At 42.7% G+C, this 288,358-nt stretch overlaps 1 protein-coding gene across 1 annotated transcript; it reads left to right on the top strand.

Annotated features, from left to right (window-relative positions):
• The first annotated feature begins 115,056 nt into the window (after positions 1-115,056).
• Positions 115,057-272,092, top strand: AADAT (aminoadipate aminotransferase). The gene is made up of 14 exons (XM_082243989.1): positions 115,057-115,145; positions 138,556-138,624; positions 178,606-178,774; positions 198,919-199,051; positions 202,584-202,658; positions 215,485-215,694; positions 217,912-217,977; positions 219,279-219,361; positions 232,293-232,389; positions 238,465-238,526; positions 257,667-257,731; positions 261,229-261,335; positions 268,143-268,244; positions 271,972-272,092. Exons 1-14 carry the CDS (start codon positions 115,109-115,111, stop codon positions 272,014-272,016), a joined length of 1,320 nt encoding a protein of 439 aa, XP_082100115.1. The 5' UTR covers positions 115,057-115,108; the 3' UTR covers positions 272,017-272,092.
• The last annotated feature ends 16,266 nt before the right edge of the window (positions 272,093-288,358 follow it).

Below are 288,358 nucleotides of genomic sequence, written 5' to 3'. Positions count from 1 at the left end.
AAATTTTCCAACATTAAACCTCATTTGTCATGTAGATACTCACCCCATTATTTTGTTCAGGTCTTCTTGTAAGGTTTCCACATCCTGTGTGTTGTTGGGAAGAGGGGGGGACAAGGTGCTTTGGGGTGGGGAGGGGCAAAGCATGGTGGTGGGAGTGTCATGGTCTGGGGCTGCATGAGTGCTGCCAACACTGGGGAGCTACAGTTCATTGAGGGAACCATGAATGCCAACATGTACTGTGACATACTGAAGCAGAGCATGATTCCCCTCCCTTTGGAGACTGGGCCTGCAGGGCAGTATTCCAACATGATTACGACCCCAAACACACCTCCAAGAGGACCACTGCCTTTCTAAAGAAGCTGAGGATAAAGGTGATGGACTTGCCAAGCATGTCTCCAGACCTAAACCCCAATGAGCATCTGTGGGGCATCCTCAAACGGAAGGTGGAGGAGCGCAAGGTCTCTAACATCCACCATCTCTGTGATGTTATCATGGAGGAGTGGAAGAGGACTCCAGTGGCAACCTGTGAAGCTCTGGTGAACTCCATGCCAAAGAGGGTTAGAGCAGTGCTGGAAAAGAATAGTGGCCACTCAAAATATTGACACTTTGGGCCCAATTTGGACATTTTTCACTTATGGGTGTGCTCACTTTTGTTGCCAGCGGTTTAGAGATTAACGGCTGTGTGTTGAGTTATTTTGAGGAGGACAGCACATATACACTGTTATACAAGCTGTACACTCACTACTTTACTTTGTAGCAAAGTGTAATTTCTTCAGCGTTGTCACATGAAAAGATATAATAATATATCTACAAAAATATGAGTGGTGTACTCACTTTTGTGAGATACAGTATATCACCTGATGGCTTGCAGTCCTTGCCCTTGTGTTTGTACTCCAAGGTACATCACTGCTAGCAGTCTTGTGTTCCTTGTGTTACTTGTTCCTAGCTCTTGATGATCCGGCATCAGCAGACTACCCGCTACTGGACTCGACCCCAGCTTGGATGACTACTCGCTTCTAGACTCGATCCCGGCTTGGATGACTACCCGCTTCTGGACTTGCCCCCAGCTTTTCCTGATTTTGCTCCTCACTCTTGCTGTGCATTTATTGTTGTTGCCCCAATAAACTTCTTTATTTTACTAGCTTCTTTGTGTGGTCTGGTTTCCTTGCACCCTGAAACTCACCCATCCATCCATGTCACTGTGTTTTATTTTGCTTTAAAAAACACCCCCTTATCATTTCTGGTCATGGCCGTTTTGCATAAGGGCTAGGGCTGCACGATATTGGGAAAAAAATCACATTGCGATATTTTTTCCCCGATATATATTGCAATATTAACCCACCTCTTCCTGGTGTACATGGTACAGTCGCCTCCCCTCCGTATTTGGTACCTTCTTGGCAGCCTCGGCCCACATGCGCTCCCTCCGCCTCTTCTGTTTGTCCCTCATGATCAGGCTGTGAAGTCGGTTCTCCCGGAGGGAGGGGGAATCTCTCTGGCTGGGGGCAGACGGAAACGTAGGAAGTGGGGGTAACGCTGGGAGTTGTAGTCCTCTCCACCAGGCAGCTCCTTCACACCGGAAGCACACTCCCAGTCCCCACAATACACCTCCGCCCCATAGCACAGCGAACCAATCACGTTGCGAGTAGCGGCACAGTGAACCAGTCAGGTGTGCAGGCACGCGTGACTGGTTCCCTGTGCTGCTGCTCACGGCGCGCTGCTCACCGCTTAGTCAGGAGAGCTGCAGGACAGACATAACATGCGGGACGGTCGGGCTGTATTCTTCTACCTTCCTTCACTGTGAGTCCCCAATATCGGCTGATCCGGCGATGTGAACATCGCCCACGCCCGCAGCACGATATTCGATGTTACATTGAATATCGTTCAGCCCTAATAAGGGCACATGATTTATGTATCATTTACCGTATATACTCGAGTATATATAAGCCAAGTTTTTCAGCATGTTTTTTCATGCTGAAAAAGCCCCCCTCGGCTTATACTCGAGTCACTGGCTTCACTGTCTTTTTAAAAATGGTGCCGCTTGGCGCCGACGTGTCATTGCGCATGTACCGCATGCCCGGGAATAGACAAATGTGTTCGGGCTTTCCCGAGCATCGGCGGTGCATTTGCAGTGAGGTATTGGCGCTGGATGGCGCGATTTTTAAATTGAAGGCGCCTCACCGACAGGTAAGTGAGACTCCTCCGCAGCCCCTGCATTTCCTCATGCAGTGCTGCGGGCATGGTACAGGACATTCTCCTGTACCATGCCCACAGCACTGCATCTCCTGTGCCATGCCTGTACATACTGTGCAAAGCCTATACTTACTGTGCCATGCCTGTACATACTGTGCCACGCCTATACCTACTGTGCCATGCCTGTACATACTGTGCCATGCCTGTACTTACTGTGCCATGCCTGTACATACTGTGCAATGCCTGTACATACTGTACAATGCCTGTACTTACTGTGCCATGCCTATACCATCACCTGTTTTATGCCTATACTATCACCTGTGCCATGCCCATACCATCTCCTGTACCATGACCTGTGCCATGCCTATACCATCACCTGTGCCATGCCTGTACCATCACCTGTGCCCTGACCTGTGCCATGCCCTTACTATGACCAGCGCCATCTCCTGTACCTTGCCCGCAGCCCCTGTTTTGTGTCTCGTGGTGGTCCAGTTGGGTCCAGTAGCTGCTGCATTTCCCACCCTAGGCTTATACTCGAGTCAATACGTTTTCCCACTTTTTTGTGGTAAAATTAGGGGTCTCGGCTTATATTCGGGTCGACTTATACTCGAGTATATACGGTACTTCATTTAATCCATCTTCCCTTAGCTCAGGCATGCAAGGTTGTGATTAGCAGAGAAAACCCCTCCTTCCCTCCTGAAGACTCCTGGGATGTATGACATCTATTGTCTAGGCCTGGAAACCAGGAAGTAACTGAAGGAATGAAAATAAAAGGTTAAAACAAGTAAATCCCACGTAGCAAACAATTGAGCTGCAAGTTTGAAAATGACTTGCTAAGCTATTGCTAGACTTGCCAGGCTTCACAAGTTTGTTGCATAATTGCAGCAAGTCAGCATAGCATGACTCCAGATCAACTTTCCTTGCAAACATTCTGCAAGTCTGCTGCAAGTTCTGGACAATTTTATGTTGTGCAATAGTCATCCCACCACAGGGGTCACTGTGACTTGCAGAGCTCCTGCTGCAGACTCCCCACTGCAACTTTGCTCTTGCTAGAGACTTGCCACACAAATGTGCTACAAATTGGAAAAGTGTCAACTAGAACTTGTGCTTCAAGTGCTCTGCAAGTGTGCAACTTGTCCGTGAAAATGTGCAGCAAGTAAACAAGATTAACAATTCAACATTGCCACAAATTTGTGGCAAGTTATCCTTGCTGGGATATGATACACTTTCCTGTCTATTTACTAATGCTAGCAGCATAAGCATTAAACTTGTCAATGTTGATTGAGAGAGTAAAGTTCTTCTTTAAGGAAAATCCTGTTAGGGCTCTTTCACACGGGCGGTCCGATCAGATCCGCCTGTCAGTTTTTTAGGCGGATCTGATCGGATCCTCCATGCAGCTCTATGGGGCAGCGGGTGTCAGCGGAGGTCACCTCCGCTGACACCCGCTGCCATCCGCATCCGATCCTGTGCTGAAATCTGGACGGATGGAAACCCTATTTTTCCATCCGTTCAGTAATCGGAGCGGAGCGGATCTGATGAGAGCGGACAAGCGGTCCGCTCTCCTCCGATCCCCCATAGAGGGAAGCGGGTGCTGAGACACCTCCCTCTCCGCTCTGCAAGCGGAGACGGAGCTGTCATCTGCCCGGCTCAGCGGGGATTGCGGATCGATCCCCGCTGAGCAACACGGATCCGCCTGCGGAGGCGGACCGTGTGGAAGAAGCCTTAAAGTGGTTGCATGACGTGAAATATGAACAAAGAATATCCCTCAATATCCCTCTATAGTGTGTACTTGTCTCAATCCAGAGCACTAAATGTCATTTCTGTCTACTGCCTTATTCCTCAGCCTTTTCCTGACATCAAGAGATAAAAAAGTGACAGGGGAGGGAGCTCCAGCAAACTTCCTGTGATTGGCAGCCTCATCTCTGTTCCTATGTGCTGTGTAAAGGGGGTGTGTCCCTTCCCTCCAATCAGCTTTCACTAAGTTCTGCAACTTCTGAGTGTAACTTCAGCTCCCTACCCCCTGCTTTCAAAAGCTCAGACAAGCTATATAAACTCTGCATATTGAACAGCACATTGAACAGCTATAGAGAGAGATAGGGCTGCAGATGAACAGGTACAACTTATGTAGAAGGATTTGTTTAATCTCCCTGAGGTTAGTGGCATATCATCCATAGGTGCAGGGTGTTCACTGAACATGGGCCCCGAGGTGGGGGCCTACTGTGACCTATACTGCACCCATGGATGATCTGTCCCTGGTTGACAGTCAGGGGTGATCGGTGCGGTGGTGGGGACAGTTGCAAACTCCCTGTATAGTTTTCAGTGAAGCAGCTGACAGCCGCTTCCCCTCCTCTTCACCCTATTGTGGATGTCAGCTGAAAAACCTTACAGGGAGATCTGTGCTTGCAACTATACCCCCGCCGCACCGTTCATCCCCAACTAACCCCCTGTGTCCTCCTCCTCTGCTCCCTTTGTCCCCTGTCACCCCGTGTGCTCCTCTTCTGCCCCCCATGTCCTCCTCCTTTGACCCCCCTGTGCTCCTCCTCCGCTGCCCCGTGTTCTACTCCAGCCCCCCCTCATCCCCCTTCAGCCAGCTTCCCTCCTCTCCTTTCCCACCAGCTTCTGTGGGGGATGTGTCAGGATTGAGAGCAGAGGAAGGAGGCGGTAAATATGTAATTTACCAGCCTTTTCCTTTTCTGAATTGGACATATGATATAAAATGGAAGTGTAAAAAATTATATAAAATAAAAAAAACTACTGACACTACCCACACCCTACTGGCACTGTCCACTGCCCCAACCCTGCCCACCCAAAAAAAAAAACATGAAAAAAAACTTGAAGAAATGAAAAACAAGTTAAATTGTAAAAATAAATAAAAACTACTGACACCATCCACTGCCGTACTGACGCTGTCAACTACCCTACTGACACCGACCACTGCCCTACACCCCCACCCCCTTCCCCCAAAAGCATGGTGAAAAGAAATATTTAAAAAATGTATTCAGAAAAATAAAAATAAATACAATTGTAAAAAATAGTAGAAAATGAAATAATAAAAATAAAAAGACTACTGACACCGTCCACTGTCCTGACACCGTCCACTGCCCTACTATCACTGTCCTCTCCTGCACATACTACCCACTGCCATACACTCCGCACTCCTCTCATGAACATAATACCCACCCCCATACACTCCACATCCCTCTCCTGCACATACTACCCAACGCCGTCCACTCTGCACTGTACATTCCCAATTTAACACCGCATTCTGAACTATGTAAGTCTCAGACTCTATTAAACCCCACCCCCTTTAAGCCACGTACAATATTTAGCGCAATTTAAACCGCACCCACATTTCTACTTTTTTGTTTTATCAATGCCTAGGGCTCACTTTTCATCTTGCACATGGGCCCACTGATTTCATGATAAGCCGCTGCCTGAGGCTAATCACTTCACTGGGTATATGTAAGCGTTTACAACCACTTGAAGGCATCCTATTCATTTCATATTGCCTGTATGCCCTAATGCATCTTTCTAAATGCCATGTAAGTTGTGGTGCGCTGTACTGCAGGTGCATTGGCAGCTACTGCACAAGTGCATAACACTCTAAAGGAATGTAAGTTTTACTGCAATGCATCAGTGTGAACAAGCCTTAACATAGCTATCTGTAGACACCACAAGATGACCACAGTGCTTTTGCGAACACAGAAATGTTTTAGGACAGGTTAGGTTCACTTTTATGCATCTTGATGTACATAAGAATGTAATTAGTTTCATATGGGAAACACACAGCACAAAACTAGAAAGCCATATCAGTTGTCAATATCTTTTTTAGCCCCTGCATTAAACATAATTAGCTTATTATTTATATTTCCAAAGGTTTTAAGGCATGCACCAAAGCAAGATTCATTAGCGTACAACCTTGATTAGCAAGCTTGCCTTGAATGAAAACAATAGGTCTCTTGGAGGAATTGAGTTGAAATGTGTATTTTTAAGTACATGGAACAAAATAATGCATAATGAAACTGTAAAGACTAAATTAACAGACTGTGGCTAATAATTACACTATGCTTAGGTTATAAAGTAGTATGGCTTGTGAAATACTTATGAATGCAATCATTTACAAAAGATTTACTCTTCTCAGGTCTCCACTCTACTGTGATAGGCTGCTATGAGGGTGCCATATCATACTGAAAGCACGGTGGGTTCACTTGGCATCTTGTACTAGAAAAAGTTATTATTTCCCTTCCCCATGCCCTCCTCCTTCACAAAACACATCAAAAGCATGTTATATCCAGGTAGGTGATTAGGGGGAGCATGGGGCAATCCCCTGCTTAAACCATTGCAGGGCTCAGTACCTGAGTGACACCAATAACTGATAGACCCAAGTGCTGCACAACAAAAGACGCATGATTAGCCCTGAGCAAGTTTGCACTTTATGAAGGTCATAACTTGCAAACGTTTTTTTGGGATTTCAGTGGTGAACCGAACCAGCTGTAAGCATGATATGAAGGTTAATATATACTCCTTGTGGAGTGTACTACCAAGTTTACCTGTTGCTTTGCCTAATTTAGACAATATAAAAGATCCCTTTAAAATTAGAATGATTATGTAGTGTTCTGTTACTAACCTACAATAAATACCCCTATCATGATTCACTAGATACCGCAGTAGACCACACTTTGACTGAGTTGTCTCCACATTCACTAGTAGATCATAGGGGTGCCCTGCAGAGTAAGATGGTAGGAGCTGAAAACAACTAGGGCATTCTAGGCTTACTTCCTGTGGATACACAGGATACCGAATGCAGGTGTGGAGCTCAGGGCATGTGGAAACTGAGCAGAGACAAGCCATTTTTTTATTTGATATTGTAAATGGGGCTAGCTGAGTATTCATGGGTATAGAAAATGAAGAAAGGAGTGCTGCTGGTCCTGGAAAACAGCAGTACCAGTAATAGGAGTGGAGCCTTGGTGTGCACATAAAAAGGGGGTTAATAATTCTTCATTCATTTTCAGTCACATTGTCACTACCATTTCCCATGTCTCTGTATATTGCATTCACTAAAATGCTCATCTAAAAGTTTTCTGAAAATATCGACACTCCTTGCTGACACCACCAACTGTAACACATCCCTATCACTCTAAAAGTAAAGAACCCCTTACACAGCTTAAGAATAAGCCGCTTTTCATCCAACTTCAATGAGTGGCCACGTGTCCTCATATGCTGGAATGACCATTGAAATATATCATATCTCCTTTTAAGTGCCTCTTCTCCAGGGAAGACTTTGTTGCCCTTATTAGGACTTTCTCTATTTCCTGCACATCATTCCTGAGGGCTGGTGACCATAACTTGATGGCATACTCAATATGTGGCTGAGCCAGTGTTTTCTAGAGTGGTAGAATTATAGTTTTATCTCCTGAGTAAATACCCTTTTTAATGCATTCTAACAGTCTGCTGGCCAGTCTACTTTATATTTTTCAATAATAAACCTAATTTGCCATGGAGTTGCTACCCCTTTATTCTATCTGTTCTTCTTATAAAGATTCTATATCCTGCTGTGAAGTTATTAGTCTGCTTAGCCTTGTATCATCAGAAAACACTAAGATTGAACTATTTATACCAACCTCCATATCATTTATGAATTGGCCCCAGGACTGAGCCTTGGGGTACCCCACTTACAACTCCAGACCATTCAGAAGGTACACTATTTATCACCATGCTCTGGACACACTCCTGTAACCAGTTAACTATCCAAGTGTGTACACTATTGTCAATGCCAACATATCTCAATTTGTAAACTAGGTGTTTATGGGGGACTGTATCAAATGCTTTGGTGAAATCCAGATACACCATGTCCACAGGCCTTCCTCTATCAAGATTACAGCTTACTTCCTCATAGAACGTTAACAGGTTGGTCTGGCAAGAATGAGCTTTCATTAATCCATGCTGGGTACTGCTAATGATACTATTTTCATCAGAAAATTCTTGGTTATAGTCCCTTATCATCCTCTACAATAGTTTACATACTATTGATGTTAGGCTGACTGGTTTGTAGTAAATATTGGTACCACTTTTCATCAATCAACTGGTACCATTCCAGTCACTAAGTTTCCATAAAGATTATGAATACCAGTCTGGCTATAACATGACAAATGTTATGAGGACTGCTGAGTATAAGCCATCTAGTCCAGGTGATTTATTAAAATGTATTTATTTAAGGGGGCGCATGTGCACAATCATGGAAGATGACCGCCTGAACTCCGTGCTCCGTGCCACCGGACAACATCCATCAGGTTTTTAAAGCACTGTCTCACCCCAGCAGTGGCTCTCCCACCTCATCCGACTGCAGACACCGCCGGGCACCTGAGGGTATGCGCCACATGTCTAAATACAGGCAAAAACACAGTTCCCAGCAGAAATCCTCCTCAGCCGTTGGGAGGGGCAAGATGATGCCCTAACCTCCTGAGCCCGATGATACCACTTTTCTCTCCTCTTTTCTGGCAGATAGTTGACAACCATTCCCCGCGGACTTTGTAAGTCCTTCTCCCCCAGACTCTGATGCCCTGTTGGCCAAGTTCCGCACCATAGTCCGGGACTAAATTGCCACGGCCTCCCTCAAACTCTCCTCTGATCTCATGCAAGGCCTCAAAGAGTTAGGCCACCACACTAACCAGTTAGAACAGAGGATGGACCTGGCCACCACAGTCTTAGAGGGCCATGAGGATGAAGTGAATAGACTAAATGGGGAACTTAACGCTCTCCATGATAAATTTGTGGATGCAGAGAATAGGGCCCGCAGGGACAATTTCCACATCCGTGGGATCCCAGAGACATTACTGATCTGCAGGGCACAGCCACAGCCTTCTTCCAAGAACTGGCCCTGGACATCCCTCTGGAACACTTGGACGCTTGGAATTCAATAGGATTCATAGATCCTTGGTACCCAAACCTACAGAAGGTCCCCGTAGGGACGTTATTATCAAATTCCACTACTACTGCACCAAAGAGACTTTTACAAGCAGCTAGGGAGCTTCCTGATGTCTCCTTTCAGAATCACTCCCTTCAATTATTTGCTGATCTCTCCCCAGTTACCATAGCCAGGAGGAGATCCCTGAAGCCATACCTGCAAATCTTACAGGCTCACAAAATTAAATATCGGTAGGGATTTTTCTCTGTTCAGGGCTGACAATTCCAAGCTTTTTCCCTGGCTGACCTGCGCCTCCATTATCAGGAGTTGAACTTGGATCTCCCCCCTTCCCAGACGGCCTCTTCATCATCATCTTCGGCATCCCGCACTACACCATCATTCTCCCCACCCAAGCAACTGTCCTAGGGCTCTCATCATGGCTCTCAAGCTCTCCGCTCCCTCCGAGCCCAACACTTCCAGGATGTTCCCATAAAATGACATCTTTTGGACTTTGTTCATTTTTGTTTTGCCCGGGCCTAGCCCCGCTTTGAATGGACCTTCTGGATGGTCCTTGAGGAACATTTCCGGACCTACTTCCAGCCCATTTTTTGACCACCCCGTTGGCAACATTATCCGCCAATATATTATTTTTTTTTCTTGCTGCCAGGGGTCCTTTTTTGGGTTGGCTGCACTCCCTGTGGCCCCCTGTTTTGTTTGGGGGCCGCGGGAGGCAGTCAGACCAAGAATTTTGCACTAAATGGTTGGGCCTTATTACTATTATTGCTGCCTTTATCCTAGCCATCCTGTTCCTTGTGTTTTTTCCATATGCAAATTTGTTACCATCTCTATGTTCTTTGACTTTTGATATCTTTTAACTGATTGATCGTTGCTTCAGTGCTCATTTTGTTACTTCTTATGTTTGAGTACTCATGTATACTTCACTTTCTTTTTTCCATTAGCCGGATGGGTCTGGTGGACCACTGCCCCCCTGCTGTGTGGATCTTGTCCAGGATCATGGTCCTGGCCAACCCCCAGCCCTCCCATGGTCCCTCGGGCCCACCTCTTGATGCATTTTTGCATTACAAATGCTGTAATTTTCATGTTTTTTTCAAACTTCTTTGTGTTTTCTTCCCTCACTTCTGCCTCCTTACTTCCTGCTGCTTCTCTTTCTTTTCTACTCTGCCCTCCTTTTCTTCTCCTAGGTCCTGTGGGGCTCGCGCTCTGAGGTAAGTTGAGCTTTTTTTCCATCCTTCCATCATGACGCTTCATTGGCTATCTTTGAATGTGCAAGGTTTAAACTACCCTCAAAAAAGAGTCAAAGTTTTCAAATTTCTCAGACGGAAATATAGACATAGTTTGCCTCCAGGAAACTCATTTTTCTTCCTCTTCTAACTGGAGCTTGGAGCTCTTAGATCACCATTTTCTCCAGCAACTTATAAAGTCCACACCTTTGCCATACACGCTAACACCCTTTGAAAGCCTTTGCAGGGCAAGACCCCACTCATCGGGGCTCATATCGCTCCTATACACCTATATTATATCTCGTGACAAGCCCCCACTTTCCACCTACCATTCACAAAGAGAATCGGAACTGGGGAAACGGCTGGACAAGAAGGACTGGCGACATATGACGGCTGCTCTCTTGAAATGCTCCCGTAATGTATTAATTTTGGAAAATGCCTATAAGGTGTTTTACAGATGGTATTATACCCCTGCTAGACTGGCCAGATTGATACCAACGTACTCCCCCTTATGGTTTCGGGGATGCTCTCATGAGGGGACCATGGCCCATATCTGGTGGACCTGCCCTAGGGTGTGCAGACTATGGATCAGGGTCTACGCCTTGCTTCTCAATCTTTTTATATCAATTTGAAAAGGGACCCATATGAGGCACTTTTATGTAAACCTATAGTTTAATTGTTGCATCGGCAATGCCAACTGGCCCAGCATCTGTTTACTGCTACAAAACTGACTATAGCCCGGTCCTGGAAGACCCCACTGCTTAGCTTTGAGGCAGTCAAAAACCGCATGAATGATATCCTGACAAATGAAAAGCTGACCGCTAAAACTACAGATTCCCACGATAAATTCCTTAAGGTGTGGGACCCTTGGATTTCGTACATTACTCCATCCAGATCCCATGTAACACTTCTCTCCATTTAAATTGCTCCCCGGGTGCTCACCCCACAGGACCTACTCTTCCCTTCCTCTCCTCTCTGCTCCCTCTTCCCACTCTCTCCTTCTTTCGTTTTTTCTCTTTCTTCGGCCCCACTCTATTGTCTTCAATTATAAGTATACGCCTATTTATGGCATCTTCTGTATGGTTATGCCTTGTATTTGCTTCTCATGAAGTTTTCTGTTTAGGTGTTCCATTTTTCATTGTATTCATTTGCATAGACCTGTTGTATGCCTATGCCTGTTATTTAATAAAAACCTTTGTAAAAGAAAGAAAAAGAAAAAAAATGTTTATTTAAGTCTTTTTAGAACATAGGCTTCTGTTAGCCACAAGGGTATATGTTATGCTATGTTACTAACAATACAGTCTTGTTTATTATACCCCTCTTTTCCTTCGTTAAAACTGGGGAGAAAAATATGTTTACAGTTGCCTTCTCCTTGTCACTTTTAACCAACTTTCCCTGATTATCCTTTAATGACCTCACCTAATTACTAATATTATACAGTATATAAAACATTTTAGTGGGTTGAGATTTTTATACTCTCTTCCACTATGTGTCTTATGGTAGATCAATTTCAGTACAACCACAGTTCCCATACATAGATAGAAATTCAGTCGGTCCCTGCTGAACCGGCCAAATTTTTATCAATATATGGCATATCTGCAATCAGAGCTGTGCAGTTTGTGATTAGTAGGTCTAGCAGAGCATCATTTCTAGTTGGGGCCTCCACCAATTGACACATGAAATTGTCCTGCAAAACGTTACACAAAAAAAGGACTTCTAAAGTGCCAGTCCTGCACAGATGCTTTGGATATGAAAGGAAAAAAATAGCATTATGCATTCTTTTTCATATATACCTAACATCAGATACCCTGCAGGTGCTTGCTATTACCTTTAGTCTGAGAAGTCTCTTCTGTGCCCCTTTTTGAATTAGTTTTACTTTCTTTTAGAGGAAAACTGTACCTAACTTAATGTCTATTGAGCTACATATATACAAAAGCCTTAACTGTGGCGAAAATAAACTAGAACTAGACGAGAGTGCACTTCTCTACGCACCAAAAGGCCACTTAACTAAAGCATAACCTTTATTGTAAATTATAAAAGGTATGTAACTGATCAAAACAGATATACCTATAGGATGAGGTCAATGCCATTATATATGAATCAAAGTTCTATCTCTATGTGGTAACATTAACATCTACCAAGTTTAAATGGTGAAACTTCTCTTCATATATCCATATAGACAATATGAGGGTTATAATCTCCTCCTACATTCAATATAAAGGCTCCAGACTACTAAGAGGATAAATAAACTCAAGGTCTACTAACCAACACTAACTGATATTTACTAGTATACTGTACTTTCTCTTTTTCTGTTCTCATTTGTATATGTGGCCAATAGATCGGAGGAGAGACAAATATACCCCCATCTCTTTATACCAATTGGTGTTGGTGAGTAGTCCTTGAGTTTATATAACCTTTAAACAGTCTGGAGTCTTTAAATTGAATGTAGGAGGAGATTATAACCCTCATATTGTCTATATGTATATATCAAGAGATGTTTCACCATTTAAACGTGGTAGATGTTAATGTTACCACATATAGATAGAATATTGATTCATATTTAATGGCATTGACCTCATCCTATAGGTATACCTGTTATGATTAATTACATACCTTTTTATGATTTACAATAAAGGTTAAGATTTAGTTAAATGCTATTGCTCTAGTAATAAGACTTTCCTCAGTGGAAAGTAGTAGTGCCAACACTAGACATGGGGTGGCAATGGCTGCTTCTCAGCCATTAAGTCAGAAAAGGTAAAGACTTAGTAACAATGTGAAACTAAATCAGAAAGAGTCATTGCCTTTTTGTCTAATAAATGTAATTGCAGGTCCTGGGGGTGCCCTTATTGTTAATGTAGCCCTTTAGCAGCTAAAAATCTACAGTGTGACTCTCATCAATAACATAACACCAGCCAACTAGAAAATCAAACTGCTCCTGTGCATAGGGGCAGCTTGCAGTCTGTTTCTCTTCATATGCAAATATGTTTTTTGAGCTACACTGTATAACTAATAGACTTCCATCAATGAAATGACTGAGTCTGAACTGAGGAAAATTGCCTCACTGAGGTTTTGCCTTCTTCTGTATTCCTGGTATTGAAACTGGAGGAACATGACAGAAGTACATCATTAGTTTGTCAGCGTGTTTATATGTTACTATCAGAAATAGTAAAAAATTCTCTCATTTAGAATCCCACATTGAGTAGTGACAGCAGAAAGGGTTAATACACTCTAAAAATAGTGTCTTTTACAACCTTCATTGACCTTTTCCATTTACATGTGCTGTGAATTTGTTCCAGAGGCAGTAAAACATCCTGTCATTCATCTTACAAATACACCTGTCTCTACTACATTGAAGGAACACTTTTTTAGCTCTGCTCTCGCCCCATCACTCGTATAAACTGTTGCCTCAAGGCAGAAAAAATTCACATGTTTAGAAATGGTGTGACAGCTGGGCTAAATCAAATGACCTGAATACTAGACAAAAATAGTTTACTGTCAAGAAAATATGGCAAAAGCAGAAAAAAAACCTGAGAAAGATTTTGATTAAAGAAACTTTATTTTATTACAAGTGGCAAAAAGTAATGTCTTTTTTACAAAAGTCATTTTCTGGTAATATTTAATCAAATTTATAAATCGTGTATGCCTGTCTAACCCTCTGCACGGAAGACTTAGGGGAATAAGTAGCCAAGAAATGTTATAAGTAGTTATAGCTTTTCCTCAGTACTAAAATCAATAATGCTGTTGAACTTTGTGTAATACACAGAGGCAACAATTGTGACTGAGCACTTATTATACAGCGGCAGAAGTTCCAGGTGACATTTTTAGCTTACCATTGTGAAAGTTCTATTTCTGCATTTGACAAGGGTATTGTAGAATCAATAGGCAAACAACATATACCCCCACTTAATCCCAACCCAATTTCATTCTATACAGCAAAGCTGTCATGAGAGAAGTAAAAGTTTACCACTGCTGACTTCCTTTCCAAAATGCTAGCTGTTAGTTTGTTCACTAGTGGTCACATGTTATGCAGACACAATAACTTAAATGCTTTCTCTGCCACTAACATAAACCCAGTATGTGGTATAAGGAAGATGTAAAAAAGTCACCTTCCTTGCAGTGGTCTTTTGCTCTTGTCCCGATTGAATGCTACTGCAAAATATCCATTATCAATCTACATCTGTCTTTTTATTGTTACATCTTTGTGTAAACATAGAGTTTGCCTTGTTTATATGTCTATAGTCTTGGTTTTGTCCCCTCAGCCGCAACCATATGTCAGTGACACTGTATGCTCCCCGTACAGATTCTCCCCCCGGCGCACATGGGGGCGTTCTTCCGCCCCGTCACCGGTCACCTGATCCCGCCATCGGCGGAGATTCAGACCCGGACATTGCGCGTCGGCGTGCCTGGAACGCACGCCGCGGCCAACCCTGTGTGGGCGGCGTCTGTGCGCTCCAGACACGGGGGACCTCTATTGGTCCGCACTCGCCCTGGGAGGAGACTGGACGCAGGCTCCGACGCATGCGCCGGCGTACTTAATGGCGGACCGCGCTCTATTCAGAGCGCGCCGCCATTACTCCTATGCACAGTCTACACAGGTAAGTTACTTTCTCCCTGGATTTTCTAAACTGCTCTTAGGACCCGCTTTTGTCACAATACTCTGGTCAACATTTACTCCTGGTATTTGGGCACCCTTTGAGACTACTATTGGGACTATTTTCCCTTTACTTGGCTATTCCTATCTCTGATTCCTAGGATATCTTTTCTCCGCCATTGAACTTTGGCTAATATTCATTCCGATACCTGGGCACCCTTTGAGACTCCTACTAGTACCACTTCTTCTCTTATCCAGTAACTTCTATTCCAGACTACACACTGCTTCCATATTCCTCCTTATTACTCAGCCTTTTCCCCACTCAGTCTTTTCCTTGTTTCCTATCAACTGCAGTACTCACGTTGAGAAACGAGACCTTTTTCTACCTTTGCATTTACTCCCTATCTATTTACCCTTTGATATCCCTCATGATTTCAGGCTTGACATATTCCATGTCAACAGGGATGCATGGCTGGACACGTCCCAGCATCATAAATCCATCGGGGGACATACCTATCCTACTACTATTTCACAGGTATTCTGTATTCATAATATGCTGTCCTACTTTCCCCTTTATTTTCCATGATAGACAGACTTCATTAAACTTTTCTTCTATATCTTTTCATAACTTTCTAGATGACCTGTGCGTTTCTGACCTCATTTTGGAGATCCTCGTGGGATTTTCTGTCCGTGGAGCTCCTTTCTCACTGTCATTTGCCATACCACTGTGTATTTGGCTTACAAATATTGAAATCTCCCCTGGAAACCCATACAAATATTAACATATTGATGTAGTCTATCTTGCATAGACCCATTTTGATTAGCATACACTCTTTGCGGCCATAGTCAATTGAAGGCCTTTTTCTCATCCACCAAGGCCCATCCTTTTGGTCTCACGTCCTGGATTTCACAGAGGTCTTACATATCTGGTACGTAATTATAGAGGCATTTTTTGCCCCCCCTCTTTTTTACATCTAAATACGACAAACACTATGTATAATGAATTATGTGTTACATTGCTTTTAACATTGTTTAATACATGTTAAATTTAACCTTATACTCATTCTTTGCATTATACTCATTGTTACCTTTTATGCTCCTAGTCTGAGCTCTGGTGTTTTGTGGACCATTGAGAAAGGCATTTGGACCGAAACGCGTCTAGTCCGATCCAGACACCTCAGACCCTCCTGGTTCCAAGACGTATCTATGACCTTGTTTTTATCATATACTTTATATGTGATTATGTATAATCTATCTTTATCATATGTGAAATAAAATTTATATATTTTCATACTCAAGTCCTGATTCTTGCCGTTGAAAGTCCCAATCCTCAGGGGTTTTTGTTGTTCCATAAAAAAGTCAGAAGGTCTTATTGGCATTATTGTTCAGAGCAAGTGAAGGTATTGAAGCATGGAGATCAGAATATCAGTGGCCATGAAATAATAAAATAGAGAAGTGGTCCCATGGGTTTGTCACCCCTAACACCCATTTGTTTTAAAAAAATGTTTTAAGATATTGCTGCCTGAGTCTTAGTGGCTAAGCATGTTGGTCTGGTAATGGTTAACAGCAGTTCTGTTTGATATTAAAGGTTAAAGTTCATTTTATAATTAAAATTGTTTTAAAACTAATAAAGGGGCTGTGGCCTAAACTTTTCCACAAACCTTGTTTGGTGTTTATTTTATATTTTAGGTATGTTCTTATGGTATGATAGGTGTTAATGGGGTGTACAATCCCATGACAAGTAACATTTTTGACAAGGAGAAAGCAATAGAACTGTCTCTTTTATGATAGGTTTCTTTTAATGAAATTGACCTGTCTGGGTTGGATTCTAGTGGCCATATCAGCCTTGCCTTCACATAAATGTAAGTAGGGTAAAAACCATACTGATAAAAAAAAAATACATAACAATATAAATCCTTAGTCAGCAATTGAATGGCAATGAGCCCTCTAAGGGTAATTTGTCATAATGCATTAGTATCTACACTCAATTGTACCACATCTACATCTTTACTTAACAGACTGCAGTCCATATATACAGTCCACAAATCCATAATTAACAAGGCTTGACCTGTTAAAAATATTGCCATATCTGAGAAGGTGAGCTCCCCCTCTCAATTACATGTTAACTAAGTGGATCACCTTCACAGACCCTAAGATTTTTCTATGCTGCCATACCAAACATTTACCAGTCTGGTGAAAAACAGCCTCGCACACCACATCCTTAACACCTATAACTTCTTACAATGCATAGGGAGAGTCATACTCTCAATTTGTCTTGTTTACTATTATCACTGAAAGTGAAAGAAAATCCCAAATGGTATGATATGCCCCATAACACACTGTAGGATGCCCACACATTGATGATTAGAGGTCAGTATATAGCCTTGTCATCTGCACTTAAAAAATGTGAATGCTATAAAAACTTAAGAAGCTACAGACTCGGTTGCTGTCAACCTCCTCTGTGAAGTATTTCAGAGAATTTGTCAAAATTGATATTCATTTGAAAGAAATTGGCTTGGGCAAAAAAAAATTGATTGAGAAAAAGCTAATACAAATTAGAAAACTATTTTATGGCAAGAGTAATAAAGAGCACATTCCCAGCAAAGAAATTGAAGGAGAAAACCCAAACATCAATACCTCATGAACTCAAAGACAAATCTTCCCTACTTTAGTCTCCTTCCTCACACATAGCTCAAGTCTTCAGTGACTTTTATGCTGACCTTTGCAATAACCCTGATATACCTTAAAATCCATCTACCACAGAGCTCCTCCCACATATCCTGTAATATCTCGTAGGCATGGGTTACAGGAAAGAAAATACTTCATGGTGCTACTATGTTCTCCTGTCGAGGGGGGGGGGGGGGGAGCAGGGAGCTGTCCACACTGTGCTAGCAGCCACTGGCAATAATCGCATGCTGAAATTATGCTGTTTGTACCCAAGTCGATCAATTGATTGACTGGGGTACTTTAGCCTACCCATAGATGGTTTGAATCTTGGCCGGTCCTTGAGATTCAGTCCATCTATAGCCAGCTTTAGATAGTGGTATACCTTAAATTTCCACTTCAGAGTAACATATACTCAACTCAACTTTTGATGAGGAAGATATCACACCTACCATCAAAACGTTCCACACTAAACTCCCTACAACTGTTAGAAAATGTTCTTTTCACTATTACTGTCATACATGGTTAAATTGTTCTAAGGGTTTCTCCACAAAGAGCCTGTACCAAGAGACATTAATTCACTCAAGACTTCATTGAGTACAATCATCCCCAAACCAGATAATGATTACAGTCTGTACTATAATTATAGGCCCACTGCCTTTATAAACTCTGACTTGAAAATATCTTGAAAATAAATCCCTTTTGAGGGAATTACCTTAATGGGCCCCTCCCACAAAGGAATAATATGAAAAAATTACAACGTATTAAACACAACTGATCTACAAAACTATCCTACAAAACTTGTACAACATATAACTGAAAATAGGAGAAAACTCGGGGGGAAGAAATACCTCTGGAAACATGGCAAAAAATATGGTCCCAAACAAGCTAGAAGCACGATCTGTACCCTTCACAAGGAAAAACTTATACAAAATACTTTTCCGTTTCAATTGGTACTAAACCCCAGAACTTCTCCATATTTTTAACCAGTGATAGGTGTTGGCAATGCAAAAAGGAACTGGGATCTCTTTAATGTATTTCTATTTGCACTGTTCGCTCAACAAACCTTACTCGGAATCAATTAATGCTCTCGTTTATCGAGTATTTGATACATGGATTCCCTTTTTTCCTAAATTTTACCTACTAGGCTTGCCCCCATCTGGCTTCTATTAATATTCCAAAAGATTGCTATAACACGTCACTGCAGCTAGATGCCAGATAGCTCTCATATGTACTCCACACCAGAATTATAAACTAAGAGAGAATTTTACAACATGTCTCCATGACAGCTTTGAACAGGTAAATTAGGTATAAACATTTGTAGCACCTTAGGAAAAACCATGATGTGAGCCCTTCTTTTTATTTATTTACTTGCCCTCCATGCCTAGTAAACAGATCGGTTTTCCTCTATTTATTCTTTCTGCAACTATTTCTCTTTATACTCTTTCTATTTGCTATACTTTTCCTTCCTCAAGTGATATTCTCACACATTAAATATAAAGTGCCAATCCGCAACTAATATACCTAGTTCGAGGTCCATGAAATATATCTACCTTTATCATTGCCTTAGATAGCCCTTAGCGGATTAACACAGAAGATTGCACACTGTTGTAGGATTTCAATTGTAGACAACTGCCCTAGAAATGACTATATCCTTGAGCAAGCAATGTTATTTCCAGAATTGTTTAAGCTATAATTAGAACACACTGGGGTTGATTTACTAACGGTAAATAGATTGTGCACTTTGCAAAGTGCAGTTGCCCTCTGCAAGAGCAATTGCTCCAGACTGACTGATTTTCATCATCCAATCATGTGCAAGGAAAAATGCTGTTTTTTTTTTTTTCCCCTTGCATGTGATTGGGTACTCTTTGCAAAGTGAAGGTTTACCTCATTTACTAAGCTCTGTAGCAACTGCACTTGCAGCATGCAACTGCACTTTGCAAAGTGCACTATTTGTTTTTAGTAAATTAATCCCAATATGTAATCAAGCTATTGTCTTTGCTTTGCCCCTTTGCAATGCAGACTAATTCTCTTCTCTCTGGAAAAGCCGCTACAAATAAAAATATACAGTATATTGCTATAATTATTATAGTGTATTATAAATATCACTCGCGCAAAAAAAGTGAAAAACGAAATAAAATTATAAAATAAAAAGCTTCTATACATGTGGGTATTGTCAGGTTCCCTAGTTACCCACTGCTAGGATGCTGAAGCATTAATGGTGATATACCCTGGTGTTAAATTCAAATGGTGTGCTGCCACGCTTCCTACTTGAGTGTTATAAAATAAAGTGCTAAGGTGCCAGTCTCTTACTGTTGCATAAATCAACCTGTGCAAAAATACATAACTATATAAAAAAACTCACCAATAGCCAGAAAATCAATCAGAATAATTCATCCATGTGAAATCAAAAAGATTAAACAATGTCAAATCAGAAAAAATATTTATATGGGCAATCCATGGTTTAAAAATTAAGCATTTAGCCAGTGAAAAAAAGTGCATGAAAGTTCATCAACATAGAGTTCCTCCAATATTAGACTGTAAAGTGCTCCGTGCTTGTGGAAATCACTGCCACACCCAACGTGCAGACTCCCACCAGAGTGCGCACTCACCCGCAGGCGTGGACCCCCTGGGCTTATGCCGAAGTGGGTCAACAAGGCTTAGAAATAGATGTATATCCACCCGATGGCATGGGGAGTCCTCTCATATGCTCTTATTAGAAGATTTCAGAGCCCCCTTGTTAAAGGAATTGCAGAGGTCTCAGCCAGCAGAGGCACACAGCTAACCCCCCACTGATCACACACATGTGGAGCTTTTTCTTTGTCCCCCATGTATATGAGATGGTTATATCTGTAAAGGCAAAAGTAGAGATCACTTGGTTGTATCCATTAACCCCGTCTGGGTACACCACTTTACTGCTGAACACGAGAGCGTAAGGCAAAAAACTTTGCTGAGTTCACATCTTATGGGGAGAGGCGATTGGCGCACTAACAAAACAAAATGTAATCTTAGTTAAAGGATTGCTTCCATGCACTGCACTCTGGATGTATTATATGGACTTTTTGCACATTGGACACTTGACTTATATGCATGTTTTAATATTTTTTTAACACAGGGTGATTACACTACATATGTCATGATTGATTATTTTATGACATTGAGACACTTTTTTATATTCAGGTTTGTTTATTTGCAGTAGGTAGCGGTAATCTTTTTCACATGTGTATTTGTTTAAACACTTGAGCGCCGCTGTTCACTTATCATTCCGTTTAAGTGTTCCTATATGAATTTCAATTTGACTATTTAAAGTGGCAGCTACATATTTATTATTATTATTATTATGTTTTAAAAAATGTTTTTCACTTTTTTTTAGTTTACAACTTTTTTCTGTGGGGCAATGGTGAATGGGTGTTTTTGCATTGATGTTAGACCATTTATTCTTCTTTTAGAAATAGATGTATATCCACCCGATGGCATGGGGAGTCCTCTCATTCGCTCCAGATCATGGAAGGGAAAACAATCACAAAGCGGACATAGCATGAAGACATTTATTAAAACCAATCATAAAAACCACATAAGAATGCCACTCACATATTTTTGTGCCATGTCCCGGCACTAGGAATTCTCTGCCAGCTGTGTATGTGCAAGCACCATTGCTCCGTAGGTGCTGGTCAATCAGCACTATCCAGACAGAGGGTCAGGGGTCCTGCAGCCTCATAGGACAATCAGGAGAGAATGAAAACTCCTCCTAACCAGCTATTGATAAGAGACTGCTATATACTACTGCTGATGAGAAAAGGTATTAAGCAGTTTATATTTACTAAAATAATTGCATTTCCATGTTCTCTGTACTGTGGGAGACCAGATATAGTGAATGCGGTGTCCTGGGTTTAGTAACACTTTAAGGTAACCTGTATTAGTTAAATTATTAGGCTGCTAACATGAAACTGATCTGCATATAAGGATTAATCACTTCACCCACAACATGCTTAATTTTGCCAAAGGAGGACCTTCAGCCTTTTCAGATGAAGGATAGCAATGGTATTTATGTCATACAGGTTTATTACAAACACAGGAGTGTATCCCACAGGATAAATGCCCCTATCCATAAAACGTATAGATCATCATATTGCAGGACAGAAACTGCCATAGTTAACAATCTACTAAGAAACTATAAGTAACTGTAAACTAATGTAGACTTGATTGGCATTTTTAGCCTGTCTCAACTCTCTCTGAAATCGCATCTTGAACTTTTGTTCCCCAGGAAAAAAACGTGACCTTCAGAAAGCACTGAAATTATAAAACTAATATAGCAGTTACTTATATTTATTACCTTGTTGTTTTTAGGAGTAAAAATATATGCCTCAGAAGGACTGCTAGTTGTATAAGGTAACATAGGTTCAGTGCAGGTTATTTTGATGACTATAAGAAAAATAATTTAATGAATGGGATATGATAGCCACCATCTGTCCTAAGGAATGGCAAGAGAGACAGACTACCTCATCTTAAAACATATCCGTGCTTCCTTCTCCTCCCTCCATAGCCACAAAATGACAAAGTCCTCAATCACAAATACCGTTAGCCCTAAGAGTTGTTTTTCACATCCGTGGAAGTGGCTATATATCATACTTTCATTTTTTCTTACAAATTGTTTGTGAGGCTTGTAATGGTTTTGTTGACTTGTCCCTTACTTCACTTTTGCTTCTATTCTCAGGAAAACACTGTTCTCTGTGATTTATAGAAAGATGTTTTGAATAATGACGAAAAGATAACAAGAGGAAGGCTCCAGAATGCTGGTGAGTTGTTAAGGACACAAATGAGGCTCGTTGCCGTACATTGCACCTGCTGCAGATTTCTTATAACGCAATATGAATTGGCCATAAAAACAAAACTAATATATTCTTTTCCATATCTGCACCATCTTTCTTTCATTGAGGCAGAGTAGCAGCTGCTCACACTCTCCAAATTAAAATGATAATATATGTCATACAGCCTAATTGCTTGAATCATAGACACTCAGTAAATTACTAACTTCCACAAGAGTTTATTATTATTTTTCTGTAGCCCCAAAAAAGCTACAGAATAAAGATGTTATACAATGAACGTGCACTAGAAGTTTACTACCTTTAAAGTTCATCTATAGCCAAGGTTTTTTTTTTGGGGTTTTGAATAAAGTCATTTTTTTTTCAAATCTTCTATAAAAGTGGCCAACTTTCTTGAGATTGTGGCCACCCCAGCCCATATATATTTAATTTAGGTTCATTTAATGTTTATAGTGTAACATATCACATAGAACTGGCAGGTAGTGTGTGAGTCAGCACTCACTGAAAGATAAAAGGTGGACCACAAGGGATCAATAACAGGGGGGGCTTGAGGAGGAACAAACAGATAAAAAGATATACTCAAAACAAATTAGGTAAGAATTAGTCCATACAGTCCATAGTGGTGAGGGATATCAAGGGAAAGTCCCCAGGATGGATGGATCCACAGGTGGATCGGGAATAGCACACACAGGGGAATAGCACTCAGCAGGTAATGGGAAAATCCCCAGACACAAGCAAAAACAGCCAAAAGAGGGCGCCTGGGTCGGTGTGATAGTAAAAACAAGTAACACTTTATTCAGATACACTTAGATAAAATGGTACTCTAGTAAAACACACAGTCTTTGATTTCAGAAATATGTTTACAGTTCAAATTTGACTGGAATTCGATGTAAAACTCAATTCAAATTTCAATTAGAATTTCTGAAATTCGGACGAATTTCATTTCGTTATTCGGAGCATTTGGTAAACTTAGTTTATACTGCAATTTGGGTATTCAGATATATCTGAATATCCGAATAATGAAAAAGTCATCTGAATATTTATTCAGAACAAAACACATGTCTAATGAGAAGACCGCTGTACGAATAAGCTCGGACCCACCGTATGGAGGTATATACCTGAGGTCGTCCCCAGCTCTCACACCCGCTCTCACGGAGCTAGCAAGAGACCAAATTTTACGGGGTGGGCCATAAGGTTTCTAAGGGGCCACCTCCTTCTTCATGCAAAAAAGTCTTCTCATCCCTCATGACAGCTGGCTGCTTGATTGGTGATCCACATCCACCCTGTTTGCAGTTGGCAAGATACTTTTATGTACAGTAAGTGTATCTGAATACCTTGCAGGTCCTAGATACTAAACTGGTATGCCTGGTGGTGGTCGCCTTTCAATTCTTGGGTGTTAGGACTCCAGGTATGGGGCATTTTCTCATCCGTTTGAATCTATCCCCTCTTAGCAAGTACCAATTTGATTTGTTTTTATTAAATACCTTAAACATATGGGGCTACGTAAATTTAGGTTCTCTTCCCACTCCTTTAGAATAGGCACGGCTTCAGAGGCGGCAGGGAGGGGTTTAGAGGAATCGACCATTAAACAAGTGGGGAGGTGGAAATCAAACTGCTGTAAGTTGTATGTCAGGCCTAATCCTAATTTTCTCAAGTTTACAGCATACAGTATGGATTTTGGGACATTCCTATATATATTGGGCGCATAAAAGAGCTAGAAGATAGTTATTCGGCGCACCTGTCCTTGCCTCCGTAATCCTTTACCTTATATTGGAAAGGCGTGAGGGGCCTCCAGTGCTATCAATTATGCTTCCATTGGTCTCAGTTATATCAGGTTTGGCCCCCACCCTCTATCTTAGTCATTCATTTGGAAGGGAACGATTTAGGAAATATTGAAACGTTAGACTTGTTTATGATAAAATGAGATCTTCATGTTTTTTTCACTCTTACTTCCTCAGGTACGGCTATTGTGTTTTCAGAAAATGTCCCTCATATTTCGTGGCTGTCCTCTCCTCAGAGGAGGGTTATGGAAAAGATGAGAAAAAGGATTTATAGGGCGTTTGAAAAATATATGTAAGTCTATTGCATGAGCCCCGCAAGTCTATAGCAAGAGCCCCTATATTCCATAGCAAAAGTTATGCAGGTGTCAGTTTTTATATAGTCTATTCACTAAAAAGCGAAGAAAGGTGAATTGTTAAAAGAATTGCAAAATCTAAGCCAAAGTGGTTAAAGTAGAAGAAAAATCTCCTTTTCAAATATTTCTAGTTCAGCTTTTTTGGCCTATAATTTACCATTTCCCTTAAAATTTACTGAATAGCGCATTAAGAAAAAACTGATCAAAATGAAAACATTTATTAAAACATATAAGAAAAAAAAAACAATACATGACACTGTATTACATCTTACTAAAAAACATTAAAAAGAACATTTATAAAAGTATGAAAAAGAACATTTACAAAAAAAATGCTAAAATGGTACAATAAAAATATATAATCTTTAACTGTCCTATGGGCTTGGATCTGGAACTGGCCTGTTAAAATAAGAACAAAATCAATTATTACATAGCTCTAAAAAAAATATATATTTTAATTTATAGACACAATAACTCTCAGCTGTAACTGGTAATTAGGACATTTTATGCCGTAAACAAGGTACCAGGATGGGATCCTCATATTATCCAATATGAAGTCTCAAAACTCAGGTGGGGAGCAAGGTGTGGCCAGTGCATAACCACTTGCTGCCTACAGACCTCTGACTGTCACCCATTTACCTTAACAACCTCAAGATTCTATATGGCAGATACACTCCATCAATAACTGACAGGGGCTGTTTGTCACGACATATACACAAATACACAGGGCATCCAAGGATGGGAATCACTGTGTTTTCAGATCGAGGGGCAGATGCTTACATACAGATATTGCAGAGAAGAGCCAGCCAAGAATAAAGCTACAGAAGGAGTAAATAGAATGTAAGAGGAAAATGGTATACATTGCACACAATGTAGGAGGCAAATCTACCCATTTATAGACCAACTCCAATACAGCACAATGGAGGAACCAGTACTGGGGGAACCCTCTGCTCATCTCTCTGATTTACTGTTTGGGATATGAGGCATGCCTAGGCCAGAAATATATCATGTGACCTGAGACCTCTATAGTGTGAGGTTAGTATAGATGTATAGATGGTGAGAAGGATATCCACCTTTTCCTCTTTCCCATGAAAGGGATCTCTATGTATTCAGTACAATGTATAGATCTATTTTTATACAGTACAATGAATGGATCTCTGTATAAAGTACAGTGCATGGATCTCTAACTATGGCACAATTCATGAATCTGCATATACAGCACAATACATGGATCTCTCTGTATACAGTACAGTGCATGGATCTCTCTACAATATAGTGCATGGATCTCCCTGTATACAGTACAGTACACGGATCTCTCTACAACACAATGCATGGATCTCTCTGTATACAGTACAGTGCATGGATCTCTCTACAATACAGTGCATGGATCTCTCTACAATACAGTGCATGGATCTCTCTGTATACAGTGCAGTGCATGGATCTCTCTACAATATAGTGCATGGATCTCTCTGTATACAGTACAGTACATGGATCTCTCTACAATACAGTGCATGGATCTCTCTGTATACAGTGCAGTACATGGATCTCTATACAATACAGTGCATAGATCTTTCTGTACACAGTACAGTACACGGATCTCTCTACAATACAGTCCATGGATCTCTCTGTATACAGTACAGTGCATGGATCTCTCTACAATACAGTGCATGGATCTCTCTACAATACAGTGCATGGATCTCTCTGTATACAGTACAGTGCATGGATCTCTCTACAATATAGTGCATGGATCTCTCTGTATACAGTACAGTACATGGATCTCTCTACAATACAGTGCATGGATCTCTCTGTATACAGTGCAGTACATGGATCTCTATACAATACAGTGCATAGATCTTTCTGTACACAGTACAGTACACGGATCTCTCTACAATACAGTCCATGGATCTCTCTGTATACAGTACAGTACATTAATCTCTCTACAAAACAATGCATAGATCTCTCTGAATACAGTACAGTGCATGGATCTCTCTATATACAATACAGTGCATGGATCTCTCGGTTTATAGTACAGCACTTGGATCTTTCTACAATACAGTGCATGGATTTCTCTACAATACTGTGCATAGATCTCTCTGTATACAGTACAGTGCATTCATCTCTCTCTCTATACAATACATGGCTCTCTATTTACAGTACAATGCATGGATCTCTATATACACTATAGCTGGTGGTATTTTACATTGTTACTGTATTGCTGGGATTTGTAGTTCTCTATACAGTGGTGGAACTACCAGGTTTCTTGCACCAGGTCTCTGAGGTTTCTGCTTACACCTCTGGTTACAAGCACACATTTTCTGGAAAATCTCAGCATATAAACAAGGAAATTTGAAATATTCCAAATTGTGCTACACAAATGAGAAATTAGGGTTAGTCATTCCTTGATTTCTAGCTCCCTGGGCTCTATATCAGATCGCATGGTAGCCACTCACCTCTCTGCCCACCACAGTGATTGTAAAATGGCTGCCAGCACCAATTAAAGAAAAAAAAAAAACTTACACACAGCAGGAAACAAAGTTAAAAATTTAGCCACAGTGACCCCTGTGGTGGGATGACTATTGCACAACATAACTGAACCAGAACTTGCAGCAGACTTACAGATTGTCTGCAAATAAAGTTGATCTGGAGTCATGCAATGCAGACTTGCTGGAATTATGCAACAAACTTGTGAAGCCTGGCAAGTCTAGCAATAGCTTAGTAAGTCATTTTAAAACTCGCAGCTCAATTGCTTGCTATCTGGGAAGAGATTATACAAATTCCCCTTTATAGGTTGTACATGTTTATCTGCAGTCTTCTCTTCTCCACATCAATTCAAAGTCCAGAATTTAGAAACCTTGTCTGAGCTGTAAGAAAAAAAGGGGATGGGGAGCTAAAGTTACACACTGCAGAGCTCAGTGAGGGGAGCTCTAAGTGCTGATTGGAAGGAAGGGACACACCACCCTTCATGCAGCACACAGGAGCAGAGTTGAGGCTGTCAATCAGCTGGAGCTTCCTTCCTTGTCACCTTTTTTCTCTTGATGTCAGGAAAACGTGTCAAAAGTGTTTCATGCTGATAGCAAAGGAACAAAGCAGCAGACAAGAAATTACACTTAGTGCTGTTTAGGTGGTTCTAATGCCTTAAAGTGGAGTTCCACCCTAATTTTATACTTACCTCCATCTTCTCGCTCCGGGTCACTTGAAAAACAAATGGATAATCGCAATTTTTTTTTTTTTTTTACTTACCTTGTAGAGAAAATATACTTACCTTACTTCCTTCTTCCTCCCCTCGGCGGCCGCGGCGATTCGTCACTTCCTGGCTTTTGCAATGATTCCTGGGAGCTGAACGTCATCGCTCCCAGGAATCATTGCGCCTGCACCGGCCCCGACGTCAGTTCCGGCGCGCGCGCGTCATTCCCTTCTAAACAGCTTCTGGGCATGCCCAGAAGCTGTGGAGGGATGACGCGCGCGCACCGGAAGTGACGGCGGGGCCGGTGCAGTGCATCGTGGGACCGAAGAAGAAGGTAGAGGACGCCGAAGAGGATCGCGCTGGCTTCAAGCTGCCCACACCTGAGATGGCAGCGCTGGAGAATACTTTTTCAAGGTAAGTATTTCTCCTAAAAGGTAAGTGCAACCCGGGACAGATCAGAGGCTAGCCATTGTGGAATGTACTAGCCCTGACTGTCCCGGGGGCATTTTTTTTTAAAAAAGTATCCCCTGGGTGGAACTCCGCTTTAAGGCTCTTCACCTTAATGCATTCTATGCATTAAGGTGAAAACCCTTCTGTTCTGCAGCTCCCTCCCAGCCCGACCTTTCTCTTACCTAAGCCCGATTTGATACAGCAATGTGCGCGAGAACAGTGGTTCCAGCAGCTATATCCCTCCGCATTGAGCAGATTGAAAGCAGCAGGAGTCATTACCTCCGGCTGTTGTCAATCAAATGCTGTGACATGGGTCCTGCTGTCTGTGTCAATAGATGCAGTAAAGGGGCTCGGGAGCGAGCATGCACGGGTGCCCCCATAGAAAGGTTCTTTCCATGGGAATACCTGCCAAAGATGAGGGCCTGGAGTTCCGGCAGGGGATCTCAGAAGAAGAGGATAGGGGAAGATTTCTACTAAAGCATTGCACAGAGCAGGTAAGTATAGAAATGTTTGTTATTTTAATTTAAAAAAAAAATTAAGGTTTAATATCACTTGAGACAAGTACACACTTTAGAGGGGTATGCTTTGTTAATATTTCATGTCTGAGGTTTACAGATTTTTCTTTAATTTCTGTCTAAGAGACAAAAAAGGAAGTAAGAGGATATCTTTCTAATGTGAGAGTAAATCACTTCTGTATTGGAACACAAATCCCCATAAGAAGATTTTTTCTCACCACCTGTTCCGACGACAACCATACAATTGTAGATTTCCAATCAGTTTCTGTCCAAGTGAAAATTAACACCAAGACAAATAGAAAGGGGCAATGCAATACATGTTCTAACACTTCTAACACTTCTTCATTCTATTAAAAACAAAGTTTTTTCCTCAAATATATTATAAGGTACTCGAATCTTACTTTTTTCCTTTGCCTCTTTGTAAAGGTAAATCTACAGTATATAATAGGTACAGTTTTATATTATGGCTGTGTACTATTTTATGTGTAAATGATTGTGACTGCTTCTTCTTAGAAAACACAACTCTATATACTGTATACAGTAACAAATAGTTATAAATCTATCTTATTGTATTTATTTACATAATACATAAATTCATATAGCATTGTTAATTTTACACAGCTCTTTATATAATGACAAATATAAAGCTAAAATTCAAAACAATAAGATTGTCTTTTATTGTAATTGCAAAAGGGTGTTTTTACATCTTTAAACACAATTACATTTTTTTTTTAAATAACTGGTTTATCAGAGTTAAAACATGGTGTGGGGAAATGAGCAAAAACAAATTTGAATTAAGGGGGTAGGAGCCTGATAATGGCGCCTGCACAGAGCTCGTGCTAGGAATGCCAGGTGACCCTATCCCGCACATAATGGTGAATGGTTTAGCCTGAAATCCCCAGATGTTATGCCTTTTAGTGATCTAAAGAGGCTAGGAATGGTTTAACTCTCCTGCTAGTGAAGGTGTCAGATTGCCAATGCTCCTGTGAGAAGAGAGGAGAGCTTAGGTGACAGATGTCAGGCGGCTGATTTGTGAGGGGGAGAGGGTAGACGGACCACCGACGTGAGACGCCGAGATCAGAGCAGTGCAGGAAGGCTCGGCAGTTTCCAGCGGGACCTGTCCATACTCAACAGCGCTCGCCAAAACAGCCAACCGAGGCTGAATGGCTTTGGGGGGCATCAGAGTACAGATTGGAGCACAGAACAAGCCACTGTTTATTTCAACGGAGGTTCCCCCACTTTTGCTATACAAGTACCCATCTGCTCCAAAAGCCTGGCTGCAGTCTGTGTTTTACTCCAATACCAGCACTGCCTCCTGCGTGACATTCTGAGGTTTAGGTGTCATGAGGCCGGAGAAGTGAGGACTGTACTGGACTGTATTGGCAAAACGCAGATTGAAAACTGGAGGCAAAAGAGAAAGAAAAGAAGAGAGGAAAAGAAAAGGATTTTTATTTAAAGCAACACCCCCCTGCCCAACAGGAGTGGTGAGTTACCCTCTCCTTGTTTCTTTTACTTCTCTGCCGCATACAAACTGTGGCTATATTGGGAATGAGTCTGTCTCTCAGGGGAGTACCCATACCTAATATCCTCACCTACACACTCAAATAAACCTAAAGTTGGAAACAGATGATGATGGGAAAATCAGCTAAAGGAGGTGGGACTGTAAAGTCACCTAAAATAAGTTCTAGCCCCAGGACAATAAAAAAAATGAATAACCCACGATGGGAATAATGAGAACTGGGGAAAGCAGATGACAGAAATTTTAAAAAATGGCCACAATATGACAGCAGCAGAAAAGAGTATGTTTAAACAGTCAAAAGTGGATCTAGAGAATGAGAGTGACACAAAGACAGGACTCACGGAAGAACAAACCTTAAAAACCCATTGCCCAGAAAAGTAGAAATGGTGGACATGTTCGCAAAACTAGAATTATCTTTGAAAACTGATTTGGCAACACCCCATGGAGATCTAGGTCAGATATTGACACAAGTGGAATGCACAGAAAATAGATTGGAATTTCATACTCAAGGGATAAAGGAATTGAGAGAGTAAGTGAAAGCTTTACAAATTGAACAAGGGAATATGGCTTACAAATAAGAAGACCAAGAAAACCGAAACAGAAGAAAAAAATTGAGAATCAGAGGCCTACCAGCAGCACCACAAGGAGAAGAAGAATTAATATAAATAATGAGAAAGATATTTAACCCAGTGTTAGGCAGAGAGTGAGGAGTGAAATCATGAACAGCCGGGGTCAAGTCCAGAACCGGTTAGTCATCCAAGCCGGGGTCGAGTCCAGAGGTGTGTCATCTGCTGATGCGGAATTGAGAGCCAGGAAAGTCGTCAGCCAAGTCAGGTCATGCACGGAGAAACACGGAGAACAGAAGACTGCTAGCAGTGGAGCACAAACACAAGGGCAAAGGACTGCAAGCCAACAGGTGATATATGTAGTCAGGTGTGCAACATCATCACTGAGCGATGCCCAGGCAGCAGGCAAGTGATGATTCAAATAGAGTTTATAAAAGACAGCAGTCTGCACATGTCCAAGATGGCTGCCAACAGAAAGGCAAGGTAAGACCGTGACAATCTCCTTGTCTCTAACTTCTTCTCTGTCTCTCTGGACTGACCCTCTCCTCCCTAAATTTAGGGAAATACCCCAGTGTCTGGGCTCATCAGCAGGTGAGAAGAGATGGTGGGAGATGGGGAGAAGAGGTTGAGAAAAAGAGAGTGAAAGAAAATATGACAACATCAATTTCTTAACTTATAATATATAGTTTTCTTGCAAAAGACACATATTTCACATGATGTAAATGTTAGATTATATTCAAAATATCACCCAATTTGGAACTACGGAGACTCCACAACAAAAAGAGCAAAAGGAGTAGCAATAGGTTTTGCAAGCGAGGTAACATTTTCTTTGGAAGAAAGGATGGTAGACCCAGAAGGGCGATATATGTTTTTAGGGGAAGATTGCAAGAGGGGGAATGCACCCTGGCAAACATATATTGCCCGAACAAAAACCCAACAGGGTACCTGAGGGAGGTATTTGGAAAAGTAGTGGACCTCAAAAAAGGTAAATTGATTATGGCAGGTGATTCTAATTTTTGCATGGACCCAAAGGCAGACAGTACGTCACATGCACTGGGGAAGAAAAACCACCAACTTAGGTTGCTGAAGAATAAATTATATCAATCTCAGATGATAGATGTATGGAGAGTACAACATCCAGGGGTAAGAGACTATACATACTATTCCTCAGTGCATGGGGCGTACTCTAGATTGGATTATATGATGGTAGACCATAGATGGCTGGACTCAATAGTTAAAACATCTATAGAAATAATATCCTTATCAGATCATGCCCCAGAAATAATGAAGATGAAAATAGCTGAACACCCCAACAGGACAGGTACCTGGACATAAACAAGGAACTAATACAAGATAAAGAGGTAAAAGGTAGAATAACAGAAGAGTTACAACAATACTTCCTGTTTAATGAAACCCCAGGGACTTCGGAGGCCACCATATGGGAAGCACATAAAGCCTATATTAGGGGCATTTTGATTTCTATTAGGGCTAAAAAGAAGAGGGAAAGAATAAGTATTATGAAAGTATTAATAACAGAAATACATGAGTTAGAACAACTACATAAAAAGACAACAGAATCAGAAGTACAACATAGCCTAATACTGAAAAGGGAAGTACTAGAAAGAGTTAACGGAACAGGAAAAAGTAAGATATTTGATAGAGTGGCCAAAGACAGATACCAATGGGGAAATAAACCTGGAAAATATCTAGCAAAAATATAAAAAAATAAAAAATAAATACATTTTATAGGGAAAATGAAAAACAGCAAAGGGGAGATGGTACACACAACATCGAAAAATAGCAGAAGTATTTCAAAGCTACTATAGCTCCCTGTATTCTGTAAGACAAAAGAGTCACAGGAAGCAGAATTAAAAAGAACGCAAATAATACAAAATATATTAAAGAAGCAAACCTTCCCAATGTGCCAGCTGAAAAGCTACAAATATTAGAAGATTTAATAACACAAGAAGAGATTGAAATAGCATTAAAAAATACAGCAACGTGAAAGAGTCCAGGGCCTGACAGGTTTACGATCCGTTATTTTAAAAGATTTAGAGAACAACTTGTACCAAAACTATGCACATATATGAATGAATCAGGAGAAGGAAAGGAGGTGAGGAAGGAATCACTGGAGGCCCATATTACGATGATACCTAAAGAAGGAAAGGATATTACTTTATGCTCCAGTTATAGACCAATAGCAGTGTTAAATGTAGATACAAAGCTATATGCAAAAGTCTTGGCTACCAGATTAAAAGAGTTGATGCCTGACTGCATCCATGCAGACCAAACTTGATTCGTTCCTGGGAGAGAAGGCAAGGATGACAGGCTAAAAAACTTGCTTTTAATGCAAGCGATGAGAAATGGAATACCCCCAGTGCAACTCCTGTCAAGTAATGCAGAGAAAGCATTTGACCGGGTAGACTGGGGATTTATTATGAATACAATAGAGGCAGTGGGAATAGGTCCAAAGATGGTCCAATGGATTAAAACATTATATAGTTACCCAACAACTTTAGTAAGGGTGAATGGGGTGCTATCCATATTGTTTGAAATGCAAAACGGAACAAGACAAGGGTGCCCACTTTTTCCCCTTCTCATTTGAATAGTTATTGGCAACCATACGAAAAAGCGTGGATATAGGAGGGGTGAAGATCAGGGACAAAAAATATAAGGTAGGGGTATATGCTGATGACATTCTGTTTTATGTATCTAATCCGAGAATACCATTGCCAAACTTAATAAAAGAGATGAAAAGGTACGGAGAACTCTCAAATTTAAGATCAACCCTGTAAAATCTGGAATTTTAAATATAAATGAATAAGAAAGAAGAACTAGCTTTACAAAAAAAGAATTCACCAAAAGCTTATACTATGCAAACTATGTACCACTACTGAATGAAGTTAAAATGGAAATTAAAAAGATAACAACAAGACCAATATCTTGGGTAGGATGAATATAAACATTAGTAAAGATGAGGGGGGCGTGAACGGATGTGAGCGAGGCAGGTCGTCTGTTTCCAGAGCTCCGTACACCTCCTGCAATTATCCGAGGTGTGTTCCCGGAGCTCCGTACACCTCCTGCAATTGAGCGAGGCAGGTCGTGTGTTCCCGGAGCTCCGTACACCTCCTGCAATTATCCTAGATTAGTGTCATCCAGCTTTCTTTTTTTTGATCCACCGGAATCTGCTGAGCCTTCTGACATCCTGGGGATGCCGTCTGTTGACGCCAAAAGTAAGGCGAAGGCGCCGCTGGACTAGCGACAAAGCTGTTCGTCACGGGGACCAGGCCCGAGCCCCGCCCTCACCATTTTGGCACTAGTGCCGTTTCAGCCACGCACTAGTCAGCTTGCGGGGAGGATGGAAGGGGGAGAAGAGGTGACGGCACAGAGCCCAGGGATTCCTCCTGCTCCAGTACAGGAGCCAGAAATGGATCCAACCGCCATAACAAAACCCATTCTGGAAGCCATAAATCAGTGCAGGGCTGCCCTAATGGTCCGCATAGACCACCTGGCATCAGACTGTACCCTCATCAGGCACCACCTGGACAAAATCAGGGGTCGCCTCACCACAGCAGAGGACAGGATATCTGAGGTTAAAGACATCACACATTCCCATGAAATACAACTGGCAGAGCTGCAAGGCCTGGTAAAATCACTCCAACACAGGGCAGATGATGCAGAGGACAGACAGAGAAGGAATAATGTGAGGGTAGTGGGGCAACCAGAGGGATCTGAAGAGTCCAAGCCTGTTATTTTTGCTGAACAATTCTTCAAACAACTTTTGGCCCTGAAAGACCTTCCACCTACATACAGTATCTCCTATAAGTGAGTACACCCCTCACATTTTTGTAAATATGTTATTATATCTTTTCATGTGACAACACTGAAGAAATTACACTTTGCTACAATGTAAAGTTGTGAGTGTACAGCTTATATAACAGTGTAAATTTGCTGTCCCCTCAAAATAACTCAACACACAGCCATTAATTTATAAACCGCTGGCAACAAAAGTGAGTACACCCCTAAGTGGAAATGTCCAAATTGGGCCCAAAGTGTCAATTTTTTTGTGGCCACCATTATTTTCCAGCACTGTCTTAACCCTCTTGGGCATGGAGTTCACCAGAGCTTCACAGGTTGCCACTGGAGTCCTCTTTCACTCCCTTGTGATGATATCACTGAGCTGGTGGATGTTAGAGACCTTGCAGTTCTCCCACTTTTCGTTTGAGGATGCCCTACAGATGCTCAATAGGGTTTAGGTCTGGAGACTTGCTTGGCTAGTACATCACCTTTACCCTCAGCTTCTTTAGCAAGGCAGTGGTCATCTTGGAGGTGTGTTTGGGGTTGTTATCATGTTGAAATACTGCCCTGCGGTCCAGTCTCCGAAGGGAGGGTATCATGCTCTGCTTCAGTATATCCCAGTACATTTTGGCATTCATGGTTCCCTCAATGAACTGTAGCTCCCCAATGCCAGCAGCACTGATGTAGCCCCAGACCATGACACTCCCACCTCCATGCTTAACTGGTGTACTCCTCACCTGGTTACTGCCACACACGCTTGACACTACCTGAACCAAATAAGTTTATCTTGGTCTCATCAGACCACAGGACATGGTTCCAGTAATCCATGTCCTTAGTCTGCTTGTCTTCAGCAAACTGTGGGCTTTCTTGTGCATCATCTTTAGAAGAGGCTTCCTTCTGGGACGACAGCCATGCAGACCAATTTGAAGCAGTGTGCGGCCTATGATCTGAGCACTGACAGACTGACCCCCATCCCTTCAACCTCTGCAGCAACGCTGGCAGTATTCATTCATACGTCTATTTCCCAAAGACAACCTCTGGATATGATGCTAAGCACTTGCACTCAACTTCTTTAGTCAACCATGGCGAGACCTGTTCTGAGTGGGACCTGTACCTGTTAAACCGCTGTATGGTCTTGGCAACCATGCTGCAGCTCAGTTTCAGGGTCTTGGCAATCTTCTTATAGCCTAGTCCATCTTAATGTAGAGCAACAATTCTTTTTTTTTCAGATCCTCAGAGAGTTCTTTGCCATGAAGATGCCATGTTGAACTTCCAGTGACCAGTATGAGAGAGTGAGAGGGATTACACCAAATATAACACACCTGCTACCCATTCACACCAATTAGCCATTTTCCCTCCCTGGTGTCACATGACACCAGGGAGGGAAAATGGCTAATTGGGCCGTATTTGGACTTTGTCACTTAGGGGTATACTCAGTTTTTTTGCCAGCAGTTTAGACATTAATGGCCGTGTGTTGAGTTTTTTTGAGGGGAAAGCAAATTTACACTGTTATACAAGCTGTACACTTACTACTTTACATTGTAGCAAAGTGTAATTTCTTCAGTGTTGTCACATTAAAAGATATAATAAAATATTTACAAAAATGTGAGGGGCGTACTCACTTTTGAGAGATACTGTGTGTGTTAGAGAGGGCTCATCGTGTCCCTATGGGTACCAGGCCCCCTGGAGCACCCCCCCCCCCCCCAGACCTTTCCTGGTCATATTTCTGAACTATAGAGACAGAGACATGCTGCTGGCAAGGCAACATCAAGACCTCAGATTTGAAAATGCCCGTATCATGCTGTTTCCAGAGGAAACACAGAGGAAGAGGCGCTCATTCACTGAGGTCGGGAGGTGCCTGAGGGATAAAGAAATTAAATACAGTATGCTATATCCTAGTAGGCTTCTAGTTCACTATAAAGGTTCACACCGCAGGAGGCTTCTGAGTGGTTGGATAAAGAACTCTGACTTTTATCCGGATATGTGCTAGTTTACGGGACTGAGGGAGGAAATGGAAACATGGGTGAAATGAAATAAACTTGGACAAGAGACAATGGAGCATGGGAAAAGACGCCAAGAGAATGGGAAAGTAAGTGGACACAAATGAAGGAGACCAGGGAGAAGACAGTGGAATAAAGTAATGAACTGAACCAATGATGTGTGAAAGAAAGGCCCCTTGCACTTACCTAACCTGCAGCCGGATCGAACCTACTTTTGGTACAATGTTTCAGATAGAGGGATGTATGTGCCCCTAAAAGAGTGATCCTTAAATACCTGTATGTTGATTGTAGATCCCCCACAGGTGTGTGCCTCCAATCGTGCGGCGTCCGCCTCGCAGACACGTTGACTCCCTCGGCATTCTGGAAGAGGAGGCGAGAGCCTCCCGCCGGCGTCTGCCGTTTCCACGGCAACCCGCCCATCCAGTGCGCAGGCGCGGCTGCACGGGAGGAAATGGGGGCATGGAGATCCGGAACGGTGCCAGCATGGGGATGCTCCTCCTAGTGGACAGTGCCAGAAGAAGGAGCAAAAGACAGGGGTGGGGAAACAAATAAAAAGAAAAAATGGGAGAAAATGGGAAAGGGGTGGGGAAACAAATAAAAATCAAAAATGGGAGAAAATGGGAAAAGGAAGGATGACTAAGAGAGGAGGGGGGGGGAGGAAGCAAACCCAAGGAAACCACGGAGCAGAGATGGATACAGGGAACAGGATGTACGGATGGAAAACCCACTAAGTAGACTTCCTATTGTGTTTTGCCTGAGGTAAACCCCTTCAAAAAGGGAACATAAGAGATTGATTCATTCAGGCCAGGTGGCATTTAATTTATATATCCATCTCTGCTCCAGTTGCAATAAGATTTTATTCCAGTCGCCTCCGCGATCTGGAATATGGACACACTCCAAGGCTGTAAATGTATCTTTGGGCATTATATGAAGGTGTACAAAAGCTGCATGTCTGCCCAACGGTAAGTACCGATTGCCAATTTGCATGCTATAGACGTGTTTGGAGAGACGTCTCCAAAACTCCTGTTTGGTCTTTCCAATATAGAAAGATCTGCATTCACATTGAAAGAGGTACACTATACCTCTTGTTTGGCAATTAACAAAATGTTTTGGGATAAACATTTCCCCATTTGGAAGCTTAAATGATTTACGTTTTTTCAATGTAGGGACAATGGGAACAGTGTCCACATGGAAAGGAACCTACAGTCGGACAGTGTTTGTTTTTGCTGTTATCACTGAATTCACTACATGTAAGTTTGTCTTTGAGTGAACTTGCTTGTTTGAATGTGACTGATGGAACAGGAGACACAAACTTGTGAATTTTGGGATCATCTGTTAGAATGGACCAATGTTGACCGATGATATCTCTAATAGCTGAATGCTGGCGCGAATAGCGTAAAATTATACGTGATATATCTTTATCTGAGGTGTTGGAACTTTTAGATTTTTTGGGACCAAAGAGTAGCTCCTGTCTAGTTTTTGAAAAGGCCTTGTTGTAGGCTTTTTTCAGACATGAGCGACTGTAGCCTCTTTTCAATAATCTATGTTGAAGGATCTCAGCCTCTCTCCTGAAGGACTCGTCATCAGAACAGTTTCTCCGCAGCCACAGATACTGTCTGAAAGGAATGGAGTTCTTCAAGGAAGTGGGATGGAAGCTATCTGCGTGTAACAGGGTATTACCCGCTGTACTTTTTCTAAAAAGTGTACTGCAGAGGTGACCATCCAAAGTACGCCCAACCTGTACATCTAGGAAGTTAATGACCTCTTTGTTGTATGTTAAAGTGGATTTAAGGTTGAAATCATTTGTATTCATCAACTCTACAAATGATAGCAGAGCTGCCTCTGATCCCTCCCAGATGACAAAGACGTCGTCGATGTACCTTAGCCAGGTAGAAACCTGGCTAGTATACTCGATGAGATCCTCATCTGAGAGGAAAATACGTTCCCACTCCCCCAGGTACAGGTTGGCGTACGATGGGGCACAACAAGTCCCCATCGCTACGCCCTGTACCTGAAGGTAGTGGGAACCGTCAAACAGAAAGTAATTATGATGCAATATAAAATCCAAACCATTAACGATGAAATTGTTAAAGGGTTTGTTATGTATGGAGTGTTGGCACAGAATTCTCGTTATTGCTGCTAGGCCTCTGGAGTGTGAGATACTACTGTATAGTGCCTCCACATCCAGAGTGACCAGGAGGGCCTGGTCCGAGATAGTAAGTTCTTCTATTGTCTGCAAAAAATGTATCGTGTCCTTCACATAAGAGGGCAGTGCTTGCACATGAGGTTGAAGATGAGAATCGATTACTCGATTTTCAGTCATGCTTCCGTTGCCAGAAATGATTGGACGTCCGGTAGGATGGAAGGAGTCTTTATGGAATTTGGGAAGACTATAAAATGTTGGGGTACAGGGATATTTAGTTTTGATATAATCATAAAGATCATTAGTGCTGATACCTGCCTCAAAGGTTTGATCAATAAAGGAGTTTAACTCCTCATTGAATCTAACCACCATTTTGGCAGGTATAGATCTGTACCACTGAACTCCTCCAATTACTGTTGTGGTTTCTTCTGAAGAACTTGAATCAATTGGGCAACATGAGTCAATACCAGGGTGAGCAATGGGCAAACCTCATTGCAGAGTACGAGACGGATTTCGAACAAAAAGATCAGGTAGAGACACAAATGTCTTCTCTTTTTCATAAATTACACCAGGTTCTGGAGAAAAAATCAGCCATGTATTGGCACAGCAAATCCTTTGATCAGTATACAAGGGAATCCATTAATGCCCTTGGGTTACGCATCCAAATATTCCCAAATCTTGAGAAAATCAGTAATGAGTTCAAACAAGCATGGGAAGACAACTTACAAAGTTGCTCCAGAACTATGATGGCTCTTTTAACCAAAGAATATGAAAAACAGATTTCTTCTCTAGACATTGAAATTAAAAGTCTTGAACTTGCCCTTGCTCCCTTTGTTGAACACACCCTATATTCAAGTCTCCAGAAGAAACTGCAAGAAAACCTTGCTATATATAATAAAAATATTCTTCACAAAAAAGAACAGAAATTCTGGCGAGACAAAACAGCTTTCTCGGCAAGTAGGGCGTACAGGTGGAATAATCCAGCAGGGTCTGTCCCCAGAAAATTTCACCCGTATAGAGATCCCTCCCACTATGATTATCATACTAACCTGCCCACTAGCAGTGGAGTAAATACCAGGCCATAAACTCGTGAACCTTCTTCAAGAAGTCGCGGAAAGCACAAGAGAACAAGGAACTATAAAGGTTCCTTTGAACAAGACGTCAAAAAACGCACAGTTGAAATGGATTCAGACTATGCCTACAAGGTACAATCCGTTGAACAATCCACACAAAATCACCCTACACAATCTACAAATGTACCATCTATGGAAATGGAGTCCTCTCTATCAGACACATCTAGCAATACGAGTCAGTCATCTTATTCCACAGGTGCCAATGGGCCTTTAAACTCCCTGCGGGGGACCGGTCCCCCTCAAAAAGGCAGGGGAGGAAGGGGTATACAACCTTACCTAATTCAGACATAGATAATACACTTAATGTGGTTAACCTTTCCTCACACGCCCTGACCCCAATAGAGACACAGGTACTCACTAGAGGTCTGAGTTTTTGCTCTGAGCAGGACTTTGACTCCTTTGAGGTTGTAACTGATCTACATTTATTTGCTTGTAGATTACTTCTAAGATGCATGCATGACAAATCAGGCACTAACATTGACACTACTGACTGGTCCAAGTACAGCATGCGGGAGTTCAAGGCCCTATGAGATCTAACCCTGTTATATGAGGAAAACAATACTCTTGATCTCATTGACCGTATAGATTTGGAGGAACTTCTAGACAACATAGAGATGGATGCATTTCCTGCATCCCATTCCTTTAAAAAAAACCTCCACCAAGTTTCCCCCTTTAAACACTAATCCGAATATTGCTATTTTCTTGAAACAAGTTTTAAGAGATATAGCAAAACTGGAAAAAACTGTGAAAAAAAGTTCAAAAAAAGTTAAAAAATCACATACTCTGTCTAACCAGGAACAATTGGCACTACAAAATCTGCAAAACAATATTAACATTGTAATAAAACCTTCCGACAAAGGAGGTAATGTTGTATTAATGGATATTATTGGGTACAAAGACATGTGTTTTAAAATTTTAAGCAACAAGGAGTGGTACAGGTCTATACCTGCCAACATGGTGGTTAGATTCAATGAAGAGTTCAACTCCTTTATTGATCAAACCTTTGAGGCAGGTATCATCACTAAAGATCTTTATGATTATATCAAAACTAAATATCCCCATACCCAAACATTTTATAGTCTTCCCAAAATCCATAAAGACCCCCTCCATCCTACCGGACGTCCAATCATTTCCGGCAACGAAAGCATGACTGAAAACCTGAGTCGAGTAATCGATTCTCATCTTCAACCTCATGTACAAGCACTGCCCTCTTATGTGAAGGACGCGATACATTTTTTGCAGACAATAGAAGAACTTACCTCAGATCAGGCCCTCCTGGTCACTCTGGATGTGGAGGCACTATACAGTAGTATCCCACACTCCAGAGGCCTAGCAGCAATAACGAGAATTCTGTGCCAACACTTCATACATAACAAACCCTTTAAAGATTTCATTGTTAATGGTTTGGATTTTATTTTGCATCATAATTACTTTCTGTTTGACGGTTCCCACTACCTCCAGGTACAGGGCGTGGCGATGGGGACAGAGCTCACAACATACTTTCCCCTGACGGGGTTGCTTTTAACATTTTACCTATTCACTATTTTTTGATATTTTTGGTTTAATAAAGGATTACTTTTTACAATTTTTTGACTCTTATTCCATTTATACTACTTTTCACTTTTGCTGCCTAAAAACCCTTTGGGGGTTGACGCCCATGGTATCACTTGTTTCTAGTACTATTACTGGGTGAGCAGCCTCTCCATTCTTAGTGCTGTATCTCAACACTGACTATGTTATATAACTGTCCTCTGGCAGCAATCCAACTCGGGCTCTCTGTCTCTGTATACTTTAATATCAGTAGGGGCACTAGGCAGGGGTGCCCGTTGTCCCCCTTCCTGTTCCCCTTAATGATGGAACTCCTGGCAATTGCTCTTAGGTCATCACAGACAGTGGGGGCTATTCAGGTGGGTTCGGTGCAGGAATGCCTAGCTCTACATGCAGATGACCTGCTTTTTTTCCTAAGGGACCCTGGTCCATCACTTCAGGCAGCTCTGACTATACTGAATGACTTTGCCATGTTCTCTGGGCTAAAGGTTAATTGCCCTGGGGCCAGGGTGGGTTGGCGTTACCAGATTGGAAGAAATATTATCTAGCCGGTCAGATGGTGTTTGCTAGTCGCTGGTTGTTGGTGGATGATGGTGACTCGGCCACTGTAATTGAAGCAGCAAATCTTGGATCGTATGAGAGCCTGAAGTTAGTGCTGTATAGAGGGCCTAGATCCACTCCCTTTGACACTAACAATGAAAGCGACCATTAGAGCGTGGGAAGCTGCTGCGACCAAGATGGCGTTGTTATGTTGGGGTTCACCATCCACGCCTCTTTGGATTAAACCCTGTCTCCCACACTTTTTTTCTTGCACGACTCCCCCCTCTGGGTGCTAAAAAATGTTAAGATATTGGGGAACATCACCAGGGAAGGGGATCTACCATTTCCTACTTTTTTAGATATTTTCAACTACGCCATGCTTTCCAAAGCCAGTTTAGGGAGGTGCGGGTCTTACTATTGGGGACTTACTATCAGCAGTCGATCTACCTAAGCCATAATCAGTGACTTACAAAAAATTTTCAAGAAAACTCCACTGGTGGTAATCAAATGCAGAGAGAGGTGGGCTGGTGAGGTGCCGGAGACTCAGGGAGAGGACTGGGATGATCTATGGGACAAACCTTTCAAACACTTGGTGGCAGCTAGAGATCGGTTGATCCAATTAAAATTTTTTAACAAAATGTACTATACGCTGGCTAGACTGGCCAGAATTTATCCTACATCATCGGCAGAATGCTGGCGCTGTACTTTTTTTTACATTCATATCAGATGAATACAAATGTAAAATTATAAAATAGTGTTATAGGGTAACTTATTATAATAAAATACATGTGCTGACATTACAAATCAATAACAGGCATTCTTATATGTAAAAATTACATCCATTCAGACATTTCACATTATAAAAGAAAAACACTTAGCAAAGTAAAATTTTGGTTTGGTAAAGTTTACTCTCTTAGTCCAGTATATCTAAAGATATTTTTATAACAATTTTGTCCATAGGAGAGCAGTGGATATGTCTGTTTGCTTGGCTTATTGTTTAAATGTATTTTGAGACATGGAAGTGTTTGTGTATATCTTTTTCTTTCATCTTCATCTTGACACCTTCAGTCAGTGTGAGCCCACCTTTGAAGATTGAGTAGTAGATATATTTTTTCTTTCTTTATTATGTTCAGAAATACACCCGAGTCATGCATATATATGTATACAATACATTTTTGTATGTTTTATAAACATTAAGGTGTTGTTAGATCATACTGTACCATGAAAATGTTCAGTGCCTCTAGCCCATTTTTTTTCTTGCTATGTCAATATATAGGATTAAGGTACATGGTCATCAATTAAGATTTTCTTGTAGCACAAACTACATATGTTCAATATGTACAGAACTAGATGATAAATTGTTCCAAATATATGTTTAATTACATTTTTGTTACTTTAAATATGAAATATTGCATACAATTTTTTTATTTCAATTCCAACCAGCAGGTAGGGCTCTAGATTCTTTTTTCTACATTTTTGAGGCTTACTTTATTTGCATCATTTAAAAAAGTCTTACTGATGAGTTCAATAGCTCAAGGTGAAATGTAGACAGATTGAAATAATCTAATAATAATTGATTTATCTTCACTCACTTTTCCTGTTTCTATACTGTAAGATGTTTCCATTAGAAAAAGCCAGCCTAAAAAGAAACACTATTTGTTGTCCTCTCTTTCCAAAGTCCTTAACACTCTTTGAACCATACTCATGGGTGAACTCTGTATTTAATGCTTATTTAAGAAGGAAACATGTCTAAAAATCATATAGCAAACGTAACAATGAATGTTATTTTACCATTCAAAAACTGCTCATACATATGAATCATGAAACATTGTTTTAACTTCACCTCATATGACTTTCTACGTTCCTCAAGGAAACGTATAAATCAACATTTTAGCAGTGAAAAAACCCATGAGTTTTTTTGTGAACTTACTTTTACATACTAGATTACTCTAGAAATTAATAACATGATAAATATATGATAAATGTTAGTATGTGTGACAAAGCCTTTGGTAGATTAAAATTATATTCATTTTTATAGAGGATTGCTTGTAGTACTGAAATACATTATGCTTTAGTGAACTGATCCCAAGTTGTTACAATTTGTGTATTATATAAACAGACATTAACATTAAACCAGTAAAATGAGCTGTTTTATTATCACTATTGTCATTTGTCAATGTCTAGACAAATTTTAATTTTGTTGCTTGCATGTGTCTGCAATTTGTGTCAACCCATTATGATAACTTAGAAATTACTTCTACCAATGAAAGCTGCCATTATCAGTCATCATTATCAACTAATCAGCCGATCTTATTCTTCTGCTGCAATGACAATGAATACTAAAATCTGAATTTGTTAATAGCTGATATCAGCCATCAAAACTAATTCTACAAATTCCACCTGACAATCAAAGCAACTTCTCTTATTAATTGATAAAGTGCTAAATTATCCAAATTAATATAATGATATTGCAAGTTATTACTGTCAATTGTGAGCCACAATTCAGTATTTTACTTGGCAATTTGCTATTTTAACAGCCAATCACAGTAAAGGACAGTTAAAGGTCATAAGTCAGTGACTAAATTGGCAGTGCTGCAAGTGTACAAACACAAAGTACTGTATCTTTATTTAGATTTTTTTTTAAATACAATTTAGTCAAATATAGTAAGGTCCTTACACAGCCTTTATGCAGATATGCAGCCTTTTGACACAATTGCTTTATATGGAATTCCCCAGTCAGGCTGCCGTATGTGGGAGAAAGACTGCAGTGGATTATTCATGACAATATGACTAAATACAACATGTTTTTACAATAAACACATCAGTCTGAATTGTCAAAAAGTATACTACTTATTTTTAGGCATGAGACTGGGCTGTTTGAAACCCTATAATTTTCATCATATGTTTTATTTTGAGGACGTTTTGTGCTTATTGTTTGCTAGACGTATTAAAAAATACAATGATTCACTCAGCCAGGAACTGAATGATTAGGAAAAAATTGGCTCAAAATAAGTTCCATCTGAATGAATGAAAATCTTTACAAATAAAAATCTGACAATTTTAGCAGTGTAAAAACTTAACCACTACAGAAACCCAAAGACCATGCCAAATGAGATAAGCTGAGGAAAATAGCCTTACTCACATTAAATAATTAAAGACACTTTAGTGGTACTTCATGTTCCTAATTACCAGCCCCTTGCTGACAAGCAACAACAGAAGATCTACAAGATTACTGTCTGCAGGTGGATTTTCTATCAGTGCCGTAGAAAAAAAAAAGTTACCATAGCATTTCGTCAGAGGCGAATTACATTTTACACTTTCTTTCTGTGGTTGGACTTGGGTTATACTAACTTCTAGGGCAACTTAAAGACATCAGGAAGGACAAAAGTGGGTTCAAACATGTCGGCAAAAAAAATGTATTAAATAAAACTTTTTAATTGATGTAACTTTTGCTGCAGGTAAGGTAAAACATCAAGCCGGGTGCAAAAGGGCTCATTCTGGTTAACTAACAAGGTAATAGGTCAAGCCCAAAAATTGTTACTTTGATTTATGTATAGCATATATTATCATAAACTGCGCATAGGGTCATTCAATTAAGATCATTAAACTGATAACATTTTCATTTCACTTTTATGTAGCTTTTTTGATGTAATGCATCTCATGACAAATGTCTCATTATTTTTTGATTGGACTAACATTTTTATAATAAAAGAAATGGTTCTCATTGTATTGTATTATGATTTTAAAATAACATGTCTACCATACCAACAAATACTAAACATACAGTATATATTTATTTTAACAGTAAGAATACTTAGATAATAAAGAAAACATTATGTGTATCTTTACATTTCAGAAAAACATTCTTAGGAAACCTTTGAAATACTCTTTTAAAAGAAAAGGTTGTCATTGTTTTGTCTGTATTTGTAGGCACTAGAGAACAGAGATTTGAGCTAATTTCGGCACCTATAAACTCTGATTAGCTTTTGTCTTTTTGTAGCTTCTTTACAAGCTTAAAGCAGTATTGAACCCAAAACAAAAAAATATATATATTGCAGCTTACCAATCGTTAGATATGATGGCTACATTAGTCTTTTTTTTCAGCTTTTTTTTCTCTCTGTTTTCCCCTCGGGATCTGACCCATAACATACCACCTGTATTACAGTGCTCCTAGAAATTCTGCCTGCTGTCTAAATATATGAGAAATATTGGTCAATACCATGACTTGTTTCTTTGGTTAAAAATCTCTATCTCACAAAATATTTACAATACTGGATCGACCCATGACAGTGTATACTGAGTATTCTTTTATTCAAAGGTTTAACTAAAACTTGGTTTCTTGGGGCCCTGGGGCAAGAAACCATGAAAGGCACCCCTGATCTCCACCGGCCCCTTACCTTTGACCCCAGGGTCCTTCCTTCTAAACCTGGTGGCGAAACGCCAGGATCCAGTCGCAATCCACTGGTGTCAGTAGTTTTTTTTATTTTTGTTATTGTATTTTTTTATTATTTTTTTTTTTTTTTAGATTTTTTTTAAGAGCTCTGTTGGAAGACAGAGAAAGGGGATTGGGGACAAAGCTCTCAATCTCCATCTCTGCAGCCTTAGTTGTACAGAATTAATGGACTGGAATTGCTCTGTACAGAGCTTCCCGTTTATTCACAAACTGATGCATAGTAAACACAGTTTACTATGCTTCAGTTATGTATGAACAGAGTCAGTGATCAGTATCTATCACTGTCTCTGTCCATTCAGAAAAGGAAGGGGCCCTCCTTTTCTGCTCTCTATCCTGACACATTCCCCGCAGCAGCCAGGGGGAGGGGTGAAGCCAGCAGAGCTGCAGGGCGATGAGGGGGGGCAGGGGAGAACACAAGGGCCCGGGGGAGCATAAAGAAGAGGAAGCTGGATAGGAAGGGCAGCATATAGAGGAACGAGTACTCTACATTTTCCTCCTGCAGCCACTGAATACGTTCGGGAAGGAGAGGAGGAGGCTTTCTGCAGCTGCAGGAGGAAAATGGAGGGGATCAGTTCCTCTATATGCCACCCCTACCGCACTTCCTATCCAGGTGTACAGAGAAGCCACACCGGCCCCCTTAAGCATGGGCAGGGTCACAATAGCGACCCCTGTAGTTACATCCCTGCTTTTAATTAATACTAACTGTCAATCTCCTACCATGTCTATTACCTGATGAAGGAATCCTTGTGGTGGCTCTAAAGTATTGCTTGTTTGACAAAATCGATCAATAAAAGTACTTTTTAAATGCAAAGGAGTAAAACTGACATACTCAGTTGGCTATGTGATGGTCACAGACCTAGCCATCTATTGTCAGTGTGCTGAATAGTGTGCTTTTTGAAAAAATCCCTTCACCACAGAATACATAAAATGAATACTAATTCCCTAAAGGCTTGTACATGTATGTATTCTTCAGACCTTGACACTGATACTTACTTGGGACAAAATAGATTCTTGAACCAATGAAAAAAAAAATCCATCTCTGCCAGCAGTTGTCTGTGCCTAAGAGGAAAGACAAGGTGTCTTTTGAGGTCTTTGTTACCCCCATCACAGTTGTCACCTTTTTCTGAAGAATTGGCAGGATAGGATGGTAATCATTTAATGTCAATGGATATTGCATTTCCTATGTATATGTATTACATCCATCTGGGGAGACAGCATGATTAAAACTATTCAAAATGTTAGTCAATTAGAATATATCTCTTTCATCAAATATGGTACATTATCTTTTCTTTTAGCACTCAGTAGGTGTCCATTCTTCTTTGAAGTACATTAATCTTTCACTCTAATCATTGTTGCTAACATCCATCTTAAACTCTTTGTTCTCCAGCATCTCTGTTCTTAATACTGTCAGCAATTAATTAGCAGCTTTGAGGTTCCTACCTGTCGTTATCAGTGTTTTTCTATTACAGCTTTTCTCCAAAATATCTAACGCCCTTTTCTTCTGATGTAACAGAGCCGCATCCTTTTATGTAACTACTGCCAGTTTGATACAATAACTTTGCTAATTATCACAAAATAGTTCATATGAGTAGCTACAAATTTTGAATGAAATGTTGATTCTTTATACTGTGCTTCATTTTAGCCACCTATCACATAAGGTATACCATTTGTACAACTCCCATGGATGTGGAAGGGCATCATCTAATATGCCCTCAGGACTGGTTGGGACCCGAGCTATAATAATAGTCATCTCTAGACATGGCAACCTAGTGCACATGCCCAGGGTCCAGCAAGACCCCTATCTGTTACTAAAACTATAATAGAGACAAGCATGATGTAAATCCACAGAGTCACAGAGAGTCAGGAGAGCAATTCTCTGATGCAATGTTTCCAGACATCTTTAATGACTAATGTTATGATGTACTGTAATCCCAGAGACCTGGAGGCCCAAGGACATCCCAAGGACATCTGTAGGCACTGCAGAAGAAATTATGTGTACAACTATACATAGAAGATATTCTTAAAAATCGTAATCTTGTCCTGTAAAACACCATTGATGTGAGTATAACAATACTTCCATAATAGCAATGTTTGTATCATAGCATTCTTTACTTCACATAAGTCACACTTGCAGTGATGTCTTCCAAACATGGCATAGCAGATAGAAAACAAAATATATACTGTATGCCCTAACTCACAGGACAGTTTATCTTAGATGACAGTCTCTCTGGTAACATCTTAGGAATAAATAAAAGAAAGAGGGCGCACCGGCCTAATGCATTATCCAACAAACATTTATTAAAAAAGGTAAACAATAAAAAACAGTCACAAACACTGGTGATAAAAACGCTCACCAAGCCACAATGGCTGCACACTCCCAGACTGACTGGCACCACCAGTTTGAGGGGGGGGACCAGTCTTGGTTCCAACTGGCTCAAGCGTTTCAAATGCGTTTCCTTTGAAACATGTAAGGCATAGCCCAGCCCCCCCCCACACTGGTGGTGCCAGGCGGTCTGGGAGTGTGCAGCAACATGACAACCAACAGCCTGCTAACAGAACACGAAAAAAAAAAGACCAACACTGACTTAGACAATGGTGTAAAATAATTTGCATTCAAAGGCGGCATCAGCAGAGGCCTGAACATCAAACCAGTAGCACTTAAATAGGAAGTAAACCTGCTGGAAAAAAATGTGAAAAAAAAACTGTAAAGACAAAGCCATAATGAGCTAGTATGCATCGCATACTAGCTCATTATGAAGTACTTACCTTAAAACGAAGCCCCGGCAGTGCCCACAGGACAGCCGACATGTTCGGCCATTCTGCTACCTGGATTGCGTCCTCCAGCTATCTGATTGGCTGTGGGCGCGATTACATCACTCCCTCGCACCGGGCTCTGAAGGAACGGCACGGGTGGCATCGGCAGCATGCACTGTAAATATCTCCTAAATGGTGCATGTTTAGGAGATATTTATGGCACCTATAGGTAAGCCTTAATATAGATCAAAAACAAAGGTATTTCCAGTCACTACTTACCAACCAGCCAGCAACCAGCCAAATTAACCTGTCTAACAGTATGCGTTAAAAACAGGGGTTTAGTTGCACACATTTGCAAATGCATGCGTAAGCTGCAGGCCGCGCCAAGGCACCCTGATATCTGCAGTCCCTAACTCTACCTTTAAAGAGTCTTCACAATGGAAGCACATGCATTCTGATGAGATAGATGGAGGACAGGTGACTGGAGGGAGCCCACCCCTCCTTAAAGGCGCAGGGTCACACTGAACACCCAGCACATAGCACAATGGCAGCAAAGGTGTCAGTGCGTTGCCTGACCAATATAAACGTTATACGATATTGCAAAAAGTGGCCACCTCCTCCACCTATAACTGGTCTTGATAGTAAGGAGCACTGGGAGGGCAAACGCAGATCAAAAACAAAGGTATTTCCAGTCACTACTTACCAACCAGCCAGTAACCAGCCAAATTGACCTGTCTAACAGTATGCGTTAAAAAACAGGGGTTTAGTTGCACACATTTGCAAATACATGCGTAAGCTGCAGGCCGCGCCAAGGCACCCTGATATCTGCAGTCCCTAACTCTACCTTTAAAGAGTCTTCACAATGGAAGCACATGCATTCTGATGAGATAGATGGAGGACAGGTGACTGGAGGGAGCCCACCCCTCCTTAAAGGCGCAGGGTCACACTGAACACCCAGCACATAGCACAATGGCAGCAAAGGTGTCAGTGCGTTGCCTGACCAATATAAACGTTATACGATATTGCAAAAAGTGGCCACCTCCTCCATCTATAACTGGTCTTGATAGTAAAGAGCACTGGAAGGGCAAAGGCATATCAAAAACGAAGGTATTTCCAGTCACTACTTACCAACCAGCCAGCATTAATATAGGCTTACCTATAGGTAAAAGTCTTTAAAGTGGGTTTACAACCACTTTAAGCCTAGTACACACAATGAGATTATCGGACAAATAAATAAAATAAATGAATCAGCGCTAAATTCAAAGTGGATTAAAAATGAATAAATATCTCATAAATAAATCATAAAGATAATATTCAACTGTACAAAATTGTGCAAAATCAGAAATACATACAAAAAATGTGCTGTGCATAAGAACCGTGAATATATGACAATATTCAGATAAATGCATAATATTCTATGTAAAGTGCTATTGTGAAAAGATTGTGAATCAATATATAATTTAAATGTTATGACAGTATCAATAATACATCAAGATTCCAAAAATCCATATAAAGTGCTGATGGTGAAAAAATAAGTGATGCTGCACATAAATATAAAAGTTCATATATAAAAAAAGTTCATGTGCAAACGTACAAATGATGGTGATCTGAACACGTGAGGTGCTCTCAAATCCGACTATGTCACCAATGTGCACATACAGGGGAAAAAATTCCCCTGTATGGCTCCAAGCAGTAGTAACAGCCATACAGGGGAATTTTTTCTCTGAGCCACACTTGTTGTAACCTGCTTGGAGGTAAGCGGCCATTGCATACACTGTGGGATTTGGTGCACATCGGTGACATAGTCGGATTTGAGAGCACCTTACGTGTTCAGATTAGAGATCAGAGAGTGTTCTGAAGATAATGTAGCTCATCGAGTCTGTTGCTGGAGAGAAAGCAAAGAGACTTAACCCTTTCCATACGCGTGGCAGTATGGTTAAAGCTGTGTGACTGCTTCCACAAGCATCCTGGTGAGGCCAAGTAAGAGTTTCTCTATATCAACTAAAAATAGTTCAAATTGGAGTATCTCACTATTCCCTTCTCCCATCCAATAAATACCAAAAACCAAAACCCCTGGACTGTTTATTGAGTAACAAGCCATTGGGAGTAAGGATGAATGTGTGAACTGTCCCTAAGTGACTGTCTGCAGGTAATCAAAGGAGGCCCAAGAAGACATCACATAGCAAGCCCTACGGGGACAGTGCTACAAATGTATTTGTATTGTATCTTTGGATGCTAAAACTATACTGATTAAACAAAAATCTGGTATAATTCTAACAAAATCTGTGTATTAATGATCAGATTATCATACGATCGCTTTGAAAGCAGTATTTTTTGAACAATATTCTGATCGTGTTTACAGGGCTTTAGTAAACGTGTGAACTAAAGACTGGGTAGTAGCCTTACAAAACTGTGCAACAGAAGCCTGATACTGACACAACCAAGATGTACCAACAGATCTAATAAAATGAGCTTAAAGCGGAGTTCCGGGCACAGAATCGTTTTTTTTTTTTTTCAATCTCCCCCTAACAATCACCCTTACACATCGATACATCCGCTAATCCTGGTTAGAATGGTGAAATAATGAGTTTGCAAGAATAAAATCTTACTTTATATAATTTCTGATGTGCGGCGCCATCTTTGTTGTGGATTGCCGAGTCCGTTGTGGGGAAATGTCTTCCCTTCTTCCTGATTCCAGTGGGCGTAGGCCTGTGAGTCAAGAAATGAGAACAGTGGTCGGCCGCCCATGTGACTGCAAAGTGCATCATGGGAGCGCCGAGGAAGAGCTCCCAGGACGCATTGCGGCACGGAAGTGACGAGGAGAGCCGAGGCGCAGGAGGGAGGAAGTCCTTTGAAAGGTGAGTATACAAACCTCTGTAAACAGGTAAGTGAAAAAAAAAAACTATGGGAATATCCAATTCTGACTCAGCGGAGGGTAAGGAATACAATGCAGTAATTATTAGAAATTGAATTTTGAATTGAACTCCGCTTTAAACAAGAAAAAAAAGGGTCCTTACCCATCAGACTACAGGCACAAGAAACACCTGGCAAAACCACCTGACAATGGTGGACTGCAAGGCAGAAAGATCATCGTTAGAGCCCGCAGACAAAATCAAAATTGAGCCGGATTTTCAGATAAAGACTGTAGCTGCAAAGTAAATCTCCACAGCCCACACTACATCCAGAAAATGGAGGGCTGCCTCCCTTGGACCATTAGGAGAAGGGCAAAGCAAAGAAAAAACAAACATTCTCATTTAAGTTGAATCAATTTAAAACTTTAGGCAAAAAGGTTTGTCCTTTACAGAAGAGATAAGTAAAGGGCAAGTCCAGACTTTTGATTGGAAGCTGAGACTCCCTTAATGACCAAGGTCTTTGAGCCATTGCTGTCCCTAACACCCTTCCCTGGCCTGATAGATTAGCATCTGTGAAGAGGATGGTCCAAGAAGGAGGGACCTGCCCAGTAACAGTGGCAGGTTGAAAATCTACCAAATCAGAGAATTGCTAGCCCTGGCCAACAGACACATGGGCTGATCAAGCAACTGCATCAACCTGTTCCAGACTGACAGAATGACAGACAGAATGTTTTACTGTAGAGGACCAAAATGCCATTGAGCGTACAGGAAAACCTTGAACAAGAACACGGTTGTTCCCAGAACATGCATGGAGGCCCTCACCGAGGGACTCATAGTGGACAGTGAAGAACTTGCCTCTCTCCTGTACTGTCCTAAACTCTCCTGTAGTAAAAACACCTTGTTCTGGGCCATGTCCAGGGCCAAACACTGGTATTCCAGAACCAACTTCTGGAGATTGAGATTTCCAGAGAACCAGATCTCTGCATAACCTGTATCATCTTTTGGAAGTTCTCCTTCATAGTAAAAGCCAACCTCTCTCGCAGAAGCATGTCGTCCAGGTAGTCCCAGGTTGTCAATTGAGATTGCAACAGGGCCAGTAATGGAACCAGGAGTTTTGTGAAATTTTGGAGGAGCCATGGCCAGTCCAAAGGGAGGGGCCACAAAATGAAAATTATGATTCTCCACCACAAAGCACACAGAACAATAGTGTGGAAGCAAAATATGGATTTGTAAGTATGTATCCTTTATGTTGATCAATGTCACAGCTTCTCCTGGCAAGAAGGTTGCTATGACTAAACCCGTGGAATTACAAACCTAAAAAGGCCTGTGTTGTTAATGACACTTGCTGTGGCAAACATGAAATAGAACTAGACGATGATGCGCTTTCCCACACACCAAAAGGCCACTTATCTAAAACTTTTATTGTAAATCATAAAAGGTATGTAAATGACCTTGTAACTGAACTGTGATGGAATCCGGACACCGCGACTGGGTATCTCTGCCAAGAACCTGCTTCCTAAGCTCTGGAACACGGGATCCGTGAATCTGGCTATAGTTACACCAAGAACTCGACAGTACAAGTTTGGAGTGAAACCAGAATCAAAACTGTTTATTCAAACACATGCACAAAGAAAATATACACTCTGACAAACCCTTCCCCTTCTACACAAACATACACATCCCATAATAAGCTTTCTCAAGGCAGACAGGAACAATAGAACAATGGAATGCAGGTATTCAACAATAACAAACCCCCACCCCACTAGCAAGGGTCTATGAAACACGTTTGCAATATCCTAGCAATCTGCAATATACAGTGGGTACGGAAAGTATTCAGACCCCCTTAAATTTTTCACTCTGAGTGAACAATATATATTATATTGCAGCCATTTGCTAAAATCATTTAAGTTCATTAAATTTATGTTCACATAGCACCCCATACTGGCAGAGAAACACAGAATTGTTGACATTGTTGCAGATTTATTAAAAAAGAAAAACTGAAATATCACATGGTCCTAAGTATTCAGACCCTTTGATCAGTATTTAGTAGAAGCCCCCTTTTGATCTAATACAGCCAGGAGTCTTTTTGGGAAAGTCTTTCACACCTGGATTTGGGGATCCTCTGCCATTCCTCCTTGCAGATCCTCTCCAGTTCTGTCAGGTTGGATGGTAAACGTTGGTGGGCAGCCATTTTTAGGTCTCTCCAGAGATGCTCAATTGGGTTTAAGTCAGGGCTCTGGCTGGGCCATTCGAGAACAGTCACGGAGTTGTTGTGAAGCCACTCCTTCGTTATTTTAGCTGTGTGCTTAGGGTCATTGTCTTGTTGGAAGGTAAACCTTCGGCCCAGTCTGAGGTCCAGAGCACTCTGGAGAAGGTTTTTGTCCAGGATATCCCTGTACTTGGCCGCATTCATCTTTCCCTCGATTACAACCAGTCGTCCTGTCCCTGCAGCTGAAAAACACCCCCACAGCATGATGCTGCCACCACCATGCTTCACTGTTGGGACTGTATTGGACAGGTGATGAGCAGTGCCTGGTTTTCTCCACACATACCGCTTAGATTCAAGGCCAAAAAGTTCTATTTTGGTCTCATCAGACCAGAGAATCTTATTTCTCACCATCTTGGAGTCCTTCAGGTGTTTTTTAGCAAACTCCATGCGGGCTTTCATGTGTCTTACACTGAGGAGAGGCTTCCGTCGGGCCACTCTGCCATAAAGCCCCGACTGGTGGAGGGCTGCAGTGATGGTTGACTTTCTACAACTTTCTCCCATCTCCTGACTGCATCTCTGGAGCTCAGCCACAGTGATCTTTGGGTTCTTCTTTACCTCTCTCACCAAGGCTCTTCTCCCCCGATAGCTCAGTTTGGCCGGACGGCCAGCTCTAGGAAGGGTTCTGGTTGTCCCAAACGTCTTCCATTTGAGGATTATGGAGGCCACTGTGCTCTTAGGAACCTTAAGTGCAGCAGAAATATTTTTGTAACCTTGGCCAGATCTGTGCCATGCCACAATTCTGTCTCTGAGCTCTTCAGGCAGTTCCTTTGACCTCATGATTCTCATTTGCTCTGACATGCATTGTGATCTGGAAGGTCTTATATAGACAGGTGTGTGGCTTTCCTAATCAAGTCCAATCAGTATAATAAAACACAGCTGGACTCAAATGAAGGTGTAGAACCATCTCAAGGATGATCAGAAGAAATGGAAAGCACCTGAGTTAAATATATGAGTGTCACAGCAAAGGGTCTGAATACTTAGGACCATGTGATATTTCAGTTTTTCTTTTTTAATAAATCTGCAACAATGTCAACAGTTCTGTGTTTTTCTGTCAGTATGGTTTGCTATGTGTACATTCATGGAGGAAGAAGAATGAACTTTAATGATTTTAGCAAATGGCTGCAATATAACAAAGTGAAAAATTTAAGGGGGTCTGAATACTTTCCGTACACACTGTATCTTCATATATTTCCTGAGGAACACTGTTCAGAAATATTATTGTCCCAAGTGAAAGAACCCCTCACTCTTTCAACACAAACCACACATATAGAACCCAGGATAACCGGGGTAACATGAAAGGCTGAGTCCAGTGTGGTTGTATAGCGAGTCTGACTAGTCCAGACCCGACTGGGTTTCTTGGTTACCCTGTGCCCCTAATAGACACAGGGTGACTTACACATAAGAGGTGCTGGGGAAGCTGGACAAGTAGTCTCCCAACCTCCCAGAAGCAATCTGGGTTCCACAAGCCCCCCAACCAAAGTGACTCATGTCACAGGAACTGACACAGACCTTAACAGATTTACCTATAAGGTGATATCTATCTCTCAGATGCACATCTTGTGGCATGTATGTGTTCCTCGATCATCGGATCGAGGGCGAATACAGCTGCCCAAAATGTAAGCACGTTGCTTCCCTGGAAACTCAGGTCCTGAATCTAGGGAAGCAACTGGCAACCTAGAATCTCCATACTTAAGGAAAGCTGGGAACGTACCCATCAGGTCCCGGCAGGGGCAAGCACAGAGGCAGGTGGAGATACAAGGGTGAAGGCACCAGAGCAGAGTAGTTGGGTGACATTTAGGAAGGGTAGAGGGGAAAGAATGAAGGAGGCAGATCCTGGGCTAGAACATCCCAATAAATACGCCCTGTTGCGTGATGTTGGGGAAAGCAGTCAGGGACCAGCTGTTATAATGCCGGTGGAAGCCTGTCATGCAGAGGAAGGCCTACCGTTGCCGGAGGGCAGAGCTTGGAATGGGAACCCCCGAGGTAAGTGACACAGGCTAGCCTGAGGTGCAGAGTCTAAGTATCCACCGTTTTTCACCAGAGCCTCTGATGGTGAGGATGGATTTCGCTGCCGGTGAATACTAGCTCGCAGTCCCCAGGGTCGCCCCACCAGGGGGAGAACTGGTCAAGGTCCAAAGGCAGGGGAACAGACAGGGAGGATCCGAGAGAATAGTCAAACAAGCCGGGGTCAGGACGGGCAGCAGACAAGCTAGGTCAGGGATGAGCCAAAGGTCAACAGGAATCATGCAGAAGTCAACAGGACGCAGGTTCAGGAACATGGAGGAGCTGAACACAAGACAGCAAAGTGCAATTGCTCCAGCTGCCTTTAAATAGGCCTTCTTTGGCGCCAAACGTCCGGGTAAATGTGTGCGCACATGCGTACGCATAACATGCAGAGCAACGACCCTAGCTGTCAGGGGAAGAACTCCTCCAGTGAGGGCTAAGGGTAGGGAAAGACAGGTTCTGGTGGTAGGGGACTCAATTATTAGAAGTACAGGGAAATCTGTCAAAAAGATAGCAATCGCCGAACTGTTTGTTGTTTACTGGGAGCTCGGGTTCGGCACATCATGGATCTGGCAGACAGATTATTGGGTGGGGCTGGAAAGGACCCAGCTGTCATGGTACACATCGGTACCAATGACAAAGTTAGAGGGAGTCCTAAAAAACTATTTCAAGGAGCTAAATTAAGGAGTAGGACCTCCAAGGTAGTATTCTCCAAAATACTACCTGTACCTCAAGCCACGCCAGAGAGGCAGCGGGAGATAAGGGAAGTTAACAAGTGGCTCGTAGAAAGGAGAGGTTCAAGTTCCTGTAGAACTGGGCCGACTTCTACTGGCTCTTTAGTAGTGATGGACTGCACCTAAATGGGGTGGGAGCAGCCGTACTGGGGGAGAAGATGGCTGAAAAGTTAGAGGGGCTTTTTAAACTAGGTGATGGGGGGGAGGGTCCAGATGTAGAGCTAGCCAGTGGGGAGAAAGGTTTAGCGGGCATTATTGGGGGCATAAGCGGTTAGGTGACCAGAGATTCAAAATCCAAGGTAGGTAGGCTGACAAATCGAAAGTGCAGCCTCATAACATCTAACAAGGATATACTGTAGTATGCAACCGGAAAATATTACGAGGTTTGTATGCCAATGCTAGAAGTCTGGCTAACAAGATGGGAAAACTGGAGCTGCTAATGTATGAGGATGATTTTGATTTTGTGGAAATTTCAGAGACTTGGTTTGACAGCTCTCATGATTGGCTGGCAACCATTCAGGGGTATTCCCTTGAATAGGGTATTTCCTATTGCAGAGATAGAGAGGGTAAAATAGGAGGAGGGGTATGCCTGTATATCAAGAACGATGTGCAAGTGAATATGAGGGACAATATCACGAATGAAGCTAGGGAGGAGGTGGAATCTCTATGTGTAGTGCTTCAAAGGGAAGGTACTATGGGGAATGTAATATTGGGCATATGCTATAGGCCCCCCAACCAGAGGGTAGTGGCAGCAAGGATGGGAAATGTCAGCATAATGGGGGATTTTATTTATCCAAATATAGACTGGGCAGAAGGAATCACGCATTCATCTAAGGCTCGCCATTTCCTAAATGTTTTGCAGGACAATTTCATGGGTCAGATGGTGAATGCACCAACAAGAAACAATGCATTACTAGACCTACTGATTACTAAAATACGGATATGATCACGATGTAGAAATATGGGGCAACTTAGGAAACAGGGACCATAGGTCAATTAGTTTCAGTATAAATCATAGAAATAGGTAATACAAGGATACTGAATCTCAAAAGAGCCAACTTCCCTAAACTGTGCTCTTTGTTAGACGATATAAAATGGGATAGAATCCTAGGAACAAAGAACATGGAAGAAAAATGGGAGTTCTTTAAGAACATACTAAATAAAGGTATTGGCCAGTGCATTCCAATGGGGTAGAAGATTAAAAAAGCTAAAATAAACCCTAGGTGGCTAAACTCCAACATAAAAAAGCATATAAAAACTAAAGAAAAGGCCTTCAAAAAATACAAGGCTGAAGGGTCATTGGCAGCATTCCAACATTACAAAGAATGCAATAACAAAATGTAAGAGCACAATCAAGGCAGCTAAGATAGAACATGAAAGGCACATTGCGAAGAGAGTAAAAAAAAAAACCCTAAGAAATTCTTTAAGTACAGTACCTCACAAAAGTGAGTACACCCCTCACATTTTTGTAAATATTTTATTATATATTTTCATGTGACAACACTGAAGAAATTACAGTTTGCTACAATGTAAAGTAGTGAATGTACAGCTTGCATAACAGTATGAATTTGCTGTCCCCTCAAAATAACTCAACACACAGCCATTAATGTCTAAACTGCTAGCAACAAAAGTGAGTACACCCCTATATGAAAATGTCTAAATTGGGCCCTAAGTGTCAATATTTTGTGTGGCCACCATAATTTTCCAGCACTGCCTTAACTCTCTTGGGCATCAGAGCTTCACCAGAGCTTCACAGGGTGCCACTGGAGTCCTCTTCCACTCTTCCAGATTCCGCGATTCCAGACGCAACATCCACACGCCCCTTGAAATTTTTCGCCGCCCATCATTATCTACTACCTGGGACAGTCTGCGGGACGCCGCTCTTCCATCCCTTGTATTACCAATTGATATGCCTGTTTATTCATGCCACATTGTGAGTACCTTTTTTTAAATAAATAAGATTGTATTTTAAACGGGATCACGCTATGGGCTTCGTTTTCTCTTTCCCTACATATTCATTTATGACTGCTGGAAATTATTGAGGAGATTTTACCCTGTACTGATCCCTGAACGCATTTTAAGAGGTGGTCCATCTGTACTGAATAAGTATTCATGCAACATCAGATCTTCAGTGGTCTTGATTAAAAGCTGGGAGAGGCTGACTCATTAAGTTGAGCAGCCATGGAAATCTGGTAAGCTGTTTTCCTTACCCCATCACAGAGGTGTTCCTTTCTTTCACACATCCTTGGTGCCACGGGAAGAATCCCCTCTTGGATTATTGTGCATGCGGACTTATGTATTATTTTCACATTAATTTTTCTTTGGGACTTATTCATTTGGACACCAAAAAATATTTTTTTCCCTTTTTTTTCTATATGCACATTATTGTGATTATTAGTTGTTTATTCATTTGGACACTATTCATCATTATTGTGATTTATATTTTTAGCGCTACACTTTTATGTTCTATTATTATTTTGAGTCATTGTTGGTTGATTCTGTGTTGGCTGCTGACATTTATCATTGCTTTATTTATCACATTAGCGCGGAAATTTTTTTGAATTTTATTTACATCTTGGAAGTGTGTTTGGGGTTGTTATCATGTTGAAATACTGCCCTGCGGCCCAGTCTCTAAAGGGAGGGGATCATACTCTGCTTCAGTATGTCACAGTACATGTTGGCATTCATGGTTCCCACAATGAACTGTGACTTCCCAGTGTCAGCAGCACTTATGCAGCCCCAGACTATGACACTCCCAACACCATGCGTGACTGTAGGCAGGACACACTTATCTTTGTACTCCTCACCTGGTTACTGCCACACACGCTTGACACCTTCTCAACCAAATAAGTTTATCTTGAACTCATCAGACCACAGGACATGGTTCCATAATTCAAGGTCCTTAGTCTGCTTGTCTTCAGCAAACTGTTTGCGGGCTTTCTTGTGCTTCATCTTTAGAAGAGGCTTCCTTCTGGGATGAAAGCCATGCAGACCAATTTGATACAGTTTGTGGGGTATGGTCTGAGCACTGACAGGCTGACCCCCCACCCCTTCAACCTCTGCAGCAATGCTGGCAGCACTCATACGTCTATTTCCCAAAGACATCTGGATATGACGCTGAGTACTTGCACTCAACTTCTTTGGTCGACCATGGCGAGGCCTGTTCTGAGTTAACCTATCCTGATAAACCGCTGTATGGTCTTGGCCACCATGCTGCAGCTCAGTTTCATGGTCTCTGCAATCTTCCTATAGCCTAGGCCGTAGAGCAACAATTCTTTTTTTTTTTTTTTTTCTTTAGCTTTTTTTCTTAGCTCCCCAGAGAGTTCTTTGCCTTGAGGTGCCATGTTAAACTTCCAGTGACCAGTATGAGAGAGTGAAAGCGATAACACCAAATTGAACACACCTGCCCCCCGTTTGCACCTGATTAACAAGTCACATGACACCGGGGAGGAAAAATGGCTAATTGGGCCCAATTTGGACACTTTCACTTAGGGGTGTACTCACTTTTGTTGCCAGCGGTTTAGACATTAATAGCTGTGTGTTGAGTTATTCTGAGGGGACAGCAAATTTACACTGTTATACAAGCTGTACACTCACTACTTTACATTGTAACAGAGTGTAATTTCTTCAGTGTTGTCACATGAAAAGATAGAATAAAATATTTACAAAAATGTGAGAGGTGTACTCTATTTTGTGAGATACTGTATATAAATAGTAAGACAGTGAGGCCAGAACACATTGGCCCCATAAAGAATGACAAAGGGAATCTGGCTACAAAGGACAGAGGGAAGGCAAAGGTGCTAAATAAATACTTCTCCTCAGTCTTCACAAAAGAATTGGGGGATACAGTAACCTAGACTGTAACGTTAACGTTAATAACACATCACAGGAAGCACCCTCATGGTTAACAGAAGACAGACTCAGAATAGACTTGAAAAACTTAACATAAATAAGTCACCAGGACCAGATGGCTTACACCCGAGGGCACTTAAAGAACTCAGCCAAGTGATAGGCAGACCATTGTTCCTAATTTTTATGGATAGTCTACTGATGGGAATGGTACCAGATGATTGGAAAAAAGTCAACGTGGTACCAATATTTAAAAAAGGGCCAAGATATATCCCTGGAAACTACAGGCCAGTTAGCCTAGCAATAATAGTCTGTAAGAAATCGGAGGGGCTGATAATGGGCTATATACAGTATAAGACTTTAGTAATGAAAACAATATCGTTAGTAGTAATCAGCATGGTGTCATGAAAAATCGCTCTTGCCAGACCAATCTGTTAACCTTCTATGAAGAAGTAAGCTGCCATCTAGATAAAGGAAGGCCTGTGGATGCGGTGTATCTGGATTTTGCAAAGGCATTTGATACAGTTTCCCACAAATGTTTACTGTACAAACTAAGTTATGTAGGTATGGACCATAGGGTAAGTACCTGGATTAAAAGCTGGCTTCAGGGGCTGTCCAAAGGGTGGTGATAAATGGGAAGTAATCAGAATGGTCTGGTGTGGAAAGTGGGGTCCCCCAAGAATCTGTTCTGGGACCAAACCTATTTAATGTATTTATAAACGACCTAGAGGATGGGATTAACAGCTAAATCTCCATATTTGCGGATGAAACTAAATTAAGCAGGTCAATAACTTCTACGCAGGATGTGGAAACCTTACAAGAAGATGTGAACAAAATAATAGAGTGGGCATCTACATGGCAAATGAGGTTTAATGTTGAAAAATGTAAGGTAATGCTTTTGGGTGCCAGAAATACTAACGCAAGTTACTCACTAGGGGGAGAGCCTTTGGGGGAATCTAAGATGGAAAAGGACCTGGGGATCCTAGTAGACGACAAGCTCAGCAATGGCATGCAATGCCAAGCTGCTGCAAGCAAAGCCAAAAGAATACTGGCATTCAAAACAAGGGGATTCACTCCAGAGATAAAATGATATTTCTCCCACTCTGGTGTGGCTGCATCTCGTGCATGCCATCCAGTTCTGGGCACCAGTCCTCAAGAAGGATGTGCTGGAACTGGGAGAGTCTAGAGAAGGGCAACAAGGGAGGATCTCAGCTATGAGGAAAGACTACAAGCATTGAACTTATTCTCTCTGGAGAAGAGACGCTTGAGAGCAGATATCATATCAATGTACAAATACTGTACTGGTGACTCTAGCATTGGGAACAAACTATTCAGCAAATGGGAATTTAAAAGGACTTGCGGCCTTTCACTAAACTTAGAAGAAAAGCGGATTAACCTTAAATTGCGTAAAGGGTTCTATACCGCCAGAGTGGTAAGGATGTGGAATTCCTGATGGACGAGCCCTCTATATCACCATATCAACCTCCATTATTATTTAGGTTCACATGATTCATTTCTTGACCGGACACACTCTCCCCCCCCCCTTTTTTTCCTCTTTATGGGGTGTTATATCTCTTGTGTCAATGCAGTCCTGACTATTAGAAAAGCTGTTTGATGAATATGGTGATATATGGGGCTCGTACATCAACGGTTATTTGTGTCCACATGGATGAGTGTACCTGTATTACATTTCTTAGAGATATATATCCCCTTACAGGCATATCTGTTATGGTTATTTACATACCTTTTATGATTTACAATAAAAGTTTTAGGTAAGTGGCCTTTTGGTCTGAGGGAAAGCGCACCCTCATCTAGTTCTATTTAATTGTTGCCTCAGCCCTTTGTATATTTGTAATTTGATTGATGCATTTTTTTGGGACCTGGCCTGGGTCTAATTTATTAAGAAGGCTGTCTTTCTTGGAAAAGAGATTCATTTTGTTCTATCGCTCTAGATAGAAGATAGCCAGGTGTTCTCCAACAAGGCACCTACTATATCTAGAGGTAATACTAAATATTACCATTGGTATGTATCATATTGGGATTTAGGAAAGAATCTACATTTACTTTTGATTCCTTTTTGCTCAAAGGGAATTGTATATACTGTATGTACAGGACAAATATATATGGGATAGGAGCTATCAACAAGTGATTGCCTAGTTCTGATTTTCATCCACAAGATGTTATTGGATTCCTCTCAGTAATGAGCATGTGCAGAGGCCATCTTAGATGGTCAGGTTATATATAGAAGAACTACAAACAAAAGACACCATTTTCTTTTCACCATGTGGTATTCAGCTACTCTGGGTTGCTCATTTTCTTCACTTACTTTGAATGCTCTATTTGAAAAGTGAATCATGTTAGGTTTGGTTGATTTTATTTTGGGAGCACCTTCTGACTTTATTATTTAGGTTCACGTGATTTTTTGGGCATGGCTTTCTTCTAGCTCTCTCTGTGGCTGCATATAGTCCTGCTTACATATCGGCTCACTCAAAATGGTCTCCCCCAGGGTTGAAGATGCTCTATAGTTGAGCATTGTTTATTGTGTAACTTAAAATGGTCATTGCAGCTCAGTATTGCAGGCAATTTATTTAGCTCTCCTTGTGTCACAGGTAAAGAGTAAAGCTTCCAAACAAGGAAAACATTTGTAACCACTAGCAAACCTGACTACACATTTTTTTGAAATGTTTGCATGTAATATTTGACACTTTTCATGTCCACAATGCTGCTTCCAATGATTCCAAACTGATAACAACCACAAATAAATAAAATAAGCAAACTCCAGTCTATCAGGACTATTCAAAATTGCTACGACAATGTTACAGGTACATTAAAATTTAACAACCAGTCTTATCTTTTTAAGGAACTGAATACAGTAAATTGATCTTCTTGGCTGCTATGGACAACTGCAAGCTACATAACTTCTTTTCACTTTGCACCAGTTTAATAAATTAACCCAAAGTCCAAAAGAAACTGCCTATTTCTACTTTACGGCTATTATTAATACATTTCTTTTCACACTACATGTCACTGGTTTCTAATGTTTGTGTAAGGCTTATCCTAGATTCAGCAGGAAGCTTTGGAACATCCAAGGTCACACAGTCAATAGTCAGTACTGTCACTGCAATGGAATGGGTAGTCATTAACGTTTGGAAAACACAGCAAAATATTCTGAATTCAAAAACTGTTTTCCAATGGATGTATAAAACTGCACAAAATCGTACCGTTCTTCTATGAACTTGCAGAGATGTGAGCTAAATGTTTACTAAAAATCCTGGTGTCTTATGGCAGCACTGCCATCTAATGATAACACAATGCATTTTAGCCTTCTTAAATTGCAATTTTTGTCCTAGTTTTCTAAGTTATTTTATTATGTTTTGTATAGTAGAGTGTGGAGTGGGAGGGTTTATCAAATGCATACCTAATACAAATGCAATATAACAGTATAACGATACAGCTCTGATTTCCATGCTTCCTGAGATTTTAATTGGTCTTTTTCATTAAAAATTATGGAGTGTGATATTATGCACATCTTGCTTTATAACGCTTTAACAGTTTGAGAAATTACACTGTTATCAGTAACTCCATGCCTGCCTTTACATTTATTTTATGGACGCTTGTTGAAACAATTATCTATTCAAGAGTAATTAGTTTTTAATGTTCAAATAGTTTTGGATGCATTGTACTTTCCTATTCATATTGAAATCTTTTCTTTTGTTTTACTTTGAACAGTTTCTAGTCCAAATTCTGCATATTCATGAGATGCATGCAAGAAAACAAAACATTAAAAAGGCAAAGCTACAGACATATTTAAATATAGATTCAATTAAAGTGATACAATCTGTTAAATGCATTAAATGAATCCAAAAGGAGATTACATTTATAGGTAGACAGCCAAGTGTATTGAGCTAAACAGTAGAAGAAAAAGATGAAGATTGTAAAAGCAGGTAACAGAAATAAGAATTGGTGTTTCTAATTTGATTGGGATCTTTGGCTAATTTGAGGCCCATAGAGTGATACAGTAATACACGTAATATACACATAGGAATTATTAAGATAAGGTGTCTTTTAGAAAGTTGTTTAATGTGTGGCTGCATAACTAACTCCATAACCATTATACAGTATTTCTAAACTTTGGTGAATTACTTATAAGTAAGTTTTAATATTTACAATAAATTAAATAGCCTTATATAGTGAAGAAGATCTTCAGCGCAGAAGCAATGGAAGAAGGCATTAGCGCTGATGCAAGAACAAAGCAATGACATCCTTTTTTCACACATAAAACTTCCCTTAACACAAAATACCAAGTGTCAGGATATAAAATACTGACACGGTAGTACAGGACCCCAATGGTCCTACATGTTGGAGATGTGGTCAAGCTAGGACTGACATCCGTAATATGTTTTGGTCCTTCCCTTCTCTATCTACTTCCTAATTCTATCCCAAGGAAAAGATATAAAAACTTAACAGTATACTCCCCCACCTACTTAACCCAGCCAAAAGCTATATCCCAAACTTATAGAAGCAGGCTTTGCACTCTTTATAGAGATGTGGTTTGCTAAAATAAAAAAGATCAAATGCATGTCCTCCAGTAGAGGCACCCATTAAAAATTCTGGCAGCTGTGGTTTTACTGGATGTATTTTCCGGTACTACAGGGTATTTGGTAGGTAACTCAGGCTAAGCACTCTTTAGAAAGGAATTATGTGGAAGGCTCAAGGTGTTATCAGTTTCTCTCAGTTATATAAAGGCTATAATGTTAAATGCTTTCAAGATCTTAGTGAGGATTGGAATTCTCACTCCCACATCACAGATTGTTTCATTACCTTCCGTACCTTTAATTGTGACATGCTTTATCAGCCCAGTCCAGATTGACTCCTTTAAAACTTATAACGGTCTTTTTATTTGGCTTGCTGGCCCAAGCCATTTCCATGAAAGGCCTTCCATGTAAACAGAATTGGGGGAAGGACTTAGACAAATTGACAGGAGGAACAATTGGCATACATATTGGAAGAAATCACTATGGTATCCCTGCTACCTTCTCAAAAGCTTACCTAGCTTTTATATTACATAGGACATCGAATACCCCACAGAGATTATTTGAATATGACCATAGGTTAAAATCTGTCTGTGTGAGGGGTGAACAGTCCCCTGGAAATCTCATCCACACATTCTGTACCCTGAACTTTGTCAAAACTGGTCAGAAGTGTTAACCACAGTCAATATTTTTTTTCACATGCTTTTCCCTTGAATCCTAAATTAGGTTTGCTTGGTCTGATGGATGAGGAATTAATCCCAACTACTGTGCAGATACCTGTACACAAGGCCTTCTGTTTAGCCTGTAAAAATATAGTATAGAGGTGGACTGCCTCCACTTCACTAGACCATGCCAAATGGAACAGTATGTTTATTATTATTTTGTACAGTAACACGGGTAGAATTGATATACAGTACTTACACAAGGGCTGTCTAGATAAATTGAAAAAACTGTGGGGAGATTGGCTCAGCAGCCCTGATTTGACCCCTATCTCACTCGGCACCCACCAAAAGTGATTTATTTATTTATTTTTTTATAAATTTTTATTTTCCTTTTTACAAAGAAAATCAGACAAAAAATATAAAGCAGTGTTAATGCTGCCAATTACTTGGGTCAAACACTCCAAGGCTTTGCATAAATAGACAACGAAGAAAAAAAGGAGAACAACAGAAAAAAAAAACCACGAAAAAGAAACAAGAAAATCAAAACAAACACCAAAAAAAAAAAAAAAAAACAGAAGAAAAAGGAGGGGGGGGGGGGATTGGAGATTCAAGATTCAGCCCGAGCCTATCTAGGTTGCAACCCTTATGTTGCTAAAAAAATCGGCCGTGTCCCTAGAAGAATACCATTCACCAAAAGTGATTTAAATTAAAATGGTACAGTAAACTTCAGACAGCTTTTTGCAGTTTCTGTAATTAAACTAGACTCACAGTTAATATATTTGATTATTTATCCTCTCTCTGCCTCCATAGCTCATTGTTGTTGCAGCGTATACACTATATTACTTATATGTAATTATCAGTGTCCATCAAGTTGCTGGCTACATTCAAAGGTTCTTATATGTTTCTATGTAGATATTTTAGGGTTTATTTACTAAAGACAAATCCACTGTGCACTACAAGTGCACTTGTAAGTGCAGTCGCTGTAGATCTGAGGGAGACATGCAAGGAAAATAAAAAACAGCATTTTTGCTTGCTCATGATTGGATAAAAGAAATCAGCAGAGCTTCCCCTCATTCCAGATCTTCCCCTCAGATGTACAGCGACTGAACTTACAAGTGCACTTGTAGTGCACAGTGGATTTGCCTTTAGTAAATCATCTCCTCCGTCTCTTAGCAACACATTGCTGTATGTTTTTTGTTTTTCTTGTTTAGGGATGGATGGAAGGCGGGGGAATATGGGAAAATGCTGGTTTTGTTTGGAAATTTTTTTTAAAAAAATGTGTTGATTTAAAAAAAAAAAAAGTATAATGTATAAGTACATAGTCATGACTGGAAAAGAATCATACCCTTTAACCCCCCCCCCCCATTTTTGTTTTCATTTTCTTTACTCTGTCTACATCTATCAATCTTTCTCCTACAATTTTCTTTGATATTTATAGTAACAAAAGCCCATTCACTAGCGGCTATTTTCCCCCAGAGTTTGGAGGCATACACCAGTACAATGTTATACCTAATGGCATGGTGCGTTCCTGGAATTGAGGTAGCATAATCTCCTCCATGGCCACGTGTTTTTGCAAATTTAAAGTATGGTTAATGCTTTCTAATCCTCATATTTGTCTGGAATCTACACTATTGTGTTCAGCTTGATTGTAATGTAACATAAGGCCAGTGTATGATGCTCTGCTTTAACTAAAGAATATATTAAGAAAAAATAATGTATTAAAAGGATTGCTCGGTAGAGTATGTGGAGTGTTCAGTATTTTTTATTCATGTATTATGTTTTAAACTAAATAAATGTTCTAAAAAATGATTTTACTAATTTTTTTTAGTCTGATAAATATACAATTGCCAGCTGTCCAGGGCAAGGTTACTACTCAAAGTTTTCTTGAACCTGATTTACTGCTATGCTGTAAATAGCTTGGTTAGCTAATGTTGCGAAAAGAGTTGAAAAGCAGGAAAGTAGGTAGAATACTGTAGGATCCTTGCTTCATCCTCTGTTAGAGATGGAGTCCATCTGGCCTTTCAGTTTGCAGAAGCGGTAATACCTTTAGGGGCAGTGCTGGGCTTTCTTCTTAGAACTTTGATTATACTCTGCAAACTGTCTAGTTATCTGGTTCAAGCTAAGAAACTAACTGCGTGGTTTCTTCCAAAAATGTATTTTAAAATGTAACCGTTATTTTGCAAAAAGCTAATTTTAGGAGCCCATTTTTCCTATCTTTCTCCTTTCAGACATCATGAGCAGTCTCCCCTTCTCTCTCCATCATGGCTGTCAGAGGAAATGTATTTCCGGGGTCTGTACTTTTTATCCTGCTAGAATAGGTGTATGTTGTCAAACTACAACTCCCAGGGGCCATTCATGCAACCATTATGAGAGCTAATCCTTAAAGGGCGGTGATAGGAAGAGTGCTCTGTCAATTTACAGGGGAGCTGTGTTCTCACCTTGTCAATACTCAGTCTAAAACTCGTCAGAAAGGCTAAATAGTGATCATATTCACAGTACTGATATAATGGCACTGACGCTATCAATAAAGAACAGTCTATGGAAAGTTAAGTGACCATTCACAAAGGCTGCAATGACTAGTCTCAATGGCCAGAAACTAAAGAGGAGCAATGCTACTTGAGGACTGCGCCTGGAACAAGTATACATTTCCTACCAACTATAAATATCATTCATGGTATAATGGTACATACATACTTTGTATGCCCACAATTCAGTGTTACATTTTTATTTATGCAAATGTTCCATAAATAATAAAACATAAAAATGTCAAGTTTTGAAGTGTTAACATTTACAAATATTAAATGAACCAAAAATCATTATAATTTCCCTTTTACCAATGACTTTTAAAGTAGTCTTAGCCACTTAAGCCCCGGAAGATTTTACCCCCTTCCTGACCAGGGTTTTTTTTTGCGATTTTTTACTGCGTGAATTTAACGGACAATTGCGCGGTCGTGCGACGCTGTACCTAAACAAATTTTACGTCCTTTTTTCCCACAAACAGAGCTTTCTTTTGGTGGTATTTGATCACCTGTGCGATTTTTTGATCATGCGCTATAAACAAAAAAAGAGCGTAAATTTTGCAAAAATAACAATATTTTTCCCTTTTTTTTATATGAAATTCCCTCAAAAAAAATTTAAAAATCAAAATTTTTTAACATTTTCGGCCAATTTGTTTTATGCTACATATGTTTGGGAAAAAAAATCGCAAAAAGCGTATTTTGATTGGTTTGCGCAAAAGTTATCGCGTTTATTAACAAAGGGAAAGATTTTTGTCATTTTTGGTGTTTTTTTTTTTAAACGAGTAATGGCGGCAATCTGCGATTTTTTTTGCGGTACTGCGACATTGCGGCGGACAGATCGGACCCTTGACTGACATTTTTGACACTTTTGGGGGTACCAGTGACATTACTGCAGTAATCAGTGCTATACATATGCACTGTTACTGTAAAAATGACATTGGCAGGGAAGGGGTTAACTGTATTGGAGAGGGAGGGGTTAAGTGTGTCCTAGGGGCGTGTTTCTAACTGTGATGGGACATGTCTCCTATTGTAAAAACAGAGATCAACGGTTCTACATAGTAGAACCGTCTGATCTCCATTTTTACACAGGGGAGAATGACAGGCGGCTTGTTTACATAATAGTGTGACCGGTGGACATCGGGTCCGCTGGTCACACGCCCGGACTCCTCTGTGAACGAGCCGAGGTGGGCGCGTGCCTCAGCGGGCGCGCGCTCGCCTGCTATTGGCTCAAAACCCGGTGACAGGCTAGCGACGTAGATCTACGTCACTCTGCCTGGCCGGGGCTGACTGCCGCAGTAAATATATTGTGCGCAGTCGGCAAGCGGTTAAATATATGCAAACCCAGTCACTAAAATCTCATATAAGCTTTAACATGGTACTGTAATTTTAAAATAAAGTTTTATTATTATCTGCAGATTTTATTAAAATAATAGCTGGCTATCATTTGATGAATGTCCTTGTTCAGATACGTGCAGTGTACAGTATATACTATTAAGTTTGATGTGATAAAAGGAGTGTGCAGCTGGAGCAGTCATCTCTAGGAAGTCATAATAAACCTTGTCAAGATAATATGTATTAGATTATATTCATTTTTGATATTTGATTCTCTAGCGCTGTACAATGCATAACATTAAAAAAATATAATAAAATGTATGTAGATGTGAGTTATATAAAATTGTATATCATAAATGTCAATATAGTTTCCAAACTCCATTCTTAGCTGCTGTTTTTAGAAGACTAATACAAATTCATTTCTACATTCCAGAAGAATCACAGCCAGACATTTATTAATAATATCCCCTCTGGTCAGAACCTTAGGTCAAACCACAACTGCACTTTTAGATGCAGGTTTTCAAACTCAAACTAAAGTAAAGGATAAAAGGTTTCTGCAGATGGGATACAATCATAATGTAGGTTATTGAAGCAAAAATACAAGTAGTAATCTGGCGGATCATCTTTTTCTTAGAAATATGAGGAACAGTTGAATAAATAAAGCAAGTGGAAAATATTAGCTATCCTATGTTATTAAATATTTAGTATAAAAGTTAAGTGAACTTCCTAAAAATTTCTCCATTAACGTTTCACTCAAATTAACACTTTAACCATTTTGGCGGCAAATAAATTTGCTGAAAGTTGCAAATTTTGGATTTTATTGGGATAGAAGTGGTTTTTAGAAAGAATCAGGGGAAAATGCAACTGTGTTTCCTTACAAGTCCCACACTGTGTTTTTTTTGGACTTTAAAAATGGACCTCAGTAAAAGACACCCATTTATACACCCATTATTATATGATAATCTAGCTGTCTTTGTCTGGGTTCAGAAAAACCTTACACACGTCTATGCTGCCATGCTTCAACTTGAATTTGTTATTTGCTCTGTGTTACCTGCCAGGGTGTTGAGCAACTGTAGGATGGAATTCCATCAAGTCAAACCTTCACAGATATGTCTGTGGATGTAAAGTCTATTTTAACCTTTCTGTAAGGTCCAGCATGTTATCTACTATAGTAAAATGAAAAGACAATCTCTGAAGCCATGGTCAACGACATTTGCAAGCCTGCCTATTTCTAAAAAAATTTGTAAGACTAAACTGAAAATGAGCCAAGTAGGAAATATTTGTGAATATCTTTTTCTCGTGTCATGGTCCACATTGCCTGGTTGAACAAGGTGTTTGGAAAGAAAGCAATGTTTTTCTGCAATTCTCTTCAAGAAAGCAATTTAGCCCCTATGGTTTCTTTTATGGCAGTGTTTAACTTTAGGGTTTCACACCAGTCCGCATGGTAATCTACCTTTCTTTGCCCGGGTTCAGAAAAACTTTACACACGTCTTTGCTGCCATGCTTTAACTTGAATTTAATTGCTCTGTGTTACTTGTCAGGGTGTTGAGCAACTGTAGGATGGAATTTAATCAAGTCAGACCTTTACATATAAGTCTGTGGATACCCTGGTTGAACAAGGCATTTGAAAAGAAAGCAATGTTTTTCTGCAACTCTATTCAAGAAAGCAAATTTCCCCTGATGGTTTATTTTATGACAGTGTTTACCTTTAGGGTTTTCACACCAGTCTGCATGGATTATGTTTCCTCTAACACATGTAAAATGGTATGTGCTGTGAAGGGTAGTGCAATGTGTTTTTCAGCACATTGTACTGTATACTTTTTTTTATTATTATTGAAAAGCCACAAAACCACTGTGGTGCGGTGCGGTGACATGTGCTGCACTGCAGAAAAAATACAGATGTGCTGCATTTTTTCACAACACGCCACTACACAGAACAGAGCACATAGAAAACAATTGCTTTCTTTGTGCCCTTGCACTAAGCCTGTGTTGAGCGATGCACTTGGTATGAAAAGGTAGGAGATATAAAGGTGTCTATTTTGTTAGGCATGGACAGAGATCCTCCAAGTAGGACATGAAAGAGATGAAAAATCTGTTTAAAGCTGACCTGTCAATTTGTAGCATTTTTTTAGTTCCTTGGTGTCATTGTGGCAATGCATTAATTTTTACCTCTATGCTCGTGCAAGAGACAAGAAAAGCATTTCCCTGGTCCACATGTTTTTTTTTTTTTTGTTTTTTGTTTTTTTTTTGTTCAGATGTTGCTAATGATTTACCTGTGGGCAGTGGGATGAAATTCTGGAGATAAGGTACCCAATGCAGAGGGAGCAACGCACACAGAGACTGAAGAAAATTAACAGTTCTTGTATTTGTAAGAGTAGTATACAGAAGGGTTACTAAAGTACTTATAGTAGCGCAGTTGGTTTCAACATTCTTAACACTTGTAGCATCAGATGTAGTAATACTTGCAGCAACAGTTACAGTAACATTTGCAGTAACAGTTGCAGTAAAAGTAGCAGTATCAGCATATATCCTGACAGGTCACACGGCACCAACACAGATATGCAATGGTATATCTTTAGACACACTAGGGCATGTTATAATCAGGGCCTACTTTACCAGAACCAAATCTGTTGGAGAGGTGTCTGAATGGCAGAGTGGTGGAATTATCTGGCAGTTCAGGGAGGTTAGAATGGAGGAGGTGAAAGCGGCTCTGGGGACTGGTGCTTGAGGGGTGTACAGCGATATCCCTATACTGGCCCTCCGCTGGAACCTTTTCCCTGGAGCTAAATCTCTGTCCCTAAGAGGGTGGTTCCTGTCCCTGCTCTTTTCACTCACAAAATGTACACCAAGCACAGCAGGACACTGCTATTTACGTATTAGCATTGCCCCGACCAAGATGGCCATATAAGGTCACTGGGGGTTGCAGCATTCAATGGGACAGCTGCCCTTCCTGGATACCTATGGAGGCTTTCATGCCATCCACACAGCAGCCAACAACCATCTACAAAATAGTGTAGGAACTACACCTGCCTACATGCCCATGTCAACATACAGCACACGGGCGGCTTTATTTGAGAAATTATGATTACAGGATTCCTCCAGTGAGGATAAATAAGCATTTAACTCTTTCACACTGGATGAGTTTTACTATGTATTACATGAACATGCATTACAAGTTTACAACACAGAACACTTTCTGTAATACTTTGTGGTGCAATTAATTTAGAATGGCACCCCAATAATGCACAACTATGGTAGACAGCAATGCATCGGCTATGAAGCACATCATAATGCACATACAGGGAATGGTTGGTGTGCTATTAAAAAAAAAACACAAAATGTCAATTTTTTTGTCTGTTGTGTGTTGGCAGTGGAACTAAACTTTTAAAAAATATAAGGAGGTAGAGCTTTCCACTTGCCCAAATGTATCTTTTTTATGTATACTGCTTGCAGCCCATGCCACCCCAGCACCTGGTTCTAATCTCAGCATCCTATAGATGCCAAGAATGGTGTAACATCAGCATGCATGAGCAGGATTTAAATCAAAATTGGCTACCCAGTGTTTAAAGACAAAAGACATTGGACCTAAAAGAAGAGAAGGGGAAGATGGTAGTGTCAGGAAACAGAGCCATAAAAGAGATTAAATGCTGGGGGAGGGAAAAACCAGAGGTAAGTTTGCCATAGTATGCATGTTGAGTATGCTGTTTATAAACACACATTATCGCAATACCTGCAGATCCTCTGGCACTGCAGTTCTACTTTAAAGCAATACACATTATCATTCAAAATACCACATGTTATTATGCATGTTGTAATTCACTGAAATGTACTAGAAATGTGTGAAAGCCCCCCAAAATGATTACTAAGGGCCCATTCAGAGCCATCCTGGCTGATGTAGTACAGGTTAATGTACAATACATTTTGTTGCACGTAAACATGTGTTGCCTTTAGGCAGATCATTTATTTTATTTGGATATTTGTTTTATAAATGTTTTTTATTTATATTTCACAAGTTAATTTGTTAAAGAGGCTAGGACAAGAAGATCATGTATGTATACTTTACAGTAGCCTTTGTTTTCAAATGCAACTGCTTTGATGCAAGCATTCCAAACTTCTGGGTGGATCAACACCTGCCCCCCCTGCCACACACTGAGCTTGTACATCATTACTGGGCATACAAGCCAGCATAAGGAAACAAAGCGGGGTTGATTTACTAAAACTGGAGAGTGCAAAATCTGGTGCAGCTCTGCATAGAAACCAATCAGTTTCCAGTTTTGTTTTTGTCAAAGCTTACTTGAACAAGCTGAAGTTAGAAGCTGATTGGCTACCATGCACAGCTGCACCAGATTTTGGACTCTCCAGTGTGAGTAAATTAACTCCACAGTGTGGCGCTGGGACAGGGTATTGAAGGATTGAATACTTGTAATACCTGTGGCGATTAAAGACACATGCCACAGGAAAGGTAAGTATATATGAGCTTTTTTTTACAAGTGACTCTGTGGTAACAGACCTATAGTATCTCTTCTATCCCCTGAATAAAGAAACCAAGGAGACATCTCCTTTGCTGCATATCAAAGCAATGACAACGTACTAGCTGATCTCATTCTGTATTATTGTTGGCAGGTTACAGCAGGAGGAGGCAGCATGTGGAGCAGCAGCAGGAGGGCAGTTGTCACACTACATACATAATTGGATGTGATCAGTGGCCTGTCAGCAGCTGAACATATCTAGGCCTGAATAAGTATAGTCCTAGGCACAGTTTGGCTGTAACCATACTAGCTCCAGCACTGAAGTGGCTCCAGCAGTTAGGCAACAGCTCCAGACTTCCTATAAAGCCTAAAATCCATCTTTATGTAGCTACAAAAACATCAGACCCAGAGTTGCTCTAAGATGCTCACTTATAAAGCTGATTCAGAGCAGCTTTTAAAAATATACAAATAAAAATACATAACTTTTTCATGATACTGTTTGAAAAAATTGAAATTTTCCCTCCGACTAGTGTGGGTCAGCTCTGACTGGTATCCTAGGTGATCTCGGGTCCCCTTTTCCCCTTCTCCTCCTTCCTTCCCTTCTACCTATCTCCACTTTCCTATTTTGGCTTTTCTCACCTGGATTTTCTTTTTTTTTTCCCTTTCTCTCTTCCCCTTTCTTTCCAGGGCCCTTAGCCCTCTTAAGCTAATAAATTGTTGCCCAGGACCATTTCAATGCTGAGTTACTACACATTTGTTCTGGTTTCTTTAGCAATCTATGGGGTTTACCCCAAAATACGTATGTTGTACTCTGGTTTTCTGTGATAGTTTAGACAGGAGGCTTCCCTCCTTAATTGTACACTGTCTAAGTGCCTTTGACATTACTGTATGTCTTAATACTGTATTTGCAATAAAAATTATTGAACAAAAAAAAAACGTAAAATTTTCATATTTCTTGGAAGCACATGGAGGCTCATCATGTAAAACTAAAGGTCTGTCTGTAACAACAATGTTTTCGAGGAAGGCAAGCTGCCTTCATGTAGCTATTTGGTGGTAAATACTTTAGGTTATGCCTAAAAAATTATACCATTTTCATTTGTTGCAAATAATACTTTTGCCCAAAAACTGTAATGTGCAAAAATCACAACTTTTATGGGTTGTGCAATTGGAAAATGGGGAATTAAACTAGATTTCAGTTGTATTAAACCCAAAAACAAACATTTGATACCGTGCAGCTTAAAAATTCTTAGATGTGGTGGCTTAATTTGTTTGTTTCGGTTTTTTTTTTTTTACTTTTTTTTAACCTGGTAATCCAGACAGAAACACACTTCTTGTCTTTGGACATTTGGACAGGAGCATTGTCATCCTGGGGAAGGGGTAGTGTTCTATCAGATTGTGGCTACTAGCAGATTGCTTTTACAGTTTTGTTCCTTTTGGGATTAAGGTTTTACATAAATGAATAAAAGCTGACTGTTGTAAACACGCCTGTCAGTGTTAAACGGTTTGTCTCAACCCTCCAACAGTCACTTTGTCTGGAAATGTTGGTCTGGTAAAGGAAGTTGAATGGCAACAGTCTTACTGGAGGGATTACCAGGTAAAAATAAAGAAAAAAAAAGGCTAAAAAAAAAAAAAAAAGAAAATGAATGCAGCCACTGCATTAAAGTGTTTGTTAACCTTAAAAATAAAAAAAGGTTGGATCCTGTTCCCCTAAAGGATGTTATACAGCACGGTGCTTGTTCTGTGTCATTTGGCCCCCTGTAACACCTTTAACCCCTGTAATACCTGGCTGCTCCTGCCTGGCTATACCCTCCGCTCTGTAAACTGACCACGTTTTATCATGGCTGCTAAGCCCTGACACTGTGGTCAGTTTATCTGCCTCAATCATCTGCAGTCCTGCTCTCTGCTCTCCTCTGTGCTCCTGTGTCCTCCTCCCCCTCCCTCACTGCCTGTCAGCTCATACCAGTGCCCCCCCCCCTTCCTGCTGGTATCATAACTTATTGTTGTTACTACAATCCCCTCTGTTATAATAAATGCTGTGCCCCCCCCCCCCCGTATATGTTTTCTAAAAAATCCACTGATGTGTACCTTATTTTATAGCGCCGCTCGGCGGTCACGTGACCGGCCGTCTCTCTCCTCCTCCCAGCTGACTTCAGCGGGGGATTCTCAGCCCCGCCCACTTCGGCATCGGCACCGATTGGCGCTATAAAATAACGTATTTATTGGCTGATTTTTTAGAAAACACATACAGTGGGGCACAGCATTTATTATAACAGAGAGGATTGTAGTAAAAACAAGAAGTGGGTTAACAACCACTTTAAGCATTGGTAAGCTGCAATGTGTTCAATGTGTTATTTTGAAGCTTACAATCACGACAAAAAAAAAAAAAAACAGAGGGAAGAAATAATGGCTAGATAAACAGGTGTGGTCAGATTGTACCTAGATCCATTACAGCTTGAAAACACTAAGTGGACAGTTTAGATTGGGCAAGGGCACTATTGAAATAGGTTTACCCATAGTTCGGTTCTAAGTTTACGTCTGTAGATTTACTAGGGTCCCAAAATGTTAAAGATGTTTTCAAAAAACAAAGCTCTTATTTATAAAGAGTTGAACAGTCTACTAAGTGCTTATCCTCCATGACATTCCCCAGCAGACAGCTGAAGGCCCCGCCATGCATCTTCCTGACACAGTAATCCTGACGGGGAAAGAAGCTGCCTTTTAAAACAGTTAGAAGCACTTTACTGACTTCAGGCATTTCCTTTCTTCATAAATTCCTATTAACAAGCCTCTGTTTACGGTTTGCTTTTATTTGTATTTGTAGAAGCTCACGTAAACATTTTTTAAAGCTCTTTGAAGTGGAGTCAGAAAAGTGTATTTGTTACAGAGCTTGGGGCTTACATTTCATTTATCTGAGTGGAGCTGGTCTAAATCCTGACACCTTTTACTTGCTCTGGTGACTTAATGTATATAGTCTGTGCATGGTGTAACAGCAATCCATTTCTCGCTAAACTTTACTGTGTTATGAGATGCACAAGATGACATATTTTAGAATTCTAACTCTTCCCAAAGTTTTTGGAATTCTTGTCACTAGTCAAATGTGCCTTGACTAGCACTGAGCGCAACATACCTAGATTTGGTTTGGGGCACATTCACCGGGCATCACTGAAGATTCATTTTGCCCCAGTGATGATGTTCATTAGAACTAAACATACGTCGGGCGGTAGGGGTAGCGGTGACGTTTTATCGCCTGTAAGGACGCCAATGTGTATACCTGATTTGCCTATAATATCCTCCTTTCTTGAAAGTACAGGTCTATACCATTAAATAGATTTTTATGGATGTCTGCGCAATGAGTTGCTTTCTCCTTTTTCATGTGTGACACAATGAGCTGGAGTGTGGATTACTAGCACAGCTTGATGTTAACCACTTGCCGACCGCCGAAAGTATATATACTGCGGCGATCAGCCCCGTGCAGGCAAAGTGACGTACCGGTACGTCACTAGCCTGTGAGCCAATAGGGGGCGAGCGCGCGCCGCCGGAGGCGCGCCCCCGCTCGTTCACGGACACCTCCGCGCAAGTGACCCGATGTCCGTCAGTCACTCGCGATCGTCAGTTACGGAGGGAGAAAGGCAGGCGCCTAATGTAAACACAGCCGCCTGTCATTCTCCCCTGTGTAACAGCACAGATCATACGGTCCTGCTATGTAGGACCGTTGATCTCTGCTGTTACACACACAGCCACATCCCTGCACAGTTAGAAACACGCCCCTAGGGACACACTTAACCCCTCCCTCTCCAATAAAGTTAACCCCTTCCCTGCCAGTGTCATTTTTACAGTAACAGTGCATATGTATAGCACTGATTACTGTAGTAATGTCACTGCTACCCCCAAAAGTGGCAAAAATGTCAGTCAAGGGTCCAATCTGTCCGCCGCAATGTCGCAGTCCCGCAAAAAAAAATCGAAAATCGCCGCCATTACTCGTTAAAAATAAAAAAAACAAGTATGACAAAAATCTTTCCCGTAGTTAGTAAACGCAATAACTTTTGCTCAAACCAATCAAAATACGCTTATTGCAATTTTTTTTACCAAACATATGTAGCAGAAAACAAATTGGCCTAAAATGTTAAAAAATTTTGATTTTTACATTTTTTTGGGGGGAATTTCATGTAAAAAAATGTGAAAAAGATTGTTATTTTTTTAAAATGTATGCACTTTTTTGTTTATAGCGCACGATCCAAAATTTTCACAGGTGATCAAATACCACCAAAAGAAAGCTCTGTTTGTGGGGAAAAAAAGGACGTCTGATTCGTTTAGGTACAGCGTCGCACGACCGCGCAATTGTCCGTTAAAGTCACGCAGTGCCGAATCGCAAAATAGGGCCTGGTCAGGAAGGGGGTAAAATCTTCCTGGGCTTAAGTGGTAATGAGATGTGGTTTATCCATCCATACTAAGAGCTTGGATTTGCTAAGAAAGTGTCATCCCATTGATGAGGCACTCTTTGCTTTCATTGCAAAAGTTGCAAAAAGGCTGTGTTAGACCAGCAAAGGTTGATACATCTGGTAAGAGGCTGATCTTCCTTTGAGTGCCGTGGAGCATGGTGTATTTAAATAGGATCACAAATATATTCAGGAAGAATTACCTCTGAATGGTTGTTTGAAATCTATATTGTGCATGGAACTTTTTTTCATCTATTTATTTAACCATGGACTCACTTTTGCTTTAATTATTTCACTTTGTTTGTGGAAAAACAACCTTTTATAATTTATGCTATTAATGATTTTTTAGCACTGTTGTTTTGGATAAGCGCATTTACTTTCTGTACATCACTGAAGTTCAGGTGCCAAATCCAAAGCCCATTGAAGTCAATGGGAGCTGAATGTCAAAAATGAGTAATGACCATTTTCCAGATTAAGAGGCAAGGGATTGTCAAACAAATAGTACGAGGGGCTGGGAACTGCCCTGGGGAAGGTGTACCAAAACATATTTTTTATTCTGTTTGGCAGGAAGCAGTGATTTTAATAATGCTTAGCTGGCAACATAAATGTGCAAAATTCCCTTAAAGTGGAAGTAAAGTCAAAACCTAACTAACTCTAAACCTACTCTCAGCCACATTCTAAGCCTACTCTATCTAGTCCAGTGTTTCTCAACTTTTTTTAAGCCGAGGAACTATTTTAAATGCTGCACAATCTTGAGGCACTCCATTCTAAAATGTAAAAAACTGAACTAATAGTTTTACATAATGGAGCAAACTCCACATATGTAGGGCATCCAACATTCAAGGTGATTTATTTTTCCAAAGCAAATACACCTTTGCACACTGATACTGACTAGTATTTCAATCTTTCTCTTCTCCTTCAGTTTCTCTCTCTTACTCAGCTAATGTGATCCCCAGTGCTGACAGAGAGGGGCAGATGCTGGACATCCTCCTTATCAACCAATGACATCATTGGTTGTTAGGATACCAGTAGCTAGAAGGTTGTAATGGCGCAAAATAAAAACTGGTAGCTTTTTGTAATTAACAAGCAAAAAATTGGGGGAGCAAACCCTGAACATGTATATCTAAAGCCAGTGCAGCTATGGACCAAGCAACATGTATATTAAAAAAGAATAGCGCACACATGCAAAAGAAATGACTATCAAATATGGAGACAATCCATAAATAAAAATGGGGATTTAGTCCCACCATATGGCCATATCGTGCTCAAGCCCACCACTGCGTCAAAGTACCCCATTATCAGTGGGTCCTACACTATCCATAAAAAAGGGGTGAATCCAGCCTCTCTTACCCTTGGAGACAACACTCCTTGCTTGGAAAGATGTGCTAATGCACTACAGGGGACTCCTCCTATATCTACTTGATAGTGGACACCAATAGAGTACAGGTGTGTGTGGGGGATGGGATGCTCAACCTCAGAAGTCTGGTCAGACTGAATACATAATAAACAAGCAAAAAATTGGGGGAGCAAACACTGAACATGTATATCTAAAGCCAGTGCAGCTATGGACCAAGCAACATGTATATTATATATTTTGTAATTAAAAGGCAGGCTTGATCCACCTGCTGGCTTGTATACAATTTTTGGGCAATTTTTAGACATTTTCCCAAAGCACTCCTGTTGGAATCTGTAGGCACCACAGTGTGCCTGGGCACCCTGGTTGAAAAAGGCTGATCTAGCCCTGTAAAGCAAAAACTGCTATACTTACCTGTTCTGCAGCCGCTCCAGTCCGGTATACAATGGTGGCTGCTTTGTCCAGGAAAAAAAACGACAAAAGCTGTTAAATGCCTGGGAAGTGATGTCATCCATAGACTTATTATAGGGCTTCTGTTTTTGGCTGAAGCCGCCACTGACAGCTGATGTTGGGACCAGACTGGAGCAGCACAGAACAGGTAGGTATAGCGGTTTTCGCTTTATTAGGCTAGATAGATTAGGCTTAGAATGTGGCTGAGAGTAGGTTTAGTTATGTTTTAACTTTACTTCTACTTTAACCACATAATAACCAGCCACCGCAGATGGACTTCGGCAGGCTGGCTCTCCCAGGCAAAGTCCCGTACATACTAACTAAACTAGAACATGTTCCCAGAAGGCCGCAGTGGGGTGGGACCTAAATAGTATTGTATATCCACCAGAAGGTGGCCGTTGACAGAACACAATGGAACTACAAAAAGGTAGGGAGACAGGAGGTCCCCCCAAAAAGGAGTCAACTAGGACACCAATTGGATGGAATTCAAACGGTAATAACTTTATTAAGGCACAAATACCAATTCAAGAAAATATACAGTGTAAATAGGTGTGGCACAGCATGAGTAAAACCAGTTAAAAACAAAGCAACATGCAATGGAAGGACATCAACCCGGGTTGAAATGCAAAGGCTGGTGGGGTGGGATATGCAGTGGTAATAGATGGAGGCCTGTGAGGGCTAAGGAGTGTAATTGCACAGTCCCAAATATCGGCAATCCATAAATAGCCGGGTGGTTAGAAGGTTCTTGACAGATGCAGTCCCACATAAAAGAAATCACCACATGGGGTGAATAGGTTGTAGAGGTGTGGGGTCCCGTGTGGGGGAAACTGGATCTGATAATAACAAATAGATGGTGGACTGAGGGCAAACAAAAGGAGTTTGCTGAGTAAAGGGGTTTTCAGATAGATGTACTTGGTGGATAATAAAGTCACTCAGTATACATCAATTGCTGAACCTTATATCTCTAATTACCATCCTTCAAACATGGATCCAGGCGTTGAACATGGTCCCGGGATGTATGGACCTAGGTGACACTATGGCGGTACATTCCGGCTTCGGCGTTCCCCGTGGCTCGCTCTCCCTCCGTGTACTTCCCTGTATCAGGGGCGGGCATGCCGATTGCGGCCCGACGTCACGCCGGACGTAGGAGGCGGGGGAACGTTGTATCTGCAGCCGTGAGACGCCCGATGGTCACGATGGTCACTGTTCCATTGGATGGGGTCAGATGACGTAGATGCTGACGCGTTTCACTGGCACAGAGCCAGTTTCCTCAGAGCTAGTGGTGGGAGTGTGTAGTAAGGTATTTATAGAGGCCCTTTGATTGAGTGCAGGTGTGGCTGCAATCTCAAACAAAAAACATGTATTACATACTTTTGGCCACAAGATGTCCTCACTCCAACAAAAGTATAAACAGATGTAATGATCCCACAGACGTCATTCTTTTCTCCATAGGAGTATGTGCCAGAAGAGAGGCTACGATCTCCTTGGGAAATTGAGCAGATAAGCCCAAATTAACCAATACTAACAATTTAAAATTTAAAACAAATACAGGATAAAAAACAGGTTTTGCTGATGATATATACACACAGTCGGCTATAGTCTCCTATATATATGTAGCATAATCTGGATAAGGTATGCTATCAGGTATAGTAACCCTCCTATGTTTGATAGTGTTAAAGAACTTCACAGAAGTATATATATATACACAAACACATAGATACTCTCCCATGTAATATCCATTTCTTTTTACCTTCGAGCTAGCCCCCTTCTATATACCAGTAATGGATTAAAGACCAAATATTAATTATAAGTGGGCCCACTTACATAAACAATTTAGGTTAATCCAACTTCAAAGATAGAACAAAAACAAGAGGAACAGAAGGAAGGGAACAATATTAGCTGGCTCACATAGCCCCACATATAGATGGATGAATATGGATGTCCATATAACTACAATGGAAAGGAGATAGGGGGGACGGGAAAGAGGTTCCATGGATTTGCAGTGGTCTGATACTCCTTCCATTTCAATATTATCGCTTGCACAGTGCTCCTTGGGATGTTTAAAGCTTGTAAAATCTTTTTGTATCCAAATCAGGCTTTAAAATTTTCCACAACAGTATCTTGAACCTTCCTGGTGTGTTCCTTGTTCTTCATGATGCTCTCTGCTCTTTAACGGACCTCTGAGACTATCACAGTGCAGGTGCATTTATACGGAGACTTGATTACACACAGGTGGATTGTATTTATCATCATTAGTCATTTAGGTCAACATTGGATCATTCAGAGATCCTCACTGAACTTCTGGGGAGAGTTTGCTGCACTGAAAGTAAAGGGGCTGAATAATTTTGCACGCCCAATTTTTCAGTTTTTTATTTGTTAAAAAAGTTTGAAATATCCAATAAATTTTGTTCCACTTCATGATTGTGTCCCACTTGTTGTTGATTCTTCACAAAAAATTACAGTTTTATATCTTTATATTTGAAGCCTGAAATGTGGCAAAAGTTCGCAAAGTTAAAGGGGGCCGAATACTTTCACAAGGCACTGTATATAAGAAGGTGATTCTGAACAAAGTAGCACCAATACAAGTAGGAGGAACTAAGGCATAAGTAGACACATAAGTGTGGGGTAAGGCACCCTGGTTATAGTAACACACAGTAGATGACAATTCCGAGCAAACTTCAGGGAGGTTCTATGGGTGCAGAAAGGTGCCAACAGGTGCAAAAGGCAATGTATATTGCAAATGAATGGTACATAGTTCCAAAATGGCACACAAAATAGAAGATAGGGTGAGCGGCCCATAACAAGAGAGCAGAAAGGTAAAGGCACAACATTCAAGGAAGAAATAGGTTACTTGTGGAGGGTTTCCAGCCAAGGAATGGCATCCTCAAGAGGTGTGAAGAATTTCACCAAACCCCCATCTTGAACACGAAGGCATGCAGGAAATAGCATTCTGTATTTGAGCCCACGTTCTCTTAGTTTAGCCCAGACCGTGTCAAAGGATTTGTGCTGCCTTTGGGTCTCCACTGAGTAATCAGGAAAGATCATCAACTTTGCTTTGCACGATGGGGCTCATCCCGTGCTCTGGCGGCACGTAATCCAAACAGAGAATTCAACACTGAGTGCAGTGGCTGCTCATCTAATTATAGGCAAAATAGGCAAAATAAAGCGTTTCAGCATATGTAAAGGAATCCTCTGTCACGCTCCAATAATGACACTGGCTCTGCTAGCATTGGATATGCACATCCCCTTCACCCATGTAAAATAAGATGAGGGCTCCATAGTGTAGTAGTTTAAAAAACATTTATTAAAAACAATAAATAACTTACAGTACGGTATGCAGAGATGCACAGGGAAGTGGACCGCTTGGTCCCCGCACTAAGCGGCGTGTTATTTCCAAACTTCCGGTCACGGCCGTAGACCAGAAGTGACGTCACCCTGGTTTGGATTGTTTCACATCAGTGACACTGTGTGATTGATTGACATCACGATTTTGGATTAAATTTATCACTGAATATATATTTGTCTACTCTGCACAATCACATGGACTTTCTGCATTAAACTTTATTTTAATGATCACCATTCTTTTATATGAATTATATTGAATTATATCACTGTTTTTTAATATTTTTTTTAATATATATATCTTAGACTTCATTATTGACCTAATATGGTCATCATGACCATATTTGCTCAATGGCACCACTTACCTGTTCTCTGTAGCAATACTGCACAGAATGGTCCCTTACCTCCTCTTTGGCAGTCCCCTTACCCCACTGTCCACTCCTCTTTCCTCCAAGTGCCTCCTTAGTAAACTGTGTGGGGGGCACCTATGTGCACATGCTCCCAAGCTGGGCTGTTTCCATATACACACATGGTGCCAATAAGACACAGGAGTTTGACTGACAACAACTGGGGTCTATGGCTCCTGCTGTTCGCAGTGTCTCCTTGAAACCAGGAAGTGAAGGGGGCAGTGTTGCACCTGGAAAGCTAATAAGATATGTAGCGCCAAAGGATAAAATATTGAAGCAAATTGAATATCAAATATCTTACAAAAATAAATAAATAAATAAATAAATTAGTACCACAATAAAAATCAATAAATAAATAAGTGAGTACCAAAATAAAAGTGCACGTGCTCATATGATGACGGATTATTTGAATCCAAGTGATTAGAGACTATAGCTGTGATTAATAATAACTTAATATAAAAATATCACAATAAGGTGCCCGTGCTAGTAAATAATGGTTTGGCTCACAGATTATAATGAGCCAAACCCGCTTTTTGCACACTAATGAGCCAAACCAGGAGGTGAGCGGCCAGCATTATCATCAATGCACTAAGTCACCTTATGAATTAAAAGCACCAGCACCTGGTCACCTGATATCCGCACAGCACAGAAAGGATCACCTATTTTTATGAACTTTGCACCATTTGTTGATGATATTCCACTTATTTATATTAATTCGTTATTATTTACTAGCAGGGGCACATTATTGTGATATTTTTATAGTAAGTTATTATTAGCCGCCTGAGGCTTGCTCCTGCTGTGTTTAGACACAGCAGGAGTCGGGTCGGAAAAGGAGAGGCAGCGATCGCCGCCTCTCTTCCCCGATCGTCGGGGAAAGTGTGAGAAGACCCGCCTGCTTATGTAAACAAAGCAGGTGGATCTTCTCAGTGACATACAGGGAGAGATCACAGGATTCAGCAGAGCTGAACCTGCGATCTCTGTCTGTGTCACAGAACCCCCCCCCCCACACACACACACGTCAGTAAGCATGAGGGTTAACCCCTTCCCTGCAAGTGTCATTATTACAGTAACAGTGCATATGTATAGCACTGATTACTGTAGTAATGTCACTGGTCCCCCCAAAAGTGTCAAAAATGTCAGTTAGGGGTCCGATCTGTCCGCCACAATGTCGCAGTCCCACAAAAAAACTAGTAAAAAAACAAAAAAACAATTAAAATGACATAAATCTTTCCCGTAGTTAGTAATCGCGATAACTTTTGCGCAGACCAATCAAAATACGCTTATTGCGATTTTTTTTTACCAAAAATATGTAGCTGAAAACAAATTGGCTTACAATGTTAAAAAATTTTGATTTTTACATTTTTTTTGGGAATGTCATGTAGCAGATGTGAAAAATATTTTTACACAAGCGGGCGGATCTCCAGACTCGATTCCCCGACGATCGGGGAAGAGCGCCGGTGATCACCGCTGCTCCTTCCCTGGCCCGACTCCCGCTGTGACTGAATACAGCGGGAGCAAGCCTCCGGCGGCGCGGCGCCCACAAGGGGAGGAGTCCAGTGACATAGGTCTACGTCGCTGGACGGGAACGAGCCACTTTGACTGGTCGGCAAGTGGTTAATGCATAGAATGCATTAGGATAAAAAAACCTTCTGACTTTACAACTCCGTTAAGGCTTTAGAACCACTTTAATTTAGTGCTGTCAATAAGTGGTTACTGTGATAAAAGAAAGGGCTGCAAAAACAGTAAACTGTAGACAGAAATAGATACAAGACTTATGATCAAGTTTCCGTATTTGTTCCTTCAGTTCATGTTTCTATACTGCAAAACAGGGATCCTTAAAAAATAGTATCCTTACTTTCTTTTCTGTAGCATTATGTGCATTAGAAAATGGCAGATCCACTTTAATCCCTTTATTTGGTTTAAGGCCTCCTGCATATTTTAGCCAGCATTTTTGCTGCTATTATACATTATTTAATACAGAAATGCCCATTGTACTAATTTACATTATACTACTGGGCATTCATTTAATCTGTTACATGACTGTGTTGATTCGTTTCTATTAAATACAGTCAATCATGCTTGCAATTTTCCTTTATGGGTGTTTAAGGGATAATTAGTGGTGGCTGACCCAGAACCTAGCTACGTAGGTTCTCTATAATGAAAATTTGACTTAATAAAATCCTTTTCTATTTTTAACCCGGGTGATTTTTTTTTTCTTTTGTTAATGTAAAGAAATTGGAGACCTTTTCCCAGGAAATAGTGTATGTCTCCATTATCATGTTTCTATTACTTTTTGCAAACTTTTCAATATCCTGGTATACATTTCCTTGTAATAGATTAACACAGATTGCAATATATCTCATCTGATGTATTCAGTTCATTAGGTTTGCAGTACAGTACACTTGTGTATTAAAGGTGAAATAAAAATCAAGGCCAACTTTTAAATCACCAAAGGAAATTGGAATATATGTAGTAAAATATAATGAGTAATATGTATTGATTCTTAGTAGCTGGCATGCATTATGACCACTCGAGAAAGGTCATTCGTAAAGATCCTGTCAGTAACAAAAATTGCAAATCTCATATGTAATCCATAGTTGAGGATTTAAATATCTTTAAGGGCTCAGTTACACAATAACACATGACTTAAGGTAGGTTGCAATGGTGTATTTTGAAATGCATTTAGATGTTTTGCACTGCATCATTTAAGTATTGCTTTTACTTGAATGGGAAAATGCAGATCAGCACTCCCAAAATGCAGCACGAAGGACATTTTAATAATGGCAGTTCAATGCTAAGCATTGGTTTTGTCACAGATAAACAGCTCCCACTAGGGGCAGACTGGCTAACTACGACATAGCTGTAGCAGCTGGGCAGATGGTGGTGAGGGTCACATGTCAGGCACACAAAGCTCAGTGTGCCCTCCAGATTAGTGCTGGCAAGAGCCCTGAGAAGGACCGAGGCGCAGAGTCTAAGGTACCATCTGTATCATCACTAGAGCTCCTACAGGTGGAGATGTTACTCTACAGGTGGTACCCAGGTTGTGGTCCTCTAACTCACCAGAGCAGGCAACTACTGAAAGCAAGTGAGGGCCTTTTGCAGTGCTCGGATGTTGGCTACTAGAGATGAGCTCAGATGTGTTCTGACACAAGTCCGAACCGGCCTAAGCTATCCCGCTGGGAACCTGTCAAAGATGACAGCCAATCATAGGCATAGGAGACATTCCCCACCCCACAGCTGCATGCATGTAAGGGATATGTATAGTATATGTGCAGTTGGAGGGAGCAGGGAATGCCCCAGATTTTTTTATTTTTTCACTTTAAAAAACTTAAACACACCAAGAATACATCCTAACTGCAAGCAATTGGTCTCAGAATACCACACACTTTGAGTTGTCAGTGTAGAGTTTTGGGGGGAATTGGTGTTACACACTTAAACTGGGTATGCATGTACAATTTCTTTTAATTCAACCAGCAAGTGGAATGAAAAAAACTGACAGATCCCCACATCAAAACAAGCAATGTTGATGCAAGGATACCCCCTCCACCAGAATACACAGATCAGTGCTTGCAGCTATTGGCTGCAAGCGTTGATCGAATGCTGGTTTCCCAGCATGACCGTTCAACAGTAAATAGCTGTCATAGCTGATAGAACATAGCTATTGAACCTACAGCATGTAATGAAAATCAGCCAGTTCCTGCCAAACTGGACAACTATCGGAGTGTTTTATTAGGGCTTTATACACCTCTATTCATCTTGCTTACATCTCCCTGAGGAGAAGCATGTAATGATTAACCTCACTGACAATGGCTTTTAAGGAGATAGTTGATTCAATGCTGCAGCCAGGGGTGTTGCTAGGTGGGAAAAAGACCAGTTTCTTCAGCCAGTGAGTAAATTTGATCCCACAATGCCCCTTCCAACATCAGAAGGTGCGTGTAGATCAGTGCTGGGGATCTTTGCCCGGCGCTGGATTAAAGGTGAGTTTAACACCAATTATAGCATTTTGATAGGGTGACACCTCTGGACTCAAATACATTACACAGCCCCCCCCCCTCCACCTCTGGACCCCTTTACCTTATACAGCCCCCCCTCCACACACCTCTGGACCCGTTTACATTACACAGGGCCCCCCCACAGCTCTGGACCCCTTTAAATTACACAGCCCCCCATGGCTTGTCTTGGCTGTGAACAAGCAATGGCAGCAGGAATGCAAAGGTTGACAGATCCCCCTTTCCTCTGCATTCTTATTGCGTGTCTTGGGGTTATGTTCACAGCTGAGACAAGCTGCAGCTAAAAATCACAGCTATTGTCAAATCAACCGCAGTAGAAGGGGAGGGGGCAAGTCTGTACTTTCGACTATGGCTAGAAAGCACTTATTTGCACCTGAACTTCAGCTTGAGGAAATCCAACAGATTATAAGAGATGTTGAAGGAACATGCCCGGATGCTCCTAGTGTACATAAGAGACACTATGGAAGATGGCATTTCTGGCACAGTGAAATGCCAAAGCATTACCAGGCACTTTAGCGCCCGAGTAGAATGCGCCTTGACAGGGAAAGGAGGAACCTGACGCTTGATGGAATAGGCCTGAACCACCGTCTGTCTGATCCATCTGGAAATGGTCGCAGAGGAAGCGGACAACACTTTCCGAGGCCCATCCGTGAGCACAAATAGTGATTCTGATTTCCTAAAAGACTCCGTAGCTGACAGATACACCCTAATCGCCCGGACCACATATAAGGCATGCAAAGCAATTTCCTTCGGATGTTTTGGCCTGGGACACAGGGAAGGCAACACAATGTCTTCATTCAAATGAAAATCAGAGACAATCTTTGGAAGGAATGACAAGACAGGGGCAAAGAACCCCCTTATCTCTGTGAACCACCAAGTAAGGTGAACGACAGGATAACGCTGCCAAATTCGACACCCTGTGTGCAGAGGTGATAGCCACCAAAACATTATTGTTGATTACTGTATGTGTAGCAGTCAAAACTTTTGTTATATAGATTTAAACATCTGAAATACTATGCTAGCATTGACTTTTCTTTAAAATGTTGTGCTTAGTCCCACGACTCCCACCCCTATCTGTCCGCCAAGCTAACCATTGGTTACACTAGTGAAGTGCAGCCTTATGGACCTATGAAGGGTGTTGTAAAGTGGAAGATGAGGGGCCAAGCTCAACTCATACAGGAAAAGTATATCTCTTTTGTTGGCTATACTTGTGGATCAAAGAAATATTCTGACGTGCAATTTTCACTGAACCTAATCTCTGCTTTTTTTTTTTTTTCATCATGTACTCAATTGAAATTACCCAGCTTTGTGACAAGTTTATTTAAAGGAATTGGTTTTCACTGACAGTTGAGTGAATTTGGCATTACTTGAATGCATTACAATTTATACAAAAAATATTTAAGTATTTTCTTGCTGAGTAGATACTGATAATTCACAAGGAAAATGGTGCCTCTTTTTTAAACAGTATGTTGAAAGTGCCTATATAAGAAATAGCCACTTTTAGAACATGTCACTCTGTCATAACATGCCAATGTCAATACATACGAGCATTTAAGAACATGAAAGACATCACACCCTACAATATCAGAACACTTTAGTCAAAGCATGCAATCTGTCAGCATGTTTCAATACAGTATGTTACGACTTATCGCTCCTTACACATGCCAAACTGTCCATGGTGAGTTGTATATCACAATTTTGGGGGAGCGTCTCTCAAGGATTGCAGGTGATTGTCACTTGTGGCATCATTAATAGGGTTAGTAGTGTTTGGGAGTTTTTCTTTCACTCAAGGGAAGTTAGGATGTGTGCTTATGACTTTGGGGAATAGATCAAAGGCGGTAGTTGTGTCATGTTGATGATGACAGTATTTTTCCTCAAATCATTTTGGAATTAGGTGGTCAGGACTACTGTATGTCATATAAAGACCAGCATATAGGGTGCAGGGCTGGGGAGTGGGTAATACATAGAGAAATCAGGGACCAGGAGTGAGTAACACAGAGAATGCTGGACCCAGAAGTTAGTAACAGAGAGAATGCAGGTCTCACAAGTGAGTAACAGGAAAAATGTAGGGTTTAGGAGTTATAATTGAAGAATGAAGGGCACAGGAGTGAGTAACACAGAGAATGCAGAGTTAAGGAGTGGGTAACACAGAAAATGCAGAGCACAGAAGTGAGTAATGCAGAGAATGCAAGCCTCAGCAGTGAGTAACAGAGAATGCAGAGCTCAGAAGTGAGTAACACAGAGAAAGCAAGCCTCGGCAGTGAGTAACACAGAGAATGCAGGGCTCACAAGTGGATAAAACCGAGAATGCAGGGCTTAAATGTGAGTACCAAAGAATGCTGGGTTTAGAAGTGGGTAATGCAGTGAATGAAGAGCTCAGAAGTGAGTAACATGCCGTCTGAACCAGCCAAGATTCAAACCATCTATGGCCAGCTTTTAACAGCAGGCTCCCCAGCATCCAGGGCTCACTACACTGCTCCGGATTGGCTGCCACTCTCTACTGCTTTCAGGTGCCATCTGTTTACAGCCTCTGCTCCTCAGCTAGACATTGCCTCTTCTCTCTTTCCAGGTGTAGCAGGTCTTTTTCAGCCTCGGTCTCTCTTCAGAATGACCAGTCTTCCTTTTTTCAGCTCAGAAAAATATTTAAAACACTCCTATTCCTCCACACCATAGTGTAAGTTGCAGTTGAAGTCCAAGAAGAAACTATATTACAGTTTACATCTCTTTTCTTGCACTACATTTCCCACAGTCCTGTGCTTTACTCCTCAGAGTTTCCAGCAGTCCATGTCCTCAGTTTTCCCCCTAGTGGATGGCAGGCAGCTTAACAGTAGCTACTCTGTGTTCTATGAATGCAGCTTCTCCTTTAGCTATGTCTGCAAATGTCTCCAATACTGCTGCAGTCTGGGCTACACTGGAGAGAGTGGTAGGACATATGTCATTAACAGGCAGTTTTATTTAGACTGAGAAAAGGGCAAGAAGCAGCAAGGCTCTGGACACATTGCTGGTTATGTCAGTATGGAACTGATTATGTTAGTAGACACATTTGTGGTTGAAGCACTTTGGTATATGTTGGGGGGGGGGGGTTATGGGAGTCCAAAACAGGTATGTTTGGGTGTTGGGGACAGGGGGTGAAACAAGGTCACTGGCCTTGGGGAGGAAAAGGATTAATCCAGCACTGATATCAAACCACAGGGAGTAAGGGTAAATTATTGCCTACGGAGTTGGAAACAGAAGAAATAAAACACTTGTGTATTTTAGGGGGTCGTCTCCTAAAATAATAGCAATGTATGGCCAGTTGCACACAGACATAAGAATTTACTGATGTGTATACCCAGGACCTTGTTGACAAAATGATCCTGAGTAAAATGTTTCATAAAGGACTTGCATAAAGAAGCGTAAAGGCACATAAGCATATACAAGTATAAAATTCTTCTTCACCACCAGTATTGCAATATATGCGCGTATAGGCACGTAAATACGCATAGGTAGGTTAATTACTGTCAAAGAAAATGGCCTCTGCCCCCACCTATAACTGGCCTTCATAGCAAAGAACACATGGAAGGGCAACGCACATGAAACAAACAAAAATACATTTTCCAGTTCAGTTTGCTAACCAGTTTGCTTACCAACCAAATTAACCTGTATGGATAGATAGGGGGCAGGTGAGCCTGGAGGTGGCCCATCCCTCCTGAAAGGTAATTGGGGGCATAATGGAAGCCCAGCCAATGGTATTACAGCAAAGGCATCCAGTATGTCCACTCACCAGTACACATTAACAACAAAGAAAAGGGTCTCTGCCCCCACCTATAACTGGCCTTCATAGCAAAGAACACATGGAAGGGCAACGCACATGAAACAAACAAAAATAAATTTCCCAGTTCAATTTGCTAACCAGTTTGTTACCAACCAAATTAACCTATCTAACAGTTTGTGTCAAAACAGGGGTTTAGTAGCACACATTTGCAAATGCATGTGTAAGCTGCAGGGCCACTCCACGGCTCCCTGTATTACCTGCAGTCCTAACTCTAGTGAATTTATGAGAGTCTTCACAGTGGAAGCACATGCAAGCTAATGGATAGATATGGGGCAGGTGAGCCTGGAGGTGGCCCATCCCTCCTGAAAGGTAATTGGGGGCATAATGGAAGCCTAGCCAATGGTATTACAGCAAAGGCATCCAGTATATCATCTCACCAGTACACATTAACAACAAATAAAATGACCTCTGCCCCCACCTATAACTGGCCTTCATAGCAAAGAACACATGGAAGGGCAACGCACATGAAACAAACAAAAATAAAATTCCCAGTTCAATTTGCTAACCAGTTTGCTTACCAACCAAATGAATCTGTCTAACAGTTTGCGTCAAAACAGGGGTTTAGTAGCACACATTTGCAAACGCATATGTAAGCTGTAGGGCCACTCCACGGCTCCCTGTATTACCTGCAGTCCTAACTCTAGTGAACTTATGAGAGTCTTCACAGCTTGCATGTACTTCCACTGTGAAGACTCTCATAAATTCACTAGAGTTAGGACTGCAGGTAATACAAGGAGCCGTGGAGTGGCCCTGCAGCTTACACATGCGTTTGCAAATGTGTGCTACTAAACCCCTGTTTTGACGCAAACTGTTAGACAGATTCATTTGGTTGGTAAGCAAACTGGTTAGCAAATTGAACTGGGGAGGTTCATTACTGTACTCAAATTTTCTATTTTGGTTTCATGGCTCTGTACTTATCCCTCCATTACTAATCTGTATGCGGCTGTGTGTATGGTTGCATAGACTACAATACTTATATATCCTGATCAGGAAAAAGTGTAACATTTTGTACTCCCGTGTGCAAGAGACCTAACAAGTAAAATTAGTGTAAAATATCAGAAAGCACCATTTTTAAAATTGTATTGGAATATATTTGTAGAGAAAGATTTTTACACCAAAGAAGCACATAACTTACGACCTCAGCACACATGCAAAAAATGTAGAATGGATGTAGAGATGCAAAAACTCTTGCTTATTTTAATGTAAAATGGCAGTAGCCCTATTTGAATAGCACTTTTCATTTGCTGATTGTTTGGAAACAGACTTGTGAATTTCAATGTATCAGCCTAATATAGTATTGATTTTGCTGCTCCATCCAATTGCTGTTTCATCAACGAGAAAATGTATAAATGTAGTTCCCCAGCAAGGGAAATTCACTTCCTCTTTTCATTAACTAAACGTAATACAATGGGGTCATCTAGTGCTTTCTCACATACTGTCACATACTGTATATTAGCATGTTCACACTGTGCTTTGTCATATTTAAATTTTATAAATCTTAAAGCAGAATTCATGCCAACATTTTTTAAAAATCTTCCCCATAATTGGAACCTCTATGGCATAGTAGACGAATAGTAGATAAGCCACACGGTTCATGAGCACCCCCTTGTGTTCTCTTCAAGGCCTAGTTTAAACTTGTGGCCTGGGGGAGATAAAAACAAGCAGTTGAGCCATGGTTTACTGCCTTCCTCCCAGGATGCCTTTCATAATCTAACACAAAAGCTAGAGAGGGTTGTACATATGCCATGGTTCCTTGTGTCACAGTTGCAGTAAAACTTGTAACCCCCAGCCATGACCTTTGGGCAGCGCCACTGCCTATAAGGACCTATTCAAATGACTGTGTTGCAACCATTCTGCAACTGCATGCATCGCATGTAGTTGCGGTGCCAGGATGCAGGCTTTACAGGGGGAAAACAAGCTGCAATGGGGGCGACATAACACCTTCCAGCTGCCTGTTAAATGCCCTCTGCAACATGATCCACTTGTGGCAAACAAACCCTTAGAATTCATATCTACCATGTTTATTTCATTGCTATCAGCCTGGTTGTTCCACTCTCATCTGCCTAGTGCGTTTGGCAAGCCTTTTCACAGGCAATAACAGTAAACAGAAGCCATAGACTCTGTCCTAAAGCTGAACTCTGGGTTAAACAAAAAAGTACTCATGCAGTGGGGCTTCCACCCAGGATGAAATGCTAATTTATGCCTAGAGTACCAGTAACAAGGACTTTTATCCAATCTCTCCACCCTACGGGCCTCCCCCATGCTATAAGACTGGCTGCCACAGTCTCTTCTCTAAGGTGACAAGTACATCACAACCCTGTGCATAAGGGAGAACAGTTACATAGTTAGTGAGGTTGAAAAAAGACATCAGTCCATCCAGTTCAACCTATGATGTGTGTGTGTTTGATGTTAACCGTACATTGTATACCCCTGTATGTTGTGGTCTTTAAGGTGACTGTCTAATAATTTTTTGAAACTATCGATGCTCCCCGCTGATACCACTGCTTGTAGAAGAGAGTTCCACATCCCCATTGCTCTTTGAGCACCGGCTGCCAGGAAAGTGAGGGATGAGGTAAGTAAAAGTCCTTTTTTATGGTACCCTAGAAATAAGTTTCAGCGAAGGGGGAGTCCCACTGCAAGGTTATTTTTTTGTTTGTGTTTTCCCTTGAGATCAGCTTTAACCTAGTTTGTATTGTGTTTGATATTGGGTTAAAGTGGTTGTAAACCCTCTCCTATACCCAGTGAAGTGAATAGCCTCAGATGATACATAGAGATAAACCAAATCCTCCTACATAAGTTTTGCTTGTATATCTGCTGTCTTCTGCATTCTACACCCTTTGAAAAGTCAGATTGTGTTAGAAATCTTTCTTCCTCTTTCAGCAGCACATACGGGTGGGTGGGGAGAATGGACTTACACTGTGTGAGAACTGATTGCAGGGAAGGGAAACACCCCCCTCCCCCTCCACATAGGCAGAGGAATGAAGGAACATGCAGAGTTGTAGTCCTAATAGACAAGCTCCATGCTTATCCTCCTCTAAGCTCCCTCCCTGACACAAATTTTTAGCTTATGTTATCTCATGTGTCTGAGAATTTTTCAGAAGTGACTCATGCTGATAACAGAAGAACGAAGCACCAGAGAGAACTCGTTCCACAATCATTTATTGGTATAAATAAAGATATGCTGCTATCATATCTAAAGTACAGTACTGTACAGTATAAGCATGCTATCCCCTCTGGTAAATACTGTAATATTATGTGTCCCTGTGTCTGTACTGTATATAAAAGATGCTGATTTCTACTGTATCAGAGCGTCTCCCGGCGCTCACGTGACTCCCAACATGCACCGAGGTGATTTTCCCTCTGCCAATCGTCAGGACTGTATCAAAAGCTCATGCACCCATTTGTCAGGTTTCCTCCCACTGTCCAACATACCTCCCTATTGGACCAGTGTGAAACACTCTCTAGACAGAATGAGTTGCACTTTGAGCACAATGAGCAGACCTTACTAACTGATCCTGCTCCCTGGTAGGCAGAGAACAATATAGATTTACCTGCAGCTCTTCTGGTAAGCAGACAGAGCTCAAAACTATACTTTATCACTAGCACCGACCTAGGAGGGTGCTACAAAAAAAAAATGTTGCTTATCTTTCAAAACGCTCATTAACCAGATTACTCGCAAACCAAGGTAATACTGTATGTGCTTTGTTCAACTTTCATGAATGGGGTTAACAACCACTTTAAACCTGTTATGGCTGAAAAAGTTTCAAGAGAACTTCTCTTACAGAGCTTATTCCTGCTCAAATAAAGCCCACTTTATTACTCCTAAAGTCTTGGTAAGTTGCAGAGTTTAGTTAAAGGTAGGTCACACCTGGAAGACTCAAAAAAAAACAGCAGCTCTATAAGCAGTCAAAGCTACAGGTAGGTAAATTGAGGACCACTTTGTGAATTCACCTTGTCTCACCCCATTTATGATATTTCTCCCTAAGGCTTTTCCTGACTGTTTGTGAGAAATTCTGCCCATCTACAAATCCAAGCGTACATAATCTTTAAATTTAAAATGGTCCTTTTCTTCAGGAAATCATTGTGGTTTAATATATTTACACCACATAAAAATATACAGCATGTACTATAAAACATGCTAAAAAATTATATTAACCACTTAGTAGTGAGGCAGTTGCAAAGTCTGTGTTAGCAAAGGTTAGCAGATGCTTACAGTCAATAGTTTAACTAATTCTGATGGCAAGTCACATGCAGTTTTCACAGCTGTCACCATAACCACTACTAAAAATGACTGTTTTGCCTTAAGAAAATATATTTTCCCTCCACTTCAGCAACAGTAAGATTAGGCAAAGCAGCGGGCATTTCTTATACAGTAGCTATAACATTCATATATTGGAGTGTTACACTGCCATCAAGTGGTAATAAGTTAAAAAAACTAATTTTATATAGTGTATGTGTTTATATATACTGTATATATATATATATATATATATATATATATATATATATATATATATATATATATACACACAGACACACAGGTGCATCTCATAAAATAAAATATCATCAAAAAGTTAATTTATTTCAGTAATTTTATTCAACGGGTGAAATTCATATATTTTATATAGATGCATTACACACAGAGTGATATCTTTCAAGCATTTCTTTCTTTTAATTTTGATGATTATGGCTTACTGTCAGGGCACCAATAGCAGGAGGACTCTAGGACCCAGCATCTCCGCCAGTACTTCGGATGAAGGAAAAGAGAGGCGCCTCTAAGTGCAGGTATCCAATTTAATGCAATAAAAACAATAATTGGTCTCCGTATGAAGCCGGCTGTGCGGTGATGGAAGGTCTGACCAGGGTGCGGCTTGCAGGCGGGGGATCGTGACATCACTAGTAAGCGTCGCGTTTTCGAGCATTCGTGCTGCGAGTGAAACGGCAGCCGCGCTCCTTTTTCAAGTTTGACCACCAGTTAGCTGGCCACTTTGGAGCACGTAAAACAAGTGAGCTCATCCAACGGTCCTTCTGGTGGCCCAACCTTAGTCAGAACTGTAGAGCCTATGTCAGATCCTGCTCAGTGTGCCTACGTAGCAAAGGCAACAAGACAAGGCCCTGGGGACTAATGAGACCCTTATCTTTTCCAACCGTTCGTGGGAAATTATCTCCATGGATTTTATTGTGGAGCTTTTACTGCCATTATGGTGGTGGTGGAAGATGGCCCATTTCATACCCTTGGTAGGCACACCTTCAGCAACTGAGACCACGCACATATTCATCAAGGAAATTGTGAGACTCCACGGCTTTCCCAGTAGCATTGTTTCAGATCAGGGGGGGGGGGGGGGGGTACAATTTATCTCCAAGTTTTGGAGAGCTCTTTGTAAGGCTCTGAAAATAGAACTTTGCCTCTTATCAGCCTACCATCCTCAGAGCAAGGGACAAACAGAGCGTATGAATCAAACCTTGGAGCAGTACCTCCGCTGTTTCTCAGCCTTTTCAGAGGATGACTGGGCCTCACTGCTCCCACTAGCGGAGTTTGTTTATAACAATTCGCTACACTCAGCCACAAACCAGTCTCCGTTCTGGGCCAACTACGGATTCCACCCGCTTACCTTGCCTGAAACTATATCCGAATCTGCAGTACCTGCTGCTCAGGACAGACTTGCTTTTATACAGCAAAACTACGGAACCCTCCAAGAAAGCATACTGAATGCTCAAATCGACTACAAAAAGTTTTTTGACAAGAAACGCAGGGGGAATCCCTCCTTTAAATTAGGGTATGAGGTATAGCTGTCTACAGCCAATCTGAAACTGCCATGCCCATTGAAGAAGCTGGGGCCTAGATACATCGGGCCGTTTCCAATCAAACGTGGAGTAAACCCAGTGGCATTTGAATTATCCCTGCCTGATTCTTATAGGATTCACCCAGTTTTTCATGCCTCTCTCCTTAAATCGGCCATTTCGGATCCATTTCCTGGGAGAGTGGAACTACCTCCGCCACCAGGAACTGTTGGTGAAGAAACAGAATACAAGGTGGAGTCAATATTGGATTGCAGGAGGCAAGGCAGGAAAATCCAATATCTGATCAAATGGAGGGGGTATCCACTCGAAGAAAGCTCCTGGCAACCGAAGATCAACATCCATGCCCTAGACTCCTTCATGAATTTCTTGCCAGATATCCGATAAAGATGGCGCAGTTGGGCATCCGAAGGCTGTCCGTCAGGGGGGGCACTGTCAGGACACCAATAGCAGGAGGACTCTAGGACCCAGCATCTCCGCCAGTACTTCACCTGGGCTTTTATAAGGGAGCTAGTCCTTGTCTAAAGTGCTGTCTGACCTTCAGCTGCTACCAACGTTCCTGTGTTTCCTGTTTCCTGTGATTCCTGGTTACTGACTCGGCTTGTTCAAGATCTGTCTCCGGCTCACTCCCTGACTTTAACCTCGGCTTGTTTAACGGATCTCCATCCTGACTTCGGCTTCCACTTGACCTTGTCTCCTCTGCTACCCACCTGGCACCGAACGCAACTCTGCAGGCGACCTGCGTGACTTTGGGCCTGACTCCTCCTGTCTCACCTCCAGGGGAGTCTGAAACTTAGCTGCAAGGGAAGCTCTCTCGCCATTGGCCTCCAGCACTTGATACCTGATACTTACAGCTAGTGAAAACCCAAAATTCAATATCTCAGAAAATTAGAATATTACAAAAAAAAGGAATTTTTTTATACAGAAATGTTGGCTTACTAGAAAGCATGTCCATGTACAGTATAGTATGCACTCAATAGTAGGTAGGGGCTCCTTTTGCATGAATTACTGCATCAATGCGGCGTGGCATGGAGGCGATCAGCCTGTGGCACTGCTGAGGTGTTATGGAAGCACAGGTTGTTTTGATAGCAGCCTTCTGCTCATCTGCATTGTTGGGCCTGGTGTCTCTCATGTTCCTCTTGACAATACCCCACAGGATTTAGGTCAGACGAGTTACCATGCTCATCAAACCAGGTATTGGTACTTTTGGCAGTGTGGGGAGGTGCCAAGTCTTGCTAGAAATTGAATTCAGCATCTATTCTCCATCAAGCTGGTCAGCAGGGGGAAGCATGAAGTGCTCTAGAACTTCCTGTTAGAGGGCTGAACTGACTTTGGACTTGATAAAACACAGTCGACCATCTCCAGCAGAAACATGGCTCCCCAAATCATCATTGACTGTGGTAACTTCACATTGGACTTCCTCCAGACTCTTGGACCTTGATTTCCAAATGAAATGCAGAATTTTCCACAGTCCATGATGATTTGGGGAGCGTTTGCTCAGACTGAATCTGTACCTCGTTTGGGGAATGCGCCCAGGACAGTCAGCAGCAACAATATCTGCATTTATAAAGTGAACTTATACTTTTTATAATTTCATCAAAAAAATGAGGGGGCAGAAAATAGGTAATTGCTTAAGTTTAAAAATGTTGGGGCTTGCCTAAAAGGAGGCTTGCTTTTATTACTCTTCTGTTGGTGAGAATGTGATACTGAAATATTGGCAAGTCTTTCCTCTCCTTCTAATACTGAAAAACAATTATGTTCATTGCAAAATGTAAAGAATGTATTTTACACTTCCACATTTTGCACACTGAACTTTAAAGTGATTCTACAGTATGTGTTACCCACCCACACAAGACTAAAAAACTGCATTTAGAAGAGAAAATAAGTTTGTGCTTTACCACTTGCCTACTGGGAACTTTTACCCCCTTCCTCCTCAGGCCAATTTTCAGCTTTTAGCGCCATCGCACTTTGAATGACAATTGCGTGGTAATGCAACACTGTACCCAAACACATTTTATATCATTTTTTCACACAAATAGAGCTTTCTATTGGTGGTTTGGAATCTCCACTGGGGTTTTTGTTTTGCTAAATAAATGAAAAAAGACAATGAATTTAAAAAAAATAAAATAAAACTTTTTCATAGTTTGTTATACAATATTGCAAACAGGTAATTTTTCTCCTTCACTGATGTGCACTAATGAGGCTGCACTGATGGGCACTGATAGGCTGCCCTGATGGGTACTGACGAGGTGGCACTGATGGGAATTGATGGGCACTGATACAGTAGGCTGCACAGATAGGTGGTACTGATAAGGCAGCACTGGTGGGCACTGATGAGGCTTTACTAATAGGTGGCACTGATGGGAACTCATAGGTGCCACTGATGGGCACTGATAGGCGGCACTGGTAGGCACCAAAGATAGGTGGCAAAGATGAGGAGGCAATGATGGGCACTGATTGGCAGCACTGATGGGCACTAATGAGCAGCACTGTTGGGCACAGATTGGCAACATTGGCAGGTGCTGTTTGGACTGCGCTGATAATCAGGACACTGATAATCAGTGCCCTGATTATCAGTATACATGTCCCTTTTACACAAGCCGGTTATCAGCTCTCTTCTCCTCTCATCACGCTGTCAGCTTGAGGAAAGAAGTGCTGATTTACATCTTCTGTTGTTCATGTACTTTTCTGGGCTTCTGTTTACATCTGTGATCAGTTGTGATTGGACACACCTGATCACGTAGTAAAGAGCCACTGATTGGCTCTTTACCTCAATCTGTGATCAGCAGTGTCCAGAGGACACTGCGATCACAGAGCAGGCCACCTGTGCCCTGCAGCGTGCAGGCTCAATCACGGGAGGCCATCATATGACGACCTCCCAGAACTAGCCGGCCGCACTGTAGCCGTCATTCGGCTATTGTGCGGTCAGCAAGTGGTTAAAGAAATGCAAAATACTTGTTGAATCCCCCAATGTACCAAGTGTATGTGGCACTGGGGATCTTGGTGCAGCAGGAGTGGATACTGGGGATCTTGGGGCAGCATTGCTGACCAGAGTGTTGGAGTGGTGCAGCAGCAATAACACACACAGTCCACGTGCGATAAAAGAAATTGTATTTAAATAATGCAAAGTCAGTTCACAATAAACTGGGTGGGAAGACAGCCCAACCAAGAACACTCAAAGGTTCAGCAGCCCGTAGAGAGCAGGTTTCAGTAGAGCTGACAGCGCCTGTTAAAAAGGGCAGAGTGGGGCCTGACCATCTGGTGGTACAGAAAAGTTGTGAGCCCTTTAAAGCATCCAAGGTTGGGAGTCAGGGCTTTAAATAGGCTCTGTCTTACCCAAGATGGCTGTAAGAGTCACATGGGGTGTCAGCATCCAACTGGATAGCTTCCCCAGTGACCCAGGAGGCCATAGAGGAACTACTGTATGTTCCCCTTGACCTCCTTTTCAACTGTACCATCGCTACAGATGAGCACCACCTACAGTGGAGAAAGTAGACTGAACCTGCCTACAACAGTAAATACAGTTTCTGGAAGACAACAGAGCACAGACTGGGAAGCCTGCGATTCTGAGGAGAAAGACTAGATTGGCTTGTGTTGTTGTGAATGACGGTATGTGCTGGAGACGAACACCATCATTCCCAACATCACAAACTATCTGCTATATATATATATATATATATATATATATATATATATATAATCTTTTATAGAGAAAGTTATATTTTGATAACAATAACATACAGTTTTCTGCAAGTAAAACTTACTTTTGTGTTAACATTTTAAGTGCATGTGGACTTTGCCTATCCTAAAGTATTTTAATAACATACAATAATAGTCTAAGGCAAACCTTCAGATAAGAAATAAAATCTCATAAATACCTTTTTTTTATACATTTACAAGTGATCACATGACCACTATGAAGGCTCTGGTTCCAGGGCTCAGAAGGCTGAAGGAGGAGATTCCTAGTGACAATTAGAGATGTATAGAACTGTTCGCCGGCGAACAGTTCCCGGCGAACTTAGCATGTTCGCGTTCGCCGCTGCCGGCGAACATATGCGATGTTCGGTCCGCCCCCCATAAGACATCATTGAGGCAAACTTTGACCCTGAACTTTACAGTCAGCAGACACATTTCCAGCCAATCAGCATACCTCCCTCCCACACACTCCCACCTCCTATAAATAAGCAAGGGCAGCATCCATCTTAGATCATTCTGAAGCAGTGTGTGTAGTGAGAGTAGGGAGAGAGCTGCTGCTGCTGCTGCTGCTGCTGCTGCTGCTGCTGCTGTTAAGCTAGGGACAGTTAGTCAGTGTTCCTGGTCTTGCAGTGTTCTTGGTCCACTACTGCTGTAATATCAGCACCCCAAAAAGCCCTTCTAAGGGCTGGTATTTGTGTTTTTTTTTTTTATATATATATATATATATATATATATATATATACCTAGCGTCCCCAAAAGCCCTTTTAAGGGCTGGTAATTGAGTTGTTTCTTCTTATATATATATATATATATCTATATCTATCTAGTGTCCCCAAAAGCCCTTTTAAGGGCTGGTAATTGAGGATTTTTTTTATTTATATATATACATATATATATATATATATATATAGTGTCCCCAAAAGCCCTTTTAAGGGCTGGTAAGGTAATAGAGTTTTTTCTTTATATATATATCTATATATATCTATTGTACACTGCAGTTGCCTGCCCGCTGTGTGTGAGAGGCCACAGACCTACCACAGACTGTACTGTGTGCACACCACACTCATTTCGGGTGGCACAGGCACAGTACCTTGCATTTTAAAAAATATTTTTTTTTTCCTCTGTCATAATTGCAGTGAGTGCTGTGTCAGGTCCACAGAGTGCACTGTACCCACTGCAGTGCACTGCCCACCACTGATATATATACGGTGGCACAGCATCTTGTTGCAATAAATTGAAAAAAGAAAAAAAAATTTATTATTGCAGTTGCCTGGGCTGCCAGTTACTGTCAGGTCCACAGAGTGTACTGTGCCCACTGCAGTGCCACTGTGTGCCCACCCACCACTGATATATAAGGTGGCACAGCAGCTTGCAAAGTAAAAAAAAAAATATATATATTTTTTAATTGCAGTTGCCTGGGTGCCAGTGACTGCTGTCAGGTCCACAGAGAGTGTACTGTGCCACTGCCCACCCACCACTGATATATAAGGTGGCACAGCAGCTTGCAAAGTAAAATAAAATATATTTTTTTTAAATTGCAGTTGCCTGGGTGCCAGTGACTGCTGTCAGGTCCACAGAGAGTGTACTGTGCCACTGCCCACCCACCACTGATATATAAGGTGGCACAGCAGCTTGCAAAGTAAAATAAAATATATATTTTTTAAAATTGCAGTTGCCTGGGTGCCAGTGACTGCTGTCAGGTCCACAGAGAGTGTACTGTGCCACTGCCCACCCACCACTGATATATAAGGTGGCACAGCAGCTTGCAAAGTAAAAAAAAATATATATTTTTTTAAATTGCAGTTGCCTGGGTGCCAGTGACTGCTGTCAGGTCCACAGAGAGTGTACTGTGCCACTGCCCACCCACCACTGATATATAAAGTGGCACAGCAGCTTGCAAAGTAAAAAAATATATATATATTTTTTAAATTGCAGTTGCCTGGGTGCCAGTGACTGCTGTCAGGTCCACAGAGAGTGTACTGTGCCACTGCCCACCCACCACTGATATATAAAGTGGCACAGCAGCTTGCAAAGTAAAAAAAATATATATATATTTTTTAAATTGCAGTTGCCTGGGTGCCAGTGACTGCTGTCAGGTCCACAGAGAGTGTACTGTGCCACTGCCCACCCACCACTGATATATATGCCTGCAAGAGAAAAAGCCAGCCGCAGAGAAGCCGTATTCCTGAAAATATAAGAAAAATGCTGTTTTTTAGGGGTTCTGGACATGCTACAGAGCTGAAACTTGACAGGTACACTTTTTAGACCCCCCAGACACTAAATACAAAAAATGACATGCCTGCCTAAAAAAATGCCCGCTAAATGCCTGCAAGAAAAAAAGCCAGCCGCAGAGAAGCCGTATTCCTGAAAATATAAGAAAAATGCTGTTTTTTAGGGGTTCTGGACATGCTACAGAGCTGAAACTTGACAGGTACACTTTTTAGACCCCCCAGACACTAAATACAAAAAATGACATGCCTGCCTAAAAAAATGCCCGCTAAATGCCTGCAAGAAAAAAAGCCAGCCGCAGAGAAGCCGTATTCCTGAAAATATAAGAAAAATGCTGTTTTTTAGGGGTTCTGGACATGCTACAGAGCTGAAACTTGACAGGTACACTTTTTAGACCCCCCAGACACTAAATACAAAAAATGACATGCCTGCCTAAAAAAAATGCCCGCTAAATGCCTGCAAGAGAAAAAGCCAGCCGCAGAGAAGCCATATTCCTGAAAATATAAGAAAAATGCTGTTTTTTAGGGGTTCTGGACATGCTACAGAGCTGAAACTTCACAGGTACACTTTTTAGACCCCCCAGATGCTAAATCCAAAGAAATTTTTTATTTTTATTTTTTTTTAATTTTTCCAATAATTGGCTCTCTATCAAAAAATTATAATTTTTAAGAACTTTTTTTTGCGTGATCCCTCTCCGGCATGCCACAGTCCAGGTGTTAGTCCCCTTGAAACAACTTTTCCATCACTATTGTGGCCAGAAAGAGTCCCTGTGTGTTTTAAAATTCGCCTGCCTATTGAAGTCTATGGCGGTTCGCCCGGTTCGCCGGTTCGCGAACATTTGCCGATGTTCGCGTTCGCCGTTCGCGAACGGCGAATTTTAGGTTCGCGACATCACTAGTGACAATCAGCAGCTCTTGCCATCATCACATATCCCAGCTGCTGCCACTCAACTGTACAGGGCTGGGCGGGGAGCATGTCCACAGAGTTGTGAGCAAACCTGTAGCTCTCAAACAGAAGGCAATCTCCTGGCTAGTAGTGAGACCACACTGGGTCTCTTCAGACTTGCAGATATGTTCAATCACAGACAAATTATACTCCTGGTGGGGAACAAGGTCACTGACCAGTGCTTAACCCTCACTTACCGTTACTGACCTTTAACTGACACCAGTTTATTTTATGAAACACAACAATCTATGCGGCAGGTATGCCTCATCCACAACTTTTCCTTGGACTAACAGGGGCTGTTTATTACATTAACCACCAAAACCCCCCTCTCTCCTTCCTCGTTTGAACCTGTGGGTTTGAACATCAGTTACCAAACAGTGGGTTCTAAAGAGGGTGTCCAGGTTTTTTTTATTACAACCTGCCGAATGCTCCACTTTAAAAGAAAGATCCTAGGCCAGGAATCAGCAGATAATCCTCATGTTGGGGTCCTTAGCCTGGGCCATCCATGTTAAGCATGGTCTGTTATGAGTCGGTTGCGACACCCCAGCAAGTAGTACAGAATAGCCTCTAGAGCCCACTTAATGGCCAAAAACTCTCCCTCCACAATACTATAATTCCTCTCTGCCGAGGTCAGCTTCTGACTCAAATAGACCACCATATGTTTTAACCGTCTACCACATAGAACAATGTCCTACACTTGTCTATACAGGGGCTGCTTCAATCTTTGAAAGACCTGTTCAGCCTTTGGATTCCACGTAATTTCTACTGAGACGTTTTTACACTTGGTCAGGTCAGGTACAAGTGCTACCACCGTGGCAAATATTGGGATGAACCTACAATAATACCCAACAATACCCAGGTAGGTACTCACTTGTCTTCTAAGCGTATGGCACACTTCATTGAGTTTTCTGTTAAGCCCGGAATGGAATTCAGGACTGCCTGCACTTTAGGTAGGTGACTTTCCTGGTCTGTGCTCCAGATAACCGCATCATCTAGATAGGCCACTGCAAAGTGCTGGTGTGGCCTGAGAATTTTATTCAACATCTGCTAAAATGTAGCAGGAGCCCTTTTCAGCCCACAGGCCATTCAGACTTACTGCCACAAACCCTATGGGGCCACAAAGGCTATCTTTTGTCTTGTCTTTCAGCGGTCTTTCAGGGGGATCTGTCAGTATCCTCTAGTGCAGGGATTTTTTTTAAAAAAAGAGAAATAAATAGCAAGGCCTCACTAAACAGTAAGGACAACATGAGGAAAACATGAGGGCAGTGTACAGAGGTCAGTAGTAGATAAAGCAGTGTATAGCGGTCAATAAGATGTATGGCAATGTACAGGGGTTAGTAGGATGTATTGCAGTGTGCAGGGGTCAGTAGAATGTAGATTTGTGTGCAGAGGTCAGTAGTATGTATAGCAGTAGGGCAGTGGACGATGACAGTCAATAGGGCAGTGGACAGTAGTGGTAGTGCAGTGGATGATGTCAGTAGGTACAGTGGATGGTGACAGTCAATAGGGTAATCAATGGTGTTAGTAGGGAAGTTGACAGGATCAGCAGGGCAGTGAGTGGGGTCAGTAGTGCAGTGGATGGTGTTAGTAGTGCAGTGGATGGTGAAAGTCAATAGGGCAATGGATGGTATCAGCAGGGAAGATGACAAGGTCAGTAGGGAAGTTGACGGGATCAGTAGAGCAGTGGATGGTGACAGTAGGACAGTGGATGGGGACAGTCAACAGGGCAGTGGATGGTGTCAGTAGGGAAGAGGACAGGGTCAGTAGGGAAGTTGAAGGGATTAGTAGGGCAGTGGACGGGGTCAGGAGAGCAATGGATAGTGTCAGTAGGCCAGTGGATGGTGTCAGTAAGGCAGAGGATGAGGTTAGTAGAAAAATTGATGAGATTAGTAAGGCAGTGGACAGGGTCAGTGGAGCAGTGTATGGTGTCAGTAGGGCAGTGTACGGTGTCAGTAGAGCAGTGGACAGTGTCAGTAGGGAAGTTGACGGGATTAGTAGGGCAGTGGACGGGGTCAGGAGAGCAATGGACAGTGTCAGTAGGGCAGTGGACGGTGTCAGTAGGGCAATGGACAGTGTCAGTGGGGCAGTGTATGATGTCAGTAGAGCAGTGGACAGTGTCAGTCAGTAGAACAGTGGACAGTGTCAGTAGGGCAGTGGACGGTGTCAGTAGGGCAATGGACAGTTTCAGTGGGGCAGTGGATGGTCTCAGTAGGACAGAGGATGGGGTCAGTAGGAAAGTGGATTATGTCAGTAGAGCAATGGACAGTGTCAGTAGAGCAGTGGACAGTGTCCGTAGGGCAGTGGATAGTGTCAGTAAGGCAGTGAATGGTGTCAACAGGGCAGTGGACAGTGACAATCAATAGCGCAGTAGATTTTGTTAGTATGGCAGATAATGGGGTCAGTAGGACAGTGGACTGTGTCAGGAGGGCAGTGGACAGTGTCAGTCAGTAGAGCAGTGGACAGTGTCAATAGGGCAGTGGACAGTGTCAGTCAATAGAGCAGTGGATGGTGTCAGTAGAGCAGTGGACTGTGTCAGCAGGGCAATGGACAGTGTCAGTAGGGTAGTGGACGTGACAGTAGGGCAGAGGACAGTGACAGTAGGGCAGTGGACAGTGTCAGTAGTGCGGTGGAAGGTGTCAATAGAGCAGTGGATGGTGTCATTTGGTAGGGCAGTGAAATACAGAGCATCACAGCAATGGAGAAATTTCCTTCAGATGCAGAGCAACAAACTACTCCTCGTTTTCCCAGTCTGCTGATCCAAGTCCATCCCATGTGATTTCACAAGCACCTGAGATGAATGTAGGAAAAGGGGCAGCCAGAATCAGTGCAGCATACTAGGTTGTGCCATTCCTGTGCCACTCTGCAAATGTATGAGGAGCAGTCCAGGGGTCATCAAGGAAGGGATGTGATCTAACCATCACCTTTCCGCAATCGACGACCCCTGTTCTAGTGAAACCAAGGGTGGTTATATACCGGGCTGGACCAAGCCTCTCAATCAGTTCATCAACCGGGGGGCACGGGGGGAGTATGAAATTTGATTTTGATTCCGATGACGTTACAAAAACCTAAGGAACTGGCTTGGTAACCATGCTACACCATTCACTTTTAGTCTTCTCTTTAACCCCAAGGTCAAACATTTTTCTGTACTTCTTTGGCTACTGCCTGTCTGTGGGCCTCTTGAATACGATAAGGCCTAAGCCAAACTCGAATTTGAGGTCCGTGACAATGTCATGTTTCACTATATTTGTGCAGCCTGGCAAAATCCAAGGGGAAATCTTTATTTTGCTGTAGAAACGTTCTAATCTCTTCATGTTGCACTGCAGACATGTACTTGGGTATCAGCACCTTCCTTATGTCTTCCTCTTTCTTTGGGGGCCTATCACCCAGGACTATGAGGATTTCTGTATGTTTTCAGGGTTTAATTACATTTCCATTATTCTGTAGATCTGTTTCCTTTTATGTTTGTCTGGTTGGTACACCTTATAATTTACCTCACCATCCTCTTTCAATATTTCATATGGTCTTTGATACTTAGCTAGGAACTTACTTTGCAAAAAATGAGTACCTAATTCCCTGGGTGGTAAGTTTAACCACTTCCCGCCCGCCCTATTACAAATTGACGGCGGGAATGTGGTTGAGTTATCCTGACCGGACGTCATATGACGGCGGCAGGATAACACCGCTCTGGGCGCCACCCCGGGGGCGCGCAGAGCGGCGATCGGTGACGCGAGGTGTCAGTCTGACACCCTGCATCTCCGATCTCGGTAAAGAGCCTCTGACGGAGGCTCTTTACCATGTGATCAGCAGTGTCCAATCACGGCTGGTCACATAGTAAAACAGGAACAGCCGTTGATCGGCTTTCCTTAGTTCGTGCCTGACAGGCACGAGTAAAGGAGCGCCGATCGGTGGCTCCCCTGACAGGGGGGGGTCGGCACTGGTAATCAGATCATTGATTACCAGTGCAGACCCTCGGGGGGGGATGCCACTAGATCCACCAGGGATGCCCACTATGACCCCAGGGATGCCCACTATGACCCCAGGGATGCCCACTATGGCCACCAGGGATGGCAATCAGGGCTCAGGGAGCCCCCCATTGCCCTCCCCATCAGTGATGCCCACCAGTGTCCTCCCTATCAGTGCTGCCCACAAGTGCCCATCATTGCCATCCTTTAGTGTCGCCCACCAGTGCCCATTATTGCCCACCAGTGCCGCCTATCAGTGCCCATTAGTGCTTATCAGTGCTGCCCGTCAGTGCCGATCAGTGCCGCCCATCAGTGCCCATCAGTGCCCACCAGTGCTGCCTATCAGTGCCCATTAGTGTCCGTCAGTGCCACCTATCAGTGCCCGTCAGTGCCGCCTATCAGTGCCCATCAATGCCGCCTATCAGTGCCCAGCAGTGCCGCCTATCAGTGCCCACCAATGCTGCATATCAGTGCTACCTATCAGTGCCACATATCAGTGCCTATCAGTGCCGCCTATCAGTGCCGCCTATCAGTGCCACCCCATCAGTGCCACCCCATCATTGCCTCCTCATCAGTACCTGTCAGTGCAGTCTCATCAGTGCTCATCAGTGCAGGAAAAAACTTATTTATTTACAAAATTGTATAACATAAACAAAAAAACTTTTTTTTTTTTCAAACTTTTCTGTCTTTTTTTATTTGTTTAGCAAAAAGTAAAAATCGCACAGGTGATCAAATACCACCAAAAAAAAGCTCTATTTGTGGGGGGAAAATGATATAAATTTGGTGTAAGTACAGTGTTGCATGACCGCGCAATTGTCATTCAAAATGCAACAGCGCTAAAAGGGGAAAATTGGCCTGGGCGGGAAGGGAGGGAAGTGCCCTGTATTAAAGTGGTTAAACCTCATCTGATTTATTGTACATTTGACTTGTGTTGCCTGTGCTTGCTGAATGTTCTCGGACAAAAAGCATTACTGATGCAATTCTATCTTGCATAATAGAAATATGCTCTACTACACGCCAGTAGGCAGTGATTTCAGTCTCCTAGGTTTCTTCCCCAATATCTAGCATCCCTCGGGATGCCTCATTTACAAAGTTTAAAGGGTGAAAGCCCTGTGAAAGACTGTGGGACCTCTCTAATTGCAAACAACAAATAAGATAGATGACAATCCCTGTGTCTCCCATGTTTACCCACCACCTTCTTCAGCATACTTTTGTGGGTTTTGTTAATTTGTTTTACTAAATTGTCCATCTGAGGGTGATTAACCAAAAGTATGCAAGTATTTAATAATTACCTTTGACATAAAGGGAGTAGCTTGGTATATACTGTACACAGTCTGCTGTCAGCAAGATCACAGAGGTTACAGAGTCTTTTCTCCCAGACACCCTTAGCAGTTTTACAGATTCAGCAGAAGGTCACACTGTGCCGTTATTAGACTGCTGACATAAAGTTTTTACACTTCTTATCTCAATGTAACTCTAACATCAGGCACATACAGTAACCAGGATCAGTAGAGTGATATGACCACATCTGAGCACCAATTGTGAGGTTCAGGATCAAGCAAAGAGCTTGCAGAAAGGCAATCCAAATGCCAAAATATGTTTAACCAGTTGCCGATCGCCTCCTGTATATTTCCTGCGGCAGACTGGCTCGTACAAGCAAAGCGATGTAGGGATACGTCGCTCGTCTGGAAGGAGCTAGGGGGCGAGCGCGCGCCGCCTATGGCACGCTCCCGCTCTCACTCGGCAGCGGGGGACCGGATGCGTGTGTCAAGCAGCTCCGATTGCCGCCTGACACTCTCGATCATTTCCCGCTGAGAGGGAAGGACAGTCGGCTGTTGTAAACACAGCCATCCATCCTTCTCCCTGAAATGATCACAGAGCTCATGTGATCCTGCTATATAGGATCGCATGTCTCTGTGATCATTTCACATTTCCAACCTTCCCACAGTTAGAATCACTCCCCTAGGGTTACATTTAACCCCTTGATCACCTAAACTGTTAACCGCTTCCCTGCCAGTGTCCTTAATACAGAACCTGTGCATATTTATAGCACTATTTACTGTAGTAATGTCACTGGTACCCCCAAAAGTGTCGAAAATGTCAGTCAGGGGTCCAATATGTCTGCCACAATGTCGCAGTCCCACAAAAAATCGCAGATCGCCGCCATTACTAGTAAAAAAAAAGAACATTAAAAATGACAAAAATCTTTCCAGTAGATAGTAGACGAGATAACTTTTGCGCAAACCAATCAAAATACGCTTATTGCGATTTTTTTACCAAAAATATGTAGCAGAAAACAAATTGGCCTAAAATGTTAAAATATTTAGGTTTTTTTATTTATTTTTTTTTTTTAAGAATGTCATATAGCAGAATGTGAAAAATATTGTTTTTATTTTTTTTTTTCAAAATTGTCGCTCTTTTTTTGTTTATAGCGCAAAAAAAAAAAAAAATCACACAGGTGATCACATACCCATAAAAGAAAGCTCTACTTGTGGGAAAAAAAAGGACGTCAATTTTATTTGGGTACAGATTTGCATGACCGAGCAATTGTCCGTTAGTAACGCAGTGCCGAATCGCAAAATAGGGCCTGTTCATTAAGGGGGCAAATCCTTCCGGTCTTAAAGTGGTTAATGGCTTCCTGCCCACATTTATTCATCAGCATTGCAGATAAACCTGAAAAAACAAGGTTCCTTAATAGGGGTAATACTCATCAAAAGTATAAATTCAACAAAAGTTATTGAGCCTCCTGATTAGGGATGGGCTGTGTGTTCGAGTCGAACGTAAGTCCAACTCAAACATCAGCCGTTCGTGTGTTCACTGAATACACGAACAAATGGGGCACTCGGTGGGAAGTTCGCCCTCCGATCAGCACCCCATAATGCACTGCGCTCTTGCAGTGCATTGATTGCTGGTGATTTGCCAAAGCATGCACCTGACCTGTATGCTTTGGCCAATCACAGCACAATGTACTGTGAGAGCCATGATTGACCAAAGGAGTGCCTTTGGTCAATCATGGCTCAGGGACTAAGTTCACGCCCCACACTATATAAGGCTGCTGAATACACGGCACCCATATATAGTGTGTGACAATGACAAACCACACCAGGCCGCTTGCCCTCAACATAGGGTGGGTGCTTTGGGGTTCTTGATGGGGACAAGGGCCTCTTTCTGACAACCCTGGGCTGTGGTTGTGGGGGTCTGCAGGTGGGGGGGCTCATCGAAATTTGGAAGCCCCCTTTAACAAGGGGGCTGCCAGATCCTGGCCACCCCCATGTGAATGGGTATCGGGTAAATAGTACCCCTACCCATTCACCAAAAAAGTGTCAAAAAGTAAAAACCACAGGAAACTATTTTTGATAAAATCCTTTATTAAAAAAATAAAAAGTAAAAAAATAGTGTCCCTCAGTGTCCCTCAATGTAAATCAGGATGCCAGCCAGAGCCAAAAAAAAGAAAACACGCTTCTGCCTCTTGGGAGGCATCCCGCCGTCTGCCTTCTCTCCGCTTTGACAGCTCTGCCCCTTGCTTATATAAGAGTTATCAAAGTGGAGAGAAGGAGAGAAGGAAGATGGTGGGAGGCCTCCCAAGAGGCAGAAGCATATTTTTCCCGGGTCCTGCAGGCATTGTGATGAATTTACATCGAGAGACACAATTTTTTTATTTTTTAATAAAGGACTTTTCAAAAACTGTTTCCTCTGGTTCTTGCTTTTTGACACATTTTTGGGTGAATGGGTACGATTTACCCAATACCCATTCACATAGCGGGGAGGACCCAGATCTGGGGGCCACTTTTTAAAGGGGGGTCCAGATTCCCATAAGCCCCCCACCTGCAGATCCCGACAACAACAGCCCAGGGTTGTCGGGAAGAGGCCCACCCTTTGCAGCTATAACAGCTTCAACTCTTCTGGGAAGGCTGTCCACAAGGTTTAGGAGTGTGTCTATGGGTATGTTTGACATTCTCTGGATGAGAAGGCTTGGCTTACAGTCTCCGCTCTAATTCACCTCAAAGGTGTTCTATGGAGTTGAGGTCTCCCAAAGCTCACATCCATAGGTAACATAATAACCAAACCTGGTAACCAGATCACGGGGCAAGAGGAAACATTACATAAGACCTAGTTCATTTATTAGTAAACACTTTTATTAGAGGTCACAACTGATAAACAATAGCAGTTCTGCAATTACTATTTAGTAAGTGAAGAGCAGCCATGTCAGTTCCTCCACTCCAAACTCACTCATCCATGTCTTTATGGACCTTGTTTTGTGCCCTGGCCCAAATCATTTGGTGGAGGGGGATTATGGTGTGTGGTTGTTTTTCAGGGGTTGGGCTTGGCTCCTTTCAGTTCCAGTGAAGAGAACTCTTAAGGCATCAGCATACCAAGACATTTTGGACAATTTCATGCTCCCAACTTTGTGGGAACAGTTTGGGGTTGGCCCTTCCTTTTCCAACATGACTGCGCCCCAGTGCAAAAAGCAAGGTCCATAAAGACATGGATGAGCGAGTTGGGGGTGAAGGAACTTGACTGGCCTGCACAGAGACCTGACCTCTGGGTTGAATTAGAGTGGAGACTGCGAGCCAGGCCTTCTCATCCAACAACTATGCCTGAGCTTACAAATGAGCTTCTGGAAGAATGGTCAAACATTCCCATAGACACACTCCTAAACCTTATGGACAGCCTTCCGTGAAGAGGTGAAACTGTTATAGTTGCAAAGTGTGGCCCAACTCAATATTGAACCCTATGGACTTATGCCCCGTACACACGTCCCAATAATCGTACGACAAAACTCGCTTTCAACCTGATCGCACGATAATCTGATCGTTAGTACACAGCTTTCGACAGTCGATCGCGACAGTTCACTAAACAAAATCCGAAGGGACAAACAGGAAAACTTCTGTCGTATGACAGCCTCGCAAACGACAATTGTTTCATCAGTACACTATGCGTCGGCTAAAAATCGATCGACAAAGGCCGCGCATGATCAGAAACACTAAATAGCAGAGAAAAAGCCTGGCTGCCATTGTTTTTGTTTTGCACCATCTGATACGTAGCTAAGCAACCAGGAAACTTTTCCCGAATCGTACGACAAAAATCACACGTTTAGTACGCATTGTTGAATTCGATGTTAGTATCATGCAACAAAATGCAAACAATTAGTCGTCCGATTATCTGAACGTGTGTACGGGGCATAAGCAGAGGTGTATTTTGGTTTTGTGCTGCCCCAGGCAAGACTAAAATTGGGCGCCCCCCTTCCCCTCCTATGTAAATTTGCCCCACTCCTTCCTTTTTAACGGATGTGACTCCCTCCAAAATTGGAGGACTCCAAGTCCCAGCATGAACCCCTGAGATCTCATGAGGGGGGGGTGAGAGGGGGTGGAAGAGAGAGAGGGGGGTGGGTGAGGGAGGGAGGGAGAGAGAGAGAGAGGGGGGTGGAGGAGGGAGGGAGGGAGAGAGAGAGGGGGGGTGGGTGAGGGAGGGAGGGAGAGAGAGAGGGGGGTTGGTGAGGGAGGGAGGGAGGGAGGGAGAGAGGGGAGATGAGAGAGAGAAGGGGGGGATGAAAGGGAGAGAGATGATAAGAGAGAGAGATGATGAGAGAAGGGGGGGTGAGAGAGAGAAAGAGAGGGGGTGTGAGAGAGAGAGAGAGGGGGGGTAAGAGAGAGGGGGAAGGGGGAAAAGAGAGGGGGTGAGAGAGAGAGAGAAAAAGAGAGGGGGATGAGAGAGGAGGGTTAGGAGAGAGGGGGTGAGAGAGAAAGAGAGGGAGGAGAGAGAGAGGGGGGTGAGTGAGAGAGAGGGGGTGAGAGAGAGGTGGGAGAGGTGGCTCTAGCAACCAGTGGTCAAAAGGGTCTCAGGTGGAGGGGGGCTGCTTTTTTGCTGCCCCCCTGCAAAGTGCCGCCCTAGGCCTGGGCCTTGTTGGCCTAGGCCAAAATACAGCACTGGGCATAAGATCGGAATGCCATTAAAGTTCATGTGTGTGTAAAGGCAGGCTTCTCAATACTTTTGACAATATAGTCAGTGTAACTGTATGATAATAACAGGCCAGCTATGGCAGTGCCTGCACTAACCCCTATCCGCCAGCAGATGGCGCCGCGGAACCGGTAAAACTCTGGTTATCACAGATTGAACTGTGAACCGTTCTCCCAAAGTTCACATCCATAGGTTACATAATAACCAAAGCAGGTAACCGGATCAACAGGGCAAGAGAAAACATTACATAAGACCTGGTTCATTTATTAATACATCCTTTTATTAGAGGTTACCATTGATAGCAGCTCTGCAATTGCTACTTAGTAAGTGAAGAGCAGCCATGTCAGACTGTCCTGAACGCGCCTGTGGGGCCATAGGTATGTTATTTACTCCCTGTATTTCCCTTATGGTGTGCTTGTACTGGATACACCTGCTTTTTGTAGCAACTGAACAAATAATGTGAGAGAATAAAAGAAGCCGACTGCCATTCCTGTCACATATTAGTGGCGCCGTTCTTTCTACAATTGTATTTATGAAGGATGGCCGCTAGATGGCGACATGGTAGCTTGTTTCCAGCACAGACACGCGCAGGAATACAAGCTGCAAAGTGGCAGTGCCAGGCAATCGGCTTGCTGTAAAGTGCGGAGGGTCGGCGATAGATTGGGAGAGTCTAGCTGTAGTGCTTTCATAGGACAGCAAGGCAGAAGGTATATTGTTTATTTCGATGTTTAGAGTGAATGATTATGTCTTGGTATATACAAATAACAGCGTTCCGTGCTGTCCGTAGAACAGACATGATTGTCAGAGCTGAGTGTCTATAGAATATCCCATAGGAATGCCCTTATGGCAGGACAGACTGTGCACACATGGCTGGTATTGTAGCATTCACCCAGAATCCTTATATAATGTCTTCTCCATAGGGCTGGCCCAAGGCATTGTGCTGCCTGGGTCCAAGAATAAAATGCCGCCCCTCCCTCCCAAAAAAAAATCATGCTCACCAAAAGGCCCCCTCATCCATTGTTTTATATAAATATAACATTTAGAAAATATTATATATATACTGTTATCTTCTTTCATAACACCACCCGTTCGGTCCACCAAACACCCTCAGTCCTCCTATCACTTCTGTGTCTGCTGCGCCCACCACCCTAGAAGATCCGGCCTGCCCTGCGTGAGATGGAGTGCGCTGATGTCTGACGTCATTGCGCACACCACGATCACGCGAGGGACGTTCCCCGGAGGAGACACTCTACCTCCTCATACTCATCAGTTTGCACTAAGGGCAGCAGTATGAGATAGGGAATTGACACCCGTAACGCGCCGCAAACCGATGACACGCAAAAGTGCTGGAAAATATATTTGGGAGTCAATTTGCTGCCCCTCTGTAAGTCGCGCCTGGGTCCAATGGACCCAGTGGGACCCATGGTAGGGCCGGCCCTGCTTCTCCATGATTGAATGTTCTGCCCTCCCTGTGTCTTATCCTTCTTCCAGCCTTCCACCATGTATGCTATCTAAATGTTACCAGTGTCTGTATTAAACATCTTATCGGATCACAATGGTATAGTACCTACATAAAATACACTTCCAAGTAACAAGAAAGCCTTACTCATAGCATACAAAAATATAATAAAAACATAAAATATACTGATCAGCCAGAACATTATGATCATCTACCTGATATTGTGTAGGTCCCCCTTTTGCTGCCCAAACAGCCCTAACCCGTTGAGGCATGGGCTCCAAAGAAGGATACACATGAATGGCAGGAGCCAAGGTTTCCCAGCAGAACATTGCCCAAAGCATCACTCTGCCTCCACTGGCTTGCCTTCTTCCCATACCGCATGCCGATGCTATCTCTTCCCCAGGTAAGCGATGCACATGCCATCAACAGTGCCTTGAAAAAGTTTTCATATCCCTTGAAATTTTCCACATTTTGTCATGTTACAACCAAAAACGTAAAGTTATTTTATTGGGATTTTATGTCATAGATTAACGCAAAATGGCACGTAATTGTGAAGTGGAAGCAAAATGATAAATGGTTTAATTTTTTTTACAAATAATTAGCTGAAATGTGTGGCGTGCCTTTGTATTCAGCCCCCTTTATTTTGATACCCCTAACTAAAATCCAGTGGAACCAATTGCCTTCAGAAGTCACCTAATTAGTAAATAGAGTCCTCCTGTGTGTAATTTAATCTCTGTATAAATACAGCTGTTCTGTGAAGCCCTCAGAGCTTTGTTAGAAAACCTTAGTGAACAAACAGCATTATGAAGGCCGAGGAACACACCAGACAGGTCAGGGATAAAGTTGTGGAGAAGTTTAAAGCAGAGGCTCATGGTAACTCTGGAGGAGCTGCAGAGATCCACAGCTCAGGTGGGAGAATCTGTCCACAGGACAACCATTAGTCATGCATTGCATAAATCTTGCCCTTATGGAAGAGTGGCAAGAAGAAAGCCATTGTTGAAAAAAAGCCATAAGAATTCCCATTTGCAGTTTACGAGAAGCCATGTGGTGGACACAGCAAACATGTGGAAGAAGGTGCTCTGGTCAGATGGGACCAAAATGAAACCTTTTGGCCTTAAAGCAAAACGCTATGTGTGGCGGAAAACTAACACTTGACATCACCCTGAACACACCATCCCAACCGTGAAACGTGTTGGCAGCATCATGTGGGGATTCTTTTTTTATTAGCAGGGACAGGGAAGCTGGTCAGAGTTGATGGGAAGATGAATGGAGACAAATACAGGGCAACCTTAGAAGAAAACCTGTTAGAGTCTGCAAAAGACTTGAGACTGTGGTGGAGGTTCCCCATCCAGATAAAAACCCTAAACATACAGCCAGAGCTACAATGGAATGGTTTAGATCAAAGCAAATTCATGTTCAAAGTCCAGACCTAAATCCAATTGAGAATCTGTGGCAAGACTTGCAAATTGCTGTTCATAGATGCTCTCCATCCAATCTGACAGATTGAGCATGAGCTTTTTTGCAATTAAGAATGGGCAAAATTTTTTTTAGATGTGCAAAGCTGCTAGAGACATACCCAAAAAGATTTGCAGCTGTAATTGCAGCGAAAGGCGGTTCTACAAAGTATTGACTCAGGGGAAACCAAAAGTTTGGTGCAGAGCACCTGTCTCCTGCGCTCAGAGTAGTGTGATCATTCATCCATCTTAGCCACAATCATGCAGCTGCTGAGAACTTCCGACTTGGCATCACTGGATAACTTCAGCCTTGCAGCCCCTTACAAGACCAGGGTAGTCAAAAAACCCTAAAAATGACAAAACAAACACAAGGGCGCACCGGCCTACTACATTATCCTCTAAAAAAGATTTATTCATGTAACGGACCGTTTCAGCAGACAAGGGGTTAAAATCCGTTTAGGCGATATGCCCCTTTCTGAGAGACAAGCACAGCTACTGCAGAACAACAAACTCCCGAACTGGATACAAAATAGCACTTCAACCTGGAACCTCACGAATAGCTGCTAGCAGACGAACAGGAAAAGCATACATCAGCTTACACTCCTAGCAATCAGTCTCCAACAGCATACAGTGAATCCCCCCAAGAACGAGACAAAGCTCTGAGTTGAGGGTAAAACAGGAACAACATTTATTGGAAGAACACAGCACACTTTTATACAGAATTTGGAACATCCTTCCCCCAACAACCGCTTTCCCATTGGTCAATTTCACAGTACCTGCAGTCCCCCATAAGGTCCTCTCCAGACATGCAAACGAGGGCTCGAAAATGAGTCAGTAGTGATTGGTCAGATAGCTTGACCAGGAGGGCTGCTATGCAAATGAGGACTTGAAAATGAGTCAACAGGGATTGGTCAGATAGCTTTGACCAATGCAAGGAGACAGAAGCCCCAGGGGGCAATCAATGTAAACTATAGTCAGACACAGAACAATGGTTCCCTAACGAGCCCTCAATACACATTACTCTGAGTGTCAATACCTCCCTTAGCAGACAACAGGTGAGGTCATTAGCACACCTGACAAAAGGTGAATGGGGAGCCACCTTAGACAGTCCGTCTCCTCAGAACTTCCTGGAATGACCATATTAGGAGTTGACTTCCTGTTCCTTACAGTTTACAGGAATACGTTTTAGCTTCCAGGATAGAGGCAAGACTCCATTAGCCACATTGGGTAAAGAAACACAAAAAGACACAAAAATGCATAACTCCCAGTCTACTGAACAGAACCCCCACATTCAACCCATCCCCAGATAGCCTGGATCGGAGCGCTCAACATATCCAAACAGCGCTCAGATGCCACAAACACAGTCAAATTGCCATGGGGTTTACATTTAGCATGGGCTGATGAGAGAGGGTCCATAGTCACCTTGCAGGAGGCGAGCAACCAGGCTTCTCCAATGCCCAGTGGCGAGATTGGTCTCGTCACAATTCACATAAACGGTATAAAAATACTCACCAATGAGTTCTTGTTAAAAGCATATCAAATAGGTACGTTGTCATCAGCATCAAGATCAAAGGCTGTGCTGTCCCCTGAAGCTGGAAAGGCTTACGCATTTCCAGCTTCAGGGGGCGGTACAGCCTTTGATCTTGATGCTGATGACAACGTACCTATTTGATATGCTTTTAACGAGAACTCGTTTGTGAGTATTTTTATACCTTTTATGTGAATAAACCTTTTTTAGAGGATAATGTACTAGGCCGGTGCGCCCTTGTGTTTTTTTTTTCATTTTTGTTATTGACTCAGGGGGGGGGGGGGGCTGAATACAAATGCACGCCACACTTTTCAGATTTTTAAAAAATGTTGAAAAACATTTATCAATTTTCTTCCACTTCACAATTTTGTGCCACTTTGTGTTGGTCTATCACATAAAACCCCAATAATAATACTTTTTCAAGGCACTGTACATGAAGTAAAATAAAATGTGATTCATCAGACCAGGCCACCTTCTTCCATTGCTCTGTGGTCCAGTTGTGATGCTCACATGTCCAGTGTAGACACTTTTGGCTGTGAACACGAGTCAGCATGGGCACCCTGACTGGTCTGTGGCTACACAGCCCCAAACTCCGATGCACTGTCTGTTCTAGCATAGTATTCCCAACACACACATTCCCAAATAAATGGCTGTGTATGTACATTGGTGCTGCAGTGACTGTCGGCTGGAACTGATGACAATCTGAGTGAAAGAATGTCACCAGCAAACCACAGATCTCCAAAATTATATTGTATGTTTATTTTTATTTTTTTCCCTTATTTTATTTGTTCAAAAACAAATACAATTTATTGTAAAACAAAATCAGCTCCAAAGCATCACATAGGTACAGCAGAATGTTTAGAGTCTCGAAGAATCCCGTGCCTGGTGAAGGGGTCCTCGGAGATTCCAAAACGTTGCTTCTGCTGTAACTATGTGATCGCTGATTAAAGCTTTGGACCAGTGGTTCTTAACCTGGGTTCGATCGAACCCCAGGGGTTCGGTGAGTCAGTCTCAGGGGTTCGGCGGAGGGGCAACAGGGCAATTGCTCCCCACGAGAAAATATTACTGATTGTGAGGCCTCCCCCCCAGACACTTGACGCTCTGCCCCCTGTACCTCCCCCAGCAGGTTTCCAGCCTATCTCCTGCAGGCTGCTTGCTGCTTGAGTGGGCGGGGTGGGGATGTACCTGACCACGGAGATCGCGCCCGCCTGGAAGAGGGAAGTGTGAGCAGCTGAGCAGAGGGAGCCGAGTGAATGTTCCTGGAGGTAGGCTCAGCTAGCTGTACATGGTGGATTAGTTTGCAAGCACCTCTATGCTAAGTCTGCTGAGTTACTGCAGCTTAGCATAGAGGTGCTGTTACCTAACAAATAGAAATCATGTCCTTTTCATTTAGCTCAATAAGCATTGTGAATGCCCCCTGGTGTGTGCCCTCCTGATACCCCATGGTATGCCCTCCCAACACCTCCCCCCCAGTGTGTCGTCCTGACACCCCATGGTATGCCCTCCCAACCCCCCCCCCCCAGTGTGTGCCCCCCTGACACCCCATGGTATGCCCTCCCAACCCCTCCCCCCAGTGTGTTCCGTCTTGACATCCCATGGTATGCCCTCCCAACCCCCCACCCCAGTGTGTGCCCTCCTGATACCCCATGGTATGCCCTCCCAACACCTCCCCCCAGTGTGTCGTCCTGACACCCCATGGTATGCCCTCCCAACCCCCCCCTCAGTGTGTGCCCCCCTGACACCCCATGGTATGCCCTCCCAACCCCTCCCCCCAGTGTGTTCCGTCTTGACACCCCATGGTATGCCCTCCCAACCCCCCACCCCAGTGTGTGCCCTCCTGATACCCCATGGTATGCCCTCCCAACACCTCCCCCCAGTGTGTGCCCTCCTGACACCCCATGGTATGCCCTCCCAACCCCCCACCCCAGTGTGTGCCCTCCTGACACCCCATGGTATGCCCTCCCAACCCCCCCAAGTGTGTGCCCCCCATACACCCCATGGTATGCCCTCCCAACCCCACCCCAGTGTGCCCTCCTGACACCCCATGGTATGCCTTACCACCCCCCCCCCCAGTGTGTGCCCTCCTGATACCCCATGGTATGCCTTCTGAACCCCCCCCCCAGTGTGTGCCCTCCTGGCTCCCCCAGTGTGTGCCCTCCCAACCACTGATGTGTGCCCTCCTGACACCCAGTGTGTGGCCTCCTGACTCTCCACAGGTGTGTGCCCTCACTACCCTCCCCCACAGTGTGTGTCCTCCTGACCCTCCCCCCAGTGTATGCCCTTCCAACCCCCTGGTGTGTGCCCTCATAACCCCCCCGGTGTGTGCCCTCCCAGCCCCCTGGTGTGTGGCTTTACTGATCCCTGTACACTGTCCTATCCACTCCTGTCCTCTGCCCTATTCTCTGTACACCGTCCTACAGCCTACTGACCACTCTATCCTTCCCTACAATCAACTGACCCGTATACACTGCCCTACATGCTACTGGCCTCTGTACGCTGCCCTACAACCTACTGACCTCTGTACATTTTACTTTGTATGACACATTTAATTCAGTTCTGTAAACAACACCTTATTTTCTGGCAGTGCCCCTCCCGAGACTAGACTCATAAAATCATATTTTAATTTTCCAATTAAAGCGGAGTTCCACCCAAAAGTGGAACTTCCGCTTTAGGGAGTCCTGACCCCCCCACATGCCACATTTGGCATGTAATTTTTTGGGGGGGGGGAGCGGGTACCTAGTTTTGACAGGTACCCGCTCCCACTTCCGCTCGGAGCGCCGCGGCGCCCTGAGCGGAAGTTCTCCTCTCCCCCTCCCTCCCTGCAATCTTCTGGGACACGTCAGAGGTCCCAGAAGATTGCCGGCCAATCACGGCGCGCAGCGCGACTCGCGCATGCGCAGTGGGTACCCGGCTGTGAAGCCGCAAACTGTAACAGCCGGGTGCCCACAGCAGTGATGCCGGCGCCGAGGGAGAGGATCGAGGCTTCCGGCGGCCGCATCGCTGGACCGTTGGACAGGTGAGTAAATGGCTGGAACTCCGCTTTAAGAAGGGTTCGGTGAATGCGCATATGAAGCTGGTGGGGTTCAGTACCTCCAACAAGGTTAAGAACCACTGCTTTAGACCCAGTTTTGTTTTGCAATGCATTTTATGAAATTTTGAATAGATAAAATAAGGTAAAAATAAATAAACATTCAATACAATTTTTAAGACATGTGGTGTGCTGGTGACATTCTTTCGCACTGTTTGTCCTGAACTCTTTCTGTCTGAACCAGCATTAACTTTTTAGCAATTTGATCTACAGTAGCTCTGTTTTTAGATTGGATTGCATGGGCCAGCCTTTGCTCCCCACGTGCTTCAATGAGCCCTGGCTGCCTATGGTCCTGTGGCCAGTTCACCAGCCTTCCTGCTGACTAGGAACGCCCTACAGAAACTGCAGTTTTGGAGTTGTTATGACCCAGTTGTCTAACTATTACAATTTGACCCTTGTCAAAGTCGCTCCTTGCCAGTATTTCTGCTTTCAACACATCAAGTTCAGGGACAACATGTTCATTTGCTGCCTAATATATCCACCCACTTTTAGGTAACAAGATAATCAATGTTATTCACGTTATTTGTCAGTAGTTATAATATTTATTTACATAAATTATCCATAAAATTATGATTCAGAAAGCCTGGGGTGAAGATCAGTTGATCCAACAGGTCATACTATGCAGTATGACCCCCTGTCAAGAGGTACAGAATACTCTGCTCTTGCACTTTCATCTTCACAGAGGGGCTCTGTTGCTAGAGTAAGACATTTTGAATAAGATCTGCTTGAAAAAAGCTTTAAAGCAGCACTCCAGGTAACATAAAAAGATAAAAATGAATAGTCCGTTTGAAAGATAATATAACAAAACCTTCAATACAAGATTTCCTTCGGAATACTTTTTGTTTCCGACACTAGATGTTCTATCATTGAATGATGACCAGCCTCCTCCAGGTCATCCTGGATCTGCTCCAGTCTGTAACTGGTCAGTGAAATGAGAATCAACTCAGTGATGAGCTCATCTCTCCGTCACTCCGCTTTTCTCATCCTATCAGCATGCTTCTTGATCTGCTTACAGAGCTGCTTTTTTTTTTTGTCTTTTTTAGATGTCTAGAGTTCAGCTCTAACAAGTACCTGTCCCTTCACATATATTTGCTGTATTCAGTCTTCAGCATTCAACAAATTTCCAGATGTACAGAGATATGGAGCTTCTCCAAGTCAGGCCACACTTGCCCACTGGTGCACGTCCAGCTTGTCACTGAAAAAAACTCATAGGGGCATAATGTATGGATGACAGCACACCGGAGAAATACTTGCAGATTCTTTATTAACTCATAAAATTTGGCAGAACATCAGATGACAGGAATGGAACCTTTTACATGTTTCACAACTGCAGGCACTTGTATGAGTAAATACCTGCCGGAGTAAAATATGTAAGGGGTTTCATTCACAAATTTTTCTAGTGTGCCGCTACTCGTTTATTATGCACATATACAGTACTTCCAGATGTGTCATAGTCAGCCTCCGCTGTGATTCTACCCATCAGCTATTATAGTGTTCTCTAGTGAAGCAGAGGATCAGCAGATAGAACCACAAAATATAGAGATTAGGGACCACTCCTAGAAGTGTCAGATGCTGAGGATTTTTCAGCAGCGATTATCTATTCATGATTGTAAAGATAAGCAGCACTAAAGATTTTATTACTGGCAGGCCTTATTCACTTCATAATCTAGCAAAAGAGGCACTTTAGGCTCCATTTACATAGACATGCAGCTGTCAATCCCGGCCACAGGAATCAGTAGATTCTTGCTGCTGGGAGTCACGGCGTGGCTAAATGCCCATAAAAAATAGAGCCTAATGGGGCTTTTCCACTGCGTGGAACCAAATGGTTCGGCTTGCTTTTGTGCTTTTCCACTGCTGGTACCGCATGGTATGGTGTAGGAACGGTTTGGTACGGTACGGTACGGCGGCGCTTTTCCACTGCATGGAACCGAAAGGTACGGCTCTCTAAAACAGTACCACCTCGATTGTGGTTCCATGAGGTACCATACCCGGTACCATATCCCACAATCCTTTGCATGCAGTCACTACTAGCCACTGATTGGTCAGAGAATCGTTGTTATCCCACCCACTTACTTTAGTACTACTTTAATGGAAAAGCAAACCGTACCGAACCGTTCCAACACCGTACCATGCGGTACCATGCAGTGGAAAACCAAGCAGGGCCGAGTTGAGCCGAGCTGGTACTTGCAGTGGAAAAATGCCATTAGATCACCAGACTTTGCCAGTATTTAGTTCAAGTGGTTCTAAAGCCTAAACTATTTTATTTTAATACATTCCTTGCAATAAATTAAAAAATGTTTTTCAGGTAGTAGTATGCCCCCTCGACCACCCCCCCCCCCCCCATTATAGTTACCAGAGCCCTCACTCAATCCAGTGCTGTGCCAGTTTCCTCTCAGCTCTCACAGGCTTGGCTGAGAGCTGCCCGAGCCATTGACCTCTGCTGCTGTCAGTCAAATCCTGTGTCGAGGGAGCATGGGGGCAGGCCCTAGCATCCCTGTCTGTGTCTATAGACACAGGCAGCGTGGCTCGAAAGCCAGCCCGCAGGTGTGCCACGATAAGAAGCGACTTACTTTGGTTGCACAGAGGAGGAGGAGCCAGACCCGAGAAGAGGAAGTTTAGGGTCGCTCTAAACAATTCCATTGCACAGAGCAGGTAAGTATAAACGTGTTTGTTATTTAAAAAAAAATGATAGCATTTACTATTCCTTTAAGAAGCAGAAAATTTTGTAAATCATGGAGGAAGTCACGTTGGAGGGTCCTAAAAGGTTCACATGCTTGGGTTTACATGTAGACATCTAATTAACTAATATGAAGGTAATTATTAGTTGCTCAAAATAAACTGTTACTTTGCTTTCCCCAAGCCAAGGCTGAAGCCAGTGATGTTTGCTCAGTGCATGAACATGCAGATTATTTGTTTTCTGAGATTAAAAAGCCTGTACTAAGCAGATCTTCAAACTGCTATCTCCAGGCATTGTGCAGTGTTGTCAACATTACTATGACAAAGGCATAACATCGGGTGAAAAAGTTCATCTTTGGGTAATAGGCAATAGAAAAATGTATGTAAAGTTCCAGCAAGACTACAGGATTCTAGCACATGTATGTATTTTGGGTTTGGGAATTTAGAAAATTGGGTGGGAGAACATGATTTTAATGAAGAATACAAAAAATTACTTTTACTACAATCTCATTCTGGCAGGCTCTACAGTCTGGTTTTAGGATAACAACTTCAGCTGTTGCTACAAGAGGATTCTGACAATGTTTTCCAGGTTTAGCCTCCAGTGAACTTTCTTCCTATTAATCCTATTCTCTTTTCCCCAAAAATATTCTCTATTAATAATGGCTGCTTTATCTCTTATTCCACTCCCTGTCCATCAATCTTTAATTGCCCCTCAATCCTTCTCACTAACAGATCTGTCTAATCCTCCCTCAATCCCTGTCCCCAGCATCAAGAAATGTAGGAATGTAATGCCTCGTACACACGCAACGATTATCGGCCGACCGATCGTCCGACTTTTGTCCAGTGTTGTTGTGTTGGTTGAAATGTGCTCTAGACTGCACACAAATTTTCTCGGCCAACAAAAATCTACTTCAGAAGTGATGTCATGTGATGGTTTAATTTCCGTGTGTTTTTTCTTCTCTGAGCATGCCCAGTCTTGCTCATCAGATTTTTGTCTGCCGAAATCTGTACTGACTGACGGAAAATCGGCCGTTGTGTTGACGGCCAACAAAAATGTTATAGCCTGCACACCAGATTTTTTTCGGCCGAAAAGTCGGAGTCGGTTGTCGAAAGCATCATACTAACAAGCCGAAAATCGGCCGATCGGACGTTGGCCAAAAATTCACGGCCAATAATAAGCATGCGCAAGCTGGAAAAGAAAATGGAAGTGGGAAGAGTCACTCCTCACTGTAGTGGTTACTAATAGGATATATTTACCCACCGTGTTTCCTATTACATATTTACTATAATTGATACTGACAGGTAGTGGTGGAAGTGATCCTCCTGTTTCAAATCTTTCATCCCTAATGGAGGCTGGCATCAAAGAACATTCTTAAGATAGTGAGGATGGGAAGACTTTGTAGATACTCCAAAGTTTTTAAACAGTCAGACTTTTTTCCCCCACAGCATTTATAGAACCTGGCTAGCATTGCCATAATACATAGATATTAAAAACATACAGGATATCAGAAGATATTTTATTTATTTATTATAGGTACTTAAACTACAGGGGAAAGGCCCGGTTTCCACTAGTGCGACTTGCGGTGCGACTTGACACATGTCAAGTCGCACAGCAAGTCAAAACCCATTGTTTTCAATGGGGTCCGTTTCCACTGCCGCGACTTCAGTTGCCGCGACTTCAAAAGTAAATCGTGTACTACTTTTGAGCGCGACTTCCCTCTATATTTGAGGGACAAGTCTCACTGAAGCCGCAGTTTACTTTCGCTACAAAGTCGTGCTAGAAGTAGCACGACTTCGTAGCCGCACTAGTGGTAACCGAGCCAAAATGATTTTTGATCCCCTGCATATTTTGTAAATTTATGTGGCTGATAAGGGTCACATTTAAGACATGCACATGGTCACATTTAGAGATTGTTAATTATGTCTAAACTGATTGCAATGGATCACTGGGTATCCAGAGCTTATAATAAGTAAAATACTGAGTAAAATTAATGGCGCTATATACAGTGGGGAAAATAGTGTTTTGATCCCCTGCAGATTTTGTAAGTTTACAAAAAATTAAGTTTAATTTTTATCATAGATGTACAGTAAAACCTTGGACTGCGAGCATAATTCGTTCCGGAAGCATGCTTGTAATCCAAAGCACTCTTATATCAAAGCGAATTTCCCCATAAGAAATAATGGAAACTCAGATGATTCGTTCCACAACCATTTATTCATAAGTCTTTCAGTTTATAGTCTATATACAAAGATTCTAGCAATGTGATAGGTTGTGTCTTCATAAAATGTCCATCCACAAATGGCGCCTCCACAAGGGGATTAGAAGCAAAATCCAGCAGGAGCTACAGAGTATAAAAGAGAAGAGAGGCGCCTCTAAGTGTAGCAGTATGGGGACATTTAATGAAGGTACAACATTTAGCAACTCACATGGTTGATGATTAAAGAGGCACATCTAAATATGCAGGCATCCAGGGGAAAGCTGTCCACATAGACCATCTTCTGAACCACTGGCTCTCACCAATGTCAGTCTGCAATTGTGATTGGGAAGACTACCCTGCAGTAGAGTGATCTGAAAGCGAGACTTTGACTCGCTCGTGGAGCGCAGCGTGGAAGGGTGTGATGAAGATGGCAGTGCGGAGGATGGTCTATGTGGACAGCTTTACCCCGGATGCCTGCATACTTAGATGTGTCTGTTTTAATTATCAACCATGTGAGCTGCTAAATATTGAACCTTTATTAAATGTAACAATATTGCTACACTTAGAGGCGCGTCTCTTCTCTTTTATACCCAGTTGTGACATGACGCTACTTGTATATCAAGACATCGCTTGTATATCAAGTCAAAATTTATTTTAAAAACTTGCTTGTCTTGCAAAGCGCTCTCAAACCAAGTTACTCTCAAACCAAGGTTTTACTGTATTTTAAATGAAGAGACAGAATATCAATCTACAATCCAGAAAAAAACACATTAAACAAATGTTATAAATTACATTGCAGTTCAGTGAGTAAAATAAGTATTTGATCCTCAAGCAAAACACGACTTAGTACTTGGTGGAGAAACCCCTGTTGGCAAGCACTGAGGTTAAGACGTTTCTTGTAGTTTGTGACCAGGTTTTCACACATCTCAGAAGGGATTTTGGTCTACTCTTCTTTACAGATCTTCTCTAAATGCCTAAAGTGTTTGTAACTTTTTAAAAAAAATCACTACCAGTCCCTCTCTTTTATCTATCCATAGCACACAGTGTAAGTGTTTGTTGAAAATGAAGCATCTAAATATTTTTTTTTCTTTTTTGTTTATTGATGGACACAGCTCCTGATCTTCATGACCATTGGGTTATACTGCCCCCTACAGAAGTAGGACACTAGGCAGAAAAATAATTTTGTTACGCCTATGGGCAGTCCCAGGAAATACTCTCTCTCTCTCTGCTATAGTTACTACGTTTTTTTCTGCATAGTCAGGAGTAAGGACCTAGTTCCTTGCTGGGATCTCTGGTCCTGGCAATTTTTTGTTTTAGATAGAAATTTTTCTCCATGCTTTTTCCTGTTTGTTTTAGATATAAATTTTTCTCCATGTTTTTTCCTGTGAGATCCACAATCAACTACCGGACTGGGCGATGGGCTGGATAATCTAGATCCAGTTGTCACCTCAGTCTGGCCAGCAAGCACACGCAGGATGATCTGCGGTGCGGGGGGGTTGTACCTAGTGGGGGCTCCTGCAAGGGCCCCCTATCCTACCTGGGCCTGTCCTTGAGGCCTAGGGATCCCTCCTGGGTCCCAGGGAGCCTCGTGGTGCCACGCGGGGCCACCATTTTGCTGTAGCCTGTGTGTTTCTATGCACGGTGGCCATGTTTGTATAGTCTGGCGGCCATTATGCGGTCATTTGTTATTGAAAATATCAGGAGCCATGACAGTGGAGCCCTGTGGGCGGCAATTTCGGCCGTAGGAGCCCCTCCTCATCCCCTGGTGCTGCCTTCTTGATCTTTTCACTTCCTGATCGCCGCATGTGGCGTGCAGATTTTCCTGGTGACTGCAGGTGTCTGTTTCTGCTGAGTTGTGAGTCTGGTGGGGTTCTCTCCCTCTCTGCTGAGGATCGCTTAGTGCTTTGTGCCTGGCGACCGGGTGGTGCTGCCAGTGTGGTGGGGGTTGTCCCCTTGCAGTGGTTTACACTTTTTGCGGGGTCCCTCTGGTGACTCATGGAGTCTTTGGAGCACATTTTCCCATCTGATCCCCTCTCTGAGGCTGCGGGGCTCTCTAGGTCCTAACCATCCATCGATGCACTGATGGCGGTCCTGGAGTCCTTTGTGTCCCGGGTGGAGGTGGCTTTCGGACGACGTGCTAGCAAAAAGCGTCAACCCCTCCCCCGCCTTCCCCTGCCTCATCTGTCTCATCAGATCCGAAATCTGATTCGGCCACCATGGGCTTGGGTCACCCTGCTGAGTCTGTGACCACGCGCCCGGAATCCTCGGATATTGAGGATGATTCCTCCAGATCTGCAACCGTATCTGTGCGGGAGACCTTGAAGATCTAAAGCAGCAAAGGTGTTTCCTTTCCCCGCCTATCTTGACAGAATTGTCGCTAAAGAGTGGGGACGACCAAAGTGTCCCCTTGGGGACGATTTACTAGGCGTTACCCCTTTGAGGAGTCCATTATTGTGAAGTAGACTGTTAGACCGGTGGTGGACCCTCCAGTTTCCAGATTGAACAAGGCAACCATGATTCCGGTTGAAGAGTCCCCAGCCTTTAAGGATCCGGCTGACAGGAAGGCTGAGGCTATGGCCACACATTATGTACACTCTGGCAGGTTCAGCACTGAGGTCGGTATTTACCATTGCCCTGGTGTCGCAAACTCTGACCGAGTGGGCTAAGCCTTTACGCCGTGACCTGGAGGGAGAACAGCTCCCCCCTGCCTTTGCTGAGTTGGCAGCTGGTCCAGGGGCTGCAGTTTATCTGTGATGCCTCTTTGGATGCGGCTCCCCTAGTGGCTCGGCTCTGTTTCGGCAATGGTTCTTCAGCGTATCTTTTGGCTTGAATGCTGGTCTGTGGACCAGACTTCTAAAAAGGCCGTGACTGATCTCCCCTTTCAAGGTGATTGCCTGTTTGGGGCTACCCTGGATGACATCATTAAACGTCTCATAGTGGGAAAGAGCACTTTTCTTCTGCAGGCTACTAAGGGCAAGGAACCTCATCATAGACGTGGGCCTTCCTTCTCGGCTCATAAGAAGTTTTTTCATCCCTCAGGGTCGACTGACAAGGGCTCAAAGCCTTTCAGGGCCTCCTCTAGAGGATCCAAACAAACCTGGTCTAGCAAGCCGAGAGCGGGCTTCTCCCGCGTACAAGGCTCCTTCAGGATGAAGGTGTTCCTTCACCCGTATCGGGAGTGGGGGGACATCTTTGCTAGTTTCTGGACCCATGGACTTCCCTGGTACAAGACAAGTGGGTCCACAAAGTCATACAGTCTGGCTAAAAGATCGAGTTTCGCTCTTGTCCCTCGGCAAGGTTTTTTTCCTTCAAACGTGCGCTTGTCCCTGGACCGCCTACAGGCTCTGTTGGGGTGGTACAAGACCTGTTACTTCAAGGGGTGATTGTCCCGGTTCCAACTTCTAAACCTTTTTCAGGGTTTTAACTCGAACCGGTTTACAGTTCCCAGCAAGGAAGGCAAGGTGCATCCAATCCTGGACCTCAAGGTGCTGAACTGCTTTGTGCAGGTGCAGAAGTTCAGAATGGAGTCCATTCGCACGGTGGTGGCATCCCTGCATCAGAGGGATTTTCTTGCCTCTATCGACATCAAGAATGCTTACTTTTACATTCCAATATGTGCCGGTCACCAGCGCTTCCTCTGCTTTGCCATGGGAGGGGAGCATTATCAGCGTGGTGTTACCCTTTGCTCTCGCCTCTGCTCCTCGTGTCTTCACAAAAGTGTTAGCCCTGGTGTTAGCATTGTTACGCCAACGGGGGATCGCGGTACTAGGCTACTTGGATGACCTCCTTTTTGCGAGTGAAGTTTCGGCTGGATTCTGAATCTTGAGAAGTCTGTTCTCGTTTTGTCCACAAAGCTGGTCTATCTGGGTCTGATTCTGCACCCGGCCTTAGCCAGAGTGCTTCTTCCTCTGGACAAACTCCAGAAATTGTAGGCAATTTGTTTCCTGCTGTCCAGCAGATGGTCGTCCCTCTGGACTTGCATGTGGGTTCTGGGCCTGATAGTGTCTACCTTTTGAGGCAGATCCGTTTGCACAGTTCCATACGAGGTCCCTGCAAAGGGAGATTGTGGCCAAATGGGACAAGACTCCTCAGTCTCTGGACAATCAGATCCGACTGAGCCGGGGAACGAAGGAGTCCCTGATATGGTTGCTTCGCTCTCCGGCGCTTGGACTGGGCAAATCTTTCCTCCCCTTGTATTAGACAGTTGCCCCCATGGATGCCAGCCTGTCCGAGTGGATAAGAGTCCTCAGCAAAAATTCTACCCAGGGGATCTGGACACTGTAAGAGTCCAGACTACCGATCAATGTCTTGGCACTATGTGCGATCAGACTGGGATGTTCAGTGCACATTCAATCGGACAATGCCACAACGTGGCTTATGTCCATCACCAAGGTGGCTCAAAGTGTCCTTGCAGCTCCTAGATGGTAGCCGGCATTCTAAGGTGGGCAGAATGGTTAGTTCTAGCCCTCTCCGTCATACACATTCAAGGGGTGGAAAACTGGCAGGCTGATTACCTCAGTCGGCAGGCGTTGGACCAAGGGGAGTGGTCCCTTCATCTGAAGGTGTTTCATCAGTTATGTCTCCGGTGGGGCATCTCCATGGTGGATCTCTTGGTGTCCTGGTTCAATAGGAAGGGGAAGAGGTTTGTAGCTCTGTCATGGGATCCTCTGGAGGGCGCCGCAGACGCACCAGTAGCCCCGTGGGGTCAGTATCGTCTGATTTACACCTTCCTTTCTCTTAAGCTTCTTCCAAAACTTTTACGCAGGATCGAGTCAAAAAGGATTCCAGTCATCTTAGTGGCTCCAGACTGGCCTCGCCAGGCTTGGTACGCCGATCTGGTGTGGCTGGTTTGCAACGTTAACAAGGGGGAGAAAGCCGCTCAGGTGAGGTGTTGATCCAGGTGCAGGTCGGATCCGTCATCCGCAATAGTTGAAAATCAAGAGTATGACCGCACTCAAGAGAGAAATGAAATCAATGATATCCTTTATTCCTCATGGATACATTCATACAGACAGTGCATCAAAGACATGCCAGGTTGACGCGTTTCACGATACAGATGATCGCTAACTCATAACCACACAATGAGATGTCGGTAATCGGCCAGCATTTGCACCCAACCCTCTATGGAGTTGTAATTCTTCTGTAACTATATTTAGTAACTATAGCTAAGAGAGGGAGTATACCCCTCAGACTGCCCATGGGCGTAGCCAGATTATTTTTCTGCCTAGTGTCCTACTCCTGTAGGGGGTAATATAACCCAATGGTTAAGAAGATCAGGATCTGTGTTCATCATTGAACATCACAGAAATGGATTTACAGTAAGTCAAAAATACAATTTTTCAGATCTCTTTAGGCCAGTCACGTGGCTCCCGGCCGCTCATCTACTCCATCTATGGGCAACCGCTGTGCTGGCTGCTCAAGCCCTCCCGCTGTAGCTCTTAGATGGGGGAGGAGAATGGCCAGGAGTCACGTGACTGCCCTGAAGAGATCTGAAAGAAGGTATTTACAGGCTTAGTTTTTAACAAACACTTACACAGTGTGTTATAGCTGGATAAAAGAGCTGACAGTGACATTTCTTTATAGTTTACTTTGCTACTAATAGCTGCGGGGGGCTCACAGACTCAGGAGCTGACAGGCAGGCAGGGAGGGGGAGAGAGGGGAGCTGCGGATGACAGAGGCCCATAAACTGACCACAGTAATCAGGGCTCAGCAGCCATGATTATACTGGTCAGCACACAGAGGGGGACACCGGAGCTGGCAGGATCAAACTGGATTTTTACATCATAGGGAGGGGCAGATTAGACAGCACAAGCACTGTGCTGTTTAATCTGCCATAAGGGAACAGGAGCTCTTTTAATTTTTTTTACTTTTTTTTAGGGTTACAATCACTTTAGGGTTCTTGGATATCACTTGGCAACTCGAAGTTTCAGCTCCCTCCATAATTTTCTATAGGAATAAGGTCTGGAGACTGGCTAGGCCACTCTATGACCTTAATATGCTTCTTCTTGAGCCACTCTTGTTGTTTTAGGTCATTGTCATGCTAGAAGACCCATCCACGACCCATCTTCACTGTTATGACTGAGGGAAGAAGGTTCTCATCCAAGATTTTACAATCCATAGCCCCAACCATTGGCCCCTCAATGCGACAAAGTCAGCCTGTACCTTTAGCAGAGAAACAGCCCCAAAGCATAATGTTACCACCTCAGTGCTTGACTGTAGGGATGGTGTTCTTAGGGTCATAGTCAACATTTATCTTTCTCCAAACACGGCGATTCGAGTTAATGTCAAAGAGCTTAATTTTTGGTCTCATCTGACCACAGCACTTTCTCCTAATCCTTCTCTGAATCATTTATATGTTCATTGGCAAACTTCAGTCGGGCCTGTATTTGTGCCTTCTTGAGGCGGGGGACCTTGCGGGTGCTTCAGGATTTCAGTCAGTGTCGGCGTATTGTGTTACCAATGGCTTGTTTGATGACTGTGGTCCCAACTGCCTTGAGATCATTCACAAGCTCCTCCTGTGTAGTTTTGGGCTGACCCCTCACTTTTCTTATGATCATCCTTACCCCATGAGGCGAAATCTTGCATGGAGCTCCAGACCCAGACCAATTGATGGTTATTTTGTATTTCTTTGATTTGCAAATGATCGCTCCAACAGTTGCCTCCTTCTTATCAAAGCTTCTTTCTGATGGTCTTGTAGCCCATTCCGACCTTGTGCAGGTCTACAATCTTGTCCTTTTGACAGCTCTTTGGTTTTGCATATGATGATGAAGTTGGAATGGAAGAGATTCTGTGGACAGGTCTCTTTATACACATAAGTTGTCGTTAGGAGCACCATCTTAAATTGACAGGACTAATCTGTGTACCACATGAGCACATACTGTACCCAGTCTGTGGGATCCAGAATTATTGTTGGTTGGTAGGGGATCAAATACTTATTTTACTCCAGACCTCGACAAAACCCGGGCGCCAGGTCGCATTTGCGACTAGAATTAGTGACCTGGCGCCTGGGGTGCCCTGCAGAAGGTGTCCTGTCATTTTTGCATGGACTTCCGCGCACGGAGTGCACGGACTTCTGCGCCGTCCGAAAATTGAGGCCCCGGCTTTTCGGCCTACTTGAGATGAGAGGCTTCCAATGGGGAACTGGCGCCCTCTTGTGGTGGCCGAGAGTAATGACTGTTGTAATTACTGTTTCCACTGCCTGTTTGTTCACAATGCATTACCATCTCCCTGTCCAGTTAGTTACCTTTGACAGGGAGTGTGGTTATTTATTATTAATTTAATTTATTTTTTAAATGTAAAAACTAAATAATATTTTTTCTTTTTTTTTTAATTATTAAAAAAAATAAAAAAAAATATTTTTTTTCCAATTATTATTAAAAAAAAAAATATATATATATATATATATATATATAATCTTTTTTTTTTTCCTCATCGCCATGCCACAGCCAAAGGCCCCTTTCACACAGGTCAGGTCTGCCTGTCAGTTTTTCAGGCAGACCTGATCGGACCCTTCATTCTCCTCTATGGAGCAGTAATCTGCCGCCATCTGATCCTGTCCGCCAAAAGCAGACGGATGGTGGTTCTATTTTCTATCCATCCCGTGGATCGGATCAGATGGCATCGGATGGAAAGAGACAGACAGTCTGTTTTCATCCAATTGCGCTAGAGGAGAGTGGGGTTCTAGTCGTATTTATGTGTAAATTTAGTATCCGTTTTATTAAATAAAGCTTGGTTGTTAGTTTAAAAAAAAAAAAAAACTGGCTCCTAACTTTTTTAGCTGGCTCCTAGATTTCAAGAAAATTTGTCAAGCCCTGTTTTACTCACTGAACTGCAACCTAATTTATAACATTTGTAACATGTTTTTTGGTTGGTCTATTTAAAATACACCTATGATAACAATTATAGAGCCTTCATTTCTTTGTAAGTGGGCAAACTTACAAAATCTGCAGGGGATCAATAATTTTCCCCACTGTATACAGCGCTATCAATTTTACTTAGCACTTTTACATATATATTTTATGAGCTCTGTATTCCATTGGAAGCAGTTTAGACATAATTAACACTTTCTAAATGTGGCCATGTGCTTGTAGCTTATCAGGAATCCATTCCATTTTTGATGTGCTTGCAGAGTGATTTGTTCTAATAAAGAGGGTATCACAGCTTACCATATAGACTTTCAAAAGGATACATTTTACTTAACTAGCAATACAATAAAAATGTTTAAATGTCACAATTAAAAACATTGAATTATGACTCTCTATATGTGATCAACTTACTGTAAAGACATAATTCTTTCATTTTTTTTCAGAAGCTCAAAGCCAAATTAAATGAAAGAACACATACTGTATACATTTCTGGAAATTTACAGGAGTGTAATATACCAATGCAGCACGTGTAAATAGTCAATTGTCCTATTATATTAATTGCATCATAGGCATTCATTTCATGACAAAAGATTCTCTTGGATTAATAAAGCCATTAAGAACTCTGAATGCTGTTTGATACTAGAATGGATACAATAACAAGAGTAAATAAACGTAGGAATCTAATAGACCACAGCACTTCTAACATGAGAACCAGATAAAATATTAAAGTAATACATTTTATTACACATATAGTGCTGGCAGTTTAAAAAAATATGTTCAGCCAAAACGTTTGCGTTATTGTCTCATTGTATGAAATGGTATATATAACCTTATTTGTCTTCTCTCATGCCATGTGTTTAAAAAAGATAAATATAGATTATATAGTATATTAAAAAACAAATTGACAGTTCATTTTAGTAGAGTCCAATCAGACTTATTAATTAGTCACATAACTGAAAATACAGATACTTTCTCTTGTGTAAAACTTTGCGAATTGAGCCTATAGTCACTATCTCCATCAGGGCACATTCACATTTAGGCCTCTTTGCAATGGGAAAAAATTCCATATTTGTTATTGATGTGAACGCAGGTGCATTGTTGTCATGGAACAATGCACCCAGTTGTGTAAAAATCCGTAATGTTTGAGTGCAGTAATTTATCACCTTTAAAAAAGAAGAAAAATAACTGCGCTATTCAAAAATAAAATAATATACATATAGCAGCAGCAACTAAGCTGTGAGACACACAACAAGAAATAGTAAACCAAATAAAGTTGCACTTATGTCATACAGAAAATAAATAGTCCAAAAAGTGATGTCATAAAGTCACAAAGTGAATTCTTCATCACCCAATTGATTGTGAGCCCATGTGAAAAGAGAAGCCTCCACCACATAAATTGACTGCTTACCAAAATATAATGATCTCCTGTCACAGGAGGTCTCTCTCGCCTGCGGCTTTGGTCCAGCCTAGGCCTCTGTTCAAACAATAGGACTTAATGAGGGAACCGATGCCCATCACTCTTGAGGAGACTCAGTCAAAGATAACCCCAGAAGAAAAAAGACCTCCATAGCTTTAAAATTATTTTAGCATTTATTTAACAAATAAAGGTTGCACTTGCATAGGAAATTAGGTAACATGCATAAAAAATCTGGCCGACTCTGCACAGCAGCCCGTCCTTCCGGGACTTACGCAAACACGGTGACGTCAGCACATCGCTCCTACTGACGCATTTTGTCACAATTTGACGTTGTCCTGGGGCCCCAGGACCATGTCAGATTGACACCATCTGAACTAAATAAGTTTATCTTGGTCTCATCAGACCACAGGGCATGGTTCCAGTAATTCATGTCATTAGTCTGCTTGTTTTTAGCAAACTGTTTGCGGGCTTTCTTGTGCATCATCTTTAGAAGAGGCTTCCTTCTGGAACAACAGCCATGCAGACCAATTTGATGCGGTGTATGGTCTGAGCACTGACAGGCTGACCCCCCGCCCCTTCAACCTCTGCAGCAATGCTGGCAGCACTCATACGTCTATTTCCCAAAGACAACCTCTGGATTTGACACTGAACATGTGCACTCAACTTCTTTGGTCAATCATAGCAAGATCTGTTCTGAGTGGAGCCTGTCCTGGTAAACCGCTGTATGGTCTTGGTCACCATGCTGCAGCTCAGTTTCAGGGTCTTGGCAATCTTCTTATAGCCTAGGCCATCTTTATGTAGAGCATTTAATTATTTTTTCAGATCCTCAGAGAGTTCTTTGGCATGAGGTGCAATGTTGAACTTCCGTGGACCAGTATGAGAGAGTGAGAGCGATAAAACCAAATTTAACACACCTGCTTCCCATTCACACCTGAGACCTTATAACACTAACAAGTCACATGACACCGGGGAGGGAAGATGGCTAATTGGGCCTAGTTTGGACATTTTCACTTAGGGATGTACTCACTTTTGTATATCAGGTGCGCTAACCAAATAGGTGTGTGAAAATACAAGTGAAATCATATATATATCATATATATATCAAGTCAAGACTGGAGAAAAGAGAGACATGAGGAGACACAGACATTTTCCTGCTGGAGAACAGAACTACTGAGGACAAGAAAGGCGAGAACCTACCAGAGATCCATCCTACATCTCATCCCGCATATGAGAGGAGTGTTTGTTTGCCTACAGCTCAATTAACCATTTATCTGGTAAGAGGCCCATCACTCTCTTTTCCACCTGGGAGGCAACAGTGGTCATACCCCTTTGGGTCTTTCTTTTGCTGTGTGATCTCTGGAGCAGAGCTATTTTTCTATACGCCCTTATATTCCAATCTTCTGGTAAGAAGCTAAGCTGGTGGTGGGACACTGAATCTTCATTCACGTGGTTTCTACACTTTCAGTTTAACCGTTTCATCACAAGAATTTGGGATTTGGACTTCTTTTTTTGTGTACATTTATTTGGGACTGTTTTCTGCCACAATATTATTCGTATGGTCACCATTGTTTGGCACCCACTGGTGTAATATATGCCCAATTGTTGATTTCATTAAGTTGTATTTGCACACTTTTCTTATATGTTATTAGCACATGATTGGTCTTATTATAGACCTTACCACTTGTGTTTTGATATATATATGATTTCACTTGTATTTTCACACACCTATTTGGTTAGCGCACCTGATATACATCATTTTATTCACTTCACTATTTAAAGTTCTAAGGTAGCAGCCTCCCACTATCCAATCAGCGCACTTTCATTTTTCACCATGTACTCACTTTTGTTGTCAGCGGTTTAGACATTAATGGCTGTGTGTTGAGTTATTTTGAGGGGACAGAAAGTTTTCACTGTTATACAAGCTGTACATTCACTACTTTACATTGTAGCAAAGTCTAATTTCTTCAGTTTTGTTTTATGGAAAGATATAATAAAATATTTACAAAAATGTGAGGGTTTACTCCCTTTTGTGAGATACTGTATATTAGTGACAAAATCAAGATAATATACGTATTAATGTATATCTTTTTGTTTATCCACAGATATGAATTACGCACGGTTTCTTACAGCAGTAAGTGCAGCTAGGAAGCCCTCACCTATACGAGCTCTGAGTAAGTACCTACCAAGAGAAAACAACTTAGTAAAAAAAAGCACATAAATAGGGCCATGTTGGAAATGTTGGTTGACCCAAGTTTACAATATATTTGTGCACAGCGACCTTTTTATGTCCATAACTGATTGAAGGAAATATAATGTAAAAGTTTTAGGCTCCGTTCACATGTGAGCGTATGGATCGCGGGCAGAACCGCCGCGGTTCCGCCCGCGATCCGGAGATTTATTGCAAATCGCGGGACGCCTAGCGTTGCCCGTTGATTTGCAATAGCCCCCCAAACGCCGAGCGATGTTGCAGCGATTTCCGCCTGCCGAATCGCGGCAACATCGCGCAAACAAAATCGCGGGACGCAATACGCTCCAAATAAGTACAAGAGCTTCCAAACGCTGACATGTGAATGCAGCCTTAATGTTTTAGTAAAAATCAAATATTATATGGAATATAAGATGTAACCCTTTTTGTTTGGGAATGATCATTAAAGGAGTTCTATGGTCACAGCATACAATTTAATATCAGCATTGTAATAACAATACAAATGATAGTTATTCTTTACAATCCAATATAAGCTTACTTGAAAAATCTCCTTCATGTTTTGAATGATGTTTGCTGGCCATCTCTTTCCTGGATTGGTATATATATATACTATATTACCAAAAGTATTTTTGGTAAATACTCACACGCACATGAACTTTAATGGCATCCCAGTCTGGTCAAACATTCACATAGACACATTTATAAACCGTGTGGACAGCCTTCCCAGAATCGTTGAAGCTGTTATAGCTGCAAAGGGTGAGCCAACTTAATATTGAGCCCTACAGACTAAGACTGGGATTCCATTAATGTTCATGTGCGTGTAAAGGCAGGCTTTCTAATACTTTTGGTAATCTAGGGCAAATCTGTACTCAACAATAGGGTGTAAATTTAAGTAGAAAATGAGGTAAACGCAATAGACCACTTGGTCTTTCTTCTATCACTTTTTTATGGTTCTGCCATAGTAAATGACAAATAGTGAGACACAGAAGAGGGGAAGCCCAGACCTGGTAAACACAGGCAGTGGTTTCCAGTAGTCCTGGGGTGCTCTACAAGTTAAGATGGCTTACAGACATTTGGATTTGTATGCACTTAAAGCAATTGATAGTTTATATTTTTCCACAGGTTTCTTTTCATGCAATATGAATGACATACACATGCATTTTATTATCTTACAAATTCTCTTCATCCCTTAAGAATGCTAGCTCCCTGGCTGTGATGCCAGTTGGCTTCATCCCTTTCTAGTTACCTTACCTGGAATGAGATTAGGACACAATAAAGATTCTCTGCAAGGGCACAAAGAAAACAGTCTTTTTTTGTGTGCTCAGTTCGCACTTCCACACTGCAGAGCGGTGCAGAATAATGCAACAGATCTGCAACTCTGTGACATTCCACTTTGTTTAGAAAAACAAAAGGGAAAACAGTGCCTTGCGTTGTAAAAAAAAGCAAGGCACTGTCCCCGACCTGTGATTACTACCCAAAGTAGTTTGAACCCGCCCTAAATCTGTTTGTCCTCACCTTGAAATTTCTAAGACCTCTGTTGGACAGCAATAATTCAAATAAATGATGGCCAGGATGGGACAGATCACTCACATTTTTTTCTGCTCTGCAAACGCAGAAAGACTGATAAATTCAGAGAGAAGTTTACAGCCCATCATTTTTACGCAGTGTGGATTATTTTCTGAAGAGCAGTCCTATCGGCCAATGAGCGATTCAGGTACTATACCTAAGGCCCGTACACACGTGCAGATTGTCGGCCGAAAAGATTTGGCCGACGACCGATCGGCCGATTTTCGGCTTGTTAGTATGATTCTTCCGACAGCCGACAGCGCACTTTCGGCCGAAAAGAATCTGTCGTGCAAGCATTAAAATTTTTGTATGCCGACACCAGAGCGGCCGATTGTTCGCCAGTCAGTACAGAATTCGGCCGACAGACAGCAGATTTGCAAGACTGGGCATGCTCAGAAAAGAAAAAACACAGGGAAAGTTAACCATCACATGACATCACTTCTGCAGTCGGCTGTAGTCGGCGGACAAAATTCTTGTGCAGTCTTTTGCACTTTTCAACAGACACGACAGCCCGGGGACAAAAGACGGCCGATCGTTCGGCCGACGATCTGCACATATGTATGGGGCATTTGATGCAGTAGACCAATACACTCTGAATGGATTACTGATAGAAAGTCTCTAATACCTTCTTCTCTAGACTGCTTTTCCTAGGTAATCTCAGGAGGTATAAGCATTGCAGAGATTTTTTAATAACAGCATTCCGATTTAATGACCATATTTAGTTTTTAGAAATATATATATACCGAGAAGCTTGAAAGCAGAATCTCTCTCCACATGTTCACCTTTTATAACAAGTGGAGCTAAATCAGTCTTATTTTTCCTGAAATCTATGATCAGTTCTTTTGTTTTCTCTTGCCTGAGACAAAACCAGGAAACAAGTATTTTTAGGAAGCCATCAACTCTCATATTTGTCTCATAATAGGTATGCTTTAAGGGCTCACAGTAATAGTGTGCTCTTATCAATTGCAGTCTTTTCCATTAGAAGTCAGCACATCTGACACTTGCATTGGAATAGAAAACACAGCCTTCAACAAGAAAAGACTACATTTGACCTGCTTTGCTGGCACCTCAAAAGGGCTCTGAAGAAACAACAGCTGATCAAATGCAGATTCTGAATTGTCATCTACACTAATCTCTTAAAGCGTTACTAAACACAACATTAAAATCAGTCTTTATATGCAGTAAAGCATGCTTGTTATACTCACTGTAGAACCTAAGGGGTTAATCCTGCGCATTGTGTAAAAAAAAAAAAAAAAAAGGCTGTTTGATCCTGTCTTCTCTGATCCTCCCTTTCTTCCACAGTCCCCAATTCATCTCCTGATAGTACAGAGCCTTGGGAGCACTCTGCACATGTTCAGTTTGGTGTGTATTGCTAGAGAGGTTTTTTTTTTTTTTTGAGGGGGGGTGCATGTGATCGGCACAGGGTCAGTCAGCACTGTCCAGACATGCAGCCTCATAGGACAGTCAGAGGAGAATGAAAACTCTTCCTACAAACTTTAACTAGTGCTCAGCCGGACACTAATAGAAGTCACAAGACTGCTAAATACTGCTAAAAGGTATTTATCAGTTTATATTCACTAAAATAATTGCATTCCCATGTTCTGTGTACTGTGGGAGGCCAGATATAGTGAATGCAGGGTCCTGGGCTTAGTAACACTTTAAAGTCAATAAATGTTCTGTTCTGTGGTAATAATGTACATCAAATTCAAACAAAGCCCATCTACTGTATTTGAGCCCTAACAGTTACTTTAACCACCTGCCGCCCGCGCTATAGCCGATAGACGGCTACAGCGCGGACTCGAATTTCCGGGAAGCCGTCTTTAAACGGCCTCCCAGTGACAGGCTCCCCGCGCGCTCCCGCGAGCGCGCATTGGGGAATATCTGTGTTGGCCGTGTCCCTTGGACACAGCCAATCACAGATCGTGGTGAATGGCCAATCACAGCGGCCATTTACCACGTGATCGGACCGTGCAATGAGAGATGATCTCATATGTAAACATATGAGATCATCTCTCATTGCCAGCGCTCCTTCCTCACACAGAGACTGCAGTGTGAGGAAGAGGAGAGCCGTCAGCGGTAAGGGAACACAGAGGAATGTAATCAGGGCACTGATCACCAGTGCCCTGATTACACAAGAGAAAAAAAAATGCCATTACTGCCCACAGTGCCCGCCATCAGTGCCCCCCATCAGTGCCCACACTCAGTGCCCATAGTGCTGCCAGTCAGTGCCCATCAGTGCCCGCTCATCTAGGCACTGATGGGCACTGACTAGCAGCACTATGGGCACTGAGTGTGGGCACTGATGGTGCTGCCCATCAGTGCTCATCAGTGCCACCCGTCAGTATCCATCAGTGCCACCCATCAGTGTCCATCAGTGCCACCTCTCAGTGCCCATCAGTGCCGCCTCTCAGTGCCCAGCAGTGCCACCTCTCAGTGCCCAGCAGTGCCACCTATCAGTGCTCATCAGTGCTGCCTATCAGTGCTCATCAGTGCCACCTATCAGTGCTCATCAGTGTGGCATATTAGTACCTCCTCATCAGTGCCACCTCATCAGTGCCCATAAGGGCCACCTCATCAGTGCCCATCAGTGCAGCCTATCAGTGCCCATCAGTGCCGCCTCATGAGTGCACATCAGTGAAGGAGAAAAATGTATTTATTTTCAAAATTTACTCACAGAAAATAAGAAAAACTTTTTTTTTTTCAAAATGTTCTGTCTTTTTTCTTTTTTTTAGTTAGAAATAAAAAACCCAGAGGTTATTAAATACCACCAAAAGAAAGCTCTTTTTGTGTGAAAAAAAATGATAAAAATTTCATATGGGTACAGTGTAGCATGACCGCGCAATTGTCATTCAAATTGTGAGAGTGCTGAAAGCTAAAAATTGGCCTGGGCAGGAAGGGGGTATAAGTGCCCAGTAGGCAAGTGGTTAACATGCTATATGTAAAGCTTCTTTTTTTTTTTTTCATGACTACATAAACAGGATTAAATGGTGTTTATCTTTAAAAGAGATGTATGGGTTTTATTTTTTAATTCATACTTACCTAGGTGATTGCAGCTTCGACCCAATGCTGCATCTTTCTCCTGGCGCCTCTACACTGAGAACCGAGTGATCGAACAACGCCGATAGCTCGGCTACCAGGGCTCAGTGAGCAGAGAGCTGCTGACTGTCAGTCACAGCTCTCTGCTCCTCCAACCTCCTCCCTCATTGGAGGGCTGGGTTGTTGGGGTGGCAGGAGGGGCTGGCTCCTCTCTCAGCGATTGCTGAGAGGATGAGCGGGGTGTCGGTCCAGGGATCTAGGTGGATCCCGACTCCGTGGTTGTGATGACGCGGTGCCTGGATAGACTTTGTGACATCAGCAGCCCACTCTCTGCTGAAAACGGGTCACAGGAGTGCAGAGCAAACTGCACTCCTATGATCTATAGAAGTACAGCCTAACAAGCTTTGGCTGTACTTCTCCTTTAAATTGGTTCATCATTTTGATACCTATACATACTGTATATTTGTTTAGTAAAATGGTAGTAACTAAAATACACTATCATTTTTTTTTTTCCTTTAACCTTTTGAAAGTCAACAAAAATAGAGCTATGTACAAATTAACCAATGTTACCATGACCATGTAATAAAAAATAAAAGAGTGACTCTGTAGATGTGTATATTTGACCTAGACTTTTAATCTGTTACTGTAAGTGATCTTGAGTATGTGGTAAGAGATAATCTACTACCAGGGTAAATGCAGTAAATGCATGACCTCCAGTCTAGTAAAAGTACTCTGTAAATGCTGACAAGCTAATTTGCCATATTTGTCACAGATGTTTGCTATGTAAGGATAATGGACGAATGATTTTCTCCTGAGAAATTCATTGTGTAATTTTTACCTTGGCATGTTTTACCCTACTGTCAATGTATTTATTGGTTTTTGCAATATGTTAGATTTTTTATTAGGTTGTTTATCTTTTACAGTGAGAATAAAGTTTGTTTGTGGCTATTACATGTATTTTTTCAAGCAGGGCTTTGACAAATTTTCTTTGAATCTAGGAGCCAGCTAAAAAAGTTAGCGGCCAGTTTTTAAAACTAACAAAGCTTATGAGTGGAACATGTAACATGTTTCCTAACGTGAGCCGTTTTTGTGTTTTTTGCACACGTTTAAAAAATAATTTTAGGCCTGAAGACTACATAAAACCCCCAAACGTTCTATTTTTTCTGAAAGCAGACACTGTAGAGAATAAAATAGTGGTAGTTCCAACTTTTTTTTTTAGGTCACATGATATTACGGCAAAATTTCCTCTAAAAGTTAGTTTTAGGGGGCACAAAAATACAATATATTATGCAATTTTTTGGTAAAATATAAAAGCCGAGGTTAAGTAAATAGATACCCAACATGTCAAAACCCAAATTAGCATGCGCCCATGAAATGGTGAACTTCAGTACTCTATATTTTCCATAGGCGACACTTTAAAAGCCCCCTTTAGGTCATAGGTTTAGCATTACAAAGCAGGTCTGGTGCTAGAATTATTGCTCTCGTTACGGCATGCACAGCAATATGTAACGTGTATCGCAATCAACCCTTTTCAGGCATAGGCGCCTCGCCGCGTGCGTTTCCATTTGTACATGTGTATATTTTTTGGGGAGGATTTTATGTGCCTGGGTGTAACCTAAATTTTATAAAATTAAAAAAAAATATGTTTTTTTTTTGTTTTTTTTACTTAACCACTTCAATACAGGGCACTTTCACCCCACTCCTGCCCAGGTCAATTTTCAGCTTTTAGCGCTGTTGCAATTTGAATGACAATTGCGCGGTCATGCAACACTGTACCTAAACCAAATTGATGTCATTTTTTTCCCTACAAATAGAGCTTTCTTTTGGTGGTATTTGATCGCTGCAAAGTTTTTTCTTTTTTGCTAAACAAATAAAAAAAAGACCAAAAAGTTTGAAAAAAAAAAGTTTTTGTTTATGTTAAACAATTTTCTAAATAGATAAGTTTTTTCCTGCACTGATGAGCACTGATGAGGCTGCACTGACAGGCACTGATGAGGAGGCACTGATGGGGTGGCACTAATATGCGGCACTGATAGGCAGCACTGATGGGCACTGATATGTGGCACTGATAGGTAGCACTGATATGCAGCATTGGTGGGCACTGATGGGGTGGCACTAATATGCGGCACTGATAGGCAGCACTGATATGTGGCACTGATGGGTAGCACTGATATGCAGCATTGGTGGGCACTGATAGGCGGCACTGCTGGGCACTGATAGGCAGCATTGATGGGCACTGATAGGTGTCACTGATGGGCACTGATAGGCGGCACTGATGGGCACTGATATGCGGCACTGATAGGTGGCACTGGTGGGCAATAATGGGCACTGGTGGGCGGCACTGATAGATGGCAATGATGGGCACTGGTGGGCAGCACTGATGGGGAGGGCACTGGCGGGCAGCACTGATGGGGAGGGCACTGGTGGGCTCCCTGAACCCTGATTGCCATCCCTGGTGGCCATGGTGGGCATCCCTGGGGTAATGGGTGGGCATCCCTGGGGTCATGGGTGAGCATCCCTGGTGGTTCTAGTGGCACACACCCCCCCCCCCGAGTTGTCTGCACTGGTAATCAATGATCTGATTACCAGTGCAGACCCCCCCCTGTCAGGAGAGCCGCCAGATCGGCTCTCCTCTACTCGTGCCTGTCAGGCACGAACTAAGGAAAGCCGATCAACGGCTCTTCCTGTGTACTATGTGACCAGCTGTGATTGGACACAGCTGGTCACATGGTAAAGAGCCTACATTTTTCAGAGTGACATGCCGCATCACCGATCGTCATATGACGTCCGGTCAGGATAATGCAACCACTTTCCCGCCGTCAATGGCCTATAGGGCGGGCGGGAAGTGGTTAACAAAAAAAAAAGTCCCCTATGTGATGATTTTTTTTGGTGACAGGTTCTCTTTAATGAGAGAACCTGGATGTCTCCCCTGTGCTCCTCCAAATGTAATACAATGAACCTCGCACTGCATTATTTCCTGGCCTTGATGGCCAGGGAAACTGTCAACGGGGACCGTCACATATCACTTTTAGGTCAACAACAAGAAGAGGAGGAGAGAGTGAGTCTGCTCTCCTCCCTGCCCTGTACCCGGCAACAACTGCTATGGAGATGGGCAAGCAGAGCCAGGATACATAGCGGGAGGGGGGGTGGGGGTGCGTGGAGCATTCAGGCAGTAACCCAGGTGCCAGGACGCAGTTTCTTGTCGCCATTGCGATCTGGCGCCTGGAATTTGTCAAGCCCTGATTTTAAGGATTTTTTACTTTGATTAATGGACATTGGACATTTAGTTGAGCAATTATTTAATTTCTTTAGCTGAACTTAAAATTGTGCTAAACTCTTTTCCACTTCCAATTTTTACTTTTCACTTGGTATGAAAGTGTATGACTTCCTAAATGACAAGAATAAGTCATACATAATGAGCTGTAGCAGATGCAATGCTCCCTGGGGTGAGCAACCTTTAAAAGAGAAGTGCAGAAAAAAAAAAAAATTCTTATTCATTGATGCTGCATCTGTCCCCTGCTGCCTCTACACCGAGAACTGAGTGATAGAAGATTGTGCAGTTCTCGGTCTTCAGTGAACAGAGAACCAGTGACTGTCAGCTCTCTGCTTTGCCCCTCCAGCACTAACTGGAGTGCTGGGCTGTAGAGGGGACGGGAGCGACTGCTCTGAGAGGCTGAGCCAGCTGCCAGTTCAGGCATCTGGATGGATCCCAACATTAAAGTCAGGATGTCTCTAGAGCCTGTACCAGCTGTCGGCTGAATACGGGTCACAGGAGTGCAGAACGAAGTGCACTCCTTTGATCCCCAGAGGAAGTAGGGACAAAAGAGCTTTGGTCCTACTTCTCCTTTAAGGCAAAAATACCAGTCCTATTGCTGTTGCAGGTTATATACAGGTGCTGTACAGTACTCCATAAATAAATGGTTCAAGTCTTCAGAACAAAACCTAGCTTTGTCCCGGCTCTAACTATACAACAGCAGTCCTAGCTAACAGGCCACACAAGCCGAATGCTTGTCGGCAATAAAATACATTGTTTTTTTTTTTTTGTTTATTTTTTAAAAAAGAGCACCAGACTTAGTCCTAGCAGATACCTTCGGTTAGCCCCACAAATGACTGACAGGGCCCCCGGCCAAGATGTACAGCACCCGTTGTCCCATCCTTCCACATGTTCCCCTGCAGCTCCCTGCTAACCATCTCTTCTATATCATACATTTACCTTTCCTTTCTTACCTTTTTTTTTTTTTTTTATTCTTTTAAACTTTTTTACCTCTTTCCCTAAATTCATTGTATTGTTGATTTCTGTAGCAAGCTTTTGTGCAGATTTTGGATGTGTTATTAGAATAGAATCACAGGCTACTGCTCCGTGTGTTGTTAATTTAGAACTCTGTGTTATTTCTACGACCTGATGGACAGGTCTTAAGATGATTTCTGCATTCGTGTAGTTGCTAAGTACCTCACCTACGCTTTTTCCATTGATAGATTTGATATCTCTAATCTTACCTAGAGTGACTGCCTTTCTCAATTTCTTGTTCCCTGGGAATGCTGAATATGTGATTTTTTTTTTGTTGTTTGCCTATTTTTAACTGTGATGATTGAAACGCGAAAGACTTACTGTACTGCAACTCTGGAAAATAATTTTCTAATAAAGTATTACATTTTATAAGGTGGATCAGATCTCAAAAAGTGTAAGACAGGTGTCAGGAAGAGGTGTGTTAGAATTTTATGTTATTGCCTTATATTAAGATAGCATGGACAGTCAGATTATGTGCACTCAAATACGCACGTATACCATATTTTTAAAATGAAATCCGGAGACATTTTTTTTTTCTTTTAGTAATGGCGGCATCTAGCGACTTATAGCGGGACTGCAATGTGTCAAAAAGTGACACTTTTGACACTTAGTGTGGGAACAAGTGGCACTAATACAGTGATGAGTGCTACAAATATGCACTGTCACTGTACTAATGACACTGGCTGGGAAGGGGTTAACATCTAGGGCTATCAAAGGGTTAAATGTGTGCCTAACAAGTGTTTTCTCACTGTGGGGGAGGTGTTTTTACTAATGGAAGGCATATATCCCTGTCCCTATTTGCAGGAACACGGGATCAATGTCTTCCATACAGACAGAATGGTGATCTGCCTTGTTTACATAGACAGGCTGCTAGTCTTCCTGTTTACAGAATGATCCGTGGGTACCGGCGGACATTGAGTCCGCCGGATTCGCTGATCGGCTGCGATACCAAGAAATACTGGATCACGTATATATATACGTGATCTTGCGCAGCACGACTGCCCTGTTATATGCTGTACATGATCTTGCGCGACTGCCCTGTAGCAGTAAATCTACTCTAAATCGATCGGCAACTGGTTAAGATCATCAGCATTATGATAACTTACAGGCAGCAGGCTGTAAGGCTCGGTTCACATTGGTGCGATGGAAGACATCACATGTGATTTGCACGGCACTGCTGTGTAAATAACATGCAATGTCTGTGCGATGCATCACATTAGGACCAAAGTCGTGCAGGACCCTTTTTTTTTGTCCGCACCAGAATCTGATCGCATGGGTGTTCGCAGTGTGAACTGCCTGCGAGTCGGGAGCCAATCCTAAAAGTGGAAATTGCTCAGGTCTATGAATTCTGACCCCAGAGTCAAGGTAATATTCCTCAGGTACGGAGATTGGCCACGCAAGCCCTAAACATGGTCCCCCTCCCCCTTCCAAACATATTTGTAAGAAGGAAAATTGATTCTGGTGCATGCTCTAAATCAAACCTGTAAGTATGCCTAGAGCACACTAAGTGCATGTGAACAGTAGGCTTGTCTTATATACAGACAACCACTAGAGGAAGAGTGTGCAAACCTGTGTGTGACATACTATAATAAAAATGTCAAACAACAAGCAAATACATTGTAAAATGTTAATACAAAATAATTTTTGGGTTAACTTTACACAAATAACACACACAAATAACACACAGCTCCAGGATGTTCTGGAGCTGGAGAGAGTCCAGAGAAGGGCAACAAAAATAATTAGGGGAATGGAGGACATCAGCTATGAGGAAAGACTACAAGCATTGAACTTATTCTCTCTGTAGAAGAGAAGCTTGAGGGGGGATATGATATCAATGTACAAATACCTGTACTGGTGATGACCCTAGCATAAGGGACAAACTTTTCAGAGAAAGGAATACAATAAGACACGTGGCCACTCACTAAAACTAGAGAAAAAACGGGTTAACCTTAACCTTAAAATACGTAAGGGGTTCTTTACTGTCGGAGCAGTAATGATGTGGAATTCTCTTCCACAAGCAGTAGTATCAGCAGGGAGCATCGATAGCTTCAAAAAACTATTAGATGGGCAGCTTAAAGACCACAACATAAGGGGGTATACAATGTACGGTTAACAACACACACACACACACATCATAGGTTGAACTGGATGGACTGATGTCTTTTTTCAACCTCACAAACTATGTAACTATGTAACAATGGGTACTGTAGTTTTCCTTTAACCCTTTCGCTGCCAGGCCCTGTGCTCCATTTTTAAACTCAGCTGGCCAGACCATTTTTGCAATTTATCCTTTGCTTTTTTATTTTTCACTCATAGCTTTCAGAGTTTGTAAAAGACCCCCCAAACCACATATTTCTCTATCGTCCATTGACAGACGCAGCCTCCATCTTCATTAGTTATGCTGCCCCCTGCAGGAGTAGTTCTAGGCAGGAAAAATGTAAATCTCCACACCCACGGGGCCGTCCCCACAGGCATAACCCACACAACCTTATGCTCAGCAAACCAGTTTGTTTCTGCCTAGAGAAAAAGTAGGACCTAGGTTTCCTGCTGGGACTTCGGTCTCAGTTTTTTATTCTTTTCAGAATATTTTGTTTTATTTATCTTTACTCACTTTGCTAGCTAGTGTTCAGGGGGATCCTCCTGGTGATCTGCAAGCAATGCTGGCTGGGGTTTCACACTGGATAATCTAGATCCGGGGTCCTCAATAGGCTGACTCCGGGCCACGCCCGGACCCAGTCGCGCGTAAATCTGGACCGCCGAAGCGATCTGTACAGAAGCAGCTGCCTGTTTTTTTTTTCCAGATCACTGATTGCTAGATCACCGGCCGCCTGGCGTCTAGCAACCAGTGACTTCACACGCCCGCCTCCCAGCATTCACAGCGGAGGATGAACTTATTCCTCCTCGCGCCTAAGCTCCCCCACTCTATTAGAAAAGGCTCTGAAGGGGGGCGGAGCCGGTCGGCGAGGTGCATGGACGCCTGAGCGCTCAGCTCCTTGCCAAGCAGACAGAACGGGACCTATCACATCGAAGAGGGTCATTCCAAACTCACATCCCGACCATCCCTGTATCCCCGACCGACCACTGATCATGCCACCTAAGAGGAAGGCGCGGGGTAAGCCTAATAAACTAGTGAATTAGTCTCCCCACATCATAGGCCGGCCCACCTCCTATGCAGGCACAGCACAGGCGCTCAGGTACTCATGAGGAGACACGACAAGGAGGAAAAAACCCCCACATACTGTCACATTTCAATGATTCCTTCTCTCAATCCCCTCCTGCATCTACTACTACTAGGGAAGACAAGTAAGTGCGGGAATGCTGAATGCTTGCACGTAAAATAAATCTAAAATAAATCTATAAAATTTTAACTATACAGAACTACAGAAATGTTTTTTAAAAGATTAATGTATTTCACCTACATATCCACTGAAAATGTATAGCAAAAAATAGGTTGTACAACTGTAAACCGTAAAAATGAAGTCTTACTGCATTTTTAAAGAATTATTTTCATATAATATAATGAAAATAATTCTTTAAAAATGCAGTAAGACTTCATTTTTATGGTTTACAGTAGTACAGCCTATTTTTTGCTGTATATTTTCAGTGGATATTGCAGGTGAAATACATTAATCTTTTTAAAAACATATCTGTAGTTCTGTATAGTTAAAATTCTATATTTATTTTACGTGCACATTTGTTTTCCATCATTGTCGGCACAATGGCTGAAATTATAAAATCAGGCTGACGGGAAGAATAGCTAAAAGACACAAAATTCTGTTTGCAGTCTCCCATCTATGAATCAAATAGGGTCATATTTCACATATTGGTTGTGTATTTGTTAGGTAATTTTTTTGTGTATGTTGGCGTTCTGTATTTGGAATTTGACGGTCACTTTTCCGGACCTCGGACTGAATGGAAAATTGGTAAGTGGACCCTTCAAGTTTACATTTGAGTACCCCTGATCTAGATCCTTAAGGTCTGTACAGCCTGGCCTACTAGCGTGAGCAGGTTATAGTCCCGCACTAGGCCTCGCCACAACAGAGCCCCTTTCTGGATGGGGATGAGCTTGCGAGCGGATGCCTCACTGGGACGCGATGACCTGGAACTCCCTGAGTGGCAGCGTACCCCCTCGGCTGGCAACACCCCCACTTCTGGTGGTAGGCGGCCTGTCCGGAGCGGAGCCTACCCGGTCCATGGTATGGTGAGAAAATGTGACCCCCTTGCCCCTGGTGGGCCCTCTCCTTGGGATAATAGGACATGTACTTTCTAAAAGATCCCCCTGGCCTGTCAGGTACCCGGGCCTTGTGTCTTGTCTCCCTCTCCCGCCCCCATGGGGGGCTATGTAACTGGGGCACCTGGCATCTTGAGGGGGGAGGCAATCGTGCCATGTTTCTTGCTGGGTCTGGTTGTGGATCCTTGAGGCCTTCACTTTGGGGGTCCCTGGCCGCATGGCATGCCGTGGGCGCCGCCATCTTAAGTGTGGGCAATGTGTATTATTTTTCCCATTGACTTGTATAGGGCAGCCAATTTCCCTGAGCTTCCTATTTAATTAAAAATGTGTAAGGGTGCGCTGATAAGTGAATGTAAGCTGCAACCAAAGATCCAGATAGTGTTCTGAATATAATTAATTAAAAATGAATAATCTGGTGCGCTAAATAATGTTAGTGTCACTCTAAAGTGTGAAAACACAAAAGGTGACAAATCAAATAAACAAACTGTGACAATTTACCTTAAATGTCCACACGGTTTTCATACATTCCCCACTTGGGTGTGATAAATAAATACAAATAAATAGTGAACAATGTCTTAGGTGTCTCAAACCTAATGAAAGTAAAAGTGCAAAAATCCCAAAAAGGGATGTGCAAAAGTTCTGTGTATAATTCCCTAATATCAAAGTCCAAAATTCCAAATGTGAAAAAACACTTGTGAAAGACTCTAGATGATAGAATAAAAATAAGATAAAAACAGTGCTCCAAACGAAAACCACGTGTCTGATGTTTCTATCTTATGTCCCACCACCTTTCAGGTTTGCTTCTTACCAGCAGGTAAAATTTTAGGGCGAAAAGACAACCACCTCAAGAATATAGACTCCTGGTGTTAAAAGACGGATATGGTACAATCTTCCCACACCTCATGAAAGAGGTAAAACGGCCTCTTACCAGATTATAAGTGATCTTGGGCGTGTGTTAGTCCCCTTACAGGGATTCTCTCCTCCCGTCACTGTGGGTCAATTCTTGATTCAGTATGCTGGAGATCTCCTGTAGCCTTATATTCCTTCCTGGTCTCCAAACATCCTCACATATATGGAACAGAGAAGGTAGCCAATAGTGCATTATCCCAATAGCTTTATTGAATAAAAAGTATGGCACTTACATGATCACCGCAAATAGACTGCCTTGTGTAAGATATATATATATATATATATATATATTGTGTAATATAGATATAGTGGACATCTATATTACACAAGGCAGTCTATTTGCCCCCTGCCTGAGGGGTCGCTATCCTCGCAATCAGATGGTGAAGAGGACCTGTCTTCTTCAGCTGCAGCGTGGGAACATGCTTTGGTGGAAGCCCTGATTGTTTCAGTGAGGGAAACCTTAAATTCGGCAGATGAGCCCATGCCGGCAGGGACGCTGGTATCCTTTAGTTCCCACAAGACCCAAAAGTCAGCCAAGGTTTTCCCCTGTACCGAGACTTTTCACGATATTGGGAATGACCAATGGCGGCGCATTAAGCACATGCTAGTGGTGCCTAAGTGCTTTAAACGCGGTATCCCTTTGCTGATACGGTCTCCAACTGTTGGACGGTGCTGCCTAAGGTGGACCACCCTGTTTCCAGGTTCAACATATACTATAGTGCCTGTGGAAGGTTCCCCAGTTTTTACGGATCCGATGGACAGGCGGGTGGAATCCCTTTCCCGCCATCTTCACGTGTTGGTGGGTTCCATTTTAAAACTGGTCTTTGTGTCTGATTTAGTATCACAGATGGTTACGGAATAGATTAAGGTTCTGAAAGGGAACTTGGACCCTGACGTAGTTCCCCCAGAGCTGATGGAACTTTTTATACCATGTCAGAATGTTTATACTGCTCTGATAAACAGTGTCTATTTATGCAAATAAGCAAGGATCTATAAGTAAGGAGATTCTCAACTTATTTCCATCAATCAACAAAAACTCAATCATAGTGGCGCTAACCTGAAGATAAGAGGAATACAATTTTGTGCAAAAATATATATATTTATTAAATAAAATCAGTGCAGAATAATGTCAAAAATATAACTGGTGATAAACACAAAATGCAGAACAATATTCAATAATACGTATCACACAGGTAATGTGAGAAATGCAATCAAAGGATATTATTACAGAATATCAAGGTAACCAAAACCCCTAACTTCTGGAATGTGATTCATAGCTTTCCATGAGCTCACTAAAGATGGAAACAAAATCTAACAGATTTGACACGTGACCTCTCTCAGCCAACAGATGTTCACAACTCAATGTTTAAAGAAAATACATAGACAAAAATTGTTACACCGTGCACCAAGACTTTCTAGAAGTCCAGATAGTTTTTGGTAAAATAAAAACCTCTATTAAGTTAATCTATTTTTAATAATACATCATAACTGCCCCATTTACTATGGACTGAATTCAGCCTCAAGGTCCCAAGATAAAAAAATAGACCAGTCATACTGAAGTTAGAATGATCTAAATTCAAATCTTGATGCTATAAGGATAATAATGGTTCAGTCAGAAGTATATGGCAAATGAATTGCCTGTAGAAAATATAGAAATATATACTTTACCAGAGATTGTTATTTCTGTTGCCTGGGAGGTCCCGTTTGAGTATCCTGCCTTAGCTTCAAATGTTTCCCATCAATGTGTCAGAACCTGATCCCAGCATCCTAATTCCTTCCTGATCTTTTCAGTTCTCCCCTGTCTCTCACTTACACTAAACATTTATCCTATAGAAATGTGGGCGTGGATTTTGTTTTCCACATGAAAATACACCAGATAGAGGCTCATCCTCCATATGGCTATAACTTTGCCATATCAATAGGGGGCACTGTTCGCCTGTCTAAAAGTTTGGGTTAAATAATTTAATTCAACTATTTTCTCAAAGATAACCTTCTGACCTCAGCCTTGGAGAAAAACTTAAATCTTATGGATGTTTACCCCCATGTCACTTTACTGTCAAGAATACAGACTCTCACAAGATATATATTTTACTTGTGTAGGATTTGACCACTGCAATTTACATTCCTTATAAGTGAGTAAGTGAATTAACTTAAGTGGAATTAGTACTTAGCTCTTTACACAAAAAAAAACAATGGTATACATATTTAAAACTTACACCTACTATATCATTGATAATACACATATAATTCAAGGAGTACCTCCCCCGAATATATATTGAATATTGGTTGTAGATTATAAAGTAAATATATATTGTGACAGGAAGTCAGGTAAATATGTGGATGTAGTCACAGACAGGAGATACATTTCCACCTGGTTTGGAAAGTTCACCAATTACTATAGGGTGTCGGCTGCAGAGGTAGCCAGGATGGCTTAAGGAAGTTGAAAGGCCTTCAGCTGTTCAGAATGAGGAAGTTAAGGCCTCTATAATTTGTCCAAAGGAAGTCCTATTGATTGCTGCCTCCTGACGCTGTGTGAAGCTGGGAAGAGGAGGACAGTCAAATGTGTGCCTCCCGACGCCGTGTGGACATGGGAGAAGGACTGCTGCCTCCTGACGCCGTGTGGGTAGAGGAGGACAGTCAGATGTGTGCCTCCCGACAAGCTGTGTGAGCATGGGAGAAGACCCCCTGAAGTGATGTGCGCTAAGGAGGGTACAAAGTGTGAAGACTTCTCAAGGTGAGAAAATGAACTATTTCTATGTGGAAGAAATAAATGAACTGTTTGCTATGTGAAGAGACAAGCAAAGGGACATGTTCAATGTGAAGAGGAAAAGGGACATGTTCAAACTAAAGAGGAAAAGGGACATGTTCAATGTGAAAAGGAAAAGGGACATGTTCAATGGACATTGGTTGTGTGAAGATAAAACATGGACTATTGAGAGTCTGCTGTATGATCAGCCAAGTCTGCCCAACAGTAGGTTGGGGACAGACTTCATTAGATAGGTTCATGTGTGTGAGAAGGTAGCCGCCCATAGTGGCAAGGATTTATTTTGTGTTTTATTTTATTTTGGATGTTTTTTGCTGCATGCAGTCTGGTGAAGAAAATTGCATGAATAAACCAAACTGTTTGCAACCACTTCTCGGCTATCTCAATGTGTAACAAACCCCCCCAAGAGGTCAGCCATACCCGCCACCGAGCTAATCTCCCACAATATATATATATATATATATATATATATATATATACAGTAAAATCTTGGTTTGAGAGTAACTTGGTTTGAGAGCGCTTTGCAAGAACATTTTGACTTGATATACAAGCGATGTCTTGATATACAAGTAACGTCATGTATAAAAAAGAACAAAGGAGCCTCTAAAGTGTAGCAATATGGTTACATTTAATGAAGGTTCAATATTTAGCAACTCACATGGTTGATGATTAAAACAGGTACATCTAAGTATGCAGGCATCCGGGGTAAAGCTGTCCACATACACCATCCTCTGCACTGCCATCTTCATCATCCCTTCCCCGCTGCACTCCACGAGGGATTCAAAGCCTCGCTTTCAGATCACTCTACTGCAGGCTATTCTTCCCGGTCACGATTGCAGACTGACAGTGGTGAGAGCTGGTGGTTCAGAAGATGGTCTATGTGGACAACTTTACCCCGGATGCCTGCATACTTAGGTGTGCCTATTTTAATCATCAACCATGTGAGTTGCTAAATGTTGAACCTTCATTAAATGTAACCATATTGCTACACTTAGATGCTCCTCTCATCTCCCTTATATTCTATAGCTCTGCTAGATTTTGCTTCTAATCCCCTTGGGAAGGCTGCATATTGTGGATGGACATTTTATGGTTACACAACCTATCACATTGCTATAATCTTTGTATATAGACTATAAACTGAAGGACTTGTGGAACGAATCATCCGAGTTTCCATTATTTCTTATGGGAAAATTTGCTTTGATATAAGAGTGCTTTGGATTACAAGCATGTTTCCAGAACGAATTATGCTCGCATTCCAAGGTTTTACTGTATATATATATATATAACGTTCCTAGAACTTACTCAATTAACTAGGCCTATATATATGCTTCATATAATATAATATAATGACATAATAATATTGTTGCTAATATAATTACTACAAATGATAATAATGTTTCCTCAAGCAGATTGTTAAATGAGCCCTAAAAAAAAAAAAAAAATGAAACATTCTGATCTCTTGTTCACTGTTGAAATCCAGACAAGAATGACACCACTCTCATTATAACCCGGCCTGGCACCATGACTAGCCCTTTTCTTGGTATGTTGTCAGGGGCCCCTTTAATTTATTGCTTGAGAAGGTTTTTGCTGAGGCTCTAAGATTTTCTGTAATCATTTTTACCCAAGGACAATGAACTTACATTGCAAGTGAAACATTTTGATGTGAAAACCGCGTTTCTTCATGGCGAGCTAACAGAACTAATTTACATGGAACAGCCGCCAGGGTTCAAAGATGAACAAAGGCCAGACCTAGTGTGCAAACTTCGCAGGAGCATATATGGTCTAAAGGAAGCAGCCAGAGCGTGGAATATAAAAATAAATGAAGTGCTTACTCATCAAAACTTTAAAAAGTAAATAAAAGTAAAGCAGACCCCTGTTTATATACAAAGAAATTGGCAAACAGATGGGTCTATATGCTTATTTATGTGGATTATATCTGATTTGCTTTGAGCAAGAAAGGGATGAAGCAGAAATACTGGAAAAATTAAATCAGAACTTCGACATCAAAGACCTTGGCATCATAAATCGAATCATTGGGAGAAGTTTGGTGGACTTTAAAGGCACAAGGGAAGGTGAAGTAAAAAACATGGAAATTACCAGAGTGTACTCAAACAATAGGACTTAAATATGTATCAATAGTAGAAAAAAAGAATAATTGCATGATACATAAGACATGGTGGTATCAAAATACTATACATTACATCCTACAAAACTCGAAGGTAGTGCCGGGAATAGACACTATATAGGTCCTCGAGTGTAGTTGGTACAGCCCTGGAATGGGGGATGGTTCATGTAGCCAGATGCCCTACATGTTTCGCTTGAAGGGTCAAGCTTCTTCTGGAGCTACTGGTGTACAGACTCTATGTAACAGAATAAGCTGCTATTATTATTCACCAATCATCTGTCAGAGAAAAGAGGTCTGCATTGGACCAATTCAACAGAGAATATATCATGTAACGTAATAAACAAAAAAGGTGTGTATCAAGGATTAACAGAAAAAACTGTGAAAAGAAAAAAAGGGGATATATATACTGTATATATATTGTGAGGGATTAGCTCGGTAGCGGGTGTGGATAACCCCTTTTGGGGGGGGGTTCGTCACACAGGGAGATAGCCGAGGAGTGGTTGAAAACAACAGTTTATGGTTTATTCTTCCAATTTCTTCAAAACAGTGCATGCAGCAAAAACATCAAAATAAAATAAAACACAAAATAAATCCTGGCCACTGTGGGCGTCTACCTTCTCACACACCGGAACCTATCTAAGGAGTCTTCCCAACCTACTCTTTGGGCAGACCCTGCTGGTTCTACAGCAGACACTCAAATGTCCATTTGTGTTTTCTTTACACAGAAAAAATTCAACACCTCACCTTTAGAAGTCTCTCATCTGACTGCTCTCCCCAGCTTACACAGCCTCAGGAGACAGCAATCAATAGACTCCCTTTGGACAAGTTATAGAGATCTTAATTGCCTCATTCTGAACAGCTGAAAGTGTTCTCAACTTCCGTACACCTTCCTGCCTACCTCTGCAGCCGACACCTGATAGCAATTAGTGAATTGTCTAAACCAAGCAGAAATATATCTCCCGTCAGTGACAACACCCATAGATTTTCCTGACTTCCTGTCACATACCCCCCCCTCTTGTTTCAACCCTAGGGTTGGGACACAGGTTGACAGGCACGCATGTGCACGGGACAAACCATCTGCATTCCCCATTTGAACACCGGGGCGATGCGTTACCACAAAACTAAATTCCTGAAGGGCCAGAAACCACCTATTTATTCTCCTATTGGTCTCCTTGTTCTGTGCCATCCACTTCAATGGGGCGTGATCCGTCACCAGTTCAAACTGTCTACCCAGGAGGTAGTATCGGAGAGAATCCAAGGCCCATTTCACCGCCAAACACTCTTTCTCAATGGTGGCATAATTCTCTTCATGGGCCTTCAACTTTCGGCTGAGGTACATAACAGGGTGTTCTTCCCCATTGATAATCTGGGACAGTACAGCTCCTAAACCCACATTTGATGCATCTGTCTGGACCACAAAGTCTCGTGAAAAATCAGGCGACTTTAAAACTGGCTGGCTACATAAGGCCTGTTTTAAAGCCTGAAAAGCTGTTTCTGCCTCGGGAGTCCATTTGATCATGACAGACTCCTTCCCTTTGGTCAGATTGGTCAGGGAAGCAGCCTGTGAGGCAAAATGGGGAATAAAACGGCGATAATAACCTGCAATCCCCAAAAATGCACGAACCTGTTTCTTGCTGGTGGGACGTGGCCAATCCTTAATAGCTTCAACTTTGTTTATTTGGGGCTTGATTAGACCTCTACCAATGGTATACCCCAGATACTTCGCCTCTTCTAGCCCAATGGTACATTTTTTTGGATTGGCTGTAAACCCAGCTTTCCAGATGGAATCCAACACAGCCTGAACTTTTGGTAAGTGTGAGTCCCAATCCTCACTGTGAATGACCACGTCATCGAGGTATGCAGCAGCATAGGCTAGATGAGGCCGAAGGGTCTTATCCATGGTGCGTTGGAATGTGGCAGGAGCATTCTGTAACCCAAAAGGCATCCTCCGATATTGGAAAGATCCGTCTGGAGTTACAAATGCTGTTTTTTCCCTGGCCGACCCCGAGAGAGGAATTTGCCAATAACCCTTGGTAAGGTCTAACGTGGTCATGTACCGGGCAGTGCCTAGGCGATCAATTAGTTCATCTATGCGGGGCATAGGATAGGTGTCAAACTTAGTGATTTTATTCAGGCGGCGAAAATCATTACAAAACCGCCAACTTCCATCTGGTTTGGGCACTAAGACAATGGGACTGGACCAATCACTATTTGACTCTTCTATCACCCCCAACTCAAGCATTTTTTTTACTTCCTGGCGAATGGCATCTCGCCGGGCTTCTGGAATTCTATAAGGCTTTAACTTGACCTTATCCCCTGGGGTGGTGATAATGTCATGTTTAACTCCCGAGACCCAACCTGGCAGGTCTGAAAACTTCTCCCTATTACGGAGCACAAATTCTTTAACCTCCTGTTTCTGAAGTTTGGACAGAGTCTCTGCTATCCCAACTTCAGGGACAGCCAGGTGAACTGGAGCAGAAACTCGGGTAGTCTCAGCGACCAAGGACTCTCTATCCTTCCATGGTTTTAACAAGTTCACGTGATAGAGCTGCTCAGGTTTTCGTCTTCCTGGTTGGCTAATTTTATAATTCACCATCCCTATTTTCTCCAATACTTCATAGGGCCCCTGCCATTTGGCTAGGAATTTACTTTCGACCGTGGGGACCAACACCAACACCCTATCACCAGGTGCAAAAGAACGGACCTGGGCCCCACGATTGTAAATCCTTTGTTGAGCCAACTGGGCTTGGGCTAAATGTGCCTTCACAATCGGCATCACTTGGGCAATTCTATCTTGCATTTGGGCAACATGCTCAATCACACTTCGATGAGGGGAACTCTCACTCTCCCATGTTTCCCTGGCAATGTCAAGTAGGCCCCGGGGGTGCCTCCCATACAGCAACTCAAACGGAGAGAACCCTGTGGATGATTGGGGAACCTCTCTTATGGCAAACATCAGATAAGGGAGCAGATAATCCCAATTCTTTCCGTCTTTATCCACCACCTTCCTCAACATTTGTTTTAACGTTTTATTAAACCTCTCCACTAACCCATCTGTTTGAGGGTGATATACTGAGGTACGTAACTGGGTCACTTTCAGGAGTTTACAAAGTTCTCTTGTCACCCTGGACATAAACGGGGTGCCCTGGTCAGTTAGGATTTCCTTAGGTAGACCCACCCGGGTGACAACTTGAAATAACTCCTTGGCTATGGTTTTAGCAGAGGTATTTCGGAGAGGAATCGCTTCTGGGTAACGGGTGGCATAATCCATTATCACCAAGATGTGCTGGTGCCCTCTTGTGGACTTCAGTAAGGGCCCAACCAAATCCATGGCGATCCTCTCAAAAGGAACCTCGATAATGGGCAGGGGTACCAAAGGACTACGGAAATGGGGCATGGGTGCATTAATCTGACACACTGGACAGGAAGAGCAGTACAATTCCACTTCCTTAGTGATCCCAGGCCAATAAAACCTCTGGGTGATTCTCTCCCGGGTTTTTTTCTGCTCCCAAATGTCCCCCAAGAATGTGCCCATGGGCCAGTTCCAAAACCATCTTGCGGTACGGTTTAGGCACTACCAGTTGCTCAACAGTGTCCTCTATCCTCTGTGACACTCGATATAAGAGGTCCCTCTCAATAATGAAGTAAGGGAGGGCAATCCTCTCGTCAGGGTTAACTAGCTCCCCATCTATCTTCACTACATTCTCCCGGGCTCTTAGCAATGTGGGGTCCCTCAATTGCTCAGTGATAAAATTTTCTCGGTGCACTTTAAGGTCATCCAACCCTAACGGCCGCTGTTCCTCTTCTGAGGTAGCAGGCTCCTCCCTAGGGACTGGTGTTTCCCCGGCTAAGACTGAGCACGGAAACTCAGGATAATCCTCACAGTTAGAGGATTCTGGAGTAGATGGTTCAGGCTCAGAAGAACCACCTACTGGGGAATCTGGGCAATCCCAGAGTTCCCAGAATTTTGGGAAATCCCTTCCCACAATGGCGTCATGTGGCAGTTTGGGAACTAAACCCACTTGGTGACACAAGTTACCGAGGGAGGTTTCAAAGGAAACTGTAGTCACCGGATATTCTCGAGTGTCCCCATGTACACAAACTACCGCCATTTTCCTAGGATGTACGTTTTTTTTCACCACTAGATCACTTCTCACTAAGGTAACCAGGCTACCTGAATCCAACAATACCACAACATCTTTACCATCTAAACACATTCTATATAAAGGTTTCTCATTCCCCTTTACTGCAGTGTATGTGGTTGCAAAAAAAAACTGTCGTCTCTCTGTCAGAAAGTCACAATGCATGGGTTCATCATCCACTGGGCAAACCGCTGGGCAAACTGCTGCTACGAAAAAGAGGTCAAATTCTCAGTTGTTAGGTACCTTTCGACCAGGTCTACTAATTTGTCTGCGGTTTCCGGACCACCATGGCTTACCCATTTCTGCAGGGTGTTAGGAAGAGACCTAAGAAATTTGTCCATGACTACTCGCTCCAAAATTTCTGGTCCGGACAGAATTTCTGGCTGCAGCCATTTCTTAGCCAAATGGATGAGGTCATACATCTGCGACCGGGGTGGTTTCTTCAGCTGATAACTCCAATTGTGGACCCGCTGAGCACGGACATCCAAGGTTACCCCAAAACGTGCCAATATTTCCACTTTTAATCGATCATAGTTTTTTGCATCTGCAAGTTCCAAGTCAAAATATGCCTTTTGGGCTTCTCCAGCTAATAGGGGGGCCACTAGTCCAGCCCACTGTTCTTTAGGCCAACTCTCTTTCTCCGCTGTTCTTTCAAACGTGGTCAGAAACATCTCAGGGTCCTCATCTGTAGTCATCTTTGGCAATAAGTGGTTTACCCGAAAAGTCGGTATGTTACTGGCCTGACTCCCAACCTCGGTCTGCTGTCTCTGAAGCTGTTTCACAATGGCCTCCATTTGCTGCTGGTGTCTCTGTTCCACGCCTTCAATGGCCTCTCGGTGAGCTTGTTGTTGAGCTGCAAAGCTCCGCTGAAAATCCGCATTTGCCTGCTGTTGAGCTGCATTTGCCTGCTGTTGGGCTGCATTCGATATAATCAGTTGTTTCAGTATTTCCTCCATTTTTTTGGGTTTACTTTAACTGCCCGCGGCACTCCACCATATGTGAGGGATTAGCTCGGTAGCGGGTGTGGATAACCCCTTTTGGGGGGGGGTTCGTCACACAGGGAGATAGCCGAGGAGTGGTTGAAAACAACAGTTTATGGTTTATTCTTCCAATTTCTTCAAAACAGTGCATGCAGCAAAAACATCAAAATAAAATAAAACACAAAATAAATCCTGGCCACTGTGGGCGTCTACCTTCTCACACACCGGAACCTATCTAAGGAGTCTTCCCAACCTACTCTTTGGGCAGACCCTGCTGGTTCTACAGCAGACACTCAAATGTCCATTTGTGTTTTCTTTACACAGAAAAAATTCAACACCTCACCTTTAGAAGTCTCTCATCTGACTGCTCTCCCCAGCTTACACAGCCTCAGGAGACAGCAATCAATAGACTCCCTTTGGACAAGTTATAGAGATCTTAATTGCCTCATTCTGAACAGCTGAAAGTGTTCTCAACTTCCGTACACCTTCCTGCCTACCTCTGCAGCCGACACCTGATAGCAATTAGTGAATTGTCTAAACCAAGCAGAAATATATCTCCCGTCAGTGACAACACCCATAGATTTTCCTGACTTCCTGTCACAATATATATATATATATATATATATATATATATATATATACAAAAATATAATAGTGTAAAAACACAGTCAATCAAACTTCAGTATCATAGGGTAGGCTAAGGAAAGAGTGGGAGATGTTCCATACAGGGGGGAAGAGAAACACAGGGAAAACCCCAGGTGGTTGCAGACATAGATGCAACAGTCCAAACGGTCGAAAGGACACATAGGGACCGATGTGGGGACCGGGAAGACATAAATAATGAAGACTTCCAATGTATACCTACCCCTGTAGAGACAAATAGTAATTCACAATGGCCGATGTATTTTGGCACAACAGGTATATAGATCATGAGTAATAACGGGGGGGGGGGGTGGTATCGGCTGTGGTGAGTCTGTCAGCTGGTATCAATTCAGACAAAGTGAACAGGGTATATGTCTGCTTTAGACAGATACCGATGGTTGTAACCTGAAGTAGGAAACATGTAAACAAAAGAAAAGAAATGAGAACAAAGGGGGGAAGGGAGAGGAAGGAGGGGAAGGGGGAAATGGGAAAATCAAAAGGAGGGGGGGGGGGAAACATAACACCAGAATGTATACACAAAAATACAAAAGGGTAAGCCGGGAAAAGTCCCTCCTGGGGAAGGATGCACATAAAGAGCATGCAGAGTAACCCGAAGAGGATAAGTGCCAACAGGGGAGCATGGGAATAGTATAGGTACCCCTAAGTATACAGGGAAGCAACTATACAGCCCAACAGGCCACGCCAAGGGAAATGGTATAAGGAACAAAGTAATGGAGGCAAAAGAAAATAGTGGTAAAAAATAATAAGATAGAACACCAATCACCACTGCCAGAGAGTTTATTGTTGTTGTTACAGAGAAGAGAGCATAAAGATTGGGAGAAAAATAAGAAAAATGGTAAAACCTACAGATAGCAAAGCAGCCAGTGTATGCAATGCAGGCGTTGAAAATGTACTCACCAATTGAAAACAAAAGACCAGAGTAAATATGGTATAAAGGTATCCGGGATATGGGGAGTCCCTCTAGTATGGGCATAATATGAGTAGCCCAATTATTAGTAAAGAAGCCAGCAAGAAAACATGAAAGCCCCAAGCGGAGCGATTAAATGTAAAGAGGAGCAAAGGCAAAAATATAATTACCAAGGAAGAGATACCAACACATCAGACTCAAAAGGACAGCGAAGCGAATACCCGGATGGGGATAAACCACCATGCAGAGGGCGTAGGAAGTGCCCTCTTTATAGTCCTCTAAGTCCCGGGTAGTGAGTCACCGGACGTGACGTCAGACCAACCCCGGCCAGTACTTCCGTGCGTACACCGGAACCAAACCGCACAGGAAGGCGTTTGGCACCCAGGCAGTGAGACGCGCGGAAGAAGAGGAGCCGGGAGGGGCACCAAAGGAGTCCCTAACCGGCTCGCAACGCCACACACAGCGCCCTCCAGTGGGCAAAGCGCCGTGTGTGGCTACCTGGCCGCACAGCGATCCCAGGGACATTCAGCCGCAGAAACAGGGCACCATTGCGCCATCATGTGGGGTAAACCCTGAATTATAGCCACTCAGCACTAATGCCATATAAACAGTGGGGATAATAATCAAATACTAGCCACTGAAACCTGGGGCGTATCGGAAGTAGCAAGAAGGCCACAGAGAGTGCGCCACAAACCAGTGAACAATAGTAATATAGACACATTTTAAATATAGTAACAAAAAATGTCACATACAACAAACTGTAATATACAAGTATAATCAGTCAAAATTCCAAAAGGGAGAAATGGATATGAATCACAATTGGACAGACAAAGGAAGCGAAAATGAAAAGGTAGGAGGGAAGAAGATGAAAGAGATAGTACTGTTAATGAGAGAAAGGGAAAAATACTGATGATGATAAAAAAGAAATACATTTTTTAATAATAAGGAATAAATGAAGTTGAAACGAGAGAAGATCTCAACAAGTAAACAAATAGACAATTACCAATTCCAAAGGGATAAGGGTATATAAACCTAGAGATATCTTGATGAGTCTCCTACAAAAATGATTTGAAGGATTGAGCCTCATTGAGACCAGGACGACTGGTGGCTTTAAGCCGTATAATCCAGAGGGATTCTTTTTGGAGGATACGCCTATTCCAATCCCCACCACGGGGATCTTGGGGAATGACCTCAAGCACAAAGAAATGGGCGTATTTATTGTTAAACCTATGATAAAGATCGAGATGTCTTGTGACTGGGGTGATCATTTTTCCTTTGGAAGAGTAATATACATGATCATTGATACGACACCTAAATTGGCGTATCGTCTTCCCTACGTAGAAGACACCGCAGTCACAATACATGAGATATATGACCCCTTGGGTGTTGCAGTCAGCTCTAAAGGTAGGAGACAAAATCTCACCATTAGTACCCTCCGCTACCCATGGACAAAATGCACATTGACGGCATTTATAGGTGCCATGAGATTTTGGAGAAGGGGGTTTGTTAAGTTTATAAAAACTGGCAGTTAGGCGGTCGCGTAAAGATGTCGTCCGCTTAAACATGATTTGTGGGGCGCTGCTTATGTGTTTGCGGATAATAGGGTCATCATAGAGCATATGCCAATGCCGGTTTAATATATTTTTTATAATGCCCTGATGGCTAGAAAATTGAAATGTGGCACACTGTTCATTAACTTTGTTGCGCCCATACTGTGCTGCTGTACTGGCTGCGCAAAATATCCATTTATTCCTTGGCATCATAAAGAATTACCTCGGCATCCAGATCGAGAGAGAGGAAGATGGCAGCTTTCTTCTGAACCAAAGACACAAAATACAAGAAATAATTAAAACATTTGGAATGGAAGACGCCAAACCAGGAAAGTCTCCTATGGAAATCAACTACCTAAAGGAGATGAATTGCCAAGATAACCCATTACCTGCTCATACTCAATACAGGAAGGCAATAGGGAAATTGCTGTTTCTTACCACTGCTACAAGGCCGGACATTGCAGCAACTGTTGAAATCCTATGCAGAAAGGTTTCAATGCCAAGTCAAAAGGACTGGAATACTTTAAAGAAGGCATGTCCAACCTGTGGCCCGGAACCCCAGGCAATGCGGCCCACTGCCCCCTGACAATTTTTTTTTTTCTGGGGAGGAAGGAATTTGAGTCAGGGGCATGGCCACAGAGGCTGCCTCAGAGGGGATCATCCACTAGTTGTGTTCAATTAGTGCTGGGGGGCTTTAGGGGGGGGGCACGGCAGCACGGGAGGGCGCGGCGGCGTTTTATACCCCTAATATCCCTTATATCCCTAACTATAGTATATATTTTATATGCAGCCCGAGAAAATTTCTCTACACTCAATGTGGCCCAGAGAAGCCAAAAGGTTGGACACCCATGCTTTAAAGCGAATCATTCGCTATCTTAAAGGGACTTCGCACTACAAGTTAAAGTTACCAGCAAGTGATGAAAGCACCTTAACAGGATATGGGGATGCTGACTGGGCAGGAGACACCAGCGACTGGAAATCTACCAGTGGCTACTTATTTTTTCTGCCAGGAGGTGCCATCAGTTTGACTAGTAAAAAGCAACTCTCTGTTACACTGTCGTCTACTGAAGCAGAATACGTTGCTGCAGCGCAGGCAAGCCAAGAAGTTATATGGCTGAGAAAGCTATTAACAGACTTAAGTCAACCACAGTTGGGACCAACAGAAATCTATGAGGACGATCAAGGATGGCTTGTACTTGCGCACATGGAAGAGGTTAATTCAAGAACCAAGCACATTGATGTGAGGTTCCACTTTCTTAGAGATCTTCAAGAGCAAGGTCTTCTTTGAGTTACTTTATTGCCAAACTGAGGATATGACAGCAAATATCCTTACAAAGCCCCTGATCACTGAAAGACACTCAAGGCTTACAAAGAAGATGGGTTTAATAGACTAAGCCTTAGCTGTTGAGAAGGGTGTTGGAGATACAACAACTTTCAGCTTAGCCTCTTGACTGCAATTCACAAACAGGACACTAGATGTCGCTAATGCTCAGTGATATGTTATGCATTTTTCTATGATGTGTTGTATTTCCTGTACATTGTACTGTACTTGTTGGTTTCTTTTTCCTGTCTCTGGTTATCTTACCATGTGAGGTGACATCTTTGCTTTTTGTGGTTATGTTCTAATAAAGAAGCCAGTTCCTGTTACTCCACAACATCTGATCTGAATCGACTCCGCTGCACCCAGTAATCGCACTCTGCAACAATCATCCCACATATTCACTATCAAATCTCTCTTCACATACAAGCCCACCCTTCCCCCTCTTCTACCTTTTCTGGCCCTCATTGAACGATAATGGCCAACTGAACATACAAAAACACTTGTTTATAGTGGTACTACATAAAAAATAGATCTATCTTACATAGAACTTTCTCAGGTTCCTTAATGTACATCAATGCAAAATATGCTTCATATATCGTTCTCCATAAAACATATGGTTTCCATGTCTGTATGAACGTTTCACAAATAGCTTTTTGGTGCATTCAGAGTATTTTTGATATTTGTCTAGATGATATAAAAATGAAATTATGAGATTTGTCAGTAATTTTTTGCACACACCATCCATAGTAGCTTCATAATGGCAGTTTGAGGCAAATCCTTAAATGTATGTATAGTCAAAATGTAAAATCATATATTCATTTCTACATCATCTTTCAATTATTTCTACCCAACTCTCATTACTCTGAATGAAGATCACTAAACATTTTTAATTCTAGAGAGGAGAAAATCCCCCACCCTTCCCCCAATAGGAGAAAAAGGCAGGAAAAAAGAGGGGATTTTATAGTACCTTACACAAAAATAAAAATAGCCCAATAGGGCTTCCTCAGGACCAGAATATGAAGACTTAACACCACTTCAATGGCCTGAAGAGATTAGTAGTCATCTGGAGGGTGAAAATGGGGTTCCCACCAGGTAGTCATGCCCAATGTTAGATCTCTCAAAACTATTAAAAGCAGGAGAACACTTTTTTATGGATATCTTTAAGAAATGGCTTTCTTCTTTCCACTCTTCCATAAAGGCCAGATTTGTGCAGTATACGACTGATTGTTGTCCTATGGACAGAGTCTCCCACCTCAGCTGTAGATCTCTGTAGGGGTCAGAGGAAGTTGCAGCTGAAAGAGCATTGACGTAACGCGTATAGGGGGCGGAGCCTGCATACCCGACATCACATCCCTTCCTGAACTGTGATGAGAGGCTTTACATGCTTGCACTGCCGAGTGCCTTTTATGTAAGTGCAGCCATTTGTTTATTAAAATACCTTGTTTAATGAAGCAGAGAGCACTAGATTTTTTTTCTTTTACTTCCTGTACATATCGCCATTATATGAGATCGGAGGTGGAACCCTGGATTACTCCCCTTGTTTGTGGATTTACATCTTATACTCCCCAGTGAGGGAAAAAGCTGTTGTGGACCCGAGGTGATTCCCGGGTCTATGAGCAAGGTGAGAGGCCGCTTTAGATGGTGAAGGGAACTCACACAATCAGGGAGGTGTTATCATATGTGTTGGACTATGGGATTTATCTGATGGACTTGGTTTCCAGTCACTTCATTTTTGCACAATTTATGATTTGCACTACTGAAGAGAATTTATTTTGAGAAAGTTTATTTAGCACGTATATGTGTTTATATGTACACATTTATATTTATTTTGTACACGATTATTTACTTGTCTTGCGCAACACTTTTCTGTTAGAGCCGGTTCACACTACCGCGACATCTAAGTCGCCTCATAAGGGGCGACTTGTTAGCGCGACTTTCAGCGCGACTTCAGCGAGACTTGTATGATAGACGACTTTGTACGACTTTGTATTTGGCCAATCAGAATATGATGTGTTGTTATTTCCTCATTGCCCACCAAAAAAAAAGTTCTTAAAAATTGTCGTTTTTGATAGAGAGCCAATTATTGAAAAAATTAAAAAAAAAAATGAGATTTCTTTGGATTTAGTGTCTGGGGGGTCTAAAAAGTGTACCTGTGAAGTTTCAGCTCTGTAGCATGTCCAGAACCAGGAAAAAAAAGATAATTTTTCTTCGAATTTTTATTAGAGCAGGGATGGGACTCCGCTCCTGTCACACCTGGGCGTTTTTGTTTCAGGCGTTTATTGGGCATTTTTTGAGCGTCTTTGGAGGCAGGCATGACATCTGAACTTCTGTATAGGGGTATATATACACACACACACACACACACATATATATATATATATATATATATATATATATATATATATATATACACATACACACACATATAGGTGTGAAAGGAGGGTAACAACATCCCTGCAAATAATTTCAGTAGTGCAGGGATAGGGTTCTGCTCCTTTCACACCTATATGTGTGTATGTGTATATATACATATATGTGTGTGTATATAAACCCCTACACAGAAGTTCAGATGTCATGCCTGCCTCCAAAGACGTCCACAAAAAAAGCCCAATAAACGCCTGAAACAAAAATGCCCAGGTGTGACAGGAGTGGAGCCACAACCCTGCTCTATTAATAATTCTAAGAAAAATTATCTTTTTCTTATGGCGGTCACCCTGACATGGATGAGTTCGGTCACCCTGGCATAGCAGTCAGAGTCAGTTCACCCTAAACTACACTACGGTCACCCTGACACTTAACACTTTCCCTAAAGAAACTAGATTATTGAATCTAACAATAGTGGTATATAGTACCCTAACTACACTGCATATCCCTTTCCTCACACTAAGTGTGCACCAGTGTCACGTATCAGTGCCACGAATCAGTGTCCACCAGTGCCACTGCCCACCAGTGCCATGTATCAGTGTCCACCAGTGCCACGAATCAGTGTCCACCAGTGCCACATATCAGTGCCACGTATCAGTGCCACGAATCAGTGTCCACCAGTGCCACGTATCAGTGCCACGTATCAGTGTCCACCAGTGCCACATATCAGTGCCACGTATCAGTGCCACGAATAAGTGTCCACCAGTGCCACGTATCAGTGTCCACCAGTGCCACATATCAGTGCCACGTATCAGTGTCCACCAGTGCCACATATCAGTGCCACAAATCAGTGTCCACCAGTGCCACGTATCAGTGTCCACCAGTGCCACATATCAGTGCCACGTATCAGTGCCATGAATCAGTGTCCACCAGTGCCACGTATCAGTGTCCACCAGTGCCACATATCAGTGCCACGTATTAGTGCCATGAATCAGTGTCCACCAGTGCCACGAATCAGTGTCCATCAGTGTCCACCAGTGACACTGCCCACCAGTGCCACTTATCTGTGTCCACCAGTGCCACTCACACAGACCAGGCAGAGATAATGGTATATAGGAACTGTAGGCATGGCTGAAATGTGGGGAATGCCTGGTTAATTTTCCTTCTTCTTCCTGGAAAGTCGGATCACAAGTCGCTTCAAATAAGATAAGGATCCGACTTGGAGGCGACTCCCATTGAAGTCTATTGGAACAAGTCGGATACAAGTCGCCTCAAAGTAGTACAGGACCCTTTTCTGAAGTCGGAGGGACTTGAGTAGTGCCAATTAAGACGGCTCTCATTGATTTACATTGCTTTTGTTATGTCAAACGACTTGGGGCGACTTGAGGGCACACAAGTCGCCTCACAAGTCGCGGCAGTGTGAATGGACTCTTAGATATTTATCTATATTTACCCCAGTTTCTGTGTACATATTACCCATACATATATGTGTCACCATACTCTTCATGCCTGTCCTAATTTGATAATCATTTAGAAAGAAAATATAATCAAGTGTATCAAATGTGGCCAAAAGATTGCTAAGTGTCAGATATAACAGTATATATATAAATATATATATATATCAAGATTTACAGCACCCTATTTTGAAGGACTTGCTTTAAAATTTGCAACCATTGCAGTAATCATGGTTATCTCTAATAGAAACCAACAATTATGAGCAGACAAGAGATTACCCTTTCCATAATAAATGACACGAGTGGCTTGAATTAAAACTGCCATTCATATAGAAAAATTCACTTGAAAACAGATATCAGTTATATGTAAAACCCAAGTTTAAATCTTTAACTTTTAGTGTAACCCTTTCTCTTTCTGTGCTGTGCACATCCTGTGGATTCTGTTTTTCAAAATGTTTGCGCACTCCAAAAGTAGTTCTGCCTTACAGGCCACTGCAATGGTTATGACAGAATATACAAAAGTAGATGCTGCCATAATTAAACAAAACACACACACACACACACACATGAAAAGAACAATACAGAAAAATATAAAATCAGAAAAAACTTGAATACCCATCATACAGCATCAAAATGATTTAGCTGCTCTGTATACAACCATTTCTAACAAAAACTATCATTGCATTCATATAAACAAAGATGATGCAAGTTGTCAGTGGATTCTATAATCTTCTTTAGTTCTTGGACATCGAACGTTATCAGACAGGTGGATTGATACTGTTTAGTACTATCTAGAAACTTAAACAAAATGAAAGGACTTAGTGGGTTACCATTACATTTCTAGAAATAATCAAATAGTTAGCAACAAACATTTATTAATCACACTTTCCAGACAAAACATATGGCCATGTTGTTTAATAAGAGTGCACTCTTTTCTACCCATAATTAATGAGCTCATAATAATTAATTGAATTTTCACCACGTGGATTTTCATTAAAGGACGTCCATCAAAAGTTGTCAATAATTCACCATGGTTAAAATACATTCACAATAACATTTATAGTGTGTCTTGGACAAATCTGTATAATCCATCTGATTTGGCAACAGGGTGGATGGGAGAGTTATAAGGAGATATAGCTGGTTTTAAAATCCCCTTCTTTTTTAAAGTCACCAATAATTGATGTGAATAAGTATTGTTTATAATATACCGATAATATAGCCCCTGGTTTTAATCTAGCCTTATAAAATGTACAGTTAATAAATCCTACATCTAAAAAATTGTTTGCCCAAATTGGGTGATGTTCTTCAAGGGGGGCTTCCTGGGCCATATAATAATGAAGGATCAAGGGGAGAATACTTTCACTATTCCGCTAGTTAACCCCCAGTCTATAATGTGTTCAATGTGACTGCCAAACCACAATTCACACTAAAGTCAGCTTCTTCCATATACCGACCAACAGTCACAGAACACCTCGGGAGCATCACCTCTCAAGTGCCTAGAAAAGTTATGTTATTAGAATCCCCTGTTATCTTTCCTCCAATCTCATATTAGGGGGAAACAAGGATATAGAACCCAGCATTAGATACAGTCTGTATATGTGAATATACCTATTGGTAACCGTAGCCTTCGGTCTCGCAATCAGCGTCAGAAACAGCTTCAGTCAGTGTCAGCCTTTCACCGTCTCACCCGTCTGATCCATCGGCTGTGGGCAGGATTGGCGCGCTTTTTAAATTCCTCCTACATAGTCACGTGTAAGCCCAACACCATCCTCTGCCTCACGCTCCCCGCGCTGCGCTCCAACAGCCCATAGAACGGCCTGAAGACGCAGTGCTCTCCCCAGAAATGACGTATATACCATTCTCTCTTACAGCTTGATTAGACTAGTGTCTACACATATAAGAAATACAGGATATCCGGGCAGATAAATCTATTAGTATAAGGATGAATAATCAATTTTATGCATATAGATCGTTATGCCAGAGGAATAAGTAGTCTATAAATCAGAGAGACAGTCAAGAACGTCCATGGGTGACCAACAACACAACCCCCCCCCAAAAAAATGGGTATCGGACGGGTGAGGCGGTGAACGGCTGGCACTGACTGAAGCTGTTTGTTTCTGACACTGATTTCGAGACCAAAGGCTACGGTTACCAATAGGCACTCGAGAGGTGATGCTCCCGAGGTGTTCTGTGACTGTTGGTTGGTATATGAAAGAAGCTGACCTAAGTGTGCACCAATACGTGTGAATTGTGGTTTGGCAGTCACATTGAACACATATACAGTATTCTGGACTGGGGGTTAACTAGCAGAATAGTGAGCGTATTCTCCTCTTGATCCTTCTTTCCGTTGTAGGAAATATAGGCCTCCTACCAGCTCATCAGGATCTTGTTCTCCTGCTTTTAATCATTCTGAGAGATCTAACATTGGGTATGACTACCTGGTGGGGACCCCATTTTCACACTCCAGACGACTAAATTAATCACATTATAGTTTTTTCTTTGATTTTAACATTTGATGTATCAATAAATTATTCAGATTTTTATATTTTTGTTTTTGTGTGTAAGGCACCATAAAATCCCCTCTTTTCTTCTGCCTTTTTCTCCTATTGGGGGAAGGGTGGGGGAACTTCTCCCCTCTAGCTCTTGATTGTGGAATAGTGCCTGGGATTCAATAGGATATCTACCTTGTCCATACAGAAATTCCCCCCCCCCCCCACTACTTCACTTTATTGCATTTACTTTAATTCTGTTGCGGATATTCACTATGCCCACTCTTGTATCAAAGAATTCACAGAGCCTGCCTTCTGAACTACATGGGTGCTGAGAGGAGGAGTTTTAGGTGCCAGAATCAGTATTAGAATCATTGCTCCCAGGCAACAAGGTTACATGGGACATGTAGTCCTTAGACATTGAAAGTACACAACTGTGGAGAGGCTTCAAAGCATGCAGGGAATCCAGGAAGTTGTAGAAAGAGATGGCCAGGAGACAGGCAGCAATCACAACATGAAAGGTGATTTTTCAAATAATACATATTTATATTTAACTACATGGGTGCTGAGAGGAGGAGTTTTAGGTGCCAGAATCAGTATTAGAATCATTGCTCCCAGGCAACAAGGTTACATGGGACATGTAGTCCTTAGACATTGAAAGTACACAACTGTGGAGAGGCTTCAAAGCATGCAGGGAATCCAGGAAGCTGTAGAAAGAGATGGCCAGGAGACAGGCAGCAATCACAACACGAAAGGTGATTTTTCAAATAATACATATTTATATTTGATTATCAAAAATAACTATTGTTTGCATTGAAATTACAACCAAGTCATGAAATAAAAGTATATGCTGTGACCATAGATTTCCTTTAAAGTTATCCTTGTATTTAAGTCTTGAGAATATGATGGTGGTTGAATGACCCAAAGGCTCCTGATCTAAGTATGCTGACAGCAAGGTGGATTGTCACTTTTTATATAACTTTATAGTAAATAAACACTACTTACTAGAATGATGCTTGACATAAATTGTAGCATTTTCTGCAGTCATCATTATTTAAATAACTGTCCTTAAAGGAGAAGTATAGCCAAAACTATTTTGGCTATACTTCTATGGATCCAAGGAGGGCATTCCTGTGATCCGTTTCTTGCTGAAGCCCGCTATCAGTTGAGATCAGAGTCGGTCCAGGCTTGGAAAAGATCTCGACTATGTGGTCAGGATCTGTTCACAAGCCTGGACCGACAACTGGCTCAACCTCTCTCAACTATTCATACCCTCCACAGCCCAGCACTCCAGTGAACGCTGGAGGGGCAGAGCAATGAGCTGGAGACTGACAGTCACAGAATGCTGAGAAATGAGCGATCAGCGGTCTTTAAATGTCAGTTCTCAGTGCAGAGCCAACGGGGGCAGATGCAGCAGCTGATTGATGCTGCATCCATTTAGGGGAGTATAATTTTATTTTATTTTATTTTTTCTAAATACCATACTTCACTTTTGAATTATATATATACGGGTGCCAGACAACTGGTTCCTAGACAAAGCTCTTTACTGCCACTCTTATCTTCTAACACTTTTTTTTTATATTGCATTTCATTTTCCAAAAACCCTTCAGATCAAATTTTTGCAGTGATTGGCTTAAAACACTTGTATAAACGAACGTAGTGATAAAAAAAAGCCCTAATAGGTTTAAGCCCCCGTTCACATTGGCCCGATTTGACATGTCAAATTGCAGCCTATTACCGGGAACAACACTGTCCCAATCAGTGCAATGCTGAGTTTTCTGCACCATACCGATTTCTAAAAGTAGTTTCTGCACTACTTTTGGTGAGTTCGGGGGTGATTTCAATAGACATCTGTGCATGAACCCGCGCAAATATCATTCAGATCGCCCCAAAACTCACAATGAAATGCAGGTTTGAAATCGTGAGATTTCAGCAATTTATTTCATCATGATTTGCATGTTTGGGGGGGTGGCTTGTGTGGCAAGGGTGTGTCTGCTGCCCAAATATTTTTGCTAGATGCAAAAAAAAGCAAGGTATGCTTATTACTTCAGGGCCCCCTACTCATACCAAATTGCAGAAATAAGTTGTACAAGAAAAACCTGTGAGGAAAAAAAAAAGGGATAGAAAACAATACCTATCCCCAGCTTTTGCCCATAACACCTAGGAAAGGTGAAATCACAATCCTTCTGATAAGATCATGGGAACAATGAGGATTCCAAATCTCATGAGAAAACACCTCTACACTGTGGAGATTCGGGATACTCCGCATTCCGAAGATTTTACCAGAAGGACCTCAGTGTCACCGTGTCCAGTGCAGGAAATCAGAGACAAGGCAGGCCATACATTATGCAATTTTTTTTCCTTAAACTACGATCAGTTCCCCCATCAACACAGTCAATGTTGATGGAGGAATCCCTCCCACTGCGCTGTTGTATTCTGACAGCAGGAGGTTTCCCTGCTGTCAGAATATAATGTTCAACTGCTAGCAGTGATTGAAAAAAAAAACAGACAGGCTGATTGTACTGAAGTTGATTGATATATCCACTTCAGTACAATCAGCCTGACCATAGATGGATCGAAATTCAGCCGATCCCTGCTGAACCGGATGAATTTCAACCCATCTATGTCTGGCTTTTATATGTAGCAAGGTTTCCAGACCTGTGGCCTGATGTGGGTCTGCCATTAGTACCGGAATCCTCTCTAGCCCATGTGAGCTGAGTCCCCAGGTGTGACAATTGAAACAGTGACAACTCTGGCATCTTTGTTTGTGGTTTTTATTATAAATTAAGGGGATGGGAGAAGGGAATTAGTGGGATACTCCTCTTGGCTTGAACTAATTACAATTGGGACTTTGATGCTGGAAAAATGCCCATTGGTGCTTCCTTGACGCTAGCCAGCGCCAGCCAACACTCACTGACTCTGAGAACTCTCTGTACAACAGAGGAAGTGTTGAATCCCCGACCTGTAGTCCAGTAGATCCAAGACTGAGAACTGTAGAACTCCTGACACTGCTTCACTGTGTAAGTCTTTGAATACTTCTCCCCCACCTAGCACAGCTTGAGGTAGTATTGTGTAGAACTCCAAATAGCTAACACTGTAACTGGCACATGCAATACAATTCAGGGCCCAGACTGCTGGTGCCCCCTTTATGCTCCTTGAACTCTTCAGGGTCCACTAACTATGTACCCCCTTTACACTTCAGGGTCCTCAACCTAGGTAGTCCCTTTACAACTAGCTGACCTTGGATCCCCGAAATTCTTCCGGAGTGGTCCCCTCTGACTCTAGGCAGACCTCCAGGGGCAATCTGCAGTACTCACGACCTGTGTAGGCTTTCCTGGGACTGGACCCCTCTCTCTCTGCAAGCTCTCGGCACACCGGATCCCCCTCAGCTCAACTCAGCACTCTCTGGACTCTCAGGCAACCCCCCCGAGACATCCACCTTCCTCAGACAGGAGGAGAGGCAGCCGCACTCTCCTTCCTGGGACTCTGCTCCCGCCAAAGACACTGTACCATGCACTTCCCCCAAACTTATACCCACTCCCAGAACCCTTTTCAGCCTAATCTGCCTTCTGGGGTAGTTACAAGCTGGGATGTGTCCCCTGATTGGGCTTCCCACACTGCCCTATGAGAAGCCTCTCACAGGAGCCAGTGAGGATACTTCTCCCTTCAGGAGGAACATCTGGAAGCCCTGACACCCTACCTAACAAATCACAGCCCGGCTGTTAGGCAGACAAGGCCCACTATATATTTTACCTAACACCTACCTGTAAGGTGCTACATATATTTTATCTAATTTTTTCACCACATGTTTTTTATCAGCAGACTTTAATGAGGCAAGTCACTATGGGGAAGGGTGGCCTGATGTAATTAGCAGGTCAAGACTTTTAGTTCTTTAACTACCTCAATACTGGGCACTTAAACCCCCTTCCTTCCCAGACCAATTTTCAGCTTTTAGCGCTGTTGCATTTTGAATGACAATTGCGCGGTCATGCCACACTGTACCTAAACCAAATTTGTGTCATTTTTTCCCCACAAATAGAGCTTTCTTTTGGTGGTATTTGATCACCACAAGGTTTTTTCTTTTTTGGTGCACAAATAAAAAAAGACCAAAAAGTTTGAAAAAAAAAAAAAGTTTTTGTTTAGGTTATAAAGTTTTTTCCCTGCACTGATGAGCACTGATGACGCCGCACTGACAGGCACTGATGAGGAGACACTGATGGGGTGGCACTGATATGCAGCACTGATGGGCACTGATAGGTAGCACTGATATGCAGCACTGATGGGCACTGATAGGTAGCACTGATATGCAGCATTGGTGGGCACTGATAGGCAGCGCTGATGGGCACTGATAGGTGGCACTGATGGGCACTGATAGGTGGCACTGATGGGCGGCACTGATGGGCACTGATAGACAGCACTGGTGGGCAATAATCGGCACTGGTGGGTGGCACTGATAGATGGCAATAATGGGCACTGGTGGGCAGCACTGATAGATGGCATTGGTGGGCAGCACTGATAGGGAGGGCACCACTGGCAGGCTCTCTGAGCCCTGATTGCCATCCCAGGTGGCCATGGTGGGCATCCCTGGTGGTCATGGGTGGGCATCCCTGGTGGCTCTAGTGGCACCCCCCTCCCCCCCCAGGGCTGCACTGGTAATCCATGTTCTGATTACAAGCACAGACCCCCCCCTGTGATCAGTGAGTAATTAGAAAAACTCAATGATCCCCCTGGCTGCAGCACAGATCATCTTCTTCTCCTCACTGACAGGATCCTGTGTTGGAAGAAGAAGAGATCAAAGCCGTTACAACGGCTGTATTTATATTACATGACGGCTGTGATTGGACACAGCCATCATGTGGTCAGGAGGGCCAATCGCAGGGCCCTCCTGCCGCAACTTGTTGCTCTGTGTCCAAGGGACACAGGCACATCAAGATTGCGCCGCTGCACGTGCCCTCGGCGGCGTGATCTCGCTCCATCTGAAGGACGTTCCGGAACGTCCGATCAGAAGGACGATACTACCACCCGGCGTATATGTACAGTGGTGGGAGGTGGCCGGGTGGGAGGTGGTTAATAATAGTGATCAATTTTGTGGTGCCGACTTGTTCAATGATTTTTTTTTCCTATAATAACTCTACTATGTTTATCTTTTATTTTTAGCTGATCTGTTAATGAGATCTCCACCTTCAGTGATATCCTTAGCTGGGGGAATTCCAAATCCAAATACATTTCCATTCAAAGCTGCCAGCATAACATTGGAGGATGGGACAGCCATTGAGATGGAGGAGAGTTTGATGAAGAAAGCTCTACAGTACTCTTCAACACCTGGGTATAATCATAATTTATAAGGCTGGAAACAAAACTTAGTTGCATCTTATTTGTTTCTTTTGTATACATAATTGTATTAGTGGTTAGTTACTTTCATAGCTGTAGTGTGCTGTATGTCAAAGAAAACAATGTAGCTCTTTACATCCAAAGGACTGCATATAGTACAATGTTGAGTTATGCTAGGGAGGACTGTCAGAAACTGCAAATAAAGTATGCTAGAGCAATTGATGGTCAGAGGTGGTGGACTTGCTACAGGTTGGTTGGAATAATAATAAGCACTCTGGGCCTTATGTACTATATTAAATATGTAATATTATATAGTTTTTTTATGGTATCATAAGCTGACAAAGAGCTTAAAGTGTTCTGCTTTTGTTTTGCTGACAACTGTTGGGTACAGTTTTCTGCACTCATTCGGGGGTTTCAAGTAGATATTAAAGTGTCAATTATTCTGAATAGCTATGATATGAACATTGATGATTTAACAGGGTTCCTTTAAAGCTGATGTAAACTACTTTTTTTTTTAAATCTTTTTATTTGTTTTTAACACATATAACAAAACAAGTGCGCTTGGTTCTTTAAACAATAACCAAAATATCATACAATGCATAAGAGGTTACCCACACGGGGGTTAGGGAAGCCAACACACAGCATGCTGCCAGTAAAACAAGGCAAGAGAAGAACATTAATTTAAAATGAAATGCTGCAGGACAATAAAAACCAAGGCCATGGCACTGTGGGCTCACGGCACGTTAGACCCAGGGCAGGGGGAAAGACCAGTCTCTAGTCAGTCATGGCTGTAGAGGAGTCCGCCAGCTACCCGGCCCATACTCTATCATGCTTCTTGGGCAGCCTCTATGAAAATAGGTATCTCTGTAAAGAGGTGTCACATCATTCACCAGTTTCTTCCACTGAGAAAGCATGGGAGGAGCTCGTTGTTTCCAGTGAAGCGTAATATTTTTTCTGGCGTAAAACAGTAAAAGACCCAGAAGAGTTTGTTCGGTCACCCTAGGCACCAAGTCCACCAGAGCCAAGAGACAAATTCTGGGAGATAGAACAATGGAGACCTGTAAAATGTCATTTATCACCGAAATTACATGTGACCAGTATGTGGTAAGCTCCGGGCAGGCCCAAAAAATGTGGATGAAATCACCCGGATCATGGCCACACTTCCAGCACTCCGAGGAAAGAGAGGCACGCATTTTATAGAGACGGTAGGGGGTAAGATACGCCCTATGGGCAATCTTATACTGTATGTGGCAGTCTCTGAGGGAAACAAGAATTTTGAATGGGAAGTCCCACACGTTCACCCAATCCTCCGAATCTAAGTCCGGAACATCCCGGATCCAACATTGGCGCAGGTCAGAGAGCTCAGAAGAGGAGACTCGGAGGAGATTTGCATACAGACTGTTCCGAGCACTAGCGTAAAACCCTTTCCAGAGTCGGCTGCACCACCTGCGTCTCTCCAGGAGGAAACTGAGACCCGAAGGCATGGGACAACTGTAAATATCTAAATAAATGCGATGATGGAATGGTATTATGGGTCATTAGATGTTTGAAGGAGGGGAGAGAGAGATCCGAGGTGACATCCGAGACATTTTCAATAATATATTTGGTCCACAAAATAGGGTCTGAAATTTTAAATAAATGTGGCAAGGTGGGATTATTTCATAAGGGGGCATTAGGGGAGACCCCCGTACCAGGGTACGCTTCAAGCAGTAGTCCCATTTTCAAGGCTCACAGGCTCGTTTTCATGGAGGGAGTCCAGGCGGACCTCGAAAAGCAAGTTCGACAATGCCTCCACAGACCCCAGCACCGCGGCCCCCACAACCACCGCAGAGTTGTAAACATCAAGAGCAAGCCACCAAGTAGCGGTGACCAATTGAGACGCTATAAAGTATTTATGGCAGTCTGGGAACACCAAGCCACCTTGTGAAGAGGGGCGCATGAGAGTGGAGAGTTTATATCTGGGAGGACATGGGCCCCACAAAAAAAAGAGAAGATTCTATTTAGGTTGGAGAAGAATGACTTCGGTATCCACTGTGGCTGAATTACGAAACAGGTAAGCAATATCTTAATTTTGAGTACATTAATGAGTCCCAAAAGAGAGAGCGGTAGGTTCTCCCGTGCCTTCAGCCTGGCCTTGACAGCCGAGACAACCGGATCTAGATTGAGAGGGATGAATTCCGACACATCCCGTGAAATGCATACCCCAAGACAGGAAAATCTGTCCACCCACTGCAACTGAATATCTAGTGGCGCTACCCGCCAGGCCTCCAGGTTGATCACGAGCAACTGCGATTTGGACTAGTTGACCTTCAGTCCCGTCACTTTCGAAAACTCGTCTAGGATCTGCAATGCAACTCTGAGGAAGGAGTCAGCGTTATTTAAGAATAGCAGGAGATCGTCTGCAATACAGGGCTATGGTCCCCTCCAGCTACGCCATTTGTAGTCCTTTAATGTGTGCCGAAACACAAAGCACCTCAGCCACCGGTTCCATGGGAATGGCAAAAAGTGCCGGAGAGAGTGTGCAACCCTGCCATGTACCCCGTGACAGGGCAAAAGCAGGAGACAGACCCCCCCCCCAGGTGAATGGCAGCCGTCGGCGAGCTATAAATCGTCTGCAGCCATCGAATAAATAACAGAGGGAATCCCATCCAACCGAGTCAAATGCCTTCTCTATATCGAGAGAGCCGACCACTCTAGTGCAATGGTAAACATGCTGTGCTTGAAGATTAGTATATAATCTGCGGAGGTTGATATCCGTTGACCTGTGTGCCATGAAGCCAGTTTGGTCTGGATCTATGATGGAAGGGAGTATGGACTGAAGCCTGGAGGCAAGTAGTTTGGTTAGTATTTTAAGAGTATTGTTAAGTAATGCTATGGGCCTATAGGAAGCATACAATTTTGGATCTTTAGTGTGCTTATGAAAAAGAATGATATGGGCTTCTGCCATCGAGCGGGGGGAGAGCACCATCCTTGAGGCAATGGGTATACAATGAGGCCAGCAATGGGGCCAATCGATCTGCATGGGCCTTGTAAAATTCTATTGGCAGGCCATCCGGACCAGGAGCTTTACCCCCGGATAGGGAATTAAGCACAATAAGGACCTCTTCAGTGGTGATCGGGCGAACCAGGTGGGATCTCTCAGGTAAGAGAGCCAGCCCAGGGCTATCAGATCCAGGAGGGACTGTAGACTCTCGGGGCAGTGGTCAGAGGAAAGTGTAGTGGTATACAAGTTGCAATAGTAGTCTCGGAACGCACCGAGTATCGCCTCTGGAGAAGTAATGGCCCCCCGTGGGGGAAGTAAGTTCCGGGATTAAAGTAAGTGGTACATCATGCTGAGATATTATCGCCAGCAACCTGCCATTCCTGTCAACCTGCTCAAAGAAATTTTGCTTTGCATGATATAGCGCTAGGCGCGTGACCTCTGACAAATGTGCAAATTATGCTTGGAAGCTTGTAGCTCTTCAAAATTAGGAACAGAGGGGTCTGACCCATACTGGGCAGAAGCATCCTCAATTTCTTTTTCAAAGGCGGCCGTGGTGGCGGTCTGCTGCACCCTTACCGCCTTAATTGCAGACGTATAATGACCTCTCGTGAAGGCCTTGAACGCATCCTAGACTGGGAGAGGATGTCCCAACATTAGAGTCCCAGTATTTCTTCAGAATTGGTGGAGTTTGAACGGAGATGTCAGGCTGTGAGATCCAATGGGCACCAAGACGCCACATGAAGCCGCTGCGAGAACAACCAGTGTGACAGACAATGCGCTATGATGGTGGGCAGATTCCTGATGTCCTTCACATCAGCAAACAGGGCAGGGTTAGCAAATGCATAATCTATTCTGGAGGACATCTTGTAGGAGGTGGAGAAGCATAAGAAGACTTTTTTAGAGGGGTATTTCCATCTCTAGACCTCAGCCACCTCCGCTGCAAGTGCCCAGTTGAGCAGCTCTCCAGAAAAGGCTTTGGGAGGCACAGGCCTATCCAGATCTGGAGAGAGGATGGCATTAAAATCTCCCAGTATGAGTATTTTTGCAGGACAATAAGGGGAAATCCTCTCCAAAATAGTATACAGGACCTCGTGTTTGAAGGGCGGAGGTACATAAACACCAACCACAATATATCCCCACTGCTGATGTAAACTACTTTAACCAAACACAATGATTTAGGAAGAGTTTGGAATTCTAAAAGGAGGTTCTGGTTGCCGATTATGGGGTTTATTTACAAACAGCAAGTTCATTGTGCACTACAAGTGCGCTGTAGATCTGAGGGGGACATGCAAGGAAAATAAAAAACAACATTTTTGCTTGCACATGATTGAATGATAGAAATCGGCAGAGCTTCCCCTCATTTCAGATCTTCCCCTTAGATATACAGCAACTGCACTTCCAAGTGCACTTGCAGTGCACGTCCTGAGGCTACTACAGCAGTGCATGTAAATGCTAATCTCAGCACAGTATTAAGTCAGTGAATCAAAATTTTTCAAATGTGGGGCGTGGCCTGGACTGCATGTGGAGCGGATGTGCGACCTAGAGCTCTCTGATCCCTTACAGCTCCCAATAGCAGGTCATAATCCTCCTCCACCACACTCGCCATTTTGTGGCCGCACTGATTCCCTAACACCGGGCAGTGATAAAATGCCGGCGGGTGGGCTACAAGCCTTCTTTTCTCATCATGCTGCGTGCCCTGGACACTCTGGCAAGATGGCGCCATCGCAAAATGCACCACAGCGCGGCTCCCCAGCTTCCATCGTCGGCTCTTCCAGCGCCAGAAGCACACAAGAGGTGCACTACCCTAGCCCCTCGGCTTCCACACACTCCATGGGTCAGTTCTCCCCTCACCCAGACTCTGATATCACTGACATAGACTGGGACATTAGGGAACACATTAAGCCCTTCCTACCAAAGCTGATATCCAGCAACTGATAGCTGCTGTTTAACTGTCCTGCAAACAAGCTGTGGATGGGCTCAGGGAGGACACAGTTGCACTGGGCCACAGGGTTAAAGCAGTGGAAACTGGGCAGGAAGACATTATGCAGGCTGTCTCCTCAATTCAAGACACTACTAAATACCATAAGGAGGTTTTGAACTCCTTCCTGGATCAACTTGATGATTATGAAAACAGAGACAGATGCCAGAACATCCGCATTAGAGGTCTGCCTAAAGCTATTAGTGCTCCTGACCTTCTCCCAACCGTACAGGGTCTTTTCCGGAATCCGTGCCCGACAACATTGAAGTGGACAGAGTCCACCGGCTCTATTGCCTGTTCCAGATGATACCGCTAACCTGAAAGATGTCATATGTAAATGACATAAGTACTCTGTGAAGGAGGTCATTATGAGAGCCGTTCGTGGCAAACCCACCGTGGACTTTGATGGCGCTCAGCTTTCACTGTTCCCTGACTTATCACGCCACACCCTTATGCAGCGTAGAGCTGTACATTGACTGCTTGAGGCTTTGCGATCGGTGAGTGTCAATTACCGTTAGTGTTTTCCCTTCCGCTTGACAACAACTCGGAATGGTTACTTTGTGGATACACTGGATCTTCCTCCGACTGATTTTCCAGACTGGGGATTGAACAGTTCCATACCTTTACCACAGCTCCCTGAACGTTGGTGTCAAGCTTCGTCCGGTTCACGCCGTAGGAATCACACCAGCAGACGCAGGCAGGGTCCGATTCAAGCTCCAACCACTTGAACTGCTATTAGCTTGCAAGTAGTGTCTCCTCCCAATCCACCATACTCCTATACTGTAATGTGTGGACATATCTGGAGGATAATCTCCTCTTTTTTAATTTTTTGACACTCATTTTTTTTCTGCCACGAGGTTTGATAATATTCATGTTTTTTTTCTTTCTTTGAGATTGCCCAGGGAGTGCTTAATGCACTATGCTCTCTCATGCCCTCAGTCATTCCCCCCCCCCCCCCCCCATAGGTTGGTCCCATGTTAAGGGACTTTGTACTTTGCCTGGTTGCAGACTGGGAGAGGGCCCCGGACATGGACTGTTCTCCACTGTCCGTATCCATCTCCCCTTTAGTGAGTACACCCCCCATTGTGGGGTATTACACTGTTCTCCTCTAGTTTCAGCTGTTTATATGTTATTTTTTACTTTTAGGTGTATTTGAGGATGTAATCTCGACTAATGATGTGTCTCTTTATGAGACATCTAGGTCTAGTTATGTTGGTGATGCAGTACTTAGCCTATTTTATTACACATTCAAACCTAAATGTGTACCATGGCTCATAATCTATAAATTGTGTCTCATAATTTGAGAGGTCTCTGCTCACCGCATAAAAGGAGTTATCTCTGGCAAGAACTGCGTCACCTGGCTGCAGACATTGTTTTTTTGCAGGAGACAAACGTCACGGCAAGGTTCACCCCACGTTTGCCTCTCTTGCCTTTCAACCAGTGGTTTCATGAACCATCTGAATGAAAGCAATAAGATCTCTTTATTCTTCAAAGTCATAAGTAGACAGACAGTGCAGGGAACAGGTGATCCAAGGTTAGCACGTTAGGCCGTGTGTGCCGTGAAACGCGTTAACCTTGGATCACCTGTTCCCTGCACTGTCTGTCTACTTATGACTTTGAAGAATAAAGAGATCTTATTGCTTTCATTCACCTGAGTGCGGTTCCACTACTTCTCTTGCATCAATCCGGATGACGGGTCTTACCAGCACCAGGTTGGACTGATACACCTGAGCGGCTTTTCCTTTCTCTGATTACCTTCATGAACCATCTCCCATCCCTAATGCAAGGGGGTTGACAATAGCAATTCGTAAATCATGCCCTTTTTCCCTCCAAGTCTCTTTTAGCTTATCCTGAAGGTCGTTTTCTTTTTCTCAAAGCCATGTTGAATGGCCATCACTATACCTTGGCCTCGATTTATGCCCCCAATTTGAGAACTGTAAACTTTATTTCTAAGACCCTGGGGACACTGGAGAGCTTTAGAGAGGGGCTCTTGGTTTCGGGTGGGGACTTTAACCTTGCTTTGTACCCCTGCCTGGACACCTCATCAGGGAAAACACCCCTGTCCTTCAGAGCCCTCAAACACGTTAAGCAACATTTGCGCTCCCTACATCTGGTGGACAGCTGCCATGCTCTCCATGCCAGAGACAAAGACTATAGCTACTATTCCAAAACCCATGATTCCCGCGTTGATTTGTTGATGGTAGATCAATTTTATTTTAGACTTGTTTGCTCATCAACTATTGTATCCATTACTATTTGTAATCATTTCTCTATAACCCTGACCCTTCACCCAGTCTCCACCCACCCTCTTGAGCAGACATGGCGACTGAATGAGTCCCTCTTAGATGATAAGGCCCTAACCCACACTTTGATATCATACTTTGAAACTAATTGCCAGTAGGAGGTGTCAGGCCAGGCGATAGATGAGGCCCTAACCCACACTTTGACATTGTACTTTGAAACTAATTGCCAGGAGGAGGTGTCCAGCCAGGCAATCTGGGAAGCTCACAAGGCAGTCATTAGAGGGGAAATAATCTCCCATGGTTCACATATCAAAAAGAAAAAACAGAAGGAAATTGACGAGCTATTGGAAAGGATCCACTCCCTTGAGATCAAACCCAAGGCGAATTTTGATCCTGTCGATGCCCAACACCTGGAGACGCTGCCACTTAGTTTATCTTTGGATCTCAGGGCCAAAGATAAGCATAGATATTTTGCCCATCGTTTTTATGAACAAGGGAATAAACGTGGCAGGTTATTAGCCAGGCAATTAAAGAAGCAACAGGAATCCCACCATGTTCACGCCTTGTCTGTCCAAGACAAACAAGTGGTTGACACTCAATCCATAGCGGCGGAATTCCACCACTTCTATGAATTCTTATACAGTATGCCTCCCTCCTACCCAAAAGACAATATCATCCACCAGGTCACTAAGATTCAAGCTTATCTTAAGGAGTCTAACTTTCCTGCGTTACCCTCAACGGTTCTTGAGGAGCTGGAAAGCCCAATTTCTGTTGAAAAGTTTGGTAGGGCGGTTGCTTCCCTGCCCTCGGTCAAGAGCCCAAGACCGGGCTTCACCAATACGTACTACAAAGTTTTTCACCACCCTAGCATCACCTGTGTGTGGATATTTTAACTCTATTACCACCTCTACCCACTTCTCCCAGAGGCCCTTTTGGCCCATATAACCATGTTACTGAAACCTGGGAAAGACCCCAATTTTTTTGCTAATTACAGACACATCTCTCTCTCCTAAACTCAGATACTAAACTTTTTGCCAAGATCTTGGCCCTTCGCTGGCACCACATAGTGACACTAGTGCACTCAGACCAGACTGACTTTATGGTAGGCAGTGAAGCTAGAGATAATACTATATGGGCCCTCCATTTGCTCCACTGGGCACAACATGGACCCGGCCAAACCCAGCGAGTAGTTTTATCTATTGACCCTGAAAAGGCTTCAATAGCATAAACTGGGCCTTTATGACAGAAGTATTGAGAGCTCTGGGTCTAAGTGAGCATATGTTGGGCTGGGTGTTGGCGCTATACGCAGACGCCAAAGCCATGGTTAAGGTAAACGGTACACTCTCAGACCACTTTGGCATTCGTAATGGGACCAGGCAGGGGTGCCCCCTTTCCCCGTTAATATTCACCCTGGTTCTAGAACCTTTCCTCCGCAGGGTTAGGGGTAATACAGATATCTCAGGGATTCGCATTGGCTCCATGGAACATAAGCTATCCGCTTATGCAGATGACCTTTTATGTCTACCCCTCAGAAATACCTACCCGCCCTACTATTCGAAGTTCACAAATTTGGCCGCTTATCTAATTTTAAAATACACTTCGGAAAATCTGAACTTTTGCACATTTATGTCCCCCCAGCAATGGCAACCTCCCTGCAAATTTCCTTTCCGTTTATCTGGCGCACTGATTCCTTACCATATCTGGGGATCATATCTGGGGATCATATCTGGGGATCAGTATCACTCTGGACCCTATTAATGGGCATTTTAGACGACTTGCAGAGTTGGAAGGGCCACCCCCTAGCATGGTTCGGGAGGGTGAATGTTCTCAAAATGACCATTCTACCTAGGATAATTTACACTCTGTATACTGTGCCCATTGCCCTCCCCCAAATTTTCATTAGACGTCTATGTAGGGCATTTATAGCATTTGTATGGAAAGACAAATGCCCTAGGCTGGCTTACAAGATTCTCCATAGAAAAAAACTGGATGGAGGAGTGGGTCTCCTCGATGTTGCTCTATATTATAAGGCTATGTCCTTGTTGCGTGTCATGACTCCTCGACTAATTATGGGTTCCCTTAGAGAAAACAATAGCAGGCAGCAATCTGACAGGTGCCCCCTGGATCCTGGCTACATCTAGGGGTCTCTCAGATTAGATATCTCCATTGACCCAGGCTTCCCTGTCAGTGTGGGACAGATTAAATGTACTGGGCCATATGCCCCCCCAACTTCCCCCCTAGCAACCACCGGTAGGGTAACCATGGTTCCCCCTGGTGAAGAATCTAGATATTTTGCCTCTTGGGGTTCGGATAGGAAAACAGCACAAGCTAAATTTTGCCCCACAGGGCACTTTATCCCCCTTTCCAAATTGATACATTCCTTTGGGAATATACCCTTAGAAACCTGGAAATTTTGACAATTTATGGACTTTTTTCATAAAATACAATCTCGTGTGCGACCCCTTAATACACTTAACACCTTTGAATCTCTATGCATAGACCTTCCAGAGTCTAGGAATCTGCTTTCATAGATGTATAGACTTGTCCTTAGGGCCCAGTCTTCCTCTGTCCCCTACTTTGTTAAGGAGTGGGAAATAGGTTACCGCCACAGATCCAGAGACTGAACAGATTGACTCACTCTACCTCAATAAGCTCCTGCACACAAGAAATGTCATATAAAATTCCTCAGCAGGTCTTATCAGACTCCTGTCCGACTAGCACAAATGTATCCGGCGTTAGATGCACATTGCTGGAGGGGATGTAATAGCCCAGGCACATTTCTCCATCTGTGGTAGTCCTGCCCCAAAATAAACCATTTTGGTAGGCCATTACCCCATGGATCAAACAGACGACTCTTAGACCTATAGAGTTCTCTCCTTTGCATTTTTTGTTTCATGGGGTTCCCTCATCCTTAAAACTCCACAAAAAAGTGTAACTCCTCATTGATTGAATGCGGCCAAATAATTATTCCCAGATATTGGAAACAACTAACCTAAATCTCCTTCTCTGCTAGACTGGAAAAGGGAAGTTAATACAGTCATAGAAGCTGAACGATGGGTTCATATGGTCAAAGATCAACAAGAAAGGTTTGAAGACACATGGTCAGGTTGGATGTACTATACTTCTGAGATTATCACAGATTAACATAACATCGCTGTACAGCATTTAAGTGTCACACGAGTGGCTACATGTTCTCCTCACGAATACACCTACAATCTGTTCACTTAATCCAAGCGATTCATTTTGTTTTTCGCATCTCCCCCTATTAGGTTGTTTTTGCTTCCTTTACCCCTGATTTACTTTTTTTTTCTCCCTTTCCTTACACTTCACTCTTTGGATGCAAACTAAATATTTAGAATGAATGCCAAGTTTACACTCTATAGATCCTGAACCAGTGTAGAATACCCAGGGGCGCTTTCTTAGTGGGATGCCGCGGTGAGTCCTCCCCTGTCTTAACGTACCCGTGTTGACGATGGTGCGGGGATGGGTGGAGAGCGTCGGGGCGTTCCATGGTTGGATGGTCTTCGTTTGTCCCCACTATTTGGGCCTTCCCGTTTGTATACTCCACTTGATGTTCATGTTATTAGCACATTTTTTCAATTTTGCATATATTTTTCTTGTTTTTCTTGATACACATTTATGGCCAATGTGTTATTCTTTGTTACTTATCTTATTATGTGTTATTTCTGTACTGGTTGTATAAACCTGGTAAATTTTCAATAAAACTTTATTATTAGGGTTGAGCGAACCCGGACTGTATTGTTCGGGATCGTACCGGACTTTTGGGTATTCGGTACCCGGACATGGACCCGAACATTTCACTGTATGTTCGGGTACTGTCCGTTGTTCGGTAATGTTATTTGATGTTTTGCCGCGGTTTTAATGGCGCGGTTTCAACAGGTGCAAGGCAGCCAATCAGCAAGCGTTTAACTAGTGTGCCCTTAGAAGCCATCACAGCCATGCCTAATAATGGCATGGCTGTGATTGGCCAGTGCAGCATGTGACCCAGAGTCTATATAAGCTGGAGTTACATAGCGCCGCACGTCACTCTGCTCAAACTATACTAGGGAGAGGTTCCTGATGCTGCTGAGGGAGAGATAGGGAGATTATTGTAGGGTCAGGCTGGAGATTGCTTTGAGGGAAAGCATAGGAAAAATCTTCTTTAATCAGACAGCGATCTACATTGATTTGATTGTGTGGGGGTGCATTGCACAATCTTTTTGCCCGGAGGGAGAGATAGGAGATTATTGTAGGGGCAGGCTGGAGATTGCTTTGAGGGAAAGAATAGGAAGAATCTTCTTTAATCAGACAGCGATCTTCATTGATTGTATTCTGTGGGGGTGCAGTGCACGATCTTTATGCCCTGACCTGAGCCCAGTGAGGAGGATAAAGGAGAAAAAAAAACTTTTATCAGTCTGTTAGGTGGGTGGCGTGCGGTGCTGCACATTTAATGCAAGCTCAGTGCATATGTGTCTGTTTAATCTGCATTGAAAAAAGAAAAAATCTTTTTTCCTTCATATTTTACTTTGACATACAGTGTTTAGACAGACAACGTGCTCTTCAAAAAGCACCAATGTAAGGGGAAAATAATTATTTTTCAGTATTTAGGGAGAAAAAATTATTATTCAGTTTTTCATTCAAATGTTTTTTTTTTATTCAATAGCGGAATAGAACAACAACAGTATCCAACCTGTTAGGCGTGTGGTGTGTAGAGGCCATTTCATGCAAGCTGAGTGCATATGTGTCTGCTTAATCTGCATTTAAAAAAGAAAAAAACTTTTTTCCTTCATATTTTACTTTGACGTACATTGTTTAGACAGACACTGCTTTTATAACCTGCTCTTCAAAAAGCACCAATGTAAGGGGAAAATAATTATTTTTCAGTATTTAGGGAAAAAAAAATATTTTTCAGTTTTTCATTCAAATGGGTTTTTTTTTTATTCAATAGCGGAATAGAACAACAACAGTATCCAACCTGTTAGGCGTGCTGTGTGTAGCGGCCATTTCATGCAAGCTGAGTGCATATGTGTCTGCTTAATCTGCATTTAAAAAAGAAAAAAACTTTTTTCCTTTATATTTTACTGTGACTTACAGACACTGAATTTCAAATCTGCTATTCAACAAGCACCAATTAAGGGGACAATTATTTTTCAGATTTTCATTCATACGTTACAGTGCAATACACCCATTGCATACTGTTGTTGTATTCCGCTTTGCAATAAAAACCCATTTAGGGGAAAAAATAAATTGCAGCCTAGTCTGCATATGGTTCAGTGAGATACACCCATCGCATACTGTTGTATTCCGCTATGCAATAAAAACCCATTTAGGGGAAAAAAAAGTTAATTGCGGCCTAGTCTGTATATGGTACAGTGAGTTACACCCATTGCATACTGTTGTATTCCGCTTTGCAATAAAAACCCATTTAGGGGATAAAAAGTTAATTGCGGCCTAGTCTGCATATGTTACAGTGAGATACACCCATTGCATACTGTTGTATTCCGCTTTGTAATAAAAACCCATTAAGGGGAAAGAAAAGTTAATTGCGGCCTAGTCTGCATATGGTACAATGAGATACACCCATTGCATACTGTTGTATTCCGCTTTGCAATAAAGAACCCATTTAGGGGATAAAAAGTTAATTGTGGCCTAGTCTGCATATGTTACTGTGAGATACACCCATTGGATACTGTTGTTCTATTCCGCTATTCAATAAACACCCATTTAGGGAAAAAATATTAAATTGCGGCCTAGTCTGTATCTGTTCGTGTGAGATACACGCGTTGTATACTGTTGTTCTATTCCGTTATTCAATAAACACCCATTTAGGGGAAAAAAATTAAATTGCGGCCTAGTCTTTATCTGTACGTGTGAGATACACCCGTTGTATACTGTTGTTCTATTACACTATTCAATAAACACCCATTTAAGGGAAAAAAATTTAATTGCGGCCTAGTCTGTATCTGTACGTGTGAGATACACCCGTTGTATACTTTTGTTCTATTCCGCTATTCAATAAACACCCATTTGATTGGAAAAAAATTAAATTGCGGCCTAGTCTGTATCTGTACGTGTGAGATACACCCGTTGTATACTTTTGTTCTATTCCGCTATTCAATAAACACCCATTTAGGGAAAAAATATTAAATTGCGGCCTAGTCTGTATCTGTACGTGTGAGATACACCCGTTGTATACTGTTGTTCTATTCCGCTATTCAATAAACACCCATTTAGGGGGAAAAAATTAAATTGCGGCCTAGTCTGTATCTGTATGTGTGAGATACACCCGTTGTATACTGTTGTTCTATTCCGCTATTCAATAAACAGCCATTTATGGAAAAAAAATTAAATTGTGGCCTAGTCTGCATCTGTACGTGTGAGATACACCCTTTTAGATACTGTTGTTCGATTCTGCTATTCAATAAACATCCAAGAAGGGGAAAGAAAGATATTAAATTGCGACTTAGTCTGTATCTGTATGTGTGAGATACACCCTTTGTATACTGTTTTTCTATTCCGCTATTCAATAAACACCCATATAGGGAAAAAATATTAAATTGCGGCCTAGTCTGCATATGTTACTGTGAAATACACCCTTTGGATACTGTTGTTCTATTCTGCTATTCAATAAAAACCCATTTAGGGGAAAGAAAAGTTAATTGCGGCCTAGTCTGCATATGGTACAATGAGATACACCTATTGCATACTGTTATATTCCGCATTGCAATAAAAACCCATTTAGGGGATAAAAAGTTAATTGTGGCCTAGTCTGCATATGTTACTGTGAGATACACCCATTGGATACTGTTGTTATATTCCGCTATTCAATAAACACCCATTTAGGGAAAAAATATTAAATTGCGGCCTAGTCTGTATCTGTACGTGTGAGATACACCCGTTGTATACTGTTGTTCTATTCCGCTATTCAATAAACACCCATTTAGGAGAAAAAAATTAAATTGCGGCCTAGTCTGTATCTGTACGTGTGAGATACACCCATTGTATACTGTTGTTCTATTACGCTATTCAATAAACACCCATTTAGGGAAAAGAAATTAAATTGCGGCCTAGTCTGTATCTGTACGTGTGAGATACACCCGTTGTATACTGTTGTTCTATTCCGCTATTCAATAAACACCCATTTGGTTGTAAAAAAATAAATTGCGGCCTAGTCTGTATCTGTACGTGTGAGATACACCTGTTGTATACTTTTGTTCTATTCCGCTATTCAATAAACACCCATTTAGGGGAAAAAATTAAATTGCGGCCTAGTCTGTATCTGTATGTGTGAGATACACCCGTTGTATACTGTTGATCTATTCCACTATTCAATAAACACCCATTTATGGAAAAAAAATTAAATTGCGGCCTAGTCTGCATCTGTACGTGTGAGATACACCCTTTTAGATACTGTTGTTCGATTCTGCTATTCAATAAACATCCAAGAAGGGGAAAGAAAGATATTAAATTGCGGCTTAGTCTGTATCTGTATGTGTGAGATACACCCTTTGTATACTGTTTTTCTATTCCGCTATTCAATAAACACCCATATAGGGAAAAAATATTAAATTGCGGCCTAGTCTGCATATGTTACTGTGAGATACACCCTTTGGATACTGTTGTTCTATTCTGCTATTCAATAAACACCCATTTAGGGGACAGAAAGATATTAAATTGCGGCTTCACTGTATCTGTACGTGTGAGATACACCCTTTGGATACTGTTGTTCTATTCTGCTATTCAATAAACACCCATTTAGGGGACAGAAAGATAATAAATTGTGGCTTAGTCTGTATCTGTACATGTGAGATACACCCTTTGTATACTGTTGTTCTATTCCGCTATTCAATAAACACCCATATAGTGAAAAAATATTAAATTGCGGCTTAGTCTGTATCTGTATGTGTGAGATACACCCTTTGTATACTGTTTTTCTATTCCGCTATTCAATAAACACCCATATAGGGAAAAAATATTAAATTGCGGCCTAGTCTGCATATGTTACTGTGAGATACACCCTTTGGATACTGTTGTTCTATTCTGCTATTCAATAAACACCCATTTAGGGGACAGAAAGATATTAAATTGCGGCCTAGTCTGTATCTGTACGTGTGAGATACACCCTTTTAGATACTGTTGTTCTATTCTGCTATTCAATAAACACCTATGTAGGTGAAAGAAAATATTAAATTGCGGCTTAGTCTGTATCTGTACGTGTGAGATACACCCTTTGGATACTGTTGTTCTATTCTGCTATTCAATAAACACCCATTTAGGAGACAGAAATATATTAAATTGCGGCTTAGTCTGTATCTGTACGTGTGAGATACACCCTTTGGATACTGTTGTTCTATTCTGCTATTCAATAAACACCCATTTAGGGGACAGAAAAATATTAAATTGCGGCTTAGTCTGTATCTGTACGTTTGAGATACACCCTTTGGATACTGTTGTTCTATTCTGCTATTCAATAAACACCCATTTAGGGGACAGAAAGATATTAAATTGCGGCCTAGTCTGTACCTGTACGTGTGAGATACACCCTTTTAGATACTGTTGTTCTATTCTGCTATTCAATAAACACCTATGTAGGGGAAAGAAAATATTAAATTGCGGCTTAGTCTGTATCTGTATGTGTGAGATACACCCTTTGTTTACTGTTGTTCTATTCCGCTATTCAATAAACACCCATGTAGGGAAAAAATATTAAATTACGGCCTAGTCTGGATATGTTACTGTGAGATACACCCTTTGGATACTGTTGTTCTATTCTGCTATTCAATAAACACCCATTTAGGGGACAGAAAGATATTAAATTGCGGCTTAGTCTGTATCTGTATGTGTGAGATAACCCTTCGTATACTGTTGTTCTGTTCCGCTATTCAATAAACACCCATATAGGGAAAACATAATAAATTGCGGCCTAGTCTGCATATGTTACTGTGAGATACACCCTTTGGATACTGTTGTTCTATTCTGCTATTCAATAAACACCCATTTATGGGACAGAAAGAAATTAAATTGCGGCCTAGTCTGCATATGTTACTGTGAGATACACCCTTTGGATACTGTTGTTCTATTCTGCTATTCAATAAACACCCATTTAGGGGACAGAAAGATATTAAATTGCGGCCTAGTCTGTATCTGTACGTGTGAGATACACCCTTTTAGATACTGTTGTTCTATTCTGCTATTCAATAAACACCTATGTAGGTGAAAGAAAATATTAAATTGCGGCTTAGTCTGTATCTGTACGTGTGAGATACACCCTTTGGATACTGTTGTTCTATTCTGCTATTCAATAAACACCCATTTAGGAGACAGAAATATATTAAATTGCGGCTTAGTCTGTATCTGTACGTGTGAGATACACCCTTTGGATACTGTTGTTCTATTCTGCTATTCAATAAACACCCATTTAGGGGACAGAAAAATATTAAATTGCGGCTTAGTCTGTATCTGTACGTTTGAGATACACCCTTTGGATACTGTTGTTCTATTCTGCTATTCAATAAACACCCATTTAGGGGACAGAAAGATATTAAATTGCGGCCTAGTCTGTACCTGTACGTGTGAGATACACCCTTTTAGATACTGTTGTTCTATTCTGCTATTCAATAAACACCTATGTAGGGGAAAGAAAATATTAAATTGCGGCTTAGTCTGTATCTGTATGTGTGAGATACACCCTTTGTTTACTGTTGTTCTATTCCGCTATTCAATAAACACCCATGTAGGGAAAAAATATTAAATTACGGCCTAGTCTGGATATGTTACTGTGAGATACACCCTTTGGATACTGTTGTTCTATTCTGCTATTCAATAAACACCCATTTAGGGGACAGAAAGATATTAAATTGCGGCTTAGTCTGTATCTGTATGTGTGAGATAACCCTTCGTATACTGTTGTTCTGTTCCGCTATTCAATAAACACCCATATAGGGAAAACATAATAAATTGCGGCCTAGTCTGCATATGTTACTGTGAGATACACCCTTTGGATACTGTTGTTCTATTCTGCTATTCAATAAACACCCATTTATGGGACAGAAAGAAATTAAATTGCGGCCTAGTCTGCATATGTTACTGTGAGATACACCCGTTGTATAGTGTTGTTCTATTCCGCTATTCAATAAACACCCATTTAGGGGACAGAAAGATATTAAATTGCGGCTTAGTCTGTATCTGTACGTGTGAGATACACCCTTTGGATACTGTTGTTCTATTCTGCTATTCAATAAACACCCATTTAGGGGACAGAAAGATAATAAATTGCGGCTTAGTCTGTATCTGTACATGTGAGATACACCCTTTGTATACTGTTGTTCTATTCTGCTATTCAATAAACACCCATTTAGGGGAAAATTAATAATTTTGCAGCATTTGCTGATTATGTTACTGTGAGATACTCTTTAAATTTGTTTGGCGCATCTTCTTCCACCACCGAGGATTGCAGGGCTCTTCAGTTTGCCTCCTGTTACTAACTCCTCCTACTCCGCGTCCTCATCCTCTACCGCCTCCGGAGCAGTGATCATTTCCAAGGCTTTCAGGGCAGTCATTCACAAGCGGCTCTGAGGGTGGGTTCCTGCACCCACAAAGGCCAGGTACACAATTGTCCAGCAAGGGCACAGTTCTGGAGGATGACAAGGTGGAGGAGGAGATGGAAGATGAGGAACCATTTTCACAGCAGGGTGGCACCCAGATAACTGATAACAACAGATACTACACTTGATCTTAGCCAAAAGGTCGAGAAGCAATGCTGGTGGCATTCCCACCTGACAGCGAAGGCAGAGGAGGAGGTTGCCAACGCAGCCAGGGCACCGCCAGCACCTCATAAGGCAGGGTTAGCATGTATGAAATGTGAAAAATCTTTATCGGCACGCCACAACAACCAGGACCACCAGCTGTTTTTTTTTTTAAGCCCGTGGTGTGTGAACACACTCAGACTATCACCCGGTGGGTGCATAAAAAAGTGCAAACCAAAAAAGTGAAACACAAAAAGTGCACAGGGTGTACACATGGTCCTTGTCCCTTATCCCCCAGGGTGCAAGGCTCCTAACAGGTACTGGGGTACTTACACGGGCTAACCAGGCCGAAACCAGGCAGCCCCGTTCTTGAGGAGGTCTGCTGAAACAGACCACCCCAAGTACTAGGTGGGGCTCTCCCGAAGAGAGACCCCATGAGAGAAGGGAACCAAGCCAGAAGGCCATATCCACCCCCTCCCAAGACTTTCAGGGACAGGCCCAAGGACCTACACCCTACTAATCACGCTGTGCAAAATAAAGTGTACCGCTACAATAAAATACACAAAACGTGAGACACACAACACATAAAAGTGGGGAAAGGGATAGTGAAGAAGTGCAAGGTTAGTGCCACGTGTCAATACTATGGCAGGCCCTTCTGCCAGGAATAAAAAATTCCTCTGGTCCTGACTCCTGACCAAAAGGCCCGGCCCTAGAGGCAGGTGTGAAAAACGTGTGTAGGAAGTGCAGTGTCCTTGGTGCCATACTCATAGTGTTGCCATCCACCGTGAATTATGGCACCCCTGGACTGCCACTCCAGGGGCACATACACCACTGGCTTTTCTGAATCCCGGTCCCTGGCAAGACCAGTGCAGCCCGGTCCCTACCAGAAGGCCTCAGAACTTAGACAGCTTTGGGAGAGCCCGGCCCACAACCAGGGACACATACCTTTTCCAAGGCCAGACTCAACCCAGATGAGTCCTTATGTACTATACACGTACTGAATGACGGGTCTGCCCCCTTCAACTTCTGGGTCTCCAAATTGGGCACATGGCCTGAGCTTGCCCTTTACGCCTTGGAGGTGCTGGCCTGCCCTGCAACCAGTGTATTATCTGAACGTGTATTTAGCATGGCTGGGGGCGTTATCACAGACAAGAACAGCCGCCTGTCCAGAGCCAATGTGGACAAGCTCACGTTCATTAAAATGAACCAGGCATAAAATGAAAAACAAAAACCAGTGTTGGCTACCTCGTCCTCCTCCACCGCCGCTTCCACCTACACCGCCACATCCACCTCAACCTCCTACTCCATATGGGCCTCGTCCTCCTCCTCCACCGCCGCCGCTGCTTCCACCTACACCTCCATATCCTCCGCCACCTCAACCTCCTACTCCATATGGGCCTCGTCCTCCTCCTCCTACATCATTCAAGATGATTAATTTTTATTTTTCTGTTTTTTATGTTATTTTAAGTTATTTCCCTATCCACCTTTGTTTGCAGAGCACTTGCCATGGTCTTAAGATGATTTTGCTGCCATTAGCAGCCCTCTAGCCTTTTCCATGTTTGTTTTAGAGCCATTTTAGTGCTCAAAAGTTCTGGTCTCCTTTGACTTCAATGGGGTTTGGGATCGGGGTAAAGTTCGGGTTAAATCCAGGTCACGAACCCGGACTTTTTTTTCAAGTTTGGCCAGACCCGCCGAACCCGGACATCCAGGTGTTCGCTCAACTCCTATTCATTATACAAAAATTTTTCAAATGTCAGTGCACAAAATGCAGAACTCTGGATTCAGTAACTTTACGTATCCATATGTATCACAGACCCTGAGCTTGCACTGTTCAAGGTACACATGAGTGATGCTACCCTTTCAAACAGGTTTTCGGTTATGCAATCAGATAATCTCAGATAATGGCGAGAGACTGTTTTTGATGAGCCAGAATATCTGAGGGTTTTTTCCCCTCTTTACTCTGTATTAGAAAAGTGTTGACACATCATAGGTCCTAATATTGTATGCACTGTATATTTAATTATGTACTTTCATGCATTTTAAGTGTGCTTTAAAAAGGTATATAAGCTGAAAACACACTTAAGGGATTAGCTAGCTAATAAAAATGAACTGGGCTGTTTGTATAATATGTTCACATTTGCATCAAATAAATTGAATGTATGTTTTAATAATTATATATTTGTTATATAGAATTGCCGAATTAATTTCCTGGTTGAAAGATTTCCAGATAAAAATGCACAACCCGCCTACACTTAGTTACAGTCCCGAGAAAGGTCAGATGGAGATGTGCGTCACCTCTGGAAGTCAGGAGGGCCTGTCCAAAGTAAGCTGCTGAATCCAAAATTTGTTATAAAGAATGTTTTTAGGGTTGCTTGATTACTGTTTCTAAAAAGTATAAGTGCATTCTTAAACACCGTGCACTTATCTTTTTTGCCGAGCAAAACAGAAAATTGGCGCAGGTTCAGATACACAGTTATGGCGCTTTTCCACTGCATGGAACCGAACGGTTCGGCTCGCTTTTGTGCTTTTCCACTGCTGGTACCTCATGGTATGGCTCTCTAAAACAGTACCACCTCGATTGTGGTTCCAAGAGGTGCCATACCGGTACCATATCCCACAATCCTTTGCATGCAGTCACTACTAGCCACTGATTGGTCAGAGAATCGTTGTTATCCCACCCACTTAACTTTAGTACTACTTTAGTGGAAAAGCAAACCATACCGAACCGAACCGTTCCATGCCGTACCAGCAGTGGAAAAGCAAACCGGGCCAAGCAGGGCCGAGTAGAGCCGAGCCGGTACTTGCAGTGGAAAAGTGGCATTAGTCTCTGACAGTCTGTATTGAATAAATATAAAACCAGTATTGGCGTAAGTCTAGATACATCAATGTGTCCCCAACAGTGGATGGTGATCCTGGGATAGGGGGCAGTTCCTGGTTCGTGGTCTGGTACCTGTATACTTGGTGGCTGCTGGTGGAGACGAGAGAAGTGGCTCTGTCAAGGAGGCAAATGGAGAGACCACAAGCGCCTACTAAGTGTAACAGTAAAAACCAGTTTAATAAGATACAGGTTAAAATTGCTCACAAACGTGGGTAAAGGAAAGGCATGTAGTGACAGGAGGTGGTCTTTCACTTCGCAAGCATGGGGGGTCCTCGGGGACGCTATCCGTGATCTTTTTCTGGCAGCAGAGATCACCGTAGTGTGAACCGGGGGCTTCCCGGGTCCGCTGGAGGCAGAGACACGCCCGACTATGGCAAAACGGCTAACAGACCTCATGTTAATATATATGATACATAATAAGAGGAATAAATCAGAGAAAAAAGGTAAGAAAATATTTCTATTTTTATCTTGAATTTTATATTGATTTTAACATAAGTACAATAAAATATACACATATATACTTACATGAGCTCCATTAGCCGTTTTGTCATAGCCACCTTCTTGATCCATGTCAGCCCTGGTAGTTTGTTTTTGAGATTGTGGACATAAAAGCCCTCATCCAAAATGGCCCCTGCATGGCCTGAAGAAGGAGCGCATGCTCCGCAACGTGTCACCATTAGTCTGTCATGCCGCAGCAAGGAAGTGACGTCACAGGCCCCAAGTCAGACGAGTCTCTGCCTCCAGCGGACCCGGGAAGCCCCCCGGTTCACACCAGAGCAATCTCTGCTGCCAGGAAAAGACCACCTACTGCGCCCCCGAGAACCCCCCATGCTTGCTCGGTGAAGACCACCTCCTGTCATTACATGCCGTTCCTTTACCCACGTTTGTGAGTAATTTTAACCTGTATCTTATTAAAGTGGTTTTTACTGCTACACTTAGTAGGCGCTTGTGGTCTTCTCTCCATTATATATTTTTCTCCCTACCTATAGTACACCACCTTACCCTGCCCCAGATACATACCATCCCGCAGCCACAATATGTACATCCTTCAGGGAAATATTCTCTGTACTAGCTGCATTCAAAAAATGTCATATAACACACCCTTACCCTGTGTGAGATTCTGTGACTGCCCAGTATTACTGTGTTGGAAACATATATACTATGTGTGTGTACATGTGTGATACACACATATATATATATATATATATATATATATATATATATATATATATGTGTGTTTGTTTGTGTTTATAATATTCATTTATATTCGTATGTGTGTGTGTATATATATGTGTGTGTGTGTGTATATATATATATATATATATATATATACACACATACTCACATACTATATATATATATATATATATATATATATATATGTAACCATAGGTTATACAGGCATATGCAAAAAATGAAGGAGGGATAGATGGTGCTGCCTAGCGAGAAGTAGGTGTCTGGTAGTGCAGTCTATAGTAGTGCAACTATCACCAAAAAATGAGTGCATTGGGTGTGTGACAACTAATGGAACACCTTGAATAAATAAATTAGAATAAAAAATGTCAGTATAAATAACAAGGTGTGCTAGGATAAAATGATGACCATTCAAGGTAAAAAAAAAAACAATGCGCACCATAAAATGAAAAAAAAAATAATAATAAAGTGATGAAACGCATCTGAATGACGAAACGCATAGAGCGCCATTACGTCACTTCCGGTTCCGGTCTTTGAAACGCATTCGCGTTCCGGCATCTCGTTCATATTACGTCTGATGTTTTCTTTGCTTATGACCCATGATATATGTGACGCAGCCTGCCTAAATCAGATAAGCCCTTCCAGGAAGTGAGACGTGACATCCAGAGAGAAATCCCAGGTGGACCTATACTTGCCATAGCCATTTATCCATTGGCGCATAACACACCTTTTAGGGGGTTTTTTTTCTGGGGGCTGTTCCACGGACTGAGGATCCATGATATATGTGACCCAGCCTGCCATAATCAGATAAGCCCATCCAGGAAGTGAGACCTGACATCCAGAGAGAGATCCCAGGCGGACCTATACTTGCCATATCCATTTATCCATTAGGGCGTGACACCCCTTTTAGGGGTTTTTCGTTCTTGTGAGTGCGGCACTGGGAGAGCGGGGAGGACGAGCACTTCCCCCTTACCTTTTAATTTCTAGCTTTGCCTAGGACTGGCACATTCACGGACTCTACACTCTTATATATATTATTTCACGGACTTTGCACTAATATATATTTACTATATTTATTCATTATATGTGTTATAGTGCCTTTTCTTATTTATTCATTTTTACTCTATTTAACACTTCAGCACAGTATAGGATACATCGCTATACAAATTTTTGTTGTTGGTCTATAATTCATACACTTTATTTTGCACTTAGTCACTTTATTAGCGTCACTTTTCTGACTGACCATTTACATATTTGCTTATTTATATGATGTATCTTTTTTTCAGTTTATGGTGCACATTATTGTTTTTTACCTTGAATGGTCATCATTTTATCTTAGCACACTTTGTTATTTATATTGACATTTTTTATTCTAATTTATCTCATTTATTTATTCAATGTGTTCCATTAGTTGTCACACACCAAATTCTTTCATTTTATGTTGATAGTTCACCAGATTGCACTACTAGACACCTACTTCTCCCTAGGCAGCGCCATCTATCCATCTATCCCCTCCCATGTATCTCTCCTACATTTTTTTCAATATTTTGTGTGGCCACCATTATTTTCCAGCACTTCCTGAACCCTCTTGGGCACCCATTGACTTAGAATATACATACTGTATGTACTGGAAAATTGTATGTCATTATAATCAATCTACCGATTTATGCAATTTCACTGATTTAAAGAAAATGTATATAAAAATAAATCAGAGAGTTAAAACCAAGTTATCGCTGAATATTTGAGGTACCATGTTTTAATCCTAATAAGCAAATATTTTCAGGTATTTGAAATGCTTGTGAACCCTGGAGACAATGTCTTATTGGAAACACCGACCTATTCAGGAACTATATCTGCTGTAAGTAGTCTTTTTGTGTGTCTTGATTTTGTTATCAAATAAGAAACAATATTTCAGGTTTTTTTTACCTATAAAGCAGATGATCTGATCAATTCTTTATGTATTAAAAGTAACCCAAGGCTTAAACCAAAATTGAGACACATTTACCAAATTTCGTTACAAACCAAAGACTGTTAAAACTGCCCCCCCCCCACTCCACTATTCCCAGCATCATTACAGCTCCCCTCACACACATATCCTTCCTTGGAACCTCAGCAACGGCCTCATGCACCCCTCCCTGGCAGTTCATCTTACTGGAACCCCTTGAGTGTTTACAATTCTCCTCCCTCACCTGCACACTGCACTTGGATCTGACAATCAGCTCCAGTCCCCAGGTATCCTGTGTTCTGCCACATTCCCCCCAACTTCTCCATACTGTAATCCACTCCAACAGCCAACTCTGCCCCACAATTGTCCCCATGATGCCACTATGCCATGCCACTGCACACTGAGCTCAGATCTGAGAGTTCGCTCTTGTCATGGTCTTACCTTCTTGCTGTTCTCCTTCGTTTGACATGTGCTGGCGGCCATCTTGGTTTCTGGGTTTCTTGTAGCCTCCCACCCTGCGGCTCCTCCTTCCCACTGGGAGGAGCTGGATGCCTAGCTCATATATATAGGAGGTCTGTGGCTTCAGTTCCCTGCTTGGTCCTCCTGTGTTCACATGCTTCTAAGACTGCTGCTGCTTCTGGTTCCTGTTCCTGGCTTCGTCTGACTACCCTGCTGGTTCCTGATCCTGGCTTCGTCTGACTACCCTGCTGGTTCCTGATCCTGGCTTCGTCTGACTACCCTGCTGGTTCCTGACCCCTGGCTTCGCAAAAGACTCTGCATCAGTTTCGCCATCCGTTTGGACTTTTGCTTTACAGCTTGTTTTTCAATAAAGCTTTCTTATTTTCACTTATCTGTTGTTGTACGTCTGGTTCATGGTTCCGTGACATTAGGACCAAGCCATGAATTCTGACGGTACAGGGCCATCCTCGCTACCCACGCTGGTTGCCAGACTTGATCAGCAGGATCACCTGTTGGGTCGGTTCGCCGTGGCGTTGCAAACCCTGCTTGAACGCACGGTACCACAGGCCATGAATTCTGACGGTACAGGGCCATCCTCACTACCCTCGCTGGTTGCCAGACTTGATCAGCAGGATCACCTGTTGGGTCAGTTCGCCGTGGCGTTGCAAACCCTGCTTGAACGCACGGCTCATTTCGCTCCCGTTGCCGATGGGTCGGTTGTCGCTCCTGGGCCCGCTCCTACTGCCGCTCCGGTTGTTGCGCCAGAGTCTACCCCGACACCTGTTGTTGCGCCTGCGGTGTTTCTGGGTATGTCCGGTTCTGCCCCCCTTCCACAGCGCTTTGGGGGAGAGCCAACTCAGTGCCGAGGTTTCCTTAACCAGGTGGGCATTTATTTCGAGTTGCTGCCACTTGCCTTTCCTACTGAGAGATCAAAGGTGGGCTTCTTAATCTCGCTGCTCTCGGACAAGGCCTTGGCCTGGGCCAGCCCTTTATGGGAGAACAACAATCCGGTGGTTGCCGAGTTTTCCGGTTTTGTTGCTTCTCTTCGGAAGGTATTCGATGTGCCGGCTCGTGCTGCCTCTGCTGCGAAGCTCCTTATGTCCATCAGACAGGGTTCACGATCCGTAGCTGAATACGCCATTGAGTTTCGTACCCTGGCAGCAGAGGTGGGCTGGAATAATGAGGCTCTGGTCGCTGCTTTCTCTCATGGTCTCTCGGATGCCTTGAAGGATGAGGTTGCAGCTAAGGACCTACCAGTGGAGCTCGAGTCTCTTATTTCTTTCCTGATTTTGATTGACACCAGACTCAGGGAGAGACCTTCCTTTAAGGAGAGTCTGCGGAGGCCTCCTAACAGATCGGCGCCTACCTTTGTTGTCCCACCCGTGCCTCCCTCTCCTCCCACGCCTCCTGGGGATGACTTGTCTGGGGGTGAACCCATGCAGCTGGGGTTTGCTCGCCTGTCCGAGGGGGAGAGGGTACTCCGGAGACGCGAGGGCCGATGCATGTACTGTGGTCTCGGTGGGCATTTTCGGTTGGCATGTCCGAACCGTTCGGGAAACGCTCGCACCTGAGATCCTGTCGGGGGCAGATCTTGGGTGGAGTCTCCTCGTCCCCGGTTTCCCGTGTTGACAAACCACTGATCACTGTTGTCCTCTCCTGGGTCGGGGGCTCGGTGACGACCCAGGCGTTGGTGGACTCTGGTGCTGGTGGTTTGTTCATTGATAGTGTGTTCGCTGCCGCCAATTCCGTTCCTCTGCAGGCTCGAGGTTCTCCTCTGGCTCTTGAGGCGATAGACGGCAGACCCCTTCTGCCGCCACACGTGACTCATGAGACCCTTCCAGTGGGGTTAGCCATTGGTGCCGTCCACAGAGAGTCGGTCTGCTTCCAGGTTATTTCGTCTCCACACTACTCGGTGGTCTTGGGGTACCCCTGGCTCCAGAAGCATAATCCGATTTTCGATTGGAGATCGGCCGAGATCCTCTCGTGGTCACCGCAGTGTGGGGCTAGTTGCATCCATGGGCCTGTCAAGTTGCTGTGTACTTCCTCGGACTCTCTGTTGCCCCCTGAATACGAGGAGTACCGGGATGTATTCGATAAGGTGCGCGCGGTTGCCCTACCTCCGCACCGCCCATACGATTGTGCCATCGAGTTACAATCTGGTGCCGTTCCTCCTCGTGGCAAAGTCTATCCACTGTCGGTAGCGGAGAATGAGGCCATGGAGGAGTACGTGAGGGAGGCGCTTTCACGCGGACACATTCGCAAATCCTCGTCCCCGGCAGGGGCTGGATTTTTCTTTGTGAAAAAGAAGGGCGGTGAGTTGAGGCCTTGCATCGATTACAGGGGTCTCAATCGCATCACGATCAAGAACGCTTACCCGATACCCTTGATTTCCGAGCTGTTCGATCGCCTTAAAGGGGCCACGGTCTTTACCAAACTCGACCTGAGGGCGGCATATAACCTCGTAAGGATCAAGGCGGGCGATGAGTGGAAGACCGCGTTTAACACCAGGACCGGTCATTATGAATCCTTGGTTATGCCCTTTGGGCTGTGCAATGCGCCCGCAGTCTTTCAGGAATTCATCAACGATGTTTTCCGTGACCTGTTGCAGCAGTGTGTGGTGGTCTATTTGGATGACATCTTGGTATATTCTGAGTCCATGGAGACCCACATTCTGGATGTCAAACGAGTGTTGCAACGGTTACGAGAGAACAAGCTGTTCGGTAAGCTTGAGAAATGCGAATTTCACCGATCCCAGGTAACCTTCTTAGGTTACATCATTTCCGCTGAGGGGTTCTCCATGGATCCTGAGAAGGTTTCGGCTGTCTTACAGTGGCCCCAGCCCAGTGGTCTTCGCTCCCTGCAGCGCTTTTTGGGCTTCGCCAATTATTATCGGAGGTTCATCAGGGACTTTTCCATGCTAGCCAAGCCTCTCACGGATCTGACCAGGAAGGGCAGTAATTCCCAGGTCTGGCCGCCCGAGGCCATCCGAGCTTTTGAGGCTCTAAAGTCCGCCTTTGTGTCAGCTCCGATTCTGTCGCATCCCAACCCTGGGTTGCCCTTTGTCCTCGAGGTGGACCCGTCTGAGACGGGAGTAGGCGCCCTTCTGTCTCAGCGTAGAACACCAGAGGGTCCTCTGCTTCCTTGTGGGTTTTACTCCCGGAAACTGTCTTCCGCGGAGTGCAACTACCAGATTGGTGACAGGGAGTTATTGGCCATCGTGCAGGCTCTTAAAAAATGGAGGCACTTGCTCGAGGGTTCGGTGGTTCCGGTCCTCATCCTGACGGACCACAAGAATCTGACCTACCTCTCTGAGGCCAAGAGATTGATACCACGTCAGGCCAGGTGGGCTCTGTTCTTGTCACGTTTTAATTACATGGTCTCCTACCTACCCGGTTCCAAGAACATCAGGGCGGATGCCTTATCACGGCAGTACTCCGACCTGTCCAGGGAGGAGTCGATTCCGACTTCGGTCATACCTCCGAATCAGATCCTGGCCGCCATTCGCACCAGCCTGACCTCTCCCCTGGGTGAGCAGATTTTGGTGGCTCAATCTGGTGCTCCCTCTGGGAGACCCAACGGCAGATGTTTTGTGCCTGAGGAGTTGCGCACTCGGTTGTTGCGAACCTACCATAACTCCAAGACCGCGGGGCATCCTGGAAAGAATCAGCTGTCCTGGGCTGTTTCACGTCTGTTCTGGTGGCCTTCCCTACGTTCCGACATCGCCGCATATGTAGCGGCATGCTCCGTTTGTGCCCAGAGTAAGTCTCCTCGGCACCTTCCGTTGGGCCTTCTGCAACCCTTAGCCACCGGGGAGCGCCCATGGTCACACCTGGGGATGGATTTCATTGTGGACCTCCCTGCATCCCGAGGCCATACGGTCATTCTCATGATTGTGGATCGGTTTTCCAAAATGTGCCACTGTGTTCCTCTCAAGAAGTTACCCTCTGCACAGGAGTTGGCCACGATTTTTGCCAGGGAGGTCTTCCGGTTGCACGGTTTGCCCAAGGAGATTGTGTCGGATCGGGGGAGTCAGTTTGTGTCCAGGTTCTGGCGCGCCTTTTGCTCCCAGTTGGGGATTCATCTCTCCTTCTCCTCGGCCTACCACCCTCAGTCCAATGGGGCCGCAGAACGATCCAATCAGGCCTTGGAGCAATTCCTTCGTTGCTATGTCTCCGATCACCAAGACAATTGGGTTGACCTCCTGCCTTGGGCTGAGTTTGCCAGGAACACGGCGGTGAACTCTTCCTCTGGGACGTCTCCCTTCATGGCCAACTATGGGTTCCAACCTGCCGTGTTACCGGAGGTATTCTCTCCCCAGGATATTCCGGCTGTGGAGGATCACCTTTCCGTCCTACGTGCTTCTTGGGTACAGATCCAGAAGTCCCTTGAGGTCTCTGCGCAGCGCCAGAGACTCCAGGCTGATCGCAGACGAGCGCCTGCTCCTTCCTACCAGGCCGGAGACCGTGTATGGTTGTCCACCCGCAACCTCAACCTTCGAGTGCCCACTCCCAAGCTGGCGCCTCGCTTTGTTGGTCCCTTCCGAGTGCTTCGCAGGGTAAACCCGGTAGCCTATGCCCTTGCGCTTCCTCCTGGCATGCGGATCTCCAACGTGTTTCATGTCTCCCTGTTGAAGCCACTGGTGTGTAATCGTTTCACTTCCTCGGTTCCTCGGCCTCGTCCGGTCCGAGTGGGCAATCGTGAGGAGTATGAGGTGAGCAATATCCTGGACTCGCGCCTGGTCCGCGGTCGGGTGCAGTTTTTGGTTCATTGGCCTGGTTATGGTCCAGAGGAGCGTTCCTGGGTTTCCTCCGCAGATGTCCATGCTCCTGCCTTGCTCCGAGCCTTCCACGCACGCTTCCCTCAGAAACCGTTCTTTACTCCGCGGAGGAGGGGCCCTTGAGGGGGAGGTACTGTCATGGTCTTACCTTCTTGCTGTTCTCCTTCGTTTGACATGTGCTGGCGGCCATCTTGGTTTCTGGGTTTCTTGTAGACTCCCACCCTGCGGCTCCTCCTTCCCACTGGGAGGAGCTGGATGCCTAGCTCATATATATAGGAGGTCTGTGGCTTCAGTTCCCTGCTTGGTCCTCCTGTGTTCACATGCTTCTAAGACTGCTGCTGCTTCTGGTTCCTGTTCCTGGCTTCGTCTGACTACCCTGCTGGTTCCTGATCCTGGCTTCGTCTGACTACCCTGCTGGTTCCTGATCCTGGCTTCGTCTGACTACCCTGCTGGTTCCTGACCCCTGGCTTCGCAAAAGACTCTGCATCAGTTTCGCCATCCGTTTGGACTTTTGCTTTACAGCTTGTTTTTCAATAAAGCTTTCTTATTTTCACTTATCTGTTGTTGTACGTCTGGTTCATGGTTCCGTGACAGCTCTGCTCCACAAGTGTCTCCACTGCTGCCTCTGCCCCCTGCACACTGCAGTGACAATTATCTCTGCTTGTCTTCTCTGAAGCCTTTGAGGCCACCCCCCCCCCCCCCATCATCTCTAAACCACACTCCACAATTCGTTCAGCTTCACCAGTGTCCCCTGTGGTACCTCTGTCACTTGCCACATGCACACCACATTCTGCTACTCTGCTTCACAAGTGTCCCTTCTGGTGCATGCTTTATTGCCACCTGCACACTGAAATGTGCTCTAACAATTAGCACCATTCCACAAACTTACCTGGTCTGAAATAGGCACACTTTTGCCAGCGCCTTTGAAACCTTGTTTTAAAATTTGTATCATTAGATGCAGATTACTTGAAGTGACGGCCTTTTGAAAGTAAAGCCCCATTTCTGTATACAGTTTTTAATGACATCTCATAGCCATTGTCACAAAAACTGCCAAAACTGCAGTGGCCTAATGGTTAGCTTTTATTTGTCTGTCCAGGGGTTTAGGGATTGATCCCTAAAACATCAAAGCATGGAATACTATGTTTGCATAGTTTTTGCATAGTCTTCCTTTGTTGATATTTACTTCAGCTCCTAGAGATTCAGACTTCAGATTCAGGCTAACCACTTTTGCACCACTGTCTCTGTCCAGCTTACCCTTCACATTCCCTTCTTCATTTGATTTCAAAATTTCTTCAGTTAGCCGTGTCTTTGCTTTTTGTGGCCAAAGTGATTCACTGTATTTTTACCATCTGTGAATTTTGTTCCTCTTGCATGCCAGGGAAAAGATTACTTTTTCCACCATATCACAATTTCAGTGCACTGGTTTCCAGGCTTTATGATATAAAAGTTTTCATTGCCATGTATTATCACTGAGCACATACCACAACTCTGGCTATACAAAAGCTGACTATTCACAAAGCTAATACCAGAACAAGGATCCTTAATTTCAAAAAAGTGTCTTTTTGCTTTCAACTGCTTTCAAGGAAATTTGAAAATAAAGATGCTTATGCTTTTTATCATGAGGTGATAAAATAATAACCATTGTACTCTTTTGTTCCCCCATCAGCTGATGAATATAGCACTTGCTTTTCTAAGGGATGATCTACAATATTCCCTGAGATAGCTAAGCAAAAAACACAAACGCCATACTAAGTGAAGCATACATGGGGTTTTATTTGAAATCACAAGAATGTTACTCACAAGGGTAAAAAAATCAGAGGCATGTCCCTGTCAGTGTAGCGATAAGTCAGGATGGCCTTTTGCGGCTGTGGCTTGTGGAGACGCTGCTGGTGGATGCCGGCACTTCCTGGAGCTGTGGAACACACGGGGAGACTCGTCCTGACGTCACTTTCCGGATTTGATGTGATGTCATTGGCGACGCATTTACGGAGCATGTGCTCCCTCTTCAGGCCTATGTAGCGCCATTTTGGGTGAGGGCTTATATGGAGATAGAATGTAGCCGCTGGGTTCTAAGTTCCGGCGGCTCCTTCGGTTATTAGAAAATGATGCTAAGGTCACTGTATTCAAGGAATCAGTGATTTGAAAATATATAATATGGTAAAAAATAAATGAGGAACAAAATATAAAAATATATAAAGTGCAGCATTAATGAAATTAAGGATACCATTACATACACAGAGAATGTGTATAATGGTGTAACAATATATCAAAGAAAACAATACTAAAAATAGGATTACTTGGAATCCAAATCTAAAAGTTGTTTACAATTGTAAACATAATATTTTTTGATCATAACAAAAAATTGGATATTAAAGATTAGGATAACTGATAAAAAAGGAATGATAAATACAAATTATACATAAAAAAATAAAAATTTATAAAAATAGAGATGAAAAATTATCCACAGTTTGAACGTACTTATACAGGACTTGTATGATATATGGAAATATTGAAAATTTGGGGCTCCTAGGTAGTGTGCATGGAAGAGGGAGATATGGCTTACGGGGAAAAAAATAAAAAAAGAGAAGAGAACAGGGGTTCAGATTAGCGTATTGACCTCTATCGCCTCGTTGAGCCCACCTGGCAGGAGAGTATCTAAGGTGTTAATCCAAAAAGTTTCCCTCTGCCTGAGACACTTGAAACCCTCTGCCATTGAGAAAGTGCCTGGTATAGATTCAATGACCCACACTCTGAGTCCTGTAGAGGATTTTTTTTTGTGGTGTTCTAAAATGTGTTGGAACACTGTGCTTGTCATCACCACCCTCTATAAAGCGACGGTGTTCCCCGAACCTCTTCCTCAAGGTACAGATAGTTCTCCCTATGTAATATAGGCCACAAGGACAAGCCAGGCAATAGACCACACATTCTGTGGAACAATTGAAAAAATTCCTAATGGAATAAGTTTTGCCTTTGACAGTAAACTCTTTTTGGCAGTGGGTGACATGTTTACACATTAGGCATAATGCCTTGCGGCATTGGTACATGCCTGTTAATGGAATGAAACATAGTTTTTGTGTAAGCAGCTACACTATACATTTGAACTTGCTGGGGGCCACTAGACTTTTTACGTTCTTAGCTTTCCTATAGGCAATCTTGGGTTTCGATGGCAAGATGGTTTTACGGTGTGGATCTTCCAGAAGGATTAGCCAATGTTTGGTCAGTACCTGTTCCATTATTTTAAATTCAGTATTGAATTGAGTCACAAACCGGGGTACTTGCCCCACCTAATCCTGTGTGTCTTTGCAAGTCTTTGCTTGACCTGTCAAGTACCGGTATGTGGTATACACTTCATCTAAAAGGGGTTCAGGAAAATCTTTTTCAACAAATTTCTGTTTCAGTAGAGCACTTTGTTCTACATAGTCTTTATCACTGGTATAATTCCTACGCAATTGGCAGAACTGGCTCTTAGGAATATATAGCAATTTAAACCCAGTACAGGCCAAGGGGCCATATCTACAAACCTTTTTACCAAGTGGTATTTTCTGAAATCAAAAACATGCGCAATCACACCAAAAAAGCTCAAAATAAAAACTCCAATCTGTCCCACAATAAACAACAAGCTCTTACAGAGCTTACAAACAATCACAATCTTATTATTAAAATGGCAGATAATGGAGGGGGTATAGTTGTACAAAACAGAACCAATTGTCTCATAGAGGCCCACTGATTGCTATCGGATACTACCACATACAAGAAACTATATACTGACCCCCTACCAGCTTTTATAACCGAGACCACTTCCCTGACCAAGCAAGCCAAGGAAGCTGGCATCATCAGTAAACAAGAATTAGCATTCTTCAACAGAGATTTTTATTCCACATCAAATTTTTATCACATTCCAAAAATACATAAAAATAAGGATAATCCACCTGGCAGACCCATAGTAGCAGCTATGGACAGTATTAGCAACCCCTTTTCACAATATGTAGACCAATATATTCAGCCAATGGCACAAGGCCTTCCCTCATACATTAGAGATGGAGTTCATTTTCTAGAATAACTAGCACATTACACATGGGAACCCACCTACATGTGGGCCTCTTTGGATGTTAATTCATTGTACACATCCATCCCCCATATGGTAGGTCTTCGAGCTGTTTCCCAATTCCTCGTGGATGATCCATCAGTCAATTCACAGCAGGCACAACTTGTAGTGGACGCCACCAGGTTCTGTCTAACCTAGGGCTGCAACTAATGATTATTTTCATAATCGATTAGTTGGCTGATTATTGTTTCGATTAATCGGATAAAATCATTAAAAAAACTCAATATGCTGTTCCCCCCCCCCCCCCAGCAACACCAATGATGGGGCACTATTCCTCCTGGGAACACCAATGATGGGGCACCATTCCTCCCGGGAACACCAATGATGGGGCACCATTCCTCCCAGGAACACCAATGATGGGGCACCATTCCTCCCAGGACTCTTGCAAACACATTTTAGCTATCAACCTGTACAGCCACCCTAATCCCCATTTCCATAGGCTTTGGAATGATCCTTGAGCAAGTTTGAGAATAAAATCATTAAAAAGTAACATTTGCAGGGCACATAATGCTCCCAGTACTTTGATACCTTAGGCCCCTTTCACACTTGCTGCTCCGTCAGTGGACTCTGTTTTTCTCAGCGGGGGATCGATCCCCCGCTGAGCAGGCGGATGGCAGCTCTGTCTCCGCGCTGTGTGCAGAGACGGAGCTGTCAGGTCCACACTGTTCTCTATGGGGGAATCGGTTGAGAACGGACCGCTTGTCCGTTCTCACCCGAGCCCATCCAATCTGCCAGACAGATGGAAAATAGGGTTTCCATCCGTCCGGATGTGACGGACAGGATTGGATCGGATGTCAGCAGACATGTCTCCGCTGACATCCGATGCCCCATAGAGATGCATGGGGCATCCGTTCAGATCTGCCTGAAAAACTGACAGGCGGATCTGAACGGTCCGCAAGTGTGAAAGGGGCCTTAACTGTTTTTTTTTTAATTATGCTGCTATATACTGTATAATATAACAATAAATCCTAATGTGCAGCTTACAAAAAGTGCCTACCACTAACCACAAACCAAAATTAAACAAAGAATCAATGCAGAGCCAAAAGCCTAAGAAATATGTGCTTATCCGGATAAAATAGTTAATATTCCTTATAAGGTGCACTATTATAATAGAAAAATAAGTGAATGAAAACGTCAGCCAGAGATATGCAAAGGATGTGAAAAATTATAATAGTACAATTTCACTTATAAAATGAGGCTTCACTCCATAATAATAGGGAGCATAGAAAGACCCACTCACTATATGTGCTAGAAGGACGTTTTTAGTCACTTATTTTTCTATTATAATATTCATTATAAGGTGCAATATTATAATAGAAAAATAAGTGAATAAAAATGTCCTTATAGCACATATAGTGGGTCTTTCTATGCTCCCTATTATGGAGTGAAGTCCCATTTTATTAGTGGAATTGCACTATTATAATTTTTCACATCCTTTGCATATCTCTGGCTATTCACTTATTTTTCTATTATAATATTGCACCTGATAAAGGATTATTAACTATCTGGATAAGCATATATTTCTTAGGCTGTTTGGCGCTCTTTATTTAATACTATTATAGAGCAGCTCGGGACTCACGTGATCAGCTGCTTCTTCTCTGCTCGCTCTCCCCTCTCTCCTCCCTGATTGACTGCAGGGCTGAGAATCCCTCACTAACGTCAACAAGAAGGCGGAGAGGAAAGGAGGAAGGAGTGGGGCAGTCACTTGGGTGCAGAACGACACTGTGAAACACAGTGAGTGTATTCACACAGCAGCTTGTACAGACGGGATGGCACTGACAGGCAGGGAGAAAAGTCCTGTACGCAGACCAACTAATCGGCGGCAACTAATCGATAATGACAAGCGTTGACAACGATTGTCATTATCGATTATTATTGATTTAGTCGATTAGTTGTTTCAGCCCTAGTCTAACTAACAATTATTTTGAGTTTGATGGGGACTTTTATCTACAGGTAAATGGCACGGCAATGGGGGGCAATTTTGCCCCCAGCTATGCCAACCTCACCATGGGGCTCTAAGAGGTCAATTACATCTGGCATAACAACCCCTATATCTCCCATATCATTTTTTATTGGAGATATATAGATGACATTATTGACATTGTCATCTGGGGTGGCCCAGAGCCCCTCTTTTTAGATTTTAGATAGTCATTGCAATGCCAATACATATGGTCTGTCATTTACCTCTGTAAATGATTTAGTTCAACTAGCCTTCATAGATCTTTATGCTTTACCATCAAGAAGGTAAAATGCAAGCCAAGAATTTGTGGTCTATTGCCTGGCTTATTCTTGTGGCCTATATTACGTACATCGTCGCCTTGTAGAGGGCGGTGATGACAAGCCCAGTGTTCCCCAACACGTTTTAGGACACCATGAAAAACCTCTACAGAACTCAGATTGTGGGTCATTGAATCCATACCAGGTACTTTCGAAACAGCAGAGCGTTTTAAGAGTCTCTGTCAGAGGGAAACTTTTTGGATTGACACCTTAGATACCCTCCTGCCGGGTGGGCTCAACGAGGAGATAGAGGTCAATACACTAATCTGAACCCCTGTTCTCTTCTCTTTTTTTTTTTTCCATCTTTCATATCTCCCTAACATGCACACTACCTAGGAGCCCCGATTTTTCAATATTTCCATATATGATACAATTCCTGTATAAGTACGTTCAAACTGTGGATAATTGTTTAATTTCTATTTGTATTAATTTTTATTTTTTAATTTTTGATGTATAATTTTTATTTATCAGTTATTCTAATCGTTAATGTCCAATTTTTTGTTATGATCAGAAAATATTATATTTATAATTGTAAACAACTTCGGACCCAGCGGCTACCTTCCATTTTCATAAAAACCCTCACCCAAAATGGCACTTCATAGGCCTGAAGAAGGAGCGCATGCTCCGCAAACGCGTCGCCCACGACATCCCATCATATCCGGGAAGTGACGTCAGGACGAGTCGCCCATGCGTTCCACGGCTCCAGGAAGTGCCGGCATCCACCGGACAATGAGGACATTTCCCACCAAAGACACTGTACTTCTTGGCCTCTGACTGGTGTTGATGCCGCCGGTGTTTCCAAAATCTTTACGTACAAAGCAGCACCAGCGGCAATATCCTATCGTGATGACCTCCTGTATTGTACGTGATGCGCATGAGTGCCTTCACTTATTCCAGAGCTGGAGAACTGAGGAACAGAACACTAGCTCTTACAGTGATTCATCAGCTGGGGTGAGGGGGGAATATTAATTGAAGTCCATCTATGCACACCTGATCCTATTTATAAACACCCTTACCATTTTACGCAATAGCCAAAACTTTACATTCAGCAGAAGAATTATTATTTTGAAGAAACAGAATAGTTATGTAACATCATGAAGCTGATTAGCTTTTATTTACAGATAAGACCTTTGGGTTGCAATCTCATTGGTGTCCCCACTGACCAACACGGTATTATTCCTACGGCTCTTAAGGATATTCTTTCTAGATGGCGACCAGAGGATGCCACTAATCCTGAAAAGAAAAACCCAAAAGTTCTATATACCATACCAAATGGAGGTAATCCAACTGGGGCCTCACTGACTGAAGAGCGCAAAATTGAAATCTACCAGGTAATGCAAAATGGAATGATCATAACCTTTATATTAAAAAATTCAGATTTAATCTGGTTTATGTCAGGCTGATAGTATGAGCACACATGTTAAACTCTTCATTTTTTGCTAGAAATTTCTGTAAACCCCTAAGAAAGTATATATATGTTTATGAAAGCTGAGACCTTGGAAAATAAAATGATGATAGTTGCAATATTTACCGTATTTTGCAGCCTATAAGACGACTTTTGAACCTCAAAAAATCCCCCAAATAATGGGGGGGGGGGAGTCGTCTTATACGCCGAGTATGAAAGTAGTAGGTAATTAAGGAGTGTAATCTAGGTACCGTAAGTACCGTAAATTTATTCTCTTATATCTGTATTACCGGTGGATGTATAATCTTCTCCCGCTGGCTGTGCGGGATTCCTGTACCAGTATACTGTACCGTAGCTGCAGCTATGTAGTATACCACGCTGAGCCAATCACTGTGAGCAATGTATTCTATTATTGAATGCAAAGCCTGCTCGGATTGGCAGAGTCAGAGAGAGTAACATAATCCTGACTCTCTGACTCCGCCAATCCGAGCGTGCTTTGCATTCAAAAATAGAATACATCGCTCACAGTGATTGGCTCAGCACGGTATACTGTATGTAGCCGAAGCTACAGCACAAACGGTATACCGGTACAGGATTCCCACACAGCCAGCGCCTTGAGAGATGATACATCTACCGGTAATACTTAGTACTTACAATACCTTGGAGATTTATAAGAGAATACATGCAGATGAATAGGACACAGACAGCCAGGGCTTTCATAGATTACCGTACACTTACTTAATTACCTTTGGAATTTTTATACTTGCAATACCTTGGAAATTTATAAGAGAATATATTTACGGTACCTTGCAGATGAATAGGGCACAGACAGCCAGCCCTTTCATAGATTACACTTACTTATTTACCTTTGGAATTTTTTTACTTGGCGTATATGGTGTTGCCTTGCTGTGCTTCAGAAGGGGTAGTCTTATACAGCGAGTATAGCCCAAAACCTATGTTTTAACTTGAAAAGTGGGGGGGGGGTCGTCTTATACGCCCTGTCGTTTTATACGCCGGAAAATACGGGTATATTTGCTCAGTTATTTATCAAATGCATTTTTTCAGGAAAAAAATACACTAAAACTTATTTTAGTGCAAAGAAACACAATAATTTGCCCAATTTGGGTAAAATATAAAAGATGGGGTTGTGCGGATTAAATAGATACCAAACATGCCAAGTATTATAATTGCGCATGCCTGTGGAATAAAGAAAAACTATGGTACTCCAAATTATCCATAGGCATAGTTTTTCGAGCCTTACAGGTCATTAGTTTAGAGTTAACTGTGTATTATGGCCCTAGAATTATTGCTCTCACATCAATGTTCGCGACAATACCTCACATTTGTGGTGCAATTGATGTTTACGTACACGTTCTCACCCTATACTACATTTTTTCATATGGTGTGTGCGCAGGAGTGACGGAGATGCTTTAATTTTTTAATTGTTATTATTTAATTCTTTTTCTACACTTTTTTTTCATTTATTTAACTTTATTGCTATTACAAGGGGTTAACAAGCCCTCTATATAAAAGCATGGAAAGGTGGCAACTACTTGAGTGGGGGCCTTCATTTAGAGTCCCGTAAAAATGTTTAGGCACCTCTAAAGCAACCCGATCACCTTTTATTGAAAAGCCCTTTTCTGGCTCTTGAAGCCAGTGCCAAGCTCACAGCTGCTGTAAGCTTGATTTAACCACTTGTCTACCATGCAGTGTATAAACATAACTTGGTAGACAAGTGGTGGGGTGTTGCATTCACTTGTAATAAATTTTACAATTGTTTAACTCCAAAAAATTACTTGGCTGTTTGGTCTGGCCACCATCACTACTTACTGATTCCTTGAGCATCATTTTATGATTATATGTATATAGTAATTTGTTTCTTTCTATTAGACCTTGTACCTCTAAGTATTGATTTGTCATCAGTGATTGTTCTCAACAAATTTAGGCCATGTCACCAAAGAAGATTATAAACAAATATTAGACTTGTACTTACAGTTAGTTATAAACTCATATTAGCCTGGTCACCAGTGCTGGCTATAACCAAATATTAGCATTGACATTAGTTAGGTTTAAAAACAAAATCATTCTTGTGCATATTGCCAGAATAGATAGATGCCTGATAATGTATCTTCTCTTTTAACAGATTGCAAGGGAGTATGATTTAGTTATTGTGGAGGATGACCCCTATTATTTTCTCCAGTTCAACAAGGTAGAATTTTTTTTTGTACTAACTGACATTATCTGTACCTTTTCTACTGTGCATTTTACAACCAATTATGTGAGCTTATCAGTAACTTAGCGAAGCCATAGACAGTGCAAATTCCTTTCCTGCAACCACGCGGAATTCCCCCTACAGAGCATTTGTTCTCTCCGGGTGGAGGCATGTGGAGGAAGCTGTCCCCATGGAGAGAAGACAGTGATTATCGTTAACGGCTATAGCAGCCGCCCTTTCGACAATCGCAAGCGAATCCAGCAGGCTGGTTGTACCAAAGTTGATCAATCAATCAACTTGGTATATTCTGCCTGCCTACCCATTAACGGTTCAAGCCTAGGCCAGTTCCTGCTGAACTGGCCAAGACGGGAACCCTCTATGGCCGGCCTTAGTCTGCATTTGCCAGAAAAAAAACTGTAGACAATAATTAGAGCTCAGTCCTAAATATATGGAAGAGTTAAAAGTTCCTGCAGGCTTCCTCCCCACCACATGACTAAAGCTGCTTCTCTTCACTGCTTGTCCAGTTGCAGCCTCTCCAACATCATCACATACAATGCAGGAGCAGTGGTCCAGCATTGTATGTGAGGACTTTGAGAGCTCTGCCCACATGCCACATGGGGAGTTGGGGTTCACAATACAAAGGATATCTTTTGGTTTTCCTAAGAAAAATAAACATTATTTCAAGAACACTGTGGTGCACATTTTAGATGTAGAAGACAACTGGATCAAAAGAGATGTAAAGAGGCCATCTATCTGAAACTAAAACAGCCATCCATAACGTCACCCCACATATACAGCAATGCTGTTTTAACAAGGCTGACTTTCTAAAGGAGCAAATCGTTCACACAGAAAAGAGGTAGCGTTAGAATATTCAGTCATGCAGTGCAGATGAAATAAACAAGAATTTGCTTTTCACACGATTAGATAATTTAAAATGAATCTTGACTGTGTTTGTTTTTGTGTTATCGTTCTCTACCTCTTTAGTAATCAGCCTCATTACCTTTACCCCAGCACATCAACAACAAAGCTGATTTTTAAATTGTTGCTTTTGTTGTGTATGCACCAAATACATCAAAGCTAATATTATTTTATTTTATTAGTGATTTCTATCATTACTGAATCTGTCCTGGAAATTTTTTATACGATGTCAAATCTTTTCCCAATTTTGATGAAAAAAGACTCTTACCATAATTATCCTGAATCATTTCAAGCCATCGCAATAAATACTATGAGGCTTTCGGTTTTATAGCTGTGTCAATTTGACACATGTAAAAAGTTTTTGTTTTTTTTCTCCATAGCCTTGGGCTCCATCTTTTCTCTCAATGGATGTTGATGGGCGCGTTATAAGAGCAGATTCTATGTCGAAAGTCCTTTCTTCCGGGTAAGATGAATGACGCATTGGTGCATTAAGGTGTTAATTATGATAATGTGTGAAAAACTGAGTTCACAACTGTTGTCCTCAGTGTTTTCGTGTACTCTGTCTTTCACAGAAGGGGATTCTGGGATGTCTTTTGCACTGACATTCAGGTATTTTACTACTACAGAAGCCTTGACTGACAAAGTAGTTTTATGTAGTTTTAACAGAGAAATATTTCTGTGTAGAATTTCAGTGGAACATTACATCAGCTGTAGTACATATACTCATGGGAACAGTCTCATCTGATGACAACTAACCAAATGTAGGTGTGTAGTGTCAGCATCATTCTCATTATTTCCTTTACACATTAGCAGTGTCTGCCATTATGTTGCTTATGAAATCTAATATGTCATATTTGCCATTTCAGTTTTGCAGCTAAAGCAAAACTGGTCCTAAAGTAGATTTATTTTTTCATACTGGATGGAGATTAACAGAGCAAATTAGTTATCCACTGGTTCTTTAAAACTGCCATTGGAACATGGCAAATCAATATGTGCCCCAGCTAACTGATTGTAAGTGCTCAGCTATACAGTTTCCACTGTCATCTTCTGAAGTGGGTTTTTCATGTAATTCCTCAAAGAATTCACAGGAGAGTACGAAACACAGTATTTTTAAGTTCTGTTATGTCCTTAGTGACTTCTTCATGGGAATTCTAGATAAATGGAGGTTTGTTGAAAAGGCTTGCTTTCTTAGTTTCAAGGCAATTCCAGAGTTGGAGCCGTAAAAGTTTGAAGATCAAAACATGTTCTACTCAGTCAAAGTGGAAAACCCATTTGTGCTGATAGCCTTTAAAGGATATCTTAACCCCAACGAAAATAAATATATTCGCTTATCAGTCAGTAGATACGGTGGCTACATACGTTTTCTTTTTTTCCAGGCTTTTTTCAGTGCTTTCTGCAACTATGGAAAATGCATGTTGATCCTGCAAGAGATTCAGTGTCCTTGTAATTTCCTGTGCGCTGAATTAACATCTCGAGCAATGTGATCAGCCTGCGATTCTCTAAACTACAGAACACCACCTCACTATGTTGTGAACATGAAGAAAGGGAGGTAAATATAGTCCAAAGTAGGGGAGCAGCCTAGTGTAACACCTCTATTCCTCCATAGATACACTTCCTGTAACTTAGCATTGTCACTCTAGGACAGAAAGTGTGTTACTGTTAAGATCACCAGGTAAAAATAAAGGGAAAAAAAAAACAAATACAGCCACAACACCTAAGGACTGTAAGCCCTCATGCACAATGAGCATTATAAAAATTCCTGCCAGTACTAGCAGGAAAACAAAAAAGTGCTGTTAGCCTAATTTTGCAAAAGCTTTTAGATGCGTTTATGCGTTTCAGTGTTTACAAGCTTTTTTTTCCAAAACATTCCCTCTTCTATTTTTCACTCCCAATTACTCACAATGACTTCATGAATAGTAAAATATTCATATTTCAGTGCCTTTTTGAGAGCAGAGAGAGCACTGTATTTTTCAGGAACTATTTGTATTTCCTCGCTGCATCCATTATGGGTCCCTTCATGCAGAAAATTGATCAGAACATGCTGCTGATAATGTTATGGAGAGAGAGGAGAATGAGACAGCTGGAGGAGAGGAGCAAAAGCAGTCATCGTTGGTTCTGGAACCATCCCTTTATATTGCAGCATCTCTCTTAAGGATACTTTGTAAACGTGAACGTCGAGCTGCATAATTATCCTGATTTATTTTTTAACTTTACATGCATGTCCGTTAGTTCTTTCAATTACCTTCTGGAGAGGCTCAGACCATGACTTACTGTAATGAGCACCCAGATGAGGATAAGCGTGTCACCTGAGGAATGTCTCCTCGAGACACTTAGGTATGTTATTTTGATAATATTAAATGAATCGTATTTTGTACAAATGTATGTGTGTGTGTGTGTGTGTGTGTGTGTGTGTGTGTATAGTGGCTATAAAAAGTCTACATGCGCCTGTTAAAATGCCAGGTTTCTGCGGTGTAAAAAAAAAATGAGACAAAGATAAATCATTTCAGAACTTTTTCCACCTTTAATATGACCTATAAACTGTACAACTCAGTTGAACAATATACTGAAATCTTTTAGGTGGAGGGAAGTAAAAATAAAAAACTAAAATAATATGGTTGTATAAGTGTACACACCCTTAAACTAATACTGTGTTGAAGCTCCTTTTGACTTTATTACAGCACTCAATCTTTTTGGGTATGAGTCTATCAGCATTACACATCTTCACTTGACAATATTTGCCCACTCCCCTCCCAAATTGGGATAAAATTTGGTCGTCTATGTCCAAGATCTCTAGATGTGTGGCGCAGAGAGAGACAGCCTATAAAATACAGTAGTGCTTTTTTGGTATAGGACTTCCGGAAGTTCTACATTGCCAAAATTGTTCACTTTCCCCCTTGTGTTGGCGCTGTGGCAAAGCTAGAGGTACAGATTTTCATATTTTTTGACAATGTGAGCTTATTAAACCCTTTTGGTCCTCGGTAAAGTCCCTGCTCCAACAGGTACTGGATTGCCTTTTGCTGTTGGACCAGCTACATTATCTCTTGGGCCTTCCCTTTCACTCCATAGGGAAATTTTCAAACAAACTTGCTTCTTTTATTTTGCTGGCAGCCAAGAGGTTAATACTGCTACATTGGTTGTCTACTTCCCCACCCAATCTAACTCAATTATTGAAGGTAATTACTGATATACGTAGAATGGAATATATGAGGGCATTGGTGGGGACACCATCCCTCACTTTACTAAGACATGGGATGCTTAGGACACCTCCACTTTTGGTTCCCCTTTGGGCCCAACATTGATAGAGGCCGCAGGGGATCCTACTCCCTCTTCACATCAATCGCCCCTCGCATCCCATGGCTTAGCTCCCCTTGTGTAACTTGTGGCTTTCTGTTATCTAACCCAAATAACCCTCAGGTCATACTGTTCTAGGTTTTGTCCTTGCTACTCTTTGCTCTTCCTTTCACTCTACCTTCTTCTCCTCTTTGTCTTTCCTTTTTATCCTTTTCCTATTATAAGCAATGCTTAGGCTCTTCGGAGTCTCATTTGTTCTTGTTACTGTATATTTCTACTGTTGTTTGAAATGTCCCTTTAGGATTTATTTTTGTACTTGTTTTCAAAATGTTCTCAATAAAAATAAAATTTAAAAGAAAAAATATTTGCCCACTCTTCTTTGCAAAAACACTCCAAATCTGTCAGATTGTGAGGGCATCTCCTGAACACTGCCTTCTTCAGATCACCCCACAGATTTTCAATCGGATTCAGGTCTGGGCTCTGGCTGGGCCATTCCGAAACTCACAGTATCTACTACTACTAATCTTCTTCTGATGAAGGCATTCCTTTGTTGATTTGGGTGTATGCTTTGGGTCGTTGTCATGCTGAAAGATGAAGTTCCTCTTCACGTTCAGCTTTCTAGCAGAAGCCTGAAGGTTTTGTGCCAATATTGACTGGTATTTGGAACTGTTCATACTTCAATCTACCTTGACTAAGGCCCCTGTTCCAGCTGAAGAAAAACAGCCCCAAAGCATGATGCTGCCACCACCATGCTTCACTGTGGGTATGGTGTTCTTTTGGTGACGTGCAGTGTTGTTTTTGCACCAAACATATCTTTTGGAATTATGGCCAAACAGTTCAACCTTGGTTTCATTAGACCATAACACATTTTCCCACATGCTTTTGGGAGACTTCATATGTGTGTTTTCCAAAGTTTAGCCAGGCTTGGATGTTTTTCTTCGTAAGAAAAAGCTTCTGTCCTGCCACTCTACCCCATAGCCCAGACATATGAAGAATACAGGAGATTGTAGTCACATGTACCACACAGCCAGTACTTGCCAGATATTCCTGCAGCTCCTTTATTGTTGCTGTAGGCCTCTTGGCAGCTTTCCTGTCCAGTTTTCTTCTCATCTTTTTATCAATGTTGGAGGGATGTCCAATTTTTGGTAATGTCACTGTTGTGCCATATTTTCTCCATTTGATGATGACTGTGTTCCATTGTAAATCTAATGTCTTGCAAATTTTTTGTACCCTTCTCCTGACTGATACCTTTTAACATTGAGATCCTCTAATGCTTTGAAAGCTGTCTGCTGACCATGGCTTTTGCTGTAGGATGTGACTAAGAAAATGTCAGGAAAGACCTACTAGAACAGCTGAACTTTATTTGGGGGTTAATCAGAGGCACTTTAGTTTGAATGTGATTGCTTAATTCTGAACACAGCTACATCCCCAGTTATAAGAGAGTGTGCACACCTATGCAAACACATTATTTTAGTTTTTATTTTTACTTCCCCCCTAAAAGATTTCAGTTTGTTTTTCAATTGAGTTATACAGTTTATAGGTCACATTAAAGGTGGAAAAAGTTCTGAAACAATTTATCTTTGTCTCATTTTTTTATATCATAGAAAACGGACATTTTAACAGGGGTGTGTAGACTTTTTATAATCACTGTGTATATTTATATATATATATATATATATTTATATAAAATAAATACATACATATATATATATATATATATATATATATATATATAAACATACATACAAACACATACACATGCAGTATACGGTTCTGATTTATTTAATTTTTTCACTTTTATATGCTTTTTCTCATTATTCATTTTCATTCTCATATGGTAGTTTTTTCTCATTATTAATTTTTTCAGCATTTATTTTTCATATTATTCGCCTATATTTTTTGCAATTTTTTTATTCTTGGGTGTTAATTTTTTTTTCAATTTTTAACTCTGTTTATGTGCATATTCTTTCTCTCCTATGTATACAGTGCCTTGCGAAAGTATTCGGCCCCCTTGAACTTTACAACCTTTTGCCACATTTAAGGCTTCAAACATAAAGATATAAAACTGTAATTTTTGTGAAGAATCAACAACAAGTGGGACACAATCATGAAGTGGAAAGAAATTTATTGGATATTTCAAACTTTTTTAACAAATAAAAAACTGAAAAATTGGGCGTGCAAAATTATTCACCTGCTTTAAGTTAATACTTTGTAGTGCCACCTTTTGCTGCGATTACAGCTGTAAGTCGCTTGGGGTATGTCTCTATCAGTTTTGCACATCGAGAGACTGAAATTTTTGCCCATCCCTCCTTGCAAAACAGCTCGAGCAAAGTGAGGTTGGTTGGAGAGCGTTTGTGAACAGCAGTTTTCATTTCTTTCCACAGATTCTCGATTGGATTCAGGTCTGGACTTTGACTTGGCCATTCTAACACCTGGATATGTTTATTTGTGAACCATTCCATTGTAGATTTTGCTTCATGTTTTGGATCATTGTCTTGTTGGAAGACAAATCTCCGTCCCAGTCTCAGGTCTTTTGCAGACTCCATCAGGTTTTCTTCCAGAATGGTCCTGTATTTGGCTCCACCCATCTTCCCATCAATTTTAACCATCTTCCCTGTCCCAGCTGAAGAAAAGCAGGCCCAAACCATGATGCTGCCACCACCATGTTTGACAGTGGGGATGGTGTGTTCAGGGTGATGAGCTGTGTTGCTTTTACACCAAACATAACGTTTTGCATTGTTGCCAAAAAGTTTGATTTTGGTTTCATCTGACCAGAGCACCTTCTTCCACATGTTTGGTGTGTCTCCCAGGTGGCTTGTGGCAAACTTTAAACAACACTTTTTATGGATATCTTTAAGAAATGGCTTTCTTCTTGCCACTCTTCCATAAAGGCCAGATTTGTGCAGTATACGACTGATTGTTGTCCTATGGACAAAGTCTCCCACCTCAGCTGTAGATCTCTGCAGTTCATCCAGAGTCATCATGGGCCTCTTGGCTGCATCTCTGATCAGTCTTCTCCTTGTATGAGCTGAAAGTTTAGAGGGACGGCCAGGTCTTCGTAAATTTGCAGTGGTCTGATACTCCTTCCATTTCAATATTATCGCTTGCACAGTGCTCCTTGGGATGTTTAAAGCTTGGGAAATCTTTTTTGTATCCAAATCCGGCTTTAAACTTCTCCACAACAGTATCTCGGACCTGCCTGGTGTGTTCCTTGTTCTTCATGATGCTCTCTGTGCTTTAAACGGACCTCTGAGACTATCACAGCGCAGGTGCATTTATACGGAGACTTGATTACACACAGGTGGATTATATTTATCATCATTAGTCATTTAGGTCAACATTGGATCATTTAGAGACCCTCACTGAACTTCTGGAGAGAGTTTGCTGCACTGAAAGTAAAGGGGCTGAATAATTTTGCACACCCAATTTTTCAGTTTTTTATTTGTTAACAAAGTTTGAAATATCCAATAAATTTCGTTCCACTTCATGATTGTGTCCCATTTGTTGTTGATTCTTCACAAAAAATTAGAGTTTTATATCATTATGTTTGAAGCCTGAAATGTGGCAAAAGGTCGCAAAGTTCAAGGGGGCCGAATACTTTCGCAAGGCACTGTATGTTTGGATGATAAGTTTTATTATAAGTTTCTGGCCACAGAAAAACGTTTGCGTCCTTGCACCATTACTTCCTCATTGGGGAAGTAAAGTGCCCCGGGAAGCATGCTTGGCACTGTGGGAGGAGCTGCATTAAGTGGTTATGCCTGAGCCAAAGGAAGAGATGTGGGAATAAATTGCGGATATATGTTGGAAGAAGACACAGTTTCCCAATTGCATTGGAGCCAGCCCTCAACAGCAAGCATGTTCACTCAAAAAGCCTCTCCAGTCTGGATCTCTTTACTTCAGTTACAAAAAATATTTTTGCATCATCCTCATGTCATAGGATGATGCAAACCTGCTTTGGAGTCTGTATACATTTACCCCACACAGAGGAAAAACTGGGTCCTTTTCTTCTGCGGGAGGTAAAAGCATACAGCCCAGATCAGAATGTACACATTTAACACACATCCAACTTTGTGCTGCAGTGCAGCAGAACAATCAAAAAAAAAGAAATACAACCATATGCATTTTTCAAAAATTTTATTTTTTTTACATTTAAAACATTCAAAAAAAAGTGAAAGTTTAATTTGTGTGAAAATTTAATTAAATTTCCCAGGGAAAATAGGCAAAAACAGGAAAAATGGCTAAAAATGAGGGCAGAAAAAGAGGCAGGCATAGAGGAGGAAAACCCCATGGGGATTGGGGGCAAGGGAAGGAGTAAGCTGATGGTTCTTCATCGAAATGTGGGGGGTAGACATGGAGGAGGGGGAAGATCGTATAAGAGGGTATATGGCACTGCTAATGTCCCGGGGTACATTGGGGGTGGCACACCACTCAGTTTTGCAGCACGGTACTACATGGAAACAGGATACATGCTATCTATTTCAGGGTCTTCACCAATGTCCTCCTGTACATGGTACATGTTGCGACAAAGATGGCAAATGGGTTACTTCGATCTAAAAATGCATCCACACTATGCCCTCCCTGCAGCAATGCCATAAACCTCTCCTTAGTTTGGGAGGTCATTCTGGCCCCGCTCTGACGCTGTCTACGTCCATGTCCGCAGTATCTGATGGACGTGTACATGTTTTTTTCCAGCTCTTCAGCATCCTGTAAAGAATGACAAACAATTACAAAAATGCACGGAATATTTAACAATAGATAGATAGATAGATACACTCTATTGTCAAAAATATTGGGACACCTGCCTTTACACTCACATGAACTTTAATGGCATCCCAGTCTTAGTCTGTAGGGTTCAATTTTGAGTTGACCCACCCTTTGCAGCTATAACAGCTTCATCTCTTCTGGGAAGGCTGTCCACAAGGTTTTAGGAGTGTGTCTATGAGAATGTTTGACCATTCTTCCAGAAGCGCATTTGTAAAGTCAGGCGCTGATGTTGGACGAGAAAGCTTGGCTCGCAGTCTCCACTCTAATTCATCCCAAATGTGTTCTATCGGGTTGAGGTCAGGACTCTGTGTAGGCCAGTAAAGTTCCTCCTCCCCAGGGATTTGCAAACTTTGGCCCTCCAGCTGTTGCAGAACTACAAGTCCCATGAGGCATAGCAAGACTCTGACAGCTGCAAGCATGACACCCAGAGCCAGAGGCATGATGGGACTTGTAGTTTTGCAACAGCTGCAGGGCAAAAGTTTGCATATCTCTGCCCCAAATACCCCAAACTCGCTCATCCATGTCTTTATGGACCTTGCTTTGTGCACTGGTCCAAATCATTTGGTGGAGAGGGGATTATGGTGTGGGGTGGTTTTTCAGGGGTTGGGCTTGGCCCCTTAGTTTCAGTGAAGGGAACGCCTAAGGTGTCAGCATACTAAGACCCTTTGGACAATTTCATGCTCCCAACTATGTGGAAAGAGTTTGGGGATGGCCCTTCCTGTTACAGCATGACTGCCTTACTAGTGAACAAAGCATAGTCCATAAAGACATAGATAACCGAGTTTGGGGTGGAAGAACTTGACTGGCCTAACCTGATAGAACACCTATGGGATGAATTAGAGTGGAGATTTAGAGCCAGGCCTTCTCATTCAACATCAGTGCCTGACCACACAAATGTGATTCTCGAAGAATGGTCAAACATTCCCATAGACACACACTTCTAAACCCTGTGGACAGCCTTCCCAGAGGAGTTGAAGCTGTGCAAAGGGTGGGCCAACTCAATATTGAACCCTACGGACTAAAACTAAGAGGCCATTAAAGTTCATGTGCGTGTAAATGCAGGTTTCCAATACTTTTGACAATATAGTGTAGATACGTAAGATAGTGACACATCTGTGCCTTCAGGTGTTTCTTGGGGTGAAACGTGTGCAGTGCTTGTCAAGGTACAGAAAACCCCTCCAGCTGCTCTTCCTCATGTTCCTGCTCCTATGGCTCCCTCTCTTCTGCTTTCAAGTTGGATATTGTCCTAAAAAGAGAGAAGGATATTAAAATATATATATGCATTAAAAAAAAGTATAAAAATGTTTTCTTCCCAAAAATGTAAAAATGATTAAACATTTTTTAAAAAATACAAAAAAAAGAATCAAATGCTAAAGTAGAACTATAGGCAAAATGTTTTCTTTCATTTTAGATAGAGAAAAGGGGGGGGGGGTTAACTCCTGTCAGATTTCTTTTTCGCCATCTGTATCCCATTGCAGAGATTTCCCTTCACTTCCAGTCCCATAACCAAATAGGAAGTGAGAGGAAATCCTTGCAAATTAAGGGAATTCTTTGGGGACCCCCAGGCCGCCAGAACTGTTGTCCCCATTGGAAGATTTCCCCTCTATTACTTTTCTGGGGACAACCCAAAATTTGGGATTTTCCTTTACTTTCAGTTTCAATATTAATGGTAAACATGACAAATAGACAGGGTGAATCTCCTTAATGGGAGCACAGACTGCAATAAAAACCTGACATATGTTCTAATCCCTCTGCATTCTATCCAAAACCAAAAAAAAAAAAAGTTTTGGCTTTAGTTATACTTTAACTATGAAAACACATCAAATGTTTAAAAAGAGAAAATGTACCATTTGAAGAAAAAATATGAGGTAATTTTGAAATAGATTTTCTTAGTTTAAACATTTCATATGTTTTTTATTTTATATTGTGAATAAAATATGGGTTTATGAGCTGTGCAAACCATTGCATTATTTTTTATGTAGATTTTACACAGCATCCCAGCTTTTTTGGAATTGGGGTTGTATAATATTCAAAATACACTGCTCAAAAAAATCGGAACACTCTGAAAACACATCAGATCTCGATAGGGAAAAATATCATGCTGGATATCTGTACTGATATGGATTAAATATTGTGTTAGGAAAGAAAGGATGCCACATTGTTTAATGGAAATTAAAATTATCAACCAACAGAGGGCTGAATTCAAAGACAACCCAAAAAATCAAAGTGAAAAAATGATGCAGCATGCTATTCCATTTTGCTGAAATTTCATTGCAGCAACTCAAAATGGTACTTAGTAGTTGTATGGCCCCCCATGTGCTTGTATGCATGCCTGACAAAGTCGGGCATGCTCCTAATGAGACAACAGATGGTGAACTAGAGTATTTCCTCCCAGATCTGGACCAGGGCATCACTTAGCTCCTGAACAGACTGAGGTGCAACCTGGTGGTGTCGGATGGACTGAAACATAATGTCCCAGAGGTGTTCTATTGGATTTAGGTCAGGCGAGCGTGGGGGCCAAAGGACCCACTGCACCAGCATAGGGTCTAAAAATGGGTCCAAGGATTTCATCCTGATACCTAATGGCAGTCCGGGTGCCATTGTCTAGCCTGTAGAAGGCTGTGCGTCCCTCCATGGATGTGCCTCCCCAGACCATCACTGACCCACCACCAAACCGGTCATGCTGAACGATGTTATAGGTAGCATAACATTCTCCACAGCTTCTCCAGACCCTTTCACGTCTGTCACATGTGTGCCAGTGCTGGACCTGCCAACTCTGGTGTTCAATGGCAAATGCCAATCGAGCTTCACGGTGCCGGGCAGTGAGCACAGGGCCAACTACAGGACATTGGGCCCTCAGGCCACCCTCATTAAGTATGTTTCTAATTGTTTGGTCAGAGACATTCACACCAGTGTCCTGCTGGAGGTCATTTTGTAGGGCTCTGGCAGTGCTCATCCTGTTCCTCCTTGCACAAAAGAGCAGCTACCAGTCCTGCTGATGGGTTATAGACATTCTATGGCCCTGTCCAGCTCTCCTAGAGTAACTGTCTGTCTCCTGGAATCTCCTCCATGCTCTTTAGACTGTGTTGGGAGCCATCCTGGAGGAGTTGGACTGCCTGTGCAACCTCTATTGGGTGCAAGTATCGCCTCATGCTACCAGTAGTGACACTAACCCCAGCCAAATGCAAAACTAGTAAAAACAGTCAGAAAAGATGAGTAGGGAAAATGTCAGTGACCTCCACCTGTAAATCCATTCCTGTTTTGTCCATCTAGTGCACCTGTTGGTAAGTTAATTAACATCAATGCAGCTGAAACTGATTAACAACCCCCTCTGCTACTTAACTGCTCTGATCAAAATTCCTAGATTTTAATTGACTTGATGCCATACTCTGATTAAAAAGTGTTCCCATCTTTCATCAGGTCACGTCTAACCCGGTCCTGCAATGACTTACAACATGTTTTTAGTTTTATTACTAAAAAATGTTTTTAAAAAAGGTTAATATGTAGTATTCTGTAATAAAATAAACATACATACAAATACATAGATATATGCACTTACCGCTCTCCTGAGAAATAATCAAGCGATCTCGGTTTTCCTTTAAATGGAATGTGATGTCTGTCCTCATTTTTCACTTGTGGTCATTGTATTGGGGCTGGGATATGTCCCACAGTTCAGACTGAACCACAATATCTGAAAAAAAGCTCTGTCTGTGCCACATCTGTCTTGCCATAGTAATAGCAACTAGATCGCAAGACATCCGCATGGCTGAGAAAATGGAGCAAAGGACACTGGGAACTGTACATACAGAATGTTGCAGTGTATAATAAAACGTATTAACACTTGTGAATGCTTGACGCGTCTAAACGCCGCTATGCATGTTTACACACGTGCATAGGACACAGAGGATAACATCCAGGGGTGGTGCTTAGAGGCCAAAAAAAAAAGACAGGCGCCCCTAAGAGCAGCATTAAAAACATCTTGGTGACAGTATGTTTAAAAAAATTATTCTTTATTCTTTATTTTCCAAAAAATTGTGACAAAAGTTTACATTTTCAAAAAACTCACAATGCCTCTTACTAAATACCTTGAACTGTCTAATTTCCAAAAACGGGTCATTATGGTGATATTTGTACTGTTCTGGCATTTTCCGGCCCTCAAGGAATGAGATAGACCCCTCAGCACATCAAGCATTATAATCTTTTTATATATATATATATATATATATATATATATACTATAGTTTGTGGACTCCTACAGACTAAATAATAAACAACAATTTTGGTTATTTTCACTAAAGAGTTGTGGCAGAAATACATTTTGGCCTAAATTTATGAAGAAAGATTATTTACAAAATTTTATAACAAAAACAAAGAAAGACACTTTTTCAAAATGTTCTGTCTTTTTTGTTTATTTAGTAAGAATAAACCCAGTGGTGAATACCACCAAAAAAAAGCTCTATTTGTGCGGAAAAAATGATAAAAATATCATACAGTGTTGCATAATTGCTCAATTATCAATTGCGACAGCGCTGGAAGCTAACAATTGGCTTAGGCAGGAAGGGAGTGAAAGTGCCAAATTGTGACCAAAATAGGTAGGGATAGGAAATATTACAGATGTAAAGAAGAGCAAAGTATGAGAAGAGCTAGGGAACTACATCAGAAGTTACATTTAACTTTAGTTAGATCTGTAATTCTTGGTCCTGCTTCCGTCAGTGGATGCACCTAAACATGTCTAGGAATTCACTATCACTTAGGCAGAGAAGGCGGGCAGGGATTCGGGACTAACTACAATACACATCTCATTCCTCTACCCACACTAAGTAAACTTATCATGAAATAAATATTGGGACTGTCAGTGCTGATCATCTAAAAAGTCAGAAGTCTTTATCTGCATACTTCTTCTGAAAGAGTAACCCTAAAGTACTAAAATTAGATGAAAACCAGGCAGACAGCGTTTTCAGAAAAAGAGCTTAGCATTGGCAGCCTTATTGCAATTTTGCTGATGATAGGTGAAAAAAATGTGTGGTCAATGACTACACAGCGAAATGTCGCTTCTTTCACAAGACTACTGTGCCCAATGGTAAGTCTGGTTCTGGATGTGTTAATTTTGTCATTAATCAATGCACATCAGCAAATGTGTGTCCTGTTAAACTATGAGAATCTGTATTTTAGCTAGAACTATTTAGACAATAGAAGGTGTTTGGTGTGTATATACAGTATATATATATATATTAGATATGTTGAGCAATATATATATTAGATATGTTGAGCCTGCATAGCTACTTGTGTTGTCTTTATTGCTAAACGAGAACCATAATCTTATGTTGCTTCTTCCCCAGATTAAGGATTGGCTTTTTAACAGGTCCCAAACCACTTATAGAAAGGATAATACTGCACATGCAGGTCTCTACCTTACAAACAAGCACCTTCACTCAGGTAATTGCTTGAAATGTCAGCAAGCAAGACTGCATTTTATTGCCTCTTCGAATTTGAAGACAAACAGGGTTCTAAGACATTCATTATGATTCAGTAGATGGACTCAATTTCTTGAACAGTTACATTGTACAATCAATGAATACAACAATGGCATGTGAAATATGACATATTGCATGCTGCAATCTTTAATACTTTTATTAAGATTGATGAAGGTCAAAGGGTAACTCCACTTTTGTGGGGAAAAAAAATAGCAAATAAAAAACAATATAGCGTATACAATTGCGACACAAATCATATTGTAATTGAATGTTATTAAAAATTAACTTTCCTTTTCAATCTGCAGCTGTTGTAATTTTCTGAAAATGCAAAGCAATATGGCTACCTGGAAATGTTCTGTACACAGAATGTGTACTGACCACATCCCAGAAACATAATTTCCTGCTTGTGTGATTGGCTTACCAATTTTCCTAGAAGTCTGCCTAAGATACAAGTCAGATTTCAGGCATCTAATAAAATACAAAAAAACTATCAGCGCAAACCTATTATATGTGATAAAATAACTCAACACCAATTCACTGTGCATAAATCAGGTGTGTGAACTTATAAATCAATAGTGGTGTCCGGCAGCATGCACCAATCGTGTTTCACAAATCACAATAAACTATAAATCATACAAAAATGTGATGCGCCAGAAATATAAAATCAAAAAGTGATGACAATAAATCATATCCAGTTCATAAGGCACATAGCAATGTGTGTGCTTCCAATAAAATGATATAAAGAGTGTCCCGTGTTCAGATGAAGAAAATCCAGTGATGAAAACAACTTGTAATCACCAATATAGTGAATCCCTCCACCAGGTGAATCAGCCTCTCACCTTTCTGAAGGACCCAAACGGGCCAGCAATCACATGTATCATTGATCAGACTTCCAGGAAAGAGCCACACTATATTGCACCTCGAGGGATCCCGGGACATATAGAAAACAGATGAAGAAATCTAGTGCTCTCCGCTTACTAATGAGGGTATGCTTTATTAGAGAAAGGCAGATCAACTCACATTTGTCGGGCACTCAGCTGTGCCTGCTGTATAATCGATGTCAGCGATCTGTTACCAGAGAGAGACTCTGCGTCGGCCACGCACGCTCCGCCCCCCTATACGCGTTACGTCGAGCGTAATGCTCCTTTGACTTCCTCGGTAGGGGCCCTGGCTTTTGTAACATTTAATTTATTGTATACGTGTAACCTATTTTTAACAATCATTTACATTTGTGATGAAATGCATGTTTTAAGAATGTAGTCATTTTTTTCTTAATATAGTTGGCCTTATTTGTTAATATAGTTAGTGGTGTTACTTATATAATTTAAAGAAATCCACATTATATACGGTAAGTGGAATCCATACAATATGGGTTTGGATTCATTGTCTAGAACAGTGGTGTCAAACTCAATTTCATCACGGGCCGCATCAGCATTATGGTTGCCCACAAAGGGCCAGTTATATCTGTAGGATTAGATGTCCAGAGCACCCCATGCCTGCTTACACTCTAACATGGGATGTCAAGAACCCCCCAACCTCGGAAGTCAATAGTCACCCACCCTTCCTTACATCACAATGCACCCCTTTACCTTGTGTTACCTTGAGCTGCTGCCAGAAGGGAGATGCGGGTGGATCTGGGAAGAAATTCAGGGTCTGGAGGAGAACCAGAGGAGGGCTGGAGTCAGCTTTCAGAGTCTCCTGAATGCTGAAACCAGGGGAGGCAGAGGCAAGGTGGTGTTGCAGCTTCACAGGGAGGTGCAGGATCTGCAGTAGGAGTTCTGCCCTCCTCTCTGCTGCGGACTGCTGAGAAGGGGGGTGTGCAAAGAAGCCTTTCTGCAGTGGCACAGAGGAGTGCAGGATCTAGTAAAGGAGTTCTGTCATCTCTGCTGCTGACTACAGAGACAAGGTGGGGCAGAGACAAGGGGGGTGCCGCAGCTGCTTGAGAGGTGCGAGGGCCACATGAAATGGCCTCGAGGGCCGCATTCGGCCCGCGGGCCTTGTGTTTGACACCTGTGGTCTAGAACATTGCCCTTTGCTCAAAGTGCTTTGTTCCTTGCAGTAATGTTGTTCCATCAGTGTTCTCTGGATTTTATTTATATATATTGTTGGAAAAAATGAATGAATAATCTGGTGTAAAAAAATTGTATAGTATTGCCAAATACATTATAAAATATACTATGGGGGTCTATTTATAAATGTTTTTTTTACAACTCTCACCACAAATTCACTCATTTTTCAAATTGGATTTAGTTGGAAAAATGTGTGAATCTTGGGTTAAAGATGTGTTAATTTTATGTGAAAACAGTTATAGATAGACCCCCATGTGTATGTATTTAGTCATGTTAAAAAGTTGGTACATATCATGGAAATTGTTGCCTTTATCAACATATTTGAGCAGGCAAACATTAAACCTTAATTTAAACAGTGCCTAAATATAAATGTGATTTACTTCATGTGCATGGTGTATTGCTTCTCATATTTTAGATTAGCAAAAAGAAAGCTAACTTGCCATGTGGAAAAAGTAAACACACGCCAACACTTCAAATCCATTAATTAGAATCAGGTATTCCACATCAGAGCCCAGTTTTCAGAACTTCCTTGGGGAGAATTCAGGTGAGCATGTCTCATTTGCTATTGAAATGTATGGTGCCATCATGCTATAATCAAAAGTGCTCCCTATGGGCCTTAGAAAGAGGATTGTGGATACCTATGAGTTTTTCAAGGGATTAAAAATTATTTTAAATCAATCATTCCACCATAATGAAAATGATCTACAATCATTTCGATTTAAAATGACTGCTAATTTGGTAAGCCCAGAACATTCAGCTCAAGAGCTTCCCATTTATTGCTACCTTAAAAAAGGAATTTGATAAGGTTCCGAATTGGCTTGTGATGTCTGTTGCTTTATGTGATTATGGACAAGATTATAATTATACTAAGATGTGCTGGTAAAGATCCTTGATTTCTTATTATGCCTAAAAGAAGCCTTCAAGAACTTCATTGCATGATGTGCAGGAGAAAGCCTTTGCTATAAAGAAAAAACATCAGAGCAGGACTTTAGTTTGCCATTAAACATCTAGGCTAATACCAGGCCTTCTGCAACCACATACCATGGACTGATGAATTGTTTGACCACATTAACAGTAGACATGTTTGGTTAAAAGATAGCATTTCAGGAGATAAAACGCATACCAACTATAAAGCATTGTAGTGTAACTGTTCTAGTCTGGGGTTGCTTCAGGGTTGCTTCAGGGCTTGGGCCTCTTGCAATCACCAAGTCAGCTATAAATCCTGTATCTTATCACAGTGTGCTTGATAGAAATGTGGGTTCATCTGTGAACAGTAAATGGATCTTTCAACACGATAATGATTCAAGGCACATTAGTAAATACACTATGGAATGGCTCGAAAAAGGAGGGTCATGCATAGGCGTAATCAAAGCCCTGATTTGAATCCCATTGAAATGTTGTGGGATTTGAAAAGGACAATTTAGCAGGAAAACTAACATCTTGCAACAGAAGATTTTAAGAGCAGTTTTCCAAAATACTTGCAGGAAGTCATTTCTGCTAAAAGGGGCAATATGAGCTTCTAAAACCAAAGTGTACTTACTTTTTCATCATTACATCTATTGATATTTTTGTTGAATGATTGAAAAGGTAAATTCCCCTTGTGTTTCTAATATTGTTTTTCTATTCAAGTATGACACCTTTATCTGTAGCCATTTGTTTGAATGAAGATCTAATGTTTATCTGTTCAGATATGTTGAAAAAAGTCAACAATTTCAATGAGGTGTACGTACTATCTCACATGACTGTGTGTGTTTGTATATATATAATATAGTATATAAAACAACAATGCTTACAGCACTTGTAGGAAGTATTATAACAGAGGATAAGGGATATCAAATAGCAAGCAATACAACAATCAAAAGGAAAATAAAACTTATTAAAAAACAGCTACATTTAATTAAATATAATTTAACTGGGATCTCCTAGGATATAAATAAATGTCATAATTATGCCACCAATAGTATTTGAAAAGTCCATAGGGAGTTAGTTTTATTAAAAAGCTGCAAGTGATGACAAATTAAGTAAAATCATGATCTCCACAATGTAATAATTATATTTTAAATGTAACTGAATAAAGTGAAAACTCCATACCATGTCTTCTCTTTCCCATTAGTCCTAAAAAAACACCATTATGGATGTTTTTTACTGCTCTTCTTTGTGGAAGTACCCAAGGCAACCAGTGAGTCTAGTTGGTGCAGAACTGCAACAGTAGCCATGTGGATTCTGCAAACAGATGCAGTTTCCTCTAAAAAAAATCCACTTAGGACAACAAAAGATAGTTAACTATGGAACTTATAAAAAACAATCAGCTTTCACTTTCCTGGTTGCTATAAACTAACATTTTGGGAGGGGGGGGGGTGAAATCTGATTAGTTTTAATGTGGCATTACACATTGTACAGCTTTCTACACCTTGTACTTTCCTAAAGTGGTAGTAAAGCATTTTTGTTTTTAATTATACCTACAGGTAAGCCTATAATAAGGCTTAACTGTAGGTATAAGAAATATCTTCTAAACATGCACCGAACTCAGTAGGAAGACCGGGTGATGATGGAAGCCTTGTCAGCAGTGACAGGACCCACTGGAGGGCTTCATTTTTTAGGTAAGTCTTTTATAATGTGCTAATATGAGATGCATACTAGCACATTATGACATAATTCGTAGGGAGAAGATTTGTTTGTTTTTTGCTACTGCTTTAAGCAATATTTAGGCTAATTAAACCATAGGTACAATAAGGGATTACATATCAATATCAATAAGGCTTTGTTCATGAAAACACATCAACCTCTTACCGCCAGCCATACGCATATATGCGGCCTCTCATCGTGTGGGCTTTAACGTTAGGAGGCGGCATATATGCAGCCCTATATAAACAAATTACTGTGCTGAGTGTGCACTTCTTGCGTGCACCTGGTACAGTAACTGGTGGGTATCGGAAAGTTCCTGATGAATTCTTACAATCGGGAGCTTTCCGATCATGTGATTTCTGCTGTTAGCAGAAAATGCACTTATTCCTAAACCTTGGAAGAAGACTACTGTTCCTACTATTAGAGAATGGGTAAAGGAACTTAATTAAATTATGAGAATGGAGATATTGACAGCCAGTCTCCATAAATGGTACGCAAAATACTTTCCTTAGTTCCAATGATCCAGCGCTGGCATCTTCTTCATGACTTTGACCGTCTTGATTGGCCTGTGTGGAGTGATATCAGTGTGCCAGATAGTAAACGGAGCTGCGCTTGCGTTGGCCTCCCACAATCACAGAATACATTTCATTATGGGAACTGATAGTACGGCCTCTATGAAAAGAGTACGGGGATGGTAAACAAATGGTTTCCACAAATCACAAATGATAAAAAACATGGTTTTGGTTATGGTTCAGCTTTAAGTAGGCTATGAAATTGAAGTGGTAGTAAACCGCTGCAAAAAAAAAATAAACAAAAAAAAAAAAAAACATGCAAGACAATAGCATACTGTGCTAGTATGCATTGCATGCTAGCACATTATGAAATATTTACCTTAGAATGAAGCCTTTGCAGCGGCACCCGGTCACCGCTGAGGGAGATGACATGTTCCCTCTGCATTTCTTCCGGTTTTGTGGCCGGAGCCGTGATGACGTCACTCCCGGGCATGCGCGCCGGAGCCCTCTGTTCCGGCAAGGAGCTCTGAAAATTCCGGCATGATACGCAGGACCTTCAGAGCGCATGCGCCGCTGATATCAGTGACTGCATGCAGGTTGAATATCTCCTAAACTGTGCAGGTTTAGGTGATATTAATTTTACCTACAGGTGAACCTTATTATAGGCTTACCTGTAGGTAAAAATCACCAAGCGGGGTATACAACCGCTTTAAATCATAATTTAGCCATGATATTTTGATGACGTTTGAAAAATGTACTTTTAACAACTGTGAATTTCCCTGTTGCATAGGCAGTTTTTTCAAAACAATGACTTAATCCCTTTAATTACAGATTATAATATATCAGCTTCTTCAAAAGTGGGGTGTAGAAGGCTTCCTGGAACATATTGATAGGTATTGTAATTCATCTTTTTAATTTTAAGTAGCAAATATATAACTTTTTCCCTAAACAAGTAATTTTGTTGTTAAAAAAAAAAAAAGCAAGTCTTTTTGAATGATGGCACTAAATTTCTTTGGATTTGCCTAAAGATTTGGTTACATTACAGTATGCAATCTATTAAGTTTACAATTGTACAGAAATCTAAATGTGTGTTTTATACAATTTCACTTGACTGTTGGGAGTGTGATGAACATGTACTTACCTTCCCCACACTCTGCAGCTGCCCTGATCTTTTGTCAGGTCAGGTCCCCCAGATGTAAATTTTGACATGCTGACCAAGAGGGTTGTGCTCCCCTCTCTTCATTGTGATTCAAGTCTGTTAATTGGTAGGCCCGGCATTAAGCATTGTATTGTCGAGACGCAATGGGAGGTCAAATACTCACCCTCACTTGGAAATAGTAGGTTAATTTTAGGTTGATTTCTTTCTGATTTACCCACAAACTATATGATACAAGGATCTACCTGATTGGATATGGACTGTTCAGGTAGGCCCTCATACTGTGGTTGCTGGTAAAGCCAAAGTAGACTGCACAATAAGTAACTTGTATGAACAGCATCATGATGATAAAATTCTCCTCTTTTACCCCATTTTCCTGCATGTTGATTGAAAGATATTTTCATTTTTGTACCTTTGAACCTAACCTTAGAATATTGTGCGAGATCGGCATACAGCAAAGGACTACAAAACATCAGGCAACGGAGGCATTGTCCATCATAAAGAAAATGGTTATGATATAGCCATCATAGCCTAAACAGCGACCATATTTTTAGAGACTAAGGGCCTAATTCAGTATAAGTTTGGAGTAGAGCTGCTCACTTCTCCAGAAATAACTCCAGCCTAAACTCATTGCATCCTAATTAGGTAAGTGGCTGGAGTTAAACCATCAACTAGATGCTTTAATGAATTCGGAGTTGGAGTTAACTTAGACTGAATTCGGGTTTGGAGTTAACTTAGGCTGAATTTGAGTTTGGAGTTAGCCAAATTCCCTTTGTGTTTTTCATAAAAGGAAATTTGTCTATTCTGAATCACTATTACACAGCAATGTCATTTATTATGGTTTATTTTAATTTTAAGGTATAGTTATGTATCTTATGTGTTTTAACCTTTAGATTTTCTAATAGCAGACTACACAGCTGTCTAATTAGCAGTCTTCATTCTTTATTCATCTGAAACTTTCAGGCATATCTGATTGTATTCAGCACTTTGGTGTAGTGGGCTAAGCTCACAGCTAAAGATTGCTAGGTCATGAGTTCAAGGCCCAACCATGATAACACCCTGTGTGCCATAATTTTTTTTTTTGGCCACATAGTAATACATTGGCTACATCACCTAAAATTGCATGTCAATGGCCTTGTATATTCAAGAAACAAACATGCATATCTGCAGGGTGCAATTATGCATTTGCCAAGTTTCAGTATTTATTTATAGCTGTCTAAAATTTAAGAAGGTGATGGCACACTTGGGATTTGAACTCATGCTCTCAGTGTTTATAGCCAGGAACACTAACCACTAAACCATTGAGCTGAGCATGATTACCCCTGGAATATTTATTCCCATGTTTCAATAGTTAGTCAGCTTTTTATACTGTTGCATTTTGAATGACAATTGTGCGGTCATGCAACCCTGTACCTAACACAAATGTATGACAGTATTTTCATAAAAAATAGTGCTTTCTTTTGGTGGTATTTGATCACTGCAAGGTTTTTTTTCTATTGGCAAAAAGAAGACCTAAATGTTTGACCCCTAAAATAATGTGTTTTTGTTTATGTAATAAAATTTGGTAAATCAATATGTTTTTTGTTGCACTGACGAGCATTGATGAGGCTGCGCTGGCAGGCACTGATGAGACACTAATATGCAGCACTGATAGATAGATAGGTGGCACTGATATGCAGCATTGATGGGCATTGATAGGTGGCACTGATGGGCAATGATTGGCACTGGTGGGCAGCACTGAAAGATGGTAATGATGGGCAGCACTGATGAGGAGGGCACTAACAGGTTCCCTGAGCACTGATTGGCATCAATGGTGGCATGGGTGGGCATCCCTGGTGGCTCTAGTGGCATCCCCCAAGGGTCTGCACTGGTAATCAATGCTCTGATTACAAGCACAGACCCCCCCCCCCCACACACACACACTTACTTTGCATATGAATGCCATTTCTTCACAGCTGAAAGTGGCCCTCACCATGATTAGCCAGTTGATTGTGACCTCTTGCTGGAATGTGTGCAAGCCAATTTGGTGTCATTTCTGGTCCAGGGCGAACGCCAATGTGCCATTTGCAATTTATTGTAAAGAGATTTTGCTTTATTTTAAAAATGGCGCACATAGACAACTAAAATGTATTGGAAATGTTTTACCTAGGCCAGTGATGGTAACCCTTAACCCCCCCCCCCCAAGATGTTTTTGCCCTACATTTCCCAAAATGCTCATGTACTCTGCAGTGTAGGTGAGCATCATGGGAAATGTTACAAAACACCTGTGTTGCCAAGGTTCATCACTGACCTAAGCCAACTAAAAAGGTGAGTGAGCGCTGTAGCAATCTTTTATTTAGTAATCATTTTTAGTGATTTTTTTATTAAATGTTTTGGTTACATTCATCCACAGCGACTGAATGGAAATTTTGTATTATTCCTTAATTTATATATTTTTAGCTAAATATATACATAAACACTTTAATTTTTTCTTACAATTTAGCCCACACACACACCACCCCCCCCCCATCCACACACACACACACCCCCCCCCACACACACACCACCACCCACCCACACACACACACACACACACACCCCCCCCCCCACACACCACCCCCCCCCCCACACACCACACCCCCACACACACACACACCACCCACACACACACACACACACACCACCCACACACACACACACACACACACCACCCACACACACACACACACACACACCACCCACACACACCACCCACACACACCACCCACACACACACACACCACCCACACACACACACACCACCCACACACACACACACACCACCCACACACACACACACACCACCCACACACACACCACCCACACACCACCCCCACACACACACCACCCCCACACACACACCACCCCCACACACACACACACACCACCCCCACACACACACACACACACCACCCCCACACACACACACACACACCACCCCCACACACACACACACACACACACACACCACCCCCACACACACACACACACACACACACACCACCCCCACACACACACACACACACACACACCACCCCCACACACACACACACACACACACACCACCCCCACACACACACACCACCCCCACACACACACACCACCCCCACACACACACACCACCCCCACACACACACACCACCCCCACACACACACACCACCCCCACACACACACACACCACCCCCACACACACACACACCACCCCCACACACACACACACCACCCCCACACACCACCCCCACACACACACACACCACCCCCACACACCACCCACACACACCCACACCACCCCCACACACCACCCACACACACCCACACACACACACACACTTCGCTGGAGTAAATGGAGAAACCCTACCTAAGTTCATACTGTACTGCCATTGCACACACACAAAAAATACAAGAAATGGATTACATTCAACAGACACAAAAGATATCTGAATTACATCTAGACAAATATGAAGAAAAGAAAACAAAAAACCAGGAGCTGTGTACAAATGAATAAGCTTTATTGAACATGTATAAAACATCAGTAATCACTCAAGCAAGCATGTGAAATGTGAAATGTGAAATGTGCAATGCCCCCCCCCCCCAAAACCCCCAAATCAAGTAATTTTTATTCAAATTACAGTGCAAAGATACAACATATGATGGATAGATAGAGCTTACAATATCCAAAAGTCAAGCAAAATAAGTTGTAGACACCTTAGTATTAAGCATAAAACATACCCAACATACTTTTATGTTAATTGTTTGCATGAGCCTGCCTTTTCATTTAAATACCATCAAATCAGTAGAACATACAGCTACACAGAGGCATGAAAATAAAAAAAAATGTATAGAGTACATAAAGACACACTTTGCAAAAACTATACCAAACAGTTAGAGCATGAAAAGTATTCATCCAACAGAATACACTTACTGCAATATGGATCTTTAGGCATGCCAGCAAACCCCCACCCCAAAAGCAAATTCGGACATAAAGACTTGTGGCCCTTCCACAGGCCAAATGATATGATCTCATACATCCCTTTATATAACCTTGGTTAAACTACACCCACCCAGTATAGGAAACGCCCAGCAAAGTAATTAATTGGGTCTGTTGGTTCCTAAACCAAAATCACCAGTTCACTAATGAATGAGTGTTTGGCTGGCCATCCATGATTCAAGTTTCTTACAAGTCAACACACATAAGAAATGCTTTCAATAATCTCAGCATGAGCACAAAGTGGCTTTTTCATTTAGACTAATGCCTCGTACACACGTACTGATCATCGGCCGACCGATCGGCCGTCTTTTGTCCAGGGCTGTCCTGTCTGTTGAAAACTGCAAAAGACTGCACACGAATTTTGTCGGCCAACAACAGACGACTGCAGAAGTGATGTCATGTGATGGTTAACTTTCCGTGTGTTTTTTCTTTTCTGAGCATGCTCAGTCTTGCAAATTTGCTGATTGTCGGCCGAATTCTGTACTGACTGGCGAACAATTGGCCGTTCTGGTGTTGGCCAACAAAAATTTTAATGCCTGCACGACAGATTCTGTTCGGCCGAAAATGCGATGTCGGCTGTCGGAAGCATCATACTAACAAGCCTACAATCGGCCGATCGGTCGTCGGCCGAATATTTACGGCCAACAATCGGTACGTGTGTACGAGGCTTAAGGCTGGCCATACATGTTCCAATTTTCTTACAATTTTCTGTCCAATTTTCTTGAAATTTACCTTCAAGTATGTAGTACAAAGGCCTGCCTAATTAGATACAAGTGAATGTGTTTTTTTAGCTTTGACCTCACATTATGTGGTTTGTGGTAGATCTACCAGAAAATTGTACAACAAAAGTTGAACATGTATGGCCAGCTTAATGGGCCATACACACTATAATGCCTCGTACACGCGTACCGATCTTCGGCCGTAAATATTCGGCCGACGACCGATCGGCCGATTGTAGGCTTGTTAGTATGATGCTTCCGACAGCCGACAGCGCATTTTCGGCCGAACAGAATCTGTCGTGCAGGCATTAAAATTTTTGTTGGCCAACACCAGAACGGCCGATTGTTCGCCAGTCAGTACAGAATTCGGCCGACAATCGGCTGATTTGCAAGACTGGGCATGCTCAGAAAAGAAAAAACACAGGGAAAGTTAACCATCACATGACATCACTTCTGCAGTCGTCTGTTGTTGGCCGACAAAATTTGTGTGCAGTCTTTTGCAGTTTTCAACAGACAGGACAGCCCTGGACAAAAGACAGCCGATCGTTCGGCCGACGATCAGTACGTGTGTACGGGGCTTAAGATTTTCTGAAGACTTTTTCCTTTAGATTTACCAAAACCAGATAATATGAGGTCAAACCTAAATACTTTCAATTTGTATGCAATCTGGCAGGCCCTTGCACTACATAGAAAAGGTAAATCTGAAGGAAAAAGTCTACGGAAAATCTTATAGTGTGTATGGCCATACATGTTCAATTTTTGTTGTACAATTTTCTGATAGATTAACCACAAACCACATAATGTGATGTCAAAGCTAAACAACACTTTCACTTATCCAATTAGGCAGGCCTTTGTACTACATACTTGAAGGTAAATTTCAAGAAAATTGGACAGAAAATTGTAAGAAAATTGGATCATGTATGGCCATACACACTATAAGGTTTTCTGAAGACTTTTTCCTTCAGATTTACCTTTTCTATGTAGTGCAAGGGCCTGCCAGATTGCATACAAATTGAAAGTGTTTAGGTGTGACCTCATATTATCTGGTTTTGGTAAATCTAAAGGAAAAAATCTTCAGAAAATCTTATAGTGTGTATGGCCCATTAGTCTAAATGAAAAAGCCACTTTGTGCTCATTCTGAGATTACTGAAAGCATTTCCTATGTGTGTTGACTTGATGTAGTAATTTTTTTATATATATATCTACATATCTTTTTTTGGGGTTGTTGAATTCTGAGTTCTGGGGTTGCACTGCATATGTTCAATCAATTTGCAAATTCTCAGATTTGCAAGCTCAAACACTGCTATTTTTCAGAGTGTAATGTGGCTCTATATAGGAAGCAACAGTAATATGGCCCCCCACTCAACAAATATAATAATTTCACACATATACAATGTTTTATTTTTGGGGCGTTGCTTGTCATATATAACAACAGACAGTTGTAGGTAGTTCAGGGATTTGAACACCCAAATACATTGTTGCATGGCAGCTGTGCTAACCACTTGGATATTTTGGTCAGTTTATTTAATCAAGCTCAAGCTCAATACATATTTGCAACATTTTTGCAAAACACAATTTACACAAACATAATCACTTTGTTACATTTATTTCATAATATATGCCACTGATAGTTTCTTAGCCTATCAATTTAAGTTTAAAATACTAATTTTTCACAGAAATAAATGTTTTAAACACCTATATATAATTTCCAGCATGCAGGATTATTTTTAAAAATTTGTTGATTATATACAGTTTTACTAAACTAGGTTAATTATTTGGGAATTGTGGTCTCTGAGGTTTTTTTTTTTTTTTTTTTTGTTTCTTGTTATCTTTATACCAAGCATACATGCACTGGCACCTTAAGAGCCCATTCACATTGAGGCGACACGACTTCGGGGGGTGACCTGTGAAGTCGCGTGCACCGCTGTGCACCGCGACTTGCAGAGACTTCACATACTGGAAGTCTATGCAAGTCGCTCCGAGGTCGCCCCAAAGTAGTACAGGACCCTTTTTCTAAGTCGGAGTGACTTGTGTCGCTCCTATTAGAACGGGTCCTGTACTACTCAATGGACCGTGACATACCGCGACTTGTCAGGCTGACAAGTCGCCTGACAAGTCGCGCTAATGTGAATGGGCTCTAAAAATTAATATAGTTTGATTAAATTAGTCCATCAAAAAATTTTAATAAATAAAAATTATTTGAGCTTGAATTGGGTCTAAATAGAATATATATATATATATATATATATATATATATATATATATATATATATATATATATATATATATATATATATATATATATATATATATATATATATATATATATATATATATATATCATTATTTTTTTTTTAAAGTACAAATCACACATGCTTTGAAAAAATGTCATTAGCTTTAGGTAGTTAAGTGGTTAGCACCGCTGCCTTGCAACAGTGTATTTGGGTGTTCGAATCCCTGAACTACCTACAACTGTATGTTGTTATATATGACAAGCAACACTAATACGGCTTCTCCCCAAAAATGAAACATTGTATATGTGTGAAATTAATATATTTTTGGGGTTGGTTAGATATAGGAAGTAACAATAATATATTGTTTTTTGCATATATATATATATATATATATATATATATATATATATATATATACATATGCAAAAAAACATTTATTGTTACTTTCTATATCTAACCAACCCAAAAATATATTAATTTCACACATATACAATGTTTCATTTTCGGGGAGGAGCCGTGTTAGTGTTCCTTTTCATATATATATATATATATATATATATATATATACATACATACACATAGGCAAATCAATAAATAAAAAACATATATATAATATATATATATATATATATATATATATATATATATATATATATATACATACACATATAATTATTTTTTGGGTATCTATATATATATATATATATATATATATATATACATATATATATATACACATACACACACACACATATATATCTATCTATATATATATATATATATATATATATATATTTATTTTTGTGATTCATATATATATATAGACATACATAGATATGTGCAAAAAAAAATTAAAAAAAAAAAAAAAAAAGTTTATTAGCGCCGGAATAGCGCCGTTTTACCGCGAATTTGCGGCGGTATTTGCCGCAAATTCAATAAAACTCCCACTAACGTTTTCAAAAACGTTATTTTCAGCCTAGTTTTTGGTTTGGAGCATGCTCACATGAGCTATCTGCCAGAAATTGACTCTGGAGCTATTTTTGCAATTTACACTTTTATTAATATCTTTTTTTCTACTTAACATTTTCACACAGTTTAAAAGCAGTTTAGCTCAAAATCATATAACACATCTTTCCCACACATTTTTTATTTTTTTCCTGCCATATTTTGTGATTTTGAAAAAATTAGTCCACCTTTTAGCTGGACTGTTTTTAAGTCCAGTCCTGACATTAGTTGATCTTAATGAATCTCACAGTTGGCTTTATTTTCCGCCCGCCGTTCTTTGAATACCAATTTCAGACTTAAAAATTCACCGGTTCGCAAAATCCAGCCGAAACGCCAATTCTCCGTACTATGAATCAGGCCCTATGTGGTGTATAAAGCAAAATACACCTAAATAAATCTAAATATTCTCTATTAGTCCAAGTATAATACAATTAAATAGCAATTAAACAAAAAACTATACCCTCTACACCCCCCCTTAAAATAAGACAATGTTGTCTTAACCACACCCAAAAAGATGTCCGGTCGCAAATACTAGTGTATATATAACACAAGTCAGTTACTCAAACAGACACTGATTGGGTGCTGGTAACTTTGATATTCTAGTATTAATTGACTTGTGGTACTATGCCGCCATTAAAAATTCCTTGGCCGTACATGCACACTTCTTAATAACCCTAATAAAAAGGGATCTATGAAACTTCATTTTCTTATGTATCTATAAATCTGTGTGCTTTCATAAATATTAAGCATTAGGGATGGGCGAGTGGTACAAACACCCAAATGGGTGTTAAAGGGGGCTCCCAAATTCCAATAAGCCCCATGCCCTCAGACCCCCACAACCACAGCCCAGGGTTGTCGGGAAGAGGACCTTGTCCCATTTGCATGGGGACAAGGGGCTTGAGGGTGGAGGGAAGCAGAGCCCCCCTCACCCCTAAGCATCCCCCCATTTTGAGGCATTTGGCCTGGTATGGGCTGCATGCTCGGATAAGTGTCTGGCTTGAAATTTAGGGGGGGGTGACGTTTTTTTTTAAATTGGTGCAGAGTTCCCCTTAGTATTCATACCAGGCCCCACACCATTTTTTTTTACATTTTTGTATTGTCGGAAATGGCTTGCAGCACGGAAAATCAATTGAAAATGTAATTTTATTTCTTTATACAAGTCAGTTTTTCTGCAGCGTGTTTTATACATGGTACAGATGCGCCACTTTACAGGCAGACTAAGGGGACCCCCAGGCACTATATTTAAAGGAATTTTTAATTTTTATTGTTTCACTGTAAGCATTATTAAAATGACTGCTCCTTTAAAAACAATATTTTTTAAAAAACATTTTTGTATTGATACGTGTCCCCCAGGGCAGTATCTCGGCCCCCATACTCTTGTTATGGCTAATAACTTGCATATAAGCCTTCAAAATGGGGACCTTTTTCAAGTTTGGGTCCCGTAGACTTTAGTAGAATTTGCGGCTCAGGTCCAAACTTTTTACATGTTCGGGAGTTCTTATGCAAACTGAACTGGGGGGTGTTCGACCCATCACTATTAAGCATATCAAAACTGCCTTCAGGCTGGTATCTGCAATCTCACTTGTCAAAGTCCACCAGTGACAATAGCAGAGAAAGGCTGCGAAGCTGACAGATACGAGTAGAGCTCAAAGGAAAAGATTCACAACAGCTTAGATGCTCAATGTCCAGTCACAGTTGCGTGATATTAAGCATAATGGTTGCATGTAGAAATATACGAGTTGTGTCTAAAAAGTTTGGTGAGTGGTTTGATATCCATCGAAAAAGGGCCACCTAGCATGAAATACACGTGACCAGCAGGGTAAACCCGCTGCGGGCAGTCGAACATAGTCAGTGTGAGAGGTAGGGTCACAGTGCAATGGAGCAAGGAGTGAACATCAAGTTCTGCTACAAATTGGTGAAAACAGTGACGGAGATGCATGAAATGTTTGTGGAAGTGTATAGGACGGAAGCCATGAACAGAAAATGTGTTTACGACCATTTCAAAACTGTTTCCAAAGCTTTCGCAATTGAGCTTTGACAAAAAACTGCAAGCTCATTGGTTCCTACGCAGAGCTGCACCAGATTTTGCATTCTTCAGCTTTAGAAAATGAACCCCAAAGTCTCTTCAATGTGACTGCAGGAGGTTAGCAGTTTTGAGATAAAACAAAAGATGTAAAAACAATATTTAATAAAAAAAAACAGATGGCAGTTGTTTATGGTACACAGTGCTTTAGCAAACTAAATTTCTCTTTCATTCATTGACGGACACAGCTCCTGATTCTTCTTAATCATTGGGTTAAACTACCACCTACAGGAGTAGGACACTGGGCAGGATAAAGCTTGACTAGGCCTATGGGCAGTCCCAGGGGGTATACACCCACTCTCAGCTATAGGCACTCCATTTTTTCTGCCTAGTCAGGAGTAAATACCTAGTTCCTTGCTGGGATCTCTGGTCCTGGCAATTTTTTTTATTTCAAATTGAACTTTTTTCCTCTTTTATTATTTTGTTCCTGTGAGAACTACAATCAAGTGCCAGACTGGGCAGCGAACTGGATAATATAGATCCTTTGGGTCCCCCTAGTCTGGCCAGAGAGCATGTGCAGACTGCAGCTCCGCGGTAGGTCGACTGCGACATAGCCCCACTAGACAGAGGCTGGCCTGCGAGTTAAATGTCTCGCGAGGACGCATACGAACTGGCTTCAGCCTGAGTCACAGCGTTTCCTTCTGGCCGACAGCACTCACATTACGATTGAGTGGTGTCCTGTCCAGAGCGGTAGCTGTCCTCCCACTAACCCTGGAGGGTTTTGGAGTGGACGTGGGCCCTTCCCTGGAATAGTCAAACCCCCCGGGTTGCCTTCCCTTCCTCCAAGCCCCTCTAAAATTTCGTCACTGTGGGTCTTTTGGACCCCCCCTGGGTGAGGTGAGGAGCTGGTTTTGCCACATGCTCTTAAAGGGGGCTGGTTGGAGTTGCTGCTGACCAGGTTTTCCTTGTGCTCAATGTGGGGGGGTTGGTGACTAGGGCAGGGATGTCCTCTGGGCTCCCTGCGGCAGTTGTTTGGCTGGGGGAACGGATGTTTTTACCACCTACTAGGCCATGCGGCCGAGTCAGGCTCCACCATTGGGGGGTTACCCCCAGTGCGTGGATCTGAAGCCCCCACGCCTTTGGGCATCTCCCAGGCTGGAGATCCGTGCAATTGCGGCTGGGCCCCCACAAAATGTAGGCCGTGGCTTGCGGCTTGCTGGGCCATATGGTCAGCTTAACACCTCCCTTTGACCAGGTGGCGCTGTGGGGGCACTTCATTTTTAATGACAGTCTTGCTACCATTATTGTGTGGGGCACCTGCCTTGTTTTAGTGAGGGTACCCTGCCTGCGCGTCCACAGGGTCCAAAAGGTGGTCCATTTGTGGACCCTTGGCCGGTGCCCCCTTTTGGGATCACAGTCAACGGCCTCCCCTGATTGTTATGTTTTCGGGGTGAGCTTGGTATATAGCAACACTACTGGGTCTGCGTCCTCGCACCCTGAGTGCTCAGATAGTGAGGATGATTCCTCTGCTCCTCTAGCTGCTCTTAAATAGGTGCTGGTGGATGAACTGTTTGTGTCAGTACGTGAAACTTTAGAAATGGAAGTTGCGGCTGATGCCGCATCGGAGCCACCGGTTCCTTTTGGCACCCACAGGCCCTCCACAGGTTCCTCTTTCCATTTACCTTGACAACATTGTCACAAACAGTGGGGTGGTGCACAACTAAGCTGTCTGTATCAGTAGTGGTCCTTCGGCGTATTGTCTGGCTGAAATGCTGGTCTGTAGACTAGACTTCTAAGAAGGCCTTAACTGATCTCCCTCTTGTAGGGGGTCGCCTGTTTGGAGCTTCCTTAGATGACATAGTTAATGGTCTCATAGGGGGAAGAGTACTCTTCTTCCAAAGGCTACAAAGGGCAGGAGGTGTGTTGTAGACGTTGGCCGATCTCCTGGGCTCCTAAGCGGCATCTTCGTCTCTCAGGATCTCAAGAATAGGGATCAAAAGTCAGGTCCTCCACCAGAGGTTCCAAGAGGACCTGGTCTGGCAAGCCACGAGCAACTCTTCCAGACCTGCGGACAAGGCTGCCTCTGCATGAAGGGGCGCCCTCAACTGCATATGGGGTGGAGAGATGTCTTTGCTGGTTTCCGGATCAGTGGACCTCCCTGGCACTGGTCAAGTGGGTCCAGAAAGTTATTTGGTCAAGTTACAAGATCGAGTTGAGTCTTGTCCTCCCAAAAGGTTTTTTCCCTTCCAACCTGCCAACTTTTTCCCAGACCACTTACAGAGTCTCTTTGGGGCAGTGCAAGACTTGTTATTTCAAGGGGTGATTGTTCCAGTTCCGACTTCAGAACATTTTCAAGGGTTTTTTTACTCTTTACAGTTCCCAGGAAGGAAGGCAAGGTACGTCCAATTCTAGACCTCAAGGAGCTAAGCTGCTTTGTGCAAGTACAGATGTTCCGAATGGAGTCTATTCACATGGTAGTGGCATCCCTACATCAGGGGGATTTCTTCTCGCTTCTTTTGACAAGAAGGATGCCTACCTGCACATCCGCGCTTCCTCCGTTTTGCCATGGATGAGGAGCATTATCAGTTTGTGGCGCTGAACTTTGGTCTCACCTCCGCACCTCAGGTCTTCACAGGAGACTTTGCCCCAGTGATGGCATTTTTTGAGTCAGCGGGGGATCGCGGTACTGGGGTACCTGAATGATCTTCTTCTGCAAGCGGAGTGTCCGACATTTGGTTTCTTCAGTGCGGGCTCCGTTCCCGCCCTGGAATCTTAATTTGGTTCCTTTAGCTCTACCGAAGCTTCTCTTTGAAAATATTCAGGAAGTTTCCGTGCTTACATTGCCCCAGAAGGTGTCCTTTTTTGGTGACTATCACCTCTGCATGCAGGGTGTCAGAACTGACGGCGTTATCCTGTCGTTCCCCTTTGGTGCTTCACAAGGATAAGGCGGTGCTTTGCCTCTGCCCGTCTTTCCTTCCTAAGGTGGTCTCTGACTGTCGTTTGAATGAAGACATTCTGTTGCCTTACCTGTGTCCCAGGCCTAAACATCTGAAGGAAATTGCCTTGCATGTCTTGGATGTGGTCAAGACAATCAGGGTGTACCTGACAGCTACGAAGTCTTTTAGGAAGTCAGACTCTCTATTTATGCTCACAGACGGACCTCACAAAGGGTTGTCCACTTCTTCTGCAACCATTTCTAGATGGATCAGACACACGGTGGTTTAGGTTATTGCACCAGGGGATAGGTTCCTCCTTTCCCTGTTTAGGCGCACTCTACTAGGGTGCTTAGTGTCTCCTGGGCTTTCCGTCTTCAAGCGTCAGTTTTGCAAGGCGGCCACCTGGTCGTCGGTGCACACTTTTACAAAGTTTTTTCTAAAGTGGTTGTGTTGGCATTTGCGGAAGCCTCTTTTGGCCGCAAGGTTTTCCTGGCTGCTGTTTAGAGGACCTGGTCCTCTTTATGGTTGTATGGTTTTTCAGGTGAGCTCCAGTTGTTTATGGTTGAGCTCTATGTTACCTGGTTGGCTATGGTTAGCCTTGGGAATTTTTTTCCGATGTTTTCCCAACTCTCATGTTTAACACTGCTTTGGGACGTCCCAATGGTTAAAAAGAATCAGGAGCTGTGTCCATCAATGAACGAAAGAGAAAATGGGATTTGTGACTTACCCTAAAATCCATTTCTCTGATATTCATTGACGGACACAGCACCCACCCCTCTGTGGAGTTGGCTTTCTTCTGACACTGCTTGTAACAAAACTGAGTGCCTATAGCTGAGAGTGGGTGTATACCTCCTGGGACTACCCATAGGCCTAGTCAAGAATCAGAAGATGTGTCCGTCAATGAACATCAGAGAAAGGGATTTTACGGTAAGTCAAAAATCCCATAATTGTTTAGTAGGGCTCGGTTCACACTGGGGCGACTTCAAAGTCGCCCGACTCTTAAGCCGCCCTGTACAGTGTGACTTCAGTGTGGCTTGTAAACGACTTCTTTAATGGAAGTCAATGCAAGCCACTCCTAAGTCGCCCCCAAGTAGTGCAGGAACCCTTTTCTAAGTCGGAGCGACTTGAGTTGCTCCAATTAGAACGGTTTCATTGCACTGACTGGAGCGCGACTTGTCAGCCGACTAAGTGATATGACAAGTCACCCCAGTGTGAATAAAGCCTAAAGCCTTGACACACTTGTACACTTGTAGTTTTTTTATAGTTCAACCTGGCAGCTCAGGTCGGAGCCGCTGTTAGTGATGTTAGAACAGCTATCTCCCCTGCTGTTCTATTGTGTTCTGACAGGGGACAGCCCCCCACCAGAACACTCCGGTCAGCGCTTTCAGCCAATTGGCTGAGAGCACTGATCGGGAGCCGATCGGCAGACCTTTTTTGGTCATACCCCTTTGACAGAAGCCAGCCCGGCTGCAGTATACACGGGGAATGATGGACAGTTTCTGTTGAACTGGCCAATGCCGCCTGACATTTAGCCCGTGTGTACTAGGCATTAGTGTTTACATGTACTTTAAGCACAAATTCAATTATCCACAGCCAATTTGTTGTCTAAGGGTTATCAGGTCAAGAGTCTGGAACACAAAAGTGTTGAACCCTAAAGAAGAGCTCCAGGCTTCCCCAAAACAAATACTGTAGCTGCTGAATTTTTATATAAGGACACTTACCTGACTAGGAATCCAGCAATGTCCTCACCCGAACCAATTCTTCAGTCGGCTTTGGGTGCAGGTGCCGGCATAGCAATTAAGGGAAACAGGAACTGAAGCTTTGCAGCTTCACAGCCGGTTTCCTACTGCACATGTGTGAGCTGCACTGCGCCATGTGACTGGTCCTGTGGTCCTGTAGTCTTCTGGGAACTGTGATGTGTCCCAAAAGACTGCGGGGAATGGAGGGGATACAAAATGTTGGCTCAGATCGCCGCAGTGATCTGAGCCAGAAGTGGGAGTGGGTACCTCGCAAAAACCAGGTAGCCACTCCCCCCTCTCCTCCAAAATGTGCCAAATGTGGCAGTGGAGGAGGGGAGGGCGCAAATAAGTGGAGCTTCCCTTTTTGGGTGGAGCTCCGCTTTAAGAAGATTAATGTCTTGTTTAAGGGCCAACTTCGGGCAAAATATTTATTTTCTCACGCAGTGGAGCTGTGCCTGCACTGCATAGGTCAACTGCTTTTTTTTTCTAGTTCATACTCAGCTGATCCACCAATCACACTGATCCTGTGCAAGAAGAATTGGCGGGTCAAATAAGTATATCTATGCTGTTCTCTCCCCTAGAACAAAACGAGCAGTTAACCTATGCAGTGCTAGCACAGCCCCACTGCACAGGGGAAAGAAAAAATGTACCCAGAGTTTCTCTTTAAGCATTTTGGGAGGACAGTAAAAACAAACAGTTGAGCCACGGTTTTATCTCCCCTGACCACCAAGAAACAGGTAATGTGGCCAGTAGTCACATTAGTGGACACTGTCACAGCGCAACAAATACTTTATACCACAGGTTGTGCTCGACAGGTAGTACTGCTGCAAAAAGTAATCTATTCAAGTGAATGGGCCTGCATTACAACTGCTATGCGGTCATGTGTGACACACCTGGCTGCAGTGCGGCTGGTTTACAATGGTTAACACAGGCTTTGAGGAGGTGTCATATTGCCTCCATGCTGCCTGTCTAATGCCTCTGAAAATGCAGATAGCTTTTCAGATAGGCACCAATGACGGTTGCACATGTAAACAAGCCCTTAATGTGCAGAGATTTTTCACAATGTTGGAAAATCTTTGTGATTGTTCATCCTTTTCTACCTTACATAAATAGGACTCTACTATATGCTCCTAAGTAAAAGGTCTGTACATCTGGCCTCCCCTGTGTTTGAGCTTGTTCAGCTTTTTTCAACTACTAACTAGGGATGATCGAACGGTTCGGGTCGACCATCGGTTCGACCCGAACATTGACTGTTCGAGGTTCGGCCGAATTCCAAAATTTTTACTGAATAAGTTCGGAATTCGGCAACCAGAACCGACCAAAATGCAATGGGACAGGAACTGGGCTTTAAAAGCCCGTGATTGGACCAGAACCATCAGTAAAAGCCCATTGAGGGGGCAGGAGAATGCTAGGAATGTGATTGGAGTGACTAGGGGGTCCAGAGGCCAATCATTAGTGAATACGCCCCCCAGTATATAAGATAGCCCCGCCAAATCTCTACCATTTTAATACAGGGATGTGGAAGATAGTGGAAGCAGTTCTGTTACTTCTGCGTCAAAGTGTCATTTAGCAATTATTAGTGTGAGGAAAGGGATATCTAGTGTAGTTAGGGTACTATTTTCCACTATAGTTAAATTTAATAATCTAGTTTCTGTAGGGAAAGTGTTAAGTGTAAGGGGACCGTAGTGTAGTTTAGGGTTAACTGACTCTGACTGCTATGGCAGGGTGACAAAACCCTTCCATGTCAGGGTGACCGCTATAGAGAAAAGATCATTTCTCTTAGAACACTTACGGAACAGGATGGTGGCTTCTCCCCTGTCACCCTGCTTTTTGTTGCAGGCGTTTATAGGCCTTTTTTGAGGACATGTTTGGAGTCAGGCATGACATCTGAACTTCTGTGTAGGGGTATATATATACACACACACATGTATGTATATATACACATACACATATATAGGTGTGAAAGTAGCAGAAACCTATGCTTGCACTAATGAAATAATTAACAGGCATATGTCTCCGCTCCTATAACACCTATATGTGTGTATGTGTATAATTACATATAAGTGTGTGTGTATATATACCCCTATACAGAAGTTCAGATGTTCTGCCTGCCTCCAAAGACCCCCAAAAAATGCCCAAAAAAACGCCTGCTGCAAAAACACACCTGGGCGTTTTTGTAGCTGGCGTTTTTTTGGGCATTTTTTGGGCGTCTTTGGAGGCAGGCTTGGCATCTGTACTTCTGTGTAGGGGTATATATACACACACACATGTATGTATATATACACATACACATAAATAGGTGTGAAAGTAGCAGAAACCTATGCGCTAATGAAATAATTAACAGGCACATGGCTTCTCTGCTATAACACCTTTATATGTGTATGTGTATAAATACATATAAGTGTGTGTGTATATATGCCCCTACACAGAAGTACAGATGTTATGCCTGCCTCCATAGATGCCTAAAAAATGCCCAAAAAAACGCCAGCTACAAAAACGCACAGGTGTGTTTTTGCAGCAGGCGTTTTTTTGGGGCATATTTTGGGGGTCTTTGGAGGCAGGCAAAACATCTGAAATTCTGTATAGGGGTATATATACACACACACTTATATGTATTTATACACATACACATATATAGGTGTGATAGGAGCGGAGACATATGCCTGTTAATTATTTCATTAGCGCAAGCATAGGTTTCTGCTACTTTCACACCTATATATGTGTATGTGTATATATACATACATGTGTGTGTGTATATATACCTCTACACAGAAGTTCTGATGTCATGCCTGACTCCAAAAATGTCCTCAAAAAAGCCCAATAAAACGCCTGCAACAAAAAGCCGGGTGTAAAAGTAGCGAAGCTACTAACCTGTTCTATATTAATTCTAATACAAACAAACTTTTTTTTTCTGGTTCTGGACATGCTACAGAGCTGAAACTTCACAGGTACACTTGTTAGACGACCCCCCAGACACTAAATCCAAAGAAATCTCATTTTTTTTTTTTTCAATAATTTTTTCAATAATTGGCTCTCTATCAAAAATGACAATTTTTAAGAACTTTTTTTTGTGTGATTAATAGTCCCTGGGGCATGACCCAGAACCCTAGGCACTTTTTAGGGGCATTTATTGGGTTTTAGGGCTTCAAAATGGTGTTTTGTGATTACTGAAGTTCGGGTCCCATTGATTTCAATGGGGTTCTTAAATCCGGGCCGAACTTTCGGGAAGTTCGGGTGTTCTGGTCGAACTGAACTTTTGAAAAGTTCGATCATCCCTACTACTAACTAAGGGGTGCTTGTTCCAGAGCACAGAAAATTGGGGTGTTTTAGACGTAGGGGCACTGGGTGTAAAGTTGGAGTGAGCTTCTAGCAGGCATTTTGTAACAGCAGGGGCAGGGGTCATGGGGGCAGGGCTTCAGCACCACCAGCAAAATGCTACTCAAGGATATTATTGCTTAGGTCCAAATGATAATACGTATGTGTAAGTGTTGTGTCTATTTTCCCACAGTGTAAATATGACAGTTTAATTTGTATCATATTCAAGTTTTGCATATCCTTGCTTACACATACTGTCCATGCATAGTGATGAAAAGCGGGTGATGTGTTGAGAGTGAGGGTTGCTGGCATGATTGTTTGAGAAGAGGGCAGTGAATGGTGGTTAGAGAGGGAAGTGCACACACAGATAGAGGTGAGAAAATTGAAGGTGGGGGGGTGCAGGCAGGTGGTGAAAGAAGGGAGGTTCAGGCACATAGGATGTTGAGAAAAGGGGGATGCAAGCATGGATGGTGGCAAGAGAAGAGAAGTGCAGGTGCAAATAATGCTGAGAAAAGAGGGTGCTGGCACAATGCATGCCAAGATAAGGGGGCTGCAGATTCAATGAGTAGGGAGAGAAGGGGGAATGCAGGCATAGAGGATGCCTAAAGAAGAAGTGCAAGGGTTGGTGAGAAAAGTATAGCTGCAGATGCAGTGGGCGCTGAGGCAAGGTGGGTGCAGCGTGGTAGTTGGCGAGAAAAGAGGCTTGCAGGCACAATGCATTGGGTACTGAGAGAAAGTGGGTGCAGACACAATGCAGTGGTGAGAACTTGCTACTGGAGGCAGAATCTTTCAGTGGCAAAACAAAACTAAGACATTATCCTCAATGGTGAAGTAAAGCAAAACAAACAGTTTTTATATTAAGAATCATTTACATTTGTTAATGTTTCTGGGTTTCTCAGGGTAATACAGTTCTACAAATCACAGAAGGATGCCATGCTCACTTCTGCAGATAAGTGGCTGACAGGTTGGTGGACTGCTCAATTAATTAATGTGATGTTCTTTAAAAAACTAACTTAATTATGTTTTGAATATATATGATGTGTAGAACCAAAATGTCAAGAACATAAAAAATATATCACTGACCGTGCCCCCAGGAAATATAACATGCGTTAAAATGGGTTAGCTTTACAGCATCTATCAAAAAGAAAAATACACATAATCCTTTAACAATTAAAAGAGGGAAAATGGGGAGTTTGAGCCAAAAACAACCATATGATGAGTTTTTAATGGACTTAGGTGTACTTTTATGAACGGGTGAATTTTTTTCTCTGTTGGCTTCTCTACAGTTCTCCAGGGAAAATGATCACATCTGGCACCCTTTTTATGAATCGGAGAACTTCAGTTCGCCCAGGGTGATCAGAGGAGAACGGTTTTCTCGGAGATCTGTGTAGAAGTCAATGGGGCGTCTGTAATCTCGTGAGACAAAGCGAGATTACAGTAGTATGAAAATCCCTGGCGCGCTTTAACAAGCAGTGATAAATTATCACTGCTGAGTACACGAGGTTAATAAATAATAGTCCCCTTACATAAATATATATATATATATATACACTGAATACACACACACATACATTGTATATATATACACATTAAATATATATCTACATGTATGTGTGTATATATATATACATGTATATATATACATAAATATGGCAGGGGGACATGATTACTGTGTTGGGGGGGTCTGAACGAGGAAGAAGGAAGTCCATAATCTTCCTTTTTCCCCCTCAGTTCTCCCCCGATTCTGTCTTCACTCCCCGCTTCACAAGCTCCAGGCTGGTGAACCCGGGAGTGTGAATTCTGACCCAGATCAGCAGTGAAGTGCGGGGATCGCAGCTTCATAGCCTGGCTGTTTCTGTGTCTGTCAATGACAGATTCCCGTGTGAAGAGATGATCAGCGGAGAACATGTTCTCCCCCGATCATTTCTGTTTCATAAACTGAGAATGATCGGAAATGAGCTGTGATCAGCAGGATCACTGGTCATCTCCGTTTCATAAAAGGACACCTTAGACCAGTGGTTCTTAACCTGGGTTCGATCGAACCCCAGGGGTTCGGTGAGTCAGTCTCAGGGGTTCGGCGGAGGGGCAACAGGGCAATTGCTCCCCACGAGAAAATATTACTGATTGTGAGGACTCCCCCCCAGACACTTGACGCTCTGCCCCCTGTACCTCCCCCAGCAGGTTTCCAGCCTATCTCCTGCAGGCTGCTTGCTGCTTGAGTGGGCGGGGTGGGGATGTACCTGACCACGGAGATCGCGCCCGCCTGGAAGAGGGAAGTGTGAGCAGCTGAGCAGAGGGAGCCGAGTGAATGTTCCTGGAGGTAGGCTCAGCTAGATGTACATGGTGGATTAGTTTGCAAGCACCTCTATGCTAAGTCTGCTGAGTTACTGCAGCTTAGCATAGAGGTTCTGTTACCTAACAAATAGAAATCATGTCCTTTTCATTTAGCTCAATAAGCATTGTGAATGCCCCCTGGTGTGTGCCCTCCTGATACCCCATGGTATGCCCTCCCAACACCTCCCCCCCAGTGTGTCGTCCTGACACCCCATGGTATGCCCTCCCAACCCCCCCCCCAGTGTGTGCCCCCCTGACACCCCATGGTATGCCCTCCCAACCCCTCCCCCCAGTGTGTTCCGTCTTGACACCCCATGGTATGCCCTCCCAACCCCCCACCCCAGTGTGTGCCCTCCTGATACCCCATGGTATGCCCTCCCAACACCTCCCCCCAGTGTGTCGTCCTGACACCCCATGGTATGCCCTCCCAACCCCCCCTCAGTGTGTGCCCCCCTGACACCCCATGGTATGCCCTCCCAACCCCTCCCCCCAGTGTGTTCCGTCTTGACACCCCATGGTATGCCCTCCCAACCCCCCACCCCAGTGTGTGCCCTCCTGATACCCCATGGTATGCCCTCCCAACACCTCCCCCCAGTGTGTGCCCTCCTGACACCCCATGGTATGCCCTCCCAACCCCCCACCCCAGTGTGTGCCCTCCTGACACCCCATGGTATGCCCTCCCAACCCCCCCAAGTGTGTGCCCCCCATACACCCCATGGTATGCCCTCCCAACCCCACCCCAGTGTGCCCTCCTGACACCCCATGGTATGCCTTACCACCCCCCCCCCCAGTGTGTGCCCTCCTGATACCCCATGGTATGCCTTCTGAACCCCCCCCCCCAGTGTGTGCCCTCCTGGCTCCCCCAGTGTGTGCCCTCCCAACCACTGATGTGTGCCCTCCTGACACCCAGTGTGTGGCCTCCTGACTCTCCACAGGTGTGTGCCCTCACTACCCTCCCCCACAGTGTGTGTCCTCCTGACCCTCCCCCCAGTGTATGCCCTTCCAACCCCCTGGTGTGTGCCCTCATAACCCCCCCGGTGTGTGCCCTCCCAGCCCCCTGGTGTGTGGCTTTACTGATCCCTGTACACTGTCCTATCCACTCCTGTCCTCTGCCCTATTCTCTGTACACCGTCCTACAGCCTACTGACCACTCTATCCTTCCCTACAATCAACTGACCCGTATACACTGCCCTACATGCTACTGGCCTCTGTACGCTGCCCTACAACCTACTGACCTCTGTACATTTTACTTTGTATGATACATTTAATTCAGTTCTGTAAACAACACCTTATTTTCTGGCAGTGCCCCTCCCGAGACTAGACTCATAAAATCATATTTTAATTTTCCAATTAAAGCGGAGTTCCACCCAAAAGTGGAACTTCCGCTTTAGGGAGTCCTGACCCCCCGACATGCCACATTTGGCATGTCATTTTTTTGGGGGGGGAGCGGGTACCTAGTTTTGACAGGTACCCGCTCCCACTTCCGCTCGGAGCGCCGCGGCGCCCTGAGCGGAAGTTCTCCTCTCCCCCTCCCTCCCTGCAATCTTCTGGGACACGTCAGAGGTCCCAGAAGATTGCCGGCCAATCACGGCGCGCAGCGCGACTCGCGCATGCGCAGTGGGTACCCGGCTGTGAAGCCGCAAACTGTAACAGCCGGGTGCCCACAGCAGTGATGCCGGCGCCGAGGGAGAGGATCGAGGCTTCCGGCGGCCGCATCGCTGGACCGTTGGACAGGTGAGTAAATGGCTGGAACTCCGCTTTAAGAAGGGTTCGGTGAATGCGCATATGAAGCTGGTGGGGTTCAGTACCTCCAACAAGGTTAAGAACCACTGCCTTAGACTATTCAGTACATGTTAGTACGCAGTAGTATTTGTGAGGCAGAAATCAAGAGCCATGAATTTTTCTGCTTTATCAATAGAGATCAGCAGAAAATTACATTGAATATTCCAACTTTTACAATTGCTAGCACTGCTGACATTAGTCTTCCACGATCAATACGGTAGCCAGTGTTCCAATTAAGATAAGTAATTAGTATCTTGCATTGGGGGATTTGGGATTGTGCAGGGATACAGTAAAAGTAGGCACCCATATCCTATTGACAAATTGTTTCTTTGTCTTTTTTAAAAGGTTTGGCTGAGTGGCACAGTCCTTCCGCTGGCATGTTCCTGTGGCTGAAGATCAAGGGAGTACCCGATACTCATCAAATGATCATGCAAAAAGCATTAAATAACCAGGTAAATATTAAACAAAGTAGAAATACCACTTTTCATCCTGAATCTCCCTGCAGCATGGTACTTACATATTACAAGTCAAAAGCCATTCATTTCCTGCATTTTCCCCTTTTCAATGACCAGTGGGATCTGATCAGCAAAATGCAAAGCTTTCTTCCTGGTAGCCTTGTCATCTGGAGAACTGCACTAGAAGACACTTATCTCACCCTGTATGCTAGCCATACATTAATCAACCTTTGGGTTGAAAATAAAATGATCCGATTCCCCCATCCACACAATCAAGGTGGATGGGGAATTCAAAACCGCAGCACTATTGTGCTTTATCTGCCTGCCGGCAGAATACAATAATCAGTGTTGCCAGCTATATCCGGCAGGACTGATCATTCTGAGAAAATCCAACAGGCTGGTTGTACACAAGTCAATGTGCCCATCTGGGCCATTTTCTAAGTGTATTACCACTTTTGCAGCCAAATTGGCACTATACCTACAAAACCCAAAAAGTTTAAAAACTGCTGGGTATCCTTTAAACTTTGGAGTAATGCTTAAATTGGAACTAAAGGTAAAAAAAAAAAAATTGCAAACAGGCTAGCTTTTTATTGCAGAAGAGTCATGCAATGCAAAAGGACACTGTTTTATTGAAAAAGCACTCATGATTTTCCAAATAGTCATACATGCAAAGCCCTAGATACAAAATATGGTCTTTTCCAAAATTAACTTTTTGTGTGTGAATACCAGTGGGGATGCGAGATATGAGAATGGACATTGCATTAAAGCGGTAGTAAACACCTCTTTGTGATTTGTACCTACAGGTAAGCTTATAATAAAGCTTACCTGTAGGAACAAGGAGTATCTTTGCGCACTTATGAGCATGCTGTCCCTTCAGAGGTCTGTGCCTCTGCCGTGACTACCTTGCACATGCAAGCCATCATCACAGTTTGGCCACTCGAAGGACTGGAGCCTACTAACCCAGATGGAAGAACAGGTGAAGATGGAAGCCCTGTCAGCGGTGACAGGAGGGCTTCGTTTTAAGGTAAGTCTTTGATAAAGTATTAGTATACTGGCACATTATGCCCTTTACATGCAGGGGGAAGTTTTTTTTTTTTTTTTTCTCCCAGACTTTACTACTGCTTTAAGCAAAAGTATTTACAAGTTTATTGAGCATCATATATGCAAGGCAGCACTAGTGGAAGAGGAGTCTCCGTTAGGACTTTTTGTTAATGTACACATAGACTTATCTACTTTTTGAAAAAACGAGCTGCAAAGCCAGTTTTAATGCCAGGAAAAAGCAGCTGTAAAAACGTGCTTTTAGAAGCATTTTGTATTTGCGTCAATGCACTTTTTAGCCACGTTTAGCAGTGCTGGTGTTTTGCAGCCTTTCTCTGCCCTCTTCTATTTTCCAACCTCAAATCCAACTACTACAGTTTAAAAACGTCTGACGTAGCCTAACGCTGTATGCAGTCTTTAGCAGCGTCAGGCGTTTTTACAGCTTAACGCTGCTGCTCCAGAACGCACCTGCCCTGGGTTTTTTTTACAGCTTAAATGCTATGCCTATGCTACTTACAGCTCCTAAAAGCCTGTGTGTGCATGAAGCCATAGAATAACATAGAGGGGCGTTTTTAGGCTTGGAAAAAAAATTGACTGACACTGCTAAAAGTAGCTGTAAAAACACCCTGTGTGAATGAGGCCTAAATGAGGAAACAGGATAACTAGATTTTTGACTTACCGTAAAATCCTTTTCTCTTAAATTCATTGACGGATGCAGATCCTGATGCAAATCGGTAGGGTTATACTGCTCTCTAGTGTCCTACAGGAGCAGGACACTAGACAGAAAAAAAGTTCTGGCTACACCTATGGGCAGTCCCAGAGGGTACACCCTCACTCTTACTGCATAGGATGTAAGTTTTGTATCAAAGCAGTGTCAGAGAAGTAATACCAACCCAACTCAAAATAGAGGGGCGGGTACGGTAAGTCAAAATCCAGTTTTCTCTATCGTTCATAGACGGACGTAGTTTCTGATGCATATCAGTAGGGACGTCCCAAAGCAGTGCCATAAAATGAGGGGTGGGAACAGCAGAAAAAAAACAAGTCCCAAGGCTAAACATAGCCAACCAGGCTACATAGGACTCATCAGAACAAAAGATGAGGTCCACCTGAAACAAAAAGTAAACACCTTCAAGGAAGGCCAAAAAGCCCCCTAAACAGCAGCCTGCAAAACTTTGCAGCCAAAAGAGGCATCCGCATATGCCAGCACATCCACCTTATAAAATCTGGTAAAGGTGTGAACAGACGACCAGGTAGCCGCCTTGCAAACCTGAAGCACAAATGCCTGATGGCGAAAAGCCCAGGAAACACTAGGCACCCAAGTAGAAGGCCCCTTAACAGTGAAAGGTGGAACCTTACCCTTAATTGAACAAACCTCCACAACTGTTTCTCTGATCCACTGGGAAATAGTCGCAGCAGACGTTGGCAGCCCTTTCTTTGGACCATCCGTGAGCACAAAGAGCGAATCTGACTTTCGAAAAGACTCAGTAGTCGCCAAGTACACCCAGATTGCCCGAACCAAATCCAGAGTACACAGTGCAAACTCCTTTAGGATGTTTTTTGGCTTAAGACACAAAGAGGGTAACACAATGTCCTCATTTAAGTGAAAACTGGAAACTACCTTTGGGAAGGAAGGACGGATCTGGACGAAGTACCACTTTATCCCTGTGAACCACTAGGTAAGAAAGAACGTCAGGACAATGCCGCCAGTTCCAACACCCTGCACGCAGAAGTGATAGCCACCAAAAAGGCCACCTTCTGGGATAAGGTAAGCAGGGGAATCTCCCGAATACTTTCAAAGGGAGGTTTTCTGGAGAACCGACAGCACCAAATTAAGGTCCCAAGGTGAGAACCGAAGTCGCACCGGAGGTACCAAGTGTCGCACCCCCTGGATGAAGTTTCACACCAGGGAATGGGTGGCCAATGGCCTTTGGGAGAAAACTGCCAAGGCCGAGACCTGACCCTTGATAGTACTCAAGGCCAGCTTTTGATCAACTCCCCGTAGAAGGAAAGCCAAGATCCGAGCCACGAGTAGGCCGCAGATCCACAGTTCAGCCAAAGTATATGCCGAAACCGACAGTCGGCCCAATATGGGAGCAGTGTCCAGCACGGCTTTGCAAACAAATGCAGCCCCTGCACCAGCTGGTTTAACAGCTCCTCAAAGTCAGATGGAGCCTGTTTCCCCTCCAGGTCACGGCATACTAACTTAGCCCATTCAGTCAACGTGTGCATGACAAGGGCAACCGTAAACACCAGTCTCAGTGCAGACCCCGCCAGGGAGTACATATTGCGGGCCACAGCCTCCTCCTTCCTATCCTCCGGATCCTTAAAGCATGGGGAATCATTCACTGGGATAGCAGTAGCCTTATTCAGTCTTGAGACCGGAGGGTCCATTGGCACAATCCACTTCTTTATAAGGAATTCCTCAAAAGGATAGCATCTAGCAATCCGCTTGGGCACCCCAGGGGAATGCTTTGGGCGGTCCCATTCTTTTTTGAGCATGTTGTCAAAATACGCAGGAAAGGAAAAAACCTTTGCCGCTCTGTATGGCTTGAGAGTGCCAAACGTAACCTGCACCCCAGTCACAGTCCTCCATTTTCAGGGTCTCACGCACAGAAACAACTATTGCGTCCACCAGTGCCTTATTTTGCGTGGCAGCAGAGGTAGAAATGTCATCCTCACTGTCAGAGGAGACAGGGCACGAGGTAGCAGACCCAGCAGGGAGACTCGCGTCTGCGGTGGCTGACTCAGACTCAGAACCTGAGGCATCAGATGAGGCAGGGGTAGGCAGAGGGAGTTTTTTAGCACCTCGTCCTTTAAAGACCACCTCCACCCGGGACACAAATGCTTCCAGCGACCGCCGAAATTGCATTGGTAGACAGCTGGGATGCGCAGCCTCCCTGAGGGGGTCAGGTAGGGACACATGATCTGTAAAGTCCATGTTGTACCAGGGGAACCCGTCAGCAAAAAGCTGAAAAAGTAACAGAAAACATTTTTTTTTTAAAGTCCCACTGCGCTGCAGCGCCCCATGAAGGTCAGGCAATTGTGCTGGAGACCCCCAGACTCACTGTACCAAGATGCACCAGAAGGCCCAGAATGTCTGCACGTGTCAGTAGCAAGCTTGATCCAAAAGGTAATGAGTTGAGAAACTGCCCGGGGTATAGGGAGGGGCTCCACCCACAGAACAATGCCTCCAGGAACTCCCATACAGATTCCTAGCAGAAGAATCCATTGCAATATGACCGTGCCGGGTGTACCAAGATGGCCACCAATCTCAGCACATGTTGCTACAAGAAAATGGCGGCCATGCGCGGCCTGCAGGGCACACGAGGACACTCAGGGGGACTCCACAGTGGGATCGATCAGCAGGTGGGCCCAAGAGGTACAGACCGAGACCCCGCCCGCGCATGATCGTTCGTTGTCCGCCGCCATCGCACCCCCCTGACCCCCCCTTTTGGCCTCAGGCCCAGGGAGTAGGCCTAACAGTACCCAGCGTGGGGGGGCAGGTAACAGAGGGGGTGCGTGACAGGACACAGGGGAACCCGGGATTGTGAGGTTCCGACCGTCCCAGGGAAGGGCCCGCGTCCACGACAGAATCCGCCAGTGGGTAGCAATGTGGTTACGGAGGGTGGCATATATCAATGAGATGGAGGATCTTGTGGCTACTGAACGGGGCACAAGGGACAGGTTCCCCAAGCGATAATACTACTGACACGAGTTAACGTTTTCCGCTGAATACAGAGACATGGTTGTCTAGACACAACAAAGCTGATTGGGAGCCATCTCTGCCCCTCCTTCTCCTCCCCTGCCTTTCCTTGTCCTTTTCCTTCTGTCTTCTTTTCTCCACCCCTCCACTTCCTGGACTATACTTCTCATAATTGCTCTTTCTCTACTCTACGCCTGACTCTCGGGCATAAAATACTTCCTTTCCCCTTGGCAGTTGATCTGCCACTTGGAAAATGCTACATCCCCATGTAATCTGGAACATGCTTCCCTGCTCCTGTATACCGGCCACTTGACAGATGCCGGTGGATACGGGACTTTGTCCCGGAGCTATCCCACTCTACCAGCATTTCCCATGTTCCTTGATAAGTCAAACTCCAGATGATGTATGTTAACTGCTTATGCTCGGGAGCGCTGCTCCCCCCGCAGTATACTGAGTTCACAGGACCGCTTGTTTGATACTTACTCGATTACCTTATTTGTTCACAGGTGTTCTGAAATTTTTCTGTATCACTAGTCATACAAGTCTGTTTTAGACAATTGCTCTCAACTGTTATGTATGCCTTATTCCTCTAATATAAATAAAGAATTAAAAAAAAAAAAAAAATCTGCCAGTGGAAGAGGGGGGAACATTTACTCACCATACCAGGAACACAAGCGGGCGCCATCTCCTGGCAGGACCCATCTCCGCCGAAGTGGGGGGCTGTCGGCCAAATAGGACCGCTGCAACTCGGGCCTAGATCCAGCCGTAAGCGACCGGGCGAAACATTTAACTCGCAGAGCCAGTCCCCGTCCAGTGCAAATATGTCGCCGCTGACCCACGCGGAGCTAAGGCCTGCGTGTGCTCGTTGGCCGGCTGGGGTGACCACTATATCTATATATCGAGCCGTTCCCCAGACCTGGCATAGTTGCTAGTAGATCTCACAGGAAAAATCCGGAGAAAAGCTAACTAAAAAAAAAATAACTAGAAAAAACTTTGCCAGGACCAGAGATCTCAGCAAGGAACTAGGTCCTTACTCCTAACTAGGCAGGTAAAACTGACATCCTATGCAGGAAGAGAGAGGGTATACCCCCTGGGACTGCCCAAAGGAGTAGCCAGAACTTTTTTTCTGTCAAGTGTCCTACTCCTGTAGGGGGCAGTATAACCCTACTGATATGCATCAGGAACTGCGTCTGTCAATGAACGATAGAGAAATCATGTTATCTTCTTAGCTCTCTGGGAACCTAGCAGGCAGTGCACATTCCGAAATACTTCTTTGGGGAATGGGCACATTTGCTAGAATTATTGAGTTAGTTTACTGTGGAATTTCTTGCTATAGATACACATAGAAATGCTGGGATTGATAAACAGGAAATTTTGCATTTGAATGCACGATGCATTGAATTCAGGCAAGTTCAGGAGAATATTTTACCATCATAATCAAATTGCAAATATAGAGAAGTATCTAGCTAGACCTATAGTCTATACATATACAATATCTCACAAAAGTGTTGGGCATTTTCACTTAGGGGTGTACTTTTGTTGCCAGAGGTTTAGACAAAAATGGCTGCGTGTTGAGTTATTTTGAGGGGCAGCAAATTTGCACTGCTATACAAGCTGTACACTCACTACTTTACATTGTAGCACAGTGTCATTTCTTCAGTGTTGTCACATGAAAAGATATAATAAAATATTTAGAAAAATGGGAGGGGTGTACTTACTTTTGTGAGATACTATACACATAGGGGTTGACTTACTAAAACTCGAGTGCAAAATCTGGTGCAGCTGTGCATGGTAGCCAATCAGCTTCTAACTTTAGTTTGTTCAATTTAACATTGACAATAAAACCTGGATCCTGATTGGTTTCTATGCAGAGCTGCACCAGATTATGCACACTCCAGGTTTAGTAAATCAACCCCATAGTGTCTGTTAGGCATTTTCTATCACACTTCATAGGCTGAATAATGTGTATTTTGTAATTGCTCCTTCCTCTTCACCTTCCTTTGTAATATATTGCTTACCATACCATGTGCAGAAATGCTGAATGTCTTGTCCTATATATACAGGTTCTTTTAGTTCCTGGTTCTGCGTTCAATACTGACAGTTCGGAGCCAAGCTCCTATGTGAGAGCTTCTTTCTCTTTATCTTCTCCAGAACAAATGGACCTGGTAAGAAAAGTTTTGTAGTATATATTTCTACCCAGTTGCAGCTGGGCAGAACTGAAGGGACTGAGCTCAACACAAACTAGTTTACTGTGCAGAGTGAATATTATAAGATTTTTTTCATGCATCCCCAAAATCATACTGCCGAGATAAGTCTTATCAGCTTAAACTGCTTGCCCAAAGTGTCAACTTAACGCCACGATTGTTAAAAAAAAAAAAAAAAAAAAAAAACAGCCTAGTAAACAAATACTTTAATTTTTATTTTTTTTTTTAATTCTCGGGTCCCACGTTCCTGCTCCTGGCCCTTCTCTCCTACCGAGTGCCCCCACAGCAAGCAGCTTGCTATGGGGGCACCCGAGCCGAGCTGCAGCTCCATTTGTCCATTCAGACATGGAGCTGCTGTTCGACCCTGCCCCTCTCTCTCCTGATTGGCTCACTGACTTTGATTGACAGCCACTGGAACCAATGGCACCGCAGCTGTATCTCGGCCAATCAGGAGGGAGAGTCCCAGGATGGCCGAGGGACTCGTAGACAACGCTGGACAGAGATGGGGAACAGGTAAGTATTAGGGGTGATGGGGGGCTGCTACACACAGAATACTTTTTATCTTAATACATAGAATTTATTAAGATAAAAAAACCTTCCTGACTTTATAACCCCTTTAGAGCTGAACTCTGGGAGAAGTAAATGGGTAAACACTGTACATAAGGCATGTGTATTCTTTCTTGAATCTTGGTGTGCTTTGTGTATTTCTCACAGATCTGGGCAGTAATCCAATATAAACCTTTACCTCTACCTTTACCAGGAGCTTCCTGTAATAAAGACCAGTCACTGCTGCTGTCTGTTTGTGCCGGGTGACTGGTCTTGTCTCTGCCCTCTCCTGTAGTTTTCTGCAGACAACCTGTAGTGGATGGAGCCTGCTCAGGCCTGCTCTCTGCACAGGCTATGTACAGCACAGTGATGAGGTCACCACTATTTTTACAAGGTCATATCTGTGTTTGGGAAGCGATTTGGTGCACATAAAGTTGAATAATATCCTTTATGGCTATTGAGAAATTTCCTTAACCACTTAAGTCCCGGAAGGTTTACCCCCCCCCCCCCTTATGACCAGGCCATTTTTTGCGATACAGTACTGCGTTGACAATTGCGCAGACATGCAACGCTGTACCCATATAAAATTGATGTCCTTTTTTCCCACAAATATTTGATCACCTCTGCAGTTTTTATTTTTTGCGCTATAAAACAAAAAAAGACTGACAATTTTGAAAAAACTAAAATATATATTTTTTTTACTTTCTGCTATAAAACATCCTATAGAAAAAATGTAAAACAAAATCACATGTATTCATCAATTTAGACCAATATGTATTCTGCTAAATTGTTTTGGTCACAAAAATCCCAATAAGCGTAAATTAATTGGTTTGCACAAAATTTATAGCATCTACAAACTATGGGATATTTTTGTGGAATTTTTATTTGTATTTTTTACTAGTAACGGCGGAGATATCCGATTTTTAGTAGGATTGCGAACATTGTGGCAGACAAATCTAATATTAAATGACACTTTTTGGGGACCAGTGACCCTAATACAGTGATCAGTGCTAGAAAAAAAAATGCACTTTCACTGTAATAATGACACTGGCAGGAAAGAGGTTAACATCATGGGCAATCAAAGGGTTCTCTTGGAGTGCTTTCTAATTGTGCGGGGGGTGGCCTAACTGGAGGAAGACAGAGATCCGTGTTTCTGCTTAGCAAAAACACAATATCTCCATCTTCCTCTGTGACAGAACGGCAGTCTGCCTTGTTTATGTAGGAAGACCACTGTTCTGCCTCTCCTGTGAATGAGCCGCGGGTACCTCTGATTGGCTCCCGCTGTGCCCAATCACAGCAGAAGTGGGGCACCGGCGGCGCGTGCCCCACACCCTGTGCATGAAATCACGTACGTGTAAGTGATTACACGCAGAAGGGCCGCCCTGCTGCAGTATATCTGCGTGGGGCGGTCCTCAAGTGGTTAAAGTACTTGTACTTGGGGTTCAGCCTCAAGCACTTAAGGACATGTGTAATGGCTGTTGAAGAGGCTGCTCAAGCCCCACCTACATCAAGCTGCATCCAGCTGTTCTGCAGAGGGCAGTGTAAACTAAAGCTGGCCATAGATAGGTGTTGTTTTTGTTTGTTTTTTTGTTTTGTTTTTTCATACAGCTTGTAAGGCTGCATTCACATGTCAGCGTATTGATCACGGGCAGAATCGCCGCGATTCCGCCCGCGATCCAGAAATCATTGCAAATCGTGGGACGCATGTGCGTTGCCCATGATTTGCAATAGCACCCCAAACGCTGTGCGATGTTGCCGCGATTTCCGCCTACCGAATCGCTGTAACATCGCGCAAAAAAAATCGCGGGACGCATTACGCCCAAAAAAGTACAAGAGCTTCTTTGGAGCGTAATGCGTCCCGCGATTTTTTTTTTGCGTGATGTTACCGCGATTCGGCAGGCGGAAATCGCGGCAACAACGCACAGCGTTTGGGGTGCTATTGCAAATCACGGGCAACGCACATGCGTCCCGCGGTTTGCAATGATTTCCGGATCGAGGGAGGAACCGTGGCGATTCTGCCCGCGATCAATACGCTGACATGTGAATGCAGCCTTATACATGTGGTTACAACACTGCTGTGGGCTTTCAAAGGTTAAAACAGGCTCCCAGGAGGCAACATATAACTTCTAAGCAGCCTGTCAAATGCTTCTGAAAAGCAATAAACCAAGGATCGCTTTTCAGAGGGACAGCAATGATGGCGCCAAGTGTGAGAGAGGTTCATTCTAAATGTCCTAGGGATAGCTTTTTAACCAGATAGGAATTGAAGAGAAGTAAACTGCATTTTTTTAAGTTAAAGCAATATTAATCCCAAAAGCAAACCTTTATTATATTGCTGATTACCAATTTATAAATCTGATACCTGCACTAGTTTTCTTTATCAGGTTATTTTCACCTGGTGGTTCTGCCAATAAGTCTCCATTCACACTAGTACGACTTGTCAGGCGACTTGGTCAGCCTGACAAGTCACACACCGCCGCGGTCCATTGACTGCTACAGGAACTGTTCTAATAGGAGCGACACAAGTCGCTCCGACTTAGAAAATAGGTCCTGTACTACTTCGGGGGCGACCTGGAGCGACTTGCATAGACATTCATTTTATGAAGTCCGTGCAAGTCGTGCCGAAGTCGCGGTGCACGCGACTTCATAGGTCGCCCCCGAAGTCGTGCCGCTTCAGTATGAACTGTCAGTCTATTGTTTTTCAACAGAACAAGCTGTAGAGTGTTGAGACAACCCATTTAGCACTGACAGGAGTGCTTACAATGATCAGCTTTTCTTCATTTATGGAAAACCTTTCTCCCAGAAGGACCAAACTGTTGCTGTAACTGCCATGTGAGCTGGAGTTTAGCTTCATGTTTCAGTGTATCCAAATCTGCTAGTATATCAAACACTCCCCTCCCCCCAGATTAACAATGCTGGTGTCCAAAGGTGTCTCTGCGCTCCTTTACCTAGAGTAGGGGCACTCTAATACACTGATTTCTCCACAGAAACCAAATGATTTAGACTTTCAGAAAATAACTGATACTCATTGGGGCTAGGTAGGGGTAAGTCCTTAGTAAAAACCTGCTGATACACAAACACTGAGTTGAATATTATTATAAATTGTGTTTGACACCCTATAATAGACATTCTCTTTTTTTTTCAGGGACTGCAAAGACTGGCATCTCTCATCATTGCAGAAAGAAAATGAATGCTGCTGGAGACAGAAACCAGGGACATGTTACATTATAGCCCTTTTACAAATCAGCGTTCCAATATTGGTGCTTTTTACACCCACTTAAAATCATTATCACTATTTGATATTTCATAGAGCAAGATCTGCTATAAAACATAAAAACAATACATAAAAAGAGTGAAGGCAATAAATAGCCCATAAAAAGTAAGAGTGTGTTGAAGAAAGAACTTAAACCATTGAATATGCAAAAGCCATTCTAATGAACATTTTCCTCCACAGGTCCATCAGATTTTGAAATATCTTAACTATTTAAATACTGATTATTATGAATTATATTTATGAAAAGTGTAATAAAGCATTTATTTGGCAACTTGACTGTTCTGGTAGACAGTATTTGCATAGATTCTTTGATGTGTCCTTTCTCAGTATTAGTGACTTTACAATATGATGCATTGGTTGCTTTGGAAATGTACAAGCAGTGATCAGATGCATTTTCCTTAACCGCTTGATTGATTTACCCCCCCTTATGATCAGCCATTTTCTCACCTCGCCTTTCAGAACAGCACCTTGGAGAAAGTGCAGCTCCTCCCCTTCACAGGAAACACTGCCATGACAACGCCTCTATAAATGCAGCTGCTTCCACCATGCTGTCAGTCTTGGTGTTTCCTCCGCCATGGTGCTCTGGTGCCTTCTTCATCCTCCAGCTCAGGGGAGTGATGGCAATCGGGGGGGTACCCGCCTGCGTGCTCGGAAGCCGGGGGTGTGCTGGGTCAGCATGCATGCAGAGATGCAGTCCGGAGCTCTCAGCATGTCAAAATCAAGTCCCGGAAGGCGGGTGATGTCATTTCGATCGATGGGACTTCTAGCGCGAGCGTGTGGCAAGTGGTTTTGCAGTCGCTAGAACACAGGGGGAAGAGGGGGGTCTTCTGACTTGTGCTTCCTTTCGCCCTCATGCCCTAGATGCCAGAAGATATCTTATTGGCAGGTCAGCAGGGATATAGGGGCTCTGAGTGGCAGGGGGGTATATCTCTCTTTTTATCTTTAGTCTTTTTACTGGGGTAGCACCTGTTTAAATTTTGTCAAGAGGGTGTGCTTTTGAGGTCCTTCTACCCTTAGTAAAGGGGGGGTTGGTTATGTTTTGCAGGCCAAAGCCACCACCATAGCAGAGAGTGCTCCTACTACTGGGAGAACCAGTGTTAATTTTGTCGACTAAAACGTTTTCGTCGACTAAATTAACACAATTTTAGTCGACTAAAATACGACTAAAACAAAAACAATTCAGATGACTAAAATACCACTAAAACTAAAATGGCATTTTAGTCTTAAGACTAAAATACGACTAAAACTAAAATGGCATTTTAGTCAAAAGACTATAACTAAATAGAAATTTGCTGCCAAAATTAACACTGGTGCATGCTCAAAGCCTAATACCATTAATAATATCATATTAGATTTTTCACTCCAGGACCAGCAGTAGTATATGAGTTTGGAAATTTTGGAAATGCCTAAATAATGCATTATAAATTACAATTGAACTACACCCATTCGATTATAGGTGACTAAAATGAGTTTTAGTCGACTAAAATGTAGGACGTTTTAGTCGACTAAATTGTACTGGAGTTTTAGTCGACTAAATACGACTAAAACTAAAACACTTGCAGAAGACTAAAATGGGACTAAAACTAAAATGCCATTTTAGTCCTAAGACTAAGACTAAAACTAAATTGAAATTTGCTGCCAAAATTAACACTGGTAAGAACCCATTAAGGGACTCCTGGCCAAAACCCCTAGTTTTGTAAACCTACTTTGTGAAGATCCCCATACATTTACTTTCTTGAATTCTGTGACAGTATTCACTATGCCCTTTTGATAGGTATTGCTGTGTTACATACTTTACAGAGCCTGCCTTCCTAAATACATAGAGGAGGTGTTTTAAGTTTCAAGCAAGCTTATATTGTTTTGTGAAATATAACTTTTGCTTGCATTGCTATTACAATTCTTAATATTTTACTCCCCAGTCACACCGGTGATAGTTTCAAATCTCCATGACAAGTCGCACCCTATTGTCCACAATGGAAGCGGTTAAATCGGTGCGACTCCGACTCCATTGGAGTCGCACCGATTTTCAAAGTAGTTATTGCACTACTTTTTGCAAGTTCAGGTGCGACCTGCATAACCATCTGTGCATGACGTCGCTCAGATGTCTTCCAGATGTCTTCCAAGTCATACTGACATGCAATTTTGTCTATAGATTTCCATTAAGGGTTAGGCTAATTTTAAAGTGGTTGCAAAGCCAACATTTTTTTTGTTGAATAAAAAAAGAGAGTATACTTACATGCTTTGTGCAAAGGTATTGTACAAAGCAGCCCCTTACCTCTTCTTCTGGAGTCCCCTGTCACCACTGTGCACTCCTCCTTTAGCGCCGGTTCACACTGCAGCGAGCAGCGCGCCGCTACCTCGGAGCGGCCGCCACGGACTTCATAACATTGAAGTCTATGGCGGTCGCCTCCGGGTCGCCCCAAAGAAGCTCCGGACCCTTTTTCTAGGTCGGAGCGACTTGTGTCGCTCCTATTAGAACGGGTCCGCAGCTTCCCTATGGGAGGCGACCTGTGAGGCGACCAGGTCGCCTCACAGGTCGCCCTAGTGGGAACCGGCACTGCGAGTGTCCCTGTAGCAAGCTGTGTGCTATGGGGGCACGTATGCTGGCACACACCCATCCTGGCCTGTTTGTGTCTCTAAACACTTACAGCACAGCTCAGCCATGCCCCTGGATCGATAGAGGACTTGGGTGTTTGGAGGGGGGAGACAAGGGGTGAAATGGGTTTTACCTTAAAGTGGTAGTAAACTGTACTTTTTACAGGAAACCTTTTAATAAAGTTTATTTGTAGGTCAAATTAATATCCCCTAAATGTGCAACGTAGATTTTCTAGTGAGCAGCAGCCAGCGATGTCATTGCCGCATGCACTCTGTGCCATGTCATTCCTTCAGAGCCTGTACACACGATAAGAAAATCAGAAGTAAAATTTTGTATGAGGAACGATCTGCCGATTTTCTGATTGTTAGTATAGAGCTTTCGACAGCCGATTCCGACTCGCTGAAGGTGCAGGCTATAAAAATATTATCGTCCGTGAACATAACATCCAATTTTCATTTGTTTAGTACAGTTTTTCGTCCAAAAAAAAAAAAAAAAAACATAAGAGCAAGACTACGCATGCTCAGAAACTAAAGAATACATACAAAACAATTCAACACATTACATATCTTCTGAAGTTGTATTCTGTCATATGAAATGTTTCGTATGTCGAGAAACCTCTTTACCTTTGATATGAGACTAGCACGCAACAAGAAAATGGATAAATATTCATCCGATAATCTGATCGTGTGTACGAGGCTTAAAGTGATACTTAAGTCTCGTTTTTTTTTTTTAGTTAAAAATAATAAACATGTTATTCTTACCTCCTCTGTGCAGTGGTTTTGCACACAGCAGCCCAGACCCTCCTGTTCTCGGGTCCCTTCTCGGTGCTCCTGGCCCCTCCCTTCTGTTGGATGACCCCACAGCAAGCAGCTTACTGTGTGGGCACCCGAGCCGAACCGCAGGTTCCTGTATCCATTCAGACAGGGAGCCGCGGCCCTCCCCACCCCTTTCTATCCTCATTGGCTGACTGACTTTGATTGACAACAGCAGAAGCCAATGGTGCCGTGCTGCTGTCTCAGCCAATGAGGAGGGGAGTCCTGGGCAGCCCAGAAACTCCTGCAACATCGCTGGATCGAGGTGGGGCTAAGATAAGTATTAGGGGGTCTGAAGGAGGCTGCTGCACACAGAAGGTTTTTTTTTTCTTAATGCATAGGATGCAGTAGGATAAAAACCTTGTGCCTTTACAATCACTTTAAGGCTTTCATAATGTGCTAGTATGCAATACATACTAGCACATTATGACTTTACCTTGAGAGGGGGGAATCTTTTTTAGTTTACTGCCACTTTAATGCAGGGAATTCATTAAAGCGTAACTCCACTTTTGTTGAGAAAAAAAACATTCCCCTCGGGGTGATCTCTGTACATTGCAAGGATTTTAAAAAACTTTGATGCAGATTCCGACCTTTTGTTATTCTGAAGAACTAACTGTTTGTTCCTCTGTGCTGGGTGGGTCTAATAGGAGTGGTTTCATAATTATCTATCAGCTGTGGCAGCTGCAATGCACTAATGAGAAAAGCTGCTGGGCCTGCATCCCTTTAGACGTGTTCCTATTGGGAGTATCTCACCAAAAATGACATTTTTGTTGCAGGGGATGCCAGAAATCTGACTTGTATCTTAGTGCAGACTTCTGGGAAAATCAGTGAACCAATCACAAAAGCAGGAAATGATGTTTCTGGGGTGTCGTAAATACACATTCTGTGTACAGAACAACTCCAGGTAGCCATATTGCATTGCAGTTTCATGAAATTACAACGGCTGCAGGAAAGGTAATTGTTAACATTCAATTACAATATGATTTGTTTATGACCATGTAACGTAAAAAAAACGTTTGACTTTAGAACCACTTTAACACTATGTAACTTGTATTACTTTTAATTTTATTACTTTGTATTACTTTTTTGTCATGATATATGTATTTTTTTGCTGATAAAACCAGTGTCACGTATAGTGTCAGAGCCAGACAAGTGACAAATTAGTGTTAATACAACTCTGTCAAAACAAATATTTTAAGGGTCAATACAAATTGTCTTTAAAATTGCTGCTTCTACAGGAGTTGTGTGTCTTGCCTGTAGAAGCAGCTCAATGTTATCCTATGTGTCCATGCATATTAGGATGATTAGAGGCATTTTTTGAGCTTAGAGTTAGGGGGAAAAAAACCTTCTGGTTTGTGTTTTTGATTGGAGCTTTCTGGCAGAAAAAACGCGAAACCCTCCTAGACTCGTCTCAACATTTCTGCCGAGGGAATTGGCATTTTTTTTTAAGCTTAGTGGGCATGAAGACTAATTTTCAGATGCCAAAAAACAAGGTAGATCCTTGGCTGCATTTCTAAATGCTGACTGCACACACTGTGTGCGAACAGCAGCAGCTAAAAGATTTGTACTCAGATTTGTGTATACTAATGGCTGGCACTGCCAGCTAACCCTGGAGACAGATAGTGTGTGTCCAGGGTCATCGTTTCTGCTGAGTTTCGGCTGCATTTAAGCTGTCTGCAGCTAACTGGCCAGTTTGTATGCAGCCATAGCACAGAGTTTCACTGCACCTAGAGTAGGGTGACCAGACATCCCTGGTTTCCAGGGACAGTCCCCGGATTGAGGACACTGTCCCCAGTCCAAGTCTGTCCCCAGATTAATGTAGACAGGGCATCCCATGGTGGCTGAGAAATGGCCTGGGGGCTCAGATGCAGACGCTCCCTGCTGGACGTTCCCGCTCCTGCTGCTGTTCAGTGGAGGAGAGACAGAGCCAAAAATTGTCTGTGTGGAGGGCTGAGAACGGGAGGTGAGCAGATGGGGGGGGGGGGCTGTTTGTACACAGGTGAGGGCAGTGGGGGAGCAGGGGGAGCTGTTGTGGGAGGAAGGGCTAAGAGGTGGCTGCAGAGATAGTCTGTAGGAGAAGGGTGCAGAGATGAGCTATGGATGTGGGGGCAGAAGTGTCCTCTGTGCATTGCAAACCTCTGAACCCTGTACTCTATGCCTAACACCCTCCTGTATATTATGTAGTCCTGTGCCCAGCGCTCTGTGTATTATGCAGTCCTGTGTCCAGTGCTCTGTGTATTATGTAGTCCTGTACCCAGCGCTCTGTGTATTATGCAGTCCTGTGCCCAGTGCTCTGTGTATTATGCAGTCCTGTACCCAGCGCTCTATGTATTATGCAGTCCTGTGCCCAGCGCTTTGTGTATTATGCAGTCCTATGCCAAGCGCTCTGTGTATTATGCAGTCCTGTACCCAGTGCTCTGTGTATTATGTAGTCCTGTACCCAGCGCTCTGTGTATTATGAAGTCCTGTGCCCAGGGCTCTGTGTATTATGCAGTCCTGTACCCAGCGCTCTGTGTATTATGCAGTCCTGTACCCAGTGCTCTGTGTATTATGTAGTCCTGTACCCAGCGCTCTGTGTATTATGCAGTCCTGTGCCCAGTGCTCTGTGTATTATACAGTCCTGTACCCAGCGCTCTATGTATTATGCAGTCCTGTGCCGAGCGCTTTGTGTATTATGCAGTCCTATGCCAAGCGCTCTGTGTATTATGCAGTCCTGTACCCAGTGCTCTGTGTATTATGTAGTCCTGTACCCAGCGCTCTGTGTATTATGAAGTCCTGTGCCCAGTGCTCTGTGTATTATGCAGTCCTGTACCCAGCGCTCTATGTATTATGCAGTCCTGTGCCCAGCGCTTTGTGTATTATGCAGTCCTGTACCCAGCGCTCTATGTATTATGCAGTCCTGCACCCAGCGCTCTATGTATTATGCAGTCCTGTGCCCAGCGCTTTGTGTATTATGCAGTCCTGTGCCATATGCAAAAAAAAAAATATGTCCACGGATTTCAATTTAAAAATCTGGTCTCCTTAACCTAGAGGCCGCAGTTAGCTACCTCTGAATGCAGAACTCTATGCGACCTTGGCCGCCCATGTGAGTGTAGGCTAATATGCACAGTTTTAGGCCTTGCCGTTTTCTTTAAGCGGAGTTCCACCCAAAAGTGGAACTTCCGCTTTAGGGAGTCCTGACCCCCCGACATGCCACATTTGGCATGTCATTTTTTGGAGGGGGGAGCGGGTACCTAGTTTTGACAGGTACCCGCTCCCACTTCCGCTCGGAGCGCCGCGGCGCCCTGAGCGGAAGTTCTCCTCTCCCCCTCCCTCCCTGCAATCTTCTGGGACACGTCAGAGGTCCCAGAAGATTGCCGGCCAATCACGGCGCGCAGCGCGACTCGCGCATGCGCAGTGGGTACCCGGCTGTGAAGCCGCAAACTGTAACAGCGGGTGCCCACAGCAGTGATGCCGGCGCCGAGGGAGAGGATCGAGGCTTCCGGCGGCCGCATCGCTGGACCGTTGGACAGGTGAGTAAATGGCTGGAACTCCACTTTAGCTGGTCCTGAGATAAATAGATCACTGGGGATTTTAAGAAATAACATTTATTTAAATTGAAAGAAGAGAAATATGTTGCAGTTTAAAAGGTTTTATCCTCAGGAGAGCATAAAATCTGAAAAGCTATTATCCTTTAAATTACAGTGCATTTTAAAATATTGAATACTTGTCACTGTCATGATATCTTTATATACGACATGTAATTTTCTGGCTTTTTACCATCATCTATCCGCTAAAAAAGCACTTTAGTGATTACAGCCCTGACCATATAATGTAGGAAGTCCAATTATATATGGAACGGGCTGAATACTAAATGTATACATAGCTCCAACATCCTTCTTTAAAAAACAATATCATGCTAATTTAAAATCAACACACAGAAGAGAAATAGAACAGAGGTGGAACTTTTTTTGAAACAGATCAGATTTTTTATGTCATTTTCTCCAAAGAATAAAAGTTGGACCTTAATTGTTTACCATAAATAACAACTCCACCTCTTTTTCTCTCAACTTCATTTTAAATAGCCTTCACATATCTGATGGCTTGTTTTATAAAATATTAAAACAAAAAAAAAGAAAATATTAATAAAGGCTAAAATTAGACTTTTTTTAAAGTGGTTGTAAACCCTTAGATATGATATACACAGGAAAGTAACTGTCCTCATGTGATACATAGAGATAAAATAAATCCTCCTACACAAATTGTACATGTTTATCTGCAGTCTTCCCCTCTCTACATCCATCCAAATTGTTGATTTTTTAGTCTTTCTATAGAGTTCAGAAAAAAGGGGGCAGAGAGTTGAAATTACACTCTGCAGAGCTCAGGGAGGAGAGCTCTAAGAGCTGATTGAAGGGAAGGAGCACATCTCTCCCCCTCTCCTTCAAACAGCTTACAGAAGCAGAGCTAAGGCTCTCAATCAGCTGGAGGTCCCTCCCCTGTCACCATTTTTCTCTTGGTGTCAGGAAAACATGTCAGAAGTGGCTCATGGTGATAGCAGAGGAACAAAGCAGCAGACACAAATGACACTTAGTGCTTTTAATTGAGATAAGCACACACTATAGAAGGATATGCTTTGTTCATATTTCATGTCTGAGATTTTTAACCGCGTTAAATTGGATAAGGAGTGGATAGGAGTCATAATTTCTGTTACTCTTTACTGTGACCCCACTGGGAAGATTTTCCTTTCACTTTCTTTGTGATGTCAAAACAAGAAATGGGGTTGCTGATGCTACCAGAGCAGAAGGGAGACAAATGAAAACATTGTCTGGGTTTTCAACCCTTCCCCTAACAATATGAATATGTTTTTGCTTTTGTCTGTATCACCGTTGGAGAGATTTCTCATTACTCTCTGTATTCATAGAAAGTGATGGAAATATTCTCAATAGGGAGCCAAACAATAAATACCTTATAATGGTTTAACCTTTTCCTGCTGTATCCAATATAGAATAAAAGGTTTGGGCTAGCATTGGGCTTTACAAATTACATCTTGTCAGTATTAAACAAAAAAAAAAAAGTATCTGGTCCGGATGTAGGTGCACGCCGTTCCCATTAATCACATGCTTCTTTGGTCATTTGGAGTATTTAACAAATGATTCATACCTCCCAAATCAAAAAAGAGGGACATTTTGACTCATGCCTCAAGTCATGCCATGGCCGAAGACCTATTTCTTGGGGAGTCAGAATGCCGCAGTGTCAATGGGAGCAACAATTTATGGCAACAGGGTCCCTTTAAGTGTGGTAAACATTTCTTTGAATCTTAACCAGCTGCCGACCGCCGCACAACTATATAAGGCGGCAGTCAGCCCCTCCTGGGCAAAGTGACGTACCGATACGACGAGCCTCTTGGGGGCGAGCGCGCACCGCCGGAGGCTCCACCCCCCGCTCGTTCCCTGATATCCCCACGCGAGTGACCGGCGGCTCCGATGTCCGCCGGCCACTCGCGATCTGTAAACAAAGCCGCCTGTAATTCTCCCTGGTGTAACTGCAGAGATATGTCTCTGTGGTTACATAACAAGCCACGCCCCTTGACAGTTAGAATTACGCCCCTAGGGACACACTTAACCCCTTGATCACTAATAAGGTTAACCCCCTTCCCTGCCAGTGTCATTTTTACAGTAACAGTGCATATTTATAGCACTGATTACTGTAATAATGTCACTGGTACCCCCAAAAGTGTCAAAAATGTTAGTCAGGGGTCCGATCTGTCCGCCGCAATGTCGCAGTCCCTGCAAAGAAAATCTCAGATCGCCGCCATTACTAGTTAAAAAAAAAAACCAATAAAAATGACATAAATCTTTCCCTTAGTTAGTAAACGCAATAACTTTTGCACAAACCAATCAAAATATGCTTATTGCGATTTTTTTTTAACCAAAAATATGTAGCAGAAAACAAATTGGCTTAAAATGTTAAAAAAATTTGATTTTTACATTTTTTTTTTTTGGGGGGGGGGGTTCATATAAGAAAATGTGAAAAATATTATTTTTTCAAAATTGACGCTCTTTTTTTGTTTATAGCGCAAAATAATCAAAAACCACCAAAAGAAAGCCCTGTTTGTGGGAAAAAAAGGACATCAATTTAGTTTGGGTACAGCGTCGCACGCTTGCGCAATTGTCCGTTAAATTCACGCAGTGCCGAATCGCAAAATAGGCCCTGGTCTTTGAGCAGCCAAATCCTCTGGGGATTAAGTGGTTATACATGGATGCAGAGGGAACTGACAGTGAAGGGGAGAAGAAGCAAAGTTGCATAGATCAGGAAGCAGTCGGAGAGAGGAGTGGGAGCCCAGCAACATAAAGCACACTAAACTGCACAAGGACAAGATAACAGACAGCTATGGAACTGATGTATCAGTAAATTCTTCACCCCATGGGAGTGCAGCTGATCACCTGTGACTGTGTCAGGAAGACAGAGCAAAGGGGGAGAGAGATGAAAAAAAAATATACAGGTTGGGACAAGGAGTATGGGAAGAACTGCAAGAAGAGAAACAAAGTTACAGAGATAACAAACTCAGGAGCAGAGTTAACATTTAAGCCAGGGCTGGGAGGGGGGGGCACACAGGGAGGGGGATTAGTGAGGGACAACTGTCTCTTTCTCAGCAGATAAAAGCTGGCAGCAGGGAGAGGGAGAGAGATCAGCTTTCAGGTGCTGGAGGAAGATTTCTGTAAATGTTGTTCATCACTAATCCCCCTCCATGTGGGTCCCCTGTTTGCTCGGCCCCCCTACAAGACTGGTGGTCTCCCCCTATCAGCAGCCCTGTCTGCAGTCTCTGACCATCTCCTGTATCATGTCTGCAATCTCTGACCATCTCCTTTATCATGTCTGCAATCTCTGACCATCTCCTGTAATGTGTCTGCAGTCTCTGACCATCTCCTGTATCGTGTCTGCAGTCTCTGACCATCTCCTTTATCATGTCTGCAATCTCTGACCATCTCCTGTAATGTGTCTGCAGTATCTGACCATCTCCTGTAATGTGTCTGCAGTATCTGACCATCTCCTGTATCATGTCTGCAATCTCTAACCATCTCCTGTATTGTGTCTGCAGTCTCTGACCATCTCCTGCAATGTGTCTGCAGTCTCTGACCATCTCCTGTAATGTGTCTGCAGTCTCTGACCATCTCCTGTAGTGTCTCTGTGGTGTGTGAGTGATGTGAGGTGTATATGTTTCATACAGGCTGCTTGTGAGTGACATTACACAGACACACCCACCCACCGAAAAAAATATTCACACATATACAAAACATACACACACACACACACATAAAAATCACATGTATACTGTCATTACATACAGAAGAAAAAAAAGTAGTTAAGAGCCCTGCCCTCTACACGTAGCATCCTCCTGAGCCCCACACTCTGCACGTATCATCCTCCTGAACCCTGCGCTCTGCACGTAGCATCCTCCTGAATCCTGCACGTAGACTCCTCCTGAACCCTGCACGTAGACTCCTAGGCACACTGACCACCAGCATACAGGGGGCACACTGACCACCAGCATACAGGGGGCACACTGACCACCAGCACACAGGAGGCACACTGACCACCAGCACACAGGAGGCACACTGACCACCAGCACACAGGAGGCACACTGACCACCAGCACACAGGAGGCACACTGACCACCAGCACACAGGAGGCACACTGACCACCAGCACACAGGGGCCACATTGACCACCAGCATACAGGGGCCACACTGACCATCAGCATACAGGGGCCACACTGACCACCAGCATACAGGGGCCACACTGACCACCAGCATGGAGGGGCAAACTGACCACCAATATGCAGGGCCAATGGTTACCAGTACACAGAGGACATAACAAATCAAGTAAAACAACTACCACGCAACAAAAAAAAATCTCAAAAGCAATAAGCAAATCCTGTTAGCTGGTCCCCTCATCTAATGCAAATCAATGAAAAAGCAAAAAATGCAGCACTGCCCTACACTTCATCTATGCAATTGTACAAATGGACTTATAAGTGCAATGATAAAACCTAAAAATTATTATTCAGTGCAAATTAACCAATGTATTGCAAAATAGTAGTGATGGTGTCACCCCCCTCTGCAAAATATTTTGAGAAATTGCAGAGCTTCAATGTGAAAATAATGGTGAAATCCCCCACATGCAATAATAATAACAGAGATGCAAATCAAGCAGTGTATTAGAACATAGTAGTGATGGTGTCACCCTCTCTGCAAAATGTAAGAAATATTGCAAAGCTGCAATGTGCAAAAAAAGTGGTGAACCCCCTATATATATAATCATAATAAAATGTAAAATGTGTACATCAATTGTACATTTTATTATGATAATGATTATATATAGAGGGATGGGAGACCTGGGCAGAGCGGTGGGAGGGGGGGTCCACCCCTCCCGTTCCCTGTGACAGCGGCCGAGCGGCTGCTGAGCCGCATCTGTTGTTATCACCAGAAAACCAACCACCGGCTCTAAAAATAGCACCGGGGTGATGCCTCTAGCCCCCGTACAACCACTTCTTCAAGGCTAGTTACATAGTTACGTCGGTTTGCGGGAAATGGTTAATGAATAAAAATAAAATAAAAAAAACACAGTATATACCCCAATTTTTTTGTATAATACGAAAGATGATGTTACCCTGAGTTAATAGATACCGAACATGTCACTCTTTCAAGTTGCGCATTGTGGAATGGTGACAAACTATGGTACTTACAAAATTTCCATAGGCGATGATACAGATGAGGTCATATGTGTTTGTTTCTGTGTGCGAGCACTGAGAGAAGGGGGCTCTTTACTTTTTTTCTTTTTCTTTTTTTTTTTTTTTTTTTTTACACTATCTCTTTTTTTTTTTTCTTTTTTTTTATCTCTTTTATTCCCAATTACAAGGAATGAAAACATCCCTTGTAATAAAAATAAGGATGACAGGCCCTCTTTATGGAGAGATCTGGGATAAAAAAAAGACCCCAAATCTCTCCTTTACCTTTAAAAGAAAAAGATCAAAAACATTTTTTTTTTTATCTTTTCCTTTAAATAAAATGTTTTTTGTTTACTACCACACTAGACCAGAAGTGACTTCATGATGTCACTTTGGTCCTCCAAGGCCAGAGAGGCAATCAGAGACGATTTAGTCTCTGATTGCCTCTATGACCAGCCGGCCGCACTGACGGATTATTTCTCATGTGTGCCGGTGAAATCGGTAAGCCCGAGAGACATCGCCAAGCGGCGGGAAGGGACCCTTCGGCTAATGGGAAAACCCACCACCAGCTGAAAAAAAAGATACCAGGGTTATGGTTGATAGCTTCAGCCATAACCCTGGTCAACCACTTACAAACCACAACATATACAGTATATACATATTGCAGTCAGCAAGTGGTTAACCACTTCAGTACCGGGCACTTTTACCCCCTTCCTGCCCAGGCCAATTTTCAGCTTTCAGCGCTGTCATGTTTTAAATGACAATTGAGCGGTCATGCAACATTGTACCCAAACTAAACTTGTATAATTTTGTTCACACAAATAGAGCTTTCTTTTGGTGGTATTTATTCACCACCATTTTTTGCTAAATAAACAAAAATACTGAAAATGTTGGGAAAAAAACAATTTTGCAAATAAATAATAGGCTTCATAAATTGTGGCCAAAATTGATTCTGCTACATTTCTTTGGTGAAACTAACCCAAATCAGTGTATAACATTAAGGCCCCATGCACACGGGACGTTTTTAACACCGCTGTAAGTAGCGTCTTTTTGCAGCCTAAAAACGCACCTCCATGTTATTCTATGGCCTCATGCACACACAGACGTTTTTGAGCTGTAAGTGGCCTAGGCGTTTTTAAGCTGCAAGAAGAACCCACGGCCTGCGCGTTATGAGGACCAGCGTTACAGCTGTAAAAACGTCTGACGTTGCTAAAGGCTGAATAACGTTGCTATAACGTTGCTTAACGTGCGTTAAGCCACGTTATATGTTTTTTCTGCCTCCATTCAAAATCAATGGTTCCCTATGGGAGCCTATTGATTTGAATGGAAGTCGCACCGCAAGTCGGATCAGGATGATCCGACTTGCGGCGCGACTTGCGCTGTGAGAATCTTGAGGGGAAACTCCACGCCAAAATGGGAAAAAACAGCGTGGGGGTCCCCCCAGTTTCCAAACCAGGCCCTTATCCGAGCATGCAGCCCGGCAGGCCAGGAAAGGGGAGGGGACGAGCGAGCGGCCCCGCCCCCCCTGGACAACACCAGGCCACATGCCCTCAACATGGGGGGGTGTTGGTGCTTTGGGGTAGGGGGGCTCAAAGCACCTTGCGCCCATGTTAAAGAGGACAAGGGCCTCATCCCCACAACCCTGGCCGGTGGTTGTGGGGGTCTGCGGGCAGGGGGCTCATTGGAATCTGGAAGCCCCCTTTAACAAGGGGGCCCCCCAGATCCCGGACCCCCTCCCTATGTGAATGGGTATGAGGTACATTGTACCCCTACCCATTCACCCCATAAAAGGCAGTTTAACGACAGGAGACGTTTTGGAAGGTTTATTAAAAATCTTCATCCGGTCTTCTCCTGCTCTGTTCTTCTCCCTCTCCGGTCTTCTGGTCTTCTGCTCTTTTACACAAAACGGTGTATTTTTGGTTCAATTGACTTCAATGGAGAAGCTGCAGAAAAGCGTGTACCATTTTTTTGCTGCGATTTTACTGCTATCTGCATTTTTGCGTTTTTTTTAATCCACCGAACAACAAAGTGGGCAAAATAAAAAGCATAAAAGAGCTTGCAAAAAATGAATCAAAAACGCATGTGCAAAAATAGAAAATGCACCGCAAAAATCACTGCAGAAACGGATCAAAAGCAAACTGCATAGTTGTAAACCAAGCTAAACAGTGGGGCTCAACCACACGGCCCACTCTTTCCTCACAGGATTTCACAAGAGCCAATGGCTCCACTGCAGTGAAGCAGTGGAGCCATTGGCAGCAGTGAAGCTGCAGATAGGGCACAGTGCTGGATCGAGAGATAACTCGGGTACGTGTTTAGGGAAGAAAGTAGGGGGAACCATATTGGGAGTTTTTTTACCTTAACTCAGCTTCCTCTAAAAAAACAGCTTCTATGTTGTAGTTCCCTGACACTATGGCTGACCTGCCCCCCCCCCCCTCCCCCTTTTCATTGCCTTATCCTGAAGCTGTTTTACTGGTCATAGGTCAAGGGCAAGTAGTGCATTATGGTTTAAAGAAGATAATATGAAAAAAAAAGCAGGAATCACAAACACCAGCCTGCTGGATTCACCTTGAACCCATGGTAGCTGCGAACCTCAACTTCATCCCTACTCTGAAACAAGGTGCCTGCATAAAACTTCTAGATATCTTGAGAAGCTCCTGTCAATGGCAGGTCAAAATGACCTGAGAACATTGAACCAAGCTATAGCTGCTAATGCTACTTGAAAGTGCTAGTAAATTCAGAATCGTAATAAACACAGAGCTGCACCGCTTATATCATGACAATACAAAAGGAAATGTTACATCGCCATATCAGTGTCCTCACTTTTTTTTTTCAGGTAAAGTTTGATTAGTTCAGATGCTGCTGAAGCAAGTGTCATCATTCTATAGCCCAATTATACTACAATGCCAGGCAGTAAGGCATACGTCACCACAGTACATTGGTTAACATTTTCACAATCAGAGTGGCGAGAAGCCAAATGGTAATACGCATGTGCAAGTGACGTAAACCGAGGGATAGAGATAATCAGAGAAGGTGATATCACCTAAACAGTGTACATTGAAAAGTTTTTAAAGAAAACTATGAGTAAGTTATACAGTATATTATTTGTTTTAATGACACTGAGAGAAACATGAGTTTACTACTCATCTATATGACATTGTATGAAAAGGTATTCTATTCTCTTTGTTTTGCTTCCTTTGTGTGAAATCTCTGGTGTTCCTGCCAGTCTCTCTGCTTTCCTATTAAAAACTGACCACACTAAACAAGAGAACACACCGCTTATTATACATCAGTAAAGTTATTTGTTAAATACTTATTTTGGATTTCACAGAGCGAGCTAACATTTCTCTGACTTTATTGATCTGTATACTTGTGACTCAGGGAATATCAAAGCCAGCGAGTTAGCATGACAGCCACGTAGCTAGCACTTTTAGATTGTCAGAAATGGCAAACCCTGCATTTCTCTTATGGTGTGTTTATTTTATCCTCAAATAGATTTACTGTAAAATATGTCCTATTAGTTTTAATGAGAACCGCATATTGTGTACATATATTTATGGTTGTAAACATCAGCCACCCCAAATTCAGATCTAGACAGAAGATGTTTGGAACTGAATGTGTACGCGTCCTGTAAACATCACATTTCATGAAAAATGTTTTCTTCTGTTACAGTGCACAACAAACGTGATACATTCATACAGAAAATATATGTGTTTGCATACCCTTGTATAAGTAATATTATCAGCTTCCTCAGGGAGTAGTATGTTTAGATCCCATCTGGGATGCTTCCTGGCACTAACCACAGCTAGAGGATTATTTCTCGACAATATTGGGAAGGTTTCCAGGTTACACACCTTTCCTTCTGTAATTATCTTTCCCTTTCTGTACAGCACTGATTTCAGAAAGAGTGCGGTGCTTTTCAATACACTTGCTTAAAAGCAATTGTCATCGTGGTATAGGCAGCTGAACATAGCAATTCTTGAGAAACGCATTGAGATCAGCTTATTATACTTGTTCAACCGCACAATAATGCACTGTATGTGGCTTATAAAACTGGAGATATACCTTGGCTAATTTTGACTCTGCCCAATCCCTCTCACCACACATAATTAACAAATGCCTACCATATTCAACCAAGGAACATTCTT

The sequence above is a fragment of the Pelophylax lessonae genome, assembly GCF_965119305.1.
Source record: "Pelophylax lessonae genome assembly, chromosome: 1".
Classification (NCBI taxonomy): Eukaryota; Metazoa; Chordata; class Amphibia; order Anura; family Ranidae; genus Pelophylax; species Pelophylax lessonae.
Note: the sequence above shows the minus strand (reverse complement) of the source record. Positions and strands in the feature narration are given on the sequence as shown.

Coding starts and splice junctions, on each gene's coding strand:
- AADAT (XM_082243989.1), top strand. CDS start 115,109: ATGTCAGACTGTCCTGAACGCGCCTGTGGGGCCATAG. Junction 232,390..238,464: donor AAACAAGCACCTTCACTCAG/GTAATTGCTTGA, acceptor CTTTAATTACAG/ATTATAATATATCAGCTTCT. Junction 261,336..268,142: donor AAAAAGCATTAAATAACCAG/GTAAATATTAAA, acceptor CTATATATACAG/GTTCTTTTAGTTCCTGGTTC.